This window comes from Coturnix japonica, chromosome 4 (assembly GCF_001577835.2).
Source record: "Coturnix japonica isolate 7356 chromosome 4, Coturnix japonica 2.1, whole genome shotgun sequence".
Classification (NCBI taxonomy): domain Eukaryota; kingdom Metazoa; phylum Chordata; class Aves; order Galliformes; family Phasianidae; genus Coturnix; species Coturnix japonica.
This window is the reverse complement of record NC_029519.1, coordinates 4,072,451-4,357,600: the sequence shown is the minus strand read 5'-3', so window position 1 is coordinate 4,357,600 and position 285,150 is coordinate 4,072,451. Positions and strand designations below refer to the sequence as shown.

The window sequence follows — 285,150 nt, the reverse complement described above, 5'->3', positions numbered from 1 at the left end:
AAAGCACTGTGGCTTCATGTGATTCCCAAGCAATCTCAGCTGTGATTTGGAGAAAAATCTCTGATGAAGTCTTGTTTGTTTCTTTGTGTTGTCTTTCTCTTCCCCTCTCCTTGTTGATGGACCTGTGCCATCAACTGAAGTAGCAGCCCCGGAAGCCTCTCTCCCCAGTCCCTGTAGCACAGCTCATATTGGCTTCCTACAGCAATTCTGTTTCTTTCTTGCACAAATTCTACACAGACTCTCAAACAGCCACTGATACTATGAGGCTGGATAGCATACAAAGGGCTCAGTCCAGACAGCCCTCAAAGGCTGATCAAGTCAGAAGGAGGATTTCTCACAGCAGGCTCCCGTGGAAAGGACAGCAAATCCCTGCCTTTTTCCATCAATATGAGGTTTTCCCAGTACCAGAAATCTCAAGGAATCCAGAAATTCCTCCAGATAAAGCAGCACAGAGGCTCTAATTCAGCATGGAGGATGTATCTTCTAATTGTATTAGGGATTTATACACTGAGTTAGTCAAATACCATATGGCCGCTGTAATACAGGCTGTTTTTTCCCTGGCAGGCTGCGTAAGCTGTTAATAGCAGACAAGGTCATAACATGTCTCCTTATCACTGCTTTATGTTCTGTGTCCTGGTCCAGCTTCTACTGCAGAAGCTGGATATGTTTGCTAACCTCTTTCCTTCTCCAAGGATTCCTATCCCCAGCATCTGCGCCAGAGTCAGATTTGGTCACTTGTACATTAAAGCTCTGGCCCCTGTTTTGGAGCCCTCATTTAAGTCCATCACTGCAGCTCCATGAACACATAACACTTCAAACCATCCATGGTTCCACTGCCATTTCCAGCTACTGCCAATCAAACTAGATGGAAATCAATAAGGACAGGCTCACCTTCCCCTCCTCATTAGTCATTTCCAGCCTGACACTAAGCATGTCAGCCCCGAAAACAATAAATACAAGCAACCAGGGAAGAAATGCAAACATTGCTCGCTCTCATTCAGACTAAGTAAATCTGTTATACAAATCCAATATATTCATAAAACAAATGGATTGGTCCAAGAAAAGGGAAAGGGCAGGGAAAGGAGGATACATGCTCCCAGCTATGCTTTCAAATCTCTCCACCAGCTGCCCTCCAAGCATACCAAAGTCCAGACCAATGAGTTGTCCCCCAGTATCAGGAAGATGAGTGCAGCTGCTCACCAGAAAGGCATGTCTCCTGTGTTAGTGCCTGCCAGCAGTTGGATGCTGTTTTTCAGCTTGGCTTCAGGAGTCATCACCATTTCATAAGAGCACAGCCCTGATCTCCTCTTAAATTAGTTCCCCCCAGGACTCCCTGCTCAGTTTCATGGCCATCACCACGTCTGTCTGAAGGGCAGATGTTGTGGATGGGAAATTTTCTGGATTTCTAAGGGAGGGAAGGTGACAGTGTATTCTTTTTCTCAGGAAATTAATCTAATTTCAAGGGGAAAAACATGCCTAAATGTCTGGTCCAGAAGTGGTTTCTCACAAACACACCCGAAGTACAGAAAATAATGACAAAGGCAGGGAGCAACCATTTTACCACAGCTGCATTATCAGCTCCCAGCCAGCCTCGTGTTAACTACATACATTCACTTTATGAAATCACCACAGCAAGCTATAAATGATGCATGAAAATTAAATGAGAGAACTCCAACCAAGACATGAATCCCCGGCCACATGGCTGGGTTGGGCTTGGAGAGGGGCAGACAAAGCCACGGCAGAAAGAAAACCCTGCATGACTGGGAAACCAAAACAACCTCCCCAGCACTCTGCTTTCAAAACCCAAGCTGTGTTTCTGGGGGTGCCTGAAACAGCACAAGTTTGGAAGGCTTAAATATCCCAGGAATAGGGAGAACAGAAGGCTCTATCCTTTCGGAAACCAAAAGATGACACTAGAGGTGTGTTCAGGGCAAAGCGTCTTTAAAGTCCCCTTAAGGAGAGGTATTTTCCATGGCTAGAAGTTCACTTCACATACCAAAACCCCAGTGCTGCCATGCAGAAGCAAACAGATTTGGCACATGGGAGCTGAGGGCTGTCATGCAGGATCAGGGGATGCCATGCGAGACCTAACCTAAGCCATTCCGTCCCACACACTGCCTGATGAAGGCTTAAAAGCTGCTCATGGGTTTAGTTTGTGCCCCTCCATATCTCTGTATCCTTCATGATGCCATAGGCATTTCTACATCAGCGCAGCACTCGTGAGCATGAATGTGGAACATTTCTGGAGGAGGATAGCTATCCTATCTGGTTTAACACTTTTAGAAATAAGACGCACTTTTAAGGCAAGTCTTCCAAAAGCAGGAGTTACAACTTGAAACAAAACTAAAGTGTCTCTTAACAGGGCCACCAGCTCAAAAGCACCCACTCACATCAGGAATTAGAATCATAGAATTGTTAAGGCTGGAAAGACCACTAAGATCATCAGGCCCAACCATCAACCCCACCATACCCACTAGCCATGTCACTCAGTGCCACATCTCCGCGTCTTTTGAACACCTCCAGGGACAGTGACTGCCTCACTACCCTGGGCAGCCATTCTCATTCCCCTTATCATAGAATGGCTTAGGTTGGAAGGGACCTTGAAGGTCATCTAGTTCCAACTCCACTGTTGTGGGCAGGGCTGCTAGTCACTAGATCAGCCTGTCTAGGACTCCATCCAACCTGGCCTTAATCACATCTAGAGATGGAACACACACAGCATCCTGGGCAGCCACTGCCAGTTCCTCATCAACCTCCTGAATAAAGAATTTCTTCCAGTTCTTCCAGTGCCTGACCACTCTCTCAAAGAATACATTTTTTCCTAATATCCAACATGAACTTTCCTTGACACAACTTAAAAACATTACCTCTTGTCCTTAGGACACTTGGCTCCCCAGAATCAGCACTGGAAGAAGAAGTTGGAAGAAGAAATATCCAGAGCTCTTTCAGGTTTTAGCACTGATGTGCAAATGGCTATTGGACAACACTTCCCCTCCAGAGACCAGGAAGAATATGGTAAATTCAATTCAAGGTGCTTATACTTGCTTTCAGACCTCCTCAGCCAGCATCAGTGCTGGCCAGAGAAGGACAACAGTGAGCGCACAAGCCATGCTGGGAACAAGGAGGCCCTGTGCTCAGCTGGATTTCTAGAAAATGTCATAACACTGACAATAACTACCCATCATCATAATTTAAGATCCCTACTGACAGCGTAACATGGGTCACGGCCAAGCACTCGCAGACAAAGTTTTGGAGCCTGGAGTTATGCAGCCAAATGAAGAGCCGCACTGCCAGGCTGCTCCCTGTGCTGCAACGGCAGCTGACTACTAACAGAAGGCAAAACACAACAAGGAAATGTGTGCACATCCACACAGCCAGGCTGCTCATTTAGACGCCATCATACTGACATAGGCACCAGCTTCAAAAATTCCTTAGCCTCCTTGTTGCGTAAACGAGCTGCATCCAAAATGGTCACTTGACATGCAAAAGGATTGCTGAATTTTCTTTAAGAACTGATAATTCACAGAGGGATTATTTAAAAAATAACCAGTTGCCAAAATCAAAGACATTTGACTCCGTAACTTAGAGTTTTCCACAAAAAGCACAGAAAAAAAACTCTCGCCAAGCTCTAATTCACAGCAACCCTCAATGAAAAAGAGCTTTCTGACTGCTTTCCTAATACTTCACAAAATGTGCAGAGCAGGAAAATAGTAACCCAAAATCACAAGCCAGAATCTCACACTGAAAAATGCATTAAGAGCAGGGGGGGCAGATTGGTGCCAGCTTTAATTTCTTAGCCCTTCAGAAGTGATTTTTTATTTTTTCAAGCTCTCAGAATGCTTTTGCCCCATTCTCGACCCCCATCACTGACACTGGCCACACTATAACCCCAAATGCAACACATCTGACCTCTGAGACATGACACATCATAACACACAGATGGCTTTAGGCAGCACAGTTTCCCTTTCAAAAATGCATCATATGGTGCTTCTGCTATGACCACCTCACTGGCCAAAAGATGGTGATTCAGTGATTTGAGCATCATGTTTATTCCAAAACCAGCTCCCTCTCAGGACAGCTCTGGCTGAAGATGCTGCCCTCCAGATGATGTTTTTCATTTTAGCAGCCATCCATTTCAATGCTTCATTTTTTATTATTCTTTTTTCCTTAAAAAAGAAATAAATCAAAGTAAATGTGTTATCATGCACACCTAGGGCCTGATCCTTTGGAGAGCTACCCCTGAGAATAATCTGTACTCAGGGAATTGTGGCAGCTCCTTTGAACTCAGCCAGACTATCTGGGAGAGCTTATAAATAACCAGGAAAGGGAGGCTCAGACTCAAGGTTGCCATGGCCAAAATGTGGTGAAACTTGGAGGTCTTACCACCATGGAGCTCCCATGGCTTCTGGGGGTGATGGTGACCCTTGGTGTTATCTCAGTCTGCACTAGAGACCAGTGGTCCTCTCCCCTCAGCTCAAATGCGTGTATGTCCTACACCACCAGTTCAGGGGCCACCTAATTTCCATTCTGTTTCCCATGGCCTTGATGTCCTGCTGCTTTCACTCCAATGTTTTTCAGTTCATACAAAAAAGAGTTTGGTAGATGACAAAAAGCAGATTTGTGGCTTTCCAGAGAAAGTAGGAGGGTTGTGTGTCTCTGAAAGTTCCCTTGTGAGATCCTTCCTAACCAAAGTCTTAAATTGGGTGGGTGACTGTCAAGCTGGGCAAGGTATATTGGTCATCCACTTGACATACCAACTGCTTCTGCTGTGACATTCAGATGCAAAGTAGATTCAAGGCTCTCTGATGTTCCTTTTGGTGATTCTCATCAGACACATTCAGATCTACTAGAGATGGAAGACAGAGATCGTGCTGCCCAGGAGAAAGTGTCACAGATTTCTCCTTGCGAATAATCCCAGATGACCCATCAAGATCCATCCAAACCTGTCCTCAGCACAGCAAAGGAGAGGGTGGATGAATTCTGAAGAGAAAGAAGGTTGAGGCTGGTAGAAATTCCTTAGAGCCACGACCCTGGTGTAGGCACCTTCCTCAATGTTCAGTCCAGACATAGATTAAGGACAAAATGAGGGTATCCCAGGTTCTGTGCCTCTGTTCTGGAGCCTACACTGCAACAGGGCTGCTAGAGAGCTCTGAATTGCTATAGCCATGGCTGTGATTAAAACTGTGGCTGACAAACTCTTGGGAGAAAATGAAGAGCCTTTGATCAGCGCGGTTCTTAGCCCAGGACTGCCAGGTATTCAATCAGTTCAGTGAATCAGTTTCCAGTGGAGAGATGGATGCTTTTCCTTCTTCACAGAAAGTCAAGGAGAGTGGAATAATACAGCACCTTGATGGCCCCTTTGAAAGTTCCGGCCATCAGGAAAAGTGAATAGCACAGTGTTATAGAAAATCAGGCTCTGGAGGAGAACACACAGGTTTTCCTGCTTCCCACAACCAGTTTGCATCCTGAAACTAGTTGATACAAAGTCCTTCTCAATATGCAAAGGAAAAAAAAGCTCCTGTGCTAAATCTTGCCTTTTTTCTTTCATATATGGAGCAAACCACTCTTCTCCCACCCACCCTGTAGGCCTGGGCTGGACATCAGCCCTTTGTTGCCTGGTGAGAACAGGGAGGGCTCTGCACTGGGACTCAGTGCAAAATATGCACTTGGGAACTGTAGGCATGAGGGAAGAAGAGAAACTGTGCCCTGCACCGAGAGAACAAATATTCTGACCTAGAACAAGGCCCCTGGGCATAACCTTTATGTTTCTTTGATATTCATTTTTCTTGATCTTGGCAATTCCTTTTTCTGTAGCTTTGGATTTGATGATCCTCACACAGTAACTTCTTTGGCTTCCAGGTAGAATTACAAATGTATCTCCTTTCAAAACTATCAAGTCTGGAAACAAGATTAAATTTAGCAGGAAAAGATTTCTATGTATTTCTTCCTCTTCCTGGTCTCATTAATGATAATTCTCAATTAATTTAAGAGTAAGTTACCTGAAATCAGGCATTGTTCCTTGGTACAGATTTGCCCTTCACAGTGAGCATTTCCACATTGTGAAGGTGTGGGTCTGTCACTCTCACTACAAACAGGGCAGACAGGAGGGAGACCTGCTGTGCATGCTGGTGTGTGAAAAGAAAGGAATAGAATAAAACAGAAATGGTTTCCTGACCTAATTCTGAAAGCCTCATTACTAACTGATAATTAGCAATCGTAGGTTTAGAAATGTCATTGAAGGATGGAAGAAATTCACATTTCATATCCTGGATGGCAGCCCTTCTCAAGGCAGGGGCTTGGAACTAGAAGATATTCAAGGTCCCTTCCAACCCAAGCCATTCTATGATCCCAAGAGGAAGAGAGAAGCAAACTTAATCAAGTAAATAATACGTTTAGCCTCAGTTTTAATTCAAACCATATTTTAGCATCTCAGCATAGCAGGGATTCCATAACACCATTCTCACCAGTGCTACAAATACTTCCATCCACACTTGTGATGCTGCTATGCAGTGGTGCTGTTCCTTCAGCATGATGACACTACTTCAGAACTCCCCCCAGCAGGCTTGGAGGCAGATGTCCAGTTACAGAATCAGATGAACTGCCCTGGAGGAGTAAGATGCAGCAATTCTGGAAGTATCTGCATTGCTTCCAAAGCATAAATCATATCAAAGTCCCACTTTGCCTGGCTCTGAATTCACAAAGGTACTTTGGGAAGTGATGCCCAGAAAAAAAAAAACCAAATAATAATAATAATAATAATAATAATCACTGGAAATTATGGGCAATGGATAAAGGAAAAAGAGAAATGATTTAATACTCAACTGGCAGTTTGCTAAAGGACAATGTGGGCTGAGGTAAAAGAGAAAGGGTTGAAAGCTTTTAATGTGATGAGGCAGGACACATCATTTGTGTTTGGTTAACCAGATAAAAAACACGCTGGATGTATACACTTGATTTTCACTTAGGGAGATCTGATAAACCTGTAAGTTTCAGAGAAACAGAAGAGCAGCAGCAGTGTGGCTGGTGTGGGGTCAGAACAAGCCAGGGCAGGAAAGGGATGCACAGTGTGGCTCAAAAAGCTGGGGACATTTCTCTCAGAATGGTGGTGTTCATGTCTGGGGGTTAAAAATGCATTAAAAATGGAGCAGCTACCAGCACCATTCTCAAAGAGGGCAGCCTCATTGGTGTCTACCATCCTCCCCCATCCTCCTTTCTATTTCAAGCTTACAAAAGCCCAGCAGGCACGTTCCTCACTTGGGCTTCTAACCCTGGTTGGAAACACCACCACGCCAACCAATTTCAGTAGGAAAAGTACAGTATGAGTGACGTAATTGTAGTCTGATGTGGAGTTTGTCTGCTCCTTGGTTTAAAGCTGATGGCAACACAGTGCTTTCTTGTCTGGCAGCAAGGTTGTAGAGGTGGAAATCAGGGCTTCCAAAGGCCCTTCCAACCAAAAAAATCCCAAAAGCTTTGGGGCTTTTTGGTCCTAACTTAGAGCAGTGGCCTCAAGTCAGCAGAGATGAACAGCTTTTAGTTTTGCAAGGACATGTGAAAAATCCCTCAAAAAGAGAACAAAAGAAGGGAACCATTAACAAGAAGTGCAGCACGGTTTCATGATGCTGCTGGTAGGGGTGGTGGGATCTCTCCAGAGCCAGAACCCTGGGTCTCCTCATCAGCACATGCAAACCAAAGGTCCTCTGTGAGACAGACTTCCTTCCCTCACAACCATTCCAGCCCCACAGCTCATGGCAGGGTCTTGTTTCAGGCTCCCCAGCATTCCTCACCTGTTTATTTCCCTCTCCTCCTCCTCACTGCCTTAACCACCATCTTCCCCTCTGTGTTTGGACTTCATTAAGTAAGAATTTTCAGTCGAATCGTAAATTCATCAGATACACGGTTTTGGTCACGCTGAAACTATTAGCTAGTGTGGGTCAGATCTGTCAAATAGTTGGGGCTGGAAACTATGTATGTAAGGACGGGCAGGGGGTAAATCCTCTTCATGCTTGAGGCAGACAACCTGCAATGCATGGATGGTGGCCATGCACTCATTCCCTCTCTTTCAGAGGTTTTTAAGAGCTTTTAAAAGTAGAACAGATCCCATGGGAGAGCAGGAAGCCATTGCAGGATTTCCAGAAGCTGGGATCAAGCAAAGGGCAGAACTCTGCATATCCCACCCAACAAGGTGAGGCTGGCTAGCAAGCAAACCTTTAGGTTGGAAGGGCTCCAGATCCTACAGAGCAGCTTTAAAAGCCACGTAGTGAGAAAGAGAAGCAAGGCTGTACTCAGGCAGCAAGGGTAGGAGTCCAGATACTATGCTCCCATTCCTTCTCCAGAGGCAATTATTGACAAGAGAGAGTAATCCCTTTCAGGTTGGATATTAGGAAAAAGTTCTTCTCAAAAGAAAAGGTTCTTCAGTGGCACAGCTGCCCAGGGAGTGGTGGGGTCACTGTCCCTGGAGGTGTTCCAGAGCCATGGGGATGTGGCATAGAGGGATGTGGGGGTGGACACAGTGGGGTGGGCTGAGTTTGGACTTGGGGGTCTTAGTGGGCTTTTCCAATCCTAATGATTCTATGATACTATAATTCTAAGACTGTCAATTAACAGAACAGTCAGAGCTACCAAGGGGAGCAAGAAGAAAACAAAATAATCTAGCTCATAAGCACGTTGTGAAGTTGCACAAGAAAAACAGGATTGGTGACATCAGGAGCTGGACTTTGTATAACATTTCCCAGTTCCAGTGAAACTGTTAACATGGGTGATTGGCCAAAAGGTCTCTGATGTCTCACAGCCTCTGAGTCTGTGCGTGCAAACAAAGTCCTATGCAAAGAAATGAAAACCACCACCAGAACCAGAGCTTATTTTCCATCTGTTTCCTCTCTCTGCCATTTTGCATATGCAGAGGGCACACAGTCCCCACACCGTGCACCACTCGGCAAAGTTTCTAGGACTCCCCCAGGTCCATGACAAGGATTGGCCAAGTACCTCATGTTACTGCTTCAGCTATAATAATCATCTCAGTGCTCCCCGGGAGACTGACACTTGGTGTGCGAAATCACTGCTGGGAGGAAGTCTGCACTCATGTTCTTGAGGCTCAGTACGGAATTGCTTGCAATGTTTGTTATTCAAATAAAAAAAGGAGTATGGGGGAAATAGCAGCGTTTGCTTTCAAGCATGACACATACCAGCCCAAAGTCTCCTGCTGGTTTCCAGTGTGAACCTTCTCATGTGATCACTAAAGGTGTAAGACAACCCTTGGGACACAACAACCAAAACCTCAATGATTTCCACTGCAACATCAGGCAGCGGGTGCATTCATAATGCCTTTGTAAGGAGCAGTAGCATCACCTTCACCTGATGCTCCTGACACAAGGAGAAGAAACTGTGGACATGGCCAATGTTGGTTTTGCTTTCTAAGACCACAACCTGTTCCTTTTTCTGCTGATGGCACTGATGGGAGAGCTTTGTGCCACGTGTTTGAGCTCTGAGAGCCCAGGAAGTTACAGGCTGGTGGGGAAAGATGCTGAAACCTACAGAAAAGCAAACTGAAGATGTGGAGAAAAAGAAGCACATTTCACTAATTTATTTTATACATCGCAACAGCTGTGCTTACATGAAAAGGGTCATTAACTGGGGTACCAGCACGTCTACTGAGACTTCGTACAATTTAGTGGATCACTGCGGAGTACAATGCAGCATCATTTAAAATTCACAAACAAACCCTACAAAATACCTTAGTAAGTATTTTAATGGCCCCAAACAAGTGCTGAGGACCGTCAGATAGATGCAATTTATCCGTTTTGCTATGTAAAAAGGAAATATTTTTTCCATATGTAAAAATCAATCACTTCTTCTTAAAAAATAGAGGGGTTTTTCTCTCTCTCTCTTTTTTTTTTTACTGCGTTATTTTAAAAGAATAAAGACAGCTCCCACTGAGATGTCTGTTTAAAAGTTCAGTACATTCTGCCGCCTCATTTTATCTAGCGACGAGGAACTAAAAGAACACTGAAAATTCAATCACGACGGCAATAATATTTGAAAAGACTGTAAAAAAAAGGATGATTTTGGTGGTGAGGAACAGTGTTGCTGAAATTCTGGATTCACTCTTCCTATTTCGTCGCATGAAAAATAATCTGGGCCCTATGTGGAAGACGCGTTCTGTGCATCACTTTGATGGAAACAAAACAGCCTTTTAAAAGCCTGCTGAAATGAAAGGTGATTTTTTAAAACACACAGGTGTTTACACAGAGCCATTTACTCAACATGAGGAATCGTGCCGTTCCCTCTCTATAGTTTAGCCATCTCTCAGATACTTTGCATAAGTATGCATTTATTTACTAATCTTCAAAGAGTCCCCATTTTTCCTAGCTTTCCACTGTAGTCATTAGAGGTCACAACCCTGTAGGAAATATGGGCTGCCATGGTAACACAAAATGTCTGCTACAGGCTTAGTGTAATTCCTCCCTAATAGAAAAACAACAGCAGCAAATCCTGCCTTTGATAAACGGGCTTATACGTTGTAAGGAGCCGCTACCTAGAAAGGTGTCCATCACTTCAGAACAGAGCTAAATGCAAGAAATTGATAATAAAAAAAGAAAAGAAAAAGAAGTGTGTATTTGTGTGTGGGACAAAGTCACACATTCAACATGCTTAAAATAAATAAATAAAAATAAATAAACAGACCCCACTCCCACACGCAAAGGAGAACACTGAATTAATCTGTGGCACCGATCTACAGCTGCTCATTAAACACAGCCCAGTGAGGTGGGTGAAGTTTGCAGCTCTTTGCATGCAGACCCTCAAAGCAACCCTGGCTGTACTCAACAACAAGTGTCCGCTGAGAACTTCTAGCAGGGAGAAAACTGCATTCACCAATTTCTGACAAAGTGTGATTCAGAGGGGAGCTGCCACTTCTGTGACTGCAGGAAGGTACCCAGTCATCCCTGCTCAGAAGTTCCTGTGGGAAAAGATGCATCTGGTTCCAATAGATAAGTGGGGTTTGGGAGCACAGGGCAAAAAATTCTGTTTGATCTGATGGTTCATGGGCATTGCTTGCATTTGCCACATTGAGGAGGCAGTAGGCTGGGGTGAGGGGCTCCTGGGTGCCTGCACACCTATGCCCTGCAGCACTGCCTCTGTGGGATCTCCTCCTGCCCCACACGCATGGGAAGGACTGGGTTGCTTTCATCCACTAGGCTGAATTTTCCTAAGAATGTGTGTTTTTGTGCCCATTTCTAAACTTCCTTAATCTATTTCCAACACTATGAGTGGTGAGGGGTGCCCCTGCTGCCCAACCCATCCTGCTGCTGGGGTGCCGTGGACACACCAACCGCATGCCTGCGGCTGCACAGAGCTTCCCCCAAACAAATCCTGATTCTCATTGCCTTTTGTTTACATTCCTTCAGCCAGTTTTCAATCCAGAGCAGCAGCAGTCACATCTCCACCCATCCGAGTTAATTTTTCAATTAAGCTATTGCATTACCTCTACTCCATTCCCCATACCATTGACTTTGCCCTACTACTTTTAAAACCAGGCTGAAATTGGCCTGATAACACATTGTTTCTCTAAGTATGAGCCACAAACTGCTGCAAATCTCCACCACCGTGCCCAGCACAGCCCATGGCTGAGGACACAGCAACTCCAGCACACACTGCCCACTCTCTACCCCAACATCAAGCTCGACATATGAAGAAGAAATGCCATAAATGTCTCTGCTTGCACCCTTTCTGCTTCCTTCTGCTGAAGGGGTGGTGATTTTTCTCCTTCCTGTACCACCACTCTGCTTTTTAAAGCACCTTGGGAAGTTTTAGACTTGCCTTTTCTTTCCTGCCTGGTTGTGAGATATACTCTTCTTTCATCATGTTCTCAAGAATAACCACATGCAGTGTAATGAATGCTTGCAGGTTTTAATGCATATTCCCTTGTGTTGGTCCAAAAAGGCAGCTAGTCTTTCCACCCATCTCTGTATCATCACCCTCAGTCCTAGGAATCCAAATCAGTCTCCAGCCTAACCCCAGCTCAGCCAGACCTTGCTGGAAACAAAGGGTGTATGCACACAGGTTTGGAGGACTGTCCCTGCCCAAGGGAAGTGAACGAGCCACATCCACAATAGGAATTAAGAGAAGTTCCCATACAGACCTCTCTGGCCAGTGTCTCCATATCCCAACATCTCTCTTACACTTGCTCTCTCCAACTGCTTTCTGCTGATCCATGTGCAGACCCCCCTTTGTATCTATGCACATTGTGCTCAGACACAAGTGGTGTTTGTAGCCTGGTACCAAGCCCCAGGCTGGAGCTCCCTGCTTCCACCACTGCTGGGGGGGACCAAACATCCACCAGCCCTACCCAGTTACCAACCCTTTACAGCAGCTGTGTAGCCGTGCTGCACAACTGGAACAAACACTCAATTCTCTCTAGTAAGTAATTTGTAAAGGTGCTCTGGCCACCAGCATCCCCCTCATGCTCTCCAGAACCCCCAACAGCAGCAGCAGGAATGAGCTCTGCCAACAGCACCCAGCTAGGTGCACAAAGCAGCCAGAGCATACACATTGCAGCTCACCAGTGCCTCCCCGATGCTCAAAGATAGCCAGCAGGTTGAAAAGAGCTTCTGTTCTGCACTAATCCATGTGCAGACAGCATTCCCAGCACAGTCTGGGGCAGACTGGCAGTGTTATGCCATATCTAGGACCCTCCCATCTGCCCTAGCATTAAAGAATTTCAACTAAAAGCCTCAAAATTGTCCCCCATAGTTAAGAGTCACCTCAATCCTCACCTCTCACAGCACCAATACTGCAGTGTTTCTCCTCCACCCCACTGAACACAGCAATATGAGGCATTTATCAGGGTGCATCCCATCTCCCACCACCACCAAGTCCTCCCCTGGGAGACTATGGGAAGGGAAAGTAGGGCATTCAGCACTCCGCACCATTTATTTATATATTACCTTCCTATTTCAGAGGGTCTGGAGCAAATTTCACCAGCACCATTTATTCTGCACCACTGATGACAATAACCACGCTGCTGTGCCACCACAGTTCACAGGAGATCCTGTGACACCATGTGGCTCCGCCAGAGCCACCCCACAGTTCTGAGGCACCCCGCGTGCACCCCAGCTCTGCAATCTTCCAGATGAGAGGCTTGATTGCAACCAATGTAACATCAGTAGTACATGAGGAAACACAGCCTCATCCAAATCCTTTCCCTGAATTCCTGCATGGCCCAGTGCTGTTGTCCCATGAAAAGCCCCCCCACAGTGTGAATGAGCAAGGAAGGCAAACACTGGCAGAAGGAAGGCTGCTGCCTCTCCAAACATGCTCTGGTAATTTATTTTGACAAGTGTAGCTTAGTTTTAATCATCAATAATTCTTCCAAGCAAAGCATCTTTGGGTAAGTGGGCCGTAGTCTACTTTGTAAAAGTAATGAAGTTGGAGTAATACAAGGTCTCGCTACAGCATTCTGCTATTAATCAGTGCTAATAATTGTGGAGAAACTGCTGTTTTGTGTATGTAAATTGTGGAATTTGCAGATAAGCGAAGTGTAAATGAGCGAGGTTTGGTGTAGATGAGGTACTTCCACTTTGTGCCAAGAACAGATAATAGCAGAGTATCCGACCCGCTTTATTGTATTTTCTGATCATACATTCATTAGTCGAGCTGTTTGGACTCTGCGGTTACAACAAAGAGATCAGCTGCTCCCCAGAGAACAGGCCCTGTGTTTTGTAGCCACTGAGGAAATGGGGAGGAAAGTGCTGCATTTTGGGCAATCAGAATGAAGTACCACGTACCCAAAGCACAGATAACCCAGCCAAGCCACCTTCATTAGAGCATTACGATGGTCACTCATTTCCATGCATCGCTGATGCTGTTTCACTGGATGATCTCCAACCCATTGCACAGACAAAGCCTCCTGCAGGGCATGGGCCGCTCATGGCACACAACATGCAACAGCTCCACCGTGCCCACAGCCCTGCAGAAAGAATGGCCATGGTGGTGCAAACACACACAGCAACCCCTGGCTGTGCTGTGAGCAATGAGCATCACTCCCACGCAGCTCCACAGCGTCTGTCCCTGCCCTGCGTGGGGCTGCAACCACAGAACAAACAGCGGTGGTGGTGTCGAGGCAATAAGAAATTATTGCCCCATTCATTACACAAAACCTTGGCTTGCCCGAGAGGCCGTTTCCCTCCCAGATTTACCCAGGGGGACCCAAGGGAGAAAGGGAGGCTGGGCTGGCACCAAACTTCCAGCCCTGGGTGGGGAAAGCACAGCCTGTGCATCCCTCAGTACCAGCCCCCGGCACCATGAGCACTGCAGAGCCAAACCCTTGCTGTCCCCTCCAGCATCAGCACTTCAGGGACAAATCAGCACTGCTATGTCACTAAACTGAGAGCAACGGCTTTTGTATTTAGATGCTTCACAATGAAAGCAACCTCTTCTATCAGCGGTGAAAAATTTTGCTGTGTTTTTATCTACAGTTGTGAAGGCTGCTTGTACCAAGTCATTACTTTAGATTTCCGTCTTCGTCAATGCAAAATGATATCTCATTGACATCAAAATATCTGTAGAACGCTAGCTGACACTTCTGCTTGCAAACGCGTTTGGGGAGCATTTATACATTTATTTGCCTGGAAGAAAGATAGTTTTAACTGGCTCTCTAGTCTCCCATTTTTCAGAAGGCATTATCAAAACATCGGGCAAGAACCTCAGTGCAAAGCTCTGAAGAAACTGCAGCAGATTTTTGCCGTAGGAACTCTTCTTATATATCAAATCAGACCCTCACGCAACAGCCTGAGCACTGCTGTGCAATTCCCACTGCACTGCACTGCTTTATCCTTCTGGGGGAAAAGGGCCACTTTCTAAACGAACAATACAAGAGCCCAGCCACAAAAGGCTCCTCCCGGAGTAAGTTGTTTTCCCTGAGAAAGCCCTTTTTCCATCACAGGAGGCTCAGGGGTGAGGAGAACTCCTCCTTGGGAGCAGGGAGGCACTTGGGGCTCTGGGACGCTGGGGTGTGAGCCTGCAGCCCTGCGCACAGCCCTGCCCGTGGGGAACAGCCCCATCCATGCACTGAGCTTCCCAACACAAAAGGGAGACATGCAACCTCGTACTGATCTCTTTCAGTCCGACAGAGGGGTAAAATCATTCTCTTCCAGACCCTTCAATCACCTTTTACTTCTGGAGGGGGGGAAAAATAAACCTAAAATTACTTTTCCTCTCCAAAAGGATGTTGGCTGTTTTCGCTGTGAGATGGCAGAAAGCATTTTCTCGCCCTGAAGTCCAACAAGTTTTGCTATGTCTACTGCTTCCCGGTGCCAAAAAAAAAGGGGGGGGAAAAAAAATCACCTGTAAAGAATTAGGTAACAGAGTGTGAAAGGTCTCTGCCACTCAGGAAATACATCCTGCTGGATTTAATTACAGATTGCAACTAAACTCCCCCCTTTTTCTGAACTTCAGATGTACAATAACATGACATTTATTGAATGTGCTAGCATCACGGCAGCAGGGACAGTAAAAAACCCAGAGAACCACGTTGTTTACAATCAGCTTTTAAAATCTACCTTCAACCCAAGCTTAATGAGAGTTTTATGGAGAAAGCACATTTTATCCGCCCTCGTTAAGTACCAGTTACCCAAAGAAGAGCAGCTCCATCAGCACGAGCTGTGCTGGAGCCCCACTCGGTCCCCATGCTCACAGCATCCCTGCAAACCTCTCCCATCCCCATCCTCAGGGCACACATGAGCCTCCCTCTCTCCCTGTGCACCCCGTTGGCTTTGGGGATGTAATTCCCCACACATTTGGTCTAAATTGGGCATTTGCTTTCAGTATCTCAGCTGAGATGAGCGGTGGTGATACAACAGTATTAAATGTCAAACGAGCTAAAAAACAACGCGCAAAGCCAACGCAACTCTGCATTTAATTTAGGCGGTGTCAAAGCAAGGAGCTGAATGGAATGGCTTTTTTTTTTTCCTTTTTTTTTTTCCCTCCCTCCTTTGTCTCTTCCCTTTTTTTTTTCTTTTTTTTTTTTCCCTCTTTCTTCACACATTTTTATAAAACCACCGAATGCAGCTCATATCTGAGGCTCCCACTGCAAATGCCCTGCGAGAAGCCATCCCTTCCCTCAGCTTGTATCAATATTAGGCTATCCGGCAGCAAAAAACCCAACAGAACGATATCTGCCTACATTCCAGTCACTAATTGTACATGGTGACATTAAAACCGTTCCTCTGCCTTGCTTTTAATATGCCCACTTCAGAATGAGGTGCTTGTATTTTATCTCTAAATGCACTGATTACATTTTGCCTCTTCACTTCTGTGCCCAGAAACACAGACGGTTTCCTCCCCGTGTAGGTAATGAACCATCCAAGGCGATGGAACCCGTTTAAAAATGTGTATTCCATCATAATTATCTCCAGTTGTTGCGCATAATAAAACAATTTGTTATAGATCAAATCCTGTACGTGTGGATACATTGAGCCTGTACTGAGCGTGTCACAAACTCACAAAAAAGAATAAACTCAGAGTCAGACACAGCGCTGCTCCATGGAAGGTGTATCCTGTCGGCGATCCCGCGTAATTTACAGCGTCTGCCGGCATGCAGGGGGCTCTGGCTTGACTTTTTTCTGACTTTTATGAGCTGAAGAACAGAAGCGGGGTCATTTGGGAGATTAAGTTTCCTTTCTGTGCCGGGGTTAGGGAGACAGACAGAGGCACAGCAAATGAGGGTTGTGCTGTACCCTGAAAATTAAAATACAGTTGGGTTACTGCCCTAATGATGTGCTTTCCCAGCTCTTAAAAAGTTCACAGCCTCCCAGTGCAGAGCCGGGACCCTCAGCACTTCACCAAAAGGAGGGGGTTGATACGGATTGCATGCCGCTTGGTTTTTTGCGTGTTGGTTTGCTTTTAAACAGAACAAAATCCTGCCCCCGTTCCTGCAGAGTGCACAGAAATCAGCGCTACGTTCACCCCCTGACATCCATCTGCCATGAAGCTGAATTTGGTCAAATTGTAGGCACTGCAAAGTGGCATGAAGGGCAGATTTTTCCCTCTCCCCGTACGGCAGGCAGGGGAAATGCTGGCGACAACTGAGCACGAAGTGCAGAGCCCAGCAGCAGCACGGGTCCCCACTGCCCTTGCAGCACACACACGTGTGGGACAGGAAAAATAAAACAGTCTGAGCCCTTTGCAGCAGCCCTGTTTCAGTTATTCCTCCCCACCACCACCCCAATTTATGAGTGTAAATCAAGGGGGGAAATCTGTTTCTAAATTCTGCCTGCACCTTTTATACGTGTATGCATTTCCCATTAATCTGAGTAACAAGGGAGGGAAAGAGGTCGTGTTTACCTCTTGGTCCCTGCAATGGAAAAAGAAAACAGAATTCTGTCTTTATAGGGAAGACATGGGGCAAAACTGAGAATGCTTTTTTTTTTTTTCTGGTTGTTTTTTTTTCCCCCTCTCTGCTTCCCTTAAAAAAAATCTACATATTTTCAAATGGGAAAATAATCTCGATATTCTCTGTACGAAGGCAAAATGCTGTCCATCACAGAAAGGGAATTTAACCCGAGAAATCAGCTGTCTGCACACACAAACTGGTTGCCTTCCATTGGTTTTTCTTTACCTTCTTATTTTTATTAACTGGTTTAATAAATTCTGACAGAGCTTTAAAATTCGAAAGGAGCTGTTCTGCTCAGAGTTACCACTGCCCAGCAGCGCAGAACGGACCCGCAGCTCTCGGTGCCCTCAATTTGAGCACTACTCTGCTTTTAATGGCATCGAAAGAGCAGCTGAAATCTAACACTTGTAGCAGTCCTTTCCCAAAGCACACACGGGTGGTTGGACTATATACTCGTAGAGGTCTTTTCCAACCTGAATGACTCTGTTATTCTAAACTGCAGTAGCAGAGGGAAAGCGATTACACTCCCCAAACTGTTTGGCTGGAAAAGCTAAATTGGAATAATACAGTGATAACAGATCGAAAGAACGGAGTAAGTTAAAATTGCAACAAAACTGGAAGAGGAAAATTAGCTATTCAAGGAATTGCTTTTCCAACTAAATTACACCAAATAGTTTGTTGCATTTTCAGTCTCTCCCATTCCAGCGCTTGCTCATAAAGCGCATGCAACCAACACAGCACCCGCGTCCCATTGCAAGGGAGCAAAACACCAGTTCTGAAATGGAGAACAAAAATAAGCGAGCAGCACATGGCTGTTCTAAAGGAGATGGGCGCATACGGTGCTTGTGTCCTTTTGGGAGCAAATCATGAGATATCGAAGTGAGAGCGATGCTTTTAAATGCCAAATTGGTCACAGTGAAATATATATATATACATTTTTCACAGCTTTGGGTCACTGTGAACGTTTTCTGTTGGGGTAATCGGGGCGTTGAATATTACTGCTGAAATCTAAAATGGATACATAGATTTTTTTCTTTTTAATTGAGATCCACAGAAAACAGAAACTAATTAGCCACATGTATCAAAATTATTAATGTAACCTAAGCCGTCTGCTTGCCCTGCATTATCTAATATATGATCCAATAAATAAGGTACCGTAACACAACTAAAAATAAAGCTTAGGTCTCAGTACAAATTAAACTATAAAGCATTATATTCAGTGCCTGAAAACGCCACATCTTTCACTTTAAGTTATAATTTAAAAGGCAATAAATGTGGTTTCATAAAATAAGGAAAGCAAACTTGTCTTGGTTTGGTGCAAAAAATAATTGCATCTACCAATTTTATGGAAGGACTTTGCAATAAATAAAAAACAGTGATTACAAAATAGCCATCATCATCTGAGAGGCGTTTTACGTGTTGGATGCTTGTAAAAATTGGAGATTATAAATGTACACTAAGCACCATAAAACCCTGCGTGGTCGAGGGGAGGAAAAATGCAATTGAGAGCACTGCTGCTCTGCACACTTCCTACGTCACACGAATTTACACTGAGAATGCTTCTGACCAAGTCTGTCCATAGGACAGGGGTTGTAAATGCAGGATATGCATTTGCTCTGCTCCTTCGTGCTCCTCAATGTGAGAGCGGCCGCTTTGGTGCCCCATTATCCACAGGGTAGAGTTTGTCCGACTCACCCTCATCCTGAGCACAGTGAGGTCTGAGCCATTTAGAAATGGAGCTGTTTGCAACAGGATTGGCCTCTCAGCTGGAGAGGTGGGTATCGTCGTCTGTACCTGCACCTCCCGCCCCATCTTGCACTGACAGAGGAGGAATCCCCTTGCACCGAGTGGATGTGAATGGAGCCAAAGGGAAACAACCAACTTGTGCCCCGAAGTGGCAGCAGAGTTATGTAGAAAAAGCAGATCATGCCTTAATGATGTATACAATTCTATCAGTATTTTCCTTTTCTAAGAGAGCACACACATCCCAGCTGCGTGCTTAGAAACTCCCCAAATCTTAAGAAATTAATTGACAAAGGTTAACGACAGCAACAAATGCGCACAGACAAATCCCCGCAGCAGCTTTCAGGTTGCATCAAAGTGCAGTGTGGCTGCAGCAAAGATGCTGGAAACCCACTTAGACTGGGAGGAGAATTGTTTTTCCATTTTGTAACCATGCTGGGCAAGAAATCTGCCCCAGGAGCGGCTGCAGTTCTTATAGGTAAACTGCCCAAACCAGCATCACTTTTTTTTTTAATACCTTGGTGCCCCCTTTTGGTCTACGCAGTTCAAGGCATTTCCCCATTTCAAAACGTAATCATAAAAATACAGTCGCTTCACACTGGTGAGAGCACAATGGAGAGCCTGGTGGCTGCAGGGATGGTCCCATTGCCTGTTATCAATCCACCCCGCACACGGGTAGCATGAGGTCAAAGAAGAGCTGATTTCTATGAGACAAACTGCTCCCCATCCTGCTTTATGCAGGCTAGATGGAAGGGGATAAAAGAAAAGATAAAACAAAAAGACAAATACAAACCAAACGACCCATTCATTACCTTTGCTACAGTACACTCAGTGGGGGAAGGCCGATGTGCGGATGGTGACTTTGCCTCGCAACGTTTGTGCGTGCAACAGTGAGCAGAGGGCTCCCAAAGTGGCTGTGAGCCTTTGCTCAGCTCCAGGTTGTCCGCAACGTGCCCAGAGCAGTGCTGCAGTACATGCACAGAAACCCAGAGGAAGAAAGAAAGCCGAGTTTGATTTATATTAATTAGACTGGGAAAAAAAATCTCATCCTGACGACTTTCATATTGCAGGGCTAGTAATTATGCCACAGAAACAAGATCTTTCCACGTTCAACATCACTGTGTGAAGACGAGCTTATTTCCAGCAGGGATATTGAGTCCTGCCATCTGAAGGGCCAATCAAGTGTGAAGTACAGTATAGTTTTAGACTCAATTGAAAGGAAAAAGCTTGACTACTAGTTCATAGCATGACAACTTTCATGGATTAGCTCAGACCCTATTCTACTCCTTGAAAGGGTATCACAGCATGAAGACAGTTTTCAATGCACTAAACTTTAATAGCTGAGTGGGGGAGCCAAAGCTTCCTTTTGGTCTCTATAGAAACAGTACAGCCAAAATTTGAGGCAAAATTAAGATTCTTGGGTCTCAGTCCTGTATTTACCCTCCAAGATCTCTATTCACAAAAAGTCTTCAGACTTTATATACATGTAGAATGGTATAGATAATTACAGATGTGCTTGCGTCTGCTGCCTTTCCAGGGCCAGATGAAGCGAGTTAAGCCCCGGTAACTAATTCCCCAGAGTTCCACTGCTGTTCCCACTCTCTCCCAGCCCCAGCAGGATGCACTGGGTGCCAATGGAGCGTCCTCCTCTGCCCCAGTACTGTCCCCACACCACCCTCTACTCCATCTCTCCATGAAAGCTTTGGGGCATAGTTAGGACATGGGCTCCCCTAGCAGCTCTCCGAGGAACACAGCACTGTGCTGGCTGTTGAGCAGCACCAAAACCCACACAGAGCCCTGGGAGGGGACAGAGGCATCACCTGCACGGAGCAGCACAGAGCGAGCGGTTGCACAAGTATGCTCACTTTCTTTAAGTGCTAACATAGGGGAAAACACTCCCATGAGAAGCTCTTCCCAAAACACACAGAGATACAGGAGCCCAGCCAATATCAGCCTGCCCAGCCACCAGGAACCACAAGCTGCTCTGCAGCATGACCCTCAGCCCTTGTTTCACACTTGACCGTGAGCAGCTCCCAGCCCTCACTAACTACAGCTCCCAGTAGACACCACTCCTCCAGCCCAACACGCACACCAATGCAGTTTTCTCTTCCCACCTCCTCTCTACAACCTTTCAACCTGCACCAGTTCTGCTTTTCCAGCTTCAAATCAAAACAAAACAGCAACAGGCAAAGCAATCTGCAAATGCTCACAAGAAGCAGAGGGGGATGGATGGAGGAGGGCTGTGCTGGGAGCCAGCACTCGGGACCCACACAGGAGAGCAGTGAGAGATGTTACCTGCATGCACCCGCGCTGCTGTCGGTTTTGATGCCCGTGTCTGGGGTGAGTCAGCTGCACAGCAAACTTGGCCGGGCCGCAATGCCTCCCCCTCCCCTCCCTGCAGCTGGGATGTATGGGTGCCTCCTATGGAGAGTCTCCATCTCACTATAATGCTCCTACCCGCCCTTTGTAGAGCACTAATCCTGATGCACCGGAGCCAGGAACTTGCTGTGCACAGTCAGAGAAGCTATTTTTTCCCCCTCCCTTTTGGGGGTTTGAAGTTAATCCAGCTCTGGGCAGCGTCTGGTGGCAGCGTCCCCACGATCACAGCCATGAATCCTTGTGCAGGCGGTGGTTTTCCATTGGGATTTGCCCCTGCAGGCGTGGAGCTGCTCAGCGTCCAAGCACAGCTCTCCTCGGCCACTCAGGAGCATCCAGGAGCCAGGATCAGGACAAGGCTGTCACCAACCAGGCAGAGACATGCTTTGGGAACAGGACTTGGCTGCAGGGGTGGAGTTGCCAAAGAATCCCCACAGTTGGTGATGGAAGGGACCCAATGGTCCTGCAAACCCTGTGTCACCTCCAGGCCTTATCTCAGCAGCATCCCAGCAAGACTCAGGGCTCCTGATGCATGCTAAGAAATCCCAGCTTTGCCAGTCACTGCTCAAACACATCCTCCATCACTCAGACAAGCATTCCGCAAACCCTTTCCCTGTTGCACTCCCCTCTGTACATTTGCCAAAGAGACTTTGTTAAGGCAAACTGAACTGAAAGTGCTCCTACTCACAGGAAAGCAAAGTTTGCATATTACCTCACTGATCCAGCATGGTTCAAAGCTTCCATAGCTCTTGCTCTTGTTCTTCTCCATCCCAGAGCATCACAAGGTTCCAGAAGCAGCAGCTCCCTGCCTTCTCAGCACGCTTTGCTTGCTGCAAACAACTTCCTCCATAAGGAGCCTCTCTCTGGCTGTTGCCTGATGAAAGTCATGTTCTGGGGCCACAGAGAGCAGCCCAAAGTCAGTAGGCACCAGATGACCTCAAAACAGGGTCACACTCACATTTCCCACAGAGCATGCCCCTCCTTGGGTATTGTATCACTGTTATACATACAGGCTGAGCTTCCCAAAAGTCACATCTGTGCTCTCCAGAAGGTGTTCCTAGCCCATCTGCCAGGTGCCCATCACTGGCATTTGTGAGAAGCAGCACCAACATCATTGCTGTGCCACACACAAGCTTGTTTTTCCTTTGGCCCCACAGCCGGACCTTGCATGCTTCAGGGCTGGACCACGGCCTCCGAGGACACCTCCAGCTGCAGAAGTGTGGCAGATCAGGGAAACACACGTCCTTGGTGCTTGGGGCCTCTTCTTGTCCCATGGTGGAGGGGCTGAAATCCCTGTTGTGTCGGCATCGGCAAAACTGCCTTTGATGCTCAGACCCGCTTGTGATTAGGCCTGTAAGCAGAAATTAGAGAGACATGCTTATGGGTAAACACTCTTTCCTCTGTTGGATAAACACTGCCTATTTCTCCCTCCATTAGATACAACATCTCCAAAGCCCCAGAGTCCAATAATAACCCTGAACAGAGACTTTTCCTTTTTGTGCAGTGTTCAGCTATGCAGATTAAGTTTAAGTGATTTCCTTTCAACAGGTTGGAGACAGCCACGGGCTGCAGGGCAGAAATGACACATCCCATGGGTCCCTGAGCAGTGCTAGGACCCCTTTGCTCTGTGCTGGGCAGGCATCCCATCTCCCCATCTCCTCACAAGAAGGCAATGTCCCTAAGATACCTCTGTCTCCCCAAGCCCCAGCTCTTTGCAAGGAGCAGAAAGTCCGAACTTTGGTCCATCTGCATGCACTGACAGCTCAATCGATGGCTGGCTCCTGCCACGGACAGTCACGTGCACGCGGGTGGGCAGATTCAATGGTCCTATTTAAACCTGCTCCTAGAGACCTCAGGCCCTACATGTGTCACCGTGTTAGATGCCATTGATGCCGAGGCAGCTTCTTTGCAGGACGTCAAAGCATAATGGAGCAAACCCCTCATGTGTGAAGAGAAAGGCGTCCTTTTGCACCAAGGCATCCCCTCTATTCAGTCAGGGAGATTTTTATGTTTGGAATTGAACAAGGCAGACGTCAGCACGGCCACAGGCACAAAACAATGGGGACAATTAGCCAGGGTATAGCACAGCCACATGTGGGATGCAGGGTAAGGAGGATTTGGGGCTGGCAAGTGGGAGGTGAGCTCTCCTTTCCCCCCAGGACCCAATGGGTAGGAGCCACCCCTTCCATGATATCCCCTTGCCATAACAGTGGCACCACACACCAGCACCCCAAGCAGCAGTGGGACTGCTCGAATTTTCTGCTTGGGAGTGGGATAGCCAAGATAGCAGTAAAGAGCTCGGTGGCTTCTCCTTGCCTCCAGCCCTACTGCTGGAAAAGCTTCCCAAGCACAGCAGGTCCTTCCCTGCCTGGGAGAAGCCCTGTGTGGGACAGGGATGGCACAGTACAGGTGATACTGCAGAGGCTGGCAGGAGAGATGCAATGGAGACTAATAGATGCTGTCACATTTCCACATTGGATGGGGCTCTTTCTCTGCTCTCCACAGCTTGCTGTCCCATACCAGCTGCAGACCCTTAAGTGAACACCAGCCTGATACTCCCTTTTACCAACTGGAAGAGCCAGCTGAAAGATCTCTCATGCTTTTTGCTGCCCAATTTTTGTAGCAATTTGGGTATAAACTACTGTGTAGATGCCAAAGGGTTTGTTTCCCCAAAAGGTGCTATTTTGTTCACAAACACTCAGCAGTCTCTTTTCCTATCACTCTTTTCATCATTTTAACATGAAAACTAAAGCTTTTGAAATCTCTGTCTCGTGTCAGGACATTACATACCTGAACTCTTCCCACATCTGAAACCTGAGTCTGAACGTGAACTTACCCCAAAAACCTCAAGTTTGCAATTTAAGGGATTTCCCTTGATGCATTATTTAAAAGTAGGTTTTAATTATTAATTAAGGCAGCTTAGTGCTGTCATTTTGCATCCAAACCCTGCATAGGGCTCAGCCCTTACCTGCAGCAGAGTAGCTCTCCTCCCTGGCGTGCTGCAACTTTCCTCCCCTCTGCCACTACCAAAGCACTTCATTACATCATTTCAACAGGCTCCTCTAATTCACATTTGAGGCATTCAGTTAATGATGGATTTAAGCTTTTCCACACCCAAAACTAATTGGTTTACAAAACACCTGCAGCAAAAAATAGTAATGATAGTTTTGCACAAAATCCTGCTTCACCGTGCATAACTGGAGGAAAGATTGTGCCACCTCTATTGTGTTTAATGAGGAAGTTGTCACCTGTTCCTTTGCAATGCCTTCACGGACAGTGGCAGGTTTCTTTTGCAGATTCATTGCCTGTTTTCTCCCTGAGTTTCCCCACCTGTGTAGCTGCAGTCACTGATTCCCCAGGAAGGGACCAGAAATTTCATCTCAGACATCATCCATCCAGGCCAGGGCTTGCCCCGCACCCTGGGTTTAGAGCTGCACAGTGTTTGGGGCAGATACAGGAGGGAGAGCTGTCTCTGTTCCCGTCAGTGGGGAGCTGGAAAGGGGATTTAGGATTTTATGGCATGGAGAGCTCACACTGATAGCACGGATCTGCAGGAGCAACAAGGGCTGTCACTGCGGGATGGCCATAGGGGAACCAACAGGGTGATTTATCACCTCTGTGCCTGGAGCCCAAGTCACACATTCCCCAAACCATAATTAACTGCCACACTAAAGAAAAAAAAAAAAAGAATCACAGTAAACAAAAGCCCATGGGCTGCCCTGATGAGCATGAGGGCTGGCCACACAGTGAGTAGGGCCATTGGCACCAAGCTCACCCCTCCCACATCTCCTGCCCCTTGCTCCAGCACCCAGCCCATCTCACTTAGGCAGCTGGGTGCCAAGCACAGTCATCCACAGGGCACAGGAGTGTGTGATTTTGGAGCAATGAGTTAAACCCATCCTAACAGAATGAGTTTCACCATCTATTAAGGTTGGATAAACCCATCCTAACAAGTATGGATCACTGGCACTGTTTGGAAGACCGATATTACTGTTGCCTCTTCTGCCCTTGGGCCCATCAGCTGCCTATATCCACCTCTGCTCAGGTGTGGTTTGCTCACCATACACACACCTAAAGTCACGGAGACAACAGCAAAGATTTCCCCTGATGCAATGGGATGTTGTGAAGTGCTCAGCTCCTAAGAAATGAATAAATTACCTCCACTCGGTAAAACTGAATTTGGCTTCCTTTCCACAAAAACCATGAAGATATTTATATATAATTTATCTTTCTAAGTTGTCATGTGGCAAAAGACCTCTCGCTGTGAGGCAAGCTTCTCTTCCTACTTAGAGAGAATTACGTGATTAAATAGAGACCTGAAAAGTTGTGAACAAGCATTGAAGAAGAAAAGGTTTCCTCTTAAAGCCTTAATGAAGTGGGTTCATTCCTCCTCCAACATCAACTTAGCCTTGTGTAGTTTGTTTTCACTCTGGTTAATCACTGACCAAAGCTGTAGTGCGGACCACCAGTTCCCAATAACCCATAAAAGGCAGATCAGAAGCTATTGTTCTTTTCTGTAGGGCTTAGCAGACAACAGCTGAATAAACCTGTTCAAAGTCAGAACAGTCAAGGAGGAACAGAAGCCCAGTCATCAGCAAGGGGGGGATCCTGAAAAGGAAATTCATTTATTATGACATAATTGATAGCGTGCGCAAACACAGACCTGGTGCAATCTCAGGTAATTAAATATGGAGCGATTAATAACAATTACAGAAGCAATGTTATGGCAAAGAGGGAATTCACGCCTGCCCACTCCCTGTGGATGCAGGCACCTGGCATCCCACAGCTTAGATTTTGGATGAGACCTTCACTGGTTGGGGGGTGGGGGGGGAGGAAGGAGATGAGGAAAGAACCAGATCTTTGGAAACTGCACACTGTGGAAGTGGTACAGCTGAGAGAGACTGATGGGGCTGCAGCACGCTGGGAAGGGACATGGGGCAGCTGCTGTTGGAGGAGCTGAAGGAAAAACATGAATGCAGCCTTGCTTGGGAGGCACATTTTACCCTCTTGGTTCATTTGGAGTCACAGCACTCACACACACACCCGTCGGGTGCTTTGGCTGCTACAAGGGTTTCTGGTGCCAGAAAGACCCGGCCCTTTCCGACTCAAAAGAAAAGATTTTGCAGGACCACATCCAGCTCAGAAATACAGAACCATCCAGTAAAGCAGTAGGATGGGATTTCTTCCTCCAATTTTGCTTCTGCCCATACAGAGGTGGTGGGAGGTAAGGTCTCTTGCTCGCTGTCTCCTCCCAGTCGGGCAGTGGCTCATTCCCATGCCATGCTCCCACCACCCACTCCCACCAGTGTCACTTCTGCACTTCACAGGGCTGCTGCCTGTGCACACCCAGCATTGGGCCCTGCTTTGAAACACCCACCTGGGGGTGGCTAGGGCACCGTGCAAGGCACAGCCTGCCCAGTACAAATGGTGGGACCCACTGCAGCCAGGGCACAGAGCTGCTTGGGCTCAGGCAGGTGGGGGGGAATACATGGGAAGGCTAGGGGAAAATCAGGAGCAAAGACAGCTTTCCTCCTCTTTGCTTCCCAGAGTTAAAGCAAAATAAGTGAAAAGAGATGGAAAAAAAAATGAAGATTAGAGACTGATAAGCAGAGGCTGATGAAAAGCAGCAAAGGCTGAGGCTGAAAGAAGGATTTGTTGTCACTGCCGGGAGGAGGGAGAGGGGAAGAAGGGAGCGGGGCTTGCACTGCGCACCACCAACTTTAAGTTTTAGCCATCATTTTCTATTTTTCAGCAGTTTATTTCCCTCACCTGCGCGCTCCATGGGGAAACACTGATTGCTTTAATTCTAACATTTGGAGTGGAACCCCATTCACGAAACTTTCTGGCTGTGTGATTCAAACGAGCCTTCTCTTTCCTCTTTTTGTTCTCACAAGAAAATCAATTCACTTGAAGAGCCTCTTAATCCCATTTTTGCAATCAACAATTGCCACTTGTATATCGCTCTAATAGATTAAGAAGTGGGATGATGCGGTTGTCTGGTCTAATTCAACCCTATTCAGGTAACTGCAGCCCGAGGCACTTTGTAGTGCCAAGTGTAGAGCTCTACAGGAAGACTTTTGCTATCATAATTTCCTGTGGAGCTATGCACTGCCCCCACTGAGTAGCCTGAATTACTTTGAATTAGGCCCGACAACCACAGAGAGCAGAAATCCAACAAGCAACAATAACCAAGTCTTTGAGCATGACTTGCATGGGTTATTTTTTTCTTTGCATTAGAACAGAAAGGAGGAATTTCAAAACGCGCATCTATTTAAATGACAGCGACCTGCCATAAATCAAGTGTGAAACAAAAGGGAGAACAGTTTAAGTGAGGGAGAAGTTGAAGCGGAGGAAAAATTAATCAAAACAGTTTTCAAAAAAACTTCATCGTAAGAGCCTGTGAAAAAAAAATGTCGGGCCTGCAGCATCTCCATGGTAACAGAGAACAAGCACATGTTGGATACCAAAATCATAAAGGGTTTGTTTGGAGGGGATGAAACAGAAACAGATGGATCAGTTCTTACTTCTAGTTTAATTTGTTAAAACGTTTCGGGCCATTTATCATCCGGAATGCCAAACCGGTAAAGAAATAGTGAACAAAAAAAATAAGTCTGCCCCAATGGTGCTGTGATGCACACCCCAAAGGGCTGGAAGGGGAAAGAGTGGATTTAAGGGCACAAACACATGGCTGAGAGCCCAGATCTGAGCTGAAAACCAGGCTGGCTTACAGCAGGTGAAACAACCCAAGGCTGCTCCTCGGGTGTGCGTTTGGATCTCAGCACATCTACAAAGGGGTGATTCCATGTGCTGGGGTAGATAAAAACGTGGCGTACGTTAAACTGTAGCTCCAGAGAGGGAATGAATCGAGCAACGTGTGTAAAGATGCAGCATCTCAAGGAGCACGAGTTTAAAATGTTCCGGGCGGCCAAACTCTAACCTTGGAAGGAGGGGTGAGAAGAGGTTTATTTCCTTTTTCCTTTCCTTTTTCCCCCCCCCCTTTTTTTTTTCTTAAATTTGTCACCATCCCTTAATTATTACCAACATGGCAAAGGAAAAAAAAAAAAAAAAGTGAATTAAATCTAAATAAATATCGAAGGTTTCTCTTCTTAAGAGTTTCAATCACTATTCCTACTCTTTTACCTTTCTGTGTTCAGAAAATAAAGAGAACAAAGCGGGAGCCCTACTGGTTCAAAACTAGCAGAACAGACAAACAACAGAGCACAACTGTTCCCTCATGCATGCCTGGGATTAGGATAAAAGCAGAAAAGACTTCTGAGAAAAAGAAAACAACAAAAGAAACAGGAGTGCTGACAAAACTTTTTTTCTTTCTATTGAGGCAAAAGAGAGAGAAAAAAAAAGGAGCCTTGCTAATAAAAAAAAAAAAAAAGAAAGAAAGAAAAAGAAAGAAAAAGAAAAAGGAAAGAAAGAAAAGAGAAAGAAAGATAGAAGAAGAAAGATTAACAAACACAAGTAAGGGTTTTCACCTCCTGTTTTACTTTTTACTTTTAGCCCAGTCTGGGCAATGGAACAAGGGCAGCCCTGCGTGGTGCTGCCTGCAGTCCCTGGCCTGGCCCAGCAGTGGGATGGGATGCTGAGCAAAGCCCAGGGTGCAGCTCAGTGCTTGGATGCCCTGGCGCCTTTATAACCAATTCACCCCAAAGCATTTGCATTGGGTCAAGGAAGAGCAGAGGATTTTTTTTCCCCATGTGCAGCTTCAGAGCCTTACATTTGCTCTTGGAATTTGCTCTTGGAGGCTCACAGCTGCTTCAGGCATCTCAGAAGCACCATCAATGCCCATGCAGCACAAGAGGGGTTGATCCAATTGGGCTGGGCCAGCTTGCAAGGGGCTCATCTCATCCCAGATTCTCAAAATTGGTTCAAATCTTATGTACATTGAGCTTTTCAAACCCTTACTTAGACACATGCTCCCATGCACAACTTATACCACCAATCTGTTACAGACAGATCCATGAGCAGCAAGATCAGCTTTTGACAAATTCAGAGGGGAGAAGTCCAGGCTGCCTGCCCCACATGCTCCATGAAAGGACCAAAACCTGCCCCAAACAGACTGCAAACACATTACACAAAGACTGGTAACCTCCTGCACAGCCCCAAATCTCTCTTGGGAGGGACAAGGAGGTGTGAGCTCACATGCTAAACGCTGTACTAAGCCCTCCAGGATCCTGCAAGCAGAGCACAGCAGGGCTGTGAAGGCAGGAACTGGGATTTCTGCTTTTATTGGGATAAAAGCATCTATCCAATGGCACAACCCCCACAAACAAAATGCCAGACAAGTAGCTGGGAGACTGAATGACTTCTCTGAGGTGGAGAGGAAGGAAAACTAAATGAGCAAACGTGGAGCGAGCCAAGTTTGTGAGTTAGAACACATGGCAGTTCTGCTCTGGGGTGTCCCAGTCCAAAGGCTCTGGTGGCCAAGTCAATTGGGACAACCCATACAACTGTGGGATGAAGATCTCCCGGGGGCCTGGCTGAGCTGCTGGGTGACTGACTTCTGGGGAACTTGCTCCCACTCCTCCTTACATGAAATGCTTTACAAGACACATTCAGGCACGTGCCACTTGTGCTGTGTTTCAGATCACACGCAATAAGGAAATAAAGACTTTGGAAACCAGCAGATCCATGCAGTAGGTGGAAAATGGCACCTTCAGAGGCTTAATCCAGAGCCTTTCTCCTGCTGTTTACAACAAACACTTTCCTAAAACCACAATCACAGGCAAATGGTTGCAGACACCCGGCCCAAAGCCATTGTGCTGACATCTCCCTGACCTGCAGCACAAGATACTGGAGGTTGCCACACATGGGAGGCTTTGGCTGGGCATCCCCTGCTGCTAGGGCAGAGCTCTACCAGTATGACCCCAAGGTGCTCAGCCCTGGCCTGCAGAGATGGCAGTCATCTCAGATTAGCCCAGCTGGCCACTGGTTGTCACTGTTGCACCATTAAAATCAAGCCATGTCCAGTTTATCCTGGCTGTACGTAACATAATCCTTAATGGCAGGAACTCAAAAGTGTTTATAGGAACACAGGGACAGTTATGCTCTTTGGTTGTGATGCAGCAATAGATGACTGTGCCTTGATCCAACCATACTGGGTAATACCATTGCCACCAACAGGCATATCCTCCACAGCAGAGCCCATCTCACTGTGGATCCATACAGCGTTCTTTGCCTTCATACACAGCAGCATGCATTTCAAGGAGAACTAACATAGCAGAACCACAGCAATCTTGCTGAAAAACATGTAAGAACCAAACACAGACCTCCCCCCCCACACTTAAAGTAGTCCACATTAAAAAACCATATCAGGAAATTAAGAAGAGGAGTGAAGAAGAAAGGTATCGGATGTCAAGCACACCACTGAAATGTGACTTTATGGGTCTTCAAGACGTCTGGGACCCAGCCTTGCAGATGCTTAACCCGTTGGGTTCACCAGATGCTCCCTGTGCCCCAAGCAACACAAAATGGAGAGAAGCACTCAAGTCACGCAAAGCACTAATGATAGAGAGAAAGACATCCAGACACAAGTTAAACCAGAAAACAGAAAGAGAAAACATGGTGGCAGGGTGATGGCTGCACACAGGAGGGTATGACCCATTACGTGGTGACACAAGTGAAGAAAACGTGCTGATGCTGTAGTGCTGGCAACTATTAGTGTGTCATTAAAACCATTCCTGCTCGTCAAAAGCACGAGCACACGCTTCACAGTAACAAGAGGCTTCATTCCCACTTGGGGACCAGGATGCTTGAGCACGCATCAAATTGCTTTGCTGCTTGTGGCACCCGATGGGCAGCTCTGGTTTGGGGTTTCTGCAACAACAGCCCCTTCAGTGCCTGCATAGGACAAAATCCCACACTTACCCCAGGGGCTGTGGAAGTTCTGATGTGTGAGAAAACCTGCTTGGATTTCCCAAGGAACCTGCTCATCTCAGTGACTCATCTCCTGCCTTTTAATCCCACATCCAGATCACACACACTCAAAATCTTGTATAACTATCGAGATTAGTAATGTAACCAAGCCTCATTTAGGCAAGATATCATCTTGCTTGTGCTAATATTTGATTTCTATTACAAATTCCTTATGCTGTTAAGACCTTCCCCCTCCAGGCTAGTCTGTAACACTTTCTGCTGAGGTTGGGAAACACCAAACCTGCACACAGAGGTAAATCTCAGATAATTATTTTGTGCATTTACATGGAGATAGCACCAGTTCTTACACTGGGCTACAAGCAAAATTAAACTGGCATAATTAAGACAGTTTCTGAGACTTGTATATCTCACATCTCTGTTACAGGCAGATGCCAAGGACCAGAAAGGTTTTCAGATGGCAGCGTGGCTGTTGGCAGGCAGCTCATTAGCAACGGAGCACTCGCTTACTGCAATGCTGATGCAGCTACAAGTGTTGCATAAACTCCTATTAGGTGATCTGGGCTCAATGCCACACACTTCTTTAGCAGCAGGTTGTGTTTTCTTTTGGGGCAAACAGATTTTACTCCTTTCATGTTTCAAATATGAAACACTTTCATGCCATGTAAAATTATGTTAAAACGCCCAAACTTAAACACTGAAGTTTATTTTCACCAGAGAGGCATCAGACACATATAGATAAAATGGAAGGATATTTCAGAGTTGTATGTTATAAACATTCATTGAAGTCAAGCAGAGTGGCTTTCACTGACTTCAGCAGACATTGGATGCGATCTTTGAAGATCAAAGGGTGCAATTATATCTTACTTGCTGCTGTGAAACTGAGTCTTAAGCAAATTATTATGTTATTTTGGTCTCTTTTTGGAGAAAAGCTTGTTCTGGAAAAAGAGAAGGGACAGCTTTGGGACTGAAGCCTGTAAGACGGCCACAAAAGAACAGCTACGCCCCCAAAAAACATCTGAGCTATCTGTCAGCCTCCTTCAGGGTGGGAAAACTTACATTTAGAGCTACGTTCTGTTTGAATTCCAGGGGTAAACAGCAGGAGGGGCACTCGCCAAGGGAGAGGGCAGGTGACAACTGAGAGCAGCTGGGTGTCCTGGGGGTGACACTGATGGTCTGAGTCAAGCAGGGGTCACACCAAGTCCCAGGGGCTCCTCTGCAGCAGGTACACTGGGCCCATGGTTTCTGCTCATTACCTGAATCGTGCACTCATTACGTTTACATGAAGGGAGAATGGCAGTGTGCAATTATATAGTTCACCAACTAATCACTTCCCATCAAAGTTTCCACTTGGCCTCTTTTATTGTGAGACTTCCCGACGCAGCTCACACATGGCTGAGCATCGCTCCTGGTGAGGACGCGGCTCACAGCTGGGCTGGGGCACAGCTCAGCACCCGCAGAGCCTCTGCACAGGGCAGTCACACAGCTGAGGTGTGAGGGTATGGGAAAGATGTGGACTCCTGCACATATCTTGTGCTGTCACAGCAGCGCTGGCCTGAACTTTGGCTAGATTCAGGCAGCTAGTGCCTGGATGTGAAGCTGACACTGCGCTGTGCACGTCTTCCTTTCTTCCCACCCTTTCATCTCCTCCTGACCTCCCCTCCCAGCCCACAGCGTGCACCCCTGCCCTTATGTCTGTCCAACAGACACAGACACAGCCTTGAGAGCTGCTGTGGCTTTTTGCTCAGACAACACTGTCACCAGCAGAGCTGAACAAGAACTGCAGCTTGAGCCGTGCCCAGACAAAGATCAAGACTTTAAGAAGCTTTTGATGCTCAAACAGGAATGCTGGCCCAACACAGAGTCCCGAGATGGATGCTGCTGGGGGGAACCAGTGCCACACTCAACAACACTCCCAGGGCTATTGCAGAGCCTCAGAGGTGCAATTTTATTCATCCTATGTGCCACATCGCTAACAAAATCTGCAATTCACCCGCTCCAGTAGACAGAACTGAATGAAACTCACATTTCTACAGCATTCTCCATCCAGCCAGAAGCTCAAAAAAAGCTGGAAACCCACTCGTGAAAAGCATTATCAGCTTTCCCAGCTCCTCGCAGAGCCCTTCGACGTCCCTCTGCCCTGCAGCTGGGCACACTTACACTGGAATTACAGCCTGGAGAGAAAGAGAGACCCAAGTCTCTCCTCACCAGCCTTCAAGCCCTGTGACTACCTTCCAGGAGGACAAAAACTCTCCCAGTAATCAAGGAATTAATAGTAAACTATTGCAATGGCACACTCCAATTGCAATGCAACCCCCATTGACTGCAGGGGCAGCCACAGGCAGAGCAGGGCCAGCTGACAGCCAGAGTTCAAACAGATAACTTGGCAAAGATCAGCGTAATTAGCCCCAAAGTAAAGAGTTCCTATTTCGGTGTGTTTTACTGCCATGTGCCTGAACGCTTTTCTAGACCAAGCTTGCAAACCTCCCCTGCAACGGGAACCCTCCACCCCATTCTTGTGTATTCATTAAAATCCTGTCCTAATTGCTCCCTCATCAGCTATGAATCTTAAGAAGCTTAGCTGCTAAGTGCTTAAATTGTGTTTGCTGACAGAAAATAGAATATTCACCAGTGATGAGGTAGATGGTGAGGACTCCAGCTTATGTGAAGGAGGCAGCAAAGCTTGCTGGTGCTGAGGTCTCAGGGATGGATGTAGTGCTGATGGGAACAGCCCATTCCCTGCATACCTGGAAGATGCACCCACAGCATTTTAAGGCTTAACCCAAAAGAAACTCCCTCTGGTAGGAACACAAATATTAGCTTCACATTTTCAAGCCAATATTCCCTTGGCTTCCGCTCAGCCACCGCCGTGGGGCAGCCCTGCATTGAGTAGTTGATGTATTTATGAAGTCCTAACTTCCAGAAATACTGCCAGCAGCAGGCCATAATTCTCTGACGTGTGACCTATGGTTTTTAAATACTGACCTGAACAAACAGGCTACTGGAAATAGATGTGTGCTTTTTTTCCCCTCCCCAAGTTGTCCTCTGAGACATATTTACTGAAATACTTTATTACCTCATCACCGAGCATAATTTAGAACTGCAGTTAAGCACTCAGCGTTTAAGTAAAAGCATGCATCATTCTGACAGCGTTTGGTTGGGAGGGGAGAGGGTTTTCCACAAACTATTAGCTCCAAAATGTCTGAAGATTCTCAGCTATCAGCTCTGCAGAAATGCCTGACTTCAGCACGTTCCCCGGACTACATCTCAGAGCTTTAGCTACAGCCTGTGCTTTAAGGTAACTGTTGTGGGTTGGCAAAATGTGTGAATTTAATTAGTGTAATCTAAACAAAAGAACCATTTCAGGGCTTCTTTAATCCATATGAGACCAATATGTTGATTTGTCAATGTGAATTTAATTAGTGTCTTCGAGTCTAAACTCCAACTCCCCCTTCTTTTATCTAATTATCACATTTATGAAAAACATTATCACATATTTGTTGGCCTAACTGTTTTGCCATGCAGTCAGACTGAAGTCCCAGAGTCAACATGCACTTCTAATAAGCTCAGTGCATTTCCAGAGCACCATACACAGCTCAATAGCATCCCACCCAATGACTGCATGCCTACTCTCAAGAGGCCAAGGGCAACTCAGCGGCCATTGTATCCTTCCCCTCCCCTTTGCCATGCAAAGAAAGTGAGATCCTTCTGCTGGAGGTGTTGATGAAGTGCATTAATGGTGCACCACTCAGCGGATGGTCACCACAAGGCATTCACTTACAGATGACTAATTGAGCAGAGAACAATTGCTATTCATTTCACAAGTGGTTCCCAAGGGCTGGAAGGGAGAGGGGAGGCTGCATCAGTTTGCTGTTCATCAAATAAACATCCAAGTCATGTAAGTCTGACCTACACCATTCCAGAGTGGTTAAAGATGTTCTCATTTCTCCATGCAGCCCGTGTTTGCCAAGGCAGTGGGTGGTTCCTAAGGCTGGAGCACAGCTGCTGGCAGGGTACTGGCCCTGGGGATGCCCTCGGTGGCCAGGAACCTAAAGAAAGCCCTGGTGCAAGATGCTGAATGTCCACTGTCCACACACGTACCCCAAGGAAACATCTCCCATGCAGAGGGACAAGCAAGGGGAGATTGCCATCTGGCCACTAAAGAGCACTGCACCCACCCTCAGAGCCTCTGTTCAACCAATGCTCCCAAGCACACCAGAACCTCTTCATTACCTGCCACAAGTCCCCAGCCTCAGTGAAATCACCTGCTGGAGGCATGTAAGCAGGCTGTTGAATCACAGAGTGGCTTAAATCAAATAACCATTAAGGTTGGAAAAGATCTCTAAGATCATCTAATCCAGCCATTCACATACCTATAATAATACTAATTATTGCCAATTAAACCACATCCTTGAGTGCCGCATCTACACATTCCTTGAACACTTCCAGGGATGGTGAGCCCACCATCTCCCTGGGCAGGTTGTTCCAGTATGTGATCACACTTTTGGAGAAGTTTCTCCTAATATCCATCCTGAACCTTCCCTGGAGCATCTAGAAGCCATTCCCTACAATTAGGTGTAGGTATTGCTACACACCTGCTCTAGAAACAAGAAACTCACTCACTCCTGGCTACAATTGCACTGCCATGTTTCTTTCCCTGCAGAGAGGAGCCCTTCTGTAGGTTATTTGTCAGGGAGCACAGTAACACAGTTTCAAGGTGGTTGAAAGTTTAGGCGCAGATATTATCTTGTAAGTTAGGCAAATCACTCCCAATTTCAACCCCTTGTAGATACTTCAAGATAGACATGGCAGGGGTGATCCCAGGTCATCCTCCATCCTCCAGCTCATTCTGCAACACCCTCTCCTTCATTTCTGCTCAGAAACAGGCAGACCAGCTCTGCTTGAAGAGTTAAATCCCTCCAATGCTCCTATTGCACTTTAAAAACCAAACTACTGCTGCAGTTGGTGTCTGTGTGAGCAGTTTGGCTACATTAGCAGCATTGACAGCTTAGCTCCTGCAGCCTGTGCCAGGTAAGGAGAGGAGCTGAGCTAACACAGGGGAACTGCACACCCACTTTAGAAACCAGGTGCCTGGAATTACAGAAAGAAATAATAAGAACTTCAGAAAAATCAGTCTAGAGAAGTTATTTAAGTAAAAATTCCCCAGAAGTCCTGACCTATGGAGGAGCGAGGAGCTGTTGCCCTCTAGAGATCTTGCCTTGCATGTGTGGTCCTTGTAGATCTGGTCTCCTTGAAGTCAGCTGGGGCAGCAGATAGGATGGAGATGGAGCAGGGGATTTGGGGGAGCTCACTCACACAGCTGGTACAGACAGCAAAAGCCTGGTCTCACACCGGCTGGAGAGAAAGGGTTGCAGAAGGGTCAAAACTGAGCCAGATCCAACCACTAAGCAGCCAAACCACTACAAAGCTTTTCAGAAACAAAGGAACTCCAGAATGAGGCCAGTGCTGGGAGCTGCACAGCCAGCCGTCTCCTCCAGCAGCTGAGCAGAAGCAGCAGCCCAAGGTCTACACAAACCATAGGGAATGGAGCTGGAACAGATGCCCTACTCCATTCCCCTCCTTCAATATCATGCAAGCCTGAATCTCTGCAAACACACTTACCATGCTGTTCTATAACCTACCAGTGCTGGAGATGCCCTGGGTTATCCCACCCCAGGGACTCTTTGTAATGGCTTCCCAGCATGAAGCCCACCCATTCCTGCTGCAACTCAAACCCCCCAACTCCTTGCCTTAGCCCTAACAGATACAGGGCACAGATCACTTTTTTTTCCCCACAGCATTTTGGGTATTTCATTTCCATGCATTTTCTCCTGCATGTGTGCAAGGTGGGGAGGCAGGAGAGAGGGAATCTCCATCAGCGGGAGCCATTCTTTGTCATGTAAAAAAGATGAAATTCTTCTTTTTGGCAAGAATGAATTTTCATCAATTCCCCCAGCTGGAGGTTCACCATTTTCCAGAGGAATTTGGCCATTTTCCCAGCGTGCAAAGCCTCTGTGGGTTAGCACCAGCAGGGTTTCATTTTCACAAGATCAGCCTCCAAATACGCAATACAGCCTATTGTCTAAATACAGTACGAGCACAGCCAATGCCACCTGATCAGGGCCCTGTTTCCTGGCATTTTACTTCCCCCATCTGTTGGCTTTTAGTGTAAATTGGAGTGAGAGTGCCTACTAATACTAGTCTCTCATTTGAACGTGCTCATGAAGCCATATTCAAACACGCAGCGCATGTTGGACCACATTCAGTTTATGCAAAGCACAACCCCAAGACAGAACTGGAATTGCTTTGAGGGCGTATTCTTTGCCCAGACCACTTTCTGCTAAACAGGCTTGTGCTGGAGCCCATGTTTTTAAGAAAGAGAGAAATGCATGTAAAGGGGAGCTTCCCCTGGGCTAGTTCTGATCACGTTCCATTTCTATCTGACCCCCAGACATCCCAAATGAGTTGGGAGGAATCAAGACATTACATAGAAGACACAGAGCTTCGAGCACAGATCTCCCAGATTTCCTTGCACATTAACAGCAGGGATGGAGTGACACAGGGCTCTGCACCTGCACTCGCCCATCACCTTCATTCTGCCCCACGTCACATCCTCATGGAGTGGGGCCACTCGTGTGTCACCAGGGATTGCCACGTTCACCCCAGACCTGGGTTTCTGAAGGTCAGTTTCCCCACAGCCCGGGCAAGGAGGGATCACGCTGATTAGGTGCTGATTTTGGTAAGCTTCTTAGACCCAACCCATGAGGCTTTTCTGGATTTGTGTGCCCGTAATTTCAATAAAGGAGCTTCATCCATATGTGCACCTTCTCAGCGTTTGCCTTTATCATTGATTCATCCTTAAAAACAGCCATAAAGGTGCACCTCACATTTCATCTCCAGTTTCTCAGAAGCACCTTCCAAGGACAGAGGAGCACCCACTCCTTTCCCAGGGACCTGCAAGTGCCTGCACTAATGGCATTCACACACACACACATGCACTGACTTGGTGATACATCCAGCATTCCTCCCTGGGTACCCCCCTGTGCCCTGCCCTTTGTATATCCAAGCAGCACATCCCTCTCAACAGCATGTTATCTTCCATTTTATACTCCTCACAATCTCAACCAAGACTCCCTATGAGTGTAGAACAGACAGAACTCCTCCTGAGCCCAAATCTCCATTCTTTCCCCACAGTGCCACACCTAGGCTGGTTTGTATCCTTACACCAGGCTGCATCACTGCCTGCACAAGCCCTGAGCTGCAGGGAGGCCCAGGGCCATGTGCAGCTGGCTATGTCTGTGAGCACACTCCATAGCAATCCCAGAGCAGAGGGCAGGAACAGCTCCAGGTGAGAGAACCCACCAGCGATGCTCCCATACTGCTCATAACCGACTGGGTTCAGATATTTTATCCTAGAAGACTTTTCCCATTAAAACTGGAGCAAAGTGGATAGGTGGAGGTACCACACAGCTGCTGGGGCTCTGCCTGGCAGGGCAGCAGTGCTGGTGGCAGCCTGCTCCCAGCATCAGACCCCCACAGGGCTGTGGGAGGGTATGTCCCATTCTTCCAGAGAAAGAAGAAAAGGATGCAGACTTTAACTGTGGCACAGACATCTCCATATATAGCCCTGCGCTATTCTCATCCCCATGCAGTTCTGCCCAGGGAAGCCACTGAGTGAGAGGCACCATCAGAGCATGCCCCATCACTCCATGGCCTGCTTGGAGAGACTGGAAGAATGACTTTTGATGCCAGTGCTACTTTTCTATGCCTATGGGAGATGCCTGGTGATGCCAGCCCTGCTTGTTCCAGGAGCAGCTCAAACATTCAAACTGTGCAGCATCCCAAGTGAACCCCACACCCTGGCACTGCCTCTCCTGAAGGTGGGGTCTGAATTGGCCAAAAACATCACCCACTGCTTTTATTAATTAGTTTTACTCTTCAGGCACAGAGCTAGGGGTTCCTTTACCTCTCTGTGCCCCTGGGCGTGGTCTCAGCCCAAAGGGCCCCTCTCCATTAATGCAGACTATATCACCTCTTCGCAACGCCACGAGTTTCTGAGAGCCACAGGCAGCATGTGTATGTTTGCAAGCTGTGAGCCCAGCACAGGGGGCATGCACATCATTCTGCCCCATGCCAAACCCCTCCTTAATGAAAAACAAATTCACCCACCAATTGCCAAGCAGTCCATTTAACATCACCATCAGAGACAAATGACTGGGTTAATCCTGGGCAGAGAATGCTTTGGAGATGCTGCCACTCCATCTCACTTATGGATGGACAAAACAGGAAGCTGCTGCAGACTTCTCCTCCAGCAAACAGTTTTGGTTGGAACTTGTCCATTTCCACCACTATTTGGACAGCAAATCAGAAAACACATTTGCAGCTGCTCAGCTGCATTGTAGTGCTGAAGCTGTAAACTCTCCCCATGGCCTGTAACCAAGTCTCCTGCACGCCCATTCTGTGTTGCAGGGCTGCCCCAAAGCAGAGATCTACCAGGAGCTGCTGTGCTCTGGGCTCCCCATACCCCACACCAGGGGGGTGTCACCCAGCCAGGGTAGGGGCACATCTGCTGATGTAAGGAGGAAAATCATTCCATAATGCACCACCCTAGACCTACTTGAAAAGAGCCCTCGGTGAGGCTTTGGCTGTCCTGAGTTGTTGGATTGGATTACAGTCACCTCCTCCAAGTATCACCCACTGCTTTTATCAATTATTTTTACTGTCCAGTATTTCATCTGGACAGATCCATGAACATCACCACCTGCCAGTCCAGCCCAGGTAGGAAAGCAGCAGCTTCATGTTACTCGCACACAGCAGTGGATCCAACTGAGTATTTACACGGCAGCACTCAGCATAAATCACATAAATCTTTTATTTCTCAGTAAGCACCCTCTGCCAAAAAGAAAACGTTTACTCCCAGCTCTGTTCCTCCCTTCCCCAGCAGGCAGCTCTGGGTTTTTCTGCCTGTCAGGCTATAGGAAGCTTTGCACAAAGACAGAGCGAGAACACAGCTGGAGTTGGCCAACAGCTCAGCACCACAGCAGCATCAGGCCTCAGGGAGCCAGCAGTCCCACACTTGGAAGCAACTCCAGCACCCACTGGAGGCAATCTCCATCCTGGTAGTGCTTTGCATTGGGAGAAATGAAGCAAGACAAACCTTGGTTAGATCATCATCAGTCCATGCAAAACACTCTGCCTATGAGGCTCCCAAGCACTGGTCTAGCCCCAAGGAAAGATGCTCTGAGTTTAGAACAAGGATGCCACTCCTATAGACAGCCCTTCCAGCACCTGCCTTCCTTCAAGCACAGCTAAGAAGAACACAAGTGTTTTAAACACAAAGTGCAGCACGTTGGGTCAAAGCTTTAGAAATGCCAGTGCCAATATGCATTTTTGAATGTGTTATTAAGTCATCAGGACTAAGCAATAAAGTCAAAAACACTTTCAAATATCAGTTTTGTCATGACATCATCTTTCTATAACAGTGCAACAAGAGGCAGCCGGCAGGCACTGGACTGAATACCTCACACACTTGAGAAAGTGCATTTACACACATAGCGTGCGGAGAGCCCGGGCTTGTGGAAAAGCCTGCTCCCGTCAGATCAGATCAGGCTTATAAACGGGCTGCTTTGGGGAGGGGAGGGCAGTGAGGAGGCTAACGGCAGCTTTATTGCATTAGACAGTATCTTCATTAAGGCAGAGAGGAGTAACCGAGGGGAATGTGCACGTAGCGTGACTTCTTTGCTAGAACCCCACAAACCGCCAACTGGCAGCTCCTTGGCTCCTGGCCACCCAAATCCAAGGGACCATCTGGCAACTGGTTCGGTTATCCCTCCCCGGTTAACAGATGCGCTCGAGATGGTGCAGGAACAGCATTTTGCAGAAGCAATTAGTTTAATCCTCAGCTAAACAGTTTAAATTCCAAGCTATTTGGAAAAGAAAAAAAAAAAAACAAAAACACAACAACAACATAAAACACAGCAGCTCGCTTCCAGCATCAGCAAGAATAACCAATGAGCAGTCAGTTCTGCTGGTGTCACCACAGACACGTGCCCATAGGGCTGATGGCAGCTGCACCCATGCTTTGCTGCTCCTCACTCCACGTGTCGGACAGCAGAAAGTCACCAGATTGATTCCAAGGCTGCAGCCAACATCCCACCACCACGTGATACCACAGAGCACCCAAAACCTGGCTGAATAGAGGTGGTCTGCAAAGCTGAACATCAGCTCTCAACCCTGGGAGAATCATTCACTCTATGCCCAGCTCATCGCCTCCACTGCTGGTGGAATCCTGCACCAGGGAAGGTGGAATCAGTGGGGGTCTGCAAAGCACTTGGGGAGCATTGAACAGCACCATGGAATGTTATTATTAATTAGGCTAACTGATTAATTGTTATTGAATTAGTGTAATTTTGTTCTCTCAAGAGGTTTGTTTTCCAGGCTCTTCTTCTGCTCGCTTCCTTAAAAGAAGCGACTTTCTAACTGTAGAAGACTGAATGAGGAGCTTAACCCAAATAAAATAAATTGCCGGTAATTTCTGGTATCCCCTATGCCATTATTGAACAATTTGCATTTGAATCAAGGCTTTTTCCATCACAATCCAGCTTCACCTGATCCTGCTCTATAATCACCATCCCCATTTATGAAATCTCAGCATGTTGCCACAGAAATTATGTCACAAATTCATCATTATGACTTCCCCAGCAGGAGAAATTGGAGCTGAAGATTGGCCGTAAAAGTTGCCTTTTTTTTTTAACCAGTCCTGCATTAAAGATGTTTTAATATTTTTAAGGTACAGAAGTGAGATTAGCTACCATGGGGAATTAGGCAAACATGCCATAAATATCCTAAGGATATGAGATTACACTTGTGTGTCACAGGAACCATAAAATATGATCAAGAGACTTTATGGAGGATGATCTTTGAAATCAACTCCTAATCTCTGAGAGATTTACATAAAATAGACTATTGGTTGGGATAAAAACAAGAGTAGTACAAAATTCCTAAGAGAACCAAGCTGATAACGGTGAAGTTACTCCTAATTCTATCAGAAAGGATGGAAGCCCATCCACCTACTTCCATCTGTTAGGCCCCTCCAAATGCCGATGGTCTCAGGTTTGGTAATGTGATAATTAGCCAGGTACCATGGCAAGAAACAGAGAGTAAACTCTTGAGGTACGTCATTCATATTTAAAGAATATTTCATATTTAATATTTCAGACCCTTCCCACTATCACCTCTTAGTGCCATTTTTCAAAGGCTGGAATGCGCTGTATTTCCTAACAAGAACCACTGAGGAACTTCAACACTTGGGAAAAATCTCAAAACAAAGAATATTTACACTGTTAGCAATGTACTTTGTCAGTAATTATTTTGTTATCCCCCTTAATTACTAAAAATAAGCCACGATGGAATAAAGACCTCTCTGTACGGCAACTAGAGCTGAGAAAGTCATCCAACAGACAATTTAGTTTGCCTTATGGAGAGCAGAGCGCCCAGACTGGGGAGCACACACAGCCCTCAGGCTGCCCTGGCTTTGGGGATGCTCTGCCCTTGTGCTTCATTTATGCTCTGCTAATCACCCTTCCATTGCTGCTGCACCACCCCACACCCACAGGGTCGGCACCGCTGTCACACCAGCTCCCATCCCGCTCCAGCTCTGTTAGGATAATGCTCCTGCTCTACCTTCTGCACCCTCATGGAGAGAAGGTAGAAGGACCCAAATCTCTTCCTTGCTAATTGCCAAGGGATAAGTAGAGGCATTTTCTTTCTTTTTTTCCTTTTGAATCCTGTTCTGACCCCCCTGGGTCCAGCAGGCCCAGCATCACCATGATGCTTAGGAGCTCATCCCATCAGCTCTTGGACTGTCCCATCCTTCACTGCTCTACCGGTGCTTTGAAGAGGAGGTAACAGCACAGACAGGATCTAGGATGCCCTGCACAGCAAAGGGGCGAGGCTTTGGGGTAGGAAATGAGCAAAGGAAGGAATCCAAGTTTCCTCCCAACCATCCCAGGCTCTTTGCAGGGCTTATCTCACCTTATCCAGGTGGGTGCAGAGCCAGAGCCCACCGACTCCTTCTGGGTGGCTGGAGAGGTAGTTGCTCCCATGCCACCACATGCCAGCCTCTCTCCACTCAGTCTATTAACTCAAACCACCGCCAGCTCTCATTTGAGCTAATACAAACTGTGGCAGCTGGAAAATTACCCTGCTGTAAATCATGGCAGCTTGGTTGTCAGCCATTCATCTGCTGGTTGGATGCACAGGTTCCTCCCCATATCCCCAGCAGCTTTCCACCTTTTCTAAATTAAGAAGTGAGGAAGCCAGCTGGCAGGTATGTCCTGTATTTAGTAACAAGAAGTCTTTTTGCAATGTTGTTAAGTAGTCTGGCAGGTTAATTAGTTCTTTGATAGTTCCTGGTGTGCGCTGTTTGACAGGTGAGAAAGACACCAACCATTTTTAACCAGCTAAAAAGTGCAAAACACTGCCAAAAAGGTGCAAAAAACAAGGCAGAGGGGAGGGGTTTATTTCAAGAGATCAGCTCGACACACCACCTGTAACCATCAGCATGTAGATCCAACCCAGCTATAAACAGGGGTTATTTAGCACTGTTAAGTTTGTAACATGGCAACTCTTCTGAGCAGCCACAAACAGTAATTAATTAGCAGCAAACACTCTAAAGGCCATTTCATTCCTATTCCAGCAATTACACTCTTTCAACCAAGAGGTCTGTGCCTGTGTGTTTCCCTCCCAGCCCCACAGAGCACAGCTCATTAAGGGAAAGCAGAAGGAAACTCTGGAGCCATTCAGAGCCTGAAGGAAAGGGCAAATAAAGGGGCTGGGCCTTGTGGCTGGATCCCAAGGAGCAGCTAATGAGATCCCCACCATCAAGCTACTTCAGAGGCAGTGAGGACATTGCTGAAACCCAGACACCAGGTTACCTGCAAAAAGCACACACACAAAAAGAAGGGGAGATTTGGCCTGCAGACCAGAACCCACTGTGTGCTTCTATAGAACCATTAGCCAGGATGTCCTGGTGTAGAGCCCAAAGTACAGGAGGTCAAGGCACCCTGCCTGCACCCCTGGCACTGTGCAGCATGCAGAGCTCCACACACAGCCACCTCAGCCTGTTCTTCCATAGACCAGGAGCCTTAAATGCGTTATAGATGCAACTGAGAACACCACAGATTGCAGGGTAAGAGCTAGATGTGACCTGCACCCAGATGGCCTCTCCTGGGCTGAGAGAAGCCAGCATCAAATGCAACAGGAGCACAACTCCCCCTGCCACCTCTGAGGGCAGGATACATCTTTCCCACTGCCACCATAAGGCAGTCAGGCCCAGGACACTCCTTCCCCTATCCAGAGCCCTCCACTTGCTTCAGCATTAACTCTGCAGCCTGGGGACACTCTGCCAGGACCACGGTGGTACAGCCAGCCACCCTGCTTGGTGGAAGCCTCAGCTCCCATCTCACTCACTGGAGTCACTAATGCAATCACCCCCCTCTTTCCCAGGCACCCCTTTCAGAGAGAAAAGATGAACTCACGTCTTCTCCTATTGCTTGGGACCACAGGACCAGCACAAGTGCCCAGCACGTACTATCTCCAACTCCTTTCTTCCCACAGCTGAGAGCAATCACATGGAGGCCCTGTGGGCTTTGCTGCTTAACGACCCGCAGCTGCACTAGTAGCACCAATTTGCTGCTTTTCCCTTTTTTGGTGCTGTTCACAGCCCATGCAGACCCAGATCACCTGCTTTCATTCTCCCATAGCATTAGTTCTTTCTGCAGTGCACAAAGAGTGACGGGCAGTTGTTTCAGAACAGTTTCTTTACTACAGCAGGCAGGAGGAACATCAGAACAGGGGAAAGCCTACAAAGAAGAGGCAGAGCTGTTGGGCACAGGACAGTGGGGAGCAAAGCTTCCCAGGCAGAGGGACAGACTTTCAGCCAAGCTGATTTCCTACACAACCCTTTGCTTGGAAAAGTTGTAGTTTATTCACATATGCCCCTTCTCAGTTTAATGGTAGCTCAAGTGGGAGATGCAGATCCTCTGGGTGTGCAAATATAATCCTCATCCTATAGAGTTCAAATACTTTTTGGTGACTCTTCACGTTTTGCAGTGCCTGTCAAGGAGCAGCACAGGAGCAAAACTGAAGGGGAAAATATGGGAGGCACATGTGCACATCTGATTAACCCGACTTTTTATGATAAACAAAGCAGCTCAAGGGCCCTGTTATCTCTGCCCCTGTAATAAATCTCCCTGTTTTACTGTTTTATAATGTCAAACATCTAAGAGTTTTCCTTTATCTGCAAATAGAACATAAATTACCTCGGGTAAACTCCTCGGAGGCTAATGTTATCTATAAAATCTTGGCCCTAATAGCTTCATGGAATGTCTAATGGCTTCCTACAATTGTATGAGCAATGCTAATTAGCATATGCAGCCTGTAACTAAGAGGCATCTAGACTGGGAAGACAAAGTGTTATGCTGCGAATACCATAACTGTAGCTATCAAAATAGACCCTGACCCTGACCTGAGGTTTTGGATATAGGCTTACAGCATCTCAATAGAACATGAAAGACATCCATCTTCCTTTCATCCCATCAAAGTCAAAGACATCCCACCTGGATGCAAAGGAGACGTACTAAGAATGATCCTCTATGTCTCTGGGAAAGTTGCAGGGCTGGTTGTAATCCCACTGATGTGGTTGTTAAGCCCTTTCCTACCTGCCCTCTGCTGCTTTTCCTACTTCTCGGATAGGAGGAGCTCTGCTGAAGGCAGAAGGGCAGCCCCTGACACAACAAAGAAAGGGAAAACTAAGTTGCAGCTGCTAAGGGAGAACATTCAGCTACAGAGGCACAGGATCTAGTTTTCCAAGGGATTTTAACAGGTAATGCACAAATGCCTCGTGCAAATTGGCATCTGACTTGCACCCTCATTGTAAATCAGCACAGCCCCCTTCTGACATTTGCATTCTGAGTCAGGAGAGAAGGTGAGGCTGTGTATCTGTTCAGGACTATTCAAGCAAGCGGAATTAAATGTAAAACACCTGCAATGAACGTCCTTCTTTCTGTGAGGCTCTGTTATAACTCGTCAAGTTTTACTTAAACTGTGACAAATGCAACATTCTACAAAGACTGCTGGATCTGGATAGTTATTACAACAAGAGTCTGACAAGGGAGCTGCTTTCCTTCATCTTCTGAGTCCATTACTGTAAAAACAATAAGTAGATGTCTATATTTGTCTATATGGGGCAGAAGGGCCACAAGTACCTGTAACAGAAGAGATAATGCTTTATAAAGTCCATTGTTTGAATTACAGCAGATGAGTTAATTGTTAGTTCCATTTCACAGCTGTTATTCACGAGTTAATACAAAGTGGGTTAGAGATCATACACCAGTTACTGGTAACCTAAGTACTCACAGCATCCAAGTCCCCATGCTGACCACTTCACCTTCAAAGCACGTGGTTGATTTAATACACAGAGACTGAGATCTTCATCAACACCACGTACAAACTCCCAAAGAGCACTGAGACTTACTGGAAAATCACAGTTACTGAAGCCCATTCTGCATCCAATAAAATATAAAGCGAGGAGTTTGGCTTTGGCTTTCTGGCTAAGGCTCACACCACCTTTAAATTGATACGTACTGTTAACAATTTGTATTTAACTTGCAGCCTTGGTGGCTTCCTCTAGGGAAAGTGGGGAGCCAAAAGGCAGCTTTCAGCTTCTCCTTGGCCAAAATTGATGCCAGAAATTTTTTTCCAAGGGCTAATATCCAGATTCTCTCCAAACTGCCAATCACAAACCTGGAGCCAGCAAAGCCATTTAGATATAGGAAACGTTGGTGATGAGAAGGGCAGTTGCCTCTTAGGTAAACAGGAGGCGACTGGTGAAACTGGGAGGTGCGGATGGGAAAACAGCCATGGATAAACCATCTTAGAAACACACATCAGTGAGTACAGTTTCAGTGCCACGTCACCTCTGGGTGTTTCTAACAGCCACTGTTTGGATATTAGTCAGCCATATTAGTGCCTCAGATCACCCCTATCAAAATTCAGCTCATGATGGATTATTACAAAGGACTAATTGCCCAGCAATGAAAACATATTAAAAAGTAAAAATAGGGACCAAAACGAAAGCATTTTTCTGATTGTTTTTGACAGATATTAGAGCCCCGCAACACTTCATCTCCACCACAAAAGCTGCTGAGTTGTGCAATCTCAGATTTGCAAGAATGGAGCCAAAAACATTCTCTGGTGATCACACAGGAATGACTGACTTGACTTTTACAGCTGTGGCTCCAGACTACTTGCAAACTTCAGAGACCCCCTTAACCCAGCCTTGCTGTTAGCTCGCCAGCATTCACAATAAGGCACAGAAAGCTCCGCGAATGTAATTTTACAACTCGGTTTATTTTGCCTCTTGTGAAATACATATTTATTAATCTGGCAAAATTTCCTGCTGGGATTTTATGCCAATTGGAACTCTTAAGTTTTCTCATGAATTCACTTCCCTTTGAACTTGTAAAATTGCAAAGGAGCTTCAGCCAACAATTCTTATATATATACATATATATATTTATATATTTTTCTTTTTAAGTACCCAATCAAATAAAAAACTTTAATAGAAAGAACCTTTTCAAACAATTCAATACGAGCACAAAGTCTTCAACAGAGGGAATGGTGCTTTTGGACCAGCAGATAACTGCAAGTTGATCTCTCCAATGGCAGCTCCACAGTTTCCTGCCTCTGGGAGAAGCAGAATGGAAGCAGAGACCTTAGTGGGACAAGGGAAAACATTAGGGAGGCCAAGCTGTGATCAAAGCTGTACCTGAATCTCACTTGAAACTGTCTCTATAGTTCCCAGCTCCTCCTGGTACCCTAACTTTGAAGTGCTTAGACCTTCTTATCAACTCGCCTTCCACAGAAGGAAGTTTCTTGTACTGGGACAGTTTCACGAGGGCAAACTCCTGATAGTACACAGAATGACATCTATTTGTGTTGTATTTGGAACTTCTTCCCACCTCACTTTGGAATAAAATCACCAACAAAAAGAAGTGCTCTCTGGGACCTTCCAACAGTCATCCCAATAATCTGAAAGCAGCAGCTATAAGTACAGCCCTGTGTAGCACAGTATAATCAGCACTTGTAAAGCTTCATTCCTATTCCACAGGCCTGATGATGCACTGTGCGCCCATACCAACTTAGCCAGGTGATCCATGCCACACATAAGTAAAATGGAAGGAATAACTACAAAAAGAGACTTGAAATCCCCATACCAAAGTTACATTTTTGAAAGGATATTAAACACTGACTACAATTATCTGGTATTTATATGACTATGAGAAGATATGGAGTCATTTTGGGTCTTGTTAAATTGCTGGCTTAGACCCTGAAAAGCAGCTTCCAGCAATGAATGTTTCCATATGCCAGTTAATAAGCTTTGAGTATTTCACCCATTAATCTGAGTGAACATCCCCTTATTCATCTCTAGCAGGGCCAGTAACAGCCATTTGAATCATGTCTGCAGCGACTCTGTTCAGCCTCAAGTGCAATCCAAGATGCTGGAGAGCCTCTTTAGAGCCTTGACATTCCCAAGAGAAGAATGTCTGTAGTCTTATAACTCAAGAAGCTATTAAAATACTACATATTGTGCAATCCAGCACTTAAGCACAAGCTCTGCAGAGAGGAAAAGCAAGGTTTCACCTTCAAGAGTCATCTATTCCCAAGCCCACTGATTTGAGGGTAAAATTTCCAACAAGCAGCACTATTTTCCTAGGACGAAGTACAATAAGGTATGTGATTCAGAGGGCTAAAAGAAGGAAAAGGGGGGTTGTTCTGATCAACGCTTTGCAAAGCAAAACTGTTCTGGAGGAAGGGTAAGCACACAGCTGAAGCACAGCCACCTCAGAAGCCTTTTGCCCATCCTATAGCTGTGGATTTGAGTGATCTGCCAGCCCTTCTGCTCACACAATTTCCACCCACACAAGAAATACAGCACATGGAAGTCACAGTCCAACTGTTTACAAGCAACACAAAGTGGAGAGCTTCTAGTAGGTAAAGCTAATGCGATCCATGTCCAAATAGAGCAGGCCTAATTAACATGGAAAGAAACAAGCCAGGTGGAGTCGTACAGTTTTATTTGAACAAAACCCAGTGTTGGTATTTTTAATAAAGTCTACATTACACTAAATGCATGTACATTTGTAAGAAGATATCTAGTTGTAAAGAAGGTGCAGGATAATATGTACAGCCATAGTTAAGTTAAAAATTCACATTTTACATTGAATTACTCGATAGTCCTGTGCTTTGATGGCGTACAGCTGGAAATCAAGAGAGGTAACAAAAAAAACCACCAAGAAATTTCCATTGGAGGACTGCAGAATGCACTCATTCCTGAAATAAACCAATTCACTGGATATTTATTTGTTCTCAATCAAATTCTGGATACGATTCTTAGAATGATTAGAATTAACGCGTTCCACGAGGATTGTGATGTAAACCTTTTTCCAGTGGTGCCATTTCCTTCCATGAAAGCCTGTATTTGATGCTGCAGTCAGCTCTTTGCTTTGACAAATTAGAACTACACAGCATGTTTCTCGATACATGGTAAAAAAAAAATTATCAAACAGCAAGGGAGATATGTTCAAAAGACACTTTGAAGCTTTTCAGTCCACTTTCACAACACTGTAAATCTTACTTACAAACCAGAAGCAGGCGAAAAATCCAATAGTCCCTAAAATGAGAAAGTGAAAAAGGTTAGTTTATCCTCCAGTCTGCGCTGAGAGAAAAAGGTCTAACAAGTATTTCCCAGCAGGACAGAACGGAACATTGTAATCCAGCTAACTATCCCGAATAACACACTTGTTACATTTAACAATACACATTCATCCCTCCTTTAAATTACTGATTGAGATCAAAGAGGACTTGATAATACATTGAAGGTGGCGATAGTGTCACCACTAGCAGGCAAGCAAGCACCATTTAAGAAACTGAATTTTATACACAAGTAAAGTCAGCATCAACCTGAAGTCATTCTGGTCTACAGCAGATTACAGCCACCTTATAAAACATGGCTTTGGAGAAAGTCACCTGGTCTGGTTTTCTGTTCATTGTGCTCTATTGACACTAAAGAGGAGCAACCTGCATGCTCTGTAAATCCTAACACTAAAGCAGTGCAGGTGGGAGAAAGCACCACACAAAACCAGCAGTAGCAAACAAACCAAAATGAACTATTTCATGCGAAGTGTATTCAAAACTATGGATTTGCTTACTGTGGATCACCACAGATACCACAGCACACAATGTTTCAAGCAACTGAACAAATAAACAAAGAAATCCAAAGATTATCACACCATTTCTAGGACTAAAAAAGCCCTTAAACCACAGCTGATGGGAGGCTGGGGAAAAGTACCGCTAATATACATGTCCTGTTCTCAAATCCCTGCCTGCGATTTCTGCTGTTAGGATGCTTGTGGAGCAGACCTGTGGTCTGCCTTGGTATCACCTCCCTCAATTTCTTATCAACTCAGTTCTTTAGTCACCCAACCCAATTGTGAGCACCAGAGACAACACAGGTTGACTCCTACATGTGCTCTGGAGCACACGTCAAGTCCTATGGCTCAAGTTTCCAGAGTACAGGGTAAGATGAAGCACTGACTTCCATAAAACTAAGTCCCAAGCCTCTACATTAAGTGAGGCATCATTTCTCACACTTTTATCTATGGGAAAACGTTCACACAAATACTAATCTTTACCATAAAAAAAGAGTAAGGTCTGTATACCAGTCCCATGACAACCCTTCCCAGCTACATCACTGACCTGCAGTATGTGCAAGATGACACAATCAGCTCTGCCACCTTTATATTCATGGTTGGTTTTTTTTGCTACTACAGCCCATGTTTAATATCAGCTCCAACCTTCCCCATCATTTCATCGAGACTTATGCACTAAATAGGAGCTTCATTATTAGGTATTTGTCTCTCATACATTCATTACACTTTCTGTCTTTCAGGTTGCATCTATGCATGTGGTAAATGAGAAATCAGTCTTTGGAATGCTTATTATCTGTACGCCAATTCTTGTGTCCTTCATGCTACCATGTATATTGCAGTTAAAGGCTTGCTGACAGCCTATTATTATGTGCCACAGATTACCCTTTCCCTCTGAGCTTGCAGTTATCATCCTCTGAAACAGTAGGTGACAGCAGATTTACTGCTCTTGATAGGAGATCAGACACCAACCTCAGAAGGAATTTAATTCCTTTGTAGACCTGACATTGCAAAGTCTTTGCAGTTTATGGTCAATTCCCAATCCTTCCTACTGTGTCCAATACTCCAATATCAGCATTGTTACTCTAAGCCTTACTCTCATGTTTTTTTTTCCAATAATGGTTGTCAGCATCTGCTTTCTAGCTGTTTTTATAATATAGCCCACTTCGAGCCTCCTACGGCTTTGAAAGCAATGTTTCTTCCAAATGTTTAACAGATGACATACCTTAAAATCTATCTGCTGTTCTACAACCAAATTATAATATCTTAAGAAAACTGTATAATTCCAACACAACAATGAGATCTGCCAGTTTTCCAGGTGTGCCATAACTTCATATGGGAACACACTCTAAATCCACAACATTTTCCTCGGATAATCCTTGTCACCCTGAATCTTTCCAATACATCAGCTTTCTAAAAATCACAGTCTCATTCACAGCAGACTCCATACTGTGAACAAGCATTTCATCTATAAACAGATTTTCGCAGTTTTCAGTAACACTGATCTTCAACTTCCTTCTTAGAAAGGTCCGCTTAGCAAATCAAAGACTAAAATACCCCCTTCTTTTCTCAAACTTGATCAGAAATTTTGCCAACGTACTGGAAGCGGCCTGAATCTGTTTTCTAACACAAGAGATAAGTGATAACGTTTGTCAGACATCACATTCGAACCATGAACTTACAAACTCAAAGGAGAAAGGTTAGACTCATAGCCCAATATACAGCCTTACACACTCGCTACCTTCTGTGTCAGCTCAAATTCCTTCTGTTGTTACTTTCACAGTTCTTTAGCCCTACATCTATAGTTAGGGAGTAGCAGGACAGAGCTAAAATCCATAGACTCAAAACTTCAAAACAAAGCACCAAACTATGTCATCAGTCAAAAGACTCCTTCCCTTAATACCTAGAGGTCAGAATGGTTTGAAAGGTGCTGACAGAATCACAGGGAGGTTGAAATCCACCTCAAGAATCTAACTGAAGACTGAGAAGTGAGAATTAATCACAGCAAGTCAACTGGGTGAGTTTTTAGTGATCACAGTTGTTTTCTTTCTCATTAACATGGGAGGGTCCACAGGTTGAGGTCAGCACACGATTGTGTTGGTACTACAGAATCAATACTAGTGGACAGAAACAGACATAAGTTAAAGAAACGTTTATTTATAATGTTTCTATGTACATTTGTTTTACCTACTTATGCTTATGTTACTGAAATGAAAAGCTTAACCTTCTTGAAGAACATAAGCAGCACAAGTACCTGGTTCCACTGAAATCCAGGTCCCTTCCCCCTATCTCTTGACCTGCAGGTGCTTGTGAATCCATGCCACTAAAGAGGTCCACGCATTTTGTTTGTCAGAAGGTTTCCAGTTTTCCACAGGGGTGCAAATATCCCAATCAGAAAGGGATGTGCAAATAAATAACGACTGAACAACAGCAACAACTCTGAACTAGGCTGGTGTACCTAAGGAAATTTCAAGCCAGGATGTTTTTCTCTACTTTAGTCCACTTCACAAATTCGCTACTTGTTAGAAACTTTAGAACCCTATCCAAAAACCAACAAAATCAGCAATCAATATACTGGATCTATAAGACAATGCTGGATCACACAGCAGGTTCTCAGACTCCTCCTCTGCCTTAACTACTTTGACCAAGTCAATCTTAAAATACAGATAAGCATACAAGCTATTACCTGTAACTGCAGCTTGACCCAGTAAAATGGCCTTTGCTAGCTGTATTATTTAAAATACAACTTTGCCATTTAAAGTAGCAACGTTTAAAATGTATTTTCTTGAAAAACACACCCAGCTCTTCAATCTGGAGAATATTCCTAAGCATACCCTGCACCAAAATAATCAATTCCTCACTTAAAATATGCTTCTCTCATTAGAATATCAGGCCTACATAGATAAGCTGTAATCACTGAAGCATCGTGCTTACATTTCTTCTTTCAAACACACTCAAACTGAAACTAAAGTCTCGAGGCACTATCAACAAAAAGCACACCTCTCCAGCTCACTGCTTCACTGACACACATCAATGAGCACAACAAGGCAGCGAGACACACAGCTTTTCTTCCTTGAAGTTATTACATTTTTTTTCCCTTAAAGTTGTTCAGTTCCAACATTAAGTAGTTTCAAAAAAGAAATTAGTTCAAAGAAATAACCTCTAAAGTTACTTCATGATTGGTCTAAACTCCTTTCATTGTAAAGTTTTCCCAGCTTTAATATGCACATCCATCAAACATCACAGCACAATTATACCAAGCATGACACCTGTTCTCAAACTGAGACAGTAAAATCTGTTTTAAACCAACACAATCAATTAATGTTGTGGATAATGATTACTCTAACCAGCCCTAAGTATTCAGTGACTTCAATGAGATGAAAAAAACATCCGAATAATGTATATTTAAGAATAAAGGAAAAACCTTTACTTTTTTTTTTCCCCAAGTGACCTCCGTATTTTAAGATTCTGCCTTTCTAAACAACCCTTCCTTGTCTAGGAAACTGATGCCATCCCAGAGCACTGCAGCCCATGGTCCATGACTGCTCATCCAAGGGGAGCACAGCCAAGAGATCTTTCATGTGCAAAGTAGTTTGTTTCTTGGCAAGGGAAACTACTCAAGACATCTTCACAACTAGGTGAATTTTAACTGTGTTCAATACATCCATTTATAGTTATGCTAGAGATCCTGACATCTGGTGTGTATACTCTAAGCAAGTTTTCTTATACACAGAAGAAAGTTCACAAGCTGGTATCTAACTGGGTAAAGAAAGGTTATTAGTAAACTAATTTAAATTCCATATTAAAAAACAAGGATTATTCCAGAGAATAATGCCAAAATACATTAGGCAGACTTCTCTGCTCCATTCATCTCTTCCAGCTTTATTGTTTAATGAAGAAAAAGGAATTCAAAGCACGAACAGATTGTAAGAAAGCAAACAGAAAAGCACTCTGCACTTGGCTGATACTTCTTATGTACCTTAGAAGCTCTCTGTATCATACTGGTTTCAATCACTGCACAGTGGTGGGTGCTTCAGAATCTCGGATTCTAAACACAATCTACCCAGAAGATCAAAACTCAATTTTGAAAATGGCATTAACTCACAAGTGAAAACGATGTTCAAAAATAGAGGTCACCAAAGCAACACGCTCTGACTACAATCAGCATTTTTTTGTTTCCTAGCATAAAATACATGTAATCATGTAGCTATCCCCATTAACCACACTTATTACTTCTTGAAAGATTAGCCACATTTTGAACGTTAAATCAAATTGTCTTCTTTCTGTGTGCACATTGTTAGTTTTCCACCAGTCAGGCTGTATTTCTGTTGCTGTTGCCATACAAGCCTTCAGTTCCTATTTCATTATTCACTATGATCTTTTCTGTGATGTTCACAGTAACATAACACACTGCCATGCAGGAGGCATCAGCATTGCCCTTTATATTTCTGTCACAGCTGTTGAGATCTAATATGCAAGAACACAGAACACCAAAATACCTACTGCTAACTTAAGTGGAACAGTTCAAGGTCCCGTTTTGGAAACATATATACATGAAGAATGTTTGTACTACAGCGTACGAAGCTGTATTAGTAATCTGACCTCTATAAACTTGAGAAGCACTAAACCCTTATGTTCTAAAGCAAGTGCTATCAAGGACTATTTTAAAATATAAAGCAGAAAACTAACTTTTGAGTCATCTACCTGTAACAGCTCATGTCAACCCAAACACCAGCTACCAAACTAAATACAGGAAAGAAACTTAACACAGCATTTTATATTAGTGAAGATGTATTACATACCTTCCACCTTTCTAGAGAATGCTCTGTAACTTTAAAAAGTACAAGCGTGCCCATGCAGCTGCTTTCCTTATGAACTACAAATGCAGCACAACCACTGCTAGCACAGTTCTAAACAAAGAGCACTGCCACAAGGACAGCAGCACAGCAATAAACAGCAGTACCATTTATTATTGCACTTTTGGGGCTTCACCGGCCTCCACATCAAGAACTCCAGGATCAGCACATCTGAAGCTTTTAATACCATTTCAGCAGCTGCCATGACAGTTTCAATTATCTTTTTATATATGAAAGGGATATTTTTAATTCTACCAATTTGCATCTTGTAAGTGAAATTGAAATTGGCAGAACAGCAACTAACCTACACTAAAACCCAGGGACATTAACATACTGCTTTAGTTTAAAAGTAATTAAAACATTTCAGACTACAGGGTTGGGTTTTTTTGTTGTTGCTGTTTTGTTTCTAATATATATATTGTAGAGGACATCTGGAGCTTGTCTGTTCTGCCAGGATTTAAGCAGGATTTTAACTGGCAGTAGGCCAACTTCTATGTTTGCCCTTTAATAATTAAAAATCAGAAGAATTAAGTCCTCTTTAAAAAAAGAAAACAAAAAAAGCTTCTTTTGACTTTCCTTAGAAGAAAGGCAGATCCAAATAACAACAACAATAAAAAGCAAGGAGTAAGTGCCAGTTTCTTCAGTGATTTGTTGCTATTAGTTGTGGTTTTTGTTGATGGCTTTTTTGCTTGCACTAAACCAGTATTAGAGGCAGAAAGAAGGAGGTCCCTCTCACTGCTGACCTGGCAAAGTCTGACAATAAGACTTACTTTCATTACTTACTTTAGCCATTCTTTTCTGAATTGCACCAAGGGAGTTCAGGGATGCATCAGAAAGTAGGTTTCAAAAAGCAGGTAGATGTTAAGTAACAATGTGGATGGCATGGTGGTCCCCAAAGACCTCCCCCCCACCCCCTTCTTCAGTCTTAGGAATGAACATAAGGGCTTTATGAACAACCAGTGATATATGAACTAGCATTTTGTTTAGTTTTATCATTGCAGTACTTTTCTACCTGAAGCTAAGTGATACCAATATATAACATGTTAAAACTCCATATATAACAGCAGCAGCACGAGTAACACCAACATAAAACACTCCTGGCTAATAGCAGCTTCAAAGCACTTCTAATTTCACATGGTAGAACTGGCACAGGTCAAATGAGCCTCAAAATTATAGACTGACCCACATGATTATGAATAATGGAGTAATTATGGAGAAGACAGTCTGCTCAGATACCATCAGGAAACAGAAGCTGGACTACTAAAAATAAGAGCCTTAGTTCTGCCAGGCAAGGTCCATGTCTACCATTAAAAAAGGGTACCACAATTCAGCAGGTAACGACACTTAACTAGAGCTCACTTAAACATGCTTGGTTCCAGAGTGAACAACAATAGCTCTCTGAAAATGCAATGGTTTGAGCTCACTGCTAATATATAACGAAGGTAAACTGCACTATGACTTGAGCAATCTCAAGTCAGACAAAGAACCTAAATGGATATCTGATTATGACATGCTGTAACACTGCACATTAGTGCTACACAAAAGTAACACTGACTGAATTAAGTTTCAGATTGAAATGAGAAATGCTAGGTGAAGTTTACAACAAATACTGAAATTCCTGCATTACGTTTGAGTACTATACTCACCTGTGAAAAGGAAAAAAATCAAGACCATGATCATTGTGTAACCAAAGTATAAGATGGTGCTAGCAGTTCCTGTTATCTGGAGTTTAGAGAAGAAGTAATGAACTGCATAGATAAAGAGATAAACAGCTGTAAAGCTGCTTGTCAAGAATGACCTCCACCACCAATGATAATCCTGCAAAAAAAAAACAATAAACCTTTCAGCAAGAGACATCACATAGAAAACAGAAAATAAGGAAGTCAGTTGAAAAAAACATTGTTTTATTAAATAAATTTGATCTGAAAGGTAAATCCAAAACACTTCCAGCATAGCACACAGCCACCTTTCCAATCTCAAAGTCAGCTGTACTGCTTTAACAATGAACATTAAGTTGTTCAAGGATCAGGGTTGTTAATCTGTGCTTATCTACTGCAAACGGTAACATAAAATAAAGACCTTATCTATGCTGTCTCAGGCAAGTGGAGATTTTTCTACCACCAAGTCAAATACTAGCATCAAATGAAGGCTGAAGCCTTCCCTGACAAGTTTCCGTAGCAGCCTCCTATTCAATTTAGGCTGCTAGGGCTGACATCCGTGTAGTTGAAGAAACACCTGCACCATTAAAGGCAGCACAGTTTATAATGACAGCTGTAGGACTACTGGAAAAACTACTCCAACATTTTGAAGCAAGAGATGCATTTCAGAAAAGTGCCTGGGATAAGCAAGGCGAGGGCTGACAGTACCATACCACAGCACATGAGAATACCTCAACTCTAATATATTCCAGCTGAAAAGTGTTAGTGACATCAAAACTTTTTACCTCTGCACAGAGATGGAAGTAGCACAGCAAAACTGTAGCCTCAGAACACGTAATGAGAAGAATTATAAAAACTAGGAACAGGAAACCAAACATGTAGTACATTTGATGCGACCTAAAAGAAATAAAAGAGTATCATTTTTGATGGAAGTTCTGAAGTTACATGGGCAGATAAGGCAATAAATATAACCAAACTAAAAACTACCACACAGAAATCTTGGTCTATTGGCCAGATCCTAAGGTCTTTATTTTCTTTGCCTGAATGTGCTCTGTAATTATCTAGTCCTTCATGTTTGCATTTAGCAGGGTCTGTTGTGACAGGACAAGGAACTGTAATTTCACACGTCACACTTGTCAACACAACCACTATGGGGGAGAAAAAAAAAACACAACAGATTCTGGAGGTTCCAAAAAAGACTGCAAGAAGATAAAAATAAATTAAGAATCTGCTATCTCTCATTTTCAATGGTTTGGGATGTTCAAACCCATTGGGCGTATGCCATTAAACCAGTATAACTAGAGCAACAAGACAAAGCGATACTCACCAAATGCTATTCAGAATGAAGAAGAGTTGGATAAAGATGCACCCAAAAGGCAGAATCCCTCCCATGATGATACCAGGCAACGGTTTTGTGAAAAAGGACTGCTCCGGGATTTGGCGAGGAATCTGGTTTGTACGAACTGGGTGTTCAATAGGCTTTGAATGAAATTAAATGTGATTAAATGATAAATTGTTACATTGTAAATAAGATCATTTACCCCTAGTATACAGTATCTAAAGATGGACTTAAATATTGGTTATTTGCATCCATAAGCCATCACAAGTTACTGAATCTAAAAGAAAACATAACCTACACACCTGTTACTTACCATTACCAAAAATGCACACATTCTTTAGACAATCCAGCTATTGGTTATTTGACATGTCAGAACATGAAGAAAATAATCTGTTCAATTGCTAATAGAAAAAACAATTCTTAACAGCCTGGCATTGTCTCAAACTACTGAAGTACAAATTGAAATACTCTGAAATACTATTGAAATACTAAAGCCAGCCAAGACTTCTAACAGAGCACTATCAAATTCTGACTCTAAAGACTGGTCAGATAAAGGCTTGCTGTAACTTTATGAGCACATATAGAGTTCTAAAATAATCAGAAACAAACATTTCACAATTATAAGGCCTTTTTTCTTGCACTAGGGATTCAATGGTTCAGAGGCAAAAGACGGGCCTATTTCCAGAGTGCATTCTAAGAGCTCTACCTTCTCTTTGAAGCCAAAATATGCACCGATGAAGGTCAGTGGGACTGAAATTCCAAACCACATGGCTAGGATAGCAACCAAAGTACCAAAAGGGATGGCAGCTGAAGATCCTTTCACCCACAGAATAAGGTTCATAATGAAGAAATCAGCGAAGACAATACTGAAAAAAAAAAAAGATCAGTAGATACACTAAAATATTCTGGAATAATAATAAATCAATAAATATCTAGTACTGAAAACAAAACAGTTAAAACATTTGCCAGAACCAATGTTTTTTTTCTTAATACAGCCTTTCATTCTTTAACAGCCCTAGTTACTTTCAGCAATGCTGCAGTTGATTTATAAACGCTTGCAACATTCCTCTAATGCAAGCACCTACAGTAAAGTCATCATTTAAAGAAAGATTCAACACATAAAAACCACAAAGCAACAAAATATTCTATTATAAAAATCTATACACAGTACGTTAAACAATAAAATATATTAAAAACCACTTATCTGAATCACTTTTCCTACTATTGCCATTCTTTTAATTCCTTTATGTTAGTTCTTTGAGTAATTTCCCTCTAAAAATACATACTCAGTGATAAAGAAATCTCATATTTAGAAGGCCATGTCAGTCTCACAACAAACACATCATGCCACAGCAACATAGCATCAGATGGATGGACTACAGGGTTCTCCCCTCTAACAAGAATCTTTGTATTGACACCTCATGGAGTGTCACAGTTACGTAGCCCACGGATCTGAAGTAGTTAAACAAAGAAATCATCAGTTGCAACATATCTCCAAGACCTGTTCATTCCTCCCAAGTTAAATGCATCTGCCTCATCTTGGGAGAACAACTACACGAAGCATGTTGAAGACTTCAAACATCCCATTGTGAAAGTAACCAAAATGTTCTTCAGGAGAACCTCATGTAAAAGCCTGTTTGAATTTCCAGTGCCTATGAATCCAGAGATTTATCACAGCAGATCCAAAAGGAAGGGCACTGGTGAAATGTAGTGCTCTCTGGATTTTGCTGAAAAACAGTTCCTTACGCAGAATCTATACTGCCCTTAAGTGAACAAGCATATTGTATTTAATTAAAAAAAAGGAAGGAGGAAGGGGGAATTAGATTAATAGGCTCCCTTCTTCCTAGGTGAAAGCTTATGCTTGTTGAAATTGTTTGGGGAAATAGACTTGTTAAATAAGTACACCCAAGTTACCTGTGATATAAGCATCACGTTCATTAAGAAATAAAAATCAAATCCATTTAGGAGTCTTGGTAATCTTTATGATCTGCCAACACTTGCAATACAGACCCCACTTACCCCCTCCAAAGTTAGAGAAAAATACTGCATATGTGAACTCCCATCAGTCTACTGAGCCTGTAAATGCCCCAGGCTGTTTATGATATTATGCAAATTCATGAACTAGCATAGCATAATCAAGACATCTGTTCCTATTTTACCATCCCCAATCATTTTGCTTCCTCTGTGAAACTTAATTTATTTGAGAGTTTAAATGATCAGCATGGTACTTCTTCCACTGATAAATTCTTCTCTCTCCAGATAATATCTAAATGACAGCAGGGAGACTGAAGCCCATTTTGTTTAGAAACAAGATTTCCTCGCAGAAAAAAATACCACACTCGGTTGTTATCAAATGCATTACATTTCATATCATGAAATTCTACATTACTTTAATTCACATTGCGTTACCAATTTATAGTTTATTGTGTTGGGTTTGTTGTTTTTTGTTTTGTTTCAAAAATACCTTAAGAAACGACTTCTAACCTTTACCTCAACCTTTGCCAAAGACATTTGTACTGCATGCAGCCAAAGATGCAACAGTGAAATACAGAAGACTAGCAAAATAAATTATATTCCCCTTTCTCACTGACCGAATTCTCACAAAAGGTCTCACAAGCTATGAGAAAACAAAAGGTAGGAGTGCCATCCCTCTTCCCAAGCACAACAGCATTGGTCATAGTACGATACACACCACAACAATCTCATAAATACAGGTAATGTGAGGTAATGTTCAGTTACAAAACAATTATAACCAGTTTAAGTGAATCAATTATAACCAGTTTAAGTGAATCTCTGCACTCTTGTTGTTCAGCAGCATAATAAACTTCCCCAGATTACTAGATCTGTTTGGTTTAAGGTTTGTTACCTATTAAAGGCAGAGCTATACTGCCAACAATAACTTCCTCAGACAACATTTTGCAACAGGTCACTCACAAGAACTCCAAGACCTACCAGTGCAGTCCAATACATTCAAATGTTATTTCTATATTTGTAACAAGAGATGGATATTCCATGCATCTCACCATTTCTATATCCTGAACTTGCTCTTGGACTGAGCCTTAAAAACTGAAGCAAAAACCAAAACAACTTCTAGCTCCAGGAGCTAAATTATTTATACTACACGAGTACAGAAATAAGTATTCATTTAAAGCTAAGGATAAAGGAAAAAACAAGGGGAAACAATACTAACCCAGGGCAAAGCAGAGCTGTAAGCAAAACATTTGTCTTCCACTTCTCACCTCTAAATGCTGAGGGGAAAAAAGAAAAAACAATTTAAAGATGCAGACTTTTTCCAAGTGTTCCGCAACATGGCACAAAGAAGCAGGTTTACTGTCTGAGACATCAGCTATCAGCTCCAGTGTGAAGTTTATATAAGCCCAGCAATTCTGAGTTTAACCTGCTGTGCCACATTAAACAAATGGTTGTACTTACTCTTGTACATTCTAGCAGACACATAACCAGCTGGAGTTCCTAGTAAGACCCACAGTACGACTGCACAGGTCATCAAAGCGCCACGGTTGGCAGGAGAAAGAAAACCAAGGCAAGCTAGGACTAAAGATACAAAAAAATATTTAGACATTCACTGACACATTAAATTCTCCTGTAAAATATATCAGAACACAGACTTGCAAATATTCAAATGATGAAAAAGGCTGCCTTAGTGGTGGTGAGCCCTTAAATGAGATTTGGGAGAGATGGAGCCAAGCTCCACTCTTCCAGTAGCACAGCTGAATTCCCTTCACCTGTGCTCCCGCAGCTGACTCATTGCTTGCCTCAGGTGGTCAATCAGAGGTTCAGGCTGTGATCAACAGTTCCCCATACAACAGTAAAAAGGGGAATTATAATATACTTTATAGGTAACATAATAAAGCACTGACCCATGACAGGTACCAGTGTCATGTATCTGTCTAGCTATTTATGGCAGGCTGCTATTATCACAATGTTGTGTAAGAATTATTTCATTGGCACGCACTCTGGCTCTTATTTCTACATGGCTGCAGGCTGTTTTGTCAAACATATTAGATAAAAAACATTCTGAGAAGATTAAAGCTTTGATTATGTGCCTTTGAACTGGCAACACTGGATCCTTGGATAATTTACACCACGATGAACTGCTTTTGGTTGATTTTTGTTTGTTTGTTTTAAAAAGTAATATATAACAGTGAAGATTCAATTCTGCAGTCACAAAGACTATGAAGTAGTTCAGGTAGCAACATTTTGAACAGTATCACCTACAACAGGAAAACCTTTCAAGAGAAAGCTTCTAACAGTTGTTTGAAAACACTGCATCTTTCTTACACTATTGTGCTACAAACACATCGCATTAATAAACCAGTTACTTACACAGAGTAATAAAGGTCATAATGAAAATTTGTGTTCCTTGACCCAAGAAGACAGACAGTAACATTCCCTTCCTTGGAGGTCTAAAGACATCTCCGTGAACCAGCTTCCAGCCAAATTCCTCTTGGGCATCTTCCTGTACAAAATCAGCAATATCTTTAGCAAAGATACATAACGCAGTAGGGGATTAATACAAACAAGATGTGAAAAACATCTTCAAAGTTTGATCAGCTTCCAATTCAGTTCTAAGGACAGACTAATTACATCTGATTCATCACTCATCGATTTTCTTAACCCCCCTAATGGTTCACTGAAAGAAAAAGGCAGGATTTATCAAGAAAATCCTCAGAGCGAGAAAACAACAACACAAAATGCAATTAGTCAAATCATGTAACATCATTCTAAATTTAAGCCAAAACAAAGCATTCAATTTAATTTTGATTATACCATTCCAATCTCATTCAAGCTTTATTTTTCTTCCCCTCCTCCCTCTCACTTTTCATTTTAAAGCCTATCAGTCTCAATGGCTATACTGAAAAGGACTAAGTGGTCTGCTCCCTGTACTCCAGAAGAAAGTCTGCTCCCTAGACTTGCTAGGACCAAGCACAAACATTCTTTGTTCTGCTGAGAGGTGAATGGATGGATGGCATGGTAGAGATCCTCAGTCAGTTCTGCTGTTCAATGAAGTTGCTAAAAACAAATACCTCCCCTCAGAGAAACCAAAATAAAACCACATAACCACAAACAGTGACTGAAGTAGATCAGCCGGCTCACATGACTTTCATTCAACCCAAAAGTACTGCACGCAGCTCACTAAACTAAATGCTTCATTAATGTTATGTCTCACTAAATCTACACTATGCAAAGTTAGTGCCAGTTGGTTTTAACTGAACACTAAACGCACATATTAGAACTATAATCACAGGGTCACGCATTTATCTCTTCAAGTGGAACCACTAATGTTCACAATGTGTGAGATGTTAATTTCTTTCACAGCAGCTTCATCAGCCTTGCTCTTCTTCTGTACCACTATTTCACACCTTTCTAAAATTAGTTCCTTGAACTACAGCAGATTGTTAAGTTTCTTACAAATGGTTAGAGCAAAAAGGGTGTTTTTGTGTTTGAAAGTCAACACCTATTCCTGCTGTTATCCATAAAAACTAACTTCACTTCTACAACTCTTTATCGCATTAAGAATGACCAACTAACAAAGACAACACGTTATAAGACGCTGAACATGGCTTAATTGAGAGATCAAACAAGAGCTCCACAAAATGAGCAGCTGAAAAAAAAGCTGAAAATTCTTCCACTTTAATTGCCATCTGTATTTGCATTAACAGAAAATATTAAATATCAAAAACACACAGAAGACACAGTACTCTGAGATGTTTCAGTTTCAATATGAAACGTTTTTTGTGCCTTTTAAGTATTTCTTTCTTGAGATCGACGGTAACTACAGTCTTTGTAGTATATGACATTATTCCTCATCTTTCACTTGCAGATACCAATTTGTGTTAGCCTATGTTAATCAGAATCTCTCCTGTAATATTTAGGAAGATAATCACTGGTACTCACATTGATCTCACTCAGTTACTGAGTCACATAACTCACTCAGTTATTAACTCTTTGTTTAATTTTTTATCCTTCTTGCTATAATCACCTGATAAAGGTATCTCCAAAGGATTTCCCTTGCCTTACAAAAGTTGCGCAGAGTAGTATTGCTCACGAAATTTAGACCACAAACTTTCTAAACTTCACAAGACACATGTTATCACACTCACTTTCTGAATAAGCTAAACTATAAACCACTGCAAACCACTTTGGAACTAGAAAACTTAAATTAACTGAGCTTTTTAATGCAGCTTCAAATGCAGACAATACCTAGCTGCTACAGTTTTTAAGCTTGATTTCTTACAAAAGGGGACAATACACCTATCAATAAAAATATCTGTGCTCTTCCTAATTTGGCTTTCCAGACTTTAAAATGAATGCTTAGAGGGGAAATACATCAAGAACATACCAAAATCTTTGTGCCACTCATGTAGCTGCAATGTTTACAGTTCAGCACTTACACTAAAGCCACCTAACATTACTGAAAATAGGCTGCATTGAGAAGGAATATTTGGTGTAACCCCAGGTTGCCATAGTCAGAATCACTGACTTGAAGTTGGAAGGAAACTCTGGAAGTAACCTTGATATATATATACCATATACTCCAACTGGGCCACCCAGAGCAGGTTGCCCATAACCATGTTCAAATGTCTTCTGAGTATCTCTAGTGTGAGGATTCTGTAAGTAACATATGACTGCTCAGATCAGCATCACGTTGCTAACTGTTTGTCCGGGCTGACTCCAAAATGCAGCCACTCAAAAGCAACTGACACCTCTTGATGATAAGCCACTGCCAGAACAACTTCCTTCAGCTATACAGTGTCTGCACTGCATATTGTGGCTATTAGTTTACTGTAAAAAGAAATACTTAGGGAAAAAAAAGCAAACAACAGCTTTACATTGTTGAGTTTCTCATTGCATATCACAAGTTTACCAAACGACACCCAAGGAATAAGACTGTCACATTAGCCCATTTATTCCTGCTGTTAGAAGAGACAAAATAGCAATAAAGCTAGTTTTAACTCAATGCGTATTGTCACATATAAATTCATGTGAGTAACACATCACTATAGGGATGTATTCAAAACTAATTGATAGACAGCCTATTGCCAGAAAATGTGCGCATATAAAAAGTGTGAATCTTACTCACTGAGGAGTCAATTTGGTTATATCTTGCAATATCTTTATGAAGAGTCCTCAAAATGATCATAGCCACCATGCCGGATAAGAAGAGAACAATTACAAGGGAATTCATTATACTGTAGGTAAAGAAAAAGTCAAACTTTCAGTTTACTTATTCAGACTTCAGGACACGCACCCCCAATTCAAAACCCCAAACACAGCTCAAGTCCAAGGAATACTCTTACATACTCAGATATTACCTAAATCATTCCACTAGACATTTCAGTTCTTTCCTACACAGAAACAATAGGCTGTTTTAAGTTCTGTATCATCATGACTTCATAGGAGACAGAAGCAAGGATAGTATTTTATGATGTTAATTCTTGAGACAGACATATTGCATTTCACCATCTTCCTTTTTACATATTGCCAAAGTTATTTCCCTAGTGAAACAGCTGCAGCTCTCAAAGCTGATTCAAAAGTTATCAATCAAAGCCATTATGAATCAATTAAACCTCCATTATGGTAGTTAATATTTTATGGATACATACTTAATCCAATCGGGACTTTCCAAACACAATATTGCAAAACATTAACATTTCAATATAAGTTACTTACTTACTCGATATGCATTTTTTCATCATAAAAGAAGACCTTCTTTCTACTCTTTGTAGCTGCAGAGTACCAAACATGCAGTAGACATACATACCTCTCACTTCACAGATGGTGAAAGCTGGACAGTAACAATAAGAATGCTGCAGAGCAGCAGCTTCTCAAAAGTTTTACAGAATGAACTAAACCCATACAGGCTGCTTTCCTTTTGGACGCTAATGGTGCATTCCTTTGGTGAAATGCAATACTGCAGTTGATCCCAAGAGATGCAAGACTGATAAGTTACTATGCATATGAAAACAAGAAACTTTACTTGCCTGAAGGCTAACAGATTTTGTTTTACTACAGCAGAAGCTGTATAACTTGAGAAGCCTTTTGTGTTCCCCTGCAGGGTTGTTCAATGAATAAATGCAAATCTTACCTAAACCACTGGATGTTTGTGTGTGGCATAGACTCCAAGATGTAGTCCCATCTGGAAGCCCATTTAATATTATTCTTCTCCTATAAAGACATTAAAGAGCATTTAATAGAAACAAGTTTGTTGCAGGCTCTGGGAAGGAAGATGCATATAAAATCTCTTCCACAAATCCTCCATTCAGCAATAATATCTAAACTCAGTATAAAACCAGGATGTTAGACCTACCTATTGAATTAGTTCTTTTTATCTCTTGAGCATTTCAAAGAAATCTTACTGAAATCTCCCATCCGTGTGTTCTACTTTAAACTGAAGCTTCACTAACCCCCTCATCTTTCCATGATTTGTTAAGGAGCTGCCTGCAGTTCCCAAGCTGAAAAACACCCATGTCATCACCTCAAGGTATTCCCAACATAACATATAACCTGACACTTTGACTTTGTTCTAAACATTTCATGTTCTAGATCACGAATTCTGCAAAACAAACAAACTATACCAATACAACTGAGTAGCTGTAATTGCTACAAGTTTCTCTTCACCAGCACATCCTATTCCAGTAGCTATCAGTAGCTCACAGCTAGTGATTTGGACAGACTTACCAGATCTAAAGCTTCTTATTTGAGTCTCAAACATGCTAAAAGTTCAGCACACAAGAGTACAAAACAAGTGAGACAACCACGTACACCATTCACACCTCTCGAGCTGAATATCTGGCCTCCTACAATGAATTAAACAACACAGCTTTCTCATAATTAGCTGTCATATCAAAACAGGATGATTATTTATGCATTTTACCTATTCAGGTAGTCAAGCTCACTGAAACCAATGTTCTCTTTTTAAATACTCTTCACCAATGAATATTCTCCTTCTAAATATATTATGAAACTTTAACAAGTAAAATAAAGTTATTATTTCATTCCAAATCAAGACTAACAGATAACACAGGGAAGTTAATTTTGAAGTGCCTTGAATGCCACCTGCTGGAAGTGTCTGAATCTGCAGCAGTTAAGCCTTACCTGCTCTATGCTGCAGAAGAGAAAAGGTAGCCCAGATGCCTAAAACATTGTGTGAATAACTGGATAAAGTTCATACTTCAATTCTACATTGCAATTCATCATCAAGATTTAAACAAAAAATGTTAATACACAGGAGGTTCAGTCATGTAGTAAAATCAGAGAGTTTAAGGAGGATTTAATGTCTCAAGGGAAAAGTAAGAGGATATAGAGCCTTGCACCTCAGGGTCACTGGTTCAAATCAAACTCAATTTGGTACAATGAAAGCAGTTACCATATGATGGCCATTCGACCAGCTATTCAAAATAAGCTGGTGGTCTCAAACCAAATCCTTTAAGATCAGAGCCCAAATCAGAAGAAAAACAATGCTTTTAGGACAGATAGGAACCGAAGCACCAAGGTTTGAAATAGCTCCCCCATGGGAGGCTCACTTTCCAGGCTGGGATAAAGAACTCTGTCTCAAGAAAGTCTGATCTCCTCCTGCCTAAGTTACAGCAGGCTGGATAAAGCATAATACTATAAAAGACGAATGGCAACTGACTCAAAACAAACAAGAAGTGAATGAAGAAAAATGACACAAAAACTGCAGCATCACTAGAAAAACAGCCTCGTGATATGCTCAGTAAATACTTAAAACAGAAACATCCTCAAACACTACAAAGGCATTTCAACATGAAACACACACAAACCTAACTGAACTCTGAAAATACAGAGTATATCTCAAGGCATACAACTCCTCCAGTTAATCAATCTAATAACCTGTTAGTAATAAAGCAGAACAAAACCCAAAGTCTACATATTTTCATTTGTTTCCTATAACAAAAAGAGCTGGATCTCAATAAGATAGTAAAAATTACAGTTAAAGTTTGAGGATATCATCTAACCCACGGAATCCTGAATGACCATAATTACTTGGGAATCATGCTGTTCAATTTTCTAAAATACAGATATAGTTTACAAAAGAAAGATACGATTTCCTCTCTGGAACTGGATGACAGTGGGGGGGAAAAAGGCTTTACTCGTTCCAAGCATCACTTAAATTACAGTAATGGAAACCATAATAGGTTTGGGAAAACTGCTTCACAAGATGATCCTCAGGGGATTTACACTACCCAGTTATGGCTGCTAACACATTACCAACTTATTTCAATTTTGTTCTTCTCGGGAATTATGTATTTGTATAACAGATTCAATACTTACTTCAAATGTCACTGAGTAAGTATAGATCAAATTCAATTTGTTGGTGAATTCTCCGGGAATCTCCATAGGTGGACCTTCACAGCTTAAGTTGTTTTCATCCGTGTGTTTGTAGCTAAGGAAAAAAAACAGTTAAATAAAACACGATTGCATCTCCTCTACTATTCAGAGTGAATTTTTATGTAATTAGGACAGGTTTTTATCAGGTCAGAATGACAAAATTAAGGTTACATGCAACCTAATTGTGCCCCCTTGTGGTCTGCATCACCAGTGAAAAGACAAGTACTCCTTTCAACCATTAAGGATGCAACAGACAAAGCATTAATCAAAAATGGGAGATGGTCAGTAGAATCTTCTCACTGCCATCTAGGAATAGAGGAAAATGGAAGAACAAACTTGCAAGGGAAGTCTAGTTCACTAAATAGACACCATATTTTGCAATAGATCAAGAAAGAACTATATCCAAATCATGTTATACTATGCATACCTGTGTGATTTGAGAAGTTGTAGCCTCATAATTTAAGCATGCACTAAATCTCTGTAGAAAAAGAGGATGGGCAGCCTGCAGTTCTCTAATACTGGAAAGTATTAGACTAAAAAGAAGCCAAAGTAATTGCTTCAGTCTACTTCTCTGAAGCCTTCCTGGTCAACCCATCAATACAGAATCTAAAAAGTTGCTGTTTAGGAAGATAAATTAGTCTTCTTAGATATTTTTGCCACTTTGGATGACTGTTAACTTGACGTTTCACCTATACCTCACTATCCAAACTAAAAAAGCATAACTGTACAAATATTAATTTGTACTAAACATGATTGGGAGGAGATGCAGAAAAAAATAAGAGGTGACATGGGTAACCATCACTTAATGAACAGATGTAAATCAATATAAACATGAGAATTCTTCTGTTATTTATGTCTGGTTATAAGATTCCACATATGCAGTTCTTCCATTCAGGAAGGATTTTGCTGAACATGTGAAAACTTATATATTTACAGTCACTGAACTGCTCTCTGCAAACAGTTCCAGCTGTGAACTGGTATAAAAAAAACTTCACCACAGTTCAGAATAATCAGCTCCTCAGAACTTAGCGACACCAAGAATGACTTCTAAGTTTGCAATTACTGTTAGGCCTCCTCCCTCACACTAGAATTCACTGCTTCATGCAGAATTACCTCTGGGGTCTCAGTCGTGCCATCACCAGTCTTGCACCAGGCCAGTTTTCATCCTTCCCACTGTGGTACATGATTGTTATATCAACATGGTTGAAGAGGTAGAAGGTGTTCTTCTTGTTAAACTCCGACTACAAAGTACCATAAAGAGATTTAAAAGTGGCCAACAGGAGAGGGCGCAATGCAGTCATGAACTTCAGAATAAGACTAACAAAGGAGTAGGAAAGACTGTGATTGGTCTACATACTTGTATAAAACATTTATGCATTTCTTATAAACTAGATAGTAACATATTATCTAAATAATAACTAATAGTTAAAGCATGACATACTGCTAGTAGGATTTTAAAAGCATTTGCCACCTTTTTGTAGCTACCATAAAAAGCTGCAAAAACAAGTGAAAATATTGCGATCAAGTCATACATAATTGAGATTCACCACTGCACCTCCTACAATATAACCTCAGAAAGTGCTCCAACTACTGAAACTGATCAGCCAGGTTCATCTTCTAAAAGCTACCTTTCATTTTCAGTAGTTATTCTGCTACTCATACCCTTCCAGAATTTGGAATTATGATAGAGCTGCATAAAGCTCATATTAAAAATAATAATAATAATCACAGATGATACACACTAGAGTCAATTCAAGTTGACTTGAGTTTTCTCTTAAAAAGTGCACTGTTTAGAACTCTTCAACTATAACTTGAACTAAGGGACAGTCTACAATTGAGGCGGAGTATGGCAGCTATATTAGCTACAGAGCATCCACAGTACAGCTTGCACAAAGGACATGTGCAGCACTTCACAATACACCACACAAACTACCTGAGCACTCATTAAGAAATTCAACCATCACTAATTGTGTATGAAGATCCTTCTTCCAAGAAAAGATTTTTATTTAAATTGCTGACTTTTTCATGTACCACGTAGCTTCCAAGACAGCATACACCAATATTAAATCAACATAAAATCAACTCCCTCCATAAACTACAGTACAATATCATGAAGTAATGGAATTGAACACCTAACTCCAACAAATTATTCAAGTCACTGACCATTTTCAGTAGTGTATGGAGCTAGAGGAGTAACCCAGTCAGAATCCAGCTGTAGACAGAATTAACTGAACACTCATGATAAATGCACCACTTTCAAAAACACATAAATTCTGCTAAATACAAGTAAACAGATGCACTATTGGCAAACAGCAAGTATGTGGCAGAGCACAGCCAAAGCAGATTCCCAATGAGAACAGTGTGGTCCTCCACATTAGGAGAAGTAAAACTGTATCACTGTTATACCTAAGGAAACTAGTTCGACATACAACTCCCAGGATGCATGACACATTTTAAACTGTTGTGAATATAGTTCTCCTATCACAGCTGCATTATCTTCCAGCCATTTGGGAAAACATCCTGACATGTTTAGCTTGTAATCTGTGCTAGGCATAACTTTTACAACTACAGCACTGCTCATGTCTAGATCTTTACTAGAAAGCTTCTGCATGAAACTGATAAAAGAAGGTCTTGCACACAGACACAACTTCAAGCTGTGCTGATACAATTAGTAGGTACAAGAATGGCTAGTATGAAATTTTAAAAACAAAATCTCCAAGTTTTCTAAGGCTTTTAGTCAATAAGGCACCTTCAATTATAATGGTCAAAAAGCCCATACAAATAAGTATTTTTGGACAGTTACATAACTGAGATGCTGCACAGAGAAACATTCAGCCTTGTCAGTACCCATATTCTAGATATTAACTATGTTTACAAGTATATCTGTTTGTTTTTCCAGGAAAACAATGCTCAAAAATAAAACTTCAAATGAAATTAGATCTACTACGATAAAGTTCCATTACTTACATTTATAACACAAGCATCTTTAACTCTACCATCTGGAGTAACGAAACATCCTATTGGGAATCCTGGATTACAGAATTTTTGTCCATCCTCCACATCATAGCACCACGTCACAGGCATGTTATCAATAATCCTAGACAGAAATCATCAAAGAACAGGTCCTTGCACCTTATTCACACTGATATTTACCCCACACATACACTCTACTTAAAACTCTGTAGCACAAGATGCACAGTAGAGGACAACAACAAGATAGGAGAAGGAAGAAAGCAATCACTTAGGATATAGATAACATTATGTTAAAAACTGAACAGAAAAAAAGAAAGATCAAACACAAAGCTTACCAGTGATGTTGATAATTCAGCTGCATTCCTTTCTTCAAAAAAGCCAGCTTGCTTTTATCAGCACTGTTTTCCGGGTCATAAGACCTCGTACAAACTTTCTTACATTTTTCCTGCTTCTTAAAAGTGAACTGGTATGGAAGCACACAAAAAGAGTGATTCAGATTTTGCCTCAAAAAGCCTTTGTTGCCTTCCTCTCCTTCCCTTCCCCCCCATACTGCTGACTTCTTTAAGATAGTTCACCTCCGTGCTATAAAAGTTCCCAAACCACAGTTTCCCATACAGTAGCTTTAACTAAGTTTTCAAGAACTTTGTACATCCAGAGCCAGCACTGTGAAAGTGCCAGACATGTCTACGACAAGCCAGATGAATTACCTTCAAATAAACCTTGGCAATTAAAATTTGAACATTAGTAGGAAATAATTGCTTATTTTCTTTATTAGTTTGTTTTATTTTGATAATTCCATCATCTGTTACATCAGACTTAACTATATTTTCTCCAAATATTCCTGTTAATTCCAGCTGTGCTTTCCACATTATGATTCAGTTATAAGGCAACGCTGTCAAAAACACAACAGGTTCTATATCTATACTTCAAGAGCAGTTACCACCAGACAATAACATGCCTAACCTAGTCAGGATTTACCTGCTTTACTGAGCCAATATACTTAATAAAAACCATAACACAAAATTCTAACATGATCAAGGCCTAAGTGCTAACAAATAGCAGGGAATTTCTGATTATTATACTGCACAGCCATTTCAAAAAGAGTAATTGTTACAATACTTGACCTGTTCTATGAATATCAAACCCAAATGACACACTATGCTTCACACTTAAAAGCTTCACGTGGCCAGCAGTGGTAAGACTTTAAACTGTACTGGCTGAGAAAACCAAGGAAGAGGAGGTTTCCAGGAATGGTTTACACAAGGGAGGAGGCAGCATCTCCTTAACAGCACTATGAAAAGATGTGGCTAGGTCCCCAGTGACTGAGCAGCAGTAGACTCAAACTCTGCTGCTTCATTGTTTTGTAGGGATTTGGATTATCTAGAAATGCTCACACAAAGTCATAGTTCAGTTTTCAGCTTCAGCAGGAATTCTCAGTTTGGAAACTGCAGTTGAACAGCACACAGCTTTGAAGCACTGAGAGCCATGGTTGGACCATATCTCTTTTGCTGCCAGTAATTTTCTCAAACCAACGGGCCAGTATTTAACAGATGCTACTTTTTAAGTCATTGCTAATGCTGTGGATAAGACAGAAAAGCAACACATACCTACTTACATATCTTCATTTTACCAAAGACTTCACAGACAAATGACGTGCATCAAAAAAGAAAGTTCTGATCTTAGACAACAAGCAGGAAAAAGCCAGGAATGAGCCCCCAGTGGGCTTTCATTCCTACTCTGGAAATTTCCTGACAGCACAAACAAGTTATACCTGAAACAATTCCTTAACCAGCAGCTTACAGCCTCTAACATTAGTTTAAAAATGAATGATTTCATATCACCTAACATTACTTAGTTTCTAGATTCCACTGTCACAAAGGAACAGTAAAGAACAGCGATAACTGGCTCAGCATCCTAACTTCAGTTAGCCACCCTCAGATGCTTTTGGGATAAGAATAGTTTTTGTTTTATTACAAAAACAATGTCAAGTTTTAACAGAGAAAAAAAAACACCACCACCACCACACAGTTATTCACCCTTCAGCTATGCCTATGGATTGTAGTCCTCAAACAGACAGCTCTCCAACCAAACCAGAATCACATTTAAGGTATAAAATAACCTTATAAGGAGACGACGCTATCCTCTCCCCAAACAGCACTTGCCCAAGATTTTCTGATGGTCTTTTCTCTTCCTTATCTTGACAGAAGTCAAAACTGGAAAAAGGAGAAAAGGTTACCTTTAATTTTTAATGAACATATAATCATAAACTATAGCCTAAAGCAATTTATTTGTCCTTGTCCTTAACATGGCAGCTTCATGCTTCCTTCGACAGGTCAGCCACAGCTAATAAAAATTTGAGTGCCTTCCCATATACTATTCAGAAACACTTCTATTTTGATATCAGTTTGAAACAAGACCTTTTCTAACTACAGGACACTTAGCAAAATGCACGGCTTTTAGTCCAAACACACTTTCCAAATGGCAATTTAAACAAACAATAGCATGGTTCACATTAAGAAAAAATAAAGCCTATGCCTCAAATTGCCCATTCTTTTGCAAAAAAAAAATAATAAATAAAACCCAGGAAAATTACTCCTCCTCCCCCTCTCCATTCCCAAAGGAATCTTTACAATGTGCGTTTAATGTGAATCATGTTCCAAGGAAGGAAAGTGTTGTCAATATTAACGCATCACGCAGCCAAATGCCACTAACCAATTCAACTCAATACAGACTGATACAGCTGAACATAAGGGAGAAGACAGAACTATTCCAGGTGTCTGTTGTTTAAACGTAGGCAGCAGTAGGTGATAAAAAAAAGAAATTCATATATTTTTGCTGAATAAGTACTTTTCCTCAATATGGGGGCCTAACTTTGTTTCCTTTGGTAAAGTTTAATGCAGATAAAGATGCTGTTGGCTTTTTGAGTTAGCTTGTGGCTTTGCTGCTTCAGTCACACTCTACAGCGTAAGACTTCAACAGTGCAGTATGTGACATACAGCAGTGACTAATTTCTCTTCTGTATATGTTTGAGAACAAGACTGATTGCACATCAGTTTTAGAAGAACTATCACCTGCCTTCGTCAAAAATTACAGCATTCACAAGCAAGATTCAAAATCAAAGTAAAAAACAAAGCAAAAGAAGAATTAGATACAAAGCTTTGGTGGCTGCAGGTAAAGTAATAACGGCTTGACATCAAATTTACTTCATTTTCCAGAAAGAAGGAACACAAAGATCCTGTCTTCATAGGGTTCACAAGTAGGGAGGACTTTCACATGTGGCAGAGAGTTGTAATGTAAAATTCGGCTTAAATATAAAGCACCTTAGAAAAACTCAAGGTACATCTAAAGCAATGCTTACGGAGACATGAGCTGCACTACTACACTATGAGCAGAAAATACATTTTCCAAGTGCACATTGCGATGTACTTACGCATCGTACTCATAGGGCAGAACTGATTCAACTGAGTCCAGTCTGTTCACAAAGAGCTCAATCAGCGACTGCAATGGAGAAACGAAGCGTGAAACCCCCAAAACTGAGAAAGCAGCCACAAAGCGGACACGAAACACACGGCCGGTTGGCAGGAGCTGCTACAAGTTATGGCAGGGCACTTACACACTTCTGACAGGGCCCGACCGCGGCGCTGGGCCACACCACAGCCTCCGTAGGGCCTGGAATAAGGAAGGAAAGGCCGGCGATGGACCCCCGGCACTGACCGAGAAACGAACCGGGAGCAGGGAGTGAGTGCCGCCCCAAGCCCAGCACCCGAGGAACGAGCCGGCCCGGCTTTACTTCCCGGAGGAAAGGCTGTCTCCTGAATGGGACCGGCCGGGCCGGCACACAGCAATGGGAGGGAGCCCCGGGGCGGCCCGCAGTCCCGCTCGGTGCCCGCGGGCAGCACCGTGCCGGGCCCTCCCGTCAGGGCTCTCACCTTGCAGCCCTCGCTCTCCTTGTCGTCGTCGCAGAAGCTGACGGGCGCTAAGCCGGGCAGGTAGAAAGCGGCACAAAGCGGGAGCAGCAGCAGGAAGCCGGCCGGCAGCAGCCTCATCTTCCAGCCTGGAGGAACGAAGGCAGCATGAGCCGAGCCGACAGCTCCCGCTTCCCCGGGCAGCGCCTTGCGGAGGCGGCACCTACCGAGGCCGCGGCCTGAGCGTCACAGCGGCGGCGGCGGCGGCGGCGCAGTGAGGCGTGAGGCTCTGGGCGCCATCTTGAATGAAGGCACCGTGAGGCGAGAGCGAGCCCGCTGTACTTGGGTGGGACGGGCTGCGACCCGGGGTGAAAGAATAAAAGGAGAAGTATAAGTGCTTATCTCTTGTGCTTTCTCAGCTGAACCTGAGTTGGTACGTCAGGCAGCTCCAGTTATAGCTGAGGGAGTTGTGATCCAACTTAGGGTCCACAGTTAGACTGGGAGATGTGCATTGTGGAGTGGCAGCTTAGAAAGAACCGACAAAGTCAGTATAAAGAGTGAAAATAACCCCCCATAAGTGGGAGTCACACATCAAGTGCCAGCAAGAACGGCTGCTCTGCTCCCCTGTAGCCTGAATGAAGGCTTTATGAAGTAAAAATGCTGAATTTCTATAAATACCCACCAAGGGACAGCTGCCCAGAAAATTGCTCTTTGTCATGGAAGTATTAAACCGATCTTTTTGGTTATTAGTTTTTTTTCCCCTATATTTCTGGAGGGAATTACATTCCTTTTTTATCCCTTCTGATTGCATTTCCTGATGCGCTTCTAATTCCTTCCCTGCTCAGACATTTGGGAGACATGTATTTTGTGCTTTATCATTTGTTTTAGGCTTATTTGATTCGCTGCCGTACGTGCAGATCTATTTCTGTGATTTTCCTACGCTTTTTGTCCTGCTTTTCTAAATATGAAAACAAAACCCCACACAAATGAGTTGTACGTGACCAGTTTGTTTATGCATTCACTAGGGCTCTCCTGATCCCCTTATCCAGTTTAAAGCCCAAGTATGATGTTAAAAAGCCTATATGGCTGATGAAGATGTGCAAGTGTGTTACAATAAAGGTCCAAAGTCCCTCTGGATTTGCACTGTAGGTTTAAATATATTGTTAGACTTCATGTGGTTAATATGTGATGACATAGGTGAAAGCTACCAAAAAAACCTTCATTAAAGAAAAAAAAAAGAAGCATTAGAACTGTAATATATGTAAAAATGATTTGTCTTATTGAACTTGGAACAAGACAGTGTGTGATATAAGCTGTGTAACGGACCTTAACACCCTGCTCTAGTTCCTATGGAACTAAGGTGTAATGAAGACTCTGTGAAGGAAGCCTCCCCCTGCTGGGCTCCGCGCCGCATACATCCGGGTCCCCAGCCGGCGGTGACGTCAGCGCTATAAAGAGCCGCGGCTCCTTTGTTCGCTCCCATTGCGCAGTAGCGGCAGGGTGGGAGTGGAGGTGAGTGCTGCGAGCCGAGCCGAGCCGAGCAGGCCCGGGATCTTTAGGGATGGGGAAACAGGACCCTGCCAAGTGAGGGCTGGATGTGGGAAGCGAATTGCGATGAAAGGCTCTGCTCGCAGTGAGGAGCTGCGCTCCGCTCGTCGCTGCGGCCCTGGGGCGAGGCGAGGTGGAGTCCGTCCCGCCGCCTTTCCTCCGTGCCCGCCGGCCCACGTGTGGGTAACGGGGCTGGCTGTGGCGGGGCGCCGGGGGGCTCCGGTGCGAGAGGCGCTCGGCCGCCATTTTAGGTGCGGGGGTTTCTCGCCGTGCTCCCACCGCGTGGGCTCCTGTGCCTCGGGGAGCACAAAGGGACGGCGGCTGCCAGGGCAGAGGGCCCGGTGCGAGGCTTGGAGCGATCTGCTTTGAGCCGAGGCATTCATCTGGCGCCGGGAGGGAAAGCAGGCCCTGCCAGATGTGGCCGCCATTTTGTAGAGGTGTATAGAAAACGCGGAGGGTCCGGCGCCCCCTTCTTGTTCTCCCTGCCCTGCCCTGCGCGCCGCTTCGCGAGGCTCAGAGGAAGGCGGTCGCCGCTTGGCCGCCTGCGCGATCGGGGCGGCCCGGCATCCGGCAGCGCCTTGTAGAGGCTCTTTGTGCCGGGGAGCTGTGTCCGGCTGGTCTTGTCCCGCTCCTCTGAGCCGTGTTGGGCTTCAGGCTCGGTCTGCTATCCATTCAGACTATGTGCAGGCCTCGGCTTTGACATAGTGTCTATGTAATTAGAATAGCATGAAAGATTGGAGTTAATTTGAAGTGTTGGCCTACCTGACTTTAAGCTTAAATAATGTTAAGATAAAAGCAAAAACGTTGTATTTACTGGAAAAAAAAATCTGTGACAGGAGTGAGAGCTATTGAGTGCTTGTATTATTGAGTGCTTGTATTACCATCGAGGGCAAAAATGCAGTAAGCTCAGCTTTTCAGTGTTCACCATCTTCACAGAATCACAGAATTGTAGGGGTTGGAAGGGACCTCTAGAGATCATCGAGTCCAACCCACTTGCCAAAACAGGCTCCCTACACCATGTCGCACAGGTAGGCGTCAGTTCTAGCATTGAAGATCTCATCAGAGCCTTGCTTTGTTTCTTGGGGTTGACTCTTTTCTACTGGAAATGACTGCTTCAACTCGTAGTTATTCTATTCCCAGTTATGTTTAACGTCTCTTCTTTGGCATCTTGTTCAAAGAAATTTGGCTTGAATTTGAGGAAGAGTGAATATTCCATGGGATTGTCTATCTGTCTGCTTCATTCTAATGTTTTGTCAATGACGACTGTGTGCTTTTGTAGGTCTTTTATATTGTCAAAATGGTTGAAGCAGATCGTCCTGGGAAACTGTTCATCGGAGGCCTGAACACAGAGACCAATGAGAAAGCCCTCGAGGCTGTATTTGGCAAATATGGACGCATTGTGGAAGGTAAAAAACAAAGAATAGTCTTGCCGTTTTAAAGTTAAAAACAGCAGAAAACAGCTATGATGACTCTTACAACGTTGATCTTCCGAAATGATCATGTTCTCTAAGAAGTTCTGAGTTTACAGGTTAAATAAGGGTTAAGTAATTGCAACTAGTTACAGTAGGGGATAACGTGGTTTTATTTCCACTGCAGTCCTCCTGATGAAAGATCGTGAAACCAACAAGTCCAGAGGGTTTGCTTTTGTAACGTTTGAGAGTCCAGCAGATGCTAAAGATGCTGCCAGAGACATGAATGGAAAGGTAGGAATTGAGATGTGCTTCGTTGTTGCTGCTAACGAAAAATACTGCTCCATGGAGTTAAATTAACTCATAGTAAGACTTGGAAAGATGATGGAAAGACAATTGGAAGATTGTGGAGACAAGTCACGGTGTTAAATTTGGCAGGATGACTTTACTTCCTCTTGTCTCCATGAAGTAGGAATAGCTTTCCTCTGATTCTGGATTTGACAGTAGAAGGTGAAGCCTGGCTGTCATTTAATTACTTAATTGGTGATGGAGAGCTTTCTGGTAGACAGCTTTTCACTCTTGCATGCCTCTTATGATGCTTTTGTTTTTACTGTACCTGAACACAGTACTGCCTAAGTCATGTTTTTAGGGAAATGTCTTGCCTGAAAACTATTGAGTGTTTTCCCTAATATGGTTTTGATGTGACTTTGCTACACTGTGGTGTTGATACATTAATTTGTAGGTATCCTTATGTGTGGTGTGTATGTGACACTTCTTGCCAATTACAGTGAAGCTGTTCTGCAGTTGTCCAGCAATTGAATTTGTTTATAACCTGCAACAGAACTACACAACTTAAAGAAAATATGTACTAAATAACTAATGCATATTAAGTCTTTAAAAAGGAAACCAAATCTCTGAATTTGGGGCAGAGTTTGAGATTCGCATCAGAATAGCTTGTTGGAGGAATGTTGGTTATTGTGATCTAATTTTGCTTCACCGTGTGTTTGAAAAGCTGAATGTGAGTTTGTGAGTAAGTGTTCAACAGCAGTTTTCAAATAAATGCTCTCTTTAGATGGTCATGTCCATTGACTTGAATTTCAGACTCTGTCTGTCATGTGTAATTGGAAGAGATCAGTTGTAAAGATCATGCTGAATTGGGCTTTCTGCTAACAGCATCTCTTGGAAAGTTAAGAAAGTCTCTATTTAGAATGACTGAATAACACTTGAGCTTTTGATACGTTAGTACAAAGTTATGACTATTTTCTTTCCATTAGTATAGTCCATAAGTAAATCATAGTGAATATTTGCACTTACAGAATAAGGGAATGAGTTTGTAGTGTTCACAGATGATTCGTGTAGTTATACTTAGTTATTCCTTGTTTTGTGGTATAGCAGACTTTCTGCTGTGTGTGCTGCTTAGTTTCTGGGTTCTTGAGGACAATCTGGTGATGATTAGCGTCACTCTGTATGGAGACTTCTTCTCTAACTAGTCATTTTTCTTAACATGGACAGTGACAAGTCAGGTAATGTTCTTTCTATACCAGTTCAAACATCCCTAAAGGTGTGTCTGTTACTGCGTCTATCTCCATTGCATAGCTTACTACAGTTCTGAAGACCTGTTCACTACAGTTTCAAAATCCTGATTTCCTGTGAGTTAATAATTCATTTGAACCCCTGCATAGAGTAACTTCAAGCACCAGTAACAGCCTGTTGGACTGAAAGGAGTCCAGTCCCAAACACAAAGAACTGCTTGTGGAGTGCAGAATTTAAATGAAAATCACTCTGAAAATAATCAGCTGTTGTATATATATTCACACTAGAAACATTCGTGAAAGTAATGATTGGTGAAGTAGCTAAATGAGTTTATATTTTGGAACGCACCGTCTGGATCCCTTGAGAACTAGGAAGTACTGACTTGTGGGTGATCATTGTCGTGGCTTGTGTCTAGAGCTGCAAATCCATCGTCTTTGAAATTTGAACCGCAGTGTTTGAAAACAACATATTAAAATTTGGCCAACAATGGCCTTCAGTGTAAGCCTGCAAGTGTAGCTGTGTATAGTTCCAATTCTTTACCTATCTAGCTTGATTTAGTGCCTCGCAACCATCTTTCGCATCCACAACTGCTTCATCAGAAAGCCTTCTGGACAATAAGTGATGCTGATACTTCAGAAAGACTGCATTCTGTGTCTGAAGAGGAGTGATGCTTGTGGCATCCTGTGGGAGGAATTCATTCTAATCTGACCAAAACAGGAGTTTTTCTGACTGTTTGGAAGTGATGGAGTGCTCATGAAAAATCCAGGCATTTTGAAGGATGCAACAGCAGAAACTCAAACAGCCTGTAATGAGAAACTTGACCTGTGTAGCCAAGGGGAAACAGGTGATGTATGGGCAATGTGTAGCACATTCTGTCATTCCAAAGAAATTCAAAGTTGCAGCCAGCAGAAGAGGCTGAATTGGATGAATTCTGCAAGAACATAAGAACATACCTTCACTTGCTGGAGCTGGGAGAAGAAATGGGGTTAAATATGTTTCATTCCAAAGTGGAACAGGCATAAACTAGTCTCACCTTGCTTGTTGATAATTTTAGTCCTGAGGAAGGAGGTCAGGAGATAATGGCTTGGGGGGAAGGGGGATTTCTCAAATTACTTTCTCTGCAAAATTGGATCAGTTATAGCCTGAATGGCACAATATAAATATTAAACTACTTTACAGCATGTTCTTTAGAAAAAAATCTTAATTGCAAAGTAGCGAAGTCGTCATCCTCATGTCATAAAGTGTACTTTCTTGTCTAAGTACAAGGGAATACTCCAAGTCTGTAGTGAACATCCTAACTGTTAAGCTGTTCTGTTGTTCATATTTGAAGTCCTGAGTACAAAAATCTATAATTAAAGAGAATGTGACTTCAGAAGAAACATCTGCATCAAGCCAAAGATGAAGTTCCATTTGAAGTATTCTGCTTTCCCAGTTGAAGACCTGTCAAGCCAGTTGGAGCATGTGGAGAGGTTGGAAGTGAATACTACTATATCTGCTACAGAAGATGATCATCCTCTAATGAGCAAACTTATTTCCAAATCTTCTTGTGAAGAAGTGGTATAATACAGAAAAACTCAGCTTGACAGAAAATGATCTTCAGTTCTTTCATGTATTTGATAAGAAATGCTCATTGTGCGTTGACAAGAAACACACAGAAATAGTGGTGGAATTGCAGCAGCATCAACAGTAAAATGGTCTATTGGAGGGGAAACACCAGCATGGTCATAGGCTGCTGGTTCATGCAAGCTTCTTTGGAATATTTGAATAACAGCTACTCAAACTTTCCAAATAACACTTCATTTAACCTCTGTTTTGCGATGCGGACAGTTCTCTAATTGTTTGCTTGAGGTTCCCTGGACACAACAAAACCGTATAGATTGTTCATCACACATGCAGGAATTTTTTAAATTGTGGTTGCAAATCTACTGCTGTCCTTAAATGAGCATACATAGTAGAATTGATTTTTTAGCACCAAGATACTGCTACAAAACTGTGCCCATATTGTACTAAAAATGCTAGTGTAACACTTGGAATCAAGATTATAAACACCAACTAATGGGTGCTTGTTTTGACAGCTGATGTTTTGGGCCCATTGAAAATTTCTTGCTCTGAGATGACTTGTCTGAGTTCTGTCTCATCAGTAAGATGAGTTCTTTTCATTTGACTGAAAAACATATAAAAGAAGATGGTTTTCCCTTTTCAAGTTTATCGTATTTTAAAACAAGTACCTTGTGGTTAACAGCAGCAGAAAGATCTTGGACATTAGATGCAAATCAGACTGCTTGAAAGCAGTTGCAAAGGAGACCTATGTTTTGCCTCAGTAATGTACATAAGTGCAAGGCAGAAGAAAATAAGGAATAGAAATTATTAAGAATGCCTTCTGTGTTCAAACAAAAAAAGATTTAAAAAAAGATTTAAAAAACCACGAAGTTCAACTTCTACATCCATGCATTCAGAGCCCCTGCAAGTAGGAAGGGATGATATTTGGGCTCAAAAATTCAACATTGTTAGTTGTCTGCAGCTGCTGTCATGGTAGCAAAACTTAAGGCTTTAAGCCTTCCTTTCCCATTGTGATTTCCCATTGTCATTCCCTAGGTATGAGATATTAACAGTTTTAAGTTCCAGCGATTAGCAGTGTTAATGCGTACTCCTGGAATGTTCTGAGCTTGTCATGCCAAATGTCATTGAGAAACTACGTAAACTAAGTCAAAACCAAGACCAGTGTTACCTTGCTAATGTTTATTTTTTTCTCAACAAGGATTGAGTCAAACCTTTGGATATCCACTTTCAATTTTTCAGTAGTAGCTACAGCTGTGTATGGTGGTGGAATGCATCTGCTGCTGGAGTGGATGATTTCAGGAAGGGGCAGATTTCATTGGAGAAGGAAGAAATTTAAGTTTTACCTCAATAAACAACCACCAGCAGCGCAGAGTGAGACACTTATCAGCAGTTTTCTTCTTTTATTGTAGTAATGTGCAATTAACAACACTCTTAGGCATTAGTTGTTATGAATATTAGCTTACAAAAAGTCGAGTGAGCTGCATTTGCCAATAAAGATGTGCAGTGAACTAATTTCAGTAGAGCTTAATCTTGACTCTGCTCTTCTGACCAAATACGTGTTCTCTGAAAGAGGATGCAATAGATACACTTACTGAGTTACAGAGTATGTTTTAACGCATGTTCATATTTGAGGCGTAGTAGCTGTCTGTGGAGTTCCTGTTACTGCAGGTCTGTGCTCCAGAAAAAGCATGCACTAAAAAAGAAAAAGTCCACTCTAGAAAAGCAAGTAATACAGTAAATGGTGTCGGTCACCTCTTTTTTTTTTTTTTTTTGAAAACTCACCTTGAAACAGTAGAAAAGGTCTGAATTACCATACTCAGTCTTTTTTTTTTTTTTTTTTTGATAACTCACCTTGAAACAGTAGAAAAGGTCTGAATTACCATACTCAGTCTGCTTTGTAGATGCTGAAATTACTTCTAAATACTTCAGTGATCACCGTTTAATCAGGACGTCAAGAAAATGTACTTAAAACGGCCTCCCCATTGCCAGAAACCCCAACTGAAGCTAACATACCTTCAGCTTAATACCTGTAACTACTGGTGCAGTCAGTTTCGGTGCAAAAGTCCGTGGCAATTGGAAGTAAATTGGAGCTCATAAATCATATTTCATTTACGGAATAAATGACATGGGGCTGCCGTAGTCATTGGACACTTTTATTTTGACAAAATGCTTTCTGATGCTGCTCTGTATTTTTTCCATCAATACCACAAGAATGAAGTACTCTAGAAGTTAGGCCAAACATGCTGCTGAGTACGTGGGGACTAATACTGAAGACTCAATCTGTTCTAGAGTTGCTCTAACTTTATAATATGGAAGCCCTATAATAGTGAAGCAAGAAGGGCTTAATTTAAGAAATACAAACGTGACTGAGCAATAAGTAAAGCAGCTTCTTCTTTAGTCATTAGATGGGAAAGCAATTAAAGTGGAACAAGCAACCAAGCCATCCTTTGAAAGTGGTGGTAGGCGTGGGCCACCACCCCCTCCACGAAGCAGAGGTCCTCCCAGGGGCCTTAGAGGTGGAAGAGGCGGAAGTGGAGCGAGAGGACCACCTTCAAGAGGGAGTCACTTGGGTATGTATTTACCTATCTCATTATATACTTGGACAACATACAAGACAATCCCATTGGAAGATGACAATAATCCTACTGGAAAAAGTCAAACAGCTGACTAGTGCACTCCTTGTTCATTATTAAAATCATGAAATAGAATCTCGGCAGTTGAGTCAAATTTTTGATTAGGCAAGTACACCTTACGAAAAAGGCTTTCAAATGTGAAGATTCCCTTCTACATACATCTAACACTCTACTTGACTTTTGGCTATGAAAGAAACAAAACTCCTGCCCTGCACGTGAGAAAGGAAGCTTTCTTGTATTCAAGGTGAAAAAGTGGTTCTCATCCATCAGGGTAAGGGAAGCGCTTTCTGCTCTTATTAGCAAGAGGACTAAACTCACTAAACTGTTGCTGTTTAAATAATTGATCCTTTGGGGTCACAGTGACAATGAGGAAAGCTAAATGTTGTTCATGACACTGTTTTGAGTTGAAGCTCTCTGAAATGGAAGGATAGTACACAGCTCGATACCGGATGTACTTTAATTTAGATAATACCTATTTATTCAGCAATTTTTCAGTATTAAAGCAGTTACTTAAAGCAGCACGTGAGTTATAACAGCAAAAGCTGTAGTGCAGAGAAAAAAAAGCCTCTGAAAATACTGAAAACTCTATTCTTGGAAAGTCTACTTAGTACGTCCTACAGTATCTCTGTTCCCTCTTTATGTAGGATCTTCTGTAGTGAATCTTCCCAGGTGGCTTTTGTCTTCTGAAGACAGTAACTTGAACATTTAGCCCAAGACTGATGACAGATCAGAGTTTTCTTTCTCCTTTGCAGCACACACTGTGGCTTTTAGATTACTTCTATAAGACAGTTCTTAACAGGAATTTAAACTGTGAAAAAGGTTTATTTGGCATGCTCTCAATTCTGCCAGTAGCAACTAGTGGCAACTGAAAAAAACAAGAGGAAGGTATTTTTAAGGTCTAATAGTAGAGGTTTACTGTTGGTCACACAGTAGTGGTAATATCAGTTAGATTACTGAAGTTGAGATGTTAGGGACGTACCGGTAAGTACTACAGAAATAACAAGTTGCTACGTGGCTTATCTTCTAGGGTCTTCTCGGGGTCCACTTCCCATGAAGAGAGGTCCACCTCCACGAAGTGGAGGCCCTCCACCTAAAAGATCCGCACCTTCGGGACCAGTGCGTAGCAGTAGCATGGGAGGAAGAGGTAAGGACTTGTTAAATTGCTTTGTTATCTTGTAATACCTTACTTGTCAGAAACTGATGACAAGTATTGTTGGGTTTTTGGTTTTTTTTGTTGGTGGTGGTTTTTTTTGAAGTTAAACCTAGCATGGACTTGTTGGTTTATCTATTAGTTCTTGTCATAAACAGTCTCAGCTGTTATACCCACCAGTATAACTGGTGTGTGATCTGTTGTGTGTCTTTTAATGCTGCTTTAAGACTTCGTAAGCAGAAAAGTATTGTGAATGTAGGCTACAGGTGATGCTTTTAAGTCTCTATGAACCATTAAGTAGTAATTGCCTCGAGTCTTCTGTGTGGTTAAGTGCTAACTATATTATAACTCTTCTCTTTAAGCTCCTGTGTCACGTGGAAGAGACAGTTATGGTGGTCCTCCACGCAGAGAACCAATGCCATCACGAAGAGATGTCTACATGTCTCCAAGAGATGATGGCTACAGCACTAAAGACGGGTAATTTTTCTTAACGATTTAGATTGGCTCAATATTTATCATTCTTCAGAGGATTTTGATCCTTGATAACTGTGACATAACTGAGTTCTTGTTTGTTGTAGGTACTCGAGCAGAGATTACCCCAGCTCCAGGGACACACGGGACTACGCACCACCTCCACGTGACTATGCATATCGTGACTATGGTCATTCCAGCTCACGTGATGAATACCCCTCTAGGGGCTATAGGTATCTACTACTGGATTTTTGTGTGTGTCTTTTACTTCTGCTGTGATCTGACTGATTTGTACTAAGTCTCAGTAGTCTTTCCTCTTACAGCGATCGTGACGGATATGGTGGTGGACGTGACAGAGACTACTCAGATCATCCAAGTGGAGGTTCCTACAGAGATTCATATGAGAGTTATGGTAAGAATCCATTTTGAGGATCATGTATTAATTTGTACGGGTCGCATGAAGTCTGACTTGTACTGGGTTGTGATCGTGTTTTAGAGGGAAGTGGTGCTTTTTTTTCCCCTACAGTGAAAGTGTAGTTGTTGGTTATCATTTGAACACATTGTTAAGCTGTAAGTTAAAGAAGCAAAATCTACAATTCAGAATTGCAGCTATCTCTGGAAAATGTGGCTGAGTTTCTTCTCTAAAATAACAAGCTGTTCTGGAGTACCCAGTAAAGAGCCTGCCTGAATAAACACCGTCTTCATTCCTTCAGAGTCTATTAAATCCACTCACTGCCTGATCGCAATTCCCACTTAAAATGCTGTTAACATAGCAGATTATATAAAGAACATCTCAGTGCATACAAAAGAGTAAAAGTAAACATTTAATACAGCAATTCTGTAAATTCAAATTGAAATTGTTTATATAACTTATGGTGTTGCCATATTACCTGACCATTGACCCTGCAGGTAACTCACGTAGTGCTCCACCTGCACGAGGGCCCCCGCCATCTTATGGTGGAAGCAGTCGATATGATGATTACGGCAGCACACGTGATGGATATGGAAGCCGAGAAAGTTACTCAAGCAGCAGAAGTGATGTCTACTCAAGTGGCCGTGATCGTGTTGGAAGACAAGACAGGGGTCTTCCCCCATCCATGGAAAGGGGCTATCCACCTCCTCGTGATTCATACAGTAGTTCAAGCCGCGGAGCACCCAGAGGTGGTGGCCGTGGCGGAAGCAGATCTGACAGAGGTGGAGGCAGAAGCAGATACTAAAAACACTCTTAACTTTTTTTTTGGACCAAGACATTACTTTTCAAACAAAGTAAAAAAAAAAAAAAAAAACAAAAAAAACAAAAAAGTGAAGTTCTATCTTTACTACCAGAGGACTACTAAAAGGAAAAGTTGTTTTTACCTTTTTTTTTTATTGTTGCCTGTTAAGTTTTCCCCTCCGTGACTTCTATGCTTTTGTGAAGAAAATTTAAACCAGTGTTTAATTTCATTTCAGAATTGTTAACATTTCTTTCAAAAGGCAGATGTTAAATGTATAAAGTTTGAGCTGTGTACTAGTGTTGTAATTTCCAAAGTAAAGTTTCCCTGAAATGGCACAATTCCCATCTGACTTTCCTCGTGAACGGAACAAGCAGTACTTAAGCTCTTCCACACGACATCCAACTATCTAATATGGAGCTGGATTGTTCTACATGTTCAGCATCTCGTTCTTAAAGTGTTGTTTGTGATGTGGAGGGTGGTGGGGATGTTCCACAAAAACATTCATTTTTGTCTAGAATTTCAAGTCAGTGTTCCCTGAAGTCAATGTTCCCAGTAGAAAATGCCTTCAGATCTTGTGTTTTAAAAAAAAAAAAAAAGTCACTCCACCTGGAAAAAACATGTGGATAATACTAATTTTTTTGCCTTTCTCCTGCTTTGGGGGGAGTTGAAAAAGTTCTCCCCATCAAATGAACCATGTACATACATGTAAGTCAGCTACAGTATACTGTTTAAAAAAAAAAAAAAAGAAAAAAAAATAATAAAAAAGTTTGACCAATTCATCAAAGAAGCTACCAAGCCATGCTTACTCATACTGTTTCAAATTTTTGCAACTCTGTAGTGTTTCACTTTTAAAGGAACATCTTTGATTCCAAAGGAGAAAATAAGATAAGCAAAGAAGTCTTTCTCTCCAACTTCTCAAAGGCTTATGGCTTCCTAAAAACAAGTGAAACTTTCAGCATTCCACAGCTGATTTAAAGCAACAAATGCCTGTGAAACAGCAAAGATGGTAAGCAAAGCAAACTAGTTTTTCAGTCTAAGTCAAAATTGAACCAAGTTTCTTCCTCTAGTACGGTAAAACCAGCTGCACGTCATGGCAATGGAAGTGCTGTCTAGATTTTAAAAAAATAAGGAAATGAAATACTTCAATACATTAGAAGTTCTCAAAATTCAACATTTCTTCTTGGATAAAAGCGTTTATGGCACCAGTTTTGAATCTAAACATAAGAATGCAGCTCGCTGTAGACAGAATACTGTGAAGTAGGGTTGGGAGGGGGTATTTTGTGCCCAGTATCTTTCGTTGAAGATGCTCAAACAGACTGCGTGTACTGTTATTTTAAGAAAATTAAAAGACTTGTGAAGTCAGGAATTGATTTAGATTGACAGATGCCATCTCAGCTATTGGGAGTTTGAAGCAAGCCATTGCAAACTTGACATTTAGTTGGATGCCTGACTGTTCAGTTTTGACACAGCGTTACAGGAATACCTGGTACATGTGGCAGAACCTGTGACAAGTTATGACTCAGGTAAAGCCATGAAGTTCAAATGATGCTCTTGAATGTAGTATACGTGAAGACCTCCAACTAAAAGCAAAACCAAAGCTTTTTACTTCTGTTTAGTCCTCAGTACGTTTTGTCATTCAACTTATGGATTTAACGTGGCAGTGCACCATTGAAAAGGAATGAGAATCCATAAGCCATGCAACCAGTCACTAAGTCATTCCAGTCCATTCCAGACCAGTGAATCCTCCACCACTTTAAAGAGAAGTAGTAAAACTTGAAACAGACTAATCTGCAAACCCAAGCTTGTGACTCTTGAAATGGGGGGAAGCACTATAGATTGACTCGTGCTGTAAAATGTATTTTTCTCAGCTTGCTTTATTTTGATTACAGGATGATAACTTCTGGAAGATGCTTCTGAAGTAAAGCAGATTCGTCTGGTTTGGTGGCAGAGATGAGTGATGCCTGTACTGATAGATCAGGTAATTACTGTATTTTTGTAGTAGTTCTGTAGAAGATTTTTGATGGATCTGTATTGGGGTGGATATCCTTAGTGGCTAAAATAATTCTTTCAACTCTGAAAGCAAAATTTGGAGGAGCAGGTCTAAGCAGGGCTTTCAATTGCCAAGTTAGGAATTTCAGTGAGTGACTTCCTCCTAAAAGAAATGGTCCACTTGGGGAACCAGTGATCATAAAATGCAGTTACGGATAGACCATAAAATGCATTTAAGTATGAATGCACCATACTTAGTCTAAGATTCTTCATAAAATAAGACCAAAACATCTGGATTGGAGTAACAGCAAGGGTCTTCAGATTAAATTGTATACTTCCCACTTACTGCTGCTACTTTAAAGTACTTTTGAGATCAGGTTTTAAAAAGGTGAAAAGAAAATGCTACACTTGATACTGTGGTTCATCTGACTAATCGTGTTTGATTTTAGGTTAGATCTGTCTTGGATAAAGGAGATAGGTTCTGTTGCACACTGTGTGCTGTTATAATCTCAGTTTGCTTACAGCTTTTTGCTATGTGCAGTGCTTTTGTCAGAACATGCCATTAATACTTTGTACGTATTCCTGCCAAGTTCCTGCTTTATCTCAGGGTACTGGATTTTATTTCAGATCAATAAAGGGCATAGTACAGTGATGGGACCCAGTAGATCATGTTCATGGTTGGGCTCAATGATCTCGAAGGTCTTCTCCAGTCCAGATGGTTCTGTGATGGTGTGACATACAAAAGCAACATCTGTAGTTTCTGTTCTGAGGCTGATTAAGTACATAGTTAAGTAAAAGCTACTAACTCACCACTTCTATCACTTCTATTTTGGTGTTATTATTCAAAGAATTTCAACGTACAAGTGTTAATTTCCTCATCTTTGCGGTGCTCTTGAATGTTCAAGTGTTTAAATCACAAATCCTTCTGGAAGTGACACTGAACCATGTTTTTCATGACAAAAGCACCAGTATCAGTAATAGGGCACTGAGGTGGAGTCAGGAAATAAGTCTTGAAAATAAACTCTTCCTCCACCTACAACAAAATTAATAGGCATCAGTCTTTAAAGTTTGAGGCTGGTCCATCCAGACCATTAGTCTTGCTAACTAAAAGGTGATTCCCTATCTTTAATATGCAGCATCCTAGGTGACAGTAAAAGGTCTTACCAAATCATCATACAGATTGTGTCAAAATGTTGTCAATTTCTTTTGGTATTTATATGCCATGTTGTTGTTAATTCTCTCCATCTCTTCTCTGGGAAGTGGGAAATTAATTAGTCCTGGCAAGTGAAAATCTCTCTCTTTGAAAGTGAAGATCTTTATCAGTTTACTAGATTTGTTTTATCACTTACAGGTGCTTATTAGACTGTGTTGGAATTATTAAAGATAAACCTGATGTATTTTTTTACTCTTGGGACAGTTTGGAAATAGCCAAAATACATTTGCTGTGTATGCAGCAACAACTTGGTGATGTGACTTTGTCTGTTATGTGCTTTTTGAGAGCATACTAAGTTGAATTTCCTTTCTTTCAGACAAGAAGAAGGCAGTGCAGCAGTGGATATACACTGGAAAATAGAAGAACAACAAAATGCAGCTAGCCAAAGTCGACTTTTGAGCGTGGTGTCACCCAGTATTTGTTTCAGAGTTGTGTTACAATTTAAGGAATTTTCTTTGAAAGTAGCCCATCTGATCTTTTATATCTAAGTATTTCTTAGATGAAAATCAGTTGTCTTCTGTAGCTTACATCTTTCAAGAGCTGGGAGTCTTATTTTTATGCAGTAAACACGCATCAGGAAATTCTGCAGCAGAAAAACACTCAGGGTTCTTCTTTACATGTACTGCTTTTCCTCTTTCCTAAAAGAAGAGCCAGGTATAGGAAAGTGTGTTAGAGTCCTCTAAAATGTAGAGGACTAAATAGCTCCAAATTCTTCCTCACCAAGAAACCAGACGGAGTTTTACAGTATTGTTGCTTGAAAATTTCCTGATGTCCAAGCCTTCTGGATGAGAAGAAAAAAGTATTGATGCACTGAGTCAGTATAAGTGATAAGTTACCAGAAAGATGAGTGTTGTTATGTGTGCTGGGTTCTTAGAAAGCTCCAGCAGGTGCCAGCAGCGCACATCCTAACAAGTGCATTCCATAGAAAAGAGAGGTTTTCTTCAAAATACTGCCTTGGTTTTGATGCATTTTTATCCCGTCTGTGCCAGAGAGTAATGCTCAGGTGTGAGTATTTGATAAAGAAAACCAACCAGAATGGCAGAGGTGCTTAGGTAAGGCTTCTAAAATGTATACTACTTCTACAATAGACAAACTTAAAACAGCTCTCAGTTTTTCAGTAACTAATGAAGAAAAAGCATGTGTACCCTTTCAAGGTCTTAAAATTAATGTCTGTTTTTTGGATTAAGAGATTCACTTTAAACTTCAGCTAAAAATTGCAGATCCTAAGAGTGGATAAAACTGCAATATTTTTCAGCGTTAATAAATAAGCTGTCAAATAAAATGATTGTTTGTTTGAAATAAATTCTTATTTCTTGGAAGAAATGGTTGCTGACCAGTATTCTGAAGTGGTGGTTTATTGTTACGTTTGGTCTTGGCTATATTTCTGTGAGGGTGGATGAATGAACTGGAAGATTTCTGTAGTTGGTTCCTGATGCTCTTCTGAAATGTATGAGTTGGATTTGAGGTGGCTCATCAGAAGTTTAAATTTGGAGCTTTTCTGCATATGTAAGAGGTGATTTTTCTGAACTCTTGGGAAGTGCTCAAGATATGGGAAATCTTTTTCATTTAGTAGTAGTTGAAACCATTAGCCTGGTATGTGCTTGGCTGCAATAGCTGTGTGCAAAGTAGGCATCAATCTCTAGAACTGCCCATCTACCAGGGGGAAAAACGGTTTGCTTTGGAGGATGCAGCCTGTGAAGTATTGTGTTCAGGTTTGTAACGCTGCCTGGTGAGGCAAGTTTGTCATCTTCCCTCTACTGAGATACATCTCTGCAGGTTGGAAGCTGTTCCGTTCTGAGTAGATGACTGAAGTGCCTTTTATTGACATGCATTGTTCAAGGCATGTACGTTGACCCCCGTAAAAGAATGAACATATGGGAAAAGGAAACCTAAGCTGTGAACGTGGAACTGCCAGTACTTGTTTCTACAGACAGCAGCGCTCACAAGAAGTGGGGGGGGAAAAAGCCTTGAAGAGTCTTGTAATTAGTCATAAATCTGAAATATTTAGCACACATACGGGTTGCTGTAGATGCATTGTTAGCAGATGGCAGTGAGGTCTGCGATGTAGCTTCAGGCTGCTCTACCATTCGCGCTGGCTCCTGCTTTGTGTTACCAGGATTTTCACACAGCATCCATTGTGCTAGAGGTCAGAAATACCAACCACAAGACCTGGAAAGCAAAGACAGCCATCCAGGTTTACTGCATGTAGTTTCTCCTTTTACCATTCTCTTTCTCCTTACCCCTCAAATAAGGCTGAATTCTTAAAGATTGGATCCTATAACTACCACAAAAAGGCAGTTTACAATCGCTGTAGTTCTGATTTCTAAGCTTTGGTGCTGAGCTAAGAAAAGAAAGTTTCACATTTGAGCCGTGCAACCAGCAAAAAGGGGCAGGAAGATGTCATCACGGATGTGGGTTAGCACAAGCTGCAGCACGGAACCGCGCGGGGGGCAGAGGGACAGCAATGAATCCAGAAGAGCAAGTGGTAACGTGGCTCATTTCCTTAGGAGTTCTCAACTCCCCGAAGAAAATAGTTGATGATCCAGAGGAGTTCCTGAAAGCTGCTCTGAAGGATGGGACCGTGCTCTGCAAACTCATCCATCGGCTCCTTCCGGGATCTGCAGAAAAGGTAAATGCTGCAAGATATGTTTTGCCGGCCTGAAACTGGTGTGCTGCTCTGTAACACTGCGGGTCAGTCTGGGATATGCTTCTCATTGGTAAGCTGTGTAAGCACTCATGATTAACGTGAACATTACTAGTTCCAGCTGAGGGCAAAATGCAGCTTAGGTTTAGTTTGTTGATTTCTTTTTTTCTCTTGCCATCCAGTAAAACGACCACAAAAGGGCTGCAGTTGGCTGAGGTAACACATGTTCATGTGGTGGCAGGAAATACTGGGCCTACCAGAGTTGGAAACGTCCTGGTTTTGAATAAGTTATGCAGTTTGTATTTACGTCAATAGCACAAATTACAGCAGCGTAAATACATGCTTTCAGACCTGCCTGAACAGCCAGTTGGGAAGTAGGTTGGGAGTAGGTAAACCTTATAGTCCAGTGCTTGAGCTATTGCATGTCCAGCAATTGGTAGCAAAGCCATGTCAGCCCCTCCTGTCAGCTCCCTGAGGTGTGTGTTCATATGGCCAAACAGCGTGCAGGGTAACTGCAGGTGAGGAAAAGGGAAGGAGTCCGAGAGATGGGAAATGGCAGCACAGAGAAGCTATTGAATTCAATTAAAATGTCCTCTGTAAGACAGCTGACATTTATTTATTAATTTTGCTAGAAATCACCCCTGCTGGCTCTTTTTTTGCTTAGAGATGATGGTTTAGGACACCGTGTTCTTAAAAGTCATCAGTTCTCACTGCCGTTTGGGGCATTGTCATATGTTGACATTCAAAACAAGATGCCGACCATTTCGACTCACACATCACTTCCTCCAGTGGCTCTTTCTTCCTGGTTCGACAGCTTGCCTGCCACCCCCACCGCCCCCTCCAGAAGCTTCCCTAATTCAGCACAAAGCGCACATGTCAATATTCATGCAGGCCCTCTGACAAGGCTGTATGGGAGGTAACGCAACCGTCTCCATGCATTTTGTTCTGTAGTATTGCCTGGAGCCTAAAAACGAAGCTGATTGCATCGGTAATATTCAGGAGTTCTTGAGGGGCTGTGCAGTTCTTAAGGTGGAGGTAAGTCACCTTTTATTAGTATTATTTACATCGTGTCGTGCTTGTTTAATATGCATATGGAAGCCATATACCAGAGGGGCAGTATCAATAGTCATTCCTGATCTTCTGTATTAATGGCATAAATAGGAGGATGGGTAATTTAGTGCGAATGGGCTGTGAGCTAACAGGTTGTGTCTGAACCATTGGGTGGTGAGGACCTGCTTACATCTTTCTGTCCATTATTGCAGACAAGGGCTTGCAGTTTTTAGCGTTGCTTTATTATAAAGGGGAAATAACACGGCAGCTTTTTTCACCCCCTTGTGGCATGAGATTGTGCTGAAAATGTAACATTAAATCAATCCTCATACGTGCAAATCATCTGAAGACTAAGGCTGTTCCTGACCTTGTATACCTTCATATACCTGCAGCTTCTATGCCAAGCATGGTTTGTATTTGCAAGGTCAGAGTGGATCAGCTCAGTGCATCAGATCCAAATGAGTTCAGCTCATTTGGCCACTACATGTATTTTTTTACTAAGTGCATATGGGTTTAAAATGCGTTGTAGGATTTTTGTTATCCCGGTAGAATTCCAACAGGAAGCAAGAAGCCGATAATTAAGAGTTATCCTTGTCCCATTTAACACTCCAACCTTGGGAAACAAAAGAACTTCTGCCAGGAGCAGGGATTGCTCTGCAAAACGTTCATACAGCACAGCAATGCAAAGTCCAGCCCATGGTAACTCTGTCCTGTCCTCCTTTGAAGGTCCAAGCAAGAAAAGAGACTTTCTTCTCCTTAGATCTCTTTAGCTAACCAGCATGACAGTTTGCTCATTGCAGAGCTGTTTTGCTGGCCTGTTGTAGCCCAATAATTCACTTCTAAAAGCCTTTTGCATCAGCCGGGCGTGAGAGCAGATCTATAAGGAAGCAGGGAGGGCTCAGAGATCAGCGTGCCGGTCTGCTGCTGCTGCACCATGTGATCTCAGCTCCTCTGAGAGATTATTTTTCTATTTAAAAACTAATCAGAATGGCTGCACTGGAATGCATATAGAGAGAACAGAAGCCTTAAACATCTGAAAGATGAGATAGAGGCAGTTCTCAACTGCTGCACTTCAGCATCTCATCATTTAAGCCAGTTGATGATATTGAGGCGCTTTGCGGTTTTCAGATAGGAGGGATCTGCAGCACTGTACATCCAGCTCTAGGGGTTGCTCTGCTCCTCCCTTTTATTTATTCCTTGGTTTAATTCAGGATAAGATTCCTAAGTTGTTTTTTCCTTTTCCTGATGGATAACCCACTCAGTCTTTGTAATATTCTGAGCAGCCTCAGTGGGGCTGACGTGGCTGCCCATCCTGGTCTCTGCGAGGCCTCAAGAGCTGGATAAAGCTTAAAGCAGTTGAGTTTGAGCTTCAGTTTTGCACCCAAAAGTTTCCAAAAGAAATATAGCTGTATTAGAGTGCCACAGAGCCCCCTGTACCCGGGGTCTGGCATTGGATCCAAGCTGGTTCTCCCTTGTGTCACAGGCCTCTGGTCCAGCTGCTGTTTGGAAGACCTTTTGCAGTGGGGATGTGCAGAGGGGTGACTCCTGCAGAGCTCTATATACGTGCTGTCCTCCCACCAGTCCTTGTTGTCCTGGTAACTCAATCTTAGGGAACAGAAGGAAGGCACAGGAAGGTGGGCAGAACTGTCTCCAGTTTTACTGGAATGGTGAAGCACACACTGGGGACTTGGTGGAAGGGAAAGGACAAAAGTGAGTCCTGCCAAGGGATGGCTGAGTGTCAGTGGGCTGAGGGCAGGACAATCTGTCACATGGAGCCTGGGGGAAAGGGAAAGATGAAGAGGGGTGAAAGCTCCCAGCCCAGCTTCTTCTTGAGGGTGTAAATGGGAATGATTCATCTTTGCTGTTGATACTGCTGTGCATACAGTGGCAGCAGCTGAATAGCTGAGCATTGCTTGCTGCTGGAGAAGCACGGGATAGGAATCTTCATTCAGCAGCAGTGTTCTGTTGCAGTATGACCACAAAGCTGCTGGCAAAGGGCTGGATGCTGTGAGCTAAGAATGGTTTCTGCAACATAAATCAATATCTGGCTTTAACCAGGCTGTCCAGAGGGATCACAGAGCACGCAGATTGTCATTGCCATTGAGGGCAGAACAGAAGCTACTTCTGCAGCCAGAGCACTCGCAACCTTCACCAAATTGCACTTGGATAAAGAGTTTGGGAGCGTGGGCAAAAACCCATCACCCTCCTGCTCCCCCATCCCCACGCACACAAAGCCACGCTCCGCTCTGGCTTCACTCCTTTCCTACATGGGGAGCACCCAAGGTCTCTGCCCAGCACCGCACAGAGCACAGCAGGGGATGGATGGCTCCATCTGGAACAGAGCGACCCAGAGACACGGCACAGAGCTGTACGGGTGTGTGCAGGGCGGCATTCCCCCACTGCACTGCGAGGTGTCGGGGGCTGCGTTAGGTGGGCTGAGCACACGGTGCTCTGAGCGTGTCACCACCTCAAGCTGCTCGGATCCATCCCTGTGCTCTGCCGCGGCATCGCTCTTACAAAAACGCTGTAAATGCCATTTATGCAGCTTGGATTTTTCTTTCTTTCTCTATCATTTTCCCTTCATTTTTCCTGTCATCTTTCTTGGTACCTTTCCCAGTTTTCTCCCCTTTCTCCTTTTCCCTTTTCTTCCTCCTGTCCCAGTTTCCCATTTTCCTTTCCTATCTCTCTTTTCTTTCCTCTTTCCCCTTCCCCTCCCCTTCCTCCTCCTTCCCGTCCTTTTCCTCCCTTCCCCACCTCCCGTTCCCCTCTCCCCTCCGCCTCCCTCCCGCAGCCGGCAGCGGGGCGGAGCGGGGCGGCGGCGCCGCCTGTCACTTCCCCTTCCCCTTCCTCCCCATTCCCCTCTCCGCGATCCGGCTCCGGGTCAGATCCGCATCGCCCGGCCCGGCCCCGCAGCGGCCCCGCAGCCGCCATGCCCCGGGGCTGCCCGCCCGTCCGTCCGCCGCCGTGAGTACAGCGCGCTGCCCCACGCGTGATTTCGGGGCTCCCCCCGTGCTCACTTCACCCCCCGCCCCCTCTGTCACCGGCTCGGGTTATCAGCATCACCGCTCCCACGCGTGCCCCTTCGCATTGCATCTCCCGTCCTCAGCGGGCTGCGGGGGTGCCGGGTGGGCTCAGCCGCAGCGGGTCGGCTCCAGCCCCGCGCCGGCTGCGGGATCAGGGATAAGGGCTGACGCGCAGCCCGGATACCCCGAACTTCTCCGCTCGTCCCGGGATGCGGGGCTGCTGCCGGCTCTCGGCTTTGGTTTGGCTTGGAGGAGCAGACAGGGTCCCCCCGGCAGCGGGATGCCGACGGGAGCGCTCCGCCGGGCGCTGCGCTGCGCTGCCCGGACTCGTCGCGGTGCGGTGCGGTGCGGTGCGTTCTTCGTCCGGGATCTTGGAGCAGGAAAAGCTCCTTGTAACCGAGAGCGTCAAATGGCAACCGTGGATATACGGGGGTCGCTCGCACCGTGAGCTCGGAACTGAAGGGCTTTCGCTCGCTGTTAGTCCCAGCTTGTCTTGTCGTTAAGAATGGAATTAGGGATGGATCGCGCTGGAAAAAGAGATTTTTAGCACTAAGCGAGGACTTTGCTGTACGATGAGTTTATTCTGGAACGCGCTGCAGAGCGCATTCACATTGCAGCAGCTCATCCAGCAGTTTTCCATGCCGGCGTTGTTCCACGGTGGCCGTTCTGGACAAATTCCCTATGAAGAAAAGTCCTAAAAGTTGTTGGCTTGCTTTCATGTCAGGATTTTGGTTTGCATGTCATCCTTAGGACTTTATCAGTGTATTATTTTATGCATTAAAAGGTCGAAGACGCGTTTTCTCACTATAGTCCTTTAAAAAAAAAACAAAAAAAAACAACAAAGCAAACCCATACAACAAAGCAGCCGTTCAATGAAGGCAGGACTCGTTTTTCTGGCTTTCCCGAAGTGGAAGCAAAAAAGGCACGGCTGAGCAAATGACACACCAGAGAGATGCGCGCAGACGCCGCAGCCCCGCCGCCGGCTTTGTGCTCCCAATTGGCAGGAGGCGACGGCGCTGCTGGGATTCTGCATCCTCCGGTGGGTGCCGTGGGGTCAGTGTTACCATCTCCGGTGCCACAGAGGCTCTGGTGTTGCTGCTGGGGGCTGGGGGGGATGCTGGCAATGGGGTGGGCTCGTTCCTGGCTGTTGAGGTGCAATGGGAGCCGTCCTGCTGCTGTTGGGATTGGGGAGACTGTGCTTTTCTCAGAGCGTGGATTGAATTGCACGTGGTCAAAGCCTGTCGGTATCGAGTGGCTGAGTCAGTCTTTAAAAATACTCTCCATAAAGAGCAGCCTTTGTGCTGCCAGGGTTGGGCTGCGTTGCTGAACGGATGGAGAGGGAAAGCCACGCTGCATCCCCATCCCGGGCTCAGAAAGGCCAGTCCTGTCACTTCAGAACACGCTGATGGTCCAAGAGTACAGAGAAGTGCCATCCTAAGGGCAGTGCTGCCCTTGAGACTGTTAATTCCCTTGTGCTTGCTAAACTCTGTAGTGCTTTGGAAGTATTTGTATGTTGTGTCGGGCAAGAGAGCTTGAGAATCACCTTTTGTGTCTGTAGGATTTGCAGATCTGAGGTCTATGTCTGTGGGACAACGTGGGCTTGGGGTTGTCACCTGGTGGTACCAGGTCTGGGGGCTCCGTGTCACCAAGCTCTGCTTTGTTAGGAAGAGGGTTGATGCGGTTTGTCTGAACAGAGAGCAGATCTCACGTGCTGGAGGGGATGGTAGTGCTCTGGGAGCTGCAATTGCCCCTATTTGTGGTGCAGTGATTTCTGAGGCACTGGTACACAAGGCTCAGATTCCCATTCACAGCCATTACTGACTCAGTGTTTCTGTTTTGCTGTTGAGTCCGAGCAGCACGAAATCCTTCAGAGTTTTGCACATAACCTTTTCTGGCTTCCCATTAAAAAATGGTAAACGCATTATATACGCCGTATTGCCATAGCATTGTATCTGCCACGTTGCAAGAGCAGAAAATTCTCTGTTTGTTTCTTCTGCTGGGGAAAATGTGAGTGTTTGTGTGTGTGTGTGTGTGTGTGTGTGTGTGTGTGTATATATATATATATATTTGTACAGCCTCAATCTCTTTAGCTTTAGACAACAAAAATAGCAACATAATCTCTCCTGCCTTCAAGGCAGCAGAAACCTTTGCAGCGATCCCATCTGCAGCAGCCCAGGTCGGTCCCTGGGTGCCAATGCATGGCCCCAACCAACCCCAGCAATGCACCACCCCATGGGAAACGCAGCCATCAGCCCCCATAGAGCCGTACCCATAGAGCCGTACCCCTGCAGGCACACAGCTGATTGCTCATCACAGCGACGTGGGCTGCTCGGAGGCGAGAGGGAGATGTTTTGTGCTGAACTGACCACGTTCTCCTCTCACAGCTGTTTGAGCCGCATGATTTGTACAGCGGAGAACAGTTCTCCAAGGTCCTGAGCACATTGACAGCTGTAAATAAAGCTACTGAAGGTAAGGAAAAAAAAGCATGTTTGTCTGTTGTCTTTTCAAGTGCTGTCTTATAAGTATGCTGGCGGGAGAGGTATTTTACTTGGTAGTTGGTGCTGATTTCTGGAGGCTTGGATAACTGTGCCTGATGCTGGTGGGTCAGTGCTTCACCCTTCCACCAGCTCAGGCTCTGAGGGTGGTGATTCAGAGCTGCTGGGTGCGCTTAGCAGAGCAAGATTATCGCTTCGCAGCCGGGAACCTCTGCTCAGTTCTGACAGCATTAAGGGACCTCAAAGTAGGTCAGTGTAAAGGAGCCTCGATGTAAATGAGAGCGCATACCTCCCGAATGCAAATGGCAGGTTACAGACAGCGTGTTTGAGAGCCGAACAGAAAAACAGATCCATCTGTGGAATATCTTCACGGAATGTCAAAACAAACAGTGCTGCCAGATGCTCACTCAATTGTATCGATGTTCCTCTCCGTGCTTTGTGGATCCCATAATGGGGAGCCAAGCGCTGACAATTGCTGCCGTTGACTTCTCCTGTCTCTCTCAGTGCAGAGCTGCTGCTGGAGCAAAGCAAAGCGAGTCACCTCCTCCTGTTTCCATCCCCAGCTGAGCTGTATTGTCCCAGTACTCAGAGGCTGAGGGACTGCACTGAGCTGGGAATAGCATCTACTTATTGCCCTCATCATATGAGGGCTGCTTCGAAAGCAATGCCTCCTCTCTTATGTTGACCTCTCTCCTCAGAGGTGGATGTTGGTAGGATGTTTTGTAGCTGAGAATTTGACCTATCAAACAATGTTATTGTGTGCTTTGCATCTGTTGTCGTTTCCACGGAACTAAACAGGAGGCATTACTTTTGGAGCAACCTACATACAAGCACAAGGAGTCCTGCACATCACCAAAACCCAGCATCAGTGTGAGAGCTCAGTTTCCCTGCTGGATAGCACATATTAGGTGATAAAGAATAGATAACATTCGAAACCCAGAGCAGCATTTCCCTGTCACAGCAAGGTTTCCCTGTTGCTTCCTTTACCAACTTGTTTGGCTGGAGCAGAGGGAGCACAGCTTTGCTCCTGTGTGACTGCCATTGTCACAGCAGTCTCCCCTTATTAGCAGCCCCGAATGGGGTTTTGCAATCACTGGGTGAAGCTCAGGACACGGCTTTGCCATGGAATAGTTTCTATCACGCGTTCCCCAAGGGGCTCTGGGGAAGCTGGGATCCTCTCGGTTTCATAGCAAACATCTGTTGGAGCATATGCTTTCTCTATTTAAATGTTAAAAAGCGCAATGCCTGTGATATAATTAGCTGCTCAGGCAGAGAGCACCCTTGGGAAAAGTACAGGGTAAAATAAATACATGTCTGAAAAGTTTGCTTTTTTGGTGGCTTGGCCACGTTCCTGAGAAACAGGAGCCTGTGTCCTACAAACCACTGCTGTGGATGGGTTTGTCTGACTGCTGGGGTTCTGGGGCAGCAGGACCAGACCAGTACATCCTCAGTATGTCTGTGTCTACAGCCCCTTCTGCAGGGCATCCACACCGTGCAGGAGACAGCTGAGAGAGCAGCTCCAGAACATGCTTCCGAGCATCCATCCCCTTGAAGGCCAAATCCTCATGTCCTCATGGAGCAAGTAACTGCAGGCATCATGTGTGGTGTGTGAACTCAGGGTTCAGCAGCTGTCTGTTAAGTGACAGCCACACAGAGCTTGATGCTTTTATCTAAAAGAGAGGGCAGGGGAGGAAAAGCAGCTGTGATGGAGCAGGCAAGACTCTCCTGCCTAAAATAGTGTAGGAATGTGAGCAGAAAACCCAGCTATTTTAACCATAGTTGAAGCAACATATGGCAGCAGTGTTCCATGCTGGACCAGGCATAAAATAGGACGCTGTCATGATGCAATATAAATGATACACTTCCCTGCCAAACTGTCAAAGTCAGTTTTACATTTGTTTCTAGGTTGCTGCAGATATTTATAAAAGCTTTGGAAGATAGGGAGGGGCAGGGAGAAAGAAGCATAAAATCTACAGTAACCAACTCATTTCCATGGGACTGTGGCTGATGGCTTGAATAAGCAGAGAAGTCTGGACTCACGGTCTACGCCCTCTCTTTTTGGAAGGAATGAAGGGTAGAACATCTCAAAGTGGTGGCCAGGCCACTCCTCCTGGTGTGGGAGCAGCTGGAACCACTCTTGCTCAAATATTGGGGTGCCTCAGCCATGACAAATCCTATGTTTGCAAAGAGGGTTTTTCATACCGAGAGGTTTTGGCGTTGCTGCAGCAGTCTGGAGAGCTGGGAATTCACAGTGTGGTCATCAGGCGTTGTGTAACGAGTAGGGCAGGAGGGAGCACTGACTCACTGATGGCATGCTTGATTTAATATGAGTTTTGTCCATCGCTGGAGCAGGGACTGGACAGACCAGTGCATGTTGTCTGTCGGCGCCTGGAAGTCGTAATCGTGGACCTGGTGCTATTGTGCAAGGCACTGTAGGAAGACAAAGCAGAAGGCAAAGAGCTTGCAGGTTGTGTTGCTTCAGATCCATCTAAGGAGGTGTTTTTTTTCTATTGAAACAAAAATCCTCTTGGGAGAATGAGAGCCCCAGCTGAGTTCCTGTAACTCCCACCAAACTTCCCCTTTGGAATGATTTTTCCATGTTGACATTCAGATTGGAGGATAACAGGAGCACAGGAACCTTAAGTTTGTGTGTTGTGATTCCGGCACACTCAGTGGCTTGATCCCCTTCTCCTATTGCAGCCTGTTCAAGGAGGAGCTCCAAACACTATCCAGAAGACTCACACCCCCAGCACAGCGATGCCTGCAGGCAGCACTCTGCTTTTCCCTGGGCTTTTGTGGCCTGTGGGCACGCTAGCTCTATGCTGCAGATGGAAAATACCTTCTCTGGAATACAGGCATTCTTAAATCTGAGCAAAAGTAACAAGGGAAACCTCAAAACGTTCCACACTGTTCTCTGCAACGACAGCATCTCCTGTTGCTTCATTTCTGCATGGTGGCACATAGAGAGGAGGGGATGTGGTTGTTTTCTCACACTGTGGCACAAGGTGCAGTGGTGAAGGACTGCTGGAAATGACAGTGCCTGGAGAGCCCTGTGTTCACCTTCATGCAGCATCTGAGCAGGAGTAGGGCTGATGCTGCTCTTTGCATTCAGGCCACTGATCAGGATGCCAAGAAACTTGCCAGAGGGTAAAAAGTCTCGTGGTCGCCCTTGGTATCAATACAAAAGCAAATTGCTCATCGTGAAGCATAGATCTGTGTCAGAGCAGCATCATGATTTCCAATATCTGGCATGCATTGTCATGGTCAAGCCCAGAGACCAATTTGCAGAGCCCTGAGCTTTGAATGAAGCGGCTCTGAGAGCTGTAGGATGGGTTGGTCCTTTCCTTGTGCTGGGGGTGATGCTCCTGTCCTTGCTCTGAGGAGTCCAAATCCCTCTCTCACGTGGCTCCTGGCACTGCTCCACCAGCAGCAATCTCTCAGCTGTATAATGAACCCAGAAGGACTTGTCTGAATAGAGACCGATTGTGCTGAACAGCTGCTTGCATTCCTCCCCACTCTGCGGGGAAGCCCACGCTGCAGCTGCAGAGGTGACCTGAGGGTGCTCACTTGTGAGCCAACCTTTGAAACACCTTCAGCAGTGCTTACTTGGGATCCAAGAAGCACTGGGCTAAGCATTTGTCTGTTTTCAGCTGATTTAAGGGGGATTTCAAAAGAAAGATTGCCATTTGTTGAGTGGCCATGGCGATATGTAGAATCATAGTATGGTCAAGGTTGGAAAAGACCTCCAAGTCCAACCCCAGCCCACCCCACCATGCCCATCCCCACATCCCTCAGTGCCACATCCCCACAGTTCTGGAACAGCTCCAGGGATGGTGACCCCACCACTCCCTGGGCAGCTGTGCCACTGCATCACTGCTCTTTTGGAGAAGAAATTTCTCCTAATACCCAACCTGAGCCTCCCCCAGAGCAACTTAAAGCCATTTCTTCTCATCCTATTGAGAGTGCCTTTGGGCTGCAGCTTATCTTCTTCCACCATAGAAGATTTAACCCAGCCCAGCATCCCCCTTTGGTACAGTGCTCTGACTGATGCTCCTCCAGCTGTTGTCCCCTGTCCTTGTTTCCTCTGTGGGCTTCATTCTTTGCTTTGCTGCCATGTGGAGGGTTTGGGACCAGATGGGTGAAACTCAGCCATTGTTTTTGCTTTGGCAGATCAGCCGTCTGAAGGGCCATGTTTGCATCCATCGGCTCTTAGCTCTGCAGCTGGAGGTGCCCATACCGACTCCAACAGCACAGCCTCACAGTCAGCAAAGGTGCTAAGGAGGCAGTCCAAGGCTGTGGTATCCTTCGTTTAATATCCTATTGAGGGTGTGATGGCTGCGGGGGCAGAGAGGTGGGGGTGGTAACTCTAAGCTGGAGCACGTTGTGTCCTGATCCCCATCGTAGCTTTGCTGCTCTGGGTGCAGAGTCTGGTGGCTTCTCAAACTGCGGTGCTTCTCTTTGGGAAATGAGGAGGCCGATGCTTATCTATTTCCCATTGCACTGATGAGACTGAATTAATTCTTGGGAGGGACCTTGTGATCCTCTGGCAGGGTGCTTACACAAGAGCAAGACATTTCTGCTGGTGTAGAGTGCAACACTGAAAAAAAAACAGCTGTAACAACAAAGAACAATGGCTTGTCCTGGTGGATTCTGCTTTTTTGGACTATCCACTGATGTTTTTCCATGTTTCTTTCCTTAGGAGATGACCGAGAATGGCAGTCATCAGCTGGTGGTAAAGGCCAGGTTCAATTTTAAGCAGACCAATGAGGATGAGCTCTCTGTTAACAAAGGAGACATTATTTATGTCACCCGGGTTGAGGAAGGGGGCTGGTGGGAAGGGACCTTGAATGGAAAAACAGGCTGGTTCCCAAGCAACTACGTCAGAGAAATCAAATCCACCGGTAAGCACATTGCTTTCAAGGGCTGATTGAATGACAGCAGTATAATGCAGCGTAGATCCTTATGCCTTTGGGAAATTGCTGCTATTTATTAAGGACATCAGTGTGCTTAAGGCAGCAGTGCTAATGGAAGTATGAATGGCATGAGGAGGGGAAAGCCCTGTCTCTCACATCACTTGAGAGCTGCTTTGCCCTCTTTGCTGTGTCTTCCTATTGCTCTGCTGGCAGCACATGGCTGCGGGATGGGACTGGAAGTGCTGTGAGGGTCTGCTTGCCTCCTGTTATTATGGGAGCTCTCGGGTCACTCCAGTGTCTAAGCACAGAATTGGCTTTTTGTTAGAAACCTCCATCAAGCAGTGCATTTGCCTTCGAGCCTGCCATTTCTGGCAGCAGCGGGATGGATGCTTGCTGGTCTTTGCAAGGAAAGCAACAGTAACTATATGGCCATAAGGAATGGTCCCCTCTTTTTAGTGCATAGCCACGGCTGATTTCACAGAGTCCATTTCTCCCCAGATGCATCGTCTGCTGTGAAGCTACGGGCGATATTGAGAAAGGGAGAGTGAAGGGATGATCCACCTGATGACATTCGCCTTTATTGAGCTGTGTCTCAAGTGTCCTTCACATCTTCTGCAGTGTGATTTTAACCAGATGTGGGCTAAGGATGGCACACAGCGTGTCCCCAGCAAGCCGGGCAGTTCACCCTGCTGTGCTTCCGAGGCTGCTGTGTGACAGCAGATTTGGTTTTTGGACAAAATTCAGCTTTAATTTCTTGTTGTGTCTCGAGGGCTTCCCATCAATACAGACCTGTTGTGAGGCATCAGGTGTGGTATGAGGAGTGGCTGCGAAATGCACAGTCCCTGTTAGATATTGTTGCTCCCACTCTTGCAAGGGAAAAGAAAGGAAGGAAGAGCAAAACTAATGAGTGAGTGTTCAGAATTAGGTCAGTTTTTATTTCTCTCTAAATGAAACAATCTTTGTTAGGATATCTCATCTCCTGCTATTTCCCTGTGGGAGGTGATGGCTGAGCTGGAGCAGGACGTTGCAGCAGACTGAGGGCTCATCTGGCACAAGCCAGGAATCACTAATTAAGTCCGTGAGTGGAGAAGAGCAGCGTTTTATAAAAGGAGAGCAGTACTCAGCCCCATGGGGAAGGTTGGGTGGGAGAAATAGCAGCACCTCATGGAGGCAAAGGACAAATCCCAATGCGGGAGGTAGGCAAAGCCTTTCCCTTCTGGCCCTCCCATCTCAGGATGGGAGTGGGATCCTCACAGGGTGCAGGCACAAAGCTGAGGATGCTCTCTGCAGGGCCGTGATGCAGGAAGCATCAGCTAACCCGCTGCTGCCAGGGACAGCCCTTGCTGTGAGCTGGGGAGCTGCTGTCCTCGCCTCCAAAGTGCGAGACATGTCACTCAAAATAGAGTCACTGTTTATTTCAGCAGTGTCTGCGCTGCACTCTGCCGTGTCCTGAGCGTGCCCTTTGGGTGGAGATAAGAAGGGACAGGGCTTCTGGCTGTAAGTGACAGGAAACTCTACAAGGGCAATAATTAGACAGTATGTCATGCTGCGCTTCCCAGCAGCTTAATTTATCAATTCCAGCTTCTCCCCTGCTGTTGGTGTGAAAGTAATTGCCTTCCCAGAGTGTGGAGGGGGAGAAGGGCCCTCTGAGGGGCTCAGCACAGGGACAGAACCTCTGGGGACCAGTTGCAGACAGGTCACTGTGTGTTCACATGGGTGATGGTGTATTTGCTGGCCATGATGCAGCAGGGACTTTTCCTGCTGGGGTGAGAGCTGTGCTCTGTTGTTTATTGATGGGTTTTGTTTGTGTTTTTGTTTTTTTTTTAACAGATAAACCACTCTCTCCCAAAGCATTAAAAGGACTTGAAAGCACTCAGCTGACAAAGAATTATTACCCTGTGGTGAGTTTTAAAGTGCTGATCGTACATTTTAATAAGTAGCATATTATTAATCTTCGGAACTGGCTCCTTCCCTTAGAAATCACTGAAGCAATTTGTAACAATTGAGGACGAGACTCTGTATTTAAATGCAGCTGTTGCCATTTCCTTCAGTCGGGGCTGTCGAGACGATAAACCACAAATGGAAGTTGCAAAATGTCACAAAGTGAGACTGCAAGTGGGCAGCTGGGATAACAGAGCCGAGGCGGCTGCTTTTAGAGCAGTGTCGAGCTGGTTGCCCAGCGAGGTGATGGGTGCCCCATCCCTGGAGACACCCAAGGTCAGGCTGGATGGGCTCTGAGCACCTGATGGAGCTGTGGGTGTCCCTGCTCAGTGCAGGGAGTTGGACCAGGTGGCCTTTAAGGGTCCCTTCCAACTCAGTTGGTTGTATGAACAAGGTGTGATGCGTGCTGGCTGCTGAGGTGGAGCATCAGGACAAGGCTGAACTCAGCACATCCTTGCAGTGGCCACTGGACTATGCCCTGGTCTGAGCTGTCCGTATTTTGGCCACTGTTGTGTTTAAGTCCTTGCAAGCAGCGGTCCCAGGGTGCATGCACACATTGGTTTGCATACCTTGGCAGCCAGTTCTGCATGCAGGGTTAGGCACGAGCCTCTTGGGAGTCAAATCCTAAACTCAGATCTGAACTCACATTGTCTTCATGCTTTGCCAGAGAAGAAGGAGCAGCCCTTAACACCTGCTGTCCGGGCCTCCCCCAGTTTGCAATGCACAATCCATTAGTTGGGCCCCCAGGGCTTTTCTGAGCATTCTGAGTTCTGCATTAACAAATTGAGATGTATTTATGGGCATAAAATAGACTTCTGTGGTTTTCCACACTTTGAAGCCTTTGACTGGTCCCGAGTACCAAGATCTACTCAGTGCTCTGTCTCTTACCCTAGGTGTTGCAAAATATTCTGGAAACAGAACGAGATTATGCGAAGGAACTACAGTCACTTCTGGGAACTTACTTAAGACCCCTGCAGTCTTATGATAAGTAAGATATAAGGGCATCTGAGATGGATAGAACCCTGTAAAATTGACCGCAGTTCATTACTTTCTTGCTTTTGAATGTTTAGGGACTGTTACTGGCCTTCTGGTAGAGCCTCACGCCTCTGTGAACTAGAAAAAACAGAAACATTGGTACAGATTTCTGCTCTTTCCCCTTCCCCAGCAGTCATGCAGGTGCTCAGCTGCTGGAGATGGGCATTTCTGTCTGGTTGAGGGCTGGCTGCTCCCATCCACCTGCAGGCTGCTGTGTGCATGCTTCCTGGCGCTGTGCCTTGCATGGCTTCTTCCCTTGTCATTTGTCTTGTGACTTCTCAGCCCTCAGTGGCACCTCCCAGTCATCTCTTCATTGGGCTCCTCTTCACTGGTGTTGCCTCTCATTGAGCCTGAGCTGCTGCTGAGCAAGAAGCGTTCTGCTTAAACTCCCTCAACATCTCACTTTCCTTCCCCAAATCTTCCTGTTGGGATGTCTCCAGCTGTGGAAATTCCCCATGCTCTCAGCCTACCCACACTGCAGGCAGTAAGAGGCTGAAGTGAGACAGAGAGAAGCATGGTGACAGAAGCAGGCGTGCTGCTTATGGTGAGGAAAATTCCAACCTTAAGGAAGAAAGCAACCCCCGCTTGTAGGGGCTGCTCTGTGGGACCCTCCTCATGTAGGGGACCCACAGTATGAGCCTGTAAAGACAAATCTGTCTTTGTGTCTGCGCACACACCTCCCTCCCCACCCCTGGAAGAAATCCCATCTGTCTGTGTCTATTAGACAGCTAAACACGTGAGAAGATTAGCGTGATTAAGTGATTAAAATCCAATTAAGGTAATCCTCGGCAGCAGACTTCTTCTCTGGGAGCCTGTGGTCTGTAGCTCACGGATCCTGGATTTTGTGTTTCCCCGTGATGTGTCTGGGGAAACAAATCCTTGGCCCTTTTTGGGAGGGCTGCTTGCAGACACCACGGGGCTGTCCTGAGAGCTCTGCTTTGGTGCTCACTGGTGATTTGACTCTTCTAGGCTCAGTGCTGTGGACATCGCGTCGCTGCTGGGAAATGTGGAGGAAATCAGTGCATTTCAGCAAACCCTGAACCAAGCCTTGGAAGATGTTGCGAAGTAAGATTATGCCACTGCACTGGGGTTGTTAGCTATTAAATTGCAGCTAAAAATAATAGAAAGACCCATTCGTGGATGTTAAATATAGAAAATAGCAGGATTGAAGAAAAGCAGCAGGTAGTGCTTTGGCAGGAAGGAGAAAAAACGTTGATATTTCTACTGTCAAGGTGTCTGCAGAATACTTGATGTGAAAGCATCGCCAGCCCAAACGTGCAGACAATTGCAGGGATAAAGATGGGGGTTGCTGGTGAGCAAAGAGCAAATGCTCAGAGCTTGTGCTTTCTTTTGGGAGCCATCTGCAGGGGGCTACGGCTTCTCATCTGCTGGGTCACCCTGTATCCTGGGCTCTGGTGCTCAGTGATCCCATAGAACCTCAGTCCCGCCTGAGGACCTTCCTCCTCCTCAATGTGAGAGGTGTGGGTGCTCCAGCTGTGCAGTGACCCCGCATAGCAGGTGGCTCCTGTGCAGATAGGCAAGCACACCATAGGTGCAGAGTGCAGATGAGGAACCTCAATAACAGCATGTTGGTGCTCTTAGGCTCCCTGAGAACCAGCAGCGTGTGGGAGGCTGCTTTATGAACCTGATGGCCCAGTTCCGCTCCCTGTACCTGACGTACTGCGCGAACCACCCTTCTGCTGTCAATGTCCTCACGCAGCACAGGTGAGTGATGGGGGACATGGCTTTGCCCCAGGTGTTGCCAACAGGATCAGGAGACAGCAAGGGATCTTGCTGCTGGGAAAACTGCTAGATGTCTGGGCTTTTCATTTGTCTCTCTCAGCCCTTGCGTAGCATCTCCTGTGCTTGTTGTAGTCTAAAGAACCTGGGTGCTACTTCACACCTGAGGCTGCAGTGCTCACCCAGATGGGAAGATGTTCCCCCATGCCACAATACTTTGGGCACGTTGTTGCAAAAGGAGGATGTACATTAAATCACCCCAAGTTGCCCACTTTAAGGACAGAGCTGCTGTTTAGCTGGCTGTTTGCTCTGCACTAACAGCACCTTCCTTCACACCTGAGTTTGTGTAAGGCTCTGCTAAAGAGCATGATGAACCGAAAGGCTGCAGCTGTGTCATCCCTGATGTGGCTCAGCTGTCCTCCCTGCAGCAGTGTCATGACCGGGACCCTGGTCATACTGTGTAGTTCCTTTCTATAAAGGAAGCTCACAATATAGTTTGTTACCTGCTGAAATCCAGCCGCGGTTCAGCCTGGCAAAGCCCTATGCACAAGCACACACACCCATGAAGCATCCCCACTTCATCTGCAGGGTTTTTTCACATGGGAGGGTGGACTGCCTTTCAAAAAGCAGAGCTCAGAGCACTGGGAGCTATTGGGAGGGTGTGCGAGGCAGCAAAACACAGCCCTGCTTCTTGTTGTTGCTTCTATTTATAGTGATGAGCTGGAGAAGTTCATGGAGAGCCAGGGTGCGGCCAACCCAGGCATTCTCATCTTAACCACGAGCCTCAGCAAACCCTTCCTGAGGCTGGACAAATATGTGACTCTTCTGCAGGAGCTGGAGCGGCACATGGAGGTAGGTGGGATGCAGGAGCACCAGGCAGGCATACCCCCGCATGCCAGAGCATGAGGAAAGCAGACCCAATAGGCTGCTTTAAAATGCTTTTCCCTCTCCCAGTGTTAATCAGCAGATAATTACTCAGCAGACTTTTAGCTATGGTTGTCCAAATCCACATCTGTGCCTGGGAGAGGGCATCAGGCCCCGCGCCATTGTGGGAGAGGTCCCACTGCCAGGGAAGAGCTGAGCCTGGCAGGGAGCTGTTTGCTCTTGTCAGGATGCTGTGGGGGTTCTACAGTGGATTTAGGGACACAAGCTTCCCTTATTTCTCTTAGCTTCCAAGCTGAGTGTGGGAGTGGAGGTTTTGTTGCATGAGTCAGTAGGGTTTAAGTTGTGATGCCCTGGGAGAAGCATGGATGTACGCAGCATGGTTGTGTACCAGTGTTCCCTGTACTACTGCACAGCTAGAGGTGGGACAGGTCTGTTCAGGGCAGCTCTTGTCCTGGGTTCAGAGGGGCTCTGACAGCCCCATAACACCCTGGATACCTTCTGATTTGCTTGGCATGAGGTCTAGATGGTGAAGACCTTCCTACGTAGGGCCCTGGATGCCCAGAGTGCTGGGAGCATACCAGCATGCAGCAGCAGCCAGAGATAAGAGGCAGCATCCTGCTTCCCCCTCCCTGGCCCAAGATGTGTCTCAAACCCAGGGCTGGAATTGCACCCCTGATGGCAATTCCCTTGCATGGGAGAAATCACACCCTTGGTGGTGCAATAGAATGCAAATAGAAGTTTCCTTTGTAAATGTGAGACCAGAAATTTGCCCTACATGTTTGAATTGATTTTGTCTCCTCTTACTCTGCCTGCCTCTTTAAGTTAGGCTGAGATCAATGAGCTGCATGGCTGTGGGGGTACCTGGGGGGATTTGGGCTGCCCCTGGTTTTGCTGGGGCCATGGGGTGCTTATTGTGCTTTGCAGGGCTGTGGCTTCACGTGGCTCAGGGATTTTTCTCTCCCTTCACTAGGAGGCGCATGCAGATCACGATGACATCCTGAAAGCCATCACATCCTTCAAGTCTCTGGTGGTAGGTGGTGATTCTTAAAATAGAGCACTCCATTTCACGGGTGCGTTTCATGAAGAGTGAGTCAAGCCTGACATTTGTCTCCTCGTTTAAAAAAGAAAAAAGAAAAGAAGAGAAAACAACAGAGAAAAAGGTCTTTTGGAATGGAAAAGATGGTTGATAAAGACTCTTAATTTCAGGTTGCAGGCCTTGGGTGCCCCTCTGGTTGCGTCTCTCAGCAATCATGTGCTGGCTGTGTGCTCCCAGCAGCAGAGATCTCCAGCTCTGAATGCTGCTGCAGAGCTGTGTGTGGGCAGCGCTGGTGGCTGCAGCCCTTTCATCTCCTTTTGCTTTGCACCTTCATCATGTGCCACCTGATGCTGTTGGTTCAGATGTGCCCCATGGGCATCCCTGGTCGAGACGCACGTGTTTGTGGCTCCTGATGCTGTGGCCATCAGTGAGGAATGGACAAAAGGCAGCAATATGATGAGTCAGAGGCACATACCAGTGCTGTTTCTGTGTTCTGTGCTACCTACGCCCCTCAAAGTCTTGGTGCAGTGAAATGAAAAAGAGGAGCGAAACTCATCCACATGCACAAAGGTTTCATCTAGCAAAGCTTCTTTCAGTTATTATAAAAGCTATCGTCTCTCTTTCTTTGTAGCCACTAAATACCTTTCACTATAACCACTCCAGATGTGGTCCAACTTCCTTCCTTAGCATGGCAGATGCAGGTTTCATTGCTTAGCAGCGCAGATAAAAGATGGGGAGGAGAAAGTTCATAGAAAACAGGAAAGGGTGATCTTGTTACATTTACTTAGAAACTCAGCTCCCGTTCCATTTATTCTAGGAGGGGAATGGTTCTGTGAAATTGTAACGTGTCATAAGTCTTTAGGAATGCCCATAAGTGATAGATGGCTTTCTTTGAATTGTGCACTGAGCAACTCAATGTAATGTAGGACTAGAGGGGTTCGCTGTGGGTCTGAGGTTTGATGGGCAGGGATGCTTCTCATGGGCCCACTGTGTCTGGGGTCAGAAGGTGAAGGCAGTGACTGCACAACCCTGCTGTGTGCTGCCTCTGCTTAGTCCACGAGGGACCTCTGAGCACTTGGTATGAATTTGCTCCACCAGTCCACAGTTGTGAGCATCGCTGCAGCCTTGTGCAGCTCCAGAAGTTCCCTTTTGTGCTGCTCCACTGCACCGCATCTCGCTGCAGATTCTGATAAGAAAATATCTGCACATCTGATCTCTAGGGGCTGTGCACCACTGCAGGGATAACTCCCTTTGCTGCTTCAGCAAAATGGGATGAACCTCTGAGTACCAGCAAAATGAGAAACGTTTAGCTGTGCGGCTCCCTTGGTTTGGAAAATGTGACCCTGTACTCTCAGAGGTAGAGCTGGTTTGGAAAGAAAAGTTTGCTCAGTGCAATTGGTTTGGAATCTGAACATATTCATTACACCATAAATCAGCGTGGTGTGATTCTTGACAGGGTTTGGGAAGCAGAGCCGAAGCAGTGATGATTTCACAAGATGGCAGCTGTTTTTTATGAGTGATAATATTGACCTTGGCTGGGTTTTTGTCATCATTCTGGGTTCCTTTTGTGGTAGAGGAGTAGAACTGAGCCCAGCATGGCTGATGGGTGAAACCATCTTCATTGGGATGGTCTGGGTTTGTGCTGGCCCTTTTGCTAATGGAGCGCTCTGTGGTGATTTGCAGTCGCAGTGCCAGGAGCTGAGGAAGAGGAAACAGCTTGAGCTGCAGATCCTTTCTGAATCCATCCAGCGCTGGGAAGGAGAGGACATAAAAACAATGGGAAACATCATCTACATGTCCCAGGTCATGGTGCAGAGCGGGGGCAGTGAGGTGAGTGCATCTCCTGCACGAAAGCATCATGCCCCAGTGCTGTGTTAACACAGCATGTTACTTTCCCTCTTTTCCTCCATGACTTACTCTGAGCAATGAGAAATGAGGGTGCCTTGTTGCTATCTGTTAATGACACCTGTTGCCATGTCCTGCATGCATTCTGTGACAGGCAGAACCCACTGCCTAAGTGTCACACCTGTACCTCCAGCAGGCACCCATCAATAGTGTTAGACCCATTAATACTGTGTGCTGGGTGTCTGCTTGGTGGGTGGTGCCTGTTAGCATTGACTTGTTTGCTTCCCTATGACCTGTTCTGCAAAGCCCTGCAGAGTCCAGTCCCCAAGTTCTGTTTGGGATGTGAGGTGCTGGGGACATGAGGTCTTGGTCTTCTGATGGGGAGGGGAAATCAATTATATCTTCAGAATCAGCAGGATGCGGAAGGAACTGTTTGCTCAGAAAAGCCAATGCAGAAATAAGATGCTGTAAAGAAAAGAAAAAGCCAAAATGAGTGGTTTGGGGTTGGTCCCTCTCAGATCGTGGCTGCAATTGCAGCAGGTTTGGTTTGCTGCAGGGGAGTGCTTGTGCTGCACTTCAGACTGGCCTAACCTCCATTCTTGTCCTGGCAGGAGAAAGAAGAGCGATATTTCTTGTTGTTTTCAAACGTTTTGCTCATGCTGTCTGCAAGCCCGAGAATGAGTGGGTTCATCTATCAGGTAGGCATGCTTGATTTGAAGCTGCAAGGCATCGGGTGTGGAAAGGATATCAGATATCTCTTCATCAAATTTGAATCTCTGTTGTGATGTAAATGGGCTGGGAAGCTGGGCTGTGTTCTGCCACATGTGCCAGGGCACACTGCGAGCACCTCTGTGCTGCCAATGGGTTAGACAGCATTTGGGAAGTGTGAATGCTCTGCAATTAGAACACAGAACCACACCAATACCTGTCCTGCATGCTGTTCTCAAGCATTCGGTGTGTGTTGGGTGTCCTGAGCTCACTGTGGGGTTTTTCCCCATACAAACTGCCTGTTAGTGGATGATATCTCACAGTCATATGTGAAGGTGATGAGGCAGATGGTGAAGGTTTGGGAAGGATTTGGCTGAGTTTTGAGATGTCACCCACCAGTGGGAGGGAGGTGAGCAGGCAGTGCATCACACAAAGCAGAGGCACAGGGAAGGTGTTCAGAAGGACCAGGGAAAGTTGGTAGTCCTGACTTCAGTGTAAAAAGGGTGAGTAGAATGAGTGGCAGGTGAGCCTCTGCTCAGGGGTTTAACCTGGTTGTGCAGGGAAATTTAGATCCATACATCAGAGGCACCTCTTCCTACAGTCTGAGGCTTTCACAAAATAGTTTCTAATGGCAGTTCCCAGAGAAGGGAATCAGCAGAAAGGAGCAGAACAACGCCCATGCAGGAGGCAGTCGCAAACACTGATTCCTGCTCACTTCTCCTAGGGAAGGCTGCCTTTAACAGGAATGACGCTGACAAAGCTGGAAGATGCAGAAGGGAATGAGCATGTGTTTGAAATCGCAGGTCAGTGTGTGGCCTCTTCCTGGGGCTGCTTGAGTGCGAGCAGCAGCTGCCACCAGTACCAGTTCTCCTCCTCTTTGCTCTTGTACTGTGTGCTGTCCACGTTCTGGACATCTCCCCATGCCAACCCAGCTAAAGCTGGCTGTTTGACCCCCTGTTGCAGGGAACATGATGGAGCGCATCACTGTGTCCTGCAGCACCAGCCAGGACTTGCACGAGTGGCTTGAGCACTTGCAGAGGTTGACCAAAGGGACGTGCAACACCGTGTCCAAAACACAGTCCTGGAGCACCCATTCGGTAAGTGAGCTCCCTCCCAGCCTGCCTGCTGCCCGCTGTTCCTCAGTGCTGGCTGAGCTTTTTCTCATCCATTTTCTCAGACATTTGGCTCCACCGGTCAGATCCGTGGTCCCCTGGAGCCCCCCAAAATCCTCAAACCCTGGAGCTTGAGCTGCCTCCGTCCCGCTCCTCCCCTCCGACCATCGGCAGCGCTGAGTTACAAAGAGGTAATGCCGTGTGCCTGGTGAGCACTGTGATTCCTTAACACTTGTGTTCAGCCATCTTACCCCAGTGTGGGTTTGCTGCTCCTTTAGGCAACAGGGATGCTGAGAGAAAACGCTGTGCAAATGAGTGATGCATGCTGGTTGCTGCAGCTGGCTTTGAGCTGCAAGTGAAGCATGAGCGTGTGCATTTACAGGGTCAACCCCATCCCCGGTGTCAAGCCCACAGCTGCACTGAGGGACAGGTCTGGTGTTTTGTATGATTTATACCTATGTTTTGGTGGCCCGAGCAGAGCGGTGCAGCAGCCGTGATGTTTGACCCCATATTCACACACCCATCACCCTCTGGGATGTGTAGCATCCCCCGCAACAACCCCCAGCCTGAGGTAGGAGGCAGCATGGGGAAACCCAAAATAAACCCCTGCTCCCATTCTCACCCCCCACTGCAACTGCAGCATCGTCCTTCCCTACCTTGCATTAAACTTTTGGGATTACTCACCAGTAACGTGGCAACGTTCCTCTTACTGACTGAGCACTCCAGTTCTGAGTCACCGGCCTTTCTGGGTACGGCAGTATGGGAGCATCACTGCCTGGGCTCCCAGGAGGAGAGAGATGGGGATGGGGACAGGGCTCATGGGCAGCTCAGCCCCCCAGCACGCAGGGACAGCGCCCACAGGGCTGTGGGGCTACTGTTCCAGGCCGAGGTTTTGAGGTTGCTTCACTGTGTTTTGATATATTTCTTCAAATTCATGAAACAACGCATTTCACTTTGGGAATTAAATAGATCTGGAACCAAATGAATAGGTGGGAAACCACCCTTCAGCTTTGCATGTTCCAAATCTTTAATGTGGACTAAACAGCCTTGTGCTTGCACGGTGCACTGAAATCTAGGGAGAGACTTTAATTAGAGGAGAAATTTTTCCATATGAAAGTACAAGGGTGAGATCGATTTACAATAGAGGCCAAAACCACAGATTGAGTGATTTTGTTAATACCTCAATCTCCTTTGTGATTTCTCACTCATTCCCTGCCGTGGATCTTTTACACCATCAGTGTAAAGGAGGTGAGAGGTGCTGCCGGCAGCAGGGAGCCCCAAGGGGCTGCACACAGCACCTAGAAGGCCCAATAGTGTGGTGTGGATGGGAGCAGTGGTATCACAGCACCCCCAGCCTTCATGAGCCTTCATTTGCACTCACTGCTGCAGAGCCCTCTGATAGCAAAGAGCTTTTCCACCACCTCCAGGTGATAGCCCTGGGCATGCAGCCCATGGCCCTGCAGTGGCAATTGCAGTTATTGGTCCCAGATTAAACTGTAGCACAAAATGAGCGATGCTAACAGCCGAGCACAAGTCTCCTTGTTTTTACAATGAACAAATAGAACCATTTCAAGTGTCGCTTGCAGGGAAGAGCGTGGGGGAGTTTGATTAAAAGATGAGAGATTTTCAGACATCCATTGTTACTTTAATTGGCTTCTGGTGGTGTAGGATGGGATGGCACAGTCTTGTGCATTTCCTCATACCTAGCTGTGTTCAGGAAACCCCAGAACCTGCTTGCGTACTGCACAGCACCGCTGTTATTTCCATTGAAATTGGGTCATTTTTCCTGTTCTGTTTCCAGTAATCATTTGCAGTGACAGAGCAGGTGCTGTGAGTAAAGCAGTGTGCCCGGATTCAGGTTAGTTAGCGAAGTGAGAAAGGTTTACAGATGATTTCCATTTCGTTTCTTTCTTTTTGTCGGTTGCATTAGGTGAAGGGGTTTTTTAGCACTGGGATTTGTAACTTCTGCTGCTTGGAGCAGCAGGAAAGCCGAGCGGTGCCCTCTGAGAAGCCACAGCCCTGGGCTTTGCCATAGGTTGGGCAGAGCACTGCATCCCTTTATCCCCAGGCACCAGTCCTGTGGATGTCAGCCCATTTTAAGCACCATTCTCTTAAACAAGCAACATCTACTGAAACCTACCACTAACCCAGGAGGCATGCTCTCTCTATGGATGTCTTCGGAGTGGATTAATGCCTGCTTCCCATGAGTTTCCCATGTAACTCGGTCAGTTTTGCATGGCGCCGTTCTCTTTTGCATGCTGATAGCAGAAGCAGTGTGGAGGGTGTGATGAATTAATCGCAGCACTAACATTTAAATGTGTTTTAGAATTGTGGATTTAATGGACTCGGTCAGTAAAATCATCAGTCTCTCACACTCATCTTCTCTTTCTTTGCATATTCATTGTAGAGGATGTCTTATATCTTAAAGGTAAGGGTAGATCCATCTCTTTGGCTTGTCGTGGCAAAGGCTGCTTGGTGCTGTTCATGCTTCTTGTGCTTGCACAACCCTTGTTTTGCCTGGCTGTATCTATAACTTAACACGAGAGTCAGTGGCAACTGGCAAATGCTGGGAGATCTCTCAAGAAGGATTTAGGACCCTGCTACTAAAACTTCCTGGCATGCCTCATCGTTCCTTAAAACTGGAATTGCATGTAACCTATTAATGTACTAATTCCTAATCAGCAAGACGTGTAACTCAGTGAAGGAGACAAAGAGCTTGTGTTCCTTCCTAGCAGAGCCACAGCAAACACTAACTGTGCGTGTGCTTGTTTGTTCTCTGTGTATGTTGGGGGTTATTTGTACTCTCAAGCAAATGCGGTGCATTGAGAAGCAATGCTGTTTGCTATTTCTTCTTTTTATTAGAAATCAAGTTGTGTCAAGGAAATAAACAGTATTTTAAAGTTTTCTGACGGAGGCCACATTGCTGATAAGCAAACACAAAGTGCTGTGAATGTGGCTGAGTTCTTTGGCCAAAGGCTGTTAGCTGAGGGATATCTGCTAAAGGAGCGTGTCCTGTCCCAGACCTGCAGGTGCAATTAGGAAACGTTTCTACTCAGTGAGGTGATGGGGTCACCGTCCCTGGAGCTGCTCCAGAATTGTGGGGATGTGGCACTGAGGGACGTGGTGATGGGCATGGTGGGGTGGGCTGGGGTTGGACTTGGGGATCCTAGTGGTCTTTTCCAACCTGAATGATTCTATGAATTCCCACCTGTGTGAGAGGGAGCAGTGGACATGTGGGAAAAGCAAAGAACACCATTTCCCCCACCGCTGTCATTGTCTGCTTTGTAGTGCTGTAGTGCTTTGTGCGTAGCACCAATAGCTGCATCCAGCCTGAGCTGCTCTGCTGTTGGAGCTGCCTTTGGTGCTGGTTGAACACAACACTCTCTTTCCCTATAGGACTCCAGCAAAAGTCCAAAAACCATGAAGAAGTTTCTTCCAAAAAGGAAAACTGAGAGAAAAGCATCAGATGAAGAGTTTGTTATTAGGAAAAGTAAGTGCTGATTCTTGATCTTTTCTGAGGTTTGAGCTCAGCAATCTCCACAGGGCTTTGAGAAGGGCCTTTTTTCCCTTGCAGGATGCGGCTCAGCAGTGAGCCTGTGTGCTGCTGGGGCTCCAGCTGTGTGCAGACCCTGAGCTGGGGCCCCAAGCAGCACCATGTCCTTTCAGTGTGATTCCCACCATGAGGACACCTGGCTGCAGGTGGTTCATTGTGGCCACAAAGCCAAATTGCTGCTTGAAAGTAGTGAGATGCCGTTCTGACCCTGAGTTCCTCTAGGCAGCAAGAAGTGTGCCTTCACACCTTTCATGGTGTTTAGTGTCACAGGATGTTGCAAAGGCCAGAAAATGTGAAGGAGCTCAGAAAGGAATTAGGGAAAGTCCCAAGACTGTCAGTCAAGGAAACAACACCTTCATGCCCAAAGGCTGAACACAGAGATCTTGGCTTTTGCAGCAGCTGATGTGTGTGCTGTGTTCCAGGTACTGCTGCACTGGAGGAAGATGCTCAGATCCTGAAGGTGATCGAGGCGTACTGCACCGGGGCGGGCTTCCAGCAGGCACTCAGCTCAGGTGGGCACACAGCAGGTTCTTGAATGCTCCTCCTGCCTGTAGCGCTGATAACCCTCTGGGAAAAAAAACCCAGCTTGTTACATCAGTGAGCAGTGAGACTCATGTTAGGAAACTGTGTGGTGTTCAATCTTTGAGATAAGGGAGCTTCATCTGCTCAGTGGTTTAGTTGCCATTGTTTTTCTTCTAAACACAGAGAATGAGCAGATAGGAGGGCAGATGTGATGCAGCTACTTCACCAGCACTTGTTAGGAATTAAACAACCCTCGTCAGTGCCTGTGGCTGTCAGCACTGAAAACCTGATGCTAATCTCGGGTTGCATGTAGCTTTAGAAAGGAAGCATGAATATTATCTCTCCATCAGCTGCGTATTTAAAAACGAGCTGCTTCATAAGAACCTATCTACCATCTTCAACGCTGGAAATAAAAGTATTTATCACTGCTGGTAAGATGTCAAATTAAATCACTGAACTATCAAATTATGGCACGTTTGTGAAAGGGAGGTCGTGTTCTTCAGAGAGCTCCTGACCTTCCCCGAAGCACTTCATTTATAAGTAATGATGGAGCTGTGAGTGCTCTGGGTCTGGAAGCTGTCCCTCGCTGCTCTGGCCCAGCTGCACACCCAGCCCCTGCATCACCCTCCCAGCCCCTGCTGTGGGCTCCAGGAAAAATCTCCCTTTTTCTTCCTGATGAGCATTTCTTGCACACAGGCTCCCGAAAGGACTCCATCCCCCAAGTCCTTCTTCCCGAGGAGGAGAAAATCATCATTGAGGAAACGAGAAGCAATGGTCAGACTGTCACAGAGGAAAAGTAAGTGAGGCTGCAGACCCCTGGCCAGGCTGCTGCCTTATCCCAAGAGCACCAGGCTGTTCCAGTGGCTATTTTCTCCCTTTTTAAGTACAGTGCTGCATTCTCAGCAGTTCAGAGATAGCTGCGTCCCCCTGGGAGCCCACACAAAGGTCTTGAGAGCCAACATATATAGTCCCAGCTCTCCTCTGGGTGTAGTGAACTGGGTCAGGGAGGACAGATCCAAACAAGGGGCTTTGTTGTTTGTTTTTCTTTTCCATCTGCAGACACTGCGGTCTGCTGCTGCTCCTTGGAGCACTGCCCGAGTGCTCCCAGCCTGCTCCATACCTTCAGCATTGGGGTGGTGCTGTTGGCTCCCTCCTGTTCCCCAGGCAGCGCATTCTTTCTACGGTTACTTTTTGCAGCCCAGCCTGAAGGATTTGGGGCTGCTCTGTAAGATATACTTCAGTTTAAAAACCATTGTTATTATTTTTTGCAGCAGCATAAACAAGGAAGCCAAACCGCAGAGCTTGTTGATAACTTCGAGACAGCAAAGCAGGGTTGGTTTGGTTTGTTGGGGCTGCTGTGTTGCTGTCTTGAAGTTATCAACAAGCTGAATTTTTGGCTGATGTGCTCCTGGGCTGTGTTTCCAGAGTGACCTCAGCGACAGCAATGCTTATAATGGAGAGAAAGAAAATACAAAGGAAAGAGAAAAGCAGGAGATAGAAGCACCATTGCCTCAGTCACCAAGCTCCCGATGCTGTTGCTGTTTTACTGCATTTCAGCTCCTTATTTTTTCATTTAATTTCTGTTTTCTTGCATTTTTTTCTTATTGCAGGAGCCTCGTTGACACGGTTTATGCACTGAAAGATGAAGTGAAGGAACTGAAACAGGTAATTGCAGCTTCTGTCTGTGCTGTGAGATGGCCAGGCAATGTCCGGGAGAAATCTCACCTGGTCCCACCCTGTAGCTGCAGACACATTGCTGCTGCCATGCCCGTCTGTCAGTGTTGAGGGTCTGCTTGAACAAGTCAGACCCCAAATAGTTCACGTGGTTCATCTCCCAAACGGGCAGTGACCCTGGCACTTTGTCACAGTGACCCTGGTGCCTTGTCACCTTGTCACCTTGGCTTGTGGAGCGCATGGGTGTTAACCACCCCTTTCTCTCTATGTTTTTCTGCTTCATAGGAGAACAAAAGGATGAAGCAGTGTTTGGAGGAAGAGCTGAAGTCTCGGAAGGACCTGGAGAAGCTGGTGCGGCGGCTGCTGAAGCAGACAGATGAGTGCAGCAGGGAGGAGACGGGACGCAAGTCATCGCTGATTGCCTGAGCTCGAGGAGAAGCTGCTGGCAGTGTGACCTCAGGTGTATTTTGGGATGCAGAACTGGATCCTTTGCCTCTTCTTCCTCCTCATTTGGTTGGTTCGGGGAATTTTATTACCAAAAAAAGAAAAGAAAAAATATATATATTGTTTTTCTTCCATTTAATAAGGAAATGAAGCAAACAAGCAATCGACCACAACTCAAGCAGTCAGCGAGCGGTCCGTGATTCACAATCCATCTGCAGCAGCTGATACCTCATAGGAGCAAACCCAGCCTGTGCCAGTGACTGCCGCTCACAGAGGGTCTGGCAGCAGTTTCCCATCACTTCTTGATGCTTCCATTCTCTTCAAAAGCACCTGTCCCTATTTATTGAATGAAAGCACGATTGAGTTGGCAATGAGCAGAAACCAAAAAGCACCGTGCTCTTTTTTTCAGATAATCACGACTGGGGAAGCTATTCCCATCACTTTCTTCTTCCCCATTAATTGACTGTAGTGAATTACAGCCCAGCAATACTGCGGGTCCTGTGTGGCCTCGATACTGATTAAAACATGCAATTGACACCAAGGTGTTTTAACCCCTTGGGGAAGTCAAACCTGGAGCACCTGTCAGAGCACACGGGAAGGTGTGTTGCACAGTACTGCCTCCTAAGAGCTCGTTAGCACAACAGGTAATGCCCTCAGCCCCTTTTCTTAAGCATGACCTGAAATTCTTACCCCCTGCCTTCTTTTCACTTGGAGTGTCCACGTATTATATGAGTTTATAGTTTTGCTGTGCTTCCCCTCGCAGGATATGCTTTTCTACATATGAAATGCAAACACTGCTTGACAGCAAAAACAGCCCCCAGATATGCTCGTCCCCTGCTCCTTTTGCCCACATTAGGCTCCTGCCTGAAGGCCAGGATGGCTGCTTCTCCCCCATTGCCCCAGAGGGGCTTTTCTTATAGGAAAAAGCAACTTTTTGGATAGGAAAGGTATTTATATTTAGGCTTTGACAGAGAGCTTGAATGCTCCTGGGGCAAGGACGTGCAGCACCTCCCAGATCTACGCACAGCTCCTTGAACACAGCACATGGACAACATGCATATGTATCGGTTATCCTCACCTTATTTGGTGTTATACCTTAGTTTATAACTGATGTTTTCCTTCCTTCCTTAGCAGCATTTACGATTAACCTTCCGTTAATTATAAGCCTTCAGAGTATCACAGGGCAGCACAGTCCCTGTGTGTGCAGACACACTGCAGCTCCTTACAGTCCTACGTCAGTCATGAAGGATGTAACAGAGGCAATAATTACAATTCTCTCCTTGCAATTAAAATTCAGTCAAAGAGTCTTTAGGGAGAGCTGGACCCTGCTGTGCTGGAAAGCCATTTCCCAGCATAACCACCTTCCTGCTTATGCTGGCTTGGTTGCAGCACTGTCTGCCCCAGCATCATCATGCCCAAAGGTGGGCTGGGTTGAGGTTCACACTGTGCAGTCAGCACAAGGAAGAAAACCAAGGGCTGTTTGTACACCTAGGAGAGGGTAGGAATGTTTCCCCACTACCCACAGTTTAGTTGAAGCCCGTGCTGTGTACATATGCATGTTTGTAAGATGTAAGGTGATGGGAGGTGTTGGATCAGGCATTTGTTAAGAGCTAGAAGCCAAAAAAATAAAAAAAAATAAATAAAAAAGGAAAAGAAGCCATGCCGGATGGACAGCAATGTTTCCATATTTACTTTGTTTACAGTGCTTTGTAAATAGGTTCCAGTCAGTCTGTCTTTAGATGGATGTTGTGTCAGCTGCCTTCCACTCTATCTTTGTCACGTAGGTTTATTTACTGTAACTACTTGTGCGAGTTCAACTTTTCTAACGTGTTTTTATTTTGGACAGTTTTTTAATTGACATTTTCAACAAATAAAGGATAAAAATCGCTTCTTAGCCCTTTGTGTCCATCTCCCCTCTCTCTGGAGCTGCACGCAGGGAAGCAGGTTGGTGCAGCACAAAAGCCTGCTGAGTGCTCAGCAAGTACAGCAGCACTTCCCATGGGCATCTCTTGTATCAGAGAAAAGGGGCTGAAATGCTGCGTTCTGTGCTCTGACCCACTGGACACCAGGGGGAATGCTGGTGTGGATGGTCACTGTGGTGTCTGGGGGTCATTCCCATCGGTGCTGGAGCAGGGAGATGAGTTTCCATCCCTTGAGCCCTAGTTGTGTCCCATTGGCAGGAATGCTTTATGGAGAGAAGCTCTTCTCCATCGCGCCACTCTGTTGCTGTAGATAAGTCACTTAAGTCACTTCCTGCCTTTTCTTCTTTTTTTGGGGGGGTTACTGCGTTATCTATTTTTTTTTCTGGGGATTAGGTGTGGTGACAGGATTTCCTTTGGTCTACTGCTTGGACAAGTCTTCTCCTGTACCCTGGTTTCTTTAACTCTTTGGTGGGACACTCGGTGGTACTTCAGGAAACTGTGGAGCCAGAGCAGTGCCACATCCAGACCCAAGTGTCCTTGAGCATCAAGTGGTCCAGAGAGCAAAGACAAAGCAACCCTCAGCTCATTGTGGAGGCAGCACCTCCCCTCCCACGTCTCCATGAGGCCAAATCCTGGTCTTAACCAGAACCACCCCAGTCTCTACTGAATATGACCCTTATTTATCCCCTTCTCTTACACCGGGTCCCAGACATCCCCTTTGCACAAGCAAAATAGCTCAGGCAGCACCAACATCCTCCAGGCAACAGAGCTGGGTGTCAAAAGCCATCAGTGTGAGAGCAGACCCAAAAAGCAGCTTACTGCATGCAGTCAGACCCCCAGTGTGGCTGGAGCAGCCTGAGAGGTGCCCATTTGGTGCCACATGCCGGGGCAGCTGCCACCAAAGTACCCAACATATTCATTTTCCCCTCAGCCCCTTTTCACTTCTTCGCTCAGAAAGGAGAAAAATCAGCTTAGAAACCGTAAATTCCACAGCCCAATAAGTGACAGCGGGGCCCTGCAGTGAGGGAAAAATCAGAGTATTGATAACCTTCAAACTTTCCACGGGGAGAGGAAAGCTGCGGCACCGCAGAGGGGAGGAGAACAAAGCAGCCCAGGAGAAGGCCACGGGCTGAGCCTGACAGCTGGATGGTGACACACACATCGCCTCTCCTCCCACGTGCAGCCTCTCATCAGCATCCCACAGGCTATTTTTGGCAAGTGAAGATACAGAGGCAAGAAACAAGAGCCCCAGGAAAGGCAGCGGTGCGAGGCAAGGAGACTCACTGGATGGGGGAGGTGGCATTTAGCAGCTTTCCAGCCCAGCAGCACCTCCACTCCTGAGAGTACTGTCCTCCCCACCCAGAGCCCTACAGGCTCTGACCTTGTACACTGCACTGTCCCATTCCATTCCATCCACCTGCTGCAAAGCAAGAAAGAGGACCTTGCATCATCCAAGAGAAAGCAAAAGACCTCTTCCAGACAGGTGCTAGAAGTCCCCTAAATGAACACCTCCAGCTGCACTTCGTGCTGCCCTGCTGCCCTTGCTTGGAATGCACCCAGCCCTGCCCTGCATCTCCAATGTGTCCCATTGTGTTTGGGGCCAGATGTCCCTGCTCTGTCCCCTGCACTGTCCTGATGCCCTGTTAATCCCTGTGTAGGACATCAAGAGGTCACACTGGGAAGGGTTCACAGCATTCATAGCAGACAAAACCCCCATCCATGGGACATGATGTTGTGCAAAACCCCATTGCAGTGGGTGCTATGGGATGCTTGGCTCTTTGGGGCTCTGCAGCCTGCACAATGCTTCAGACACACTCAGGAAAGGGGATCCCAAAAGTCAAAATGCATTGCAAAACACAGCCACAGCCACATGCAGCTCCTTCACACTGTAGACTTTCCCATGCTCTTCAGGTTAGTCCCTCTGTCCTTAAATACGAGGCAGTTTTAGCTCAAGTTAAATAAATAGCTTTTATACATGGCATGGTACAAGAACACTCCGTTCTCAGACAAAGTTATGCAGCTTTGGAGAACAGCCACAAAACTGCAAATTGAATTATAACAAAACCAGGCAGGCAGAGCAACCCTGCTCTGACTTTGTGGAGGCATCATGGGCACCCACCACTGATGTGTCCGACCTGGCAGCACCTGCACTCAAGCACTGCAGCAGGACCAGGCCTACAGACTCATACCACGCATACCCTAGAGAGCACCCAGATCTGATATCTCCTCCACCTGCAGACCTGTTGCCTCCAGAAGCGCTCCCAGTCTGTGTGTATCACCCTGTGCTCCTGCCACCTCAGTGCTTTCCTGGTCCTGCTCCCATGGAGGGCAGCATGTCCAATCCTGACCATGGTGGCCAATGCCCCTTCCACAGGGGCTCTCTATCTGACATGAGAGCATTCTCTTGGGCAAATTTGGTTTCACCAGAAGCAGAGCAGCACCAGCACCCTACCAGAGCTCTGGGTTGAAAGCAGCAGCCACCCCAGCCACCACCAGCAGCGTTTTTGATGATGGGTGAATTTCAACCAGCGCAAACTTGGCCATGTTGAGCAAGAAGGCTGAGTCCTGTAGGCAGCTATGTGTGGAAAAAAGGAGTTCTCAGCCATAATACAGTTAGGGTGGCAATAATGTATCACCAACAGCCAACACGTAGGGACAGTGCCTGGCTGATTGATTCCTTTAGAGGAGATGCTCTTCAGCCTTTTAATGTTTTTTTTCCGTTGGTGTTCTGTAAGCAGATGAGCACAGGAGATATGCACGAACCTAGCAAGGCTGGAGCACCCTGAGTCATCCTACAGTGTTAGGAAGGAAAGAGCGTTGGTAGAGTTTGCTAAATAACGGCATAATGGGACCAGCAGAGTGGGGCATGGTGGACCAGACACGCAACCCTACGAATGAAAGAAAAAAGAGAAGCGTAGACAACAACAGCTTCAAATTTTGTTTCCTTTCCTGTTCTCAGGGCCCCTCGGCCCTCGTCAATAAATAACAAAATATACAAAATAAGAAACAAGAACAACAAAGAGGCGGAGGAACATAAATACGGGAAACAGGGAAAGCCCTTCGGCTCAACAGAGACGGGCTGGGCCCCTCATCTCTACAGCCTGAACATGCCAAAGTAGGTGTTGCCAGGGTTGGTGTTCACTAGCGTTGAGTCCGTCACGTTGACAAAGACCATGTCACCCTGCCGCAGCTCAAAGACACCGCCCTCCCGGATGGACTGGAGCTCACAGAGAGCCGTGGAGGTGCTGTGCGTGTCGAGTCCCTTCATCAGGAGCCGGTCTTCTTCCATGGGGAGGTACAAATAAATATAGAGGGTGAACGGCGCAGTAGCCGCCGCCTTGGTGCAGAAGCTGACTTGTGAGTAGATGTAGTAGGTTCCTGCTTTCTCCACCTTCAGCTTCCCCTCATGGTAGGTTATGAAGCTGCTCGTTGGGGCGTAGCTCGTTGTCTTCCACTCCAGCACTGGGGAGAAAATATGGCTATTGAGCTAGGATAGATCTTGCTTGGGAGGCTGATTTTGGGGGGCAGTCCCTTGGGCATTTGGTATCACAGCCTCCAACCCCAGTGGGGCAAAAGGGAGTTCCTGTCTGCCCCAGGACACTATTCCCAAACCATGGGACACAGATTCCCATCCCTGAAGATGGGATGCAGACACAAGCCCTTGCACTGATGCAAATGGAGGAGTGCTCTGCTTTCTTCATCTAAACATGTGGAAATCATGGAATCACAAGCTGGCTTGGGTTGGAAGTGACCTTAAAGATCAGTGCTTGGAGCAGAGGTAAGGATTCTTCAAGGAACTGCAAAAATGAATGCCCCCTAGGCTTGGTGCTGCTCGCACCTCCAGGAGCTCTGCCTCCCTGCTGCTGCCATTGCTTCTGGGGCATAAGTGGTGTCCTTGGAGCAGCTTGTGGACAAGAACTCCCATGGGGAGATCTCTTCTGCCTCCCACTGCTGAATCGTGGAGCTCCTGGCAGCCCACTGAGATTGGGGCTGCTTTGTAATTGCAACAAGTGCTCAAACAAGGAGTTTCGAAATGCAATGAGCATCTTGATTCTTTGATCTTATCTAATACGGAGCTTTCCACAGGTACAATGAGCTCTGGGTGAATTGCTGCGTCATAGATGGAAAGAGCAGTTGCCGATTACCGGCAGTTACTCCAGAATTAAATCAAACATGCTCTGATTGAGAAGTCCTTGCGAGACTGAGAGGCTGACCCTGCAAGCTCTTATTCTCTTCAGTTAGCCCTGCAGGATATCACCTAGCCAGGGCTGTGCTGGGGACAAAGCCACAAGAGCTGCCTTACCTGACACTGCTCTGCTGCTCTTCACCCCTGCCAGGTGCGTTGCGATCGGCTGCCTCTTCTCCTCTGCAATTGGAAAACACCAGTGTTAATGGGGCCCAGCACTGCTCTACCCCCATAACCCAGAACTCCCAGCCCAGCTGCAAATCCAGCCCAGAGGCAGTCTGCAAAGCCCCCTCCCATTTGAATGAGGCAGGGTCTGGCCTCAGCAATGACATGAACTTGATGTGCCCACTGCTTACCTGCCACGGATGTCTCATTCCTACTCTTCGAGTGGGGGTGCTCATCACCTGCAAGGAGAAAAAGTGAAAGATTTAATTTTGAGTTTGTTTTCATCAACTTTGGGCAATGCAGTATCTTAGCAAGACAGCTTTGTCCAGGTCTCTGCCAACCCCATGCCATGCACAGTCCCCCCATGGAGATGCTCTGCTGCTCCCGACAGACCCCACCAAGGGGACCAAAGGACCTGACCCTCTCTCCCGTCCCCTCTCCCCTTCCCCCTGCAGCCGCTCATCTCTCTGCCCTCCAGCAGCACCATGACACTCACCTCTGTGCATTTCAAATTTTGGCAGCTCCTCACTGGCTGTCTTATCCTGCAACAACAGCAAAAATATATACTTGAAGATAGGTATCCTTCCACTTTTTAAAATAATACACTGTTTTAAGATGTACGAAACAAACACCATTAAAGCCTGTGTGTAAAGGATGCTCTGGACAAAACTCAATTGGTGCTGTTTGTTACCAACAGAAGGTACCAGAAGACATCAGATCCCCCAGCACCTTCCCAGCATCATGTACGGCTGTGGGCTGCCCTGTTCTTTGCAGTATGGGGGTAGCAGAACTTCTGGTCTTAGGTCTTTAATTTTAATAATGCTGTGCAATTAAAATGCTCTGCAAGGTGACTCTTTTTTACCCAAACACGAGAAGCCTCTGCATTAGGTGGAGGTGATGTCCCTAAACCATAGGGAGGCATTTGCATTGCATCCTCCTCCTGCTCCTTGCTGGACTCACTCCAGCTGGTCCAAGTCATGCACTGCTATTAATGGCTGAGCTTAAAAGTGCTCCTAACATCCTCCTTCCCACCCGCACAGCAACTAAGAGAGCTGGAAGACAGCAGAATGCCATTGTTTTTCAGGCCAGGATGGCAGCTCCATCCCATCCCACCTTGGGCACTCTGCAGTTGGATTTGCTCTGGCCATGCTTTTGGGAAAAAAAATGGATGAGATTTTTCATTGATGTCATTAGTGTAAAAATATCATGTAAAAAAGCGTATAAAAAAGAGCCCTTCTTCTGTAGCCCCAAGATTTCAAGAAGGCTGTGGGTGATGCTTTGTGTGCCTGAGAGCCTCCCTCCACCTTCAGCAGGGGTTGTATCCACCCAGCAGCGATCTACCTTGCACTGGAGGTCCTGGAAGCCCTTTAGAACTTTATCACAGTCCAGTAACGTCGACTTCTGACCTTCTCCCGTCTGACATTTCTGCACTTTTCTCAGGAAGATGTAATCTTCATTTAAACTCAACACCTCTTCCATCTGCAGGTGGGGGAGAGAAGAGAGAGGGTCAATGTCTTGCTGCTGGGAAATGCAGATAGGAGGCATCCTCCCCAAATCACAGCCTGGAAGCCCAAGCCCCAGGCTGTCACCCGCTTACATCTTAATTTAGATCAAGACAACACATTTAAAAGCCACTTAATACCAGTCTTATCTTTGCATCTGCATTCTGGGTTTAAGGTACATTCCATTTCTATAGCTTTCTGCTTTGGGGGAAACAGTTTTAGATCAGTGATTTTAAGTGTTGCGTGGTGCTGCTGCAGTCACAGCAACTTCAAATAGAGCTTTTCAGCTCTTCAGTTTTTGCTAAGTGCTGTCCCACGTGCAGGACAGGATTACGGATACTATGCACCTTCCATCAAAAAGAGCCAAGTATTAAGACCCACCGTTTATTTTCCCAAAGCAGAATCATAGAACTGTTTGAATCAGAATGGTTCTTTAAAGGTCATCTAGTGCATATCCCCTGTAATAAACAGGGACATCTACAGCTCCATCAGGTGCTCAGAGCCGCATCCATCCTGACCTTGAAAAACTTCATTTCTGGACTACTTTATCCCCCCGATGAGTGTCCCAGTGCTGCTGTGGCACCAGCATGACCACCAGGAGCCTGAAGGCTAACACAGCACCCACGTTCACCCAGACTGGCCGCGTCTGCCAGGTTTGCTCTTAGCAGCTCCTCTTTACCGATCCATTCTCTCTTTGTTAAAGAAGGGAACAGCCCTCTTCGTCTGTGTACGTCTTCTCTTAGTGGCAAGTTAGAGCAGGAACAAGATCATGGGTGTATAAACCCCATTTCTGCACCAGTCCAGTGGTCAGCAGCATCGTGCCCCACGTTCCTCCTTTGGGTGACCAGCTCTCTTCATGCAGAAAGCAAACGATGTTAGCAGGCCAGCAGAGACAGCTTTATCTTATCCAACACTTACCTTATCCATCTTCATGTGAAGATATAAACAGAAGAGTACGGTCCCAATGGTCTGTACCACCATGAACACAGCGAGGAAGCACAGAAACATTTTCATGGTGCTGGGAGAGGTGCTGCCCATGGGTCGGGGTGCTGCAGAGCTGTAGGCTTCATTCATCCTCCGGGCAAGGTGCTGGTGCTCCTGCAAATGAGCTGCTTGCAAGTAGCATGAGAACTGTTGTGTGAGCAGCCGCCGCTCAAGGGATACAGGTTGCAGCAACCTACACTTCCTGGAAAAAAACCCTTCGTAGTGGGTAGGTTTGTTCACCACCATCTCCCACAACAAAAAAAAAAAAGAAGAGGTTGCTTAGACTTTCTTCTCTGGTGCACTTCCATACTTTTTCCTACTGTCCTACCAGAAGCAGGTAGCAATTCTTAGTCTCAATTTTCATATCTCTGAAACACTCCTGGCTTTCCCCAGTGTTGTGTTGCTTTTTTTCCTATTGTGGATGAATGTTTCGTGACCAGCCATCTTCAGAGCAATGTGGACCATGAGTCAGTGGGCAGTATCTCTGAATTGTGGTGGGGGCTGCCAGGCACTGGGAAGCTCTTTGGAACTCGTTAGTTTCTCAAAATGAGAAGAAAGGCTTTCTACTCTGTTTCCTCTGTGAGACAGACAACTTTGCAATACCTGGAGGAGGCAGATGGGTTGTGCTGGTTCTTGTCCTTCCCTTGTATCTCCCAGAGGTGAAGACTTCCTGGGTAGGATTAGGATGGATGCTCCTGGAGAAAGGGACATCTCTGTGGGCGCTGGGACCACAGTGTGGGCATGGCTTCATGCTCCTGGACAGCAGGACTTTGGGTCTTGGTGCTTGGCTGTCAGTTTGGAAAGACACAATTTGAGCAGCTTTTCCAGTGTCATGGTGAAGTAAGTGCTCACCCTTCAAACACAGGCACAAGCAACCTCAGACTGTGCCCCCATTAACACAAATCTGGGCATGGAAAGGGCTGCTGGGGACTCTGGGCACTGCTACCAACCACAGACCTCCACCACAGACTGGCTTTGCTCCATGCTAGAGCAAAGAGAATGAAGTTGGGCTGCCTGCACAGGGGGCTGGGGTGATCAAACCATCATGCAAAGTTGTTTTGAAAGTAACAGGCTGAAAGCAATGCTCTTATCAGATGTGCACGCAGCAAATAAAGGGCTGGATCCTGCCAGAAGCAGGGTGGTGCTAAGCAGGGCTGCTCACCCACAGTGACAGCAGAGGAGAGCTCCCAGCGCCATAGGGCTGCACAGCACAGCAGGATGGGTTCCAGAGCTCGCTTTTGCTATCTACCCACTCTCTCGCATCCTGTCCTGTGTGGTTTAGGGTGCTTTTAGCTACAACTGCAAGTGCTGGTAGCAAAGCACAAACATCTCTGCAACCCAGTCAGTATTTGACCTTGGCAGGTCACTGCCTTCCTAAATATAGCCAAATAACTCAAATATAACCCAAATCACAAATGTCTTACAGTGCCAGGATCTTTGCTGTCAGCAATTCAGTGGCTGATGGATATTCAGGGTCCTGTGCCCCCTTACCACGTTGACTCTGCCACCTTCTTGCACAGAGGGGAGCACTGAATTATAGAATCATAGAATCACAGAATCATTAAGGTTGGAAAAGACCCCTAAGGTCATCAAGTACAACCATCAACCCATCCCCACCACACTCACTTAACCATGTCACTCAGTGCCATTTCTCCATGTTTCTTGAACACCTTCAGTGATGCTGACTCCGTCACTTTCCCGGACAGCCTGTTTGGGATGGGGCTGCAGCCCCCATGCAGTTTGAGGGCACTGCCAACCAGTGCTTTCCTTCCCTCTCATATTAAAATCAGTATTACCTTTGGAAATACCAACCCTGGTCCCTGGCAGGGCTCTGAGCTGACACCGAGCTCCTAAAACTGTCCCTGCCATGGAGGGTCTTCCTCCTGCACCATCAAGAAGCTGCCCCCAGGAAAACCCCACAGCACTGGGGGCCACAGCAACCATCAATGCACGCTCTTCAAAGTCCTCACCCCATGCCTTGGCCAGAGGGCAACCACCGACATTTTCCAAAGCTCTTCAGACTTTCCTCCGAATTTAATACTCATGTTTGGAGGAAGTCTTCATATGAGAAACAAAACGACACGAGAAGTCGTTACTTAATACTTTCCCCGAATCCCCAGTGTCGGGACCCAGAGGCAGTCAATAATGTGTGAAACCACAGCAGTGAGTGATACAGAGAGCAGCAAATAAGGCTTTGCACAGCTATCCCTGAGCCCTGGCCGTCCCTGGCAGATGAAACCCTCTCAGAGATGTTTCTGGATGGCCACCTGTCACCGTTTCACCAAAATGAGAGAAAGCTGCAGGGAATGCTGGAAAGCCCAGCCCCATAGAACACACCTGCAGCTCTGTGAGGACGGGGAAAGGCTTCGCTCTGGGGTCCCCAACACAAAATGTCTACGGAAGCTCTCTGCTTTGCTCTGCAAACCAGGAAACACAGCCTCAATAGTCACCAGTGCCCTGACGAAGAAGACGGTGTGGAAAATATGACAGCGGGGATCCCAGCAGAGATTCGTCAGCGCACCTTATTAGGAGGGCAGGCTGGTCGCTCTTCTTTAGGATAACGTTTTGTTGTGTTGGCAACCCAGCCCCAACAATCTCCTCTGGCCCCATTACCAGTAGTAATGGTAGTTCTGCATCACACGGGTAGGGCGAGGGGCTCAAAAACCATGTCAGCTCCTGCCAGGGCCAGGTTGTCTCATGGCTGTACATTGTTGGCCACTTCCTGCTGTAGGAACTTTGGGGAGGGAGCAGGAGGGCATGGTCCGGAGGGATGATGGAAAACCCAGTGCCAACCTATGTGGGATCCCCCCAGAGAAGATGAAGTTCACCTGCACCTGGAGACAGTTGCACCACTGGGAAACCAACAGGGTTTTCTTTCACCCTCAACCCCCTGAACATAACCATACCCATCTGCCTCCAACCCGAGTGAGACAATGGGAAAATGTGATCCATCGCTTGCATTCCTATTGACCTACTTGCAGTATTTCCGCTGATCAGCAAATTGTCTCCACTGCAGTCGGTTTTGTTTACTGAGAAAATATCCGGTTGCAAGCCCTGGTGATCTGCCAAAGGCTGGGAGCAGCTCTGAACGCAGCAAGGTGAAAGCTGATGAAAAGAGAGTGAATTTTTTGGGTGCTTGCTGCGGTTTTATGTAAGTAGCTCTTTAAAAGATGCTGCTCACCTCACCAGCTCGTTCCACTCGACAAAAGCCAGGTGCTGTGCACCACCAAGAGCAAGACACTCAGAAAGAGGATTTTATTCTGAGTCACAAAAGGAGTTTGCCTGCAATGCTGTAGGAGGGATGCGGAAGGAAACCTATGAGAAAAACCTGATTTAGTCCTTCTGACCACAAGCAGAAATTTGAGCTTTAACATCATTTGTTTTATCATTTCTTTAGATTTCCTTTTCTTGTGTCTCCCAAGATCTCATGTCTTCAGGTCTGTACCCATCACAGGAGAGAGAGGAGACAGACAGAGCCAGAACATCACAGAAAATATCACCAGCATCCGGAGAAGGAAAGGTTACAGTACAGTTTCCGTTCATCTTTTTTAAACTTTATATGACTTAGAGAAAGCTCTGGAGCACAGAGCAGCCTCGGGGTAGTAGGAAAGGTCCAGTTGGGGATGGTCACATCTCCTGTGGAAGAGAAGTGCAGGAGGTGGCCATTGTTAGCATTGTGGCAATGGCAGACTTCAGCCTGGTTGCTCATGGTGTCCCACCTCCATGGAGAGACACTTGTGGGGGTCAGCAAACACTCCAGGCTCCAGCAGGCATAATGTGAGCTGCCCGTGTCACTGCAAGGCCAGGAGACAATGCCCAGACATGTGAGGAAACATCTCTCCCTTCTTTGCCACCTTGCTGAGCTCCCAAGAGCCAAGGGGAAAAGGTGCTGCTCTCCCTCTGAGATAACCAGCTCCAGGGGATGCCATCTCCTCAGCTGTTTCCAACCATCCATCCCTGCTGCACCCATGGGTGCACCCCAAGCTGGTGATCCCAAGGGGATCGGGGTGGGTGAGGAGCCAGGAAAAGCAGAGGAACCAGCCCCATTGCAGGATGGAGGTCCTCAAAGAGCACGTGGCTCTCACTGCATCTGGACTGCACGTCTAGACAGCACATCTGGGCAGCACACACTACTTCTGGGTGGTGATGATCAGCCACACAGAGCCACTAAGAGAACGTGCCTCCAAAGTGCTGATGCGAAGCCTCAGAGCAGCCGTGAAACCACAAAAGGCACTAGAAACTTCTTGCTGTGACGGCTGCACCTCCCTCTCCCAGCTTCCTAAAAATAGAGGCTGGCACAGGGTGAACTGCAGCCCCGTGCTGCCAAACAGCCGTGAGTCACCGCAGAAGGAAGGCAGGAGCACCCCGCACACCCCAGGGTGCAGCTCTGCCCAGCTCAGGGTGCACAGGTCTGGGACCATCAAAGCCAAAACGAAACGTGATGGGGATAAGCAAAGCCCACGGGAGGTTTTGCACAGCGGCCACCTCCCACAGCAACGTGCTGTGTTGTGGGTGGGGGGGGCCCAGCATCGCCTGTGCATCTCCTCTGGTTCCCCTGACTGGGACAGGACTGAAACAATACCTGCATCTGCGTGGGGCTGGCAAACAAAACAAAAGGCTCAGGGCAGAGAAGGGATGTGGCTGCATGGTTTGTGTCAGTTCAAAAGCTGGAAATCAAAGGTGCGCTGTGCTGTGCTGCTGTTTTATCGCTTGGGGCGAGATCGGCCACGCTACACGTGGTGATAGCAGGGACCAAAGAGCTTGTTAAGCCTTGTTATTAATGTTTCTGCTTGCATTAAATTAGAATTAGATACCATGGGGTGGCCAAGGGTCCCCCTAAGAGTGCTGGGCAGTGGGAGAAGCAGTATCTGCTGGAGGAGCAAAGGATGCACAGCATCTCTGTTGTATGAGACATGGCCATGCTTGCCAAGAAAAGCACAAGGTCAGTCCCAGCATGATCCCCTGGGTCACAGGGATCCCCACAGCACCCAACAGGCTCATACTCGTGGAAATGACAGGGAAAGGGTGAGTGAGGGTGAGCCTGCTTGAGAGGAGCAGGCAAGGAGATAAGCCCCAGACAGGGACCAAATCACAGCTGAGCATAAACCCACACACTGCCATGAGTTCTAATAAATGCTAAGACTGAATGAGGGGACAAGACACACACATGGCTTGAGCCTGCAGAACCAATCCAGAATCTTTCACAAAGGAACACAAAGGCAGAACAGAATCACTGTGAATGTCATGGAATAGTTGCTGTGATGGTAACTGGGGGGGCAGCAGTGAGGTTTCGAGCCGGGCTCGTGGGCTGTGTGTTCCCACTGAGAGCTGCCACGCTCAGCCCAGGCACAGCTCGCTCCCAGACCACGCTGCAGTGCTCTGAGCCCTGGGACATGATCTTGCTAAGAAATCCAGTGTAAAATCCCTGTGAGCTGCACCACATGTTAAAACAACTCTGCCATCTGCTGACTCCTCCCTGCCCCATCCATCCCTCTTTGGCCCCTGCTGCAGAAAGGATCAGAGGGAGACACGAAGACAAGGATGTCACCTCAGGGTATGTCTATGGATGAAAATGGTGTCAGCACAGCAACAAATGCCAAATACGCAGCTTGGTGGCCAAGCACAGACTCTCCCCACAGTCTGCTGGGGAGGTACCAGATGGGGATATTGCCATGGTGATGCAGCACTGGGGTGCTGCTACTGCTGCAGGGTGGGGGGTTCCTGATGCCCTCTGTGAATGTGCTCGGTGAGCAGGGGATGTAGTGACAAAGCTGATGTCACGGTAACTGCACAGAAAGGCTGTTCCACAAATGGAGTGTTTTCCTAAGGGACGTATTTCCTTTCCAACACAAGCATCAATGACCACAGGCTTCTTGGCAGCTTCAGCTCTCCTTCCTACTGGCACAACATCTCCATTAGAGCCTGATACGTTTGTCACCAGGAAGATATTTTGGATAATTTCATCACCTGCTGGAGAGAGACTCTGAGCGCCCCGCTGAGCTGCGCATCCTTTCCACAAAGGCTGTTTCACACTTGAAAATGAGCGCTGAGCTCAGCAGATGCTCAGCCCAAAGCACAGCCTGGAGCATCCCCTCTGCTTTGGGCACCCAATGGGTAGAGCCATGTCCCCGCACATGAGCAGTGCTTTGTGCTCTCACTGATGCTCATCGCTCATTCCCTCTGTCAGTACATGAAATAACAGCAGTTCATACACTCAGGGGTGGTCGTCAGGATCTTCAGAAGGGGCTGCCTGGGGTTTTTTGTTAGTTTTGCAAGGCAAGCACATCAATGGAACCGAAAGTAGGTTCACACCACAGTGCCCACCCATGCAAAGCTGAAACGAACCACAAAGCCAGATAATTACACAACCTTCTAATATCTACCAGGCTTGCTTTCCGAGCACTCGCTGCTGCTTTTGCAAACAGCCTCAGAAGAATTCAGTGGTGGAAGTGACTCCTTGGCCTGTTCTTGCCAGAAAAACCACTAAGCACATCCTAGAGGGCAGGATTTCTATTCAGGGTTCTAAGAAAGAGTCTCGGTCTGCAGATAATCCTACAAGTGCTCAAATTGCTTCCGGTACAAACCCACCATCACGTCCCTCATAGAGCTCAGCTGAAAGGGAGAAGACACAAAGCAAGGCTCCCCAGCCTGGATGCAGCAGCATGTGAGCAGCCGTGGCCATGGGAGCTGGAGACCTCTACCTGCGAGGCAAAGCCCCTCTGGGCACACACACCATGGAGACGTGCTGGGTCTGGTCATGGTGCAGTGACACCTTCCGAGTCAGAAGACATAGAAAACCACCAAGGTTTGAAGCCACTTCTTCAATCCTCTGGGCAGATTTCCAAAAAATCCCAAGAAATCTCTCCCTGGCTGTGTGTAAGGGCTCAGGAAGATGCACAGCTTGCAAGCCCTTGGCCCATTCTCTCTCTTCCACTGGTCTTTGCAGTACGCATCTCCAAATATCTTGTTTTGTAATCAAGCAAAAGAACAGGGTTTGCATTCCTTACCTCAAGTCATTTCTTGTTCATGGGTTTTCCACATCCATCCTGGCCATGGGCACACAGAGCACCACCCACACCCCAGTGGCCAGGCAGAACACACCTGTGCCAGCACATTGCTCGCCCTCAGGTGTGCAGAGCACTGCTGACACACCACCATGCAGCAATACCATGTGCTCAGGCAGCTGGCAGTGACCCCTACTGTGCTCACTGTGGATCCAAGCTCTGAATCGGACCCTTTAAAGAAACAAGGAATAATGAATCACTTTGATCCCTGAAGTAAATGCAGCATTGAGCACTCAGGAAATGTGAGGCCAGGCTCGTTTCCTACATGGGAAAGAACAACATCTTCTTTCATGCCATAATGCCTGTCTGCTCTCAGGAGTTATACTGTGTGCCAGATGACTGAAACAGCCACTTGTGTTAGAGCCACCAAAGGCACAGGAGGAGTCAATGACACCATTGCGTTGGCCAAGGTTTCAGAGGAAGGGCTCCTGGGGACACACAGCAATGGCCCAAACTCAATCACAGCCCTGAGAGAAAGGCTGTTAGATTCACATCAACCCCAGTGAAAACCTGAGTGCTGACAGCTTATCAGCTGCCCGATTTACCCAAACCTGCTGCTAAATAGTCATGAAAGTAGCTGTCAACTGAGAGCGGTCTCAAGGATGCACATCAAGAGCCAACACAACAGCTTCAAAACATTGTTCAAATGCACAGACAGGGGAAACGGCACAGTTTGACTCATTTAATTGCTTAAGTCCTGCCAAATTCCAATTTAATAACACGTTTATATACAAAGAATATGTCACGAATAACGCATCAACAGAAATACATGTTTTACGCAAAGAAGTTGAACCGGTTCTGTGTCAGTTGCTCGTTTACATGTGTATTGATTTAATTACAGATTTCTCTCTCTCTCTTTTCAAGATTGCTAAAAAAGATCCAGCACACAGTCCCTGAAACTCTCAAGTTGAGCCAGACTGACGAGATGCACCAAATTTCCCTTTGGTTGTGCCGGCAGAAATGTGCAACAACTCAGCTCTATTGACGCAAACAAAGTCAGAGGGAAGGGCAGCGCTGGCACGGCTCAAGTTGGCAATGCACCACTGGATGTAATGAGATCTGCAGCTGTCTTCATGAGGATGGAAGGAGGTGGAACCAGGCTGGAAGATCCTTGGATTCCCACCCTGCAGAAAGGGCATCCCCAAAATCAGATGCCTGCACCTCAAGCGTGCTTTCTGCACCCTGCAAAGCCAGCAAAGCATCCTGCCCTCATGCACTCAGCAGCTGCTCACCCATGGACTGGGCATCTCCACTAGCATCCATGCCCAAAAAACAAATCACCCAGGGGATGCATTAGGCAATCGCTTCAGGCTCTGTCAGCAAATGAAGAGATCAATGAGTGGCACTTGGAGACTGTGTGGAGCAAAGTGGGAATGACTCCTGCCCCTCCTGCCCCTCCTGCCACAGCCCTTCTGCTTAGCACAAATTGCTCCCCATGTTCCCTGATGCTGTGGTTCAAGTGAGGACCTTTGTGGTTCATCAGCAAAGTCATGTCCAGCTGCCCTTAGCACATGCATGGTCAGCAATTACTGCTAACACCTGGGGCAGGGAAAATTGTATTTCAATGCTTTTCTTAAAGCACTGAGCTGAGCCAGCATCAACAAATCACAGCTCAAACCCAGAGCTGCACAGCCTATGTTGAGGCAGGATGTGGGAGCAAAGGATGCTCTCGCCCTTTTGGTGTTGATGTAAGAGCCGGGGCTCTTCTGCAGGCAGATCCAGCCTGGATGGGTCTGTACTGCTTCCCCTGTGTTGTGGGACCTGGGACATCTATGGAGTGGTGCAGACTAACACATATAGGGACACCCAAACACTCAGGGAGAGCACTGCTGCTAATCCATGCTATGGAGCATGCAGGTGGCTTGAAGGGGATGTAGGAGTCCCTGTGTGCCATGTTTTAGGGACCACCCCATCTCAGCCAGCTCTGCTCCACAGTGGCCACACAGAAGTCCTATCAGCAGCCCCACACTGTGACCCTGCTGCTGCCTCCCCATCCCCTGTGTATCTCTTCAGCACAGAAACCACAACCATGACTGGGGCAATGTGACCACAGCCCAGCTGCCTGCACAGCAGCGCTGCCACGAGGTGACACAGCCCTCTGACAGTGCGTGACACTGAAACAAGGAACAGGCCCCAGCCACAGAGGCACCCACAGCACCAGCGTGCACCAGTTTTCTGCTGGAGCTCTGTGAGCATAATGATGCATGAGAACACAGAGGAGAGCTCTCTGGGCCAACTAGAAATGGGGCGGGCAAGAGGTTCAGTATTTCTTTCCACTCAGTTCACTTCTCTTCTGCCCACCAGAAAAAAATAAAATAAAATGGGAAGGAAGCCATCTGTGCAGAGAAAATAACTCCGGGCCGGAGCAGAATGCTGGGAACTTGCATATAACAAAGGCAGATAGCAATGGGAATTACCACAAATCATCCCCTCCATCCCTTGGAGTGGTCACTGCAGCACTGAGAGCTCAAGGAGACAGAAGATGGGCACAGCCCACACATCCCTTATCCTCCCATCACCACAGTGACTGCTGCATTCAGGATGGGAACTGAAAATATACGTGGGAAGCAGCAGATGGCCACTGCTGAATGCATGGTGCTGTTTGCCAAGTCCTGAGCAGAAAAGCATGCGTACGGAACGGGATGGAGCTGCTGGCACCGGGCACAATGGCAGCACCGTGGATACGAGCGGAAAAGCAAGAATCCCTCTGCTACTCTGCACAAACAGTTCTAGAGGAAGAAACCATAAGTACAATAGGCTCCCAGTGGGCTGTCCAGGTGGTTCTCTTGCTTGCTGGACCTCTGCATGGAGGCCCAATGAGGACATGGCATCCCCATTGCCCCTAGCGCCATCCAACTCTACTTGCTTGCTTCACTGGGAACGCTGACTTTGAGTCAGCTCGAATAGTTCTAGCTGTGACACGCACAGGACTAAGTTGTTCCAAGAAAACTTTAAAAGCATTTAAGTATACGCTTTTATGTCTTTCCAGACCTTAGGGATAATTCATTCAAACCTTTTCTTTCAGGAGGAATGGCAGAGGGAGGCAAAGGTCTGAAAGCAATAATTTCACTGGAATTACAGCACAAGTCTGTGAGGAGATGGAGGGAACGCAGACCAAAAATCATTGCTGTGGCTCACAGAGGAAGTCAGATTATTTAACCACGTAGCCTTAACATGCTGGAAATGGTCAGCACAATAACAGAAAGAACTAAACAGAGAGGAACCCAAGCTATAAGAGGAGACAAGAAAAGGAATTTTGTAGAAAAAACAAAACCAAGAGGGATTTTAGGACATTGGTAGGATGCTGGCCTACCTTTTATTCACTTAGTTAACATGGTTCCTCTTGCATGCATCTTCATGTATATGCTAGCTCTTGTATACACTATAGTACACTTGTATTATACAGAGTGGCATTTTCTTATTTCCTTTTTTAACCAGCACCACAAGCAGCTACAACTGCTGACCTAAGATAAGTTATGTCAGCCCAGGTGCTGTCATCAGGCTACAAATTGCATTATGTAGGAAAGATAAAGATGATCCTGTGCTTTTCTGGCCCGTGGTTGTCTTGAAGCTTTTTGCAACAGGAGCCCATGGTCTACAACTATTTTAAACACTACTGAGATATCAAATCAAGATAAGCAGCTGCAGCTAATTGCAGCTCTCTGTGATAAAATTGTGCTTCTTATCAACAATGATGAAAAAGTGCTACAAGTCCTTTCAAAGAGGGTTCAGTGTGGAAAGCCAGAAAGCAGACAGTGATTCTTCACAACAAACACAGTCCATCGGGTTGGGTGCCACAACTATTAGAAATATTTACTGAACAGAAAGAGCAATTTTTCATTCCTAACACAGCAAATACAGTTCTTCCATCTGAGAGACAAAGCAGGGAACAGCTGCAGTTCATTTCTTCTCGATTCACAGTGGCAAATAGGAAGAGTTCACAGCAAGAGCTTTGTTGGAATAAAGTAGAAATGTCCCGTGGCTAAAAGTACAAATCTCTTCTTCTGTCGTGAATCTGAATACCTGAAAGACACAGCATTAACAGGGCTGTCAAACTGCACGCTCCGTTCAGTCCCCTCGGATGTTGTGCAAACAAAATTGAACCTTTGGGTTTTCTCTGATGCAAGAGGGCCCTTACAAGAATAACCAGAATGACCCATCCGAGCTCTCCCCAAAACATTGCACAGCCAAGGAGCAGCACTGGGGTAACCTCCCAGGCACAGGGCACAGCTCAGGAGACCAAGAAAAACGCAGAAGCCTGAATGGTTTGGGAGTAACTTTGGACAATCATCAAGGTTGGAAAAGACCACTAAGATCATCAAGTCCAACCATCAACTCATCATCACCATGCCCACTAAACCACAGTGCTGCAAACAACGCTCCCAGAAGTGTGGTGGGTTTGTTGCTGAGAGGGGCACATGAGATCAGGGGCAGAGCACTGATTTGTTCCAAACCTGCTAATTTCATTACTCACCTGCAGTGGCGTGGCTTGCACTGGGGTTCTCTGAGCCTTGGTAAGAGCTGGCTTTCCTCTCTTAAAAAAGGAAAATACTGGAGATGAGCAGAGATTTGGCACAGAGCTACAAGTAAGCAGCAGTTCCTAAAGAAACCTTGTGCTTTTGCAGCCCAGCCTATAGCACAGGTGCTGGGGAACTCTGTGCTGTCTGGCACAGCAATATACACTTCCATAAATATAAATATCAGCTGTTCTTAAACATGACACAGCACAATGAGGAATGTATCAAACAGAGCCAAGAAACAGGGACTCTGACAGCCAGACTGGATGCATACATCACAAGGGCTTGCCAAAGGCACAGCCAGTCCCTAATCTGTTTGGGGTTTTTTTGGGTTGCTCAATAAGCAGACGTACAGCATTACACATGTGTTATTGTGAAGCTACCCAGATGTTCAGAAAGGTGTGATAGAAAACGCTTCCACTGAAGATGGTTGGGGAACACTGAGCTGCTTCGTTATCTCTCTTTATGATTTCAACTCAATTCTGTCCTGAAATTTAGAACTGAAGTATGCTACAATTAGCACCATCTCCCCTTGCTTGATCCTCACATTGGTTACATGCAACATCTTGGTATTTAGGAGTCGATGCCCTGGGCTGACAAGCTTCCTTGGGCTCACATTGCCCCCTGGGGGGAAGAGGGCACCTTGCTTTGTTCTGAAATTGAATCCTAAATCTCAGCTTCCTTAAAGCAGTTCAGCTATCATTTCACAGCCTCAGCTAAACCTATCCAGGTACATACCATGAACAGAAAACCTGGAATCCAGAAGGAGCCCCTCCCCTTTCTATGCATGGGCAGGTAGACCTTAGGAACAAGTAAACTCCAGGTAGGACATGCTGTGTGTGCCTCCATTAGATTCCCTCAGCAATTTCACAGCCCTTGCTGCCAACTGGGAACACACAGCAGGGCAATGCATTGGGACCTCATAGGACACCCAGGCAATGGGCAGGAGTCTGGTCACTGGCAGCTTCCCTAAGGCAGGGAGCACTGTCTTCACAACTCCTGCGTGAACTGCATTAGGGCTGGGGAATGTGCTGCAGAGAGGAGTCATGGCCTCTGACACATGGGGCAAGGACAGCAATTAGCTGTGGGGCAAGGTGAGTCTGGCCACCAGCCCTCTGCCCATCTCCTCTGAGTACTGACTGCAGCTGGGCAGGGAGAGAACCCCCTGGCCTTCCTGATAAAGGCTGCAGCTTCACATCTTCAGTTCACAGCATCACCTGTGCCCTAAGCAGTCAGACTGGTGGCTCAGTGCTCTGAAATGGGTGTCCCTTTTTTAATCATAAGTGGGAGCACTCGTGCCACCATCCTGATGCCTATGGGGTAGAGGTCTTGATAGAACATGGATATTATTGAAATTCACTTCAAATGACTCCTTAAAGCAAGTAGGAATGTTTAAAAACTTGCAATTGGGCAATGCATGGTGGTTGATCTTAATCAGTCTTGAGTATTCCAGCGTCCAGCATTGGATGAAAACCACCATATGCTGAAAACCATCTCAATGAGCTGGGCTGAAGATGGCTCAAATTCTAGGATTCTAGGACTCAGGACAGATTCTACCATTTTTCCTCCTTCCATGAGATGCCATCAAAGAATAAAGTGACAGTATTTCCTTACCTCCCCCAGGAACTGAACTTTGGCTTATATTTTGTAATCTAGCAGGTCCAGTCATACAAGTAGAACTTGAGTGTTGCTTCACAGCACATTCCTGCATGGACATCAGGCACCGTTCCTGTTGCAGAAGACCAAGAAGGGAACCGTATTTCCTGTCGGAGATGGGTTCATCCACCACGTGCAGGTCGGGCACGGTGTGATGATACACAGGGCTGGTGAGACTGGGAGTGCCAAGGGAAGGGAAGGGCCAAAGGTCTGCAGGTGGTGCAGGATGAGTACGCAGAGCTGCTGGCTGGTACTGCCCTGCCATAGCAACAGCAGGGAAATTCAGAGCAGAGTTGGACATGCTGGTAGAGGAAGATGATGGATATGGTTTGGAGCAATGTGAGGAGAAATTCCACTGGTGAGGAGACACGCTATCTGCTCAAAGAGAGAAAGAAAACATCTCAAGTCCCATCAATCCTCATCTTCCTCCCCCCACCCCCCAAGGCAAATTCCAGTACATCTTTAAGGGAACACTACAGTACTGCATATTCGTTTGCACATAAACATGTATTCACTTTAGCACTGCTTATCTTAACATCAATGATAAATTCGTGCTAAAAGCAGGTAAATCACCACCACCAGTACTTCCCCCCCACTCCTTACAGGCATAGGCAGAGTTTTAACACTTGCAAGCTTAGACAAACAGCTCTTTGCAGAGACAAGAAGTTAAGCCGTAATGCACTCAATGCACCTGACTGAGACGGAGGCTCTCGGCTGGGAAAGGAGGACCTGGTCCTGCCAATGGACCCATGCAGAGTTTGGGAAGCAGCCCAGCAAACAGGGATTTAAGGTGGATGTCCCAGTGATATAAATCAGGGCTCTGCGAGCATGATTTTGTTGCTTTGTTTGCACACAGTTCCAAGCTATTTGTAAACAAGGTTGCATATGTATATGTGAGAAAACACAGCATGTTTCATCTTCTGTTTCTCAGCAAAAGCTCAGCACCCGGCTCACCGTGCTTCGGGATGACAGCCTCGCTCTTGTGCTTTGTGCTCAGGTCTTGTGGGTTCCTGGCATTGCTCAGAGCTCTCGAGAAATGTTCATCCACCACACTGTTAATATCCCCTTGGAAATACGTAAAGACGACACTCCGAGCTCCCCATTCGGTTTTCACAAGCTCTTTGCTCTTATAAGGCTTTGGAGAAAGCTTCCTCGTTTCCTCCATTTTCAATAAGCAGCAGCCCCTGCCAAAAGAAACAGATCGGTACAGGAAGAACTCTTCATCTTAAATGGCACAGCCAGCGGTGAGCCTGTCTTCCTGAAACCAGCATTGCCAGAGGAACTGTTGCCAATGAGATAAGGAATCTCATCTGGGTTTCTAATTCTTCCTATCATCTTCTAGTCCTAATCCCCTCTCATCAACTATTGATCTGTGATCAAACCCCAGAGTTCCTCAGCTCTCATCTTCAGATTTTTACTAGTTTGCCCTCCTGCAGCCTTTTCCCATCTTCAGCCTCTCCCCCATCTGAACACAGCAATGAGGATGCGACGCACACACAAGTTGGGTACCTGTTTGGAAATGCAAGGAGATCCTATTCCCAACCCCACCCCCAGCCATCTGATTGGGATGCCAGTCTTTCAGAACTTTACCATTGACCAAGTCTTCCCAAAGAGAGCAAAGTCCAAACCAAAACCTTCCTCCTGGTTTATAGCTACCTTCCCAAGGCATATGAAGTGAGCAAGGAGCTAGCACATCCCAGCCTATTAATTAGAAGAACTTGAAGCAAAAGGACACTGCTTTTCCCCAGCCCAGTTCTAGAAAGCAATAGACAATTTAGGTTACAAAACTTTCTGGTTGCTTATCTGGAGCCCAATGCTTGCCATGGAAAATTCCAACCCAAGTGGTGAAAGTCTGGCAAAGTCACCAACAGCCATACGGCTTGAGAAAGGACTGAGGAAGATCAGATGATCTCAACAGCAAGCACCAGACCAGTTCCTCCTACGCTGCTCCACGATGCATCCTTCAACATACAATTTAAAAAGCATTAGCTCTGGCCCAGAGGACCATTTCTCCTGTTCCTCGCTCATGGCAAGACAGCCACTGTGTCTTTGTACCGCTTTATTAACATGTTAACCGGCTCATGATGTTAATTGTAAGCTCCTTTAGCACCCTTTATTGGTGTGCAGCAGTTTACTCTGTGAATTCTGACAGCAGTACAGTTATAACACTAGAAAAACAGCAGTCTGTTGAAGCAAGAACATAGATTTATTTCTCGTTGCCCTTAATCACAGAATCACCACAGCTGGAAAAGACCTCCAAGTTCATCTAGTCCAACTGCCCACCTACCACCAGTAAATCCCCACTAAACCATGCCCCCTAGTACCACCTTGAAAGCCTCTCGTGCTTTCTAACAAGTAGCCATAAGAAAGCTGGATATAACCCAGGTGAACCAGTTACCTGAACTTCCCATTCTTGTCTTCCACAGCAAGAATTCTGCAAAAAAGAAAAGAAAAAAAAAAAAAAAAGGAAAAAAGAAGAAAGCAGAAATCCTTCCTATCTGCCTGCCACAGAGTGCTGCCAAAATAAAGCTGGGACAAAACTGACCCAACCAACCCTACGTTGCTCTCAGAATGGGTGGATCATGGCATAACAGTGCAAATAATTGTCAAGGTTATTTGCCCTTCCGTAGATGAGGATGCATAGTAAACATGCTTAGGAGATGCAGTTGTTGACTGCTCACTGCAGGTGCCAACTTTGTTTTTCACAGTTCCAGTCCTTGCTTGTACTATTGATTTCCCATCACTGTGTCTTTAGATAGGGAACTCCTTATTCTCTGTTTCATGCTGCCTAAACCAGTCTTAAAACCCAAAAGATTTCCAGCTTCCCAAGCGTTAAGCAAATAGCCCAGCAAGCAGACACCATCCTTCACTAAGTATCTCTCAAATTAAGAAGCACTCGAGAACGGCAGCAAAGATACATCGAAATAATCAAATCCTTATACCTTAACTCACTGTGACGAGCTGTGGCACATGGGTGAGGCGTCCTGCAGGTGGGGTGGTCATGCTGTGCCCAGCGGTGTGCAGTCCTTCCCCCCGACAGCTACACGCACACAGTGGTGACTGCAGGAGACGAGCGGCGTTCATGAACTCCCCGCACGCTTTCTAGCCTCTAGCTGTGACTGAACTAGGCGTTTCCTTCAGCCTATCTGCTAAGAATGCATGAAATGCACTCCAACAAGTCAACCGGGTTAGGAGGTTTCAGGAATGAGGAAAATAGGATTGTAAATAGGTTTGGGTGGTTTGTGTTGGTTTTTTTTTTTTCCAATGACAATGAACACAATATGTACACAATAGAGAAGACAGTGTCTGGGCTTTGGAGGAATTGAGAATAAAGTGATGAACACATTACAGCCAAGAGCCAACCTGCTGCCTTAGCCAGGGTCAGAAAGGACTTTCCTGTTACACACACAGTATTAAGTGTGTAACTGGGAATATCTGCAAGGAGGAAGAGATCACCCATCACCTGCTGGAGAAACTGGATGACCAATTCTTGGTTTTTTTCCTCTTGGATCTGTTGAAATGAAAACATCATCATGACGTACATGTGAGAAATAAGTGGGTCGGTTTGGTTCTTTTTTTCTTCAGTATGTTTATCAAAATCACCAAATGGCAGCCAGTCCAGAAATGCCATATTAAAGTCAAATATATGAGATCCTGCTAGAAAAAAAAGCACTGACAAACCAGTCATCCAGGAGGTAACAAAACTTTAGGTCACAAAACCGCAATCACTGCCCAACAAATGCTATGGGACTTCTTTACTGAGGGGAAAACAGATAAAGAGACAAAGACATTCTCCCAGAACTCATTGAGAAGACTTGTTTGTTCATGAGTTTGTTTATTAAAAAGGTAGTATAAAACACAACCCCTTTAAGAAACAAAAGTGAAGACAAATCAAGGGATTACCAGATGCTGCCACAGGCCTAGAGGTTATTCAAATATACTATTTTGAAGTGCTTATTTTCTAAGAGATAACTGAAAATGATCAATTTAGCTTATCAAATCAAACAACATCAAAGGAAAATTCCCAGTGGGCTTAATGAAAAGTTTAATCTAACAGTTTACTTTCATATTACAGAAGAGCAAAAACAAAACAAAACAAAACAAAACAATAAAACCAAACCAAACCAAAACAATTTTCCGCAAAAGATTTTATACTTCCATCAATATTTTACAGAACTTTCAGAGTATTGTGACAGTAAGACTTCAAAGCTCTGCATAATGAGCACTGAGAAACACACAAGCCAAATCAATACAAGTACACAGCTCACATCGTTATACTGATGTACGGTCTCTCAAGTTCAGACAAAAGGAGGTTCAAAACCTGATTAAAACCTATAGGTTTGTCTTGTGGGTTGTTTTATTATTATTAAAGCTTGCTTAAGTCACACAGAATTCAGGGTATTGATATTTTTACTGGGAAGTTGAAAGGCAAATCTGGGTTTCTCTGAAGTATCCGATACAAGGAGTTTTCTGAAGCTAAATATTTGAAGTTCTGAATAGATTAACCTTAACAATGTCTAGGACACGTTCTAGCCAAAATGCACTGCATTTAGCATACTCATAAGTGAATTGCAATCCTTATACAAAGAGCAAGTTGTACGAGGGACTGAAATTCAATTAAAAAAAAAAACAAACCCAAAGTAATTTTAAAAAGTCAGCAGGAGAAACAGAGAAACATTTTGATGCAAAATGAAACTCACTCACGCTTTCCAGCTGTACGTGAACATTCAAGAACCTTGCAGGTGCTGCAGCTTCCATGCCTGCTCTGCTTGGGCTTCTTGCTCCCAGATGTCCAGCTTGGCCATGCTCCTTGTAGCATGTAAACTCTGACAAATGCTGATCATTTTGCACAAATACCTTGACAGCCAACCACTAAATAGCATCTGACTGTAAACTACTGATGTACCTCACAGCTAAGCAATTGATTTGCTATTCCACTTGCAAAAGAATAACTATTTATTAGTACTCTTTCCCCGCTGATAGGTCTAAGTGGCTTCACATCACACTTGTCGCACTGTGTGAATTAGCAGAAAAATCTCTAGTTCAAAGCAGCAGTGACTACCCATCCCATAAGGTGTGTCAATCTGCGCACAATACAGAGGGAAGAAGACAACTTTTCTTAAGATGAACCTCTCCCTTAAAAGGCCACGAAGGAAGAAACACACAGCACACACAAATGGGAACGAGGGAACATTGGAAACTGAGCCAAAGGATGAATTTGTTGCTTCTAATGAGCAAGACCGATTACCATAGTTTGAATTAATGTGAGAAAACCTTGAGTTCACTCATTCATAAAAACCTACGTCCTTTAGGAAAGTACCAAACCCAACCAATCTTCATGCTTAAAAGGAAGTCACAGCGGCATTAGCCCCTCTGTGAACTATTAAATGCCTCCACAACTCAACAAACAGTCTAGAAAAATAGATTTTTACATTTTACCGGGGAATAACAAATAGGCAAAAAAAGCCAAATCACCAGTTTGAGCGTAATGTCACTTCAGAACGCATTCTCATGGAAAAACAGCTTTTATTTTCTCTTAAGAATCCTACTTTATAGGAAAGCCAGTAAAGCATTCAGTCTCAGTCTTTGTCAGTGCTCTACTTCAGTGTGAAGTCTAGAGAAAAACATGAAGCAAATAACATCACGTTGGACTTCTCAAACAAGCCAATCAAGTTTGAATATCTATTGCAGAGAGGAAGGTTACTGCACAAGTAACGTTTCTTTATTTTCTAAGAACTTCTCTCAAACACTAACACTACTCTTAGTTTGTTTTTTTACATTTGATGAGAAGTCCTCATAGAACTGTACAATATTTATACATTTGAGAAAAGTTTCCCTATGTCAATTGCAATCCTGTTGTAGAACAGGTGATTTCACTGTCTTGAGTGTTGTATGAACAGCCTCTTAAGAAAAGCAAACAAAACACAACAGCCTAACAAATCTAATGCTAGAGAAGCTTACAAGCTGGAAGATAAAAAGAGCGCTGAAAGCAAAACTCACAATGTTTAATTACACTCTTCTTGTGACAAAGCTCTAAACCCTCAGAGGTCTGCAGTGCTACCAACCAAAATCCCAGGCAGAACCAATACAACCCCAAGATGCAACGCAAATATGCCACCAATGGGTAGCTGCAAACCAAGCAGTATTTCAGATTCCCTGAACTGTCCAAACTTTGTTGGTTTTTTTTTTGTTTAAACCCATCATTCACATGGTTGTGAATATGAGAAGGCGGCCTTACTTAGACAACAAGAGTTTAGAGTTCTGCTTTACCACACATCTCATTAAATCTGGAAATCTGTCATGCCAACTTGTAACAGGCTTCTGGATTTTTAAACTCAAACCATCGCGCTTGTTCAAATAACAGGTATTTTGTCACAAAAGGATATAATGTAGTCACAATGACAAGTGTTAAAGGTTAGATGGCTTGGCTGCTCTAACTACCCACACATACTGGTTACACATAAAAACCTCAGGGTACCATAAAGAGATGGCAATCTCAGAGCACAGTTTGAAAATACCGACTTTCAGAGTATTCTGAATACTTCAGGATGGAAATACACCTACAATTAATGTCTATGGTTTCCTCACAATCCAATATGAATTAAAAAATGTGCAGATTAAAGAGCGTCCTTACAAATGTGCACTAGCAGAAATCCATATGAACAAGGTGCTATGTATTTAGCACCAATATTTTAAGCATTTAGTGCCTGAATCTGTATGCTCATATTCTTAGCAATCAAAATAATGGGATTTCAAAATGAAAAATGATCATGATCAAAATGGCTCCCCCCAAGGTTATTTTTAAAGCCTACTGCTTATTAAGGTATCTAAAGATAGAAGGTCTAAATCTTTGTTTTGGGAAATATAATGTTCTTTGAAAGCGTGTGTTCAAGTAGTCTAACATGTACACAACCAATTTTAGTTCAAGTTGCCAAATACTTTTAGGCTTTATGAAATAAGAGATCTCTCCACCACCCTTTAAAGCGCAACTGAAGGCTAAACCAAAATGCTGAAGAGAAATCATTCTAACAGAGTTAAAAGAAAACCCTGCCTCTAATATTAAAACAAAAATTAAAGCCAAGTCAACAAACAAAAGCCTACCTACTGCATACAGCCCATGGGAGTTTAAAATCAGTTTTACTTCATTATAGTCTAGAATGTGTGTGCTCATGCATTCCTAGTCTCTTTAATTCCAGCCCCTAAAGAAGATCTAAACAAGGGAAAAAGAATAATTTATTGAATGCCGTGATTCAGCCACCTATCTTCACTCAGTTTGCTCTCCACTGAAATAGAAATTGTTTTCCACTTCAAGTTTGCAAGTCTTTACCCACCTATTATTTGCTTCTTAACATATAGCAACATATCTGATGCATTCACCCTGCACTTATCACAGCATCCATCCCATAAAATGATGAGAAGCATTCAGGCCGAGAATAATTTTAAGGATAAGATACCAAGTTACAAGGAAAAATAATGACAAAATCCACAAAACTTGAAATAGCTTTGCATTTTTTAAGTTACACATAGTTACATGAACTTAAGGGTTGGAACATATTTCACACTTACAATGAAACATTGATAAGCATAGATAGAACAAAAGAAGCCTGATGAGCTTGCTGTTATTCTTGGCAACTTGAGTTACTTTAACTGAACAGCCAATTAATACAAACTTTTAGAACCTCATTAAATACTGCTTTTCATGAAAATTTAAAGCACACAGTTGATGACATTTCTAATAATGCATATATTCACATGAATGTTGTCTGCAGTAACCCTGAAAGTAAGGGATAAACTCATCACTCTAAAAACCACTCTTTCATAAAGCAATGGAAACGTTATGTATCTGCTTCAGCATCACTGCCTGCAAGGCTGCTGTCTGTGGATGGAGCACCATCTTCGTTAATGCCCTCACCATTATTCTCCTTCTTATGGCCTTCATCATTTACATCCTCCTTGGATGTGTCATTAACTTTTGAAGGTTGGCTGCTTTCAGGGATTTTAATGCTACTCGTTGTGGAATCTGAATCAGACGTAGTTTGCTGCTCCTTTGCATCAGGATCCTCTAAAAACGATCCCCACACCTTCAGCCTTTCTTCCCTTTCTCTTGCAGTCTCCTCCACCTATCAAAGACATGTTTATACATCTCACTCTGAAGTTACACATGTAAAGTGAAAAAATTTATACAGAGAAAGTTATGTGAGCTTTATATCACAGTAACATCTCAAGACTCCCATAGGATCCATGAACCAATTACCTGTACATCCTCTACGTTTACATCTCTAACAGATTTTTTTAAGAACAAACAGGTCCTTTACACTTATTTTTTCTAATTGGATATTTAAAGATGTAGCAGTTTTTGTGCAGAAGCAAGATGGGACAAGAGAGGGGTGTGGAGAGGGGGACAACAAGCATTTGCTCGAATTGATAGATATAGGATTTCATGAAATAGAACTGTGAAAGCCTACCTGATAATCTGTTACACCATCCCACGTTTCAGCACTGAGCTGACGGCCACCAAACCACCTTCCATTCAGAGTTAGCTTGCACAGATCAGCTTCTGTCGCCTCCTTAAATGACACAGAAGCTACGCCGTCAGGATGCCGCTGTAAAGAGAAAAGCTTTATTTAATACTACTCTAAATATAGTGTATCTATTCTATCATCTTTTAGCTTGCCTTACAAAATCACTTAGGATATATTTCCATCCTGAACATATATCATCTTGTTTTTCAAAACAAGTTACAGATTTACACATTTTGTTCTACTGCTTAAGACTCTTCCCTCTTTTTTTTAATTAAACAGAGCAGAATCTTTGAACATAGAAAACAACTGTTTCAGCTAGTTTAGCTATAAAGGAATTTATTTATAAACTTTCAAACTAGTGGCATGTATCCAAGTTATCAGGAAAAGCCAGACTGTCTACTTTAATCAGTGGAGAGAGAAGTGTTCACAAATTCATTTCCAAAACAGCTAATATTGAAAGATGAGGTCAACTTTCTGTGAAATAAATCCATGAAAACTTGACAATGCTTCACTCACACTGAAACAATCCTATGTACTACGTATGTTTACACAATACATCAATTCTGACAATACAGCCATGTAGAAATACCTACATCAAATATGAGAACCTTCTTTACTTGACCAAACTTTTCACATTCTGTCCGTAGGTCTTCCCTTATCTCATTTAGCACTAAGGGATCATCCTGCAATGAATAATTTAACATGGATTAATTTAAACAACTTTTGTTTAACCACCAATAGAATTAATCTATCAATCTATTGCATGTTCATAGATCAAGTGCTATGCTGTATTTTCAAAGACACTACGAGTTGAGTTTGCAGCCCTCACTTGAGTACAACTATTCAAAGTAAACTTATTAATAAGGTTATTTTTGCTGGCTTCTTCACTCTTTGCTTAATTACAGTGGACACTTATGTCAAGCCCAGAAGCCCAGAAAGAAATACTGGCAGAATATATGTTGTGAAAAAGGTTGATTTGCAAAACTTATTCTTATCAACATCTCTGCGTTTGGCTTTTTGGAAATAGATCCATGACTTTTAAGCAGATGCTTGTAACAAGCAGAATCCTGCCCAAATGGTAAGTTTCATTTGTTTATCATTTATTTAGAAAAATTATGGCATGAAGTTCAGCATGAACTACAATAGCATAATCTACAGGAGCAAATTGCATCTTGGTACCTCAAAGTCCTTTGGGTGAAACATATTCCTGATAATAACGATGCGTTCATGCCGCATTCGAGCTGCGCCATCTTTCTTCTCAGGCCTCCAATCCAGCTGTCTAATGAAATGAAGCAACAGTAAGAAGATATTGTTGCGGCTCTCTTCAGTTTCTACAAGTATTTGTTGAAAAAAAATCATTAATTTGGCATTTCTTACAATACATCACGAACAACATGTATTTTGACAAAATTAAATTATTCTTCTTAAAGAAATGCAATTAAAAATCCAATTTTACTACTTCTCCTACAAAGCAGTTAAGGTTTTAAGGTACTTAAACACGCACAGATACGAGTTACTCTAAGAAAAAGATTCAAACCTTAATGTTTAATTCCTCCTTCATATCAACTCAGATCCAAAAACCATTTGTAACCAATAAAAATGTCAATAACTTTTCTAACAGGAGACTTATTTTGTGGGAAATAAATCCTCTTTTCCCCTTGGTAAAATTTTAGTGCTCATATTTATACAAACACACAAGAATTCCTAGGGTCTTACAAAGAGATTGCTATGAAATGTATTTTGTTCCTCAGTGTACAGAGACTATGACCCTGAATTGCACTCATAGTTCTGTGTATCTTTTCTGACTTTGCTTTCTAATAAAAATAGGTTTTCTTCAAGAATTTATATTTATATATATTTATATTATACTACTATACTAAAAAAAAGATTTGCAATTCTAAATCTCAAAATCTTATATTTAAGGGGAAAAAAAAATAATCTTTAAATTCCTCCTTGTATTGCTACATGAGCTGAAGAAAACTTGGATTTCCAAAGAAAGTTGCTTTGGAAGTAAATGACGTTCTTCAACCCAAAAGGAATATCGTCTGGAGTCAGTTTGTGTAAGATAGAATCAAAACAACTAAATGACTAAAGAACCTAAATTGTTTATTCATCCAAATTGCTGCCAAATGCTGTTTTCATAGTTCTCCACTCTCAACACTGGAGACATCTTAAAACAAGAGCTGCCGTTGTATCTGAGGCACAAACATTTCTAACTACTCATACTCTTAACTGCTAAGATACCAAGGAGACTTTGCTCACATTAACTATGATAAAGTATACTGGCATTGCTATTTAAAATGTTTAGTGGAATGCTGCTTACATTAAAATAAGAATCCTACGCAAGCAAAACTTTTTTCTTCTTTTTAATTCTCACCTTCTTTCAAAATGCAGAAAAACAATTACTAAAAGATAAAACCAATGCATCCACGTACAATTAAAAAAAAATGCAAAATGGCACATACCATAAAGCTGTGGGAATCTACGGAGATATTTCAACAGTTGCTGCTAAGAAAGCTAGCATCTCTCACTCTTTGCAGTGAGTAAAGTACCACACCAACAGTATATGTACACAGAACTATTACCTTCTGAAGTAAGCTTAGGATCACAGAACTCACCCACTCTCACACTCTGGGGGAAAAGAAAAAAGTCTTAATTCCCCTGAGATGTAATATTTCCTTGTGTAACTGAATGAAACTTAGCTGCCTAGGTATTGTCTTAAGTCGGTGATCATGAAGCTTATTATGTCAACAATTAACATAGAAGCTCCTTCCCTTCAAATGTATATTATTAACAGTACTTCGCTCTCAGGTGAACTTCTGTGCATTAAATTAGCATTTAAACTGAAAAAAGCAACACTTCAATAGCGCTACAAATTCAAGCAATATTTTACAGAAAGAAAAAAAAAATACAAACTTCTGCTGTTGAGACAATTTCTTCTTGTAGTCTTTACATTTCTTCTTCTTCTTGCTTGCATCGTACTCCCCCTTGAGTTGAAACTTTGCAACTTCAACATGCAATTTATAGCCTCTGATTTCTGCCTCATCCAGAAGCCTCAAAGCAAGTTGAACTGATTCTCTCTGTGTGAAAACAGAAACAGAGCACAAGTTTAAAAACAAACAAACAAACAAAAACCACGCTGCAAAGGCAATTAATCCAGTAAGATGTAATTAAGAACGCTGTGCTAAGAATCAATTCCCTGATATTGAAAGCCATAATGCCAGATCGCTTCTTTAGTCTTAACTAAAAAAGCCATCACTGAAATATGCACAACTGGCAGTGGTTTTTAAATCAAAGTAAATCAAGTGCTTCTTCACTACTGTTGTAGCAGATTAATGCTCCATAAAGCTCATAGAGCAATGAAATGCCATTAAAACTACTCTCAACAAACTGACAGAAGCAAGAAAAAACAACAAACAGGTGCATGACTTTCTGTATATATTGCACCACTTCTCCAAGAACAGCTGGCATTTAGGCTGTTCAGTCATTTAAAACGTTTTCCTAGAAGTTCTTCAGAGTACACTGTATTTATACTTGTGCACTAAGCAGCTCTAACTACTAGATCATAAAGCTAGCATGCAGATTACAATGCAGCTGCTTAGTACTACCTGGTGCTTCCTGCAGAGTTAAAGCAGACTGTAGTGGCGTACACTAACTTCTCAAATGACCCACAGCTGAAACACATGAAGGAAATACTACTGCAACCCAAACTTTTATAGATTAATATAGGGAACAAGAACAGTTCTGAAATGAAGGTCTGAATTTACAATAGTTCTCAGTTGAAGCCTGTAAATACATAGCTCTACTGTATCCCTTTTCATCTCCTAGTTTGTGCTCTCAGCCACACAGAAGCAAATTTTCCTAGCAGAACATGAAGAGGTTCCCTGTTTCACACCATAATCACTGACACCAAAGACAGAATACTTCTGAATATGTTCAGATATTAATGGACATTTTCATTAGGGAGCTGGATAAGGGGAAAACAACCGAGGCGCACGGCCAGTGATTCCAGAACTACCCCATATATCAGCTCAAAACAGACATTTATGTTCTACATTATACTTCAGATACTTCAAGAATCTTTTGAAATCGATTGTGAAACTGTGGCCACAAGTATTTTCAGCAGGAAGGAATGCTGCATTTCAGCACACCACTGACCTTTAGATAGCAGCAGAGGCCGTCTCCTTTGAGATTTCCTTCTTTATCTTTGTAAAGTTTGATTTTGTGCTCTTCTGTCTGAGGATCTCGCATAATGATACCACCTTTGGACATGACTTGAACAAATTCATCTTTTGTAATGTCTGGTGGTAAACCTGCCATGTACAATAAAACAAAGATTGAGTACTGTATGGGAAATCACAGCTTGAACCACTGATTAATCAGCTGAGGCAAGTGTTGGGTCAGCTGCGGGAGCACAGGTGAAAGTAATGGAGCTGTGCTCCCGGAAGGGGTGGACTTCGACTCCACCTCCTCTGAGACCTCATTTAAGGACTGACCACCCTGGAGATTGCTCCCCGGAGGAGACTGCCTCAGCTTTCTGGTCAAGGCATCGACATTGGTGAGTTTTCTTTTGCTAATAACCTTTGACTATTTACCACCATCTTGGTCAATACCTTTACAATTAGCCACCCTTACAAGTACATTTCACTCAACTTTTTATTTTTAAATCACGTGAGAGAAGAAAAAAGTGTTTCTTTAAATGAAAAATAGAAAACTTGGCAAAATTTTATATACAAAATAATAAATCACTGCCTTTGGAACCACTATTTTTGCTATTACTTTAGAAGCATTATCCCACTGACATTTGTATTTCTAAATAAATTTAGCATATAGTGACATTTATGTGTTCCCTCATCTCTAGTGTGTTCTCTTTATCCTATTCCTTGTGAATTTGGAGTTGTTTTTCTTACTAAGAACAATAAAAATAAATAAATGGAAGAAAGCAGGACAGTTTACGGACCTGGCTGCTACACCCCAAGGAATATCACATTTAAAAGATAAAAGCATAGAAGATGCCACTTAAATTACTTTCCAATGTACGCAATTGAAAAGGTCACACAGGTATTATGAAGTCAGAAACAAGGTTAAGCAATTGCAAATGGCATGCTTAATATTAGAAGTCAGTGAGACAAACACAGTTTTCTTATAAGATTTATTTACTTTGACCTAAATGTGGTATTACTTACCGGTCACATAAACATTTGTGTTTCTGTCTTCTTCAACATGAAACCATCCTAAAAAAGAAACAAAATAAAACAAAAAAGTTTAAATTCAGTTGCACCAATACATTAAACATGGAATCACACAGTAATATTATTTCTGATGATCACGTTCCCTTAGATTTCTAAAAGGTTTTTGTTTATCCACGGAAGAAACCCCAAACATACCTGAATTTTCTTATTTCTCACCCTGTATACAGTCTTAAGAGAGATCCCTATGAAGTACCATACTTGCTTGAAATCACTTTGAAAAACTTCAAGAACTCTTCATGGTAATACTGGAAACTGTTGGTTGTTCACTTGGTACTATGCATGTTGAAGCCTACAAAAAAAGAAACTTCTCATCACTTACCTGGCTCTAGTTTCCGTTTTTCTGGTTTTTGTTTTGGATCTGTTTGCTTTGGTCCTTTCTCATTCGCTGACGGTTGTGTTTCTGATGTCTTAGAACTTAGTGGTAACTTATTTTCAGATGCTGTTCCAGAAGCAGATGAACTATCCGTTTCGTCTGCATTGAAGCCATAGTTAGCATGATACGTTGCCAGGAAATCTTCTGTTATCTGTAATTAAATGAGGAAATTAAAACCAAAAATTCTAAGAATTACAAATTAAGGATTGAAAGTGTATAAGTGTTAATATTTTGGAAATTATCTGTTTAATCGTGGTCATTTTTCAACCCAGCACTGCAGAAAATAATGAATCATCTTTGTAAAAAGCCACACAGACAGCAAGAACTACGAGTTCAGGTATTTCCTCAACTCCATTCACACATTAATGCCACACAGCACAAAGTCCTTAAACAATTTCACAAGTTCTACCTTTTTCAAGCAAACCTTTCTGCTTTCAGCTTAAACTGGCACAGCTTCAAGGACAGAAAGCAAGCACTCCTTACCACATTGAAGAGATATAGTGACACTGACAGTAAGCCAACAGCTTACCCAAAGATGATGAATGACTGACATTTGCAGGCATCTGCTTTTTCACAGAAACACTTACAGAGATGAAATATATTTGTGGTGACAGGCAATAAATACTGCACTTGAACAGAGTTGTATACTGACACACTGTTTATCAGGCTTCAGACTCTACTTCATGTTCTTGCTAATAGATGAATAATTAGCTCATTTTTTTCCTAGAAAAAGATTCTAATTGGGTAACAAATAAGATCACCTTCTGTCTATCTTTAAAAGACAAGGAACAAATGAACTACCGATGATTCCAGTACATTCAGCCAAGTAAATTTTAGAACTAGTCACTAGCAAAAACATGCAAAGAGATCAGCACAGAACCACAGAATGGCCTGACTTAGAAGTGATCTCAAAGATGATCTAGTTCCAACTCTCCTGCCATGGGCAGGGTTACCAACCACTAAATCAGGCACTAGATCAGGTTGCCCAGGGCCCCAACCAACCAGGCCATGATCACCTCCAAGGATGGGGCATCTACAACTTCTCCAGGCAGCCTGTGCAAGCACCTCATCCCCCTTCCACAGAGAAATCTCCCCTTTTCCAGTTAAAAACCATTTCCCTTTGTCCTGTCACTACACATGTTGAAAGTTGATTTCTCTCCCACTGAAAAGTTCCCCTCATATACTGTAAGGCTGCTAACAGTCAACCCCAGAGACTCCTCCAGGCTGAACAAGCCCAGCTCCCTCAAGCTGTCCTCATAGGAGAGGTCCTTCAGCCCTCTGATCATCCTTGTGTCTCCACATCCCTCCTGAGCTGGGGGTCCCAAACCCAGACACCACACTTCCAATGGGGCCTCACGAGCACAGAGCAGAGAAGGACAATCAATCAGCTCCTTCACCCTGCTGCCACCCCTATTCTGTTGTAGGCCAGGTTACTGATGGCCTTCTGGGCTGCAAGCACATTCTGCTGGTTCACTTTAAGTTTTTCATACAATCACTGAATAGCCTGGATTGAAAAAGGACCACAATGATCATCTGTTTTCAATTCCCTTCTATATGCAGGGTCGCCAACCACCAGACCAGGCTGCCCAGAGCCATGTCCAGCCTGGCCTTGAATGCCTGCAGGGATGGAGCATCCACAGCCTTCTTGGGCAACCTGTTCCAGGGTGTCACCATCCTCTGTGTGAAAAACTTCTTCCTAATATCTAATGTAAGCCACCCCTGTCTCAGTGTAAGACGATTCCCCTTTGTCCTATCACTATCCACCTTTGTAAACAGCCATTTTCACCTGCAGGGACCCCTCAGCAGAGCTACTCTCAAGCAGTCCTTCTCACAGTCCATACATGTATCTGGAATAGCCCCAGTACATTTAGAGATAACATATCATAACTGATTTTATGAGCACCACTGCATAACAAAGTATTTTCTGAAGGTACTCAGGAAAAAAGCATTTCAGTGTGTCTTAACCTTTGATTTATACTGCACTTGCTTCATCTGTATTCAAATGGAACAAAACTCCATTCCAACAAGCTACTGTAAGAGCGTTGCAATGGACAGCAGCAAGTGTCAGCAGTGATAATGCACTTCCATAACTTCCAGTGATTTGGAGTTTAATGTTTCAAACCTTTATTTCTGAAAAAATACACTGTTGACAATAACAGGCTTCCCACGAATAACGCAAAATGCTGTGGAGCTCCACATTGCTTAGAAGCACAGCATGACACAGCTCCTGCACTGGCAGCACAACCTCTGCTATGATCACAAGCAGCTGCTCTTACAGCACAGCATCACACAGTGTCAATAACAAGGAGTACAATGATCTTTAGAGGACAAGGAAAAAAAAATAGATGCATTCAAATAAAGATTGCTTGTGTCAAATGCAACCTGAGCACTCTTAGCTGCACACTTGGTGAAATCCAGAGAATTAAAAAGGCCGTCTTCTGGTGAATAGTATTATTCTTTTCTATCAGAGAACCTACTGAGAAGTTAGTGATAAAACCTCCAACAATGAGCCACTTCTACCCAGCAATACCATTTCCAACTTTAGGGGACCCACATTCTTACGTAAAGCTACATTTATTCTTAGTATATGACCTACCACGCACCAGACTGTCATGTTTTAGCAGCCAATATCAAAGATCTTTCTTACATTACATGGGGTCATACTACTACTTACACCGTTACAACCATTTCACTTTGAAATATCTTCTTGCAAGCACAAACAAATTAAGTACAACATCTAAACATGTTCAAGAAGTACTTAGGTGTTGTACTAAGGAACGTGGTTTAGTGGTGACAGATGGATGGTTGGATTGGATGACCTCAGAGCTCTTTTCCAATCCTGGTGATTCTATGTTCCTATACAGGTTCAGGGCTTCAACCTGGTTCTGGTGACAAACAGCATGAATAAGAGATCAGTTCTAATTCTATGCCCACTGTTCTACAGTTTGGGGCACTTAAGCTTATAGGAAAAGAAACACAATACTACAGGACATGCTACCATATAATTAACCACTAATTACACTGAAGTGGAAAGGAATTAATTATCCAAGTGAACAACAGATACTTCAGGCTTACAGAAAACATCCCACGTGTGTTTTTTCATAACAAGCATGGATAGCTGATGAACTCAATCAGTAACTTTGTGCTGTCTCTGTGAAGGTCAATCAAAAGGTGGCAGCTACTGATACAATAGCACTGAAAGAAAAATCATTAGATAACAGAAGTAACTGCATCTTTCCAATTTTTTTCTCTCTTTCAGCTAATAAAAACCTCCATACACTGCTTTGAAACACACAGCAGTGAAGTCCCCAAAGTGGAGAAGCACTCACTATTCTAGCCTATAGATCATTAGCCAAAGTAACCTGAGATATGGTAACACCTAGCTCGCTGACCTACCTATAACACAGTGCTGCACTATGATTATTTATTAACTTTTACTGTGAATCATATTTATTAATGAACCTTTCTGTTCTTACATCGTTTCTCCAAACTTGAGAGAAGGGCTTCATAAGCTATTCCTCACATCAGAAACTGGCACAGCCCTTAATTCAGGTTGGCAGTAGCTCAAGTTAAATATTCACAGCCACCAGCTGTATCGAGCTTCTTAAAAAACAACCAACCACCCGATCAAACATGAGATAAGGAACTCATCTTAGGAAAGATTAATGCTTCTGAGAGGAGAAGATAGATAAAATATATGAGAAAGAGGGAAAGAAACAGGAGTGAGGGGAGAACCCTTTCAGAATGCACTGTGCTTATTGGATGCATCCCTTGCCAAGGAGCCAGGGATCCCCACTTCTCTGCTGCTCCACTTTGGCAGCCTGGATTTTTTACATGGCTTTAGCCCTTTGTAAGCTATACATGGATATACTGCTAAGTTTATACACACACAAGCAGCACATAATTGGTTTCATTCTTAGATTCACAGATTCATGGTCACAAACACAAACCTGCACAGCAGATTTACCAAATTCATATTATAAAGCAGTTTGATACCTGGAAGTGAAGTAGTTACCTCTCACTGTTACATAGTAACAACAGTATTCTGCCTGCAGGTCAGTAGATTGGCTCACCAAGTTAAACTGATGTCAAATACACTGAATATTTGGAAAAAATAATGAAAACTGTGATGGTTCTGGTCTGTTCAAAATCTCTGTGGTCAAATACACTTAATTTTCAAGTGCAACATCTCAGGAAAGGGAAGAAATCTTTACACTTGCGTGCTTTCCAGATAATAATAGAAGAGAAAAAGAATGCACTTTGTTGTTTCTCATCTGGGCCTCTATAATAGCTACTCAACTGCTCCACTACGACCAGCGAGACAAAGATTGTCACACATACCACGATAAGAACTGAAAGCAGCACTAAATTAGGAGCATCAAAGGCCGCTCCATTCAGAGCCGTGTCCAGGAGGCCTCACCTTGGGGAACCAGGCCTTCTTCTCCCGATCCCACTCGTAGGCGGCTCCATCGGCCGGATCCACGTAGGTGAAGGGGTCGGCCTCTCCCTCCCCGCCGCGCTCGGTCTCGTACTGCTGTTGGAGCTGCAGCTGCCGGTAGAACTCCTCATTGCCGTCCTCTCCGCTCATCCTGGCCCGGTCGGCGGGCCTAAGCGCTGAGAGGGAAGGCAGGGGCCGCTCCGGGCCTACACGCTCGGGCCTACTCGCCCACCGAGGTACCGCCCCTCAGAGCGGCGGGGCCGGGAGCGCGCAGGGACCCGCGGGGACCCGCAGACACACACCGCACAGTCAGCCCCGCACCGCCCGGGACCGACGCCCGCACCTCACAGCGCGCAGAAGCGGAACCAGCCCCCAACCCGCGCTTCCTTCATGTCAGGAAGAGGTGGGGCCTGTGTGTTATGGGGCGGGTGTTGTGGTAGTTATGGCGCCTCAGGCGGAGGTAGTGAGGGCTGCTGTGGGCAATAGACCTGCCTGAGCTGATAGAGTGTGGGAGCTGCGGCCGCTTCACTCACGGGATGAAAGCACACTTACAACAATGTAGGTGTGTTTGGTAGCAGGGCAGGCCGCCGGGTGACTCAGTGGCAAGGCAGCCTTTCCATTCAGAAAGCAAAATGATGCTCTGTGTGGAAGTGTTCTGGAAATAAGTACAACAGACCAATATATCCGTGCTGTCTGATAGACTGCAATGATAACCAAATCAAAGATACGGTTCTGAGCATCTGAAGCTCAGTAGGGAATGACTGGCATAGCTAACTGGATGGTCAGCAGGCAGCCAGATAACATTGCTATGGATATAAATAGGGACTTTCAGTCCTCTGGCTGTTACACAAAGAACACCCAGCCTAGTTAATGTCTTCTTTCATGCTTCAGGAATTTTCTCTTGGCGGGGCTATTCCAATAGTCATCCACAAATTGTTGTGTGACCGCTTATGATCTCTCGTGTAATCAGCGATAGAACTAGAGGGAATGGTTTTAAGCTGCGTCAGGGGAGATTCAGGCTGGACATTAGGAAGTATTACATTTCGGAAAGAGTAGTGAGGCATTGGAATGCACTGCCCAGGGAGGTGGTGGAGTCACCAACCATGGGAGTGTTCAAGAAACGCTTGGATGTGGTGCTGAGGAATATGATTTAGCCTGGAAGTATTGGTAATGGTTGGACTAGATGATCTTCTAGGTCTTTTCCAACATTGATAATTCTGTGATTCTGTGATCTGACGGCTTAAGAGCAGTTTGTATTAGCTCTGACATAGTTCATTTTAGTGGGGTGCATGGGAGGCTCGCTGTAAGCTGTGCTTACTTGAAAAAGAAAATGCATCTAAATGTAGGTCAGGTTACTGTCCTTTGTATGTTGCTGACACCAGTAAGAGCAGAGCAGCCTGTATTGATGTTTGGGAGGAAAAAAATAATCGGTGAGTCAGCTGCTGAGGTTTGATGCCCACTCAATCTGTTTCCAGTCTTAGGTGGTAACATGAAGAGAAAGCCGGTTCAATAGGCCTAAGTATTTATTTGCAAGGTTTGAATTGGATATATGTTTGGGAGTATGGTAATCACAGCTTTAAATGCTAAAGTCATCCAAGCACTATTCTGGGGAGTAGGACATCCAAATTTAATCCCCACAGAGTGCTAAAAGAAAGAGCATGGCTGTGTGCAGCCAGGTTATCCAGCTACCAAACAGCAGTTCCTGCATGGTGAGTCTGGTCTGTATAATTCTGCTGCAGAGATGAGGACAAACTACATCGGATTCCTTTTCACTTCCCACAGGGAACGCCATGCGTGAAGGCAGCTACTGCAGAACAGCTGACATCCAGTAGCTTCTTACCTTGTCACTGCCATCTGTTCTCGTCATCTCAAGTAACAACTGCACAGTGAGCCAGCTCAGGGAGCTAATTCAGCTGAAAACTGGTAATTTTTCTTTCATTTGCCTCAATCGCACTCTTGGAATAATTGAATTCGTGGCTGCACAAGCACAGCTGCTGCAGCAGGGAAAGGATGAGCTGCAGGTTTTGGGGATGGAATGTCAGGAAATGACATTGTAAATGACAAAATACCTCAAAGCAAACAGTAAAAGAAGGCATTAGCTTGTATTCTAATTATGATCTTGTATCTGTGTTTGACTTTTCTAAGTGATAAAAGGAAATCTTGATTCATCAGTACTGAATGTTGTTCCAGAGATGCCACCTACTAAAAGTACCAAGATCTTGGCTTAATAAAGCATTCTGATATTTATTAAAGTAGAACCAGCAATTCACTAGATGATAGGTAAACATGTAACACTTCATTTCTTAAGAAGATGCTTTGCTATGTCGTATCTGGGAGGCATTAAATACTGATTACAGAGAGGTTACTCCTGTGTACTTTCCCTGGGCTTGGGGCCTGCAGCTCTTACACGCAGGCTAATGAGAGCGTGAAAACACTGCTGGATGTAGATGTGCTAGAAATTAAATACTCCTTCCTAAGATGACAGGGGAAATCCCTCTGAATAGTTCACCTTTCACTGAGTGGATCAGCTGTGGCAGAAGCCATAACTAAATACCAATCAGAGCCTGTACCTTATTATTTTTTCTTTTTTTTTTTTTTCTTTTTTTAATTCTAAGTACCCTTGACTGAAATGTACATGTCCTGTAATTGTAAGTAAATTTAGCTGCTTCTTTAAGGACGTTATTCTTAGCAGAAACGCATGACCATCAGTAGGCAGCCCATATTTAACTGTGTAAAACAAAATGATGCTTTCTTTGGAAACAAGAGGGCGAGCCATAAAGTGGTTGTAGTTTCATAAAGTGACTTTAACAGTCATTGCCATTTGCTGGAGATGCACTTTGTTTTACAGTACCCGTGCTTTGACATTCTCCTGTTCTTTGTGTGTGTGTGTGTAAAGCACAAATTAGAGCACTCATACTTAACCTGTTGCTAACAAAAACACTGTTTGTTACATCTGAATCTGAAATCTGGCAATGTGTACGTATAAAACAAACTGTAAAAAGCCAAACCCTAAAAATAGTATTTACTTACCAAGTAAAACTCCATATGAACAAGTCTTTTTACAGTCTTGCCTTCCTGTATTTTGTACCTCTCTTCTGCATATTATTTCATTGTGGGTATAAGTAGTAAAATTCAGACTCTTCACACCAGTTCTTTGCTAAGTGACACTGAATAGTTCTGTAAATAGACATCCTTTCTATATTCTTTTGTAGAATTACACTTGTACTACTTAGGGCTGAGAGAGCTGTTTTTCAGTGCTGAGAAAATACACCAAATGAAGCAACCCTTATCCCTGAATGGTAACACAGAGATGTTTTATGGATGGTTATATTGGATAAATAGATGCAATGGATAACATCAGATTGTTCAGATAAAAATAAATATTGTCCAATATATCACTGTAATTCAACATCTCATGAAGGTTTGAAAGTATAGAATTATTGAAGCATAAGGTACATGGAGTATTTAAATTATGGCTTGAAATATGTGCAGCATGTAGTAAAAACATCAATTTTCTGGTACAGTGTATGAGCAATAGATAGACCATCCAGCTGGAGGAGTCGTTACACAAGCTAAAAGTATCTGCATGCAAAGCAAAGAAAGTGGTGAATTAGGAAGCAGGGGTTTCTAAGGCCTACTGTATAGCATGGATTCTGCAGTGGGAAATATGCCTTTGGACAAAGACAAACTGTGAAGTCCAGAAACATGTGGCAGATTATTTGCTAAAGGCTTTAATAAGCAGGAATCAAGAGTGGTGTAAGGAAGTGCGATGTTTGTTGATCTTTCTTTTATTTAGAATTCTCTGTAGAAAGATCTAGGAAGAGAAAAGGGGGCTGTTAAAGGCGTAGGCTTATTTACTCATCTTTATCTCACTGTGCAGTTCCACTAAACAGAACGAGAATGGGAAAATATCAATGCAATATGTACATACTTGTATGTAGCATAGTACCAAGGAATGTGTTCTGTTCAGACAAAATGCAAAAATAAGGTCTCTGGAGTCCACTTTGCCACAAATTGCATTTCTGTGCTGTTAGGTTTCCATTTACTGCTGTGATCCTATCGTGGTGTACAACTGATGCAATAAAATGGAGGCACCATTTGAATAATTAGTGCTTATCGCCTTGCAGCAAGTAATGTGAAGAGATTAGTAATACGAGGCCAGGCTTGATGGGCTATCATTAAACTGGTTTAAGAGGGCTACAGAGGTTGAATTCCAACACCTTGGGGATTTCTAGTTTGGTTTTATTATTCTGACAAGGGCAGTCAGAAGAGAGGGACTGCAAAGAGATTTTCTGCATCTCATAACGAACACATTCTTTTTTTGAGATAGAAGTCCCTTACTTTATGGAAAATCCACTGTGGTTTTTTTAACCACCAGCCCCCACAGAACAAAATTTCTGTTCAGGGTACACAGCTTAATAAAAACAAGTGTCATGCAACACTTTTGTAAGGTGGGGTCAGAAGATTTGCTTCCTGTTATTTCCTGACAAGCTGCTGTGCTTTCTAGGGATATAGAGGCTGCCAGTGATAGGCCATCACTGTCTTGTGTTATCGGAACGAGTGGATGTGAGATGAGAAGGCTATTCTCATAACAGCTAGTACAATGGAAAAACCCAGCCCTTTCAGCATGCTTAGAAATGTGCAGGTGATTGAGAAATGGCCACATGGCCAACCAGGGCGCTGCAGCAGGGGAGGGTCTGTGGAGGGAAGTGATCATCTTGGCACTCATGCACTACACTTCTGAGGGCTGTCAGCTCCCGTCTGCTCCCATGGACTGAACAGTTTCCTCTGAAAGAAATCAAAGTTGTGCACCCAAGGCTGCTCTGGGAGACAGAACAAAGTAAGGCAGGCAGGGATGTCTGGGCAGTTTGCTTTGAAAGTGCATTGCAAATCCAAACTGCAACTCTTGATGTAAAATCACTATAGCGGTGAAGAACACTGTTCTTGTTGATACGTTTATCTGTGGATCAAAAGGAATTTTACAAATGTGGCTAAAGATGATTATCGCTGACCAGGACAGACAGTGACCTGCTGGTTCATTATGATGTAGAGAGAGCATCCCTTTCACTGCAGTCAGCTCCTGCCCAGAATTTCAGAGTCTCTGGTGGAGCAAAGGGTAATGTGGATCTGACAATAATGCTTTTTCCTTTTATTACACCGTGCTACAAGCTTTACCTTTCTCTCATTTTAGCTTATTTCCCAATGCATGTATCAATTTTCAGTATCTGGGACAAGAAAGGAAATAAACCAAACACCTGCCAAGCTGATGGTTTGATCAATATGCATGGTTTTGCTTTCATGCTTTAGGTGCAGGTACTTGATGGAAGGGAGCTTCCAGTCACAAGTGAAAGAACAAATCACCAAGAACAAAGCAATCCCCATGGCCAATCCTCACAGCAGTTTTGCTGTCTCCGGTTCTGCTTAGCACACAAACCTCAGCCAAGGGTGCATGTTCATGCTTGGGCACATGAGCAATTCCTTTGAGCTCACACTGAAAATGTCAGCCTCTTTAGCTTCTTCTCACATACACTTTGCTTTCTTTGTTGTGGATTCTGAAAAACTTAGGAACTCCTGATGAAAATCCTTCCAGAGGCAGATCAAGGCATGGCACCTCCTTCCATGACGCAGACAGTAGTGACTTGACTGCAAACTTTCAGCTTCTGTCCTTCTTCCTCACCAACGAACTAAACACTTTCCTCTTCTTTTGTGATGCTGTAATCTGTCAGCAGGGTAACGCTGATTTCTGAGCCATATGTGCTGCCTGTGACCGACAGAGCTCTGGGGGGTGAATTGCTGTGGGGAGCACTGGGAGGCTTTGTGCGAAGCTTGGCCTTGCAGCACGAGACTTGCTTCTTAAAATGTTGGCGGAAACTTTTACTCAGCCAATAAAGAGCAAAAGGATTGACGCAGGAATTGCTGAAGGCCAAGGCACGGGAAAAAATAGTAACAATCAGATGAAAGGTAGAAGCATCTACAGAAGCATGGTATGTAAAAGAACGGTATAGGTAGAGGATGTGGTTGGGCAACCAGCAAAAGGCAAACAAAGCAACAAGTACCAGCACTGTTTTTGCAACTCTCTTGCGGGATTCAATCTACGAGAAAATAATGCATATCTGATATTAATGGCAATTAATAACAGTTATGTAGTTGGTGCTGATTTTCAGAGGAGTTTAAATGCATTAGTGACAAAAAAAAAGGCAAAACAGCAGAGGAAAAAAAAAGGGGGGGGTGGGGGAAGAAGAAGGAAAAAAGAAAATAAAGATACTTTATAATTCTTAAGGAAGTCTTTCGATTGCGGAGCACATTCCCTTTCCATTATAAACCACATGGGAATCTCTTCTAGTGCAGGGTTTGAAAGCACAATGCTTGACGTCTCAGGTAACAAGGATGAGGTCTTACACTTTAGAATTCAACTCCATTGATTCCTGAGTTTAATAGGATCATAATAAAGCAAAGCAAACACTATCTCTCTTTAGGAAACCATGTACACTCACAATTGAGTTTATGAGTCATAAGCATGTGCGTAAGCACACAGCTGAATTTGAATTGCTAATATGGTTTTATGGAGAATTTTACTCATCTGTTTGTGCATACTGTCAGGAAAAGGCTTTGCACTCAGGAATGAAGACATCAATCAGCATGTTAGATTCTGGAAAAACTGACACTTTGCTGCTTGATCATAACTTACCTGCTTACGGGCATGACCGTGTTCTTCTGCTGGCATGTTGAATGTACTTCTGTATAAAGTTCTGGCGATAAGAAAATAATAGACAGAAATAACAGCCAATGGCACAATGTAGAACACAAGGAAGCAAACCAGGGAGTGCACTTCCTGCAGTATCTTCTCAGATACAGGATAAGGAGCACATGCCTCAAACGTTACATTTTTCTCAGGGTTGCTGAAAGAATACAAATCTGAAAAAACAGCCTCGGGGATGGCAAGTACCATGGAGACAATCCAGACACAGCCAGCTTTACAGCAGGTCTTCAGGAGTGCGTCCGAGGTCTGCAGCTCCAGGGGCTTAACAATGGCTCTGTACCTAGAAGCAACCAACACCACTGTCAGAGTACAGTAGTAGTGCAAGCTGTGATCATGCACACTCACTGCAGATAACAGCATCTCTCTTTTTGGCTAAGGTTGTAAGAATCATCTTAGAAATGGAACAGATAGTAGCTCTTTATAATTCAGATGGAAATGCAAAGGTTGATTTTGAATGTATTATTTTAATGAGTTGGCTTGCAGAACTCATCATCAAGGCCTTCATAAGTAAAGGTGCCTTCTACTGTTTGGATTAGAATCAGTAAAAGGAATAATCTCTCCTGTTTTTGTGATCATCTCTCCTATTTTCATGGCACTGCACCAAAAGTTAAATAAGGGAATTAGTATGAGAACTGGCTTATGAATACTTGAAACCAAGCATGTATGTTCTCCTCAGTGTTCATAGTGATCTTACACAAAGCAATGCTCAGGAGTTCATTCACATTTATAAAATATGAGCTAATACTGCTGTTGATTCATGGCTTGTGATTCAGCCACATGTGGACTGAGTCACAAATATGAGAAACTTTGGGTGAATGAATGGATGTGTGAAAATCAGTGTGGAAAGGGGACATGGAAAGAGAAGACAAAAGACAGAAGAGGACCTTCCAGGGGGGCACCAGACTGGCATGAAAGGAGATGTTGTGAAAAAAAGATCCAGAGAACAAGGCAGCATAGTTGTACCATTTTGCACAATCTAGAGCTGGTTTTCTCATTCTCCTCTAGGCAAGTTTAAATAGAAAACTGCCTGCTGGACTGTTATTTATCGTTGTGTTATCATTTAACCCAATTTTTATCCGCCTTAAGTTCTTCTAGAGTACTGGAACTAATCATGTACATGATTTATGTTCTGAACTAAGTTTACCATATAGTTATCCTGTGAAAACATAGTGTGGAGTACTTACACAACAGCTACTATGAAGAATCAAATATGGAAGCGAGTGCTCCAGTGATGGATGCCAAGCTGACTTTGTGCAGGACTAAGACCTTGGAACTGTGATAGATAGTTCAATGAAAACATCAGCTTGATATTCATCTAAATGTTAGGAACTGTTAGGAAAACAATGGTGAGAAAAAAAGAGATATTGTGCAATTCCCTATATCTCTGGTTCAGGCAAGTCACGGATACCATGTGCGGTTCTGCACACCTTATCTCAGAAAAACATACTAAGGATGGAACATAAAATGGGTGGCCTGGAGAGGTCTGATATGAGTTGTTGATTCTTTCAGCACAAGAGTTGGGGCTATCAAATAAAGTGACATTGAAAACAAACCAAAACCAAAACAAAACAAGCAGAGAGAAAGAAAGGGTCAGTGCAAGTCGTTGCTAAACAAGTTCAAGAAGACACTGAACAAGGGTGAAGAAGAGACATCCATTGAGGTTACAAAGCAGACAGAAACTACATATGCTCTGGAGGTCGTCTGGTGGATTAGAGAATAGATGTAGTGCTGTATCATCACCATGTTCGTATTCTCCCTATCTGCCTTTTCTTGTCCTTGTATTACCACCTCTGGACTCTGTGTACAGTCCCACATGACGCTTAGTCTGACCCAATACAGCCAGTGTTATGTTGGCTGATATTGTTGTCAGAGCACAGTAGCAGTAGCATGGCTTGGGATTTAATGTCTGCACACATGAACTACTTGCTGTTACATGCAGTCTTCTATTGCTGGCATGTAAAATGAGATTCTTTTCTTTGCTAATACTAAAATACTAAATACTTACTGATAAAATAATCAGCTTGTGCTGATTGGACTGAAATCTCATCATAATATCGTTCATTCAGAAAGGAGGTACACTGAAAACAGATTATCCAGCAACTCCTGACACAAGTCAGATGGGAGCATCGATCCCTACCAACTGTGCTTCATTTGTAACCTGAATTTAATTTCAGGACATCTGTGTTAAAGTGTCCCTGGAAGAAGTATAAAAGCTGTGAGCACAAAGCAGAGAAAACATTTGAGTTGTGGCGTTTTACCTCGCACTAAGCACTCACCAAGCTGAAAATTACTATAGCATTGCAGTAGCCATCAATCAGAAGCATCAGGAAAGTAGTTTGTCTCACAGTCTGTGCTGAGTTTCCTTTTGGCTTTCCATCCCACATGTCAAACCTTTCAGCTGTAAGATTTCAGAGCCTCACTGAGTTCAGACAGTAAGACAAAGGATTTCCGCTCCATTATTTTCAGTTCTATTTTTCATCTTCATCGACTACTTTAGAGCACCACTAGATAGCACCAATATACTGTCTTTTCCCTGCCTTAAACAGTTTACTTTTTCTGTGCAACAGAGAAAAAATAAATCATGCTGTACTTCAAGCTAATAAAAGGTCAGAAGTTTCAAAGACTTTTTCTCACTTCACTTCATTAAAAAGAACTGCTCCAAGTTTTCTAACACATTTTTTAAGTTAAATGGGAGAGTCACAGTATGCCATTTAATACTGTACAAAACAATCATCTCTGCTCTTTTATTAATTCCTAACTTCACACCTGAGGCAAATCAGATGCATCAGACCCACCTGTCAGCACTGAGAACAGTCAGCGTGAACACTGATACTCCAACTGATGTTAGCTGGATGAAAGACAGCAGCTTGCACCCAATTCTTCCGAAGATCCAGGTATCCACAATGTACCGTGTTGCATCTACGGGCACGCAAGTTAATAAAAGCAGCAGGTCTCCAAATGCCAAGCTGGTGATGAAGATGTTTGGAACCGTTTGCATTGATTTAATCTTGAAAAAGACTTTGATGAGTATAGCATTTCCAAGGAGACCCACTGAAATGATCACAGCATATGTAACATAAATTGTGCACAGTATTTCTAATCCTGGAAAGGAGTCTTCGGTCCATTTTTCATTTGTTGTTTCATTATCAGTGATTGATTTCAGTTCTGTACCATTTGTAGCTGCACACAACGTCTGATTAGATGGATGCAAGTATACTTGAGACATTTCTTTAACAGTTTCTTCTCCTCAGGCTGGACTTAATTCGATCAAAAAATCGTCTAATATTTAGCTTGCAGCATATCAGCAAGGTCAGTTCAGAGGTGCAGGTTAGAGCATGAAGTGAAGATTCCCGTTGCACGTTAACTACTTTCATCCCCTTCTGGGTCTCCAAACATGCCTAGGATAAATGCACACAGATCTTCTTCTGAACTGTGTAGGAGGTGGAGAATTTTTTTATTGGCTTTTCAGCTAGTGGAGCAGGGAGGGAGGAGGAAAAAAAGGAAAGAGGGTTTCTTTAAAGATCCTAGCAGAAATGGTATCTTTTTCTTGGAGGTACCTAGCAAGTAAGTATTGTGTTATACTTACTGTATTAGCAGGATTCACAAAGCGCCCAGCAAATGTTTACATATATTTTCTAAAATATTCTGGAAAGGAAATAAAATGCAAACCTGACATCGTTTTCTGAATACCGGTAAACACAGAATATACTGATTTAACATAAAACTATACAGTGCACCTTAATGGCAGATTAAATATATATATATGTCAAATTATAGATAGCATTTGTTAAAAAAGCCTTAGAGACAGCCTGTTCCTGCCTGTGTTCTGATTGGTATTCTCATCACTGAAATGCAATGCCTTTCCAAAAGGCAATATCCGTAATCCTGCTGGCACTTACATGAAAGTTCATGTTTGTCCCTTGAAGCAGCCTAGTTGACAACAAAAGCCACCATTTACACTGCTGTTTGAGCAGGCTTACAGATAGCTGCAGCGTGGAAGCCTACTACTATGCTGCAATAGTTGTCATATTTAGAGGCTTTGAATGGTACAAACGATGATTCAAGTCTGTTGAGAGAAAAATCACTTTTCATGGTGCTGTCTCAATCACATGTGTTAGTGCGATGGGTTTTCTTGTCTTTAGATGAGTCAACAGTCAAATCTGAAATTCTGCTCTGTGAGAAACCTCTGATTAACTTTACCATAAACTAAGGGACAAGGAATGGGACCTGCTGGATTAAATCTCCAGAAATTAAGAAAGCTTATTTCTGAATAACGAAAGAGGAAAGGATGTCAAAGGGCTGAGTTATAAAACATCTTGAAGATGAAGAGCGATAGCAGGAGTTTTTCCTCCAGACTGCTCTTCAGCTGCGATGCTGGAGTGGAGAACATTGTCTGCTCAAAACAGTAAAGCAGTCTTATGGCCCTTTAGCTGCGCACACACAAATTAAGCTTGTTTCATTTAGAGAAAAAAAAAAGAAATCCTCTAAATTCCATTCTTCCAATCCCAAGCAGAGCTCTGCTGTGGTTATCAGATGCTGTGGAAAGCAGACCCATGCTATGGCCAGGTGCAAGAAGGAGTCACTGATATAGAGGGAATTTGGGGGTTAAAGATTCTAATTATGTTTTTGCCAGTGCATTTAGAAGAGGAGTTCTTGTCACGATCAACCATAATGTGTCCCTTTATACAGGCACAGTACGTAGGTTGCTCACAGATTTAGGTGCCTTTGAAGATGTCTGATTATGTTGTCCACCTACACCAGCATAGTACTGTGCATTATATTTAATATAGAGTTCAGCAACTAAAGCAGATTGTGACAGCTTAGTGTCAGATACTTACATAAAATGTTTAGGTTTCCTGTGTAGGTGAAGCAGAGTATCAGCAAACATTAGGAACTAATTGCTATCCACCAAGTGTTGAGCTCTCAAGGGCAGCATCTGAGTGAAACATCAGGTGTTTAACTAAAGCTGGGGTTGAGCTAAAAGAAGCTCCTTACTTGTCTTGATTTGCACAAGGGGTTGGTTTGTGCAAGAAAGCTCAGCTGGCAGCATAGATCCCAACCTCAAGCAGTCCCAGAGCTCTCAGATCCAACAGATATGGGCTGATAACATGGGATCTGAGGTTCAGTTGAATCTGCCCTTTCATTTTGTACAGGAAAGCAACCCCAGAACAGAGCAACAGCTTAAAATCCTGCTTACTGCTGGTACTTTGTGCACCGCTTATCCAGAACTGGACCTGAATTAAATACATGAACCTATATTAAGTGTATATACTATATGAACTATATGCTCAGGCTGGTGCTTCACACTGTATGAGCCTGCACTGCTGGGAGCACGTTTTCCTGCCCTCTCTCTGTCAGGGCACAGTACCTATTTCTCATCAACTTCACAGCAGTGAGAAATTCTGCTTGACTTTCCTTCCCATTGAAAGACTGTATTTCCCCCAACTTATTGCCTTCCTGATAGAATATGGCAGACAGAAGCTCTTTAATTTCTCACAGTTCTTCCTACAGAGCTGATAGGATTTCACTGGGGCCAGGTTCTTTTTATAGAGTGTGAGATGTTTCTTAGTTGATTGTTAGGAGGTGCAAGATATTATTTTGAAACACACACAAAATAACATCCTTTGGACTGAAGGAAATGCAGGAAAATGGAAGGGTGGGTAGAAAGCATCAGATACATAGTCTGTAATGGGAGAATTCCAACGTTTCTTTCATGAATTTCTGTGCGCTCTCATTGGTTTCATGGGTGCAAACCCGGCAGGGGGAAACACACTGCAATCTTAGCTCAAATTCCAATGGCTTTCAGATTTGAATATCCATCTAGAAAGGAAAAGAATGGCATAATTATTGCAAAGAGTAAACAACTCCAAGGTGGTACTTTAGAACTCCGTCTTATGGAGTAAAGGGAAAAGTAATTGGGGTAATTCAGAGCAGTGTCTGGAGTACCATGCTTCACGGAAGAGGATTGCTCCTTCTGAACTCCCTGCTGCAAAATTATGCTAGTAAAGCACTCGAGAGTGTATCATTCAGCTGTACTTTTTAATGCAAATTTTCTGTTTTAATGCAGTGTGACTGCTGACTTAAGTCGTTACCATGTGCTGTGCAGTGTCACCCACTCAGAAAAATCTCTTTCAGAACCATTTGCTCTGCACCATCCCAAAATACGGAGAACACAGCCAAAATCTTAACTCCTATTAAATAAATTGATTTGCTAACATTGTAATTATCCCGTGCAGCACATTTTCATTATTTCAGTATGCACTGATCGTGCAGAGTTGATTGTTATTTACTCAAATATGTCAAACTGCTTTGTAGCTGGAGCAGTAGGAGCTCGGGATTGATACAGAGGAGGCTATGGCTCCATCAGCCAACCTCTTCTGTTTTATTTGTATTGCTGCTGCACAGAATTATTTAATTGTCTTAATTTTTTATTTCTGTCTCAAGTGCAGTTTCGACCCTTGCTTTAATGGTCTCTCCCAGCAGCATTGCCATCTGTTTATTGCTGGCTGATGTATCTTGCTGCCTATCCACGGAGCAAACTGGCATTTATGTTCTTGGGTTGTTAACAATAGAGAGATATAGAACAGCTTGTCTGTCCTGGTAGGTGGAGCCAGTCTTCAGTTTTGGTAGACTCTGCTGTGGCATCCTGTCTTAAAAAGGTGTATCTCAGATTAAGAGCTCCACTCCAGACGAGTCTCATTGGCAGCCACTTTTCCATCCTTAGCAGTCTGCCCAGCTCCATTTAAGTCTATTCCTTCCAGGCCAGTGACTCTCAATAACCTTTCTTGTAGTCTGCCTGCTGTTGACATAAAGGTGAAAGAGGATTTTTTCTCCTCCAGCAATGAAGCCAGAATCTGCAGCTATAACCAGAATTATCAAAAATACAGTTTTCTTCCATCGTGTCTTGCTGTTGCTTTCAGAGAAAACCTTGTCCATTTGACTGAAGAGCACTGCAATACTTTCATGAGCTTAACTCCTCATCCTCTCATTTTGAGCATCACCTTTGTGTTGGGAAACAAGCACCTGCTATAGGAACAGCAGTCTGGCAGGGATGGGAGCATGCAGTTGCTTTGTTTCTGCACTGAACCTTTGGTATCTTCTCTTCTAATTGAAATTGCCAATATCATGCCACATAATGGCAAGATGAGGGGACAAAGAGTCTTGCAGCTGATGTCAATGGTAAGAATGATGTTTTTATCCAATATTTATCTCACAGGCTGTGTGACTTGTGTGACTGCTCCAATCCATTTTCAGGCAGACAAGTATTAAATGGGAAAGAGTGAATGCACACCCAGAAGAGCTCTGCTGTCAGAGACAGTCGTCCACATTTAGACCAAATTACCAGCAAATCCAGGGCCATTTCCAGTTCTGCTCTGTCTGGAATGAATCATTTCCATGTGCTACATCTGAATCTCTCCTTAAACAGAGAGAACATTTTCTCCCCATTTCTTCAGACATTGATTTCTGAGCTACCAAGCATCAAGAAATGAGGAGGAAGGATGCAGAAGGCACTGCTTGTGCTGTATTTCTTTAGTCATGAGCACAGGAGCTTGGTTTCAGTATCTGTCAATCTGATATCACTCAACAATATGTGGGTCATTGAATCTTGCAGATTTTACATGAATGATGGGTGAAGCTGTGCAGCACCCAACTGAGTCCTGTTCTTTTGGAACTGAAGGTGAGTTATCCAATTATAATTCCAAAATCCACAAGACTTACCAACATGTCTGGGAGCAAAAAAATGCCATCCCATCCTGCAGTGCTTTGAAGATGAGGTGGAAGGCCAGTTCTGATGAGCTGTCAGAAGCAGCCTTCAGCGATATCTTGTTGGTGAAAACCCTGGAAAATAGCTTCCCATTTTGTTACAAAGTCTGAATGCAGAGTGTTCAGCACAGTTAGTGGCACTCAGCCTGACTGTGATGCAATCTCACTCATCACTGGTTCCAAACACCTTTCATCCCATTCTCCCCACTTTTGCATCCTGTTCCAAGAGTTTCCTTGGCCAGCTTCAGTGTGAGGATGGTGATTGAAATACTGCTGTTATTTCTCAGAAAAGAGAAACAAATAAACATTAAGGTGTATCCTTGAATTTCTTCTGTTACAGGAACAATCCAGGAATGAAATCGTATAACAAGCATAATTCTGTTGGGCATCCTTGAAACACTCAGCGATACATGTGATTTAAAACCATCAGAGTGCCATTACATGTGGAATACTTTCTGATAGTTAAAAGCACAGAGTATTATGCAATGGCTAATTTCCTTCCTGGTATTTTGACTTCTAATCTCAGTTCCTTTCCCATAATGACATTTCTTTCAGTGTCCTCATAATAATAACCACCTTCTAAATTTAGAAAGTTTTACATTTTGAGCATAAATGTACCTATGATGCCAGTTGTTACTGCATGTAGATTTATAAACTGCCAGAAGAAAACTTAAACAAGTCTACTGACCTTCAACTGTCACCCTGTATAATATTTATCTCTCTGATGGTTATCAGCATGCTGTAAATGCATTGAGGTAGAGAGCAGCTTTGGGCAGCTGTCCTTGGCTGGGCTGTAGGGTGGGGGTTTGTGGTGGGCTAAGCAGCAGTAAGGCAGTGGGGACGTTTTTCTGGGGTTTTATCATCATTTTTTGTTTGCTTTACCCACAACAGCATTGTCTAACCCACTGTTGGCAACCCACTGAGATCTGACATCAAATAATTGCTCATGTGGACAGATACACTTTTAGATATCTTTCTTTCATTAGCTTAAAATAGAGCAGGCGTTTTGCATTTTCTGGTGTATGCCTGGCTCAAAATAAGCAGCTTAGGAATAACTGAGAGTGACTTAGAAATGAAAGGAGCTTTCAGATTGTTGCTTTCCTGGATAGTGAGCAGAGAGCACTGGCACCATCGTAATGGTAACACAGTGCACACCAGCAGCTCCACTCCCAGCCAGAGCTGTGGGAGCATTCCTGTCACCTGAAATGCTCAGGATGTGAGTCAGAAGTGCAGAGCGATTTCCTATCAGATTTGCCTTTGTACATGTCCTCTCCCTGCAAAAAACATCAGCACTCAATTCTGTGACAGAATGTCAGCACTGATATGTCGGAGAAGAGCAAATGTAACAGCAACAGCGCAGAAGATATTATTTCAGCCCAGCGAAAATTATACATCTTCATTCTGGCTGACAACCTAAACAATGCCGTGCTTGAAACATAAATGATATCCTGTTTAGCTGGAAAAGCTATTAGGCAGATGATGGAGAGTGGAAGTGAGCTAACCTCCCTCCTAGAACAAACAGCGCTTTGCATTTCCCACAGGCGAGTTGACAGGTTTTTAAATTTTACTTCCAGATTTCGCTTTTCAAATAATAGAAAAGAAAGAATCAACAGCTCCAGTTGAGAACTGAGCCAGCTCCGTACCACGCTGCTTGCTCCTCTTCCCACTAGCACAGCTCTGCAGGAAGCCTCACCAATTCACCATCATTGCCAGCAACGTCCCAAGGACCCCGGCCCTTGTTTAGCAAAAGCTTTAGAAAATCAAGCTCCATTTTGTGTTTTATCAGGAATGGAAGAAGGCAAGGACAGTTGTGCAGATGAAGCCAGGCTCACATTGCTTTCACAAAGATTCACTTTGGCTGCCATTTTATTTTAAGTTAGAATGACTGAAGGCAGAGTTAGCAGGACCTTCTGCAGCTCTTCCAGCCCATTCTTTGCTCTAAGGCAAAATCAAGCTTGCTTTCACGAGCTCTGGCAGATACTTGTCTTAGGACTGTACTATACCTGCTTTTAAGACCTGCAGTGATGGCAATTTCATGTGCTCTCTAAACCACTTATCCCAGAGTTACTGATCCCTAAAATTAGAAATCATTACCTTATGTCTCATCCAAATTTAAGCCTATTCTGTTCTGTCCTATGAAGTATACATGAAAAGACTTAACTGCACAGAGGAGAACAGTGAGAGTGACAGAGAAAGGAACAGGGTCAGGCTGTCCATGCCCATCAGGCTTGGGGATACCACCACTGAGGCACGTTAATATGTGGGGGCCCGGGGAAGGCTGAAGCTCCTGTTCCCCTGAGATCTTCCCACTTCACTGGCCACACCATGGTGGGACTTGTATTGCAGTCAGCAGCAGGTTGTGGAGTTTGCAGAGGATTGTAGTTAAGTTGACCAGCACCCTCAACTGTATTTCATTCTAATTTTCTTCTTATTTCTTTTTCCTCATTGAAAACAATTTCAAGTGACAAACAAGTGGGTGCTAGGTGGAACTGATCTGCCTGTTTTTAATGCCAACGTCTCTCTGGAAAGCCAAGGATCTGAAAGTGGTCGGTCTGATTTCAAGTGGGTTGGCTGTAGCTACTGTACATTGAAATATTCATCTTTTCCACTAATTGCTGTGTGGGAGCTGTTCACAGAATGAAAGAACCTTTTGTTTTTGCTGTCATACATACCATCTCTAAGATGTTGTTCCATTATGCTTTTTCTTCTCTGCCACTGGTACCTGTTAGTGTTTTACTATATTAACAATTATTAAAAAATGAAATAAAATCTTCACTTGGATGATACAGAGAAGGGCATTCAAAACTGAAACTAGGATTTGGTTATGCAGGAAATTACTGCTTTAGGCCCATTCTTCAGCAAGAGGGGAGAGCCAAGTCTCACAGTCCTCAGGATGGTGTATTTCTTCTTTCTACAGCTGTGATCAGACTCCATCTTTGTTGACCCCAGACCTGACCCAGCTCCCTCTATAGATTTACCTCTTGCTGGATTCACAGCAAGGCACACTACTGCACAGAGAGCACAGGATTGTATCTGTCATTGTCTGGAATTTTTTAATTTATTTTGCAGGAGTGGTAATTGGATACTTTTATCATGCACATGAATACCCATTACAGGTAGGAATTTCAGTTGTTCTCGATTCCAGATTGCATCTGAAGGTACAGGGCAATGCTGTCTAACCTGTAAGCAGGCATCTAATCATCTTTAAGAGTTCCAAATACCAGGTGGCAGCGCCAGCACAGCTGATAACAAAGATATGCAGTTGACAGGAATGCCTTGGAAAACCAAGTCCAATTTCTTAATGCAGAAGTTGATCAAAATCCATTTTGAATAACTGAAGAAAGATGCAGCTTGAGGAACCTAACCATCTGTTCCAGAGACAGCCAGCTAACGGGCTCAAAAATATGACTTGAAACTCAATATTCTGGATATTGGGTTCTGAGGATGAGTGCCAGATGAAGGGAGCAGAGGGATTATAGGATTGTGTACAACATAATGCAAGACCATGAGGAGTGATAATGGGTAAAATAAAGTAGTCTGTCTCTGTATCATGATGGCTAATCTCAGAAACACAAGGGAACCAAACTCTGTGCAGTCAGTTGTGCCATGCCAGTGAAGCCTACGCTGTTGGATCATGGGGAGGTTTAGCTCTATAACTGTGTTCAGAGTGATTAAAAGTACACACGTAGGGAGTGATTATTTAAATCAGTGTTTATTTCTGTGTGCCAAAAAAGACAACCACCATCAGATAACCAGAAGAAAACAAATTCAACGTCAATGAAAAAATCTTGCTTTCTGTGCATAGCGCAGCTCTGCATCCATGGGTGACATTCTTTGTGAATAAGGACGCTTGGCTTCATCATCTTCTGGAGTTATAGCACTTGGGTTGTAATGAACTTCAGCTAGAGAAAACAATGGGGGGAATTTTTCAGTGATGGTTATTTGGTTTCACTTATTTAGAAAGACACCTGACTGTGCACAACTGAATGAACATGCCTATGCTTTAATTCTGGGGAGTTAACAGAAATCAGCACGTATCTAAAACCAGCTGGGAATGTTTGGCGCTTAGAGCAGAAGTCCTAAGAAGGAACATTGCTTTCAGAATTTGACCCTGCAACAATTTCTCCATCTTGGAATGCAAAATCTTCTGCTGGGATCTTTCTGGACTAAACAGGTTCACAGCAGGTCCTGCAATCCCCAGTGTCTTCTCTCTTCCGAGAATGCAAGAGACAGAATATACTACAGTAACTCCCTAACTGGAAACAGGTGTTATGGGAACAATAGCCAGCTGGCATAGAGTAGAGCCTATCTTAGGTGCCTCAGTTGGAAGCTAAGCTGAGAGTTCCCCTCCTTCTGGAGAAAAGCCATACCAGGATCTTAAGGGCTTTCTGACTTTCCTTCCATATAGAAAAAGGCATCTGTAACACAGTCACTGACCTCAAATTGAAGTCTGGTGTAGACAAAGCAGTCAAAGCATTCCCAATAATTTCCATTGGTTGGGATTTGACAGTGACCCTACAGAACCTATTGCATCTTAGTCTGTTTTCTTACCAATCCTAAAATTTCTATCCAGAGAAGTCCCAGGGAAGGTATCCGAACTGAAAGTTGAGCTTGTCCCATTAGAATTTGGATTCCACAAAGCTGGGGAAGGGGATCTGTGGTTTAGAGGTCTTGGTGTAGATGTAGGAGTCGTACCTGACCCATTCCACCCTGAAAACAGATTAGAAAGCACAGGAATAAAATTCTGTACAGGAAATTCTTCATGGTGTGTTACATCTCAAACTGCCAGAGAGGAGAAAGTTCAGGGCCTGCATCTTGTACCTTCCTTGTACAGAATTAGTGGGCAAGCTGAAATCTCTTTCAGAAATCTACATTTTTAACTGCGTACTGACACATCATGATCCCATCATATAAGCAGTTCATGGAAGAGTATCCAATGCAATGCAGAAGTAGAAGGAAACTATTGAAGAGAATCCCATGCTCCTTACTGTATGAATTTTGTGACATGAGTCAAGCTAATGAAAACCACTTAATGCTTACCAGAATAATTGTTCTGTTGAAATCTCCCACAGCAAAAGTGTATTCGGCACTGCTTCACTACATCTTCCTTCATCAGGCAGTGAAAAACAAAAATAAAGAACCCTAAAGAAGCAAGAAAATAAATCACAAGTTTGGGGCTTGATTCTCCCTTTTCTGATGTATTTATATGCCACTGAATTTCCAGCAAGTTGTGGATGGGCAGAGAGGTGGACCCTGAACCGGTAACACACTGGTCCAGAATTGCACTGAAAGACATTGGTGCATATGTAAGGTTATCAGGAAGAGCTTCCTGCAGATTTGGTATAATATATATTTGATATATTGGGTATATTTGACAATTAGTGGAGATTCTCACCAAGCATTTTTATGCCCAGGAAGGAAAGACTGTACCAGCTCCTGAAAGTATGTGCTTTTTGGGACCTACATTTCAAATGTGCGCCTTCACATACCTAATGGTAATACCTATCATTGCTATGCTGTCTAAACAGCACCGTCATTTCACTTCAGTTGAGCTTTCCTAATAAAATAACAAAGCAGTGTAACTCAAAACCTATATGAACTCTCCACTTCCCCCATGCTTTAATTATATGATGCTGTAAATGTATTTCTACTCCACAGTCCTGAACTATTGCACTTATAGCTGTACTCTGTTCAGAAATTACCTTGCAAAGTGTTAAAGATGCTGAAGAGATACAAGAAAAATATCCTCACTGCTCCCCAGGCAAAAAAGGCAAAGCTCCAAGTTAAGCCCAAGAGGAACATCAAGCTGAAAGCACTTTTGAGGTCCTGGAGAAATAAACGTTTCCAGAATCTGGATTTCATTTGTGACCTTGATTTCACTGAGTGGATTTGGAGGAGAACAGTGATGAACATGGCTGTGTTCGTCAGAAACACCAAGAAGATATAGGCCACAACAGAGACGTAAAACACCACGTTATCTTGAATCCAGCAACTGCAAGAAAGGGAAACGTGATGAGGAGTTCTGTGGGCAGGGAAGCTAAAGAAGCCTGGTCTCCAAAATAATCCTCCTGTGTGGTTCTCTGATACCCAGCAATGGCACTCCCTGACACCCATTGCTTTCCCCCAGTACTGACACTCACAGAATCTCTATTTTTTGCCTTTTTCATGGGTGTTATAGAAATGCAATGTCTTGGAATCTTCTGTCAAATTCAGATAAATCTGTTAATTGTTTCACAAATTAACAACATACACAGACAATGGTACACTACCTTAGGAAAATCAATTTAAAAATGACTTAATTAGGAGTTTGATTAACAGTTTTCCCTCTGTCATGAGTGTGTTGTCCCTCTGATATTCAAATTTTTAAGGTAATTTTCGCCAATATGTGATCAGATTGTGCTAAATAGAAAGCAGGAGAAAAAAACAACCAACAAAAATGAAGCAAAGCATTCCTTGCTATAAAATCTGTTTGAAAAGGATGAAAGAAAGCAGTATTTTCCCACTGGAGAAGAGAGAATGTGCAGGGAGCATATACCAATATCATATCAAACTGAGTTGCTGTTACGTAAAGGGAGATTATCCAAAGAGGAAAAGCAGAGCTGATACACATAGTGGCAAAAAATGTTGGGCAATAAGCTGGAAGAATCCCTGCCCAGCCTTAGGTTCAGTCCTCTAAGTGAGAGTTACTCCATGTAGTTATCTTATGGCCCAAAAGGATCCACTGAACCAGAACCACTGAAAGGAGTGAGCTGAGATAGGGAAGGAAAGACAAAAACAAGAGAGCAGTTGTTGCCTTTTGGTTATTTCTTCTGTCTTTAAGATACTCTGAAGACCATCAAAGAGCTTGGAATATTGTACTTACAAATTGCTGAATGGACTGTTCTCACTTTGTGATCCATTACCATAGGAGTCTTTATTTATAATGAGCACAATGATGGTTACAATCGCTGGTATTCCTAATGTGGGAAGCAAGAGAAGAAGAGATATTTCAATATAAAGACTAAAATAAAGAATATGGGAAGACGTAAGATAATTTCTGATGACTAATTACTGCAGACATGTACTTCTTGGGATCAAATTGTACTCCCAAAGCTCCTTCTGAAATGAGTGTAATTAAATGTGTAGCATAGCAGGATTAATCTCCTTATTTATGTAAATTACAAATGAGTAGGCATAAAATATCTGTGTTTGCAAAATGTTTGTGAATGTCCAAACATCTCCAGAAGGGATCCAATCTGGTAAAATAAAGTGAACTGATTATTACAAAAAGCAGCGTGTCAAAAGAGAAGCAGACAGCAGCATTTTGTATTAAGATCTGACAGAGACAGACATTTTCCAGCCAGCATTTGATCAGTCTTCCCTTCCATTCATTTCCCATTTGCCATATTTCTTTCAGTTCTGGCTTTTCTGTTCAGAACAACTGCTGCCAGCAGTGCCATTACATATGGCTGCCCTCAAGAGTGATTATATGCAACATTAAATCTAAGGATAGAGATGATTACATGCTGCACTATGTTCAAAAACATTCAAAAAAGGCTTTAAAACATCCTTTAATGGCTACAAAAACAATGTACACCGAACTGTTCTCTAGGTCACCACCTCTGATAACACCTTCTCTAACAACTGAGCCATGGCGTGGGCTTCTTTTTGCCTGTATGGACCACATTGCTGCTAGTTCCATCTTAGTGAAGGTAAGAAGCACAGAAGTTAAAAGGAATTTTGCTGACTTACCCCATCCAGCAATGCAGCATTTGAGGATGTACTTTGGGATGTAAATGTTGAAAACTTTGACGAGAGCCAAGTAGAGGTGGACAGACTCCATGCACATCCAGGTGAAAGCTGCCAGCAGGAAATAGTGCAGGAGTGCAGCCACGGCAATGCAAAGAGCAGGCAGGTTGTAGGAGGACAGCCAGGGGTTGATCAAGAAGATCACATTCAACATCAGCAACGCGGCACAGAGGTTCAGCAGGATTTTTGCAGGATTGTCTCTCCGCAACTTTCTAAATAGGAGTGAAAAGTAACAAGGATGTCACTGCACAGATCGTGCTGGGTCCATTCTGCAGCTGCCTAAACATGGAGCCCCATTGTGCCACGAGCTGCTGGTACATCCAGCATGAAACTAAACCCAGCATCTCACCCTGCCCCTTGTGAATCACATCAGTGAATATTACCAAACATTCTGCTAACTTCTGAACAGTTATTGTTGCAAAAGCATTAGAAAGTGATACAAGAGAAAGGATCAGACTTACTCAAGGGCTAGGTATGTCACCAATGTTATAGCCAAAAAAAGGGAAGAAGCACCACATCCTGCATAGCTTATCAGAGTTAATACTCGATCATTTGTGGCATCTATTTCTGCCCGGGACAAGTCCTAGATGCAAGATAAAGAGTCACAGTTGTTTTCCAGATGAAGAAAATTGCTTTCCACACTTTCACATTGTTAAGAAAAACAATTTCAATGTTTTATGTGTTTCTTTCTGTATAGCCCTGCAGAATATTCAGACTAGCGCAGCCAGTTCAGACATTCAGCATTTCAGACATCCAGCACTTTGTTGCGAACCTGACAGTGCTGTACTATGGAAATTCAGCAAGGATTCCAGTATCACACCAAGATTATTCAACTTGCTTTGTAGTAGAAACTCCAGTTTTAATGTTTCAGCATCAGTTGCCATGTTGGGAGCTGCACAAATCTGCTAAACATCTTAGAGTGCACATCCAAAGAGCATCGCCTTGCAAATGCCATGTGGGAGGCTGGGCCCTGCTTCTCCCAGCTGCTGCCAGGAATGAGGATGATGGAACTTTTGTTGTTTCTTAACATGTTTTCTCTGTCATTTAGCGAAACACTGAATGTCAAACTAGTCCCCTTTGGTGCACAATGGACTTAGCGATGTCAACTACTTGTATCTAATCTTGTATCTAAGTGAAAGCGCAAAAGAGATCTTAAAACAAGACAGAATTCCAATTGCTTGAATAGAAATTTCAGCAAGTTGTCTAAAACCTGGAAGAACTTCATTCCTTTACGTAGAAGACCTATTTTTGCTACCGCAGAGGTCTTTGGTGCCTCTCCTTGTGCGGGGCAATGCTGACCCCTAGGGGAGGCTGGGCATGACCTGGTGGGGAGGGACAACCTTGTCCCTCACGGGTTGAGCTCCACAGGCAACAGACAATTCTGAGTTCAATTCTTGCCCATCTCTTTGCATTTGTTGCCACCTATTCTCAGGCAGTCATCTCTGCACTCTCATTTTTTGACATATAACTTTTAGAAATGGTTTTCTGTGTATTAAAACACTGACTGACTTTTCTGCCAGGAGGTAATAGTTAATGATAGCTCCTATATTTATATTAAACTTCCCTTCCTGTTAGAGTGTGGGCAAAACTGTCGTATTATTAGTTGCCAACTGGCAGGTAATAAATTAAACACAGTATTTTGAATGCAAGAAATAGCACTTGAACATTGATTATGTGTCTTTGCAAAGAAGTTTGAACTACACCCATAAAATGAATTTGTCTTGAAGCAAGCAACATTTAGAGGACTTTATGCCACGCTAATTATTATAATTGCTTCGTTTGTTGCTACTGATTTCAGGAAAATGGCAGATATCCAATAGCTGGGATGGATGTGAATATCCCATCTCTCCCCAAAACCAGTGATGATTTTATCTGGTGCCATGGGACTCTTTTGGAGGTGATTCATGGAGTACTTACCAGCAAGACTCCAAAATGGGTAAGATGGTTACAAAAACAGATTGTGTAATTCATATCTGTATATTCCGTTTCACACCCCGTTGTATTCCAACCACCCAGTCCATCTGTGTAATATAGAAAAAGAGATTTTTAAGCAGAGTTAGTCATGCTCAGTCATTTATAGCTCTGCAGCATGCAGAATGTGTGAATACGAGCTCAAGTTAGTACAGATTGCAGGGTCATTTAGCAGCATACAAATTATATTTCACACAGGAACACATCTTACACAGTTGCCTGAGAGCCTCAAAACTTGGATGAAAGCCTTTGGTGGAAGGAAGAAATATTTAAAGTCATTTACATTCCTGCACACAGAGAAAGCAAGAAGGTATGGAAGTTTAGGCAGCGTGTAGCACTAAACAAGCCAGATCTTCCCTGAGGAGGTCATATTTATGACCCTATTTATGTGGCATGTATGGCATATTCAGAAGCTAAACTTCGAAATTAAAAAATAAATAGACAAACAAATAAATAAATGAAATCTAACATTAGTATTAAGGAGACGGTCTCTCCCATGTGGTCTGAATTAACCCAACTCGTGGTTATCTTTCTGCATCCATTTACACTCTGAGCTATATTCAAAGCCAGACCACAGCAAAGTCCCCACTGACTTCCCTGGGGCTACTATGAGAAGTCATCTGATGTTCTGTTGTGTTTCTGCTATTTTTCTTTGACTAACCATAGTCAAAAAATTCTTCTTATCCAGCATTGCATATTGCCAGACATGTGTCCCTAGAAATAATGCCAGTTACTGAGATATCAAAGCCATTGGAAAGCAGCAAAACAGAAGGAGCCAGATGCAAGGAGATGGCCTCCAAATTTCAAATGGGAGCCAAAGGCTCTGGTGACAGAGTGAGCACAGCAGCACTATATATCACACTTACCATTCTTCAGAAAGTCCCAGAAGACACAGTGCACTGCTGCATTACCCTAAAAGCAGAGAAAGAAAAAGAGGCTGTGACATTAATTCAGTACATCTGTGCATTGGCTTGCATTCTGCTTATGACTGGGATTTACAGCTATGGCACTTTGATTTAACTCCCCCCATTCTGGAATGAGGAAAGAGGGGAGCTTGTTCTCTGTTCTTATTGGCATGTTGGTGGTCCTGGGTGTCTGTAGGTTCCTGAAGATGCCTCTGTTTGGCAGCAGTAAGACTGTTGGCCACAGGAAACCATCTGGGATAGAAGTGCACTCACTCATCCATGGCACCATAGCCAGCAAAGGGTTCCCGTTACCAAGAGAAGCCCTGGAAGTCAGTGGTTTTCTCAGTTTTCCCAATTTCTGCATCATTCATTGTCTGTTTGGGCAGAAAAGCTGACAAGTTGTCCAGCTCAGATTGATCCCTATGTGTCATCTTGTTGGCTTCACGTGATATCTGAGGTGTCATACTGAATTACTGGTGAAATGCCCAAGTTCTGAATAAGATCTACCATAAAAAACCCATATTTCACATGACATCAACAAAAAAACCCAGCAAATCTCACAATAAGAAAAACTTTATTTTAGAATTTCAGTGTTCCTGTTCTCACTCTGAAACAAGGTGGAGAAGAAACCTAAGAGAAAAATAGAGTTTGTGCGTGTGCTGCAAGCAGCTTGAATGGGTATTTAATGCAGTGTTTGCTCTTGGGGATGTTCAAGTTTATTACTCATAATGCTGCAGCAAACTTTCCCAAGGCACAGATTCATTTTTCTTTATTATTAATAAAGTTTGATAAGGCACAGAGTTTACAGGAAGCACCCTAGCAGATAAGCTGTTAAAGACTTGTGATCTGCAGGCTGTCAAATATAATTAGGCAGAGAGCCAAAGCTGTAGGTTAGGATGATAAATCATTAAATATTTAATTAGGATATTTCTTAAAGGTCGAGGAAAAAATCTAAGAGGTGCCAGATGGCCTCATGGAGTAAAAATGACAGAAGAGAGAGGATATGTGGATGAAATTTCTGGTTATATGTTATTTGCTAGAACTATATGTGAAGTCCATATTGCCATAAAAGCAGTATTGTCAAGCTGTTGTTAACTGGAACCTTCATCAAATTCAGCGTATTGAATATTTTAGTTCTTCCTTTGTTTTGCAGTGTGTTTGTGTGGAAAGTGGGCCATAAACATTTGCAACACAAAGATGTAATGGATTAACCCGGTCAACAGGTCAGAGACATGCCCACTAAGCAGACACTGTAAGATTGATTTTAGCTTTGAAACATCGTTTTGAAGGAGGGTGGTGACACACTGGAACAGGTTGCCCAAGGAGGCTGTGGATGCCCCATCCCTGGAGGCATTAAAGGCCAGGCTGGATGTGGCTCTGGGCAGCCTGGGCTGCTGGTTGGCACCCTGCACATAGCAGAGGGAGTAGAAACTGGATGATCTTTGAGGTCCTTTCCAACCCAGGCTATTCTATGTTTCTATGAAGGATCACAAACCAAAGTGATTTTGATAATATCTATGCAATGTTTTTGCATTTCTTGAGATTTATCCCTCTCTGTGACTAAAGCAATTTGCAGAATTAGAAGCAACAACGGATCACTACAGTTAAAGCCAAGCTGCCTTTTTTTTTTTTTAGCAAAAATATTATTTATTGAAAGAAATTGACCAGATCAAAGCAAGGAAATTAGGAAAATGCCCCCTGCTTCTAAGTGTGGGTTTACAGTGGAAACATGAGCTTTGCTAACCTGCAGGATTGGACCGAACCACTGTCAGTCCTTTGGGTGATAGATGTTGGAGAGCTCAGTCAACAAAATGTTCCATACTTATCAGTTTATTTAAAGTATAAGCGAAATCGTCTTTATTTCAACGCATATCCTACCATATTTTTGTTGATGTGCTGAAGAGTTATATTCACAGGTTCGTTAAGGTTCTGAATCAGTGAATTTTCAACGCTGGCACTCACAACATAAGTGTTCAGCCTCTCCTTCTGTAAGCTGTCATCCTGCAGTGGGAAAATGCACACAAGCAAACAATTCCAAGTCATTCAAGTTACCAGCAATCCTGCCCCTCACTGCTTTCTCAAATTGTCTTTCTTGGAAGCTGCAATCAGCAAAACGCCATGGGATGCCTGATGTAATTTAACTGCTTGCTACTTAATCAGAACACGCTGTTAGCAGCCAGTTCAGAGACAGTCTCCACATCAGCAGAAGCAGAACAGCTTCAGCTGCATCAGCTGGATTGAGAAATCTGCATAACCATTTCTGTATATCAAAACATCCAGTGGTGTATAATTTAGCTCATTAGACTGCAGACAAACTTGTGAATGTTTCTTCTGCATGGAGTGCATTGCTCAGCACCCTGCGTGCTCCACTGTACCAAACAAAACGTCTCTTTTTAAACTACACTCTTGTCCCAGAGTGAAGAAAATGCAGCATATACCAGAACATTTCTAAATGCTGAGTATTGGTGCTGCTGTTGTTTTAATGGAGAAAGAAATCTTGAAATTATTTTCATGACGTTTGACACGTGCTATGGACACTGTTTAAGCAAGAGCTTACTGTCAGAGGAGGATGGGGAATACCCTTTAACTACAGAACAAAAGCAGAGGATTAACATCAGCTACAGAAAAGGAAGAAAACATCTGTTGTCTCCAGATACCTCTTGGAGCATTATCACTGTGGAGAAGGTTTTGATGCTTGGATGCATTTTGTCTGCACACTTCTTAATGCCCCGTCAGCCCAATGCTAAATGCACCCAGAGTAGATCACGCTGCCAGCGTTTTGGTTTCATGCACATTAAGGACAACTGAAGCGATTGCTACCACGTTCCCATAGGAATGATAGTTACCACAAAGAGCGAAGTCGTGCCAAAAAAATTAAACTGGATCTTTGAATACATCTCTGGGTCAGCTTGGTTGTCCCCTAAGAAGGTCTTCAGTGATTTTGGCAAACGCACTGAGGCCAAGGCATTTTCGAATGGGTTTTCTTGAACACTGATCTGTAGGAAAGAAACAGTGTGCTCAGAGCTGCCTTCCCCAGCACACACACACACACACCAGCAGCAGGAATAGCCTGGATTTCTCACCTTGATATCCCTTCCTTTGTCATAGGAGGTGACACCAAAGGCCACTCCTTCAAACGCGCTGGGATCCGGACGCATCACCACCAAGGCAAAGGATGTGGTTATGACTGAAGTGTTTCTTTCTGTGTGAGACAGCTTATAGCCTATCTCCTCTGTTGTCTTCAGGATCCTTTATGGACAGCAACAGCAAGAACAAAAGACACATCTCTTGAAATGCTCTCCTGACTTCATAATATGCATTCAGGAGCTGAGTATGGAGGGATGACCACCTCCTGCTCCTGCTATCACACTATTGCTTATACAAGCCAGGATGCCACTGGCCTTCTTGGCCACCTGGGCACACAGCTGGCTCATGTTCAGCCAAGCATCAACCAGCACCCCCAGATCCTTGATCCCAGGCTGGAAAAGACCTTCAAGTTTGAGCATGTTTTGGTCAGCTGAAATTCTGGCAGGTGGATGATAGTTTTCTGTGGCTGAGAGTCAGCCCACCACCAGACAGAGTTAAATGGATTGGACTAAATCAGCCCTGGAGCATCTGAGGAGCAACATGAGGTAGTTCTGGGATGACATCAGGCAAAATTAACACCCAGACAAATACTACATTTCATCTGAAAGGCAGTAACTTGTAAAGCAGACTAATCTGATTATTTGCAGTTACTTAATTATACCCTCTGGTAAAATATCAGAGCCAGAATAATTCAGTCTGCAAGGGATTTCTGGAGCTCTGTAGTCCAGCTGATTCAGAGGTCAGGCTCGTGCAGAGAAGCTCTGACTGTCTCTGAGCATGGAGGCCGGCATCTGGCCTCTTCTCTCAGTGGAGTTTTGTTTCTAAGTAGAAAGAAGAGGCTGGAATCCTTAGGAAGCAGCAAATTTGGATAGTTCAGTGCATGTGAGTATTAAAAGAGTTAGACTTCTTGTTTGGCAGCCCGTAAAGCTATTCAGCAGTATGCAAGTAAGGATAATAGTCTACTGGTAATGTGTAAGACAGCTGGCTTTGGCAGACTGAAAGAAAACTTTCCTGTGTCTTGGTCTGGTGTTTATGGTGTTACCTTCACACTGCTGGTCCCAGACACAGCAGAACCCCCATGGGATCCTTTTGGCCCCAGAGCTTCAGAGTCTGGAGTTAAATCATTGAAGTACCCAAAGTCCAGAATTACTACTGTAACCTTACAGCAGCAAAGTCAAGGCTCTTGTTGGGATATCATTCTTAGCACATGCCAGGTATCATCAGAGTACGTGATGTTCATTTGCCTAATATTCTCCTGTAAAAATATTTTCATTTTCCTTATGAACTTTACGTGCCAACTCCATCTCCATTATGGATCAGGAATTCAGGGTATATATTAGCAACTGGAACGTCATCCTTGTCCCTAAAAGCTTACATTGCATGGGAAGATAACTGTAAATAGTGGGTATTGCACTTGAAAAAAAGAAGTGTGTTTGCAAAGGCAAAGGCAGTGAGCAGCCATCACAGCCCCCACTCCACACACTGCAGCACAATAGACCTTGCAGAGAGATAACAGCCAAAAGGACCCTGATGTTGCCCAAAGCTTTCTCCCCAGCAAATTTCCTCATCTATTTTTGGCTTCTGACCCTCTCAGATTCACAAGTTTGGAAAGGCAATGAATGCAGAGTTCTCCAATACGAGCATCTGGGCAGCTGCACTCTGTGCCCCACCTGGAACCTGAGGGGAAATTCCCTTCTGTGCAGCCATGTTACTTACCTATTGGTAATTTTTCTAATGTTCTGATCCTCCATTTCTTGAAGGAAAATATAGTCCAGTATAGTCAATATAGCCTCTGCAAGTGTCACACTTAAATCTACAAACTTCACAGTATCGGAAATTTTGTTTCCAATGACTTCTAGTTCTTCTATACCCAGTGTTGCATCCGGCAAGAGATATAAAATGTGCTGTACAACATCTTGTGCATTCTCTGGGGAAAGTAAAAAAAAAAAGGGGGAGTACAGATGATTTATGTGAAGTACAGATGATTTATGTAAAGCATGGCTCCACATCTAGTGGAGCTACGAGTATGTATGTTAGAACAAGAGATTAGACTGTGCCTCTCCTCTCTTTCTGTGTGGACATAATGCTTCTGATCTATTGTGAAGTTACGGCCCCAAAAGAAGTCAATAAGCCCTCAACATGCCGACAAAACTGGCAAAAACTTCAAAGCAAAATCTGGGTATTTCAGGTTGTATTTTAAAGGAGGAAAACAATGTGGTTTTCATAAGAATATAATCACCTGCTTTGGGCTTACAAAGATTATCTGTAAATACTGTTTAACTTTGATCACTTGTGAGTTCAAAATTAAACAAGCCTCTCCCTCTGCCCAAATGCTGCTTAATTGGCATAGCAGAAAAGCAAATTATGAATGATGTAGTTTGAAAGTTTGGTATTTGCCATTCATCATCTCATCGTTCTGCTATAATTTTTTAATAGTACCTGAGCTCTACTACTTGTGAGTCAGAGAGACTGAATGTAACTGCAGATATGTTTCAGTGAGATCTACAGAACACGAACTCCTTTTACTTGGTGATAAGAGTGTAGGCTATCAAAATCCATCACATTGTTCTCTAGTTACTTAGTTCTACATCTAAGAGTTGGATTTGAGGCAATACTTTCAAGCAGTAGCTAGAGAATTTGAAGCAATCACAAAATCCATCTACATTAAAAATATTTTAAGATGACCAAATGAGTGGGGTGCACATAATACAGTGCTACAGCTGCAGTTTTTCTGCTGTCCAACACATGCATTACTTAAGTATAACCAATTTTACTTCCATTCACTGTATCATGGAAGTATCCAGTGGCTTACCTTCTGTTATGATGATGTTATGAAGATCCAGGATATTACTTGGAAGTTCTTCTAGTAATTTACATTCAGTCATGTTTGGTTTGCTCCAGAAAGATTGCTCAAGATCGATATTAATTGCACTGAAAAATGAGACGTTATATTTTAAGTTACACGAAAAATATGCATTAATTGATATTCCCCATATTTCCAATTTAAGTAACTAAAATCATAGAATCATTAAGGTTGAAAAGACCAATAGGGTCATTTAGTCTATCCATCTACCAAGGTTGATACTGGGATAGTAGGTTATCAGGTTGATTATTAGGAAGCGTTTCTTATGAGAAGGAGAGGTGATACACTGGCACAGGCTGCCCAGGGTGTGGTGGGGTCACTGTTCCTGGAGGTGTTTAAGGGCAGGGTGGATGTAGTACAGAGAGACATGGAATAGTGGGTAATATTGGTGGTAGGGGGATGGTTGGACTAGATAACTCTTATAGGTCTTTTCCAACCTTTATGATTCTATGATCACTCTACCATATCACTCAGTGTGTCATGTCCTTTTCTTGAACACATCCAGGGATGGTGACTCCACCACTTCCCTGGGCAGCCTGTTCCAATACTTCACCAATTAGCCCAATTTTGAAAATTCATTGCAAGTCAGACCCGACTTAGCACTCATTGAGCACAGTGGGAACAGTCCAAAAGCCACTCCTGGAAGGAGTGACATTCTGCCAGTGGTGGGCACAGTGCCATGAGTGGATGGCACAAATGCTACAGTGCATCTGCTTCCCCTCCCCGCTCGAGCAGACAGTCAGCTTCTTGCTAGGCTGGCTTGCACTTGCTGCAGGTGATGGGAATTACACAGCACTCCCTTTTTCTGCAGTCTATACTCAGCGAGCCATGTATGCTGCCCATCCTTCCTGGCATGGCACTGTTGTGCACCACTGCAGACATCTATTTAGACTCTATCACACAAAGCTTTGTGCTTCCTCCTGTTTGTCATTCAAGAACCAAAATGAGATGTTCTGGTCACTCACCACCTCCTCCAAGCAGATTGCAGAGGGTTTTTACTGCAGCTGACCTCTGCTATGGCAGCTGGACTTGTTTGAGGCCAGGAATAGCTGCCCTTGTATTTGGTCTGTGAAACAGCTTCTGGGCAATCCAGTAGTGCTGAGTACAAAAGACATAAAAGATCTTTAAAAAGATTTAATAGTCAGAAGGCAGACTTCCCCAACACAGCTGTTCAGCCCTCGACTTCCGCTTCTGCTGGCACCGGGCTACTGCTTTTATACCTTTTGTGAGCTGTATGGGAGTATTTTGCAAGCTCACTGGCCATAAGAAAGCATTTTCCCAAAGTATTTTGGCTGTTCTGAAACCTTTTTCTCCTTTTGTTTGACAAGGTCAGTTCTCAGGTAAAGTGTCAGCTTCACAGCATCATGAATCATAATTCAACAGCAATACCTCCTGCAGGCTTCTCTCATCTATCTGAAGCTGCTTTCACACTGCCCCCCTTTGTCCCATCGATGACTTTTTATCCAAGCTTGAGGTTTTGTACTTAACCTTTGAAGTCTTTGATACAAAATGTGTTTTTGAATTTCAGGTACAGTCTGTTATCTCTTATCTCTGGCTTACTTCTGTCTTTTAAGGAATGATAAAGGTTGTTACCAAACCAAAAAGATTACTTGCAATTTGCTACTCAACCCAATCAGCACCAGCACTAAGAGTATGTTTGTGGTGGGTTTGGTTTCATTGCAAAGGTGCCTCTGCATTGCGTTCTATGGTTTGTGCATCAAACAGGATCTTACAGGGATACTTGTAGGGATGTTTCCTAGTCCTAACCTCTCCACAGAGTTTCAGTTTGATTAAAAACCTGCAGTTGAAATGAGGTTTTAATGAAGTATCACCTATTAGTCTGACAGTCACATCTTCAGGTTCCACATGTAATGACAATGGTCCGACTTGGTAAGGGTCATTCAGCAACTGTTTTATCTTGAGACTCAGCACTTCTTGTGTTTCATGTGATGTGACCTTCATAATGGCCTTACAAACATAGCTACAGAGACAACATACGTTATCAGTACTATGATATTAAGAACATTTCATTGTTACGATGTTACTGTCTGCAAAAATAGAGAGTAACACCAAAAATTGTATTGAATTGAATAATTCTTGTATGCATTTTATTCAATATAAGTGTGATCATACAGCAAATGTCACCAAATACCACTTTTTATCTCCACAAGCCCTTATCACTTGAAATGCATTGTGAAGTATAAATTACTGGGAATGTGAGTACAAGAACCTATTTATAGTTTCATGGAATTGCCTCAAAAGGTTTCCTAATCATGTTATCTTAGCAAAGGAAAATCTCTGTGAAAGTAAGCATTCTTCAACTATGATTTAAAGTCCAGAGTGAGTTAGTCATAAAACAATGAGGTCCTTCAGTACTCTGTGTCCAAACAGAGGCAGCAGACACCAAGGCTCCCTGTAAAGCACAGATTTAACCAACTGCTCTCCACTGGATTCCAGTATTTTCTCTTCAAAACAACTATATGTGCTGACTTAAGGAGGTTTGGAAAGACTATGCCTTTCTTTTGAGTGGCTTCAGACACGGCAGAAAGAACAAAGAAATGGGATCTTTCAAGTGTTTCCAACTCGCTCCTGTCTCTACACAGTTGTTTCCCACTCAGCATGGCCCTTGGGGTAACCACTTACAACCCTTTGAAGCTGATGGGAACTCAGCTCCCTCTGCTCTCCTGGCCTGAAGTCAGAAGGCAATTAGGATTTCCTGCAGAAGAGGTGCAGGATTCATCCTGGCAGACCTCATCCTGGCAGACTTCTTGGGCACAGTCCAGCAATGGAGCCTGCCTCTCGCTGTTCTGGTTTTGTGAGGGGCATTGCTCACAGCCAGCAGCACAGCACAAACCTCCCAGCTTGCCATGGAAGTATGTCAAGATCCCCAGTATAGGAAGGAAACCTTGGATACTCAGATACATTTATCTCAGCTGAGCATTACTATGATTCTGATTCTACACGTGTTTTTCTGGTTTATGGAACTAAAGGCTCCCCTCTGAGATGGAGTATTAATGAGCAGGCTCATAGCAGGAAGCAGGATTTTCTTATTAAATCAGTGGGAACTAGGAGAATCCAGTTTATAACCACAAGTCTTACCTTTGTGCCACCTGCTTTGCCTTCTTCTTCAGTTCACATAGGACACAAAAAGATAAAAGCTGGTTAGAATCAGCTGGTGCAAGGGTGATTGGAACAGTAGAAAACCGAGGTGTTCATTAAAATAGAGCCTAATGGCTTAAATATTATCTGCACCTAAATATCTAGAGTAGCCTTTGTTTCAGAATGCTTCTAGGGTACATGGACACAAAGCAGAAGCTCACAGTGCATGGGCACTGACTCATGTGGAGAGCAGAGTAGATCCATATCTAGCACTGCTCGGTCACTGTGCTCACCCAAAGGCTCTTCCAAAGCAGGCTGACTGCAAGGAGTGCTGGGCATGTCCTGCCTTCATCGTATGAAGAACATTCCACTGTCAGACACAGTGACTCTCCAGCCCAATGATTTACATGGAGTTCATTATATATAGTGCTTTCCACAGAACATAGTAGGATTAGCACTTTAGACTGTGTAACTACAATATCCTCAGTGCAAAGGCAAGAAAAAGTATGTTTTTAAATCAGAAAATAACAAGTTACATACACGGGTCCTCTTGTACACACTGCTTTGTGAAGAGTTAACCCTGCAATGGAATAGAATAATTATTTGATATTAAGCAGATAGATATTATTCATCCCATTCTGCTACTGCCCAAAAAGACCTTGTGACCCCAAGCCAGACCTTGCAGCAGAGATGTCATCTGGAATTCAGCTTAGGTATACCTGCCTAAATCTCTGAGTGCTGTGGCAGTTATGCATTAAGACAGGAAGCTCTGGAGGGATCTGGTTTAAGATCTTGTTTCCTATTCTTTAAGTGTTCTACTTTTCCTCACATTTTAAAAACATTTTCTCTCTTAATTTCTTGGAGATATTTAAACAACTTCATTTCTATAGGGCAGCAAAGATTCTCAAGTAGCTCCGTCTTTAGTCTTTGTTTCATTTTTCATTTCTTCTCTTACAGTTTTCAGAATCATATTCACCTCATGTAAATAGTGCCATGTGTTACTGAATTGCTGTTGTTTGTGAAGCAGGCAGTAATTGCAGATGTCATGGAAGAAAGTAGGAAAACAAAATATGCATAAAATGATAAAACACGAAGTCTGTGTGAGTGACACCTTTATGAATTCAGCAGTTGCTTAAACATCCCTCTTAGCTGCTCACAGTTTGGATATAAATACAGCTGGATTGGTTTCAAAGGTACAAAATAGGAGTCTTGGGCAAAAGGTCTGCCTCTGCCCATGGTGGGGGTTGGAACTGGAAGATCTTTAAGGTCCCTTCCCCCACAAGACATCCTAGGATTCTGTCATTCTATGAGCAGGATCTTGGAACTGCTATACCCTTTCATTAGACAGGATAAGAACCAGAGTATAACTGCTTATACAATCTAGACAGCCCACAGAGATCTGCAGCATGGGTTTCAATTAATATGGCCAAAGATGCTTTCTCCATTTGTCAGCAGATATTTTCTTTGCATTAGTCAGGATGTACACTTATGGGTGAAGGAAGCCCAGTCAACAAAACTTGGGTGCTCCAAATGATCAGTTATATGGGTTAGGACACTGGTAGGCACTGTTGTAGTGGGGCTGGTCATCAGTGCAGTGGTATCTGGAATCTGACTGCAGTTTCTCTCAAAGGACGTAGTGTCAGGGTGACGTCATTATTCAGCTTACCTGATTTTAAAGTTTGTCACAACTAGTTCTTCACCTGCAAATATGACACTAAACTGCAAAGAAAACAGCAACATTTTTGTTAACTTCACTTATCGATGCCTGTTCTAGAACTGCTTGCAAGTTTATAATTGGCACTGAAATTCTAAATCCCAATGAAAAGGGCTAAAAATATTTGTAAAATGTCAACACTTCCCCCCTTCTTTCTGAAGTTATTTTTATCCCTTTAAAATGCGTTGGATAACATGGTTATGAAACCCTGTAATATTGTTACATGGAGACTTATTTCTGTGTTGTCCCCCTAAGTTTGCATTCTGTACCAGCTGTCTTCATCATCTGATACCTTCTAGAAATAAATGAGGAGAAAAGAGTGGCACTCACCCAGTTTTCTACCAGCTTCCTTGTGTCATAGTAATCAGGAGCTCTCTCAGTTGTGTAGAAGAGTGAAAAGTCCATGTCAATGCTATAGAAGCTGACTGCAGTATGAGAACAAAGGGAGATGCTTCCTGTAGTTGGCACAGATGGGTACCTGCACTCTGTCCTCATCCCTCCCCTTAGCCATGGCTGTGTTTCCCACTCACATTCATGGAAGCTCTGTGGGAAATCCCACCTTCCACATATCTAAGTCCAGATTACTGCACTGAACATCTAAGGGCCCAAAGTCACGGCCAAGTTATCTCAGTGTAACAAACAAAGGACAGTGGTGCACCAACTTTGCTTTATCTCATGTGCTAAGAATACATAGGAAAAGATAGGATGATCTACTGACAAACACCACCTCACTAAGCACGAACTTGTGACCAGGTCTTAAACTGTCGTGTGTACAGTGTCAGTCGGTGCCACTGATAATCAGGTCAGCATTTAAAACAGTCTGCTTTGGAAAGGCACTTACGTGCAGTGGAGACATTGGTACTGCTGCTTGGAGACAACGGCGGCAGCGTAGGTGCCGCTGTCGATGATGCCTCACTTGAACCTGCTGAAAAACAATTGAAAGGTCTGAGAATCAACACTGCACATCATTCATAGGAGAGGGACAGTCTCTCAGCAGAGGTCACTGCCACAAAGAGCTGCTGCTGCTCCACTCAGAACAGACTGCTGCAGAGTGAAGGGAAAATACGCCTCTGTGTGTTTGTTTGTTTGTTCTGTTTCTCTATTGCTTATGCTGAAGAGCAATTATCTCTCTGCTCCCTTCTTGTTGGCACAATCTGTGCCACCCTTCAGGAAAAGCCACTTGTCAAGCACAGGATCGCCTACAGTAACGAATTGGAAACAAACAGCTATGTTTACTGACTTTGATTTAAGATAACCTGGCAGAAGGATTCCCATTATAAACACCATCCGTCCTGCCTGTCCTATGCAAAGTAAAACATTCTGGGAATTCGTTCTCAGCTAATTTTCCCTGGAGTGAATCACCTTGTCAAACCAGGTGGGGCTTTTGCATTTCACATGCAATCTGCCACCTCCTCAGGCATACAGGGACAGAACGGCAGTGCTTACAGTGAATGGCAGTGAACCCAATCACCGTATAATATCACAGCTTTGGTGATGAAAGAAAAGCATGATCCCAACATTTTGCTGTAGACGTACAGATACCTTGCCGTGCTGATGATCTGTGCTTTTTCTTCACTCACGTGACTATCAGACTTGACAATTCTAGCTCTGACAGTGAGAAATAAACTTAACACATGAATATAAAGCTCAGTATCTATGAATAAGGAGCGTGCTCAGAAATAGGGAGGATAAAACCATGCTTTGTCAGCCACTGGTTTCTCTGCTGTAGTTCTATCTAAGAAGAATCACCCACGACTAAGATAATAACAAGCCCATCTCTGACCCATTTGAATCAATAGCAACACATCCATGGGCAGTAACAGGAACAGGGGCTGACACATGAATGGGCAGAAAGCAAGAAACCAGAAATATGTACTAAAGTAACAGCAAGACCCTGGAGATAAAGGAAAACCAACCTCCAGTAAAAAGCCCGAGGACCTGAAGCTGAAAATGTGTGCTTTGCCCTCCAGCACCCACACACCAGCCCCCTGTCACCACCAGAGTGCTGCCCTCAGGTTCCCCCCCTGGGGCTCATGCATTCTTCATGGCTTTAATCCCACAGCATGAGCTGCTGGTGGGAGCCTGAGTGCCTTCCTGTGATGTGAAGCTGCAGGCACGGGCTCTCCGGGCCCAGCTATGACACCATATATAGTCCCCGGTTTTGAGCTGTCAGAAACTGGGGAAGAAAGTGTGTGTTTTGTTCCAAGCTTTTGTAAGAATTCACATTAGAAAGAAATTGTGATGAGAATACAGAAGGGCCACTGCTGTGCAGACATGCCTTGCCATTGGAACAAATTACTTTTTCTTTCCTAATAGGAATATAGACATGATATTAGACTGTGATTAGCCAAGCCATAAGTCAAGCAATTTGTAAGCCTGGGGCTCAGCCTGTCCTGGTGCTGCAGCGCTGCGGGTTCTCTGCAGACAGGAGTCTGCAAGCAGCCGTGATTACAGGCTCCATTCCCTTCTTGTTTCTACAGTGCACTGTTTCAAAACCCATCGCCTCAGGGGTGATGTATGATATCACCTGGTGTCAGCCAGAGTGAATCAGAAAAATCTGCTAGGCATAAGCATACAGAAATGGCCAAATAAAATCCAAACCCATTCTAATCAGGGGTGCTGTTTCCATCTCCTGGCAAAAGAAGCATAATTACAATTTCACAGGTTCCAATTTCTTTCATTCTCTCTTTCTCATTGTCACCTGAAGAAAAAAATAATCTGTTTATTCTCCCATGTCAGGGATCATTGCCAGCAGGCAAGTGTGGGACCATCCACCTGCATCCTGCAACCTTGTTTGTGTTAACACGCATGTAATTCCCTTCACAAAATTGGGGTTAGGGGGTGACAACAGGAGGAGATCTCCAGCTAAAAAAACACTGTACCATAACATTTTTAAAGTCCTGGGTCTCAATTTGAGAATTTAATCGATGGTTTCTTTGGCATTCTGCAAACATGATTGATTTCTATTCAAAGAAGCAGCAAAAATTAGATCAACTGCTAAGCAAACTGTAATAAATGTACCGTTATATTACCAGCAGTCATTTTCATACATTGAATATTCATCCCTCTCCTGGATTATTTAAAATCAAGAAGAGAATTAGAAATCAGTGTGTGGGTGAGGTGGGGGGAGGAGGAGGTGAAGGCTGAGTCAGAGGATGGGAACACACAATTCTACTTGGTTGCCTTTAGCAAAGGCCCAGCTGAGCTGGGAAAGCAAATGATCACCATCAAGAGCTCTGAGAAAACAAAAGCAAAGGCCAAACAGTAACCTTACTCCTCTACCAAGCAAAGCAGCCTAATGGCTGGGATAATTATAGCACTCACACCATTTGGCAAACCATGGTAAGGCTGCTTCCTTATGCATTCACATGAGCAGTTCCACTCGCTTTGCCTAAACAAGCCCAAAACTAATGTGGGATTTCCAAAACCAAGCACAACTGCATAAACTGTGTACTGCTGAGTTGAACCAAACCCTACAGACCAAAGCAGTGCCCAGGTACATAAACACAAGATGCAAATCTTGCAGCTAGCAACCATCACATGGCATCAGTAATGATTTAAGTTGTGTCAGTAGCACCAAAATGGCTCTTCACCTTGACATCTTATTTCACAGCAACACTTTGGCACAAGCTATTTCTTGTACACTTTTCAGATGTTCTGATTGACATAGACTGAATACATATGGCCCCATATGGACAACAAATAGGAACTGCTGCCACTGTCTGACAGACAGGACAGAATTGGTACTTAGGGATGTGCTTTAGTGGGCAGTACTGGTGGTAGGCAGATGGTTAGACTAGATGATCTTAGAGGACTTTCCAACCTTAATGATCCTACAGTCACTCACTGCTGTCTTTACCACGCCCTGTTACTGCTATCTGGTTTATCACCAGTTTGTCCCTGTGCAACAACCAGCTCATGAACTGCAGTTAATGAAAGTAAGCACTAGATTTATAGTAGAAGCAAAGGTCTTGCGAAGATCTGACACAGGCCAGATACTCACACACATTAAACTGTATGTACATGAGAGCAATTGGTCTTGGGAAAAACTCAGATTCCAACAGCCCTTGCCCAGATGGGAGATTTCTATGCAGTAGTTCATGGCACCAAGGCGGGACTACTGCGGTGCCTTGCAGGTTAGCTCATCCTTTGTGTGATATGCTGCCCCTCATCAGTGACACGCATGAAGACATAGCTTAGAGAAGAGACAGTGCAGAAGCAGTATTTAAATACTGTGTAGTCCACACAGACACTAGGACTGGTAACACCAAACACTGCTATGAGAGCTTTTCAGTGAAGCAACATCCATGTAGGACACAGCCCCAACAGGAATCTTGTAGAGAAGTGATCACATCATCTCACTAATGGCTGGTCTCACTCTGAGGACATTAGGTAGCCCTGCTTGCCCTGAGACGTGGAGGGTTCCCCACTCTGTGTGCGTGATCCCCTGCAATGCACAAGCGCAAAGGACAGAAAATACCAGAGAGACTCACCACAGCGGAGGTGATGGCCAGCAACAGGAAGGATGTGGCTGAAGTCCCAGTACTCTTCCCTCCAGCTGACAACATTGCCCATGGAGCAGTCCAGCAGCTCCTCCTGGCGCAACACATGGTCCCACATTTGGAAGTAGTACAAGCTGCCAATGAAGCCGTTGCTCCCTGGTGCATTAGAGTTATCCTCTCCTACACGTAGATGACCCAGCACCAGGCTTCCATTAGGCTTCAGGCACTCTGTGCTGTTTATGGCTTCCCTATACAACAGATTACCATTACAGTAGACTTCCAGCAGTTGCTTCCTGGTGTCCCACAAGCAGCACACGCTATACCACGTGAAAAGGGCTAAATCAATTTCAATGTTTCGGACAGTGCCAAAAAGATGCACTCTTAACTGCCTGTTTTCTCCAGACAGCCCAAGCTCTAAGTCATTTATTTCAGTGGAGTTTTTGTTAGTGTCATAGGAAAATGCTGCCCAAGAGCTAGTGTTGGTCGTTCGGTTCAGATCAATGCACACCGTGAACTGACATAGCTGAGGGATGCTGTGGTTGACCAGAGACACGTACTTAGTACTACTTCCCAGTAAATCCAGTATTTCTCTCTGCAGAGAACGTGTTTCTGTAAAGAAAAAAATATATATATCAAGTAAAGAAGGAAAATGAGGTGTTTATTTCAAAGAAAAAAAGCTGCAATATGATCTCATCCAGTGACTTACTTGGAAGACAATAAAAACATGTAAAATTTATTCCATTTCTGGTTTTTGCTGCTTTTGAAATTAAATTCTGGGGCCACCTACATTACTAGCAAAGAGAAGATGAGTTTATTTCTGCAAAGGAAATGCTGAAGTCCTCAAGACATGCCCAATAGGAACCGATACAGAATTCAGGTCCAGAGTCCACCTAGTCCAAGATCTCTATGGGTGTTCAGTGCAAAGGTTTCAGCTCTGGGAAATGAGTTCTTTGCAGGTTTGGCTCCCAGCGGCAAATCTGACCGCTGATCTTTAGGTTAGGGTTCCTGCTAACAATATAAGTAATAAGGGATGTCTTTTTTCAGGCTTTGGAGAGTTTGTTTGGCAGCTTTTTCCTTTCCACCAGCTCCATGTGTGACCCATCAAGGTAGGGAGATTTGATCAGACTCCATTTGTAGCTCAGACTACTCCTATGCAGGATATCTGTGTTCCTAACTTGTCTCTGTGCTCACATGTATACATATGCTTCACTACTATAGGATGTACTTCCTGTAGGTAAGAACTGCTATTACACTGAGTCGTTTACTACCCTAGGGGTTGTTTTTACAGCATTTTCCTCAAATGAACTTAAGTCATTCCCAAACCTGCCCGCCTGCCATGCAAACCAGGTATTGTAAATCCCTCAAATCTAATCTGGTCAATAAATCCCAGTGACTGTTTGCACTTTTCATGAAGGTTAGGCATGTCCTAGGCTGCCAAAGTAGCTGACTCTTCTCCCCATCTCCTTCACATGTTTCAAATGGAAGGCAAGTGGGAAATGACCCACACACAGTCTAATCATCTGTAGGTGGCTGGAAGCTGTGTATTTGTATTGCTGTCCTGGTGTACCCTTGTGCTCTCAAAGTATAAGGAGGATATTTCTCCTTACACAGAATAACACTACTGTCTTTCATGTTTGTCTACTTCTAAAATCAGCTCCACTGAGTGCATCAGCATTCAGATGGAGCACACACCACATCCTGGTCTCACTTCCACCACTGCAATGCCACTAAGCCCTCTTTGTTTGCAACCACGATAATTATTTTCACCTGGAGTGGAATTCTGTAGGATTCAGAGCAGCAGTGTGTGACATCAGTGTTCATGAGCTGGGATTGCAGCTGCTCTTTGCCAGCACACCATCCCCTGCCTTGCTAGGAGAAAACCCTGGCGCATGGGCTCACAAAGCACATCACCAGTGCTGGGACCATAAGGGGTGACCCATGGCAGTGCTTCTGGGTGTGCAGAGAGATGGGGACAGCTCCTTAGTTATAGCTGAAGCGCTGAGTGGGCACAAGAAAACACAACAACCTTCAGCTGTTCTTTTCAGCAACTGCAGGGCCCCAGAGGTTGAGAAGCCAGATCCATTGGGTTTGCCCAAGAGAAGGGAATTGCTTTGTGATGTGAGATGACAGACCTGGCACCAACAACTGACTGGAGGACCATTGCTCCCCAGCTGACAAATCAGCCTATCAGGGATCAGCCCTGCCACTGTGATAGCAGACACAATAGGAGCCTCTACCCAAAGCAGAAAGTGGCAACGTTTGGCAAGCCCTAAACGTCAATCCAGCCTTTGTATTATGGAGGTTTTACTTGGAAAGCAGTCATCTGTTCTTTGACAGCATCATGTGCTGGGAGTGACCCCAGCCAACATTTCAGAGCCATGAATTATCTCTATGCCCCGTATTACTCTTGAGGAAAAGTCAAAGAAAGAAATACAAAATCCAATATAGAGCTAATTACTGGTTTTATCTATGGCAGAGTGAAAGGGCACTGAGTGTGCTCATGAAGCATAGCTGACTGCGGTTGACTCGGCAGACAGGGAAATAAAACAAAATAAAGAAGGAAAAATACCAGCTAAGAAAAGGGTTTCCTATGTATGCACAGTGTGTGTGCACCAGGACAGCACTGCTGGGCTGCAGGGTGCATTCTGCTCGTGCAGTGGTGAGTCCTTTAAGAATTACCTGCGAGGAGGAACAAACCCGCAGCAACCACCAAGATGCAGAGAGCTTTGTCTATGAGGGGCTCTCCAGGTGCACGCGTGGACCTCTTCATTCTTCAGGCATGTTCTGAAAGAGAGATGTTGGCTCTCACTCAGGTGCCTGGCTGAGACATTCAGGCTGCTTTCTGCAGGCTGCTGAGATGGCTCTTGCAGCACAGGAGTCCAGAAGTTCCCAACCTCTGTGAGCAAACTGAGTCACTGGTGCTCTATGCAGACCTTTTGGTTTCTGAAAGACGAGCTGGAAAAGACCCACAAGGATCAGCAAGTCCAACTCCTGGCTCCTCAAAGCACCACCCAAAATCAGACCATCCTCTGGGGTCACCTGGCTCAGCACCAAGCACAGCCCTTGCCTGGGGCTTCCTGCTATGAGTTACACTACGTCTGACCACTTGTGAGATGGAGATTGTTCCTTTGTGTCCAGACTTGTAAGATAACATCAGAAAACGATGTGAAAAAACAACCCAAACAAAACAAACCTGAGTTAATAACAACTTTCCGACTTTCCTTTCAAGAGTGCACTTTACAACATTAAAGTTAGGAAGCTTCACCCACTTACTGCTGCCACAGCAAGATTTACAGTAATACAAATCAACGCGCTCCCAGCTGACAGTGACCAAACTGAAGGTCCTGCACATTTCTGCTGCTTCATACTTGCTCCTAAAAAACATCACATTCTTTACAAGATGCTGCTCCAAAACTCACCTCCCCGCGTGGCACTGAAATCCAGGAAGGTTTTGCCAAGGGCTCAATGCGGCTTCTTCTTCCAGGTGCCAAAACACAGATGAGGAAGAAAATGAAGAGAAAGCCAGGTGGGAGGTTGTGATGTTTTCTGTGGGTCAGGCAACAGAAAGCAAGAGATTTCTGTTCCAAAACTGCATTTCTCAAGTGCTGGAAAACGTGCTGTGACAACAGATCTTCCTTCCCAACATTCTCCTTTATTGCTCCAGTAATGATTTGTTGACTTTTGCAATAACATTTAAGAAACAAATCATTATGCTCCAGTCTGCCGTACGTCCAGAGCAAAGTCCAGAACATGTAGCACTATAAAACACAGATCAGAACGAAGTAGCTGAAGGGCTGCCCTTGTTCCTCATTCCAAAGCAGCTGCAGCAAAGAGCATTAGCTTTTATTTTCCCACAGCAGCTGCCTGGCCCCTTCTTGTAGTGGGTAACACTGTGATGTAAAGTTAATCTGTTCCCTTTTTCCTATTGCAACTGCATTAATCAGGGATGGCTTAGTTCAAAACAATGTGATATACTGCTTGCTGCTGAGGGACACGGAGTGAGCTGGGACCAAGCAGGGAGAGGCACCAGGACCACTTCAGGTCAGAAGTGACCTGGAATGCTCTAGAAGAGGACACCTCAAGTCCTAAGCAGAAAAACACCCAGATTAAGGAGTACAGTAACACAAACAAGCAGAAAATGGCCACGAACACCAAACATGTTCAGACTCTTTGGGGCCGTTTGGCTAAAAAGGAGTTTTACTTCACTTTGGATGTGTGAAGATTTTGCTGGAAGGTTGCTATGGTGACTTTCCAGTTCTTCCAAACAGATCCCCCCAGTTATCATAGAACCGTAGAAACATGGAATCACAGAACCACAGAATTATAGGATCATTGAGTCTCAGAACCAGTGTCTGGCCTTTGGGCACTGCCCTGCATGACACCAGGCGGAACATGGGCTGTACATGACATGCTCCTCATAAACTGTGATCCTTCACATTTTATTGCAGGAGATTAGATTTAGTTCACTAACTGAGGGCGGGAAGGAAAAGATTAACAATGTGTTTATCTTCTCTTTGGAAAACCTTGAGGGATGTAAATATTGGCTTTAGCACCAAAAGGATATATATTTTTTTCATTGCTTTTTCATTTCAGAGCTCCAAGGAAAGCTTTTTGACTGTGATTTATTGAATCCTGTAGGAGACACAGCAGGAATCAGGGTTAGACCTCCCTGAATTTGTAGGCATTTAAGTAGGACTGTATGAACACGACCAAACTTTGGGAGTTATTTGGGCTGATTTTCGAACTTCCTACCATCAGGATTCTGCCAAAATACCCCAAGCAGGTATTTCTAGAAGGGAAAACTCGAGTTTTCAAAGTTTGAGAGATATGATGTAGTGGACATGGTGGTGATGGGTTGATGGTTGGACTAGATGATCTTGGTGGCCCTTTCCACCCGTAATGATTCCATGATTCTATGAAGCTCTCAGCAGCACCTAACAGATGTTCCTTGATCCATTCCCTGCTGTCAGAACTACAACACATAATCTTTTAATGCTGGGATGGAAAATGCCATGCCCACCTCTGCTCCACTCCCCAGCTTAGTGGCACTGAAGGGACCGCAGTGTGGAGGCTTACATAATTTACAATGCTAATCTCAGAACTTACTTTATTAGCACACCGTCTCTTTGTTCTCTGCACTTATGGATTACAAAAATTGCCTTGAAAGTGATCTGACGTGATTAGACTTTGGAGCAAAACAATTATGGCTTGAGTAGCTCATGCTTTAGATTCACCTTGAGGGACATTTGAAAGCGAAGGAAACCTGTGGTAGATATGAGAGGCTGTGGTGGGAGTGCAAAAGAGAAGGGACCTGAAGCATGAAACATCACATGAAATGAAATGTTCTAGAAATAACCTGTTTAAACCCATCCTGTCTCCACACCTGATCCACTCTGAAAGCAGTAACTCAGACACCCTGCTCCGCACAAGCTGATTATCCACTTAGAAATCCCCTAACCCAAACTGAATTCAAATCACCCCACAGTGCTGCAGAGCTCTGTGACTTTCTGCTTTGACTTGAGGAATACAAAGAATGGGTCCTGAGACTGAGCTCCCAGTGGGTGAGCACAGCGGATAGATGACAAACAGCACTACAGTGTAATGGTATTCAGGAGAGCTCCCAATGCACCTTTCCTTTTACTGGAGGAAATCTTTAGATGGAATTTCACTCCTGTTTTATTCTGAACAACTTCTTGTCCTTCTATTGTCACAGCCGCACTCATGTCACAGCCACGACAAGGCACAAAGGTCCGAGTGGCACTGGGTGAGGTGCTGGCTCTACAAAACCAGCGTCAAACACCCATCGGGTCAAGGAGGATCCCGTTCATCACCGCACGGCCGAACGATGCACGCCGTGAACCGACACGGGGCCGCTGGATGTCACTGTTGCCCCACTCAAGCTCAGCCGTTCCTGGGCACGCAGCAGTTGGCTCCTGCAAGGAAAAAGGCTATCAATGAGGCCAGGCGGAAAGCAGACCAACAAGGAGAATAAAGAAAGCTGCTTAGTTTTCCAAAGCGGCGTTCAAAAGGAAGAGTAGGATTGCAAGAAGCAGGGAGGGAATTTTGCCCTCAGTTCATTGCTCCCTGACAGTGATGTAAGCTCAGTTCTTCAGGGCTTGCTGTGCCTGCAGATGGGAACACACCGTGCTGCATCCAGACCTCAGGTACATGGACATTGCAGCAACAAAACCACAAGTAACATCCAGAGGTTAATCATTTCCCACTGCCATTCTTCTCAAGACAGAAAGTAACAACCTGGCATCTCCAGGCTTCAGAAATCTCTTGACATTACCTTTGGAATCGTTTGTGTCAGTGGCACAAGACCAGCAAAACAACAAAGCAGAGATCTGGCCCTGTGCCTTTAATATCTCCCAGGTTACTTTGAACCTCCCCTTCCTCAGCTAAACCATAGTGATGTTAGTGGACAACAACTGTTCTCATCTAATTCAAACTATCCCATGCTCTTAATTTTGCATTGGACCATTTCCATTGGAAACACATTCTGGCCCCATTCACCGGCTGCTTCTTCCCATCTGCAACCAAAATCAGCAGCAATAACAGCCAAAACATCCCAAGCAGTCAGTGAGGGCTGAGAGCAGACACACGGAACAGCAGGAGGAAACCTTGCTCCAGAATGGTCCAGAGGATGGGTGGCTGCAGATGTGGAGGAGAAGAGAGCACATCCCAGGCATTGCTGCACCCAGTGAGAGCGGAGCAGCCAAGCTATGCCAGCTATTCTGCAAGGAAAGAGCAGATGACACAGAAACTTAAATAGATAAATGCCATAGCCAAGATTTTTTCTACAGCCCAAATTCATTGTGTGTCACATCACTGCTGCTTTTCTCATTCCTGTGGCTGGGGAATTTCTTAAAGTGATCGTAACACACACTCTAGACATGAGCCCAAACCTTGCTAAAGATTAGAGATGAAACACACAAGGGTGAGATCCACATCCCATGATGTCAGTTCCTCCCTTTGCTTGCACGTGGCCAGGATTTAGCCCTGGGTGTGCACTATGTGCCCAACAACAGGGCGTGCTACCAGCTGGCAGCACCACGCTGTTCCAGCAGCACTTGGTTTTGCCAGAATGGACTGACATGGAAAGTAGCAATGGCCCATAACACATCTCACAAGCCATGAATTATTACAGGTTTTATGGGCTTTTTTATTCTATTACTGAGCAGTGCCAGGAGTCCTTTTACTTTGTCCCTTACCAACGAGAAATGTATTTTATCCATTAATTATGCACACTAAATGTGAGTGGGAGGGAGAGCAATTCTTTTCTCTCCATTCTAGCTAGTTGTCTGCCTGCAGCTGGTGAGAAGGCAAAACCCGGCAGAGGTAGAGCCTGATGGGTGGAAACACAGCTCTGGGGCTGCCTTGAAGGAGCAGCCCTGCTCCCTTCCCTGTGGGCCCAGCCGCACTCACATTATTGCTTGCAGAGGGTAAAGCTGAGTTTATCCCACGGCTCTGCCTGTGTCTGCAGTGACTGTTTTATCGCTGCCAGGCGGCAAACCTTGAGTTTGGCAGTTTTATTCAGACTCATTTATTCTGAGTGCATCCTCGTGCCATCTGCAGAAAACTTTGATTGGGAATTTCCTATGGCTCCCTTTAACTCTTTTAATTCCTTTGTAAATAAGCAACAGCCTCACTTAGCAACCGCCTGACTCATTTCCTTTCCGTGCAATCCCCCCGGGGTTCATTCTGCTTTACTTCCTCTTCACATTTTCTGCATCTTCTGATACTTTTTTTCCTTTTTTAGCTGATGCAGGACGTTAAAAATAGTGACAGGATTTCAGCGTGTGTTTGCAAAATCAATACCACCCGCCTAGAGATCTTCCCGAGCCCTTTCTTTGATTAATTCCATGTTCTGTTGTGTAATTGCTGTTAATGTTAATTGTTGTGTAATTGCTGGGGGTTGGAACTACATGATCCTTGAGGTCCCTTCCAACCCGGGTGATTCTGTGATTCTGTGACACATTTTAGTAGCCCTAAACATTTTCTTTATGAACGTATCAACTGCTTCGGTACAATTCAGGTCTATGTTCTGAAATGTTTCTGAAATAACATTGGCATGAATGGCCTTGCCAGATTGAAACAACACACCTGAGAGACGAAAGCTTTTTGCTATCCTGGTCTTTTCAGCAGATGCCTGAGGGATATATGGATTTTTGCTGCACTCTTCTGTACTACCTAAACCTGTCCTCATACTCCTAACACAGAGTCATCTTTTAGCTGTGCAGAGATACCAAAGGTCCAACACACAGAACCCCCAAGCCCCAAAAAGAAGCGAGCCACGGCCTGAAGTTGTCTCCAGCTCCTGGGTGTATCTCAGCCCAGGTTTGAGTCCTATGGGATGGATTTATTATTGCAGAAGCCAAGCCTCCGCATCAACACCACCACCTCCCCCCCAGAACATTATGTCTGTGCTGTTCAGGGAGCTTGGAAGCTGCAGAGAGCTTTTAATTGAGCTCTCCAGGCTTATTGCTAATTGAACATCACTTTGGTGTTTGTCCATGAGAAGGTGAATGGAAGGTGAGGGGATGCTGCCTGAGCCAGAAGTGTACATGTTGAGCTGATGTCAAACAGGTGAGAACCAGGGTCTCACCATGTTGTTCCCAGTAGGATTAAAAAAAAACATTAGATATTTACAATATTGCACAGTCTCATGTCCTTGAGCTCAGTAGGAGAACACCAAGCATAGTTTCTCCTGTTAGGTGTTTCCAAATCATGGCCATTCATGTGGCCTTGTCCCACAACCGTCTGTCCTGCTGAATTTCATGAGCCCACCGGAGAACTCTGATTCCCACCAACACACAAACCACATGGCTTCCCTCAAGTCCTCCAGCCTTTACATTTGCAGGTACAAGCTTTGACATGCAGAGCACTGCTTTGGCTGGGAAACGAAAGAGAAACATTGTTTCTTCGCTGTCATTACAGAAATAGGTGCTAACCGCTCTTTCTATTCAGCTTCAAAGAGCACGGTGGTAAGTCAACCACCAGTTTAACCACAGCTGCAATGGAAGCACCCTCCACCTCAAGCATCGTTCCTAATTCCCCACTTATTCTGTTCTGCTGCTGCTTGCTGGATATAAATCCCAGATCAGATGCTGCAGAGCATCCTTCTGTGCTACATCCGTGCTCAGATATCCACACTGTTTTCATTTCTTAGCATTAAAACAGGCAGTGCATTCAAGACGACGGTAACTTCACAAGATGCATTACATCGAAGGCTTTGAAAGAAAGTTGTCCCGTGGAAGCAGGATGAAATCTGAATGCAAAGTCCAGCTTTGTGCTTGTACCACTGTTCTCGGGAAACAGTCAGAAAACCAGCAGGCAGGTATGAGTAGTTCTCTCTTTATTTCTGCAGGTGGCACCAAGCACACAGTTCTGAGACATTTCCTCTTTTAAAGATATTCTGAATGTCTAAAAGCTGATCCCAATGCTATTCTCCCAACCCTTGTCTGAATACTAGAACCTGAATACTAGAACAATTCACAGCAAAGGCAATAGGGTTTGGTTTGATCCTCATCCCTCAGTGCTACTGTAGTCAGATGCAAATCACTGGGCTGATGCAATATTTCTTCCTCCATCATCTAAGAGCAATTATAGCATTTCCACGAATTTCCCCTCCATCCTGACCACAGCACAAAACCCAGGTCTCCCTGGGCACCATTTCTTCCAGCCAACCCCCCTGCCTCCTTTCCTAGCATGAAGCCCCCACTGCTGTACAACTGGAGGCAATGGGAATTTGTCTTTGAAGCCAACAGAAGGAAGACTGACTTGGATATCTCTGTTCTGCACCAAACCCAATGCCTACTTGTAGGAGACTTACTACTCCACATTCCTCACTGGATTTCTCAAATTCTTATCTTTTTCTTACTTTCAAAAGCTTTTCCTCGCCCTTGTTCCTCTTCTTGCTGCTCTCTGGAAGGATACATCACCAACCAATCCACCACCCCCAGTTCTGTGTCCTACCCACTCCCTGCACCATCCATCCACCTTGCTGGAGCACCCTCCCACCCTTTTGCAGGGACTGCATTTCGCTGCAGCCTTTTGGAGCTGTTACTCTTATCTTCAGCCAAACGTATCTGCCGTGCTCACGTGCAAAGGAGAGAAAGACAGCTTAGGGGCCTGAGCCCCCAAATGTCGTGACTTAGTAATTTAGCAACATGTTTAATTCACCACTGGCTTATGAGCAAAATAAGGGAGTCAGCTTCATCCTTGATTCCTGCATTTTAAAATAAACAAACCCATATATTACTGTACAGTCATGCTCAGAGAAACCACGAGCTCCAGGGCTGGAAATAATGGGAAACGAATGATGTTATACCTGTCCTATCCTCCTCCCCACCCTGCTCCACATAGCACACAAAACACAAAGACTGGCTGGCAGACTACACCCATCACCTTTCCATTTGGCAGCTGCCTGTGTTATGTGTAATTCCTACATCGAGCTGTCCATGTACTCATGGCACATGGTACACAATCAGTGCAAAACTAATGCAGATTTTCCCTTATTTCCTTGCATTTTGGGGACACAAAGTAATGGATTATTTCATTCATGGAGTATTTCTGGCCTACAGCAGAGTGTAGTACTTGTCAATGTGTTTTAGAAACGTTATACTTCAAAGTTAGTGTCTGACAGTCACAAATCATGAACTAACTGGAAATTCATGACATCACTTTCAAGCAGATAAGGAACTACCACTGAAAAGTAACACTTATTACACTGAATAATAGTAAAAGTACTTATTTTTCCAGGTACAGGATGGCAAGAGCTTGCCCAGATGTCACTGTGTAGTAAGAATGAGTAAATGTCAGTATTCAGATGGAAATTTCAAACTGAAAACTCCCACCCTCATATGCACAGCTCCAGTGCTGTTCTTGCAGGGTTTGTCACAGTTTCTTTTCATACAAACTACGCAGCCTCAGCACTGCAGGAGTCAGTGAGTGCAGGCTGCCTGAAAGCCATGTCCCTGGGATTCCCCTGCCAGCAAATGAGGCTGCTAACCTGTTGGGCTGAGCATGCTGCTGTCATACCAAGAACAAGCCATACTGCTGGTGGATGGAAGCACCACACAGGCACATGCAGAAGCACGAGGCACTTCATTCATTTCCTGTAGCAGAGCAAGCAAGCTTCAAAGAGCCTCAGTGTGAGCCGCCTGCTTTCAACCAGTGCAAAAATGTATTGAAACTGGGTATTTCATGTACCAGGGCAGGTGCTGCATCACCACATGTTACAGCAGATTCTTCAGATCTTTTCAGACTTCTCTCCCTTTTTCTCCTTCACTGGACAAACCATTCAACCTCAATCACAGGCTTGCAGCAGAGTTCATACACATATGGGTATTATCACACTGTGTTCACAGTAATTTACACCAGACCACTTACCACTTGGGGCTTCAAACCACTTGGGGCTCTCCACTGTTGACTTGAGCCAAACGTACTCATGTAAAAGAAGAAGTCCTGGCCAACAAGACAGGAGAAATGTTATGAGTGATGCTGTGATCTGCGTTAATCACAGTCATACCAAAAGCCATTTACACCCAGAAAACAGGAGCCACAGAGCTTCATGTTGGCAGGGAGAGAGTGCTGGAGAGAGCTCTAGCTCACTACAGCCTGTGTTGGACTGCTCTATGGAGGCTGGTTTTTTGGCTGCTAGGCATTCAGGTTGTTGGTGGCTGCTGGGCAAGGGTATGGAAGAGTGATGATAAATTGGAGTGTGCTGTTTGAATTAATACCATTTGTATGGTCAACTAGCATTGCCGTAATATGTATCTAAGGGATTCCCACTCACTATTCCTATGCCTCATTTATTCCAGAAACACATGAATGCATTGCTGGTTCGGCACTTCCTAGAAGAAAGAAATCTAACTCTTCTTGATAAAGATGTAAATAAATGCAAAGCTGGGCAGAGTGAATTTCTGGGGGGCCTACAGTCCTGTGTGTTGCTGAATTCATCGCCCATAGCATCTAGTCATCATTATGCTCTTACCCATTACTCCACACTCACAGAACCGAGCCAGTGCTTATTACACAGCCACACTGGAGGCCTAATTGCGGAGTACATCACTGATTGCATTAAAGGGGGCAGTGGGGGGTGGTGGTGTAATAACTGATTGCCCATGCATGCAAAATGTAACCGGTATGCTTTCAGCATGTGCATGATTTGCAGTTCTTACTTAAAAACTGGTTGCCATAGACAGACCTCACACAGGACACCTTCACACAGTCAAGTCAGGGACGTCTTGCTACCTGCTGAAAACTTACCATTTTATAGTTTCAGTTTTGATTCATACATATGTATTCTTTAAGTGGAGCATACTCTTTCTCTGTGGTGGAAAAGCACCTCTTGGACTTCATGATATTTGAAGGTCTCTTCCAACTATTCTATTCTATACTATTCTGTTCTGATCTGTTCCAGTCTACTTTACTGTACTCTCCTCTATTCCTGTTCTATATAGTACTCTGTGCTGTTATTACTACAAAGCCAATATGCTTTCTTTAGATGTTATTGCCAAAGACTTCCAAAGCTTGAAGTTCAAAAACAGATGTGAGGTCAAAGAGATCATGGAAGGGTTAGATTTTGGATGACAGGTGATTAGAAAATCCTCAAGGAAAAGCATATGGCCTTTTTCTTCCTACTCCATGCCACCATTCAGAGCTTTAAAAGAAGAGCAATCCAAATGGGAAAGCATGAAGCCTGCTTATGACAGATGATAATGAAATGCCTGTCTCTACAATGCAGTCTGCAGATTCAAGAGTAAATGCCACTGTAGCAATGAATTGTCAAAACAGCCCTATTGAACAAGGAAATCAGCACCAGACACATTGGTGCTTGTGTTTTACAACTCTGGGCTCCAAATGCAGCCATTTATCACTCCTTGCTGAATGTGAGGTCCTGACTTTCTCAGCATCACAGCACTTGTCAGGTGTCTGTTTACCAAGCGCCATCTGATGGGTCTGAAACTGACTTTCAGGTTACATTCAGGGGAAAAGAAATGTGTAAAAAGAGCATTTTGTTTGTGTTAACTGAGCACAGATCTAATCAGAATCTGATCCTGCATCTCTCGCTATGTGTGCATGGACGTGTGGGTGCAGGGAGGCAGAGGAAATATGTGATACAAGTCATAAAAGCTCCTAGATAATGCCTCTAAAGTATTTCTAAGCCAGTGCACAAGTAACAATATACAGAGACTTAAATTCAGACACAAGGGATCTATTTTACGTGGACAGAAGAATACTCATGTGGAATACGCACACAAAGAAGCTTCTTAGGCAAAACAAACAAACAAACACTGGAGTCATTTATCTCCTTACCCTCTTTTTGTGCCAGAATACAGGAGCTCCACAGTGTTACAGTGGAAGAGGCCTCTCTCTGTGCCTGCTGGGTTCGGCTGCAGAATCCCACTCCAGCCCTTTCAGCTGGGTCAGGGCTGTGGGGCCATTTCATGAGAGGACAAGGTAGGGTCTATGGAAAAGCAGCCCGTGAGACCAGGGTCTTTCAAAGCCATGTAAGGAGCCAGTGGGAATTGCCAAAGCAGCAATCTCCAAGCTAAAACAGGAAAGAAAACCATAGATGACAGTAACAGCTCTGCTGCTGCAACCTCTTCTCTAAATATTTTCCTTACAGAAAGGAACTGTGCATCTGACTGAGAGGACAATTTCTGAGGGCTCTTATATGACTCCTCAAATCTATGCAATGATCTGAAGATCACCCTGATAGTTCCCATCAGGAATCCCACTTGTTTGCCCAAGTGTTATTTCAGAATGAAATTGGTCTTTGAAAGCTGAGCTAAAATACAAAGAGCTAAAATCTTTCTTGATGCAGTTGAATATGACCCATAGCTTTTACTGCACACTGAAGTTGGTACGTTTGGGTTAACCGAATGGGGGAGAGGCAGATTCAGCAGCAGAGTTAACAGATTGCAACTCCCATAAAATAGATGGAAATATGGCTTCTCAGCACTGCAAATACAGCCAGTATCTGTGCAAGGCACATGGTCTTTGGCCTCTGACAGAGAGAAAAGCAAATTGAATACAGACATCCTCAAATATAAATTACTAGTGAGTTGCGGAGGGGTCCCCTTACAACCTGCTTAGAACTGCAGCTAGATGGCACTGGGACAAAGGAGGCCTTTTGAAGGAGGTAAATCCCAAAAAGCCCGGAGAAGTTGAATTTTGTTCTCCTTTTACCATCAGTTTGAAAGCATATCTTTCAGAAGAACCCAACTTTGCAACAACAGAAAACCATCTTGGCAGCACTGGGTTACCAAGAGATGCTTTCATACCCTCTTAACTGAAACATTACTTTGCCATCTCAGATCCCCCTATAAGTACTCACTTCGAGGTTGGGAACCATCAGGGTGATCTTCAGATCATTGCATAGATTTGAGGAGTCATATAAGAGCCCTCAGAAATTGTCCTGTCAGTCAGATGCACAGCACTGTAACCATCCACGGTGGTGTTTTATCTCGGCACCCCTTGGAATAATACAATGCTCATAAAAAAAAACAGTCACTGCTGGAATATATTATCTCATCAGCACATGATGATAAGATTAAATTGTTTGGTATTAAAAGCGATAAGGATTACCATATCAGTGTTCAGCTTGTTGGACTTGTATTACTTAGAGCAATTGACAGTAATCACATCAAAATTCTGGATAATTTAGCAATGATTTGGTAGTAATTACCAGATTGGGCTGTAAGGCAAAGGAAACCAGTGCAGCTAACATGCACTCAGTAGCAGCCTTGAGAGCTCTGCTTAAAGGAAAGCCAGAGCACAAACAAATTGATGTACGAATGCCAAAAGGACAAGAGATGGGGAGAATGAGCTGTCATACCCCATGTGGATGTCATGGGGAATATGTATGTGAAGGCTACAGCTGGGTGTTCCCCTGTTCAATGAGGCCCAATGGGCATGCACAGCATTACAAACAGGAAAGGAGTGGACCTGTTTCCACATGTGTTATAATGCACATATCAGATGCTTGGTGTTTGTTCATTCTCACTTTATTCCTGTTCGTATGCATTAGACTCCCGTCCTTACAAAACATAGCAAAGAATGATCTAAGATACAGAACTGAAGCATCAGACCATTTCTGCAGGTGACCTCAGGCAGAGAGACACCACCACGCTGCCTTCCCTTCAACTCAGTTAGCTTTTGCTGAGTGGGAAGTGCTGCTATGTGTCCAAGGGGCCGTGCTCCTGACCATGCTTTCAGGGAGGCTGCTTCCCCTTTCACAGCACTGTGACACCACTGACTCATGCTTAGCTTGTGACACCCCAGATTGTTTCTTTCTGTTCTATTTGCTGCTTACTGAGCAAGCTGTCCTCTGTCTCATCCTCCTGCTGCATTGGTCCCTATTTCCATTTCTTTTTCAGGTATTACATTAATAACTTGTCAAGATCATTCTGAATTCTAAGCTCGCCCTCCAGCATATCAGCAACGCTTACAAATGTAATAGGAACGCTTCCCATTCTATCATTCAGGTACTTAATAAACACACAAGGCCAAGAGCAAACTAAGGGCTTGATTCTTGATCACCTCTTATATTAAGGAATAAACACAAGTCAATTTGAAGTCAATTTGAGCCCAGACTGAAAAATGAGGTCTGTAGAGGGCAGGTGCATTGGCAACAGAGATGGCTGCAGGTTCTCATCCCAGCAGGAGAGCAATAAAGAACACACAGTTAAAGTCCATTCGGAGAGAACATCCAATGGCTACAGCAGTGTTCATGTCACCCATTTTCTTCCTATCAGCCACAGCAGTTACCTTCACCACAGGAAACCTACCACCATCTGTAACAATATATGCCTTACGCCTTTGGATTTATAACACGAAGGTGAAAGATAAGCATCCCATCAACATGTGTACCAATGGAGAGCAGGAAGGAATAACGCCTCACTTCCACCTCCAGAGCTCCTTTGTCACTCTTGGACTTGAATGTGTTCGGCCTTTTGAATTAATTCACATCTCCTGCTGCCCCACCATGAACACACATATAAACTATTGAGACGGGTAGCCTGCCTGCTCTTTATACCACATCTGCTGTAGCTTATGCTGTACAGAATCACTCTAAGCCCTTCTGGTGACGTTTTACAATGGCTATTGATGGACCTCAATTGAACCTCAGCCTCCGGTGATTGCGGTCCTCGAGGTGCCGGCGCCGTGCAGCCGCCAGACCCTCCCCTGCCGGCCCGGCCCTGCCTCCCCCCGGGCGGTGCGGAGCGTGCGCACTGCGCTCCCGCGTCCCCCTTCAGCCCGGCCGGCGGAGTTGCGCGTCCCGGCGGCGCTGAAGATGGCGGAGGGCGGAGGAGTCGCGCCCCCCCCGTCCTGCTCTTCCACTTCTTCCTCCTCCTCCTTGAAGGGGCTGCGGGAGCAGATGGGTGAGAGGGGGAACGAGGGGACACGGGGTCGGGCTCGGAGGGCGCGGAGCGGGGGAACGGCGCGGGCTTTGTGCGGGGCCGAGGCCGGGGAGCCGCTCTCTCCCCACCGGGCCGCGCTGCCCGGAGCTCCGGCCGTGCGGGGAGTCCGTTGCTCGGACGTGGCGGCGGGCAGAGCTGCTCGGTCTGCAGCTCCTGCAACGTGTTGTCCCGGCGGGGCGACATGGGAACCCTCCGAAGTGCGGGAGGAGGGGACAGGATGTGGCTCTGCTCGTAGGGGATGGGATCATAGCGTTGTTTGCTTTGCTTTTCTTTCTTTCTCCCCTCCTTTGTGCTCTGGCTGAAGGTACTCGGCACTGCTTTGGGTTTGTTCTCATGTGCCTGTTTGTTTTCGAGACCCCTAAATATCTGTATAGTTTGCGAGGTGCTCAGTGCATGCACCAGGCACAGTTCTGCTCACACAGCTTCGTTATCAGTTATCAAAGGCGAATAACTCCTCCCTCTGATTGCTACAAAAAGGGGCATGGTGGATGTTGATGGCTTGGTTTGATCTAAACTAACGTGGGCTCTGTGCAGGGGCTGCTGTGACAGCCTCCCGTGGGGGCCTTTGTGCTGTGTCTGTGCAGGGACATACAGAAGAGTGCTAGCAGAAGGTGCTCATTTCTTCCCCGTGTTCAGTATATTACCTAACTGCACTTTTCATTTCCCAGTTGAAGTTAAGATAAAGTAAGCCCAGTGTTTGAGCGAGGTAACAGCCAGCCAGAAATGGTGCCTCTCATTGCACAGTGTCTGCTTCGGCCCTGTCCTCCCTGCTGGCACTGCAGAATGGTGCATGGGATGCTCTCGTGCTGCATTTCTGCAGAGGCCCTGAGGAGCAGGACACACGTGTTTGCTGACAGCTGTCATGGCCAGGTGTAGTGAAACCAGAGGTGAGATGTTCCTTGAACCAGGTTCTTTAGGTATATATGCATATGTTGTGATGTGCCCATCATGTTTAATAAGTAAAAACCCCTCACTAGATCCTGGAAAGAATAGGCTTCAATTGATTTATTTCCTCCCCTGAGGGGGGTTATATAGGAGTCATTGAACCAGAACCTAAACCTCAGCTTACACAGAATGCATTTGTACCACTTAGTGCTGGAAGATGAAATCAGTGCTAATGTGAGCCAAAGCAATGCTGCTGTGAGCACACCCTGCTGTAGTGCTGCCCCGATTCCTCCCTTGCTATCTAGGGAGAGCAGAATGTTTAGAAACAGTCCTTGCAATCCAGTGGCTGACAGTGGTATTTGCAAGATAATTGTGGCTGTGTTTGCTGCTCTTTTGCAGAGTTATGAGCAGCTTACCATAATGCTCCCAGCCGGCCTCTGCTGCTCTGTGGGATGTTGTGTACTTGGCTGTTTTGTCTGGAGAACAAATGTCTGTGCAAACAGATGGAGTGCTGCAAGTACCCTCAGTCCTTTGCCTGTGGATTTCTGGTTGAGCATCTCATGTCTAAGGCCACTAAAGACAAATGGGCAGCACCTTGCTGAGATACCATGGATCCAAGACAGGGCAAAAGGGATATGTGCTTTGAATGAAGTTACCTCTTGCAATTCACACTATTATTCACATAAGGGCAAGGTGTTTCATAGGGCCTCAGCTGTAATGAAGGTTCTGCAGGCCATATCGTTCTTGCAGTATCAATTCTACAACTGCAGTAATTTTCTGCCCCTACACATCTGTCCAATCTTATTTCATTTTGGTTATCGCAGCTAGTCATGTGTGAACAGGCAGCTTCCATTAGTATGAGTTGTGGTGCCATACTATGAAACAGCAGCCCAGAAATAGCGCTTTGTTACCCTGTTCTTATGATACAAGCTATTGTTACCCATCAGGGACAAGGAGGAAGTTTGCTTAGATTCTAACAGCATATGCACCAAGCTTGTAAAGATTGGAAGAAGGGAGATGGTCAGTTACCTGTGGGTTACCCGGTAGGTGAGGCTTTTGTGAGTGGTGCAGGTCACCATTTAAGCTGATGTAGCCTCGGTGTGTTTTATTCTTCTATCTTCTTTTGCACTGGAATCTGGAGGTTTCTCGTTGTTTGTGATATCAGTGACAGGGAAGAAGTGTTTGCTTTGGCAGCTGAGCTGCTGGGATGTCACTTGTGTGCTGAGTCACCGTAATGCAGGTGGTTCAAAACGTGCCCATTTAGTATATTAAAATGCTCTATGGAAATGTTCACTTCCTAGACCTACTCAGTCTCTTGAGAATCGTGTCTCAGGACTTGGAACAAAAACAAAGTGCCTTTCTACAAAGGTGTAATTCCCATTGCCTTTGTGGCCAAGCCCAGTTTGCTCCTAAATTGTCTGCTGCAAGAGCAGCTCCAGTCGGTCTGAGTGGTTGTGTCTCCCTGCCTGAGTGACTCTATGGCTTTGTCCATCTTACCTGGAACACAGCTCCTGGGGATTCTTTTAAATCAAATGCATACATACAGAATTAGCGCTGAGAGAATTCTAGTGAAAAACAAATAGAGGTAATTAGTTCCTCAAGCAAGTAGAAAGGAACACATGCAGAGGTGTCTGGTCTGCAGGTAATAGTTATCTGGTGATGTCTTCAGTGCACAGAACTCATAGCAGCAGCTATGGCAGAGTTCCACAGCAGGTGTGAGTTAACACATCACTGTTCACATTCATAGGCACATACAGAATATTTGGGGAAACAGCTCCATTCTCTGTACGCTTTACGCATTAACATTGCAGAAGATACATTTGGATTCCATGCTTCCTTTTAGATAAAGGTGTTACACAAACAATGGCTTGCAAGGATCACAGCTGTAATGGTGAAACAGATACTGTGGTTTCTGCCGTCCCCAAGTACACAGCCTTAAAGTGTGGCTGAAATTAAGGCCTGCTTTCTCTTTAGGCACTTTTAAAGTAAGAAAATGGATGGGATCATTGAAATTACTGTTACATCATTATTAATTTTCAGTTATTAGAAGTGCCCACAGTCCTGTTGTGAAAGGATGACAAACATTCTGAGCATGCAGTGGTAATGGCTTTCTGGACATGATGTATCAGCTGACCTGCTATAATTCAGCAGCAAACACAGGACTTCAAATGCCTGATCTACCACAAATGAATCAGAACTATTTAGCACCTCATTATGTATCTTACAGCCAGGTAGTCCTTAATTGATGACATGCTTTTGATACATTCATTTGTGCCTATAGGATAATGACAGCTGTTGTAGATGCTGGTGGTTCGCTTGGTACCACTGGCAGTGTTCATTGTAGCTCTTTCTTTTCTTCATAGTGTTTTTCTGCCTTCGTAATTCACAGGGGACTTCTAAAATACTGCTTTATGAGCACTGAGCTGGCTCTTAATTCACTGAAACCCTCTGCTGTTTGAATGCACTGACCTGAATCTTTGGAGGGGGAGCAAGGGTGCTGCAGTGGCTGTGAGCAGCTTCATTTGCCGTGGGGAGTTGTATCTGCCTAGGAGGGTTAGGCAGCAAACAGGAGAGCAGGAGCATTTATCTGCAAGGGAATGCTTCGAGTGAGCAAAAGCAACCAGGCTGCTCAGGGAAGAGGGAAGTAGAGCAAAGGAGAAGTGAAGGAAAGAAATCAGACAATAGATGTGAAAACTCTTTTTTCCTTCTGTGCCTGTTAAACCCTGTCAGGCTTGAATACACCTATATATAAGCATGTAACTTTGTGTAACTTCCTTTTCACAGTGAATCCACTTGGAACACTGTGAGGACTTTATTATTATTATATCCCTTCATTTCATTTAGGTGTATTAGAATATTAGGACGTTGGAATATCCTCTCTGCAATAATAGGTAAATAGGGATTGCTGCTACTCTTGTGGAGGCTCACGAGAGATCTCCAATCATAGCTGATGTCATTAGCATTAAAGCTGTGTCTAAAAGCTCTTTAAAGGCAATCACTCCAGGTGGATGTAAGCAGTTTCTGTTTGTTTAGCAGCTAGCAAAGGGACTTCGTAGCTGCCCACCCACGGAAACTTTGTGTTTAAATACTTTTTACATCCAGAATGTGACTGCAATGTGTTCTGCTGGGGAATTTTACTGAGAGCACAAATATTTCAGTGCCCAGCTCTTCCACTGAGAAACATAATGAGCATTCCAAACTTTCCAGTCTCTGGCTTCTTTGTGTCTAGACAGCAAGGAACCGACAGCAATGCATGGCTGCTTGCTGCACAGTGCAGGTGGGATTGCGATGCTCCTGTGTCCTTTATGTAGGAAGTGTCAGGTCTAAAGAGAGGTCACTGAGCAAATAAGCTTGGTAAGCACGACGCAATAAACAGATTAATAACTAATGCCAGGTAGAGGAGGGCAGTGATTGGAGTCACGTTAAACCTTGCGGAGAGTGGGGAGTGTGTGAGCTGGGCAGTGTTCCCTTTGCAGTGCCTTTTTGTACAGGCATATTGTAGTATGGCTTGCACTTTCATTCAGGTTAAGTTTAGGTTGTATTTTCCCTTAGGGAAACATGTCCAGAGGTCAGCCCACGAATGCACCAGCAGCCTTCCTGGTGCCTTGCTGGGGCTGCATGAGCATGTTAGTGTGTCCTTGAGATTGCTTCAGCCGTATCTTTGTAGATTTCCTTATAGGAAATAAGTAGTGTTTTGTTAAATACGGGGATTTTTTTCATGTTTCCAGTTCTTAATCTGAGCATGGATCTTTTAAAGATAAGTCTGAACTTATATTCTTGTAAATGTATCTCAAGCATGTATTTGTTTTCTTCTAGAGCTGCAAAGGAGTGCTTGTGTCAAGCAGTTTTCCAGTGGGATCAGTATTTGTGATGAACCAAAGTCATCTTAAGCTGCCTTGAGCACTGGCAAAAAACAACCAGATTGTAGCAGAGAATTAGGTGCAGAAATGGCCTTAAATACTGCAGTGACAAATGTTGTGGGGGAGAAAAGCACACAGAGGTCATAAAATATATATCCCATGTAGGGAATAAATATAAAAGGAAAGGCTGCAGGTAGAATAAGGGCAGGGCATCCAGCAGCTCTCTGACCTGCTGAGACTGAGAGACAGCAGTGCTGTTTTCGGGAGGTCTCTGAGCTTCCTTCCCATCTGCTGGCTGCCCAGACAGGACAGAGGCCATCTGCCTGCCAGCTGCTGCCGGAGCCACGTCCCTGCAGCCCCAGGTGGGATGGAATTGGGGACAGGAGCAGAGCTTGGAGAGGGGACTGCTCTGCCCATGTTTAATGAGGGATTGCGTCCCAGTGCTGAAGAGCAATAGTGTAAGAGTAAAACCTGGTTGTGTAAACTGCTCAGTGTATGGTTTTGTGTCTGACTGTCTTAACCTGTGTTAATTAACGAGCGGAAATCAGCTTAAAGGGAAATGCACAGAAATCTCAACCTTGAATCCAAACTTCCTGCGTTCCTGAAAGTGTGTGGGGAAACCATGAGGGGAATTGGGGTCTGAGGAGTGGTACTGCAAAGGATCTCTAGGAGGTAGGAAAAGAGGGGTGGAACTCAGTGATCTTTAAGGTCCCTGCCAACCTAAGCCATTCTATGGTGAGAGCCCCTGTGGGACAGCAGTGGCATCTTTCAGATTGACACAGTCCACCAGAGATGTTTGCTGCTAAGTCTGCATTCATTCTACTCTGTGCCTTCCTTATTGCCTTCTTGGTGCCTGCTTTAAACGTTTGGATTTATGTTTAGACTTATAATGCTGCTTATCTTTGAGGAGATCTGTGTGAATGCAGAGGTGGCGTGGGCACCAGCGAGGCGTGCTAAGAACAGCAGCAACCCATGTGGCCTTCAGAGCTGCAGCAGCAGGCAGGAGTGTTAACCCGGTGCAAGGATAGGAATAGAAACCAAGCTGTATTTTTAGCAGCAGCCTCCTCAGGGCATATTGGAAGCCTCATCACTGAGGGAAGTGGCACTGTGCTGTCAGTGGGGCTGCAGGGTGGGCAGGGAGCCGCACACCTGGCCCATGGCCCCGGGTAGCACCCAGTCTAGGCACTGCACTTGCATTCTGTCATACACGATACTGTCCTGCATAATAAACACTGCAACTGACACTCAAAATGCTTTGGCTGAGTATTTCTAGACTGTCTTTTTTTTTCCCCTTCTGTGTCCTTTGCAAGCTGTACTGTTTCTCTAACCCACTTTTCTGTTCTATAGAATCTCCAGTAATTTCTGTAACCTGAATTATATTTTTAAGTTGAACTGATTGCCTTGTGGATATGATACGTTATTAAAAGGTGCCCTTCTAATCATAAATATCATTCACGTGTTTGCATTTCATTTTTTTAAAGTTTCAGGGAGTACAATGAAATCCCTGTGTTGGTCCTTACTAGGACTTGGTTGCTAGAAACAGCCTCAGAGATGCATTGGGTGCAATTGAGGAAGATTTTTGTTTGGGGCTGCAATGGGAAATGAATTCAAGACATGGCAACAGCTGCAGGTGACAATTTAGAGTTGCTGAATAAGCATTGTAATCAGCATTTATCGCTGACATCACATGGGATTAAACACTTGGAGGTGATTGTTCTTGGCCGTGACCTTAGGAAGGATTATTGCTGTGGCTGAACAAGTTGTCATGGCAATATATGAAGGGAAAGAGGCTCTTCCTTCCTCCTTTGCTGCCTGTATTCCTCTATTAAAGAAGGAAAGCCTGAGATCCTTGGCAAAGTTTTGATTTTTATTTATTCCAAAATAACACCAAATTCTGCTATTCATTCTTCATGTTACAGTTTAAATTGTGGTTACTTTTGTAGATTCTGTGATGATGATGCCAGCACATCACTGGAATCATGGAATGGCTCAGGTTGGAAGGGGCTTCAGGGATCATCAGGTTCCAGCCCCATGGCCCCAGCCAACCTGGCCTCAATACCTCCAGGGATGGGGCATCCACAGCCTCTCTAGGCAGCCTGTTCCAGCACCTCACCACCCTCTCAATGAAAAACTTGCCCTTGACATCTAATCTAAATCTCCCCTCTTCTAGTTTAAACCATTCCCCGTTGTCCTATTGCTATCTACCCTATTGCTTTCTGCTGTTTTACTGGTGTAACGGCTTTCTCTGCAGCATTTCACCTTCATACCCTGAACGGGGACAAAATGAAAGCCAGATACTGAAATAAAGCAAATCTGTGTAAAGTGATACAGCAAAAAGTCGCTCTGACTTCCAAATGGCTTTCGTTATTTAGTGAAACTGATACGCCTGGCGTTTTGTTTCTGTGTGATTAACTGGGAGCCATAGCCCTGCAGTTCTCTGTACACACCTTGGTAATGTGCAGTAAGGTGAATTGGTCTCTCCGCAATTACTCAAATGATAGTTTTGGAGTCTTAATTTATAATGAAAACTTATTATTGAGGACCCCATTTCAGTTGTATGCTGTAAGCATTCCCTTATAGCTTACTCCATACCACTAACCCCCTTCCTATTCTGTGTCATGAAATAATGAAAGATGCTCAGAAACTTCTCCTTGCTTGGGTCTCATCAGAGTATTACTCTACCAGTGCTAACGGTCTGTCATATATTTGCTTCAGCCAGCTAATAGATGAGCAGTAGGAAAGAATTTTTATTGTCAGTCTCGTCACTCTACTAAATATTTTTCCCTGATAAAAATTCACTATTAAATAAGTTCATTTTTTTTCTTGAAGCTGTTTTTCCTACACGTTATAAAGCATAAGCTTTTGTCTCTGCTGATCTTGCAAATAAAAGCCGTGCTACCTCCAGAGTCTCATTGGGAAGGTTAAGGGATGAGCAGTCTTAATTTAGTTATTTAATAAAACTATCTGCAAGCTCAAATTAGATTTGATGCATTTATTTTATGTATTTAATGAGTTTTGGTTTTAGAGATTGTGTTAATATGGAATGTTTCTTTCCTGCAGTTGCTGCAGCCCAAGCCATAGCAGATGAAAGAAGAAGCCAAAGTGGTGTCAGCCCTATTGCAGTCCAGACCTCAATAAACATAAAGACAGCAACTAAACCAGGTATAGTTATTGGTCATTGTTCTTAAGAAAGTATTGGGCTCATAGAGAGAGTTACTGGGGAGGCGGGGGGAAGAGGGGAAGGACAGGAACACAAAACTTACTTTAAAGAAGTTTGATGCTGTTTACTTGGGAGATCAGAGCATAATGTCCCTTGTTAGATGGGTCACAGTCATTGAAGGTATGGTGATGGTGACATCTTTTGGTTAATGGCTCTCAGAGTTCGACTGGTGACATTGCTTATCATTCCAGCAGGGTTTCACAATGAAGATGAATGCATTCTTGGTGTTCTGGGATGCTTACCAGTTCACTTCTGGCTCAAATTCAAGTGTAACTGCAAAGACTGGGGCAGTCTTAGTTCTGCTTAGCCTGCAAAGCAGCTGTCCTGCAGCACTTTGAATTTGGCACGCTGCCCAGATAGAATTTTCCTAGATTCCTGTATTTCTTGATAGTAGGAATTAATACGTTTAAGAGTGAGGATCAGAGCTGAATCTGGAATAAGTGTACATTCTCACAGCACTTCTGATGTCTGTTCAGGCCTTCTATTGACTGTACGCAGTAGCCTTTTGATCTGCTGTACGCTTTCTGCTGCGCTTATTAAAAACATAGGATTGACTGGAGTAAGGGAATGGAAAGAGGGAAAAGGAGGCTATTCAGCTTCTTGTGAATTTTCCATTTGAGCACTTTGATCTCTGTATAAAGCATGCAGTGCTTTTCTGGTGAGTATCCCTGAGAATGCTCTATAAACCTTTCAGTAGGAAAGGCTCAGAATACTTGACATAGATTTCAGTGTTCAAAATAACTGACAATTACATGTCTTCAATTTTTCTTTGGACAGTGATAGATGGCTCCACTCTAAGAACAGAAGAAAGGCAAAGACTGGCCAGGGAGCGCAGAGAGGAACGGGAGAAGCAACATGGTATTTTCATGTACAACCTTACATACAGTTTCTGAAAATCTTTGTGATTAAGTAATAGTTTATTCTCTTACTCTTTGTTCAGTCACTTTTTTTTCCAGTTTGCTGGGGATAAACAGCATCATGTCCATGGGATTGTTTCATTTACCATTGGTGAACCCGAAAGAAGCTAAGAAACTGAGACTTTGAGTGGAAAACTCTCACCCAATTTCATACTGCTTTTGATGTGAATCTCAGTTTATATACATGCAGCAAGAGATAAAAGGTTCCCAGTAAGGCCTGCAGTTCATACTCAGTCTTCCAGTTGCTGAGGAGCATTCTTTTTCCTGGCCTGCATTTCTGTGTTGCCTAACATATGAGCTAAGACATATGAGTGGGAACAGAGAGAAAATAGGACCAGGGCATACGTGTATTTAGAAGTAGTTTAGGAGCCTTGTATGTAGATAGTACAAATGCATTGTTAATGTAATTATCTTGTTTCTTGGCTCATTTCATCTGTCTAGCCAAAGCAAATACCTTTGCTTTTTGTCCAAGAAGCTGAAGCTTCCTGCTAAGCTACACAGCTGTACCTAGGTGGAGGCTGTAGAGGATAGCACTGTTCTTACTATGACCTCAGATGTGATATACCTGCTGGGTTTTCCTATCTCATCATGCACTGCTTTACATCTTTTTGTTATAACTTAAAAAAAGAGAGAATTGCAAAATACAAAATTCTACCCTTTGATACTCAATTATTATTTATTAAGATTTCACTATTAACGATGGTAAGAAAGGTGTGTGTGTATAATACAGGTTATATACATATCCTGACTTTGTTGTCTGGACTGTGAAGTTCGATGGCAGAAAGCATTCAAATTCATTGCCATCCTGCAGACAGAATTAAAGGTATCTCTGACATTGTGCGCAGTCATCCAGCACTGCTAGCTAATCTTGGTGTATGTTTTGTTTAAGGGAGGGACGCGTTGAGGTTCAGTGAGAACTATTGGTGATAGGTGGATGGTTGGACTGGATGATCTTGTAGGTCTTTTCCTGGTGATTCTGTGAAGGGATGATAATTTTTCTTTGTGGTAGTTTTGCTTGGTAGTCTTTTGCCTGTAATCTGTGTTGTAATATCTATGAGTTGTTAAGTTTGATTTCATTTTTTTTCCCCTTTTCAGCTGCCAAAGAGTCACAAATACTTGAAAAGGAGAGAAAAGCAAAACTCCAGTATGAAAAACAGTTAGAAGAAAGGCAGAGAAAGCTAAAAGAACAGAAGCAGAAAGATGAACAACGGAGAGCAGCTGTAGAAGAAAAGAGAAAACAAAAAATAGAAGAGGAAAAGGTATTATGCTTTTACAGAAGCTCCTGCGTTGTGTTCTTACTGTGCTCTGAAGTGATAGAAAGCCATGGGAATGCTATGTATGTACAGTTATACAGTCAATAGGTAAACAAGTGTTTCATATGAAAGACTATTATGATAGAAAGACAATCTATGATAAATAGAAAATACCAATGTCAAAAGCTTACTGTAAACTCCACTCAGAGTGCAGAAAAATCCAGAGAAAGAGATCCTGCCTTAGTGGTGGTCAGCCCTTAAAGGAGATCTGGGAGAGATGGAGCCAAGCTCCCCCCTTCCAGTAGCACAGCTGAATTACCTTCACCTGTGTAACTCTTGTTACTTGATTATTACTTTGGCCTTGCTTTGGTTGTACGTAGACCAGCGTAGCAGTGTTGGAGCTGAGGAGCTCATTGCAGGTTTCATAAAGCTGAAAATAGAACTAAATACATCATAATGTGCCTTCCCCTTTGCTGAGTAGGTCTGCTGGTTCACATGAAATGTGATGTAGTTATGAAAGGGTTGATTGCCCGAAGCAGTGTGTCAGAAATAAAAGCATAACACACACATACACACATACTTTTATAAGCCAGCTGGGAGGACTTGCAGTGGGTCACTGATGGTGTAAGCTTGGCTGGGTGTCTTCTGGGAGTCCAGCTGTTGTTACACTGTTCTAGGGGTTGGGAGTTGGGTTTTTTTTTAATCTTTTTTGTCTGGCAGTGTTTTACTGGTGTTTCATTCTCTGTAATCAGCTTCTGGGCATGTTCAGATGGATATTCCATTTGAACTTCATGGAATAGTTTACATTGTTGATGAATAAGCAGAAATGTTTGGAGTGGGCCTTGACCACAGCCGGGTGTAGTATTATCTTTTCAAGCACCTGCTTTAAGCATGTAACATCCATTGTGCTTCAAGAGGTATGCTTCAAGCCTACAGTACGTTTATTCTTGACATTTATAGGATGGTGGGTGTGTTTTAAATAGGCATGGTTATAAGCAATGGTAGTACTAGCTGATGAGCTTTTGTTTGGGTTAACCTTGTGTTATACTTGGTCCCTGGAAGATGGTGGTCTTGTACACAGTTATACATCTGGCAGGTAAGATGGTGTGCACTTGTCCTTTAAACCAAACCTCTTTTTCAGCTAAAAAGTGAAAACAGATCTTGACATTTGGACTCTGACATTAGAGAATAATCGCTTTTAAATAAGCTACCTTAAGGCAGTCGTTGTCATCAAGATATCATCTACGCTTGTAATTCAGCAGATAGAAGGGCATCAGAAAATACACAGTCTGCCACATTCTTATTGGATACTTTAGCCAAGTCTCATTTCATTAATCACTTTCTTTAGATAATGCAAAGGAAGCACAATCACAGACACTGTGGAAATAAGTAGTTCTCTGTCTCAGCCAAACTTGAAGACAATTAGGCATGGCTAGAGCTGAGATACCTGTCTTAAAACAATGACTCACTTATTCATACAGAACCAATTACATTGGTATCTTGATAACTGCTTTTCTTTTGTTCATAAAGCAAAACTTATGTCTTTAACTGTGACTTTCAAGTATTACTGCACAGCAGATAACTCATGGAAATATAATCTACAGGTTCCAGAAAGATTATGTAAGGGCTAGGTGGTTTGGCAAGGAAAAGCCTTCTACATTTATCTTTTGTCTGTATATGGAGTGTATCCTTCCTTCTAAGCTTCCTTTGGGTTACACAGTGACTGTGACAGTCTGTTGTGAAATGATGTTGAAAGAAGGTGAAAGTCTTAGGCCTCAGGAGGGGGAAACTTTTTGATAATGAGTTCCCTTGGCATCTGACTGTAATACATCAGCAGTAAATGCTGCTTCAAAAGATCGCTTGGGATGTGACTGTTCCAGTGCAGAAATCTGTTGTTGACACAAGTATAGAAAGCTGGCTGTTGATGGAGAATAAATGGTCCAGCATGGTTGCAGTCCAGTTTTATGCACAAGGGCTGAAATTCCCACGCTAGTGCTTGTTGTCCTGGAGGCAGGAGAGCTGTGCTTGGTACTCTGTCCTGTCAGCAGTGATCGCTGTGGGCTGCAGCTGATCAGTGTTTTATGCAGTTTTCCCTTCACATCTTGCTATTTCTGGTTTTGCTGTATTTGCATTAACGTCAATATCTGTTAGTACTCAGGTCAGTGTTTTGTGTTGTTTTCTGAAAATACAAATAACCTTTTTCTTAGAGCTGGTATTTTATGCTGGACAATTTTAAGCACCTCTTAGAATGAACTGCAGAATGTAAATTTAAAGAATAAGCAATTCTTTTTGTTCAGTTAGACTGCATCCTCATTTAGAAAGTAAGTAGCGCTCTTTACTGAATAGGAAATCTGGTGGCTATTTTAAGTAAAGAGTAGAATAGATTATCTGTGCTTTAGCTCAGCCTAATCATGTTCACAGTTTTGAAACCATTAATTGCCATTAACTTTTTTTGTGCGATAGGTTTTGCAACAACAGCAAAACAAAACAAAAGAACAGATTGTAAATCTTGCTGAGGAAAGAAAAACCATGTATGTTTTGTCTTCTGGCATACCTGTGCTTTATGCTTACAAAGATAGCTTCATAGAGGTGTTGTTTATTAACAGGAGAGACACGAAGCAGCTCTGCATCGTACATTGGAACGGAGTCAGCGACTGGAAACACGGCAGAAGAGATGGTCATGGGGAGGATCTGTAACTCCAGATTCAGAGAGCAAGACAGGTAAGTAGCACCTTTCCTAGCATAGCTAGTTGCAGAATATTACGGGCATGAGGCAGGTGTAGTGCTGGTTATAGAGACCTGAGGATCATTTCCTGTCGTGGATTTTATAACAGGATCCATGGGTAGGTTCCTATTTGTACTTATCCTGAAATACAGCTGAGATGTGGAGCTGGTTTTGACTTTGGGAACAGCTAAGTGGAAATTGCATGGGAAATATATACCTGGCTGCCTTGCATTGGTAGTCCCCACACATCAGATAATATATAATTTAAAAATAATTCCAAGTCCTTCATTTGCAATATGTATAATGGCGTGCTAAGTGTGATGATAAACATGACCCGAAAAAGTCATTCTGTTGTATTCCATCTAAAACGTTTTGAACACGACATTGGCCATTGCAGAATGCCATCTGGTTGTTTGAATGACCAGTAATGGGCAGGGAGGTGCAGTGGGCAGTGTCTGAGCTTCCTGGAGAACAGGTTCTGTCCTAGGTTAGATGATGCGTTTTAACAGTTTCTAATTGAAGCTCAGATTGATGCATGCTTCTCACAAGTGACTGGTTTTGCTTGTAAACATTCTGAAATCAAAGCAGCCAACCAGGATTGCATTGGAGGGACCCTTTTATGCACTACCTAGCTGGAAGGCAATAAGTAACTTAAAAATCTGTTATTATCCAGGAATAAAATAAAGCCCAAAACTCTTCAGTTCAGACTATGTCCTGAATTGCTGCGATTGAATCATGTGTTTCAGCTTTTGTTTTTGTGGTATTTTTTTTCTGTCAGCTTGAGTGTTGATGTGTATGTGTGTGTAATATGTTTGAAAGTACTTGTGATAGGAATTGTCATTATGATCCCCAGCTTCCCCATTCTTAGCTGCCTTACGTTGTTTATTTTTATGCCCTGTGACTAAGCTTATGAACCTTCTTCTTCCACAGAGCAACAGACCACAGATGAAGGTGAAACTGGTGGTATTGATTTCCAAGATGTTCTTTTTCTGTTGTCTTACACTCTTACACTGCTAACCTTTTAAACTTGAGTTCTTGTTTCTCTGAAACTAAAGAGAACCGTCTTCGTGTAGAACTTTTCCTGGATCTTGGCCAGCTGTACAACGAATGTGATCCCTAAGTGGAAAGCAGTCCTCTATGTTTTTAACTATCCCTCCCAGCTAATTAAACTACAGCTTAAGTCATGGCATCCTGAGGGAATTTTGAAGGAGAGGATATGAGCATTTGAGGTTTTTAAAGATGATGTGGGGAGGAGAGGAGAAATTTGACCATAAATTAACAGAGTAGTTTAAGCTTTCCTTTTAAAATGGGAAAATTTTAGTCTTTTCATTGTTTCCTAATTTTAAAAAGTGGGCATTGGTTTAATTTTTGTTTGTGGGATTTTTCTCTGTTGGTTTTGTTTGTTTTTAACCAGTGATTGAAGTAACTGTTGGAAAATCAGATGATTTTTTGCTAAAACACTGTGGAAGGGAATGGGTCCTGTGTGAAGTTTCTTTTTCCATGAAGGGTTTTGCAAGCCAGATTCGTCCTGTTGTCTGAACATAAGTCTGTATTTTAAATGTATTTTCTTCATATTCCTACGTTTGCCAGTGTACAGACTGAGCCACTCATAGAAACCCTTTGGAACAGTAATGCATTTGTGAAGACCGTATGTTTAATATGCAGTTATTTCATGTAGCTGGTTGAAGGCAACAGCTCTCAGCTGAGAGCCAGCCAAATCTGAGTCCTGAAAATCTGTGCATGCTCACAGCATTACTAATTCAATGCAGCTGTCTCATAACGCTGACAATATGAGGCTTGAAAATGCAATGAAAGTCTGAGTGAGTATGATTTAACTACCATGGCTTATTCTGGCTGCACAGGAGAAGCACATGCATTTTATTCTCTCATCCCTTTCTCTGCACAGCATGAATCCTTCATTTTCTCCAAAATTAGCCACTTTCACTGTGTTGGTTTACCTGTTAAGCATACGTTCCTTGGGTACATATATAAATGCAATTGCTGTATTTCACATTACCAAATGCCACTGAACTTAGAAAGCAGGATATCACATTTGTCTTGACTGTTTGGAAAAGCACTGTATTTTTTTTCCCGCCTCCTGTATTCTTCTCTATCTTTAATTTTAAAACTGAACTAATTTTAAAGCTAAACTTTGTATCAAACATAAAATAATGCCCTTTGCTCTCTCCTAATTGATGGGAGGAAACAAGTCCTGCCTGTCCTTTGATCGTAGAGGAAGACTTGATCCACAGAGCTGCTGAAGCACATTAAAAATAGACAGCACCTTCCAACAAACATGCTCCTAATGTGAGGATAAACACTTAAGCTGTGCCTTATGCATCATGAAGTAGAAACAGGAAGGGCATCTATGTTCTACTATATGAGACCAATTTGAGTTACTTGGCACTGATCTTGAAGAAATTTGACTGTGGACGTTTTTATGCATCCGCACTGTTTTAAGCTCATATTAGTTTTTAGATTGAGGCTACCAACATACAGCTGTCTTTGCTGGGCTGGAAAATCATGACTGGATTCATTCTTTTCATATTTATTCCTGTTTTAGGTTTGCCCTTTGCTTCTTAACTATCTGAGAGGTTGTTGCTTAATGGTTGTTAAAAATCTACACTGAAAAAAAAAAACCCATGCATGTAGGATGCATAAATCCAGCTAGAGAAAGATCTCTTTCACCTTATATTTGTTTAATGGCTGGAAAGAAAGCCATTAGTTTTGGATTTGGGGAAAATGACACCATATGAGCTCTTCTGCATTACATCATTGTGGCTGGGTAATGCACCTGCTCCATCAGCACGTCTGGAGCAGATTTCAGTACGGTGTTTTTCCATCATCAGTTGCTGTGCGTTTGGGATTAAAGGCTCCATCCCCATTTCTAAAAATGAAGAACACCAGGGGGCAGATTTCAAATGGCCTTTATTTCATGTGCAGTGTAAGTCTTTCTTGTCTTTTGTATTGCTGCGGGGGGGAAAAAAAGATTTTTTTAATATATACAAATACATATATATATATACTACACATACATATACGTGTGTGTGTGTGTGTGTATATATATATATATGATTTTACGGATTTATAGATATAAAATTAGACATGTCCTTCCATGAGCCATGTCAACAGTAATATGCAGGAATGCTGACTCACAAAGCAGCATTTGTGGGTAATAGAGGTGATGTGCTCTGGAAAGTAAAGCCCATGTAATTGGACATTCACCAGCCATCAGCCATTCATTCTGTGTTACGTACAGAATGTGGTTCACTCGGACTGCACTAAACATGCTGCTGATGGCCTGAAGTTTAAAAATTAATGGAAGCCCCAGAGTCAAATGCTACATTAATGACATTGCTGTCAGTGCTGAGATTAAACGTGCTGGGTGTGGGTCTGCCAGAAGAAGTGGCAAGGCTGTGTAATAAAACATCCTTAATGACAGAGCCTTTATAAATGAGGGAGGTTATGTGATGACTGCTGAGCAAAACTCAACATTTGGGCACACCTGGAGACTTGTGCAATTAGAATAGAAATTAGGCTGCTACACACTCTCTTTTCTAAGAGATTCCTGATCCTGGTGGAAACTTGAACTAAGAGGCAGAGAATCTGGTTTTATCACTCCCTATTTTATGCACCCCATATAGGCAGTGTCCTTGCTCAGTGAAGCTGATATTGTGTGCTTCTTCCAGTTGTAAGTTCTAAAGACCTTAGACAATTAATGCTAAATAAACTTGCCTGGGGAAAAGTAAACTCAAATCTCAGCATGAATAATACTTTACCAATTAGTTTTTTTCAGTGAAGTCATGAATTGGTCTATTTTTTTTATCTGAATGGTCAAATATGGACTATTTGAAATCTCCTAGCGACTGTTTACATCATTTCTCTGCTAAGCAGTGCAGTCCACCTTCAGAATTTGTGAACTTGCTTTAGTAGAAATACTTGTCTTTGCTTATTTTTCTCAAGGCAAGATTTTAAGTTTCTGGGTCTCAGTAGATCATAGCCCAAAGCTCAGACTTCATGCAAGTTCTGAAGTCCTAATTTAAACTAAGACGTGTGTAAATATCTCCGTGATGTTAACATTTGACTCCTACGTGCTTAAATTAAGGTTTGAGCTGGGCTTTTTTTTCTCCCCCGTTTCTTTCCCTTCTTTTGAAGCAGCCACTAGAGGGGAGTGTTCCTCTTCACAAACACCCAGATGTGAGCATTACAAGTTCCTGATTTATTGCACATAAAACCTTGCAAGGCTTTTTTAGTTATCCGAGTACTTAGGCTTCATTCACTAAATACCATTTTTGTTGCATTAGAAAAATACCATCTAAACTCAGATTTTAGTTTCTTAACTTGAATGACCGGAGATTCCTCTTTTTCCTTCTTACTCCTTTATTCACTATCACAAGAGCTTTCCATTTCTTCAGCTTCAACTTCAGAATGTTAGTTTCCCTTCACATGGCTCTATTGCTTTATGAGGGAGCCCCGTATCTCCTGGTGTTTAAGGAAATGTGGGTTGGGTACGTGAACCACAAGTGCAAGCAGAGGCAGGGATATCCATAGGGACCCTGTGCTCTTGCTGTAAGGAGCTGCTGTAGCTTGCTAGCCAAGGGGAAAAGAAGCTGCCTCTAGTGAGTAGTGCTGCTTTTTCCTTTGGCATTACTAATGCACTAATGAGTTCACATTAATCATCTCTGCAGTTCATTATGCCAGCAAAATCAATTCTTTCTGTTAGATGTATAGAATTTCTCATGTTTATTATGCTGCTCCTCATTGCTTTATGTGCATTACTGTTTTCTACATAGTGAGTTTCCATATCAATAGATGTATGCTTTCCCAAAGTTTTCATGCTCTGGAGTAGTTTGAAGTTAAAAAGCAGGTCTTTATCAAGCTAGTGGTGAACCTGATGTTTTTGCAGTATGAGATGTGATATTACACATGTCTGTATGCGCTTGTATGCACAGATAAATTAGTGCTTCCCAGTACAGTTGTTTCAGAAGAGCTGGGAGGCTGCTAGGAAACATGGGCTTAAGGAATAGCTTTTTCAGAAATAAGGAGATTCTTAAAATGAAGCAGCTCTTGAGGAGTAATTGGAAATAAGAATGCTTTCTTGGCTTTCTTCAGGACTCGCTTTCATCCTTCCAGAAGCATTTGTTTTGGTTTGGTTTTGTTAACTAGCGAATGAATAGCTGCTCTGACAGAACCTGAGTGGGAGTTAGGAAGGAAGAAATCACTGTTGTTCAGGGTGTGATGTTCCTTTCCCTGTCTTGCAGTCTGGTAACAGCACCCAGCCTAAGCAGTCGTTTTGTCTTTATGTGTTAGGAGCACAGGGCTTGAAGTCTCTTTGTTTGCATACACATGTTTAAAACTTTGGCTTTATTCTGCTAGAACTCAGTGCCTTTTCTGTGCATGTTACATCTGATGCTTATTGTATCAAGAACCTTCAATGGAAGTAAAAAACAAACACTTCTGTTTCTCATTAACCAAAAAGCTGAGGTACCCTTCAGGATATAATACTTCCCAATCTGCCTCAGGAAACCATGGAAGGTTCTTCCTTAGGTGTGAAGATGAATTCTAAAGTAACCACTTCTTTACGCAGCCAGCAAGCGGTCCACCTCCACAGCAAACCTCAAACCAACAGACGCTACCATGAATAAACGTTTGTCATCATCTGCAGCACTTTTAAATGCTTCTGATCGAAGTAAGTGTTTGGGTTTCTGTTGGTAGCAGGCGTGTGCTTACCTGTTACTAGGGAGGAGACGGGAGAAGGAATGATGCTCCTCTTCCTCCCTTGCTCTGTAACTCAGTTCCTGTTTTCATCTCAAATGCTTTTTAATGCGATTTTTTAATCCAGCCTGACTGTTCAGGGGTTGCACCCAGTTGATGTGATCTCTGTTTAGAGGAGAAGAGTGACGGTAAAGATTGCTGCTCTTTGTTGTTTCATTTAATTATTTCTGTAATCACGTTACTAAAGTCCAATCTTGGTGAATAATTGATTTCCAAATCATTTCACATACATTTAGAGGGTTGCATGCCTTAAGTTACATCCTCAATTTTCAGCAAACTGAAAACAGTGCAGAGAACAGCTTGACTTGTTCTATTAGCCAGCTCCACCCATTGGACTGCCTGTGTGGAGGGAAACAATCAAATTCATTTTGGGATCTTTCTTTTGTGCAGGTCCTGCACTCTGTAAACACGTGCTTTCTTTTTAATCTTAGAGTTTTGTTTGAACCAAATAGAAAAGAACGCATGAAATGGGATTTTTTTGGGGGGTGGGAGTAGATTGGTTTGTTGTGACTTGCAGCTGTAGTGTGGTTATGGCCAGGTGGGTGTACCTTACTGTGCTAATGCCAAGGAACAGAAGTGGATGACGAGCACTATTCCTTTGGTTTTATTTTTTAAGGGATATTTGAACGTGTTTGCATTCTAAGAGGTTTGCAGCAATTTCAGTGGATTCCAGTTTCATTGGAAAAAGCTTACTGTGGATGTGCAAGCTGGCTATGCTAGAAAAACCCTTACTAAGGGTACCAAGGGCACAGCTGGCAGTATTTTTGCAGATTCAGGTTGTAAGGTGATGCAGCAGAAAAACTTGCATTTGTTCATTCTATGTATGGTGGGGAAACTGGTAGATATATATCCATAGTGACACAGCTGCAGGGGCTGTCTCTGAGTCACTGGGGACTGCTTGCAATCTGAAATGATTTTGGTATATAATGTCTGCAGGGTTCAGCACTGGGTATGAGTCAGAAACAGCCCTAGAGTACAAATTAAGCACCTAACAAAGGAAGCCGGTAATTATCAGTTAAATGGAATTGCTTTCAAACTTACTTGTCTACCTTGAGATCCTTTTTGAATCTTTGTTTGCTTTGGAGAGGAGAAAAAAAGTAATCTCAAGTGGTTTGAAAGGGAAGAAAATTGGGGAGAACTTCTGAGCTCTTGGATCAGCTGGGCATAGAGGGTGACAGGCTGACAGATTTAGATCACAGCAATTCTGTGCTCTTGGTCTGGTAATCTGAAGGAAATGTTTGTTGAATGATGACCAAATTCAAATAACAGAGGAAAAATGTAGCTGCAAAATTGACCAGATTGCTTCTGCCACGTGTATGGGAAGGTGGAGGGATGGAATGCAGAAATGAGAGACAAGCTTGCCCCTGGATCAGTGGAGGATTTCCTCAGTTGTGTGCTGTGTATGTGCAGAGCTGAGCACTTTGTTTCTCATTCTTACACTGAATATGAGCAGCAGCTTTTTTTTTTCTTAATTATTTATTCAGAGAGGCATACAACGATGACCTTAATAGGTCAAACACAAAGTCCGTATGATTGGCATCCTGTATCTATGATAAGCAATGTACAAGAGTAAAAAGAAATAATGCTTATATGGAGTAATTCTTCCCTGATCCAGTTTTTCTGCTTCTGAAGAATCTATAGTACGAAGTGACTTAATTGTACTTCTGTATCTTAGGGTGCTGGGGCTGGTGCTGGAGGGGACTTCTCATCTTTCTAATAACATTAATCAGTGCACTTTCACTTCCAGGTACCACAAAGCGAAGCGCCTCATTAAACAGACTGAATAACAAAGTCCCTCTGCACTCTCAGCAGTCAGCAGTCAAAGGTTCACAGGTGGAACAGAAAGGTGCTAGAAACAACGTGGTCTGGAGGATTGGGAGGCATAGATGGGATATTTGAACTTGACTTTAAGCCATGCCCCAGTTTCGCTGTACCTGTTTTTACTCCTGCTTTCATTGCTGCAATGCACTGTGGCATAACAATAGTTATGAGCATTCCAGTGCCAGATACTGGGTCACCTCCTATAAATCATTATTGCTCTTAAAAGTTGGAGGGTGGCTGGGGGGGAAATAGACAAATGGTAGCCAAGCCATTTAGCCTATGAGAAGCTACTTCTTCATAATGATAGATCAGTGTTTGTGGTTGATTTCTTGGCAAAAGCAAAGCATGGGAATGGCAGCTTAGAAAATTATGTATGTAAGCATGTTGTTAATGTTCCTTACGCTTGGTCTCTAGGAGGAGCAGAAAAGAAGAGGAGCACATCTTTGAATAGAATGAGTAGTAAACCCCCTTCTTCTCCTGATCTAGAAAAAGTGAAAAAGGAAGAAAAAACAGGTGGTTGTTTCATAAAGCTGAATACTTCTATTAAAACCCTTTCCCAGTAAAGTTTGGGTAGGACTGCTGTCACTGGTTTCCTTTGGTTCTGAAACCTCCAGGCTTTTTAGTTATCCAGGTAAAATAGTAAAAAATAGTAAAGATAGAATTTCTTCCTTTGGACAAAATATATATACATATATATCCTGTAAAAAAGGACACAGTTTGTTGGATTGGGCTCTAAGGTTGTAAAATGTCTCTCTGCTGAGAAAAGAGATGTGTATTTGGAAGCTGGTAGGACCCAGCTATAGCAAATGTCAGTGGTGTGTTCACTTCTTTGTTAAACCTTACGTCTGCTTTTTAAGCTCCCTTTCATGGTTCAGTTTAACAGCGTCTTCTCTGGTCCTGTTACTGGTTAAACTCTGCATGTGAGTGACGGAGGAAACCTGTTACCACTTCACTCTCTTTTGTTCTCTGTTTTCTCACTGTTAAATTTCTCTTTTCTAGTACCTCATCCTAATGCAGAAGACTAGAAATTTCTCTAACACTTTTTCCTTTTGAGTTAACAGTTCTGAAACTTTCCTTTTTGCAGCTATTGCCAGCAGTGGAAACTTTTATTCTGTTTCAGAATCTTTCCTGTATGGGAAAATGCTGGGTGCTATGTGAGTTTGTCTGTGTGAGCGTTGCCTGGTGATAATCATTGGCTTTGCATTGCACACCTTTGTATCATGTCAGAACAGCTTTCCTGCAATCCAGAGCGTATATAGCTCTGAAGAGCTGGTCAAAAACTTTATGTATTTTAACTGACTTCAGCACTCATCCCTTTTATATGCATGTCATTCTGCTCATTAATTTAATTGGTATTAAGCAAACCAAGGACAAGTGCAGCATAAGTGATTGAAACATTTAACCTTTCTGAGCTTTTAGTTTTGATTTCCTTCTCCATGACTTTGGTGTTTTTCTCCTAAAACTGTTTCGGTTTGCAAACCTCCTTTGCTTTGTACTGCTTGTCTTTTTCATTTATATGATTTCATGTCGGATCCTTTTTGATTTGTTCCCATCGTTTAGCTCGTCGCTCCCAGGTCAGTCCTCTGGACAGTAGCGTAATCAGTCGCCTCCTCGCCCCCACTCAGGCCTCCTTAGCTAGGAGTAAAAGCGCTGCTACATTGTCGGCTGATGGACAGGATCCCTCAGGTAACAGGAGGGCAGCAAGCCTGAAAGGTTTTTGCAATTGTTCTTCAAGCAAGAACATAACAGTAACTAACTGTGTTACCCATCAGTGTGAATCGGATATCTGATATATGGTTATGTATAATATTACTTATCCAGTGTTTTCTTTGGTCAGTAACAACCAATTCATATGCTGTGTTGCATGTTTGCTTTGCAAAACCAGAGAATAATACTGGCTTTTAAACTGTGGTGCCAGTTTGTTTGGGGTTGTGTTGTTCTTATCTGACTGAGAGATCTGCATTTGGGTGCACACTCAAATGAATCTGAGACAGACCGGTCAGAGAACGGTACCAGGAAATTAAACAAAAGGGGGGGAAAGAACAGCATCTAAAGGAGGCTGAAAGAGTAAGTGCAAGGCCTAGATTTCTTTAGTGGGAAAAACTGTTGTACAAACATGGGGAAGGGATGGCCTTACCGTAGATGCTGGGAGCTCTGAGCTGGCTTCACTTGGGCTGGCTGTAGGTGTAGAGGCACACCAGCAGGAGCACATACTGGCTCAGGCAGTTTTACACTGCTCCAAATGGAGCTGGTAAGCTCACGCAGTGGCTCAGCTCAGTGCTAGCACAGGAATTTCTACATCATGCTTAGCTGCAAGCCCTGGCTGAATCCCACATGCCTTGTAATCCTTACTGGTGTTGAGAATACCCCAGTAAATATGTATGTGGAACCAGAGCAGAGTCCTTTCTCCTCTCTTACCTTATAACTTGCATTCCCAGTTTTACTTATTTCCTCTTTAGTAGATTTCTCCATCTTTATTTTTGATCTTATGCCACTTAACTTGATCCTTGTTGGTAGCGGTAACATTTCTGCACTGCTCCCCTTGTATAATACTCAGGGTTTTGGTTCCCATTGGTCACATTTTCGCACACCTGTCTGTGTGTCGTTTCTATTTTACCACGAATGTTTCAGTTCATGTCATGTGGGGAAATGCCATCTTTTTCACTGTTGCTGACAGCGTGTGACTTCTCACTATTGCTGACTTAAAGACGACTTACTGCCTTATCAGTTTACTTAAAAGTACTTGAGCACAAACTAAGCACAAACAGAGCGCAGTTCTCCTTCCACATATGCTTTAAATGTAAAAATAAAATGTATTTTCCATCAAGTCACAAAAGTAATTGCTGGGGCCTGTCACAATTTTTTTCTTACTCCAGATAAGTTACATCCAGTTTCAGATCTTAACGTGTATGTGTGCTTTTCCATCTGTGATTATTTTAGTGGAAAAAGCAATTAGATGATATAGTATTGAAAGAAACTGTATTACTTGTGAAGGGATTGACCGTTCCCATATGAAAGCCATTGTGGTTTCACAGTTGACCCTTTTCTCTTGGTACGATTCTTTTTCTCTGCTTAGTTTGATTTGGTAACGTGGATAAAGGGCACAAATGTGTGGTAATATAGGAGTCAGAGAGGCAAAGTAGAATAAAATAATATTGCATAAATGCTTATTTCACAAGAAAGGTTTGTAAAGTAATGCTCAGATTCCTCATGTAGTGCTGCTATGAAGCTCTTAAAAGAAGGAAGATTTCCCCATGAGTGCTGGGGGACATACATAAAATTTGAACCAGCCATAAAGAACTTGTAAAGGATCATGATAAGCCTTTAACGCCATTGTGAAGCATTTGTGAAAAGATGCAGCTTGACTGGAATTAAAGTAACACTGCCATATTGTAGATTTGGGCATTGTTTGGAAAAGCATTTTATTTTTATCTACGTCAGATTGCTGCTCTCAAAGTGGTTTTGTTCTTAGTGCTGTTGCTTCCAAAGTACTAATCGTGTGGTGGTGGTGTCTGTGTCCATGACCCATTGCAATGTGCACTTCCTGTGGTGTTTCTCTGTATGGTTTCTAACACACACCATCTTTCTTTTTCTCTTTCTCCCTCTTCCTTTTCTCCTATTCTTACGCTGTGCACTTGGATCTTGTTTTGTCTTGTCAAATTCCTAACTTTTATAGAATCTCACCTCTGTCCTCGTTCAGCTTCAGCCAGTTCCATCAATTCCCCAGTCCCAACTCCTAAAGTGCCCGTGCGCAGTCGTAGCATCGACAGATTGAAGTCCTCTGTACCTTCATCTGATGCAAGCTCACCAGATCCAACCCAGGTTTGTTGAAATTCTAGAGGTAATGGGTTGGTATTAATTTGGGGTTTTGGAAGAGATGGGATCCTGGTTCAGCAGATTTCTTCCTTATTGTTCTGCCCTATATCACATGCTTCAGAAATACAGTATTGAATTTGAATTGGAATTTTACGGTCCTTGATCTCTCTGGTATTTGAAATACAGGCTGTTTGCTGCCTGTGGTTCCTAAAGGATAATTTAAATAATATATTGACTTGGTCTGTGTTTTGGAACATAAAGCAGAAGTACAAGGTGTTAAAAATTAGTGTCCTTATGGCAGCAGCTACCCTGTCTTTAATGTATCCCGGAGTCAGTGTTATCTTATTTTTATCTGTCTTAGAAATCAGAGACTGAGAAACCGTCCCCAGGTTCTGGGTTGCGTCGCCCTTCCTCTCCATCAGTGTCTGCCCGTAGAAGATCCCCTTCTCCTGCCAATTTGGTGAAGCGTCCTCCGTCACCATCTGCAGTTAGGTGTGTGTCCTGGCTGGATCTCTTAGCTCCATCATGTACGTGAGATTTTCAGCATTATCCCTGAAAACTGATCTTTCCTTCTGCAGGCAGAAGACTCGCCCGCCTTCACCTGGCATATCAAAACAAAGGCCGCCATCTCCTACTCCCATCTCAAAACCAGCGCCCATCCAACGCCCACCTCTCACACCAGGTGTTATCAACATTACCAAAAAGAAAACTGAAGCAGAGAGCAAACCAAAGGAGAAGAGCACAGAAGGAACAGGACATGAGCAGGGTGCCCCATCAGCCTTGGACAGGGATGCAGCAGCAGCTAGCACAAAGACCAAAGAAGGTGAGCTCCTTCCTGTGACCGAGGTTCTTATTCCAGATATGTGCAGTGTGTGCTAAAGCTGGTGGCTGCCCTCTGTCAGTCTGGAATCCTTTCCCTGGGACTGTAAGAACAATTCTTATGCACAAAACACAAGGCTGATTGAGCAGCTGAGAGTGTACTTGGTTAAATTAGGCTTTGTAGCTGCAGATAGCGATTGTGTGTCTGTGGGACATAAGCAGCTTTTCGGTATTCCAGTGCCTAACGATATTGTTGTGTTCTGAATGGTTTCTCTTTAAATCATAAGGAAAAAAAATAACTGATGTCATGTTTGATAAAATGACCTCATCTGGAAGGCTTTATAACCGTTATGCAGATGTGTATGTGCTATTTTATGAAGCGTTAAAAAAGAAAGGCATTCTTCACCAATATTATCCTGCTATTGCTCTGCTGTCACGGAGAGCTCGTTATGTGAATATGCAGATGACCTATTGTCATGGAAAAAGTAATATTTATAGGGACTGGAAATAACTGATAGCAATCAGTACTTTAAGTATTTATGGAATGTAACTGGCTGACAAGATTGGTTTGTGGGTTTTTTTTAATGTTAATTTATAATAATATCTGTGAGGTTCAGACGTGGTAACAACAGGCAGGGCATGAGCAGCCATAAATGGTAGGGCTATATAAAAACCTGTTAACCTGGTAACTGGAGCTGTTCTCATCTCCATGTAAACTGGAAAATGATTTGCTGTTAACATGTGATATTAGTGAAGTCATTAGCGTGAGCCTTCAAGGCCAGGTAAAATGGTGTTGCTCTATAAGTACAAAGGCATTAATATTGATGTTATGAAAGAAGACAAATTCGAACATTAATGTTTCCTCCTTATAATCATGAGGGTACGTTCCAGTTTATTCAAAGGAAATTTAATGTATATCCTGAAACAGTTTTTTTTCACTTTTCTTTAGATGCTTCTAATAGGACTAGAATGAGTCTGTCTTTTAGGAATATGTTATAAAGTTCTGTGGTAATTAGGGAGTATCATTAAGCATATTGTCCGCAGCATGGCTGGAACAGTGTGGTTGAAATGAATTATTTCAGCATCATTGGGCAGCCCTTCAGGACCGCCCCTTGGCTCATGTGGGTCTCTGTATGCAGAGATGTTTGCTGCTAGTTGATGGGGCTGATCTAAATCTCAGTGGCAAAAAGGAATTGTCATCGTGTGATGGTAACATCTTAATGAACTTTAACTTACCGGGGCTTTTTAACAGCAGTTTCTTTCCCACTTTGCAGAGTCAGGTAGCAAAGCGGCAGCAGGGACCACCACAGCTGAAGAAGCTGCTAAAATCTTGGCAGAAAAACGGCGTTTAGCACGAGAGCAGAGAGAAAGGGAAGACCAAGAGAGAATTCAGAGACAGGAAGAGGAAAGGTAACTGCGGGAGAAGGAAGTGATGCTTCCTGCAGTGGGTGTGGTTGGTGTGGACATTTCAGCTGTGTGTTTCCCCAAGCATTAACTTTGGGATGGGACAGGTTGCTGTGTATGTGACTAGGTTTGTTAGACACTGAAAGTTGCATTTGTATCAGGGATGCAGTGACTGTTATTAAGTCGTTGTCTCATAATACACGTCTCAGTGGAACATTCCATTATTGATACAACTAGTCTTGGACTTGTCTTAATCAGCAAAGAACATCTAGGTGCACATAGTTTCCTCCAGGTGTTTCTGCATTTCCTTGGACTGATCTGGATGGTGACATCTGAGAATCCACAGCAGAAACTGTCCTTATGCAGTTACTCTGTGATTGGCTGAAGTAGAAATCCTTGCTTTCCTAGTCTGTCTCATGTGTGTGCACGCTTACAAATGCATATTTGTATCTTGGCAACACTAGAATCAGAGAAGAAGAAATGGCCAAGAGAGCAGCTGAAGAAAAAGCAAAACGGGAAGAGGAGCTCCGCAAGCAGGAGGAAGAAAAGAGACTCATTTATGAGGAACAACAAAGACAAGCTGAAGAGGAAAGAATCCGCCGAGAACAGGAAGAGCAGGAAAAGCTTGCAGAGCTTCAGCACCAGGTTTGCTTTCACCTGGGATTGGTTGGAGAATGTTGTGAAGTCCTTGCCTTGTTTTAGTCTGTGCTTTCTGTTAGCCTTTGGTAGGTTCAAGTATGGGCCAGAAGCACATGTTTATGAGTTCTTTGGGGTTTTTTAGCCATCTGGGATGTTATTTTGAGCGTGTAAAAGTAGCCATATTGTGACTGTTTAACCAGCGCACTGCTGTGAGTTATAAGAAGATGGTTAGTCTGCCTGGAAAGTCATCCAACATCCTCTGTCATCCAACATCCTCTGTTCCCACATGAGAAAAAGGAAGATGAGTAGTGCTTTCAAGTCTGCTTTTCTAATTGATGAATTGCCTTCCACAGCTGATAGCTTTGTGCCTTTATAAAGGCATCTTTCTAAGTGAAGAAAACTGTTCTGAAGGAAGTGGATTTTCTTTAAGTGAGATTGATTTAGAAAATCAAAGCAGCTTTACAAGTGAGATGGTTTGTGTTTAGAGAGCAGTATCTTACAGATAGCACTGACATATGTCTAAACATGTCTTTAAAAGCTGGCTTAAATTTATAACAGTTACATAGTGTTGACTGTACTTTTCTTTCCAGTCATAGTGAGAAAGATTTTCTCATGTAGAAGGAGCAGAAGGTACTCAGCACAGAGTTCCTTTTAGCAATAATGCCTGACTGGCAAAATTTTGACTGTTTTCCTGTTCATAATATTTTTCTCTTCAAGTCAGTTTTTGAATGGCATAGTAATATAAATCTCATGTCAGTAGCTGCATAGTTGACTGCAATAGCTGCAATGTGAACTTCTATTAAATAGTGATTATCAGCAGTTCCTGTCTGTGTTACACCAGTATCTCTGTGATGGGTCTGCTTTTAATTCTTGGAGATGAGTTTCTCATTGAATGTTTTTCTGTTTTCTTTATTTTCAGAGGGAAGAAGCTGAAGCAAAAGCTCAAGAAGAGGCTGAAAGACAGCGGCTGGAAAGAGAGAGAATTATGCAGCAAAACAAGCAGGAAAGGCTTGAAAGAAAAAAGGTATGCTGTTCTGAAAGCAGGGAAGTCCCTTACCCTTAGAACAGGTGGTAAGTGTTAGCACTGAAGTTACCTGAGCGTGCGGTCTGTCTCAAATTCATTTAAGCAGAAATAGAGGTAATTGTTTTAAGTCAGCTGTGACTTGTGAGCTTTAAAAACAGTAAGTAGGAAATGTGTGAAGTAAGAAAACCTATGATGATTGATGAAAATTTAAACCAGAAGGCTGAAATGCAAAACTCTGTCATTGCAAATATTTTCCACTTTTTAACAGAGAATTGAAGAAATAATGAAAAGAACACGAAAATCGGATCAAAACGAATCCAAGGTACTTATTTGCTTAGATTTGTGTATTGGCCCTTCCAGAGAAGACTTTGTCTTGTAAACTTCGTTCTTCTGTTACCCTCAAACTGCCCTCCATGTGAATGTCCCAAGTTCCAGTACACCAGAACAATTTTCAGTAGCTTACATGCATCGTACACATCCTTTTGCATTGCTGCTTCAGATGTCATTATCTGATGGGCTTTTGTTCAAGGCATACAGAAACAATGTGATCTGGCATTACCACTTGCTGACCAGGTCCAGAAAACACTGCCTGGTAGTGGATTTTATTTTTAAACAGTCATCCTTCTCTTACTGTTCAAAAAGGAATCCTATTTGGATTCCACGTGGCTGAAAACCACACCTTGGAGAAATGAGGGGAGAGGGAGCTCAGGAGTATTTCCTAGGCGGGGGATGGATGTGGGTCTCCCACATATTTACATGCTCTGGCTTAGCAGATCTGCTTGTTGTTGAGTGGCCTGAAAACTCAGAGTCAGCCCCAGCAGCTCTCTCAGTTGATTCCCTGTCTCAGCCATGGATGCAGATTGTCTGTTTAACCTCTGAAGTAGTGACTTGGTGCAGAACGATCCTGCATGGGAGCTGTGATGTAACCATATGTGAAAAGCTTCATGGTAGTGAGCTGTTGTGAGTTAACACTATGGGAATTCAGTTGCAGAATGAAGGAAAGTCTGCCTGTGAGGTCATGGAGGGAGAGGATATTGAAGAAGAGGAAGAGCTGGGACTTGAGAAGGCTGATCAACCCGGTAAGGAAATGCTATGAGTAGATCTCGGTTGCTGTCAGTGTCTCAGTGATGTTTAAGGTATGTTAAAAATGTCAGATCAGTTAATGGCATCGATTGTGATCAACTGAGACACAAGTCCCAGAAGTACCACAGAGTCTTTTTACTTAAGGTCTTTCTTCTTTAACCCAATTCCATGCCAAAGAAGAAATACAAAATGAGGAAATGTAAAACAGTTTGTGTGAGAAGAATATATTCTTCACAAGTTTTAAAGATGGAAAACAAATACGTTGTTAAAGGCAGCTTGTCTGTAGATTGATTTCTATATTGAAACAGTACCTTGGGTTTTTGGCAAGGAAAGGTCAATTTGACTCTTGGCATTTTATTCATTTAGAACAGTAACGCTGTTCCTGGAGCTCAGTTATGTTTGTTTTTCTTTCCCCCACACCTTCAGGAAAGCTGAATGGCATTGACTTGCCCCAGGAAGTCAAAGAGGAGACAGAGGGTTGTATACAGACTGCACGGAGCTTGACCTGTACAGAATCTGACCAACATGCTGTGACGGAGATGAAGGCCGGTGAAGTATTTATGAATGGCAGCGATTTGCAAAGCGATGAAGGGTCCCAACTTTTTACCCAACTAAAGGATTCCAGGTGAGTCTGCATTGTTGAGCAGTTCTGTTGCACAAGTCGTCCCTTTTATTTTAAATCAATTTCAGTACTGTATTTACCACTAGATCACATTTTGCACCCCACTAGTTTGGTGGTGTTTTGTTGCACATGGTATGTGACTGCTGTCAGTATACTGGCCCATGGAGAGGCAGTTCCAGATAATTGTCTGCTTAGGTGGCACACATCGGCATTACTGGTTTGCTAAGTGGCACACATAGCCAGCAACACAGCAGTGTTACCTATAAAGAATAGTATCGGCTTGAAATCTTCCCTTCAAGTAACTTTTCATTACCAAAACGTTAAACAATTGCAACTACTGCTGGAAAATGTGTCTTCTGATGCTGGTTCCATTTGCTTATCTAAACGTTAATGATTTAGAAGTGGCATTGTGAACTCTTTGCAAAGTGATAAAAATGAATTCTGCTAGTGGTGAACTGTGAAGATGTTCTCATTATTTTCCTCAAAAGTGAATGAAAATTGATCGCTCTGAGTTTGAGTCTGCTTAAATACACACAGTCTTCTGAGGATCAATTCTGTATTTAAAAGGTCTAATTGGAGGGGAAACGAAAGAGGAGAAATGCATGTTAAAGTACAATTCTAAAGTAGAATTTCAACAGAGCAAGTCTTTAAACTTGCTGGTTCCTACTATCAGTTCTGGACCCAGACCTTACCTGAGAGGTATTAGAGTAGTAATAAGTGTTTGTGTGGTGGTGAGTCGTTCCTCTGCACTGGTTCTCAGAAGGGAGATCCCATGTGGCAGCTGCAGGGGCTCATCTGGGATTGCCTTCCAGGACTTGCAGTGCTTTGCAAAGTGTGCAGACTAATTGGCTGGCCTGTAATGAACCTAGAGGTTAAAAATCCAGAAATTGTAATACAAATAATCTGTTTGTTTCTTGTAGCCATCCTGCAAAAGAAATGGTTATCGATGACTCGGCAAAGTTGGGTGTTAACGAAGCTGATCATACAAGTGGACTTATCCAGAATCTTAATGGAAAATCTGATTTGTGGACTTCCGAGGAATTAATTGACGTTGGAATACATTCCAAGTCAGCCAAACTGAGTTCGGACAGCATCTCTGCTGGTAACTGTAATCAAAACTTGAATGATGCTGCTACAATACCTTCTAGTCCCAAATTGACTTACGAGGAAGATGGTGCAGTGAATTCATTGACCAAACCTATAGTTTCTTCATCAGGTAATTCAAGCTGATTTCCCCATCTATGTCCTCCTCTGGCTAGATAATTAACTTTGTTGTATTTTTACTCTCCTTGCCTTAACTTCAGCTTCTTATTCTCAAGGCACTTTCTCCAGTGTGTAGAAGGAAAGCTCTTTCTTTAGTGCTTGCATCTTGCGTTCGGTCAAAAGAAGTCACCAGTTGATGCCTTGTTAGGGATTTGCTCTATGCAGCAGCTAAGGCCTGACATGAAGGCTCTTCCAAAGACAAAGCCGAGCTCCTATATAACTCCTGCATCCCCTGTCAGCGCTCAACCCGTCTGTTGTGTTCCTCTATTCTGATTTCTTCTGAGATGTCTTAAATGGCACACGTTACTTTTGAAGATACTAACAGTTTAATAGGTGTCTGATGTAACTCTACAGACAAGACCCCTTTCCACTCCTAGGCGTGTTCTGTAACTTCTTGATGCTGTCCTGCACAGTCTTTAAAAGGTTTCTCCAGGCTCTAGCAAGGCACCTGTTCTCTATACTTACCATAGAATAGGCTTTTGCTTCATTGAAGGGGAGTGACAGCAACCTTAAATACCACAGACAGTTGTGTTACATGTTAGGAGGAGTAATAAAGCTACACACACAGTATTCCGAATATTCTGGAAGAAATCAGGCTGTGTGCAAAGCCCATTGAGAACCCAGCGTAGTGTCAGGGAGGCCTCGGTGTGCTAGTTTTGTTAAGGTTAAACTGCTCAGTTGTCGGAGCTAAACCCCACGTGAACATACTCACAGCAGAAGATCTCTGTCCATGAGATAAATGACTGCGTGAACAGATGAAGTAAATGACAGTGGGAAGAAACACAACCTGGTATCCACCATTTCTTTCAGTGATGTGTAGCACTTTTTTTTTTTTTTTAATTAAAGTGTAGCACTTTTCTAGACTGAACTGTTTCCTGAGTCTCCTCTGTCACTCTGCGTCTTGTGAGCTGTGGTCTGATGGACATAGAGACACACCGAGACTTTCCTTTGGGCAACTACTGAGTAGCCTGAGGGACCAGAATGATTTCATTTGATCCTGATCATTCATTTCTTAGTGAAGAAAGCGTTGCCTTTTAATTCCGAACTTGAATGTGTTTAGAGACAATGTGCTTTAAGAGTCTTGTACACAGCTTTGGAAATTAACACTCATAGACTTTGTCTTTAAAAGAAAAGCTACTGTGCTGATGTTGCGCTGTGAATTCCCAGGCAGTTCTGTGCTTACCTTTCTGGATGGACGCTCTGGACAGTGAGGACAGATGTACGTAGGATACACACAGTATGATGGTTAAACTTGTTCTTTTCTTTGCTCTTTGGACAGAACTGTGAACACTTGAGACCTGGAAATAATCTGATTGCACTTCAGTTATCCAGTATTCTATCAACTACCGAAGGCCTTGTTTTGAAAAGCTGCTTGTTTACCTTTTATCCACCTTCAAGTTGGCAAAAAACAAATAACACCAGAGAGGGCTGACAAACTTCTAGATTTGCACCTTGAAGTGTTTCAGGGAGACTATTGTGCTGATGTTCCTTTTGCATTCGTTTAATTGTTAGAGAGGATGTCCTTGTTCAAGTAACACTTGCTTCCCTTTTACAGACTAACCTGTTTGAGTCTCTTTGTTTTCCTATCAGTGTAATGCACAGCACTGTGCCACTGGGGACTTCCCAGTTAGCTACTGGCCAGATCTTGCATGTTCCTAAGATGGCACTTGAAGACTTAACTCCGCATGTGCTGAAGCTGAACACCAGTGGTAATGTTCTGCAAAAACGTCTGATTTTCTAACCTGAAAATAGCGGTGGTTGCAAAATGCAGTGCTGTGTCATCACTGATAGGTTTTAACCTGCTGGAAAACATCAAACCGTTTTACAGCCTGTGCACTAATATACTGCACAACTGCTGAATACCTGGATACGTTTGTCATAGCGCAGCTTAACATGTCATGCTTCTGAAAGCGTTTTCCTTTTGAATTATTTATCTACACTCGTGTAAGTATTATTTTATTGTGTACATAACAGTATTAGACCATTGAAGTCATATTTTGTTCATGTTAATTACTCCAAGTTTTCCTGTTCTAGCTTTATAATAGTGACTGCAAGCTGCATATATATTTCCCTTCCCCTAAAGCCTGCATTAAGTAATCTATTAAACCTGAACTTGTCCGCTTCTACAGCACGAAGAGATTAACCAATCATCTTCCAGGAGCTGCTACTAGAAGTAATAATGCAGTCTTGTTCTTACATCTCCTGTAACAGAGATACTGAATAATTAAGTAATCGATTTAAAGCTAGCTGTCTCACATCCTGCTATAAACCCTTGGCTGATACTTCAATTCAGATGAATCATCCAGCTGGCAGCTGCGTTTTCGGTGCTTAATGAAAATGGTTTTGCTGGAACTAAAATTGTTCTTTCCCCACCAATTACAGTAGGAAACCCTCAGCCTTCTTACTCCATTTGCTATTCAGAACATAGTAGTCCTGTTTTAGACTTTAGAGCAGTGCCTTAGGTGAACAGATGGATGTATTTTTGTACGATAAGCTGTTTCATTCTGGCAGAGACAATCATCCTAATGAAAGATGCGGATATTTTTTCTGTGCTGATACTCTTTGTCCAACGGTCTGTTACAGCTCTATGTAAATATGTGCGCACTGTTAAATAAACTTTGCAGTTGAACAATGCTTTATTTCTCTAATGCTAAACATTACCTTACTAGGAGGCTCCGGCCCCTCACCATGCTGACCTACCTTGAGATGCCCTCTGGTACCACTCTAACTCATCCTCCCTGCAGAGTCCCAAAACCCAGGCGCCTCTTTGGAAGTAGCATTTGTGCAGTTGGAAAGGGATCTGTACTAACAAACACCTTCAGGTATTGCTGTGTCTGTATGCACCTATGAGATTCTCATAACTCTTGAATTTTTTAACTTGCTTTTCACTGCAAGCCTTTGCCTTGTACTTACAGGACCAGCATCTTGTTGTTCTAAGGGTAAGTCAGTCTAGCAGCACTCCATGGCCATTGTGGAGCTGTGGCCACCATGGAAACAGCAAGATGCTGTCATTTGTTTGGGGTATTTGTGTTTCTGGTAGGTTCTTGTGTATGAAGGGGAATGACTGAAGCAGCATCCAGTTCATAAATATTACTGTGTGTATCAGCTACCTTGACTGGGGGGTAAAACAAAAGCATGAAAACCCTTCAAACCAGCACATCGGTCACTAAAAGGTAATAGAGGTGTACGGACAGTGGCTGATTGTGTGTTCTTCAAAGGCTTTTTGTCACATAGTCTGGTTTTGGGAGATGGGTCCTCTGTCAATTATGTATTCATTTTCATTAGTTTATGTACATCATTGCTCCAGTCCTCGTGTATCTAAGGACACTGGCAGAACGGCTAACTGACTCTTTCCTGTGTCAAGGTATCAGACTCGATCTCAGCAGCTCAGCCATGAGAGATGTCTATCATATAAGATAGGAAAATGAAAAAAACAACAGTTTTCCAGACTGTAGGAGTCCAGGCAGGCACTGGTCTCATTTTTATTAAATCATAAAACGTACACTGACATGATAGGAGAGCTGTGGTCATCTGAGCTACTGTGAAGGCACTTCTAAATGCACGTGTGTTCTGCAGTAGTTGAAGGAGTTGCTTATTAGCAGATTAATAATTGGGTGTATACAACCTTATTGAAACATAATGTAAAAAAAGCTGGTAAGCAAAACTTTAGGGCAAACCATGCAGAAATCAAAACCAAAACAAGTTCCTGGAAACTTAACTAATGCTAAATTGTACTACCAAAATGCTGTTATATGTATGTAAGATAAAGCCACTCTATATAGTTTGTTGCATCTTGGCATGGTAAATAAGCAAAGGTACTTGTTATTGAGCTGCTGCTCACAGTGTGATATTTGTAATGTACCTGTACTGCAAAAGGATGATAATGGGTCTCTCTAATCTGGGGTACAATGTCTGCATCTCCCTTCCTGAGCTGCATGCTTTGTCAAAACCACTTAGTGTAAGCACCGAGCTTAAACCTATACTAGACAAGATTACAACTAGTTTTGTTTTTAGTTTAAACCACACACAGATTATGGTAGTATTTGGATTTTCTAATGCTAAAATCCAAACGTTCTTTCAAGCCTTTAAACTAATAGTTACTTGAAGGCAAAGTTAGCTTTTTGCAGCAGTACATGCTTTCTTGCTGCAGGAGCTTCAAAGCCCAAACCCAGTATATTCACGCTATTTTAGTTGGTTTTATGCTAAAACTGAAAAAGGTTAAACTCTCAACATGCAAAACCTGCACCTTTACCAGGACTATTCTGAAAAGCGAGGCTTTAAAATCCTTTTTAAACCAGTTGCTGTCTGTTCCTTACAGTCGTTTGGGACACTCAGCACAGTAAATTTTTCCATTATGGCAAACAAAGCGCTTGTTGGCCAGACCACGGGCACACTTTGTGCATTTGAAACAGTAATCATGCCAGGATTCATCTTCGTAGTTAACCACACTGGTTCCTCTTCCAAATCCTGCTAGGAGAGAACACAATTATAGGACGACGATAGTAGCTTTTCCCTTGTCTGGGGAGCCCACCATCCAGCAGATCCTATTCTTACTGCCTCTCATGCTTCTATAGTCTTGCAGACCATAGTCTCAAGTACTGGCCTAAAGTGCAACTGAACTGTGTTGTTTGTTTGCTGCTCTGTAATAATGCAGCTTAGCAAAGGCTTTTCTGCAGTGAGCTTTGTCCCTTGGATTCCTTCTCCAAGGAACAACCAATGTGAAGGAAGGATCAAGACATGGAGCAAGGCAGAGGTTGGGCTGAACAGCCTACCTTGTTCTTACAAGCTCCATCCTCTGAAATGCAAGACTTATGGGATCGAAAGGATAGGACCCCATCTCAGAGCTAAGCTTTGTAGGGTTTGGGGAACCAGTAACTAATGGGGACATGTGAAATACATGAGAAGTACAGCAAATGTCACTTCAGGGCAATAAAAATGCTGCTCTTTTTAGACCTCTGGTTCTGAGACTAAGATTGATGTGTGAATAGTTCCAGCTGGGGCAGTTTTGGAGGAGGTACACTTGAGGAGTGCAAAAGGTAAAAAAGCATGTGAGTTATAGTTAGATCGCTTGTAAATTGCTGGGATAGGGCTTGGGATATTACATCTGCTTTTGGTCTTGGTGGCCTCTGAGCTGCACATCTTTGGGGATCAGAGTTCTGACCTTAAGCACCCCGAGGTTTCAAGATGCATAAAATCCAACATACCTGTAATAGGATTCTTGCAGCCAGCACACTTCTTGGCAACACATTCCTTGTAGCACTCAACACAGTAAAACTGATCCTCTACAGCTGTAAAGCGCTTCCCACCCAATTGCTTCTTGCAGTTGGAGCAAATGAAACACTCAGAATGCCAAGGCTGTTCCTGGTAAGTGAGACCTCCAGAAGTGATGGGCTAAGAGGAAAAGAGCAGGAAAGAGGTTTCAGCAGCAGTACCAAGGAAGAGAGGTGAAACAGACATAAGGTGCTGTGAAGGAAAGCTTTGTCATGGTGAAGGTCACTTGAACATATGCATTAAAATGAAATTGTGCAACACTTGAAGCCTGGAATTTTGCATGCCTGGAGCTTTCATAATAGTTTATCTTATTTTCAATTACTCTGCAATTCTGTCTTAATCAATTGTAAGATTATACAGCAGCTGTTTGACAAAAGCTTGTTTTATGGCTTGAATACACAGTACATACTGGAAAACTTTAAACCACCATAGCCTTGCCATCCCTAAAGCAAGTACAAGGCTAGTGCACATTTGGTTTCAGCAGATAAGCCATTAGCAAACCATGCAGGCCCTGCTCAAGTACAAATGTGCTATAACTAGCTTTGTCACATTCTTTCACTGCTAGCTGTAGCACCGGTATCTTCAGGATGAAATACAGTCAATAGCGCAACTATAAGATGGTTTGTCTACTGTTTTACTCTCCTAGCTTCTAATACACATGCTACAGGCCAGTTCTGGCAGCTGTGGTGGCAAAAGGGAAGGACTTACATTCTTGCATTTAGCACAGGTCTTGGCAAACTTGTGCTCGTGGCAGGAGACACAGTAGAATTCGTCACCCTTCGGGAAGAAGCTCCCAGCTCCAATCACTTGCTTGCACTGGCTGCAAGTGAAACAGTCCTTATGCCAGACCATCTTCTTGTATTCAACATTTTGGTCTCCTACAACAGAAAAAAAAAGAACACTGTAGGTGGGATTTCAGGCCTGTGACAAGCATACAATGACTTCATGCAGCGTAATGGCTGTAGAAGAGATCTGCACGTACAGAACTTAAACAGCTCTTCACAACTTAATTTCTACATCTGATTTTAGTAAGGAGCCTTACCTGCGATGATAGGCTTGAAGCAGCCCTTACACCTGGGTGCATCCTCAGTGGCAGTGCAGTTGCTACACCAGACCTTGTTGTTCTCCCTCAGCATGAAGGGCTCATTGACCAAGGACGTGTAGCACTTGAAGCAGCGGAAGCAGCTGTCATGCCAGTAACGGTTCTTGAAATGCAGCTCCTGGAATGATCAGAAACAGGGAGCAGTAAGCCCTTCTTCTTGCTGAGCGGCATACAACCAAGTTACTGCCCCAATGGTAGTTATCATCACATACAAAAAGCTGCATCTGTGAAGAGCCTAAACGCACTTTGGGATTTGGGGGGTAGCACAAGGTGCTTCAAAGCTAACAACTTTGAGATGTGGGGTTCCATAAGCAAGGGCTACTTTTCATCCTGTGCCTTCCAGTTCAGGTGTATGTTATTATTGCCATAGACATAGCAGCAAACATTTACAAACTGATTTAAGAAATGACAATAATCAGATCCCATGTTCCTCTGAGTGCACCGAAGCAGTTACCTTGGAGTCAGCACCGATGGGTTTCTTGCACTCGATGCAGGTGTTGGCACAGATCTTCTCGAAGCACTTGACGCAGCAGTGGCGGCCCTCCTTCTGCACGTACTTCTTGCCTTGCAGCGAGTCGCGGCAGTAGTGGCAGTCAAAGCGCTCCGACATGGTGCCCACGCTGTAACTGCTGGGCCCTGCGGGAGGGATGGGGGTAAACTTACAACACTGAGGTAACTGTTCTGGCTTGACAAGTGATGAAAAAATGGCTCAGCTATGAGCGTGTGGTGGTGTCGTGTGCCTGAAGGGCTTGTTGCTGGAGAAAGCAGCTTCTGGGACAGCAGAAGTTACCTCAGCAGTTCTATCAGCTCAGTGCTTGATAAAACAAGCCAGCTCTCCGCCACCTGCACCAGCACTAGAGCTTTCCATGTGCCTCCAGGATAGGTTAACACACCATTGGGCTCAGGATCTGGGCTGACTCCTGGGGCCACCCAGCTTTCTGGAAGCACCGTGCTTGCAGTTAGCACAAGCAGTGTTTTAGTAACGCAAATATTTTCCTTGGCCTTAATAGCCATCCAAGATATGAATGCTAGATTTCTGCCTACAAAGAGGCAGGATGGGCTCTGGCCAAACACAGAAACGCAGCTCTCAGCCTCCTGGAGAATGACCTGCTGTGTTTGCTTGCCCCATGGCTCAGGGAAGAGCAGGGCCACACGACAGCCTTTCCCTGTCACCTTATTCAGAGGAAGAACACCAGACTGTTTTGGTTCATGTCAAGCAGGGATAATGGTACCTAATCACTCACAATGACTTGGGTCATCATGGTGGACCCGCTGCAGCCCTGGCGAGATCCTGGCTGAGGCACCGCCTAATTTGTGTCCAGAAATCACCGCCAACCAAGAGCGGAGCAGAATAGTTTCCATGCTTCCAGCCCAAGCCTGCAGCCAGCTGCAGCCCTCCAAGGCCTTTTGTGCCAAATACTTGTGCAGCTTCCAGCTGTCTCTGTCACTGGGCTTTCATATACAAAGTCACGAGGAACAAAAAAAAAACCAAGAAAATATCTCCCTACACTTAATGAAATGCAGCAGATCCCTGCCTTTCCACATGCCCTTCCTCAGAGGAAGCCTACAGAGCTCACAGGCCAGGCTCAGCACCCAGATGGAGCCAGGGCACCAAGAAGTTCAGATATTCTTTTCCTGACAGAGCTGAAGCACCAGCATGGACTGAAGGAAGGAAGCGGTCAGGCCGTGTGGGGTAGCTGTCATCCCAGGAATAGCTGCACAGTGCCCATCACTTGCCTGCTGGGTGCTGCGTAGGCAGCCCTACCACTTTATGGCACGAGCACCTGCTTACACAACAGCTACTTGGGCACCTGCCCACCCCAGTAATTCAAGAATTACCATCAACCGCATAACCCAGGCTGCCAGCCATGGAATCACTGCTAAGCCCCTGCTCATCAAACACGAGCATGCATCAGATTGAGCAAGCCCTGACCCAGGCACAACCACACCAACACCAGCCTGAGCTGCAGATCAAGCTGGAGCGTTTCTGCTCCAGAAACCAGGACAGATGATCCCAGGGAGAACAGTGTGGCACACGGAGGCTGCAGCACAGGCAGGGGCCAGGTTCACTCCCTTTCCCTTCCTTAGAACTAAGTGAAGTGGGACAGAGGCCGAGCTGGCCAAGGTTGCGCTCTGTGGGGGCTGGGGCTGGAACTGCTGTTTGGCCAAGGTCAGGAGACGGCCACGTCCTGCTGACAGCCACGCCAAGGGCTGTGTTTGTACTGCTTCAAGGAAGTGAAACAAACAAACAGCTGGGAAACATGGAAACTATGCGAGCCACCTCCAGCCCTGCTGAGCTTCATCAAGCGAGCGGGTTTTATTTAGAAGAAATGCAGTTGCACAGAGTCCAGAGCAAATGGTATCTTAACGTTCTTCATCTCAGGTTTGGGTTTGCTTTCAAGCAGAACATGTAATTGCGAGCATATGGCTCAAGGAGTAACACAACCCTGTGTTCCTGTGTAACACAACACGTGCTGACATGGGAAACATTTATGACAGCAGCTCTGAGCCTCACACACAATTAACACAGGGTCTGGCAGCCCGCAGGAGCTTTTGCCCACCTTGAGCCATCTCACGGCCCAAAAGCTGGACTCAGAAACCAGGCAGTGGTGATGGAAATGGAGGAAAAGCATGGACAGACTTGAACGGTTCTCCAGCCCGGGATGATGTCCCCATGCAGAGGATGCTATGCTGAAGAGGAGCAGATTAGGAGACAAATTGCAAGCATCTGGTGAAGGGCTAAATGCACTACATGCCTATCCCTACACAGCCTGCAGGGCCCTCAATAAAGGGCTCAAGGAAAATCCTGCAGTACTTTAATTCTCTTCCCGTTCTTACCCCAGAGCTCAGACTTCCCAGACAGAAGCATCACCAGTTTCCCAAAAGTTACTCCAGAAACTTTCTCCGCTTCCCTCTCCCACCAGCCCTGGCAGCGCACTGTCTAAATGCAGCTCCCTGATGAATTTGGCTACAGCTAAAGGGCAGATAGCCAAACCAGTGGCCTTCTCAAGTATCAGGGCATTTGGCACAAAGACCCATTGGAATTCAACACTAACATTCACCTGAGCATAGAGGTACAAGTTAACCCAAAGGAGCATCTGCTACTTTTCAAAAGCAGCCCCTCAGCCCTCAGACAGCACTTGGTCTTTCAAAAGTCTCCAATAATTGGGCCCTAGGTCTGCCTACAGCCAGTCGTAAGGGCTATGTCTGTAAGGCATCAGGCTTTGGGATGGAAATGGTGCAGATCTAACAAGTGAAGCAATTGCATTAACACCGACCCTACTCGTCCCTTCAGTTCCCATGGACCCTATGCTGGTTCATCCTGATTCAGTCAAGCTGTATATCACCATCAAGCCCCTACACCATGACATGGCACGGAACAAATTAAATCATAGCACTTTGCAAACAATGCTGAAGCATAGCTGATAAGCAAAGCACTTAGCACAGGGCGTGTGTTAATGTCTCCAGGGAACGTGTTTCAATGTGATAAACCACCAAGGAAGAACTTGAAGTGTGGTCTCTAAAACCAACCAGGGAAACTGTACTTAAACCTTACGGACTTACTGCCTTTACCCTTTCTCCAGGGTAGGAAGGAAGAGGCCAAAGCTGTTGACCCTCTGCTGGGGTGTGGATACACTGTGAAAGAGCAGTTGCCTTTTGGCTCTCCATCAGCTTTGTTTTCCTCATCAGACAGCTCCTGTACCACTGGGCAGTGACAACAACTGCCTGTCTGGGCTCAGGACCTGGCACTTCCTGGTGTGTCACCTGAGTGTCTACTCAGCGTTCTTGCAGGCAGTTTTGTGTATTTTGCTATAAGAACCAGGGAATACCCTCAAAAGAAGGGAACTATTAATCAGAAAGGAAGAGAGGTGCTCAGGTCTGCATCTCAAGGTCACCGGCACAGTGACTGGACAACATCTATTCCTTTCTGTTGGCTTTACATATCCCATGCAGGTCATTTTTGCTGGGAGGGTTGGCAGTAAAGAGCAAAGATCCGTGCTCTCTCGCTGCCAGGCTGGGGCACGTGTGAGTCTCATAGTCTATAATTCAAACATTAGTCTGTTGATAGAAGAGAATCTTCTTTATTTAGAACAAGAACAGCTCCAAGTTCCTCAGGCTGCTGCCAAAATCATCCCCTACGGTCCTATTGCCACCATGTCTGAGCACATCTCTATCATTATTAAATCCTGTCAGTTTCCCAGGGGAGAAGGGACGTGCTATTTAAAAACACACGCACTTCTACACTTAATACGGAGCTCAGCTAAGGCTAACAAAGCTCCTGGCGTACACAGCACCACTGCTCAGAGCAGGGCTGAGCACTTAGGCAGCCTTAGTGTAAGCCTTTCAAAATGACCTAAGTCAGCTAAAGCAAAGTTCTGTTTGGCACCTAACTGTGGCTGTCTTCTCCCCAACTACACCCCATGCCTGGTGTCCCCAGGGACAAGACACGAGGTTTTCTCTCACTGCATGGCTCAAGCCCCTCTGCAGGCATGGCAGAACCCCATGGGAGATGCCCTGGGGATTGGGGCTCCATGCTGGTCCAGAAACAGACACTGACTTAAAACTCAGTGGTGTCAGCACATGCTCAGCACTAGCACTTTGTATCACAGCTTGTGCTGGAAGAGCAGACCCTGCCTGTGGTTCGGGAGATGCTGCCACATCCATCTGCCTGGCAGCAAGGCCAGATAGAGGTTCCTTGTTCAGCCCTGAGGGGTGGGATGTTTCTACACCCTCTGACAGGAGCACAAGACTTCAGGTATCGCTGCTGTCATTGCTTCATCTGCGCAGTGCATCCCAGTTTGCATGCTGGCTATTTCAGCTTGTATTGATTGTCAAGGAGCTAGAGCATGCAGTGCTTTGGTGAGCAACCCTGGTTACTTGTCCAATGAGTTCAGTAAAACAGGAACTGGGACTCAGCTCTGTCTCATCTCAGTGTAGTGCCTGAACCACCAACAAGAGGCACATGCATAATAAAAATAACATCAGTGCTGTGTGTGTGTGTGTTAATTGTGATCAGCGCTTGAAGCACTTGGACTAGAACCACTCCAATGCCAAACAAAGCCTGGGCCCTGCACCAGAGAACATCTACACCAAGGAAGATGACAAAGACATCTGGAAGTACGGACCCAGCCCTCCCACAGCAGCAAACACAAAGCACATCCAAAGCACACTGCAGGTAGACGAAGCCACTGCCACCTGTGCCCCTCGCTGCCCTGCTCCCAGCACTGGTCCCACACACTGCTACCATTAGTCCCATTCACCACCACTAGTCAAAGCTGCAGGTTGCAGAGACGTAAAACCACATTCAAATGAATTATTTCTCTAGAGTCAGACGCCCTTAGCAAAATTTTCTTCCCCATTTACCACACAGAGCATACATGCAGACAGCAGCGTGTCCACGTTACCTGTGTGCCTGTGGAAAGCCATGATTACCAGCCCAAAGTCACAAGCAACAGAGTGCACAGTCTCTTGGCTGATCAGAAGCTCCCCCGTTTGATAACATACATTTAAACGAAGGCTATTAATACGGACAGGACTCCTACCAGATGTCCACTCCCCTCCCCAGAGATCACAACCTTAATCCCCCTTGAAAATTCTTACCATTTTAGGTGATCTGAGGGAGAAGAATAGGATCGAGAGACCTCTGTAGGCAACATGTAAATACCTGCCCTGCTACTCAGCACCCAAATTAGTCCCAAAGGCAGAGAGTGCCTCAGGAACTTGACCCCATGCTAGTACTATTTGGCCTTGGCTTTAGAGCTAGATTGTGTCTCATATCAGTCCTGAGCTAAATAACAGACCTGGCATTAATTCTGACCCCTGTTGCCCAAGGGAAGAGGAGAATCACAGCCCCCAGGGCCAGCAGGGCTGCGGTGGAAGGAATCAGCCCCAGACCACACATAGGGGCTGTCCCCTGGCTGTAGGGCCCAGAGCAGCCATAGGCTGTATCTTTGGGGACACAGCTGAGAGCCTGGGAAGCACCAAAAGGTACATTCATGGGAGCTGGACTTGTCTTCAAGGCAAGCTGAAGTCTTGGTAAAACCACCATGCCTGGGCCTCCTCCAGCTTTTACTCTAAAGCAGCTCAAGGCATTAATCATCCAAAGCAAACAAGTCCCTGAAGTGCAGCACTTAAAAAGCCAGGTTTCATGTTCATGGGGCTTCTCTAGTATCTAACAGCACAGCTGGGCTCCCTCCCCCGTGGGATTACAGAGCCCTGGCTGGTGCCTCTGCCCTCTTTGCCCACATGCCCACGAAGCTCTGTACACAATTTGAACCCACACAACTACTTCCACCTGAGCCATGGCACGGAGCAGAGGGCAGAGGGAGCTCTGCTTCGGGGCTCTCCTGCATGGAGGTATGTGGGCTGAGGCAGCTCCACAGCCCTGTTCTCCAGGTCACGCAGCCAGCAGCACTGTGTGCACTCGGGGCTGCGGCCAGGGCCGCCCAGCTGCTAATCCTGCTTCGACACTGACTCAGTGCACGGCCGTGGGAAAGGCAGTTAACCTCCTGACAGCCAGTGTTTATCATTCACAGGCCAACACAGCGCTGTCTGGCCTTTGAGCAGCCACACAACAGCACATCTCTGCTCCTCACCAAGGATGGCACGAGCTCATCACCATAGTGCATGATGCACAGAGCCTTCAGCCCAGCACTGGGCTGTATGGGTGTCATCAGTACACGTGCAAGGTCAGCATCATCCCAGCATCCTCATGTTTTCAACGTTGCCTGGAAAAATCACACTTGCCAGCATGCCATCCCTGAACAGACCACCATGGACCCACTCATGTAGCAGTTTGAGGCTGGGAAATGTGCTAAAGGACAAGCACACCAAAATCCCTTGGACTAGGAAAAGCCTTACTTTACTCTGCCCCAGCTCACCTATAAGCTCTTGCAAACTGTTTGAATAATTCAGATGGTAACAGGAACCGCAACAACTGCTGTTTTCCTGTGCTAATCTTGCAGTGCACAGTGTAATATTTACAGACATGAGTTCATTTTTGGCAATACATGTCAAGTTAGCACCATTAACCATTCTCAAAGAGCTGACGCATTCCCACATGGCTCTCATTTCTTACTTCCCCCTAGGATACCCTCTGTTTTCAATCACAGAGAACAGCCTTTGCTCCCCATCCTGAACTGCAGCACAGCACTGCCAGGTCCCACCCAGAGGTGGCTGCAGTCCAGCTGCGGTGCAGCAGCATCTCAGGTACTTGGCCATCAAAATGCTTCATGTGCACAAATGAATTTGCAGCAACAACAGGCATGGGCTGGAAGAGGTGGCAGGGAGGAAGCTCAACCAAACAACAGGAGCAGGACGCAGGAATATGATACTGCTGCCCATAAAGTTTCACCATGAGTCTCCATGCAGCAGCATTTTACTGCACAGCTCAGCCTGGCAATTCCCCAAAAGCATTCCATAATAACAAGGACATTTTGCTTGAATTTGTGGCCTCCTGGGCCAGTGCAGCAGGGACAGGCTGGGAACAAGCCTTACTGAGAGGACAGGGCTGCTCTTGTATGTTTTTTGTCTCATTTTAGCCGTATGACCTTGGGTAATTCCCATCTCCCCCCACGGGTCTAATTCATCCCTGCAAGCCCAGCTCCTTCTGAATGCAATTAAACACACCAGTGGCGCAAGGTACAGCACAAGCACCAAGGAGGGACACTGTCTCCCTGTGGATCACGACATGGAACTGAAGCTACCAGGAAAGACAGCACGTCCAAGAGAAAGGAGGGGAGTCCCTACCGACAGCACATCCCACTCCCAAGCACAACGCACAGCCGTATGCAGTATCACCATGAGGCCCCTGCTCCCACCCCATCCATGCCACCACTCTGTGCCAGAGCTGGGCAGAGAGGAAGGAGTGCTGTGAGCACACAGCAGGGCACGCAGGTTTGGGTTTTCATGTCTTTAGCATGAAGTGTGTCCTGTGGGTTTTCAGCACAGCAGGATCTGGACACAGTGATCCCACCGCACAGGTCTGACTGCAGAGCAGCATGGCTGGCACATAGTGTCATCTGCTCGGATAGACAAATGATTCACATTGTGCTTTCCAGAGTATTTTCTTGCCTTAACAATCCTGCCAGAAAAGGTCTGGGCGTCTCAGCTTGCCCACACATCCTGCTGTCACTCAAGAGGCTGTGGGTCCTAAATAGAGCCAGTGGAACCCAGGCATTGATGAACTATTAGTCACCATCATCAAAGAAAGAAGCAGGGAGCAGTAAATACGAGCAGGAAGGGGGCACCTGTCCACTTCTTTGGCTAACACTTCACCTTCTGCTCCTATGGGCTCCTATGCTTTGCAATGCACAGTGAACCTGCACAGAAAAGCACAGCAGTGATTCAGCCACTCCATGTGAAAGCAAAGCAAGAGCCCAGGTTTCCTTCCAGGTGGTGGAAGGACCACGGAGTGGTGTTTGCACTGGGAGGGCTATAAGCAGACAGCCCCACAAAGAGAGGGAACAAGGATGATTTCCTTCCTACTGTGCTGACCTCAAGCCCAGAGACTGGAATCCTACCCACGTGGCTGGGTCCTTCCACCCAGGGGAAGCTTTTAGGATCAACGACGGAGATATGGCACTGTGGAAGTGGGATTAAGCTGATAAGAAGACATGCACAAGGTAGACAGCCCTCCATGAACTCAGATGTAACGTAAGTAGAAACAAAGGGGGGAAAAGAAAGGAGGATAAGAAAAGAGGGAAAAAAATAAGATGTAGTAACAGACAGGAAGGAATGGCACAGTGATAATGGACTGGAAACAGAGGGATCTGAAAAACAGCAGAACTGGGAAGATATAAGCTGGGTTTTTCCCATCTGCCTCCATCCACAGGCTGGACTGGTTCCAGAACTATTCCCATGGCAGCTCCAAGTTTATTTCCCTGCTTCCATCTGCTCTGCAGCTCCCCTCCACACAGCTCCGACTGGCACTTGTTCCCATCACCTGTTGCTGACATGGCAGCCCTTCAGTGGTTGCTGAAAGCCAAGTGACACCACAGCTCGAGCAGAGCATCTGTGTATAAATCAAGAGCTGCTTTGTAGAGACAAGCTCTCTCCTTGCCTGCACTGGAGATGGAGAACAGAACCACAGAGACCTGCAGCAAAGGGACAGAGCACCTGGCCAGGCAGCATGACAGCCTATTCCAGAAGAAACAAGCTCTGATATGTATGCACAGCAATATAACCTTATTGTACCCATAAAATAGCCACTTGTGTTGGGGCTTCACCAGGCTGTTAGTGAGCCATCAGTGAAATAATATTTCACAGCCTCCAGTGTGCTCTCTGCATTCCTAATTGCTTTCAGTTCATTCTTTGCTGGCTGAGCAACGCTGTCCCCTCAGTGAAGTTAAACAGCTCACTGTGATGAGCACAGAGGTTCAACTATTAGTTTGCATCACTGCCTGAACACTGGGTCATTCACCTTCCCTGGAAATCTACACGTTATGGATCAGAAATATTTCCCAGCATACACTATGTGAGCATCCTGCATTCACTCAGCACTTGTGAAACACTCAGGATAAACAGCTTCAGCTGAGGTGGTCAGGAAGCGTCTAAACATTGCTTTTGGTCATACGGTCTGATTTTGGGTGGTCCTGCCTGGAGCCAGGAGTTGGACTCTATAATCCTTGTGAGTCCCTCCAGCTCAGGATATTCTGTGATTCTATGAGATGGGCTATGCAGATTCTTCTCAGAAAGGGGCCATGCAAAAGCACACTGCCCAGCTATGGGTGAAGACAACACCGTTTCAATGAGAAGGACACGTCCTTCCTAGCACTGGCATACAACTAGTGAAGACTCCCTGGCATCCAGCACACCATCAAAGCACTGCCCGAACTTGGCACAAGTGCTAAGGCCATGTCCCGAGCTCTGATTTCAAGGTGGCGGGATCCAGCCCCGGCATATATAGGTTTATCATAGCAGTCAGCCCATCACCGTGAGCATGGGATGGTCACCTCCTGCAAGATTAGCATTTGGCTGTCTGTGCTTTCAGTTGTTAGATGGCACTGGTGGCTGAAAGGACCAAATCACCCTTGTTACGTGGTCATCTTTAAAAATAACCTTTCCCAAAGCCCCACAGTGCATAACCCTGCATCCATCTCAGCCAGAGGAGATCAGCTTGCACGGCTGATGAGGTATTTTTGGGCACTCTGACTAATTGTCAGCACATATGCCGTGCATTCTTTACAAGGAAAAACAAAGCTGCAAAGTCCCCTCCAGTGAAGCCTATGGAGTTGGGTGAGTCACAGAAGTTATTCTCAGCCACCTGGGTTTGGTTCCATGTCTGGCTCCAGAGAAGCATATATGAAAATGGAGGAAGGGTCCACTTCCTTGCGTCCTGATGCCAACAAAAAGGCTGAGCCAGGCTGGGCCACACCACATCACAAGGGCAGAAATGAAAACCCTTCACACCTTGGAGCGGCTCCAAAGCCACAGCTGTTTTTGTTGGCACCACCTCACATAGGCACTCACTGGATGTGCCAGGGGATGCGCTCCAGAGCAAGCAGAGGAGAGGTCTTTCACTTGAGGAGGCCCACAGCACACACACACCTGTAAGAGCCTCCTGAGACCTCAGTAGATCTTCACCCCGAGGCCCATTTAAGCCAGCACTCACCCAGCTCTATTTCTCTGTACAGATCATTATTACCTGAGCACACCTTCAGACCAGGTGCTGTTTCAATGCTCCGACCCCACTGCCATCTCACCCCCTGCTTGCTGGCCCACACTCTTCTGCTTTCCCCTTCTCTTGCTCCTTTTGTTCAGCAGAAGCACTGCCCAAAGCACACACATCTCAAAGTGACCAGAGCTCTCTGGTCTCCACCAGTGCCTTCTGCATATCTTTCCCTTAAGCTGCACAGCAGTTTCCACTGAGAATAAACGTTGTCAATTCAATTTCTAATAGTGGCACTAAAACGTATGAACCATTTCTCTGCAGCCAAGGATAATATTTCTAAATTGCTTGTGTGATACAGGAATGTAAATCTCCCTTTTCATAACGCGATAAGGATCTCAGGTCTCCTTGGAAATCGTGGCGGATGAGAGCTGGGCAAGGACCATGCTGAAAAGTGCTCTCCACGGGTTGGTTAGAAAACACCGATTCCAATTAAAATTTAAAGAAAAGGAAAAAGAAAAAGGAACTAATATCTTTCAGTGGGGTTAGGATTCAGCTACAGCCAAAACCAGAGGGACACAGCCCTTGGCCCTGGTATGCAGTGCCCCAGCTGAGCACCCCACCTACAGGATGGGATTACGCTGCTGAATTAAATTTGCTCCCCATTTGCCAGAGCTGCAAATGCCTTCATCCCCACATCCCAGGGACTGCAGGAGCAGTTGGACATCCCCCCTCCTCTCCCATGCTCCCTCCACAGGCCTCATAGCAGAGTGGCACAGCATTACTATCACTTCTCTCTCTCAAAGCAATGGGCAAAGCCTGTGGGATGCTACATTTCTCAGGCAGAAAGCTTAGGATAAGAAAAATAAGATTCTTAGAAGCGTGCTTGAATTGAAACATAGAAATTAAGTGGAGTTGGTACAACTGCTTAAGTGCTTCATTAAGGCATCCTCTGCTCTGCAGCTGGATCTGGGCCCAAAACTTTTTCAAGTAGGAGTGAGACAATAAATTGAGGCACAGTGAGTAACACAGTCTGCAAAGGGAAGCGGCCCTTTTCAGTACAATTGCTGCTGGCTGTCAAACAACAACCCAAGTCAAACCAATAGAGGGTCGGCTCCACACAAAGAAAAAGCAGCGTTAATTGCACACGTGTGCCAGAGAAAACCATCAAAAAGCTAAAGCAGATGTGAAACAGCAGCCTGCTTTCTTTTAAAACCAACTTGTGCAGCAGCACTGCCCGAGGGCCCACAAGCACCAATGTCCTGCTGTGAGCAGTGCAGGGCAATGGGGAAAACACAAAGTTACCCAAACCTTGAGGATTTCTCCAGCAATAACAAGGATCAATAACAAGGAATGGGTTGGGACTCCAGCAATAACATGGCATGGGGTGGGACTCCAGCATCACCTTGCTATTGGCCTAAGTTCTCTTCCCAGCTGTGCAAGCCCACTTGGTCAAAGCTGCTCACATTAAAATCACCTTCTTTCAAATACCAACATGCTCTAAACTCTGGAGTTCCCTGATGCCATTCCCTGGTGCTGCCCACAGTGCCAATAGACTCAGCTGTGTCCCCAGCACGTTTCCCATGTGGCTCCAGAGAGCAGCTAACAAAATCCGCCCCCAGGCCTGGAAGAGACTTGAAAGAACACAGAGACCTGACACTCTGCGCCTATAAAATTATAATAAAAGGCTTCCAGAACATAAAAATACCCCTGCTGAAACCAACGTGCTTTTTATAGACACAGCCTTTGTCCCTTGCTCCAGCATGCGTTTGGCTAAGTGATGCCATTAATCCAAGAACAGATTGTGTTTTTGCATCATGTGAGTACGTTCAAGGATTATGTTTCGGTTGCTCAGCTTCTGCCTGTATTGGTGCTGTTAATAACTGTTATCTGCTTTTAATCACCAGTACCTTTGTCTTAAAGGATAGAGTGAACTGGGTCTCAAGCCTCCTGCACACCCCCACCACCGAGCCCAGGCCTTGTGTCTATCTCGGAGCAACATTGCAGAGGGCACGAGGAGAGCAAGAGCAGCAGCTCAGGGTGCTGCAGCCATCTCTGTGGGTGCCACCAGAAAGGGGAAAGCAGTGCTGTGTGGGGGCACTGCAGGGATGGGCAGATGCAGAAAGCTGCCATAATGAAATAACATAGAATCATGCAGTGGCTTGGGTTGGAAGGGATCCCAAGGACCATCCGGTTCCAAACCCCCTGCCACAGACAGGGCCATAAGCCTCCAGATGTGGTTCTAGACCAGGCTGCCCAGGGACCCATTAACCTGGTCTTGAGCATTTCCAAAGATGGAGCATCCTAAAACTCTCTGGGCAGCCTGTTCCAGCACCTCACCACTCACTGTGAAGACCTTCTCCCTGACACCCAGTCTAAACCTTCCCTCCTTGAGCTTACAACGATACGCTGTCACTAATCTCAGACAAGTCCAGGTCTTGGCTCTGTTCTGGTTACTTAACCTGGTAACACTTCAGGGTGCAATTATGACAGAACCCACATTTTCAAGCCCTTACCCAGGGTGTATTGCAGAAGGTGGGTGAGGTTTTACCAACACGAGATAGGGGATATGTGGGAACACAAGAAGGACTGCACGGAGCAGCAGCTGCGGAGCAAGATAAACAGCACAAGAACCAAGGACACCTCGAGGAGAAGAAAGAGCAGCTCACAGCCATGGTCCCACCAGGAAACCACTGCTGTATTTCCAGGAATTGCGAAGGCCTGCGCTCAGCCACAGCCCCACACACCACCCCCTGCACGAGCTCATTTGCAAGGCAAAAGCTGTCTGGCAAAGCAGCACACACAGTGTCCAAATGCAGGCCCAGCAGACAGCATTCCTGGCACTGGCTCCCTTTCCATCCGGCTGCTCCAGCTCAGGGGATGAGCTCATCGCTATTTCAGGTTGCATTTGCACTTGGCAATCTCCCTGGTAACCAAAACAAATTACTCATTGGTTTATAGCAGATTTATTGGTTGTTTGTTTCAGCCTTGAGTGAAGTACACAGAGAGTGTCACTACACCATGTCCAAAAGCTCGTAGGACGGTATTTACAGCCATTGCTATGGGGATGGGTCACGTTAGCTTGGGAGGTCAGGGGAAAAGCTAATCATGAACCTGGCCCCAATGAGATGAAATGGCAAAAAGCAGGCACATGGCATGGTGGGAGCTCAGGTGTTGCTGCACAGCAGGCTCGGGCTGTCCCAGACAGCAGGCAGGTGTCAGTCACCTCCAACACAGCAAAACAAGCCAGAGAGAGGCTGCTTGCAGTCCTCCCCAGCCAGAAATCCCTCCCCAAACAGGTATCTGACCGCCTCAGTTCCACTAACACAGCTCTCCTCAGCTCCATTTCACAAGTCAGAACCATGAGGACACAAGCCAGTTATAGGATCCACTGCCTGCTTATACTCTTGGACAAGAATTTTCCCCCCATTCATCAAAGGCACCAGCACAAAGGGCAGGGAGAAGCCAAGGAAGCAGGACTAACCTCACTGTTATTTGCCTGCAGATTACTCAAAAGAAATCAGAGGTGCCCATTTCATCCACGGCTCCAAACCCAAGCCATGATACAGCTCAGAAGTTGCCCCAACTGTCTCATAAATTTCATGAGGGATATTTGGGCTTCTATTCATTTTACTGAATGTATTTTTGCAAGACTCTACCCAGATGGGCTCAGTCCTGCAAGATAAAACATTTGGAAGCCCTGCAGATAGGCAACCATCATATAAAGGAGAAGGGAAGATTTCAGCAGGAGGTGGACGACATGTCTGTGAATATTAGATCAAAATAAGACACTTTAATCCCTGCCAAGCAACTTTGTGTCCCCGTGGGGTGAGCATGGGCTGCGTCCTGGTCCTGCTCCCATGCTACTTCCAAAGGCAGCACTGACATGCTTTATCTATCAAGCAGCATTTACCTGGCAGGCTGCTCCAGAGTGGAAGCGTGACTGGCTTTCAGTCAGCAGAGCAGGGGTAGACAGGAAACAGCATTTGCATGTGTTGAGTGAGATATATAGCTCTGTGTATTTTTAAAGCGAGATGAGACCAGAGAGAGAGGGAGGGATTCTTGCACCCTTGACTGCTCATTACTGCCTCGCCTGTGGAACTGTTGGAAGCACGTCCAGGTCAAGACAACGCCTAGAGATCATCAGGGAATTCTCAAGTGGAAGCAAATCAGTAGGAATTACTCATACATCTGCATCAGGACTGAATTAGAACCACACAGCCCTGCGCTTCTGGAGGTGCTGCCTGCATTGCGTTCTCTCGAACCACCAATAGCACTGCGGTAAATGCTGTACAGAAGAGCAGGACATAGCGCCAAGCCCCTGGGATGCTAACAGGATCCTAACAGAGCCCCTGCAGGTTGTTCATCAGTGGACATCACCCAGATGGTTCACGTGGCACATCACCAGATTGGGTAAGTCGCACTGAATAACACTGAGCCCAGCAGGACAGCACACAGCTGTACCACGGCAGCCCATCCTGTGGGATGTAGGTAGTCCTGAGGATGGCACATATGGGATGCTTTTAAAAAGCCCTCTGATGTGCGAACAGGAGCAGGGGTGAGCCAAGGGGTGAAGAATGAAGTGGAAAAGACTCAAAGGTCCAAAAATGAGATGATAAGACAGAAGCTGGAAAGGCAGGCAGTGCCTCAGAAGTGACTAACTCCATGCCTTTGCTCCAGTGTTTATTATAGGAAAGAAGAGATAAGAAAGGCAGCTAGTGGTAACAACTGCCAGGGGCAGCCAATCCCAATCTAAACAAGCAGCAAATGCCATGCAAGCAGCCCGCCGACTCAGAACGGTTCCTGCAGCTTGGGGCATTTCTTTAGAATAAATACATTACTTTCTCCCATCCACCTCAGCACCCTATCGGGGATGGGGAAGCTGTGCTTTGAGCGGTTTCATAGCTACTCTTTGGGGTACTGCGGTCAGGGACAATTAAAAGCCTATCAAAACTGAATATTCCCCACTGAAGGCACTAAGGAAGAGCTGGGAGCCAAATCTGAGCACAAAAGCCAACTTGGAGCCACTGTGAGTTTAGTGTGTTGACCATTATTTTTCTTAGCAAGGGAAGAAAGGCACATCCAGCATGTTAGTTCAGAATACAGTCTTGGGGAACTGAGTGTTTGTTGGTGGGTTCTTTTTTGCTGCCACTGGCCAAACAAAACAATTCTTGCGGTGCCAGAAGCTCTGAATCCTCTGCTGCTTGGACAATGGTGTCACACAGGAGAGCTTGCAAACTGGTGCAACTACTTTGTCACTACAGCTAGCTTGCAAAAGCTTCAAGCAAAATAAGTGGATTGTCAATCTCTACACCAAGTTTGCCTCCCAGAAGGAGCCCTTAGCACATCCAGCACACACAAGTGTTTGCTAGCAACACTTCATGATGCAGATGCCACTGGAATCAGCTATCGTCCATAGCTGCCCCATCCCAAAGCATCAGGGTCTCCGATGTCTTAAAGGCAAACAGAAGGAAAAGCATTTCTCAGCTATTTCTCCCATTCTTCCCACCAAGTACATCACAAATGTACAGACAGATGTCAGAACAAACTCATTTTACTGTGGTTCTACAGCTCAGCAAGAAGTAAGCCGGCTCCAATATGCTTCATTTGCAATCACTGAACTCCAAGATACACCTGTCAGGCAGCCTCCTGCGAGGCAGATTTCAGTCTCCTCTATTCTATGAGCAGAAATATATTAGAAACAAGGAAGTGGAAAGGCTGCCCTGCAGTGCTTATTCCAGCAGGAATGGTCTTTTCCTGTTCTTCACTGGAGGTCTGGGTGACAACACGCAATCCCAGCAGAACATAAATGCACCCACCACTTTAATCCCTCCGAGTTAGCAGCTGCTCACTGTGCACTCATGTGCCAAGCAGGCAGGAGACAGCAGAGCTTTCCACCTCCAGCTCTCTCACACCACACAGGAGAGAGCCATCACAAAGCTCACCAAGCATGAGGTTCAGCTCAAGCAGGCACACCCCTGAAACGAGTGGATCGTCTGAAAACACCATTCTGTGCTCATCTGTCAGCAGTCTGAAGTGAAGAGGTTTTGAATTTCCTACTTGCAAAAACAATGCAGTTCTGCAATACCATTCCAACCAAAATTGTAACTTTGCCTTAAAGTTTCCAGTCAGGCACACAACAAAACACCACCATGTCCACCCTGGGCTGCAGCTCCCACACTGTTGGGAACCCTGTACAGCCTCACCCAGGACACGTTTAATCTCACTCCAGCATGCCCATGGTGCAAGCCTTGCCCTGCTTTTGAATAGCTCCTAAGCCCTAAAAGACTTTTTAACCTTGTCCTGCCATAGAATGTGATGTGCCTGGGGCTGGCTCCGTGCTGCTGGCCTCCAACAGCACCAGAGCACGCAGGTCAGAGCTGAAGCACGCTGGGCTGTATCCACGTGTGACCCCAAGGGATACCCCAGTGCCTTTGCTCCTATGTGCTGCCAAGTGCTGCAGACGGGGTTTCGCCAGAGCCTGGGGATTAAAGTACTGAAGCCAGAAGATATGGCACAGTTCTCCTAAAACTATGCCGCAGAAGTGGAAACAAAGCATTTATCTAAATAGCATTTAATCCTTTAGAGTCCTCTTGTCTCAAGAGCCATCTGGTTAAAATTCCTCTCCAAATCAGGGTATCTAAATGAAACATGAGGTCTTTTTCTTCCTCCCACACTCCCTCTGCCAAAGTCAGACATGAAATATCTGATCTCAGACACTTTAACTTTGTTATCATCCCTGTCTGGAGTTTTCCATATCAAAATGAAGGAAAAAAAGTCACACTGAATGAAGCTGAAGCATTTGAGCTGCACAGCTTACAGTGTGTTTTTTAATTAAAAAAATGTGACAGGCCGAATCTGGAAATGTTTCTTATATAGACATTATTTCCGTTACCTTCTCAAGCAAAAGTAATTCTACATAACTAAAGTTAGAGAACCATATCTGAAATCTCAGCATTGCTATCGAAATTACCCAGCGCTGTTCCCAGAGTGGGACTGAGATCAAAAGAGCATCACTCACATAGGTCACTGCTGAGGAGATGATAGTGTTCCTGGCTCACATCATCATTATCTCCACTGGAGCACGTGCCCCAGCCTCAGTGTGCTAGGAGCTGTGTGCTCACAGCACTGGCAGCAAGTACAAGTTTCCAAGACAGAGATGGAGGGGGCAATCGCTCAGCCATGATACCCAGGAACCATGGAATATCATGCAACAACCCTGTTTTCACAAGGTATTACACAAAAAGGAATATTTTTCTTCCCTGGGACAAGTAACAGAGTTATTTAAAGCTTGTGTTATATGCCAGTGCAACAGACAGAGACTATATGATATATAGAGTATATGAGCCTAGATCAGGGCTAAAGCGCATCCTGCAGCATCCTTCCCTCTTTTATGAGCACGGACCCAACAGAGCTCCACCAGCTGCCCCGTGCCACACATCTCCATTTTCCATTCATGGTGCAGTTCGATGGAGAGGCTGCTTCCGAAACAGAGGCCAGCCAAGATGGGCTGGAGAGTGTTTATATTCAAGTGTATGAGTACCATAAACACTGCCTCCTTTTGAACAGCTGCCTTTATTTACATCCAGGCAGAGGATTATATCAGCGTAGGTGGAGGCCAGCCATCATTCACAGAAGGGAATGACTTCTGTTAGAAATGCTCTAAGAGCCCAATCCAATACACCTCTGCTGGCCAAAGCTCCCCAAGAGGAGATCAAGTCAGATAGCAGCTGTAAACCCCAGCCCTGACAGGGTCCCTCCAAGCTCCAGTCCCAGACCTGAACAGTTGGATTTCTGCTGCTTTGAGCTCTTGGTTTTAGCACCTGCACCTTTGTTGTTCCAACAGGTATTACTCAGTAAGGAATTGGTCTGTGCTCTTTAAGGGGAAATTAGGAACTGGTTTGTATTCAAGAATTAGGAAAAAACACAGAGGGTGTTGTCACTGCAATGAAGCATGCGGGTGCTTTTATCATTAGCATTTAAACTTCCTTTTTTAAAGCCATATTTGGTTGCTCCATCAGCTATTTGCTTCATACATCATAGCTTAAGAATTGATGGAGTTTCCTTTGTGAAGTTTTCTTAAGCAGAAAGCACTTCCTCTCAAAACAAGGTAAAACTAATTGGTAGATGGATTGCTCTAATCATTTTTTCCCTTTCGTGTGCTATTTACAAAGCACCCCATCCATATCTAAGGCACAGACCAGCACCAGCTGCACCAGAATCTCATGCATTAACTTATCTCATGGGCAGCTGCTAAAGAAAAGGTTGATGACAGAAACACCCATCTTGCAAACACATCCGTGAATAGTTTCACCCATCCAGGCAGTTCCACAAATACAGATAGAGAGGAGGGCGCAGCGTTTAGGTAAAGAGAAAGGTGTTTGCTTTCAGATGGGGACGGCTGTGAGTGCCACTGGTTAGAAAATGTGCAATTGTTGATACTTCATAATATAGAAAGAAAGCAGTGACAGTTCCTAGCTGAAAGCTGGATTTCCACATCCCTCAGCTCTGTCCCAACCAGCATTCTCCCTTGGTACAGTGGGCATAACTCCCATCTTTCCAAGAACATCAGATCACCTGAGCTGCCGACAGAACAGCTGCTGCTGGTTTGCTTATTTCCTCCCCAGCTGTTAATAACCACTTCAAACAGGCAAAGCTGATTCCCTGCCTTGGAGAGCCCTGCTGACAGCTCACACACAGCTCTACACCACTGCAAACACACCCAAACACCCACTTAGCTGGGAAGCAGAGAGAAAAGTTCTATTTATACCCCAGTGGCTGCCTGCATTCTCAAAGCCATCACCTTAACGGGGTGGGGGGGGGGGAAATAAGAGAAATGAGATGCAAGAGAAATCAGAAGCAAGAATTTAGATAAATACCCCAACCAGAATACCCCCAAAGCAGAGGCAGTCTCCCATGAGGAAACTGCTTGCTAAAAAGACTGCTTTAGAAGTACATTCTGCACTCACAGACTTCCCGTTTCCCCCAGTCCCGCTCACTATCCTTCCCCAGCCAATTCCCCAGCCAAGCAGCCCCAAGGCAAAGAGAGGAACCAGCACGAGCCCTGAAATCCAAAGACCTGTGGAACGCAGGATGCTGAAATGCTCCCTGCTCAGCGAGAGGATGCTCGAGAAGAGTGAGACAGAGGCGTGTGCTTACTGGCAGCTGGAGAGCCCGGAGCTGGGAAGGGATGGAGCACACTCCCCGTGCAGCTGTGCTGTGGGCAGGACGTAGGAGAGCTTCGGTCCAGGGCTGAGCCTCCAGCCCCTGGCTGGACAGCTGCTGCTTTGACACTTATAGCAGGGAGGCGCGTTGCAAAAAATTAATCCAGCCAATAGCACCAGTCCTGCCCAGGGAGCAGCTGGAGGTGGGGGGAACAGCCTGCTCCTCCCAGGGCCTCTGCACCAGCACTTTGTGGGTTGGAAAACCCAACCAGCTATGGCATTTGGCCAGCATCACTCCCCTTGTTGCTGGTAACCATGGGGTTCACCAGGCTGGGCAAAGCACTGCTAACCCACAGTGATTCCAGAGCACTTTACACATAAAAAAAAATGCAGCACCAAATCTTTGTATGGGGGGAGAATTGTTGTCAGTCTCCCATTCTGTCCAAGCAACCCTCTCCCAAACCTAAAGCATCTCCTGCCACACCTTGTGTCACCATCAAGTTCATGGATGGATATCCAGGGCAGAAAACAAACAGGAGGGATGTGCATCAAGGCAGCAGACCACAGGGAGTGGGGGAACACAGCTCAAGCGGTGCCAGAAGACGAGCATTTTCTTTTAAGACATGAGAAATGGAACTGTCAGGTAGCAAATGATTCCTACATTTAAACACACTTGCCCATTGAAGCTGCACCGCAGCAGGCAAATCTGACAGCATTCATTCTATTGTCTTTTCCCCCTAATTTCTCCATCCCTGATCCTATTTGTTTTCTGCTCGTAGCTTCCAACCTTCTCCCACTTTCCTCCATGTTCCTATTGGATACATAGTCTGGCAAGTTCACTTTCCACAGGAGGTGCTTGGGTTGCCTTACACTTAGGTTCTATGTGGTACCTTAGAGAAGCACAGAGCTTCTCAGTAAGGATGGGAGAAGCAGGGCACCCTTATGGGTGTGCTGGAGAGACCACAGATACCCCTGGAAAGCAGAGCACGATACCTGGTCTGAAAAATTCCTGTTTCCTTTGTAAACAGAAACACTGTGAGAGCAAACTCCCCCCTTATAAAAGCATTTGCATTTTTGTGCATCACCTTTTTCATGCTAACAAGCAAGTCCCACATTTTTCCAATATCCCCGCAGCCCACATTAACAGTGTTGCTGAGGTTCACAGCTCAGGTTGCCACCACTTGCCAAGAACCTCAGGCTTACATAAAAGACAGACGTGAAACATTATACACTGAAGCTTACATTTGATTTTCATCAGAATCTAAGTAATAGGAGAAGAATCTGACAACAAGCTAGAGCCTAAATTCTAGTGCTTATAGTGGATGTAACCAGTCAGACCAACAGGGACATCAGCAAAATCCTGACCAGAGACCCAGTGCCCCTGCAGCTGTACCCTGGGGGAGCACAGGTTCTGTGGTGAGCAATGAAAGGTACCTGCAGCCCTCCAGCAGCGTGGCAAACAGGAGGCAGTGCATCCCAACAGCAGCCAGAGGTTGTCTGGAAATGTAGATGCTATCCATGACCAATGCAAATTAGAGGTTTCACTGCCCAATCCTATACACCAACCATCACCAAAAACAGCTCTAAGGTACAGTGTCTATTGCCTAATGGAGCAGCAGCTAAATAACCAAACAGCACGACAGTATTTGCAGGCTCAGACCTTAAATCTAAAGATCTAAGGCAACCAGTATACCTGACACCAAAGGACTTAAGCACTCTTAGCCTCACGCACATCTAAATAGCAGCTTAATTCTGTTTGGAAATTAAACAGAAGATGATTTAGAGTGCATGGACAGCACATAACTAAAGTCAAGGAAGAAGCACTCCAGTTGGTATTGCAGATAATACGACATAGCGCTATAAAAGCCTCTGCCAAAGTGATGTACCGAGCAAGAATGCACTGCAAAAATGACACAATCCATTTCACAGGGTTGAGGCAGCTCCGAGTGCTATCACCACTGCTTGGTGAGGAACATCACTGCTTATTGGGCACACTGATTTTTGGCAAACACAGTGTAAAAAAAAAAAAATCCAAGAAGAAGAAAAGGAATCCAATGTATCTCTGACCAGCTATCCAAACAAAATGAACTCTGAAGCACTTAAAACTGAGTCGGCTGCATTACTCACCCAAAAGCCAACTGCTGGGAAACTTTATTTGGAAATAGTGGAGCACATAAAACTGCTTCAGAGCAGAGCAGTGCTGGAAGGAGCCCCAAAGAGCAGGAGAAAGACCCAAGGCCAAAGCAAAGGGCTAACCTGAGTGCAGGGAGCTGGTCCACACCACGAAGGAACAGATGTCGTAGATCTCAGACACCGTGGATCTCCAATCTGCTTTAATTCAATCACTCAGCAGCTGCAGAGCGAGGAATCTTCTATGCAGTCAGGCCCATTTTTGCACATGAAAACCATTTTGAGGTGTATCCATGCAGAATGAGGGTCCTGCATCTCTTGGGTAGCCTTGGCAGTCCTCCTCTGCCACACCAAGCCAGAACAGCTCTCCAGGCCAGCAGGGACATCCTATCCTCACAGCATGCGAAAACCCAGCAACCATAACCCGGGCAGCACCCAGCCCCCTCCTGCTTCCTCCCTTCCTTCCCCTCCCAGCTGCTCACTCCAGGTGGGACAATTACCAGTTCCTCTCTCCAACCCTCTCCAGGCAAACACCCTTGGTTTGGCACAAACACAACCCCCTCATCCTCCCAGTGCCTGAGAGCAGGAAACATTCCTCTGGTGGAAAAAGGGAAGGAACAAAGCAAGGGAAGAGATACAGCAGTCTCCGTGCCTGCCATTTTGTGGCCTTGGTGGCAGCTCTGGCCAAGCTGGGTCGGTGCCTACAGCAGATGAGCCTCACCTGCAGGCAGACCTCAGCAACACATTGCCAAGCAGGAGAAGTAATGGAAAAGCTGAAGTGTTTCAGAGTCATTCCTCTCAGGGAGCAAAGAAGGGTGGGGCTTTGGGAATTTTATAACGGTGTGGATAAAGCATCAGTGATGTAAACCCTTTTTCCATGGAGTTTAATGCAGAGACTGCTGAGCTGTCAGGCTCTGTGCCAGGCGCACCTCTGTAAAGCAAAGGCATTGGTCAAGCAGAAAGCAGAGCCTGAGGAGCAGCGTTCAGCCCTCCTTGCAGCCAGCAAACCTCAACAGGAGGTGAGTGCTGCATATTTCCACCTCCCTGGGGTGGACCATCAGCCCAGCAAAGGCCTGTTCGTGTGCTCATCTTTAAAGAAAACATTATTTGACCACGGCCTTGCTAGCTGGAGAAGCTAAAGCAATACACTGCAGGCAGCAAACCCATCCAGGTGCAGCTTGGGTTTGTTTGATTTTTCTCAGCAGGTGACAAACTGCAAAGCAGAGAGCACCGCTTTTTCTGCAGTAAAACCCATCTTTGTATACCATGTAATTCTTCCTGCTGCTGTGGTTTGGGCATTATACACATGCACACATTAGACAGAGGCATTACATTACTACCAGTGGGCATCAATGGACCCTTTTCCATCAGGGCCACCTGCCAAGGATGCAGGAGGAGGTTCTGAGTGCAGCAGGCAGGCAGTAAGATGACAAGAGGGCTGTGGCTGCTGCTACACTACTCTGCTTGCCACCCTTTAATGCCAAAATACATCTGTAGCACAGCCCTGCAATGCCATCAGCAAACCTGGATCAAAAGAGAGTTTCAAAAGCTGGAAAATCACCTGCTGAAAGGCTGGTGCTTCAAACAAGCCTACGAGCAGTTACAGTGACCGTGTTATTTGAAGCATCACCACCACTCTGATTTTCCTGAGTGACACCAGAACCTGCACTTTGAGAGGGGATCTCACTAAGGATTGTTCCCACCTTCAAAAAGCAGCTGTGGGGAGGGCTCAGCTGTCAGGTTAAGGGGGGGTGGCCATGTCAGCCTGCTCGCTGGCCTTTGGCAGAGGCCAAAACGCTTCTCCCAGTACATGGAAAATCACAAAGGTGACTCCCATTTATAAAGGATGATGCACCAGAGCCCTGCAGAAATGGACCCATCTGTTGGCTCACCGGCTGCATTCTGAAAAGGCAATGCTGACAAAGGTTTCCACCTCTCTTTCCAGCAACAATATAAGTTTTCAAGGAATGCTGGCCGCATGGGCAGGCATTTATCTGCAGCCTGTGGGGGGCTGTTCAACATGCCAGGTTTTCTGCCAAAGGCAGGGCTGGAGGTTTTGTGCTGCAGGTTTTGTGCTGCATTGTTGTTTGAAGCACAGCATTTCCAGCCACGCTCACGTGCTTTGCTTTGTTTGCTCTGCTGTTGGATGTTGGAGCCAAGGGGCAGCAGAACAGAGCTGTGCTCCAGCTGGGTGTGCACCTATGGGACACGCTATCCCTGTGAATGGACACACTTCTGCTCCCCCCCACCCATGCTGAGGCCTCCTCCAGTCTCAGGGCTTACGTAAACCTTTCCTGACCCTTGCAGTCTGCAGCACGGGGAATAGTTTGGGCAAAAAAAAATAACTTTCCTCAAGCAGAACTACTGCTGTGACTAACATTTTTCATCCACCCTCCACTGAAATCAAGTCAGTTTCCATTGACTTCCACAGCTGCTGGGTCACCATTTGCTTAAGTGTTTCCAGACTTCGGCCCTGCAGCAAACACCTTCAGCTGAGAGCCCTCAAATATTTTAGTACTTGCATAAGCAAAGCAGATAACATCTGTAACACGGTTTGGTTCTTCTTGGTCTTCATCAGTTATTGCTTCTGAGTGGATACATGTTCATCCATATATCAAACAGATACCCCGTGTGTACAGTTGACAGGTAAGCAAACAGAGGTTAAACTAGATGTTTTGTATGAAAGATTCTCACGATAGAAAGATAAACTGTGATAAATGGGAAATGCTCATCATGAACTCCACACAAGAGCGATCTCCAGAGAAAGAGATCCTGCCTTAGTGGTGGTCAGCCCTTAAATGAGATCTGGGAGAGATGGAGACAAGCTCCATTCCTTCCAGTAGCACAGCTGAATTACCTTCACCTGTGCTCCCACAGCTGACTCATTGCTTGCCTCAGGTGGTCAATCAGAGGTTCAGGCTGTGATCAAGAGTTTCCTATACACCCATGTTTATCAAACAAAGGGTGAATTTATAGTAATACAGGGTTTTACTTTTAACATAGCAATGGGATTTGCAGAGGAATCTCTTATTGCCACCTCAAACATCCTTAGTTTTATCTTGCTGTTCATAACTCCCCTCACTGTGTTCTTTTTGCATGGTGTCAGGCTCAGCATGAGTTTCATGTTCCACATCTGAAAAATGGATTCTGGATATTAGATCAAGATTAAGTCCCTTTATTAATTTTAGCTTCAACTCTTAGTCTCATAATAATCATAATAATAATAATAATTTTAAGGAACCCACTGGCTAATGTCAGTAAAGTAAGTGTTTAAGTGGCAGAGAGGTTTTTCAAAGCATGACAAATTTTGTTTTGCTTGAGTCTGCAGCTAAAATCAAATCAATTAGTAAGCTGAGGACGATGAAAACACACACACAACTGGGTTAGATCATTGGGATGCTCGTGAGAAACAACAGGTACAGCATGGGCTGGGGCTTACAGCTCAGGGAACACAAACAGAATTCCTCATCCTGCTACAAGTGCCTCATTCCATTTTGGCTGTCATGTACTCTCTCTGTCCCCCAGGGCACTACCTGCCTGGCTCTGGTACAGCCACTCAGTCCCTGCTTTGTGGCTGCCTTCACCCAGTCTACACAAGCACTTTTACCTTCTCTCAGTTCAGTTTCCCCTTTCCTCAGGAAGCTTTTATTAAAGCCATAAGGCTATTTACAGAAGGTTTAATCCCCAATACTGAGCCTGCTTGTGGTCTTTATCTCAAACAAGTAGACAGCGTTCCCATGAACTGTGTGCTTCACATTTGCTTCATAGTCAGGAAAAAGTCAATCTGCGAGCACTTGACAAAGGCTTTGTTTTGCAAGCAACAACAACAAAAAAGAAATAGTCATGGGAAAATTACAAACTCCTTGGCACTAAGGAAATTATGACTGCAATTTCCTGAGCTCCATGTACTGGAGGAGCTGCAGCAGATAGCAGTCAGGCAGCTTTCTCTACTGAAAGGTTTCAGACACAAAACCAGGCTATGGGATCTACCTGTGCTGGACTTCTCCTTTCCTTCCATCTCAGAAGGGATTTGCAGCTGATTTAGATCACACAGGGAGCACAGGTGTGTTTTCTGTGGTTTTAAACCAAGTTTTCTGGGAATCAGCTTTTACGCCAAAATGAGAGCTCTCTTTTTAACTGAATTCTGCTGAAGAAAAGTGATTCAGAGACGGTTTGAAATCAAAGCTGAAAGAGACCCAAGAGAAAGAGCTCAGATACGTGCATGGATACAGAGAAACTGCCTTCCTGCCACTTTCGTACTGAAATAAATCCTTTCGGTAAAAACAGATTGAGATTTTTCCCTTCGGCAGCTCAAGCGAGGGAACAGAAGAATGCACTGAACCAACAGTGGGGAAAAATATTTGGCAGTAGGCACTGTGGATCTGAGGAAGAACGTGAGAGGTACGCTGAGGCCGTTTAGATGAGCAGCACCCTGCAGCAAGGAGCCATCTGCACATGGCAGAGGCTGGTGCATACACTGACCTCGTAGTACGCTGCACAGAAACCCTTTCTTTCCATACACACAGGGTCTGGGGGGTGAAGATGCTACCAGAACAACATTCAGGGACTCATCAGTACCTCGTGTCACCCTTCCCAAGGCTTCTGGTGCTTGGTGGGTGCAGGGGTGATGCTGGGATGCTTCCCTGCAGCTGGAGCCAGCCCTTGCCCTGTGCTCTGCCTCCTGGGAGCAGCTCTGCAGCAATGCCCCTGGCTCCTGCAGAGAGGTTTGTGCCCCTTGGGCAAGGCTGCGAGTGTCCCTGGCAACTCAGAGCCACAAACATGGAGTGGTCAGAGCCAAGAGGGACCAGCCAAACTTGAAACCTGGTAACTGCGGTGTAAATATTTACACACTGCGCCTTGGCTTGACTCATTCTGCTACATCACGAGCCCGGCCAGCCACAGAAGTCCAGGTATTAACTGTCCCATTTGTTGTGATCCAGGACTTCCAGCCGCACTGTGATCCCACCGCCTCGATGTCTCGCATCAGCCCCAGAAAAATGCAGGTGCTCCTCTCACTCCTCTTCCCAGCTCAAAGGTGCTCCAGTCTTGGCAGATCTACAAGCTATAATCTGGTGCAATTGGGAGCACTGTTGGATAGGGAAACTCTGGGATGATCATCTTTTTCCAGGGAACTTTTTACTCAACCCTTACACCCTTGTCACGAGTGCCATCAGTCTATTATCAGCTCTGTCATCGCAGCACAGGCTGATTCCAGCTGAAGCTACACATTGCTGGTGGGAGCTGAGTTTAGGCATTCAACTGTGCCAAACAGTGCTGGCATCTCGCTAGTGGGACAATAGCACTGAGCCCTTTAAGGCAGCTGGCCCAGTGCTAAGGCATTTTATTGACAGCAAATATCTCTGCAACAAAACTCCAGCTGGCAAACCAGTCCAGGAAAAGCAGGAACCAAGTCACAGGGGAATTCATTTGCCTTTTGTAACAATTGGGGCATTCTCATGCGAGCAGCAGGCACAGCTCTGAGATCCCAGGGTGGAAAACATGACCTTGTGCATTTGCAGTGTTGTATCTCCTTACCTGATGGTCACACCTGCTCTGTCAGAGTCATCCAGGATCCAGCACTGCCTTGGTGTTGCACCTTGAAAACAAACAGCAATGCAAATAACGACCTCAGACCACTCAGCCTCAGCTAGATGGCTTTTTCACATGGTGATGTTTGCATTTACTCCAATGCTAAAAAGCACAGCAAGTCTGTTGTTCCTCTTGTAGCTCTGGGAGCTTGAGAAGCAGATTTAACGATCCATCATCACAGAGGAGACACTTCAGAGTGCTGTAGAGGATGAGGGTGCTGCAGGAACTCTGCCATCCTTGGGGTTATGCCTATAGAGCTACTAAGCAGGAAGGATTCATTCTGGGATGGACAGTAGCACTGGAGGGGCAAGGAAGGTGCAGCAGATGCGTTCCAGGTGAAGAACATGCCTACAGGTGGCCCTCCAATTGTCTCTAATTAGCCCATCCTAAATCAGAGGCAGTTGCTGGGTACCTGCAGCCAAGGTTTAGGTGTACTCAGAGGGAAGAGAGTGGTGAGGGGAACTATTCTTACTGTCCATCTCAGCCTGGGTACATTTACACTGTGAAGTGCTTTGATGCTCAGTGGTTGATATCCTCATCCTCTGCTGGAGGGTGCTAACCTTGTTGCTGCTGGGAGAGCAGGTACCCTGCAGGAAGCCAATGGCTGCAATTCGTACAATTTTTATCTTTGCTTGCATTCCTGGCAGCTTATGCATACAAGAAAGGGAGTGACATTCACACATACCCTTAGAAGTATCTATGACTGCACTATTCAGCTGAATGCTCAGGGCTGGGGATCGCAGCCTTATACGGGCTCCTTGGGGCAGAGCACTGCTGGCACCTCTGGTGGGAGGACAGATGGTGGAACTGCCTGTGAAAGGCCAATTAAGAAACATCAGCTCCTTTTGTATTTATGCTTGTCTGAAAGTTTGTCAGTAAATCCGAAGTTTTCCTACATGGCAGTCCTAAACATTAGAGAGTTTCCTAGGGAGCTGAGTGTCAGCCAGGACCTGCTTCTTCATTTCACTGCTTGCCTTGTTTGCCAGCTGCTCTTCAACCACAGACACAGGTGGCTGAGGGATGCTTGCAGCTCAGTATTGGAGGAACAGTGTAGACCTTATGGCCAGCAGGACACTGGAGATGGACAGTTGCTGTCCTTTGCAATATTGCCATCTAGAGGGCCCAGCAAGGACAGGAGATCATTGTGTGCCACCATGAGGTAAGGAGTAAAATTCCAAAGCTTTTCATTTTTGTCATTTTGCCTTACGTGAGGGGTTTCCCAGCATGGCATGGACGTGGCGAGCCAAGCACACAACACTCGGGCATGAAAATACAGCACTGCTCTGAATGCAGGCCTGTGGTTTGTTTGAGGCTGTAGATACACAGTGTTGGCCAATTCCCAGGGCTTGATTGATCCTGTATGAATATAGTGGCTTGGCTGAAAGCTGCCCGTGACCTCTCCAATTAATTGAACTAATAGAATGGGGGCTACTCAACAGCTCTGTGCACCCACCTGCAGTGCAAGTCTATGCTGGATCTGCCTCTCCCTCCCTCCAGAGCAGCACCTGTGCACTGCTGCCCCTATTGCAGACTCTCAGCCCCAACGCCTGTGCTGCAAAACAGCTCCATGTGCACTGGGGAGCGTTGGTGTGCTG

The 285,150-nt window shown here is 44.4% G+C and overlaps 10 protein-coding genes and 1 non-coding gene across 25 annotated transcripts; 4 read left to right on the top strand and 7 right to left on the bottom strand.

Annotated features, from left to right (window-relative positions):
- Window positions 1-49,507: 49,507 nt before the first annotated feature.
- LOC107312697 (transmembrane 9 superfamily member 2-like) lies at window positions 49,508-76,007 on the bottom strand. The gene is made up of 17 exons (XM_015860342.2): window positions 75,782-76,007; window positions 75,283-75,350; window positions 73,972-74,065; window positions 72,188-72,315; window positions 71,847-71,976; window positions 69,993-70,120; window positions 68,823-68,934; window positions 66,616-66,695; window positions 65,611-65,719; window positions 62,853-62,985; window positions 61,941-62,060; window positions 61,699-61,756; window positions 59,215-59,374; window positions 58,497-58,648; window positions 57,955-58,066; window positions 57,158-57,329; window positions 49,508-50,120 (listed from the first exon to the last, which is right to left on the bottom strand). Exons 1-17 carry the CDS (start codon window positions 75,896-75,898, stop codon window positions 50,053-50,055), a joined length of 1,941 nt encoding a protein of 646 aa, XP_015715828.1. The 5' UTR covers window positions 75,899-76,007; the 3' UTR covers window positions 49,508-50,052.
- A 1,149-nt stretch (window positions 76,008-77,156) lies between these two features.
- On the top strand, window positions 77,157-87,856 carry RBMX (RNA binding motif protein X-linked). 3 transcript variants are annotated; one of them, XM_015860346.2, is made up of 9 exons: window positions 77,157-77,269; window positions 78,585-78,711; window positions 78,902-79,008; window positions 84,206-84,377; window positions 85,468-85,584; window positions 85,953-86,067; window positions 86,169-86,294; window positions 86,385-86,473; window positions 86,971-87,856. In XM_015860346.2, exons 2-9 carry the CDS (start codon window positions 78,603-78,605, stop codon window positions 87,276-87,278), a joined length of 1,143 nt encoding a protein of 380 aa, XP_015715832.1. In that variant the 5' UTR covers window positions 77,157-77,269; window positions 78,585-78,602; the 3' UTR covers window positions 87,279-87,856. The 3 variants fall into 3 exon arrangements, with proteins under 3 accessions (XP_015715832.1, XP_015715829.1, XP_015715831.1); XM_015860343.2 differs by having other exon boundaries at window positions 86,370-86,473; XM_015860345.2 differs by lacking the exon at window positions 77,157-77,269 and adding an exon at window positions 78,310-78,333 and having other exon boundaries at window positions 86,370-86,473.
- On the top strand, window positions 78,765-78,829 carry LOC116653436. Its single transcript, XR_004307263.1, has one exon. It is a non-coding gene; the product is annotated as a small nucleolar RNA SNORD61 (small nucleolar RNA).
- Window positions 87,857-88,155: 299 nt separating the features above from the next.
- Window positions 88,156-122,991, top strand: ARHGEF6 (Rac/Cdc42 guanine nucleotide exchange factor 6). 3 transcript variants are annotated; one of them, XM_015860339.2, is made up of 23 exons: window positions 88,156-89,253; window positions 90,794-93,106; window positions 94,073-94,156; window positions 99,579-99,663; window positions 103,860-103,987; window positions 104,389-104,590; window positions 106,433-106,503; window positions 107,437-107,531; window positions 108,548-108,643; window positions 109,181-109,303; window positions 110,032-110,170; window positions 111,174-111,233; window positions 112,923-113,069; window positions 113,696-113,782; window positions 114,517-114,595; window positions 114,756-114,889; window positions 114,970-115,095; window positions 117,312-117,332; window positions 118,301-118,394; window positions 118,880-118,969; window positions 119,676-119,775; window positions 120,590-120,644; window positions 120,939-122,991. In XM_015860339.2, the coding sequence occupies exons 2-23, from the start codon at window positions 92,942-92,944 to the stop codon at window positions 121,077-121,079; spliced, it is 2,322 nt and encodes a 773-aa protein (XP_015715825.1). In that variant the 5' UTR covers window positions 88,156-89,253; window positions 90,794-92,941; the 3' UTR covers window positions 121,080-122,991. The 3 variants fall into 3 exon arrangements, with proteins under 3 accessions (XP_015715825.1, XP_015715827.1, XP_015715826.1); XM_015860341.2 differs by having other exon boundaries at window positions 103,860-103,960; window positions 120,939-121,197; XM_015860340.2 differs by lacking the exon at window positions 117,312-117,332.
- Window positions 122,992-125,943: 2,952 nt separating this feature from the next.
- CD40LG (CD40 ligand) lies at window positions 125,944-131,388 on the bottom strand. Its single transcript, XM_015860279.2, has 6 exons — window positions 129,791-131,388; window positions 128,712-128,849; window positions 127,867-127,912; window positions 127,562-127,609; window positions 127,323-127,385; window positions 125,944-126,481 (listed from the first exon to the last, which is right to left on the bottom strand). Exons 1-6 carry the CDS (start codon window positions 130,100-130,102, stop codon window positions 126,114-126,116), a joined length of 975 nt encoding a protein of 324 aa, XP_015715765.2. The 5' UTR covers window positions 130,103-131,388; the 3' UTR covers window positions 125,944-126,113.
- Window positions 131,389-140,707: 9,319 nt separating this feature from the next.
- VGLL1 (vestigial like family member 1) lies at window positions 140,708-146,921 on the bottom strand. 2 transcript variants are annotated; one of them, XM_015860301.2, is made up of 5 exons: window positions 146,036-146,921; window positions 144,048-144,277; window positions 143,052-143,468; window positions 141,395-141,454; window positions 140,708-140,943 (listed from the first exon to the last, which is right to left on the bottom strand). In XM_015860301.2, the coding sequence occupies exons 2-5, from the start codon at window positions 144,256-144,258 to the stop codon at window positions 140,903-140,905; spliced, it is 729 nt and encodes a 242-aa protein (XP_015715787.1). In that variant the 5' UTR covers window positions 144,259-144,277; window positions 146,036-146,921; the 3' UTR covers window positions 140,708-140,902. The 2 variants fall into 2 exon arrangements, with proteins under 2 accessions (XP_015715787.1, XP_015715788.1); XM_015860302.2 differs by having other exon boundaries at window positions 145,492-146,781.
- Window positions 146,922-148,602: 1,681 nt separating this feature from the next.
- HTATSF1 (HIV-1 Tat specific factor 1) lies at window positions 148,603-162,237 on the bottom strand. Its single transcript, XM_015860291.2, has 9 exons — window positions 161,661-162,237; window positions 157,187-157,391; window positions 156,802-156,849; window positions 155,774-155,928; window positions 154,532-154,695; window positions 152,795-152,894; window positions 152,209-152,298; window positions 151,559-151,696; window positions 148,603-151,213 (listed from the first exon to the last, which is right to left on the bottom strand). Exons 1-9 carry the CDS (start codon window positions 161,826-161,828, stop codon window positions 150,929-150,931), a joined length of 1,353 nt encoding a protein of 450 aa, XP_015715777.1. The 5' UTR covers window positions 161,829-162,237; the 3' UTR covers window positions 148,603-150,928.
- Window positions 162,238-163,183: 946 nt separating this feature from the next.
- On the bottom strand, window positions 163,184-171,886 carry BRS3 (bombesin receptor subtype 3). Its single transcript, XM_015860292.2, has 3 exons — window positions 171,234-171,886; window positions 168,367-168,718; window positions 163,184-167,770 (listed from the first exon to the last, which is right to left on the bottom strand). The coding sequence occupies exons 1-3, from the start codon at window positions 171,662-171,664 to the stop codon at window positions 167,363-167,365; spliced, it is 1,191 nt and encodes a 396-aa protein (XP_015715778.1). The 5' UTR covers window positions 171,665-171,886; the 3' UTR covers window positions 163,184-167,362.
- On the top strand, window positions 163,453-252,324 carry MAP7D3 (MAP7 domain containing 3). Of its 3 annotated transcripts, none has more exons than XM_015860287.2 (21): window positions 163,453-163,601; window positions 185,789-185,926; window positions 226,370-226,471; window positions 227,307-227,387; window positions 228,542-228,705; window positions 231,306-231,420; window positions 232,355-232,387; window positions 237,012-237,113; window positions 238,947-239,045; window positions 239,435-239,533; window positions 240,581-240,706; window positions 242,697-242,842; window positions 243,198-243,328; window positions 243,415-243,659; window positions 244,930-245,065; window positions 245,524-245,704; window positions 246,618-246,722; window positions 246,991-247,044; window positions 247,708-247,801; window positions 248,232-248,430; window positions 249,348-252,324. In XM_015860287.2, exons 2-21 carry the CDS (start codon window positions 185,923-185,925, stop codon window positions 249,655-249,657), a joined length of 2,526 nt encoding a protein of 841 aa, XP_015715773.1. In that variant the 5' UTR covers window positions 163,453-163,601; window positions 185,789-185,922; the 3' UTR covers window positions 249,658-252,324. The 3 variants fall into 3 exon arrangements, with proteins under 3 accessions (XP_015715773.1, XP_032300070.1, XP_015715775.1); XM_032444179.1 differs by lacking the exons at window positions 163,453-163,601; window positions 185,789-185,926 and adding an exon at window positions 218,367-218,525 and having other exon boundaries at window positions 249,348-249,643; window positions 250,970-252,324; XM_015860289.2 differs by lacking the exons at window positions 163,453-163,601; window positions 185,789-185,926 and adding an exon at window positions 218,367-218,525.
- Window positions 179,899-206,655, bottom strand: ADGRG4 (adhesion G protein-coupled receptor G4). Of its 4 annotated transcripts, none has more exons than XM_032444178.1 (24): window positions 205,551-206,655; window positions 204,811-205,086; window positions 202,123-202,740; window positions 198,471-198,554; window positions 197,960-198,054; window positions 197,582-197,634; window positions 196,456-196,495; window positions 195,916-195,941; window positions 194,649-194,797; window positions 193,782-193,914; window positions 192,766-192,884; window positions 191,670-191,880; window positions 189,950-190,115; window positions 189,713-189,862; window positions 188,745-188,867; window positions 186,828-186,873; window positions 185,908-186,011; window positions 184,452-184,573; window positions 183,934-184,202; window positions 183,065-183,158; window positions 181,905-182,194; window positions 181,243-181,344; window positions 180,754-180,912; window positions 179,899-180,104 (listed from the first exon to the last, which is right to left on the bottom strand). In XM_032444178.1, the coding sequence occupies exons 2-24, from the start codon at window positions 204,899-204,901 to the stop codon at window positions 179,977-179,979; spliced, it is 3,372 nt and encodes a 1,123-aa protein (XP_032300069.1). In that variant the 5' UTR covers window positions 204,902-205,086; window positions 205,551-206,655; the 3' UTR covers window positions 179,899-179,976. The 4 variants fall into 4 exon arrangements, with proteins under 4 accessions (XP_032300069.1, XP_015715771.1, XP_015715770.1 ...); XM_015860285.2 differs by having other exon boundaries at window positions 195,916-195,938; XM_015860284.2 differs by having other exon boundaries at window positions 198,471-198,551.
- Window positions 252,325-253,130: 806 nt separating the features above from the next.
- Window positions 253,131-278,194, bottom strand: FHL1 (four and a half LIM domains 1). Of its 5 annotated transcripts, none has more exons than XM_015860297.2 (6): window positions 278,093-278,194; window positions 256,518-256,699; window positions 256,004-256,181; window positions 255,670-255,839; window positions 254,895-255,081; window positions 253,131-254,160 (listed from the first exon to the last, which is right to left on the bottom strand). In XM_015860297.2, exons 2-6 carry the CDS (start codon window positions 256,671-256,673, stop codon window positions 254,003-254,005), a joined length of 849 nt encoding a protein of 282 aa, XP_015715783.1. In that variant the 5' UTR covers window positions 256,674-256,699; window positions 278,093-278,194; the 3' UTR covers window positions 253,131-254,002. The 5 variants fall into 5 exon arrangements, with proteins under 5 accessions (XP_015715783.1, XP_015715785.1, XP_015715782.1 ...); XM_015860299.2 differs by lacking the exon at window positions 278,093-278,194 and adding an exon at window positions 275,832-275,960; XM_015860296.2 differs by lacking the exon at window positions 278,093-278,194 and adding an exon at window positions 275,752-275,846.
- Between the last annotated feature and the right edge of the window lie 6,956 nt (window positions 278,195-285,150).

Excerpts from the sequence above, each read along its gene's own strand:
- HTATSF1 (XM_015860291.2), bottom strand. The coding sequence starts at position 161,828 with ATGAGCGGAGAGGACGGCAATGAGGAGTTCTACCGGCAGCTGCAGCTC. Across the intron at positions 156,850-157,186 it reads AAAACGGAAACTAGAGCCAG|GATGGTTTCATGTTGAAGAA; the intron begins GTAAGTGATGAG and ends TTTCTTTTTTAG. Across the intron at positions 151,214-151,558 it reads ATGGTGTAACAGATTATCAG|GTGGAGGAGACTGCAAGAGA; the intron begins GTAGGCTTTCAC and ends TGTCTTTGATAG.
- RBMX (XM_015860343.2), top strand. The coding sequence starts at position 78,603 with ATGGTTGAAGCAGATCGTCCTGGGAAACTGTTCATCGGAGGCCTGAAC. Across the intron at positions 79,009-84,205 it reads CCAGAGACATGAATGGAAAG|TCATTAGATGGGAAAGCAAT; the intron begins GTAGGAATTGAG and ends CTTCTTCTTTAG. Across the intron at positions 86,474-86,970 it reads AGATTCATATGAGAGTTATG|GTAACTCACGTAGTGCTCCA; the intron begins GTAAGAATCCAT and ends TTGACCCTGCAG.
- ADGRG4 (XM_032444178.1), bottom strand. The coding sequence starts at position 204,901 with ATGAAGAGGTCCACGCGTGCACCTGGAGAGCCCCTCATAGACAAAGCT. Across the intron at positions 197,635-197,959 it reads GGAAGCTGGTAGAAAACTGG|TTTAGTGTCATATTTGCAGG; the intron begins GTGAGTGCCACT and ends TTTTCTTTGCAG. Across the intron at positions 182,195-183,064 it reads AACAGTCCATTCAGCAATTT|TTGCTGGATTCAAGATAACG; the intron begins GTAAGTACAATA and ends CCTTTCTTGCAG.
- ARHGEF6 (XM_015860339.2), top strand. The coding sequence starts at position 92,942 with ATGAATCCAGAAGAGCAAGTGGTAACGTGGCTCATTTCCTTAGGAGTT. Across the intron at positions 107,532-108,547 it reads CCCCTGCAGTCTTATGATAA|GCTCAGTGCTGTGGACATCG; the intron begins GTAAGATATAAG and ends TGACTCTTCTAG. Across the intron at positions 110,171-111,173 it reads AGCTGGAGCGGCACATGGAG|GAGGCGCATGCAGATCACGA; the intron begins GTAGGTGGGATG and ends TCCCTTCACTAG.
- FHL1 (XM_015860293.2), bottom strand. The coding sequence starts at position 261,490 with ATGGCTTTCCACAGGCACACAG. Across the intron at positions 256,700-261,468 it reads GGCTTTCCACAGGCACACAG|GGCCCAGCAGTTACAGCGTG; the intron begins GTAACGTGGACA and ends TCCCTCCCGCAG. Across the intron at positions 254,161-254,894 it reads CTGCAAGAATCCTATTACAG|CAGGATTTGGAAGAGGAACC; the intron begins GTATGTTGGATT and ends GTTCTCTCCTAG.
- BRS3 (XM_015860292.2), bottom strand. The coding sequence starts at position 171,664 with ATGTCTCAAGTATACTTGCATCCATCTAATCAGACGTTGTGTGCAGCT. Across the intron at positions 168,719-171,233 it reads ACTGTTCTCAGTGCTGACAG|GTACAGAGCCATTGTTAAGC; the intron begins GTGGGTCTGATG and ends GGTTGCTTCTAG. Across the intron at positions 167,771-168,366 it reads ACGGTCATGCCCGTAAGCAG|ATTGAATCCCGCAAGAGAGT; the intron begins GTAAGTTATGAT and ends ATTTTCTCGTAG.
- LOC107312697 (XM_015860342.2), bottom strand. The coding sequence starts at position 75,898 with ATGAGGCTGCTGCCGGCCGGCTTCCTGCTGCTGCTCCCGCTTTGTGCC. Across the intron at positions 62,061-62,852 it reads TATGACCTTTATTACTCTGT|TCCTAGCTTGCCTTGGTTTT; the intron begins GTAAGTAACTGG and ends TTGTATCTTTAG. Across the intron at positions 50,121-57,157 it reads GATTTTTTTCCTTTTCACAG|GGACTATTGGATTTTTCGCC; the intron begins GTGAGTATAGTA and ends TTCTCATTTTAG.
- MAP7D3 (XM_015860289.2), top strand. The coding sequence starts at position 218,438 with ATGGCGGAGGGCGGAGGAGTCGCGCCCCCCCCGTCCTGCTCTTCCACT. Across the intron at positions 226,472-227,306 it reads AAAGACAGCAACTAAACCAG|TGATAGATGGCTCCACTCTA; the intron begins GTATAGTTATTG and ends TTCTTTGGACAG. Across the intron at positions 248,431-249,347 it reads ACCCAACTAAAGGATTCCAG|CCATCCTGCAAAAGAAATGG; the intron begins GTGAGTCTGCAT and ends TGTTTCTTGTAG.
- CD40LG (XM_015860279.2), bottom strand. The coding sequence starts at position 130,102 with ATGGTGGTGAACAAACCTACCCACTACGAAGGGTTTTTTTCCAGGAAG. Across the intron at positions 127,913-128,711 it reads TCCAGGACCTCCAGTGCAAG|GATAAGACAGCCAGTGAGGA; the intron begins GTAGATCGCTGC and ends CTGTTGTTGCAG. Across the intron at positions 127,610-127,866 it reads AAAATTTGAAATGCACAGAG|GTGATGAGCACCCCCACTCG; the intron begins GTGAGTGTCATG and ends TTCTCCTTGCAG.
- VGLL1 (XM_015860301.2), bottom strand. The coding sequence starts at position 144,258 with ATGGAGGAAACGAGGAAGCTTTCTCCAAAGCCTTATAAGAGCAAAGAG. Across the intron at positions 143,469-144,047 it reads GGCTGTCATCCCGAAGCACG|ATAGCGTGTCTCCTCACCAG; the intron begins GTGAGCCGGGTG and ends CTCTTTGAGCAG. Across the intron at positions 140,944-141,394 it reads TGCAAGCCACGCCACTGCAG|GTATTCAGATTCACGACAGA; the intron begins GTGAGTAATGAA and ends TGTGTCTTTCAG.